The 264725-nt window shown below is 43.7% G+C and overlaps 1 protein-coding gene across 2 annotated transcripts; it reads right to left on the bottom strand.

The window, feature by feature from the left end:
* Positions 1 to 61489: 61489 nt before the first annotated feature.
* On the bottom strand, positions 61490 to 226960 carry LOC126108562 (GA-binding protein subunit beta-1-like). Of its 2 annotated transcripts, none has more exons than XM_049913848.1 (6): positions 226900 to 226960; positions 148109 to 148278; positions 147944 to 147991; positions 108416 to 108491; positions 82289 to 82438; positions 61490 to 61979 (listed from the first exon to the last, which is right to left on the bottom strand). In XM_049913848.1, the coding sequence occupies exons 2-6, from the start codon at positions 148197 to 148199 to the stop codon at positions 61505 to 61507; spliced, it is 840 nt and encodes a 279-aa protein (XP_049769805.1). In that variant the 5' UTR covers positions 148200 to 148278; positions 226900 to 226960; the 3' UTR covers positions 61490 to 61504. The 2 variants fall into 2 exon arrangements, with proteins under 2 accessions (XP_049769805.1, XP_049769804.1); XM_049913847.1 differs by lacking the exon at positions 226900 to 226960 and adding an exon at positions 173107 to 173190.
* Positions 226961 to 264725: the final 37765 nt, after the last annotated feature.

Here is a 264725-nt window from a genome sequence, read left to right as displayed (position 1 = left end):
ATTCCTTCCCAACTGGATGTTCAATTTCTTCATAACGTTGAACCTTGAAATTGTACCATCACTGAATGTTAGTTATTACTGCATCCATTACGCCAGTCTTCAGCACGGTCAACCCAACAATTATTGTTTAAGGTATTCTCCTCCATTGTAGCTTTTATTTGTATTCTGAGAGACCATGCATGCATTTCCGAAGTTGATTTTTATTTGCCACATCCCTTTATATAGGCCTAATTGCCTCCATCACAGCAAGTGGTAAGGAATGCTTGTAGGTATATTGTACGCCTGTAGCATTTCTCAATCAGTAGTTGCACCACGAATCTTCCCCTTTTGAACACAAATCATGCTGCAGGGTTTCATCTGTTGGCACTCTGTGAAATCATGTTGCTCAAACAGCTCGTCTCATGTTCTTCAAATCTCCTAGATTTCTCCTCATTGCTAGTCATAATATTGAGTCAAAGAATGAATTTCACTTTTTGTAAGGACCTGGACCACCTATATGTTTCCCGTCTGAGAGTTTTTCCACTGAAATCTTTACATAATTTTCTCAACCGAGCTCCCATTCGTTTTTCTACATACCCAACACATTCAAGCTTTTCTATCAGAGTATCCCCATGTGGTCTGTCATTAACAACAGTAGTGTGTCCTTTAGTCTCCATTCCCAAGGTGGCCTACATACCTCACACCACGACTGACCTCTGACCTTCTAAAAATTCCTTGAACTCCTTTCGTTCCCATTTTTTCCACTTGGGCCATCAAAGTTCTTTACACAAACAGGACTGCCAACAAATTTACTTGAGCAGCACTGGCAGTGCTTTGTTAGATATTCAGAAACTACTATCTTACCTGTTTCAATAAATGTGGCAGTTACAAACCCATTCAAAGAAGTGTGACCTCTCTTTTGCCAAGAGCCATTAAATGCTGCTACAATATCTATATTCTCAGACAAGGCTACTGCTTCTTCTGCTGCTCTTTTCATTGAATGTTCACATTCATCACATAAAGCATTATGTGTTAATTTATTGTATCTGTCAAACTTCAGTGGAAGTGGAGGCAAACCCATCACTGCCCAAAAAGTATGGGCAGGTCTCCTTCCCCTTCCAATGTATTGCATTGCATAAGCAAGCTGAATATTTACACTTTAATGAAGAGTATCAGTTACTGACCATGTCATAGTACCACTGTTCATCTTACACGAGTTATAGGCAATGACTAAACGACATGAAAGACCCTTCCTTGCTTAAATGTCTTCAGAAACGTCAATACTATCTTCACAATTGCAGTAGTTACATTGTACAGCACTCTTCAAAAGTCTTGACAGCATATTTCGCTTAAAAATAACATTTCTGTAGTTATTGCTGCTCAAAATACTACTAGGCCTGTTCTTATTACATTCAGAAAGCGAAAGTTTATGTCTAGAAGCACTGCCTGTAGACACAGTTTCTGCAGGCGACTTTTGAAGCAGCTGATGTGTATTATTCGGTTGTGTTGACAACTGGTTGCCACGAAACTTTCGTTTGGGGCTAAACTCTCTTACTTTCGGCATTTGTAGCACATGAAACACACACACAGAAACAAAACAACACACAATAGCTACAAAACCACACACTTATGAAGTTCCGAAATGATATTTTCAGATCTTATCTCTTATTTTCTCATGAGAATCTCAGTTAAAACTCTGATTCTCCTTTGATAGTAAGTAACCATTGAAATTTGTATTAGAATGTCTGTTTTAACAGACATTAACATGAAGGAGCGAGCTGCAGACATGGGTGATATGTCACAAACAACAGCAAAATTTATTGATTACACTACGATTAACTGGATGACTCAGTTTATGTTTAGATATGTGCACACGTGTTCACCACATATCGCGTATATTGCATACCAGTACAATATCTATTGGAAACAACCTAAATTTCATGCCTACAACGAGATTCATAGGTTCTACATTCATTTAAATAACAGTAGGCCTTTATATTCAGAAGTAAGACAATGCGATTGACATTATTACCCTTCTGCTGCTCTTCTTTCAAGTCAGTCCACTTATTGTATGATCTGGTGAACCGTGCACATTAAGAGGTGAACGTCACTTATATTTATTTACCATGACACGATTTTTCTCGTGTTAGAGACAGACATTCTTTTTTCTTTTTGTTAGTGTAGTCTAATAAGGGAATGGTCACACTTGTCATGTCGAAACCTGTGTTGCTTTTTTTTACCACTGTGAGTTAACAAGAAGTCTGTATGCAGAATTTTAGCTGCTGACATGACCTGGAAGTCTGTAAACAATTTTATGAAGTAAGGCATTATTGTCGCATGGTTTCCGCGCTTATAACTGCCTCTTGTACAACCTTGACCTCCCTCGCTACGTTATACCAACGCCTTCTAGGGACAAGGTGGCGTCAGCTACGCGCCGCTCTCTTGCCACAGCAGTGAGAGAGCTGATTCCCCCAGTGAAAGCGATCGTATGATAATTAAACATTCGTTGACAAATATGGCTGATATGTTATCTACAACATTCTTTCCAAATAGCTATGAAATAGACACAAATAAATATACGGTTTAGAACACGTCCAAATTTTACTTCTTGTAATTACCGCTAAAATGCGAAATATTGATACAATATTCAAAACGTAGGTTTTTTGTGCACCAAGAACATACAAGCAAAGACAACATATGACAGCCCTGCGAGTCACAGACGTTGTTAGATGTCCGTAGACAAAACTGGGCTGGTGTTAGGAATGAATCAGGCGCAGTATCAGTATATTTCGAGGAGTGCCACGCATATTTAATCAAATTCTGAAACCGTGGGGAGGAAAATTGATAATGTACTACTGATTCCAGCTTGAGAATATTGTCACGGTGATAGACAGGAAATTGCAGTGATCTGCACACAATAATTTTCTCTGTTAGTTTTCTGTAAAATGCCTTCCACTGACGGAAAAATTCTCTGTCCAAAGGTTGAATTACGTTCGTCGTGCCGGGTGGAATCTGAAGTATCTCTACTTCTTTGTCAGGGTGGGTTCGAAGTACAGCTTTTAATGAATCGGACCTTTTATGACCTGACCACGAACCTAGAAGGAGAAGAGATTTGTTCCCACAGAACGGAAGAAAAGCATGACGCATGAAAAGTGTAACGTTTTCATTTCCCATTTTTCCAGACTTCGATGCGTCTACCACAAGATTGTTTGCGTAGAACGTTGTTCTTTTGACACGTGGTCCAAAACGTCCAGTTGGTTCTTGAAGACACACATATAGTTTAGGCAGCAATGAACCATCCAGACTAATTATGGGCATTATAGTGTATGAATGGGTGAGTGCAGTCGTGAACTGCGCAATCGACTCAATATGTTTTTCCCCTTTGAATGACAGTGTTCTTTTCGCACGCATTTCTTTTTGGAAACCTGACTGATCTGCACTGTACATGTACGATTCAGTAAAACTAGCGATCTTATTTTTTGCATTCGTATGAAAAGCTACTATCACTTCGATTTGTGTCACTTCATTTTCCGACCTGTTTCACGATACAAATATTGTTATTTTTCTTGCCACAATTTTATGTGATCTTTTGAAGCGACTAATATACTTTGAGAAGCTGTAAATTCTTTAGCGCCTATCGCGTTGGCAATCTCTAACGCCCAATCACCCAAATTTGTATCGCTGACACTAAATGACTGTTGTCTGGCATCGGTAAATAGCTCAAAAAGTCGCGCATCTATCTCCGTCGCAATTTCCAGTCGACTCTTACATCGTCCAGCGACTTCCTTTTTCCATCTATACAATTCACGTTCAGAACGGACAAAGCGATAATTATTTTGAACAGCACTGACACGTAGGCGTTTCTTACTACTTTCGTTCAACCAATACGTCACCGCTTCTTCTTTGTCTGATAAGGTAATTGTAGTTGCTGGTGTTACTTTCGGAGATAATTGATGATGGTACGTGGCACTATCACTCGAAGAGTCTTCACGAGTGCAACTTTCGTCGGTGTCTTCGCCGTCTGTAGATTCACAATCTGCAACATCGAGTGTTTCAGTTGTTTCTAGTCATATGCTCGTCTAGAAGTTTAACAACCATGTCACACAACACATAGTCTTCACGCGTGTTTTCTGTCGATTGCTTCATTTGGCGTCTGTGGTATATCTCCATGGAAAGCAGGAAAACATTTACTGGGTTCGCCATCACCTGTGAGGGGAGATTGAATGTTCACCGTAAAGTGGCTTGCGGAGTATAAATGAACATGTACAGAACATCTTTCACATCTCTAACCAGTTTCAGGACGGTATGTTTCGAAATACGTACCAGAAATTAAAAGGACGTGCATGCAACAGAAACGAATATTCGTTTCCCCTTTACACCAAAACAGTGCAGCGATACTCCACTTTAGTAACGCCGCGATAAGACGGCCGCACTTCCCGACCATGCGCACAACGCTCGCGACTCGCCATTCCCAGGGGTGGCCAGCCGTCACTGCAAGCGCCAAGCAGGAAACACAGCCATGTTCGTGATTTTTTTTAGGTGACTTCCAGTTCATGTCAGCAGCTATGATTTTGCATACGGACCTTTTGCACAGTTAAATAACAGTGCTAAAAAAGCAATACATGTTTCGGCATGACAAGTCTGACCATTCCCTTGTAATAACCTGGTGTACATCTGTGATTTTCTGATGTTCTGTGATTTAGAAACCGTCATAGGCTCTGATTCGCCTTTGTATCTTCACAGACAAAAAGTAAGCATGTACAGTTTTTGAATTGCTCTTGCAGAATTACAATTTCTATTCTCTGAAAAACCCTTCCCCTCTTTGGTGTAGGATTTCTTTTTTTTTTTTTTTTTTTTTTTTTTGTCAGTGCTGTACAGTAAAGTGTAGCACTTTTTCATGTTGCTCAATTTATAATAAGAGAAGTGTAGACAGAATTAATACGTGCTTTAGGAAATTATTTGTGTAGTGGAATTATTTTGTCATTATTTTTCGCTTGCTTGATATTGCCTTGTTCTTTGCTTAGATTTCAATGAGCAGGAGACGAAATCTGAAGCTGGCACAGTCAGCATTGTTGTCAAATTTACTCAAGATGGCAGTTGTCCAAAGTCATCTCCTCACATCCTCTCCATGCGGAATAGACGTGGTAACATCACGCCAATGACATCATCACTGCCATTACTCCCCCTCCCCCATTTCCCCTCCCTTCACCCACTTGGGAGTTCGCGGGAAAAACACCCGATCTATGTTCAGCTACTGCAAAGGATTTAAGGCACTGTATTTATTTAAATGTGGATTATGATCAGTTACTTTCCCTCCTCCACTTGTGAAGTGCGGGGAAAAGCTCAGTCTGCATTGAGCTATTCGTGAGGAACGTACTGTATGTGTGCACACTGTGTACAATTGATGAGATATAGATATCGAGCAGAGAGCACTTTAATAATCATATTACCTATAAACATGGAGCTGCCGACTGTAACCATAGCCTCATACTTGATGACTGGAAAGATGCGATAATAGAGGAGCGTAAAAACAAAAGTTTTCACTCAATAATGGAGATGCAGTGTGATGGGGTGAAGAGGTATTTCATAGTTCATACAAATGGTTGCCAGTTCTCAAACTGCTGGCCTCCTTTGCAATGTGCAAGAGACGATTGCCTCCCATCCAGCAGGTGTGTAATATTATTCATACGTCCAACACTTGTAGCAGTGGGCAGCGAAACACCAATAGTAATATTTTTTTTTTTTTTTTGTCATCAGTCTACTGACTGGTTTGATGCAGCCCGCCACGAATTCCTTTCCTGTGCTAGCCTCTTCATCTCAGAGTAGCACTTGCAACCTACGTCCTCAATTATTTGCTTGACGTCTTCCAATCTCTGTCTTCCTCTACAGATTTTGCCCTCTACAGCTCCCTCTAGTACCATGGAAGTCATTCCCTCATGTCTTAGCAGATGTCCTATCATCCTGTCCCTTCTCCTTATCAGTGTTTTCCACATATTCCTTTCCTCTCCGATTCTGCGTAGAACCTCCTCGTTCCTTATCTTATCAGTCCATCTAATTTTCAACATTCGTCTATAGCACCACATCTCAAATGCGAATCTTCTGTTCCGGTTTTCCCACAGTCCATGTTTCACTACCATACAATGCTGTACTCCAGACGTACATCCTCAGAAATTTCTTCCTCAAATTAAGGCCGGTATTTGATATTATTAGACTTCTCTAGGCCAGAAATGCCTTTTTTTCCATAGCGAGTCTGCTTTTGATGTCCTCCTTGCTCTGTCCGTCATTGGTTATCTTACTGCCTAGGTAGCAGAATTCCTTAACTTCATTGACTTCGTGACCATCAATCCTGATGTTAAGTTTCTCGCTGTTCTCATTTCTACTACTTCTCATTACCTTCGTCTTTCTCCAATTTACTCTCAAACCATAATGTGTACTCATTACACTGTTCATTCCGTTCAGCAGATCATTTAATTCTTCTTCACTTTCACTCAGGATAGCAATGTCATCAGCGAATCGTATCATTGATATCCTTTCACCTTGTATTTTAATTCCACTCCTGAACCTTTCTTTTATTTCCATCATTGCTTCCTCGATGTACAGATTGAAGGGTAGGGGCGAAAGGCTACAGCCTTGTCTTATACCCTTCTTAATACACTTCGTTCTTGATCGTCCACTCTTATTCCCTGTTGGTTGTTGTACATATTGTATATGACCCGTCTCTCCCTATAGCTTACCCTACTTTTTTCAGAATCTCGAACAGCTTGCACCATTTTATATTGTGGAACGCTTTTTCCAGGTCGACAAATCCTATGAAAGTGTCTTGATTTTTCTTTAGCCTTGCTTCCGTTATTAGCCATAACGTCAGAATTGCCTCTCTCGTCCCTTTACTTTTCCCAAAGCCAAACTGAGAGTCACCTAACGCATTCTCAATTTTCTTTTCCATTCTTCTGTATATTATTCTTGTAAGCAGCTTCGATGCATGAGCTGTTAAGCCGATTGTGCGATAATTTTCGCACTTGTCAGCTCTTGCCGTCTTAGGAATTGTGTGGCTGATGCCTTTCCGAAAGTCAGATGGTATGTCGCCAGCCTCATATATTCTGCACACCAACGTGAATAGTCGTTTTGTTGCCACTTCCCCCAATGATTTTAGAAATTCTGATGGAATGTTATCTATCCCTTCTGCCTTATTTGACCATAAGTCCTCCAAAGCTCTCTTAAATTCCGATTCTAATACTGGATCCACTATCTCTTCTAAATCGACTCCTGTTTCTTCTTCTATCACATCAGACAAATCTTCACCCTCATAGAGGCCTTTAATGTATTCTTTCCACCAATCTGCTCTCCCCTCTGCATTTAAAAGTGGAATTCCCGTTGCACTCTTAATGTTACAACCGTTGTTTTAATGTCACCAAAGGTTGTTTTGACTTTCCTGTATGCTGAGTCTGTCCTTCTGACAATCATATTTTTCTCGATGTCTTCACCTTTTTTCTGCAGCCATTTCGTCTTAGCTTCCCTGCACTTCCTATTTATTTCTTTCCTCAGCGACTTGTATTTCTGTATTCCTGATTTTCCCGGAACATGTTTGTACTTCCTCCTTTCATCAATCAACTGAAGTATTTCTTCTGTTACCCATGGTTTCTTCGCAGCTACCTTCTTTGTACCTATGTTTTCCTTCCCAACTTCTGTGGTGGCCCTTTTTAGAGATGTCCATTCCTCTTCAACTGTACTGCCTTCTGCGCTATTCCTGATTGCTGTATCTATAGCGTTAGAGAACTTCAAACGTATCTCGTCATTCCTTGGTACTTCCGTATCCCACTTCTTTGCGTATTGATTCTTCCTGACTAATGTCTTGAACTTCATCACTGCTATATTGTGATATGAGTCTATATCTGGTCCTGGTTACGCCTTACAATCCAGTATCTGATTTCGGAATCTCTGTCTGACCATGATGTAATCTAATTGATATCTTCCCGTATCTCAGGGCCTTTTCCAAGTATACCTTCTCCTCTTGTGATTCTCGAACAGGGTATTCGCTATTACTAGCCGAAACTTGTTGCAGAACTCAATTAGTCTTTCTCCTCTTTCATTCCTTGTCCCAAGCCCATATTCTCCTGTAACCTTTTCTTCTACTCCTTCCCCTACAACTGCATTCCAGTCGCCCATGACTATTAGATTTCCGTCCCCCTTTACATTCTGCATTACCCTTTCAATATCCTCATACACTTTCTCTATCTGTTCATCCTCAGCTTGCGACGTCGGCATGTATACCTGAACTATCGTTGTCGGTGTTGGTCTGCTGTCGATTCTGATTAGAACAACCCAGTCACTGAACTGTTCACAGTAACACACCCTCTGCCCTACCTTCCTATTCATAACGAATCCTACACCGGTTACACCATTTTCTGCTGCTGTTGATATTACCCGAAACGCATCTGACCAGAAATCCTTGTCTTCTTTCCACTTCACTTCACTGACCCCTACTATATCTAGATTGAGCCTTTGCATTTCCCTTTTCTGATTTTCTAGTTTCCCTACCACGTTCAAGCTTCTGACATTCCACGTCCCGACTCATAGAACGTTATCCTTTCGTTGATTATTCAATCTTTTTCTCATGGTAACCTCCCCCTTTGCAGTACCCTCCCGGAGATCCGAATGGGGGACTATTCCGGAATCTTTTGGCAATGGAGAGATCATCATGACACTTCTTCAATTACAGGCCACATGTCCTGCGGATACACGTTACGTGTCTTTAATGCAGTGGTTTCCATTGCCTTCTGCATCCTCATGTCGTTGATCATTGCTGATTCTTCCGCCTTTAAGGGCAATTTCCCACCCCTAGGACAAGAGAGTGCCCTGAACCTCCATCCGCTCTTCCGCCCTCTTTGACAAGGCCGTTGGCAGAATGAAGCTGACTTCTTATGCCGGAAGTCTTCGGCCGCCAATGTTGATTATTTATCAAAATTTAGGCAGTGCCGGGGTTCGAACCCGGGACCGAAGATGTGTTTGATTATGAATCAAAGACGCTACCCCTAGACCACGGGTACTATAATAGTAATATACCGAACTAATAATGGTTCTCTCTGCATGCCAAACAGATATGTCTGCAGAGGTCTGTCCTCTTCCACAGGCCCAGACCGACTAGCCTAGTTGACAATTCTGCCAGCAGGGGATGCTCGAAATTGTGACCTCGTAGGTAAAAATTGTTGAGAACCAATGGCAACGCCTCACCCAGTCACATGGGCATGATGTTGGGGATATAAGATGAGCACAGCAGATTATCAGCCTGAGTCAGTTAGTGGGAGTACCGCAAAGTGTCAACACCACCCAAGATGTCATCCACCTCTGCCTCATAGATGAATGTAGGTATATTTGGTCTCGTTCCATATCTTTCTTCAGCTCCATGTGTTTATTTGTCTTGCGGATGCTTATTCTTTCTTTTTTTCCATCGATCTCCAGCACGCCCAGACCGGCGGCAGCCTGCAGCTTATGAGGACCAGCAGTGACCTCTGGCATGTCTGTGTCAGCCACAGCCATCACTGGCCCATTATGACCTGCTGCGACCTCCAACCTGGCAGGAGCAGCAGCAGTAGCAGCATCTTGGCGCCCATGGCCAGCATGTTGGAGCAGGACAAAGAGCTGCTATTATCAATCCTGTTTTGTAATAAGGACAACCAGCCTGATCCTGACTCTCAGGAGAATTGTACTTGGGTTCCACAGTCAAGGCCAGTGCTGGTCTCCAATGTATGTACCATCCCAGAACATTCTGGTGTCACAGCAAGGACATGGTGTTGATATGGTCGATAAGGAACTGTCGATTCCTCCCATGCTCTACTGCTTTTCACTTCAATTTATAATTTAGCAGCTATTAGTTCAAAGCACTTAAATATTGGTACAGAAGTACAAGTGGGCAGTGCTGTGTTGTGATATGGATTTGAGCCGTGGTAAAAATTCTTGTTTTGAAGAGCACGCCACAGTGCATAGTGTGAAGCAGTCGCCCTCCGTTTCTGGTATCAAAGGGGAAAGGTTGCCTGTTCACATGCATTTAAGGGGCGCTATGAGCTCGCCAGTCGGTGAGTCTGGGGTCAGTCTGGGTCAGTCTGGAGTCAGCCTGGGTCAGTCTCTCGTCCCCCAGCTTGCTAATCTGTCTCTCGTCCGAATTTGTGAGGCAGTTAGTGCCTTTCTGTCATCCGGAGTGCTAGTATGTCTTTCGTTCGGATCAACCTTTAAGGCCAGCAAAATGAGAGTCTTTCCACTTCGCCAGTAAGAGAACTCAGCGAGTGGTCGCCCGGTCGGGGTTTAGTTCCTGCATCTGAGTCTGCGCGTTAGGCCGCCAGTCTGCTCTAGTTTGCTCAGGCAATGGTCCTTGGCAGTTGGATCGATCGGTTGGTCGGTCGCGCACTGAGACACGAGATGACTTGACCGTCATGAGCGTCAGCGCATGTGAGGTCGCCACGTGAGTCCAGTTGGCCGCACCGTATAGCCAGGGGTAGTGGCTTCGCGGTCGACACGAGAGCAACAGGAGTCAACCCACGACATCGATCTGGCCAGTGCGAGCTGCAACGCCATGAGATGGGAGATCGGCGTGCCTTCCTGTGTCCGTTGAATCGGCTGGCAGCGGAAGGTTCGGAAGAGCAATTTGAGGGTGCCGCGCCAGGTCTTCTCTAGAAATCGCAGTTTATTAGAAGTTAAGTGATTGGTGATATGTTGTTTTATTTACTTGTTAAATGCTACTTGTTTTCTTGGTGAGGTCACCAGCCGATATGTTTTGGGGTCGTTCCACCATTCTTCTCCATTTGCTCACCTGCAGGAAGTTGGTTATTTATGAACTGGGTGGTCCGTTGTTCCCTTGTGGAGTAGTGGCAGGTTGTTCGGTAATCTCCCTATCAATCTTCCCTACGTTGGTAGCTGCCTCTGTCATGTTTGTCGGATTCGGTGTGTTAACGAATTTATTGCTTTGAGTGTAACGGCCTAATTCCTGAAATATGTTTTGATCTTGCCTATCATCTTGAGAGGCAGTATCTGTGTACTGTAGAGCATGTTAACTTGTTTGGCCAACCTTGTATAATTTTATATAAGATAGCATTTCATGGGCTTTTATTTAAATGATCATTTTAGTATATAATGTTGCCACCCTTCCACCATAAGACTTTTCTCAGAAGTTAAAATCAAGTTGCTCCTTCGGTGGCAAAGTTAATATTTTAATTGTGTTTTGTACCATTTCCATCCCTCCTACGGGGTGCATAGCTTGTGTGCTTGTGTGAATTGTTAAAACGTTTAGTTTAAAGTAATCTGGTGTGTTGCAAATTTGCACAAGTGTAGGCTTTCAGAGGTTGTTGTGAGCGGTCGTAACTACGGTCGTGCCAAAAGGGAGTGGCAAAGTTCTCAGTCCGAAAGATCATACAGTCAAAAATTTCTTTCTTTCTGCCTCTGAATAAATTGTAACTTGATATTTAGAGGGTGCTTTCTGATTATAATTTTAAATCTGTTTCTTTAAAAAAAACTGCTTTAGGCACCATTAAAGTAAATAAATTACCATTTGTTAAAAAGGAATTTGCTTATGATTTCATCAGTTACTCCCAGGCAACTACTTCCACGCTCACATAGTGTGATTAAATGTGTTAATGTTCTTGATGAATCGCTAGTGAGTAGAATAAATTCTCACGTATATTCTTTGAAAAGGAATTCATGGTTCAGGATTCAAAAAGCATCACAAAGTATTAAAGTGCTGTTTGTAGAGTTGGAAGAGAATGAACTATGTCCTTCAGAACCCTACATCAATCAACAGAAAACCTCCAAGTACTGACCATCTCATTCACTGTCAGACATTTACTGTGCCAACATGCTGCTATCTCTAACATCACTGTATAGTGGCACAGCACTCATGGTGAGATCTTGAGGTCTATCCACTGCTACCAACTTACTTCGGCTAAGGATGGAGTTTTTCCTTGAGTTGGAAAGACTGAACGGTGGGTTGTGTTGTGTTCAAACTGTGTATAAAGACATTGTGAATTATCTCCATATGTACACTCCTGGAAATTGAAATAAGAACACCGTGAATTCATTGTCCCAGGAAGGGGAAACTTTATTGACACATTCCTGGGGTCAGATACATCACATGATCACACTGACAGAACCACAGGCACATAGACACAGGCAACAGAGCATGCACAATGTCGGCACTAGTACAGTGTATATCCACCTTTCGCAGCAATGCAGGCTGCTATTCTCCCATGGAGACGATCGTAGAGATGCTGGATGTAGTCCTGTGGAACGGCTTGCCATGCCATTTCCACCTGGCGCCTCAGTTGGACCAGCGTTCGTGCTGGACGTGCAGACCGCGTGAGACGACGCTTCATCCAGTCCCAAACATGCTCAATGGGGGACAGATCCGGAGATCTTGCTGGCCAGGGTAGTTGACTTACACCTTCTAGAGCACGTTGGGTGGCACGGGATACATGCGGAAGTGCATTGTCCTGTTGGAACAGCAAGTTCCCTTGCCGGTCTAGGAATGGTAGAACGATGGGTTCGATGACGGTTTGGATGTACCGTGCACTATTCAGTGTCCCCTCGACGATCACCAGTGGTGTACGGCCAGTGTAGGAGATCGCTCCCCACACCATGATACCGGGTGTTGGCCCTGTGTGCCTCGGTCGTATGCAGTCCTGATTGTGGCGCTCACCTGCACGGCGCCAAACACGCATACGACCATCATTGGCACCAAGGCAGAAGCGACTCTCATCGCTGAAGACGACACGTCTCCATTCGTCCCTCCATTCACGCCTGTCGCGACACCACTGGAGGCGGGCTGCACGATGTTGGGGCGTGAGCGGAAGACGGCCTAACGGTGTGCGGGACCGTAGCCCAGCTTCATGGAGACGGTTGCGAATGGTCCTTGCCGATACCCCAGGAGCAACAGTGTCCCTAATTTGCTGGGAAGTGGCGGTGCGGTCCCCTACGGCACTGCGTAGGATCCTACGGTCTTGGCGTGCATCCGTGCGTCGCTGCGGTCCGGTCCCAGGTCGACGGCCACGTGCACCTTCCGCCGACCACTGGCGTCATCATCGATGTACTGTGGAGACCTCACGCCCCACGTGTTGAGCAATTCGGCGGTACATCCACCCGGCCTCCCGCATGCCCACTATACGCCCTCGCTCAAAGTCCGTCAACTGCACATACGGTTCACGTCCACGCTGTCGCGGCATGCTACCAGTGTTAAAGACTGCGATGGAGCTCCGTATACCACGGCAAACTGGCTGACACTGACGGCGGCGGTGCACAAATGCTGCGCAGCTAGCGCCATTCGACGGCCAACACCGCGGTTCCTGGTGTGTCCGCTGTGCCGTGTGTGTGATCATTGCTTGTACAGCCCTCTCGCAGTGTCCGGAGCAAGTATGGTGGGTCTGACACACCGGTGTCAATGTGTTCTTTTTTCCATTTCCAGGAGTGTATAAGATGCATGAAGACAATTTAGAATACTGCACCAATGCAATGTGAAAAGAAGAAGGTATCACTTTGAAAGAAATATCTGAGCATAGAAGAAAGCTTTATTTCTTAAATTCTGTACAAATGTAAACATGCTTTTTGCTGTAGTCTCCTCCTGCCAGAGGTTAGAGTCCTCCCTTCAGCATGGGTGTGTGCGTTGCCTTAGCATAGTTTTAGCAGTATGTAAATCTAGGGACCGATGACCTCAGCAGTTTCGTCCCTTAGGTATTCACACATTTGAACATTTTTGGTGTAGTACACTCAATGTGTGGCTATCAAACAGAAATATGTATATTGCCAAAAACTGTGTTGTTCATACCTCTCATAATAAAGTTATTACTACCAATACTTGCACTGTATATATATATATATATATATATATATATATATATATATATATATATATATATACCCCTTGAGCATCAGCTCAGTTGGATATATAGCATTAAAGCACATTGTGCACCAAAGCCTATTGCAGTCAATACCATGGTGGGAAGGATGAAGCATCCTTGACACAAAGACATTGTTGTGAGCAACTGCACCTGTGATGGTGCAGAAGAACACCAAGAAAGAAAAGAATGGGATATTCCTAACTGATAATATGTGGCGATAATTATACATCCAGCCAGCTGCAGAAAGACAAATTTCTGATGTCACTAGTAACACACTCAGATGGAGTCCACTTTGACCATATATGTGGATTTTCAAAAATGCAGTTTCAGCCCAAGGAGCAGCTGCTGCAAAAGATACAGCAAGGTGACAATGGTGTAACTTTCACAACATTCAGTAATAACAGTGAAATCCCCCCACCAGAGAAAGTAAAGCCAGACATAGTGTTGATATTTGATGGTCTCACCGTGGGAAACCAGGATCAAATTCTACAATATTTCTGTTTTGGTGGCCATAGAGGTGTTCATGTGTTTTATTTGAGTGAAACATATTCCAGGTCCTGAAACACTTGTTGAGCAACAAGGCAAACATCACCATACCCTTCAAACAAGTCAATTTAAATTTCACTCACGATTTGTGGGCACATGTAGGAACTGACATGTGGTTCAATTAATATGTAAAGAAGTGTGAGGATTACTGGAATCACACACAATACAGGATTTTTGTTATTGATAAAACAAGAAAACTAACTGATGGTAGGTATAGACGAAACTTTCAGGTTTCCTTAAATACAGCTATGAAGGAGGTGCTTACATTAGTACACATCATATCGTGAACAAGTTTGCATGCTTCACAAACAGTCCACCCAAGAGGATGGGTAAATGTGGACTGAGTTCTTCTATACACAGATGGAATGTTTTAGTCACCAAATGTAATATTAAAGATCTAGAGACGTAAATCCACACCCTTCTGAGACTGATCAACGAATTGGAGGCTAGGATTGCTGTCCTTATAAGAACGTGGATGATTTGACTGAAAAGGTTGATATAATTGGAGAATGTGTGTAAGTCGCACCTGGTGGAGGAATCTGCTTAGTATGAAACAAGAGGACGATTAAACATAAGGACAGTAATGGAGCAACAGGGTTATGGTCCCAAAGTAAGTTTATTGAACATGGCGGCGATGACGTCATCCAAGATGGCGGCGATGACGTCATTCAATATACTAGCGATGACTTCAGCTGATGAAGCAAGTACTGTTATCCAAGAAGGCGGATTTTGGCAGCAAGTTTGAATTTTCAAGGGAAGAAGGTGAACTGGCCTCCCTCAACTGAACTCACCACCTCCTCTCCCCAATAAAATTGCGACAAGTTTGAATTCCAACAGGATAATGCACAACAACCCGGTTTCGCTACTAAGCAAAGAAAATTGCGGGAGGCCTACCTCCACTAACATAAGTCACCCGACCGCCAATTCCTCCTACGAACTGGCGCCAAGTTTGGATTTTGGCAGTTAGAAAGGTCACTTAGGGTTTCGCTGCTAATCTAAGAAAATTGTGGGAACATAGATCACTTGTACTAACCTCCATCGCCCGACCGCCATCTCCTCCTAATGATTTGTGGGAAAAGGGACTTGGAGATACGTCCTTCCTATTTAAACAGTTTCAAGCATATGTGTTCACCACAAGGTCCAGAGGCCAACTGACATAGTACACATCGCTACCACCAGAAGGCGCTCTCATCTCTGACATAACCAAGATGACGGCATCCATTGTGTTCAGCACGAGACCCTGGACTCCAAAACACTTAGTACATATTGCCACCACCAGAGGGTGCAACCATGATGTCAGGTGGTGATGCAAGTACTGTAATCCAAGATCGATGCATACAGTGTGTTCACCACGAATCCTAGTACTCAGTACCACCAGCAGAGGGTGCTGTCGTCCGTTCATGATGTAATCCAAGATGTTGGAGAGAAATGGCGGGAAAACGACTCTGGGCACAATTTTCTTTTTTTGAAAGCAGCCTCTTCATCACTAGATCTACAGTCAAACTGACCTAGAGCACAACACTGCCACCAGATGGTGCTGTCTTACCTCATGTGACGTAACCCAAGATGGTGGTGTGGAGGGGGAGAATGGAGCGAAACTAACTCAGCCTGCTCTGGATTTCTGTATAGAGTAAGGAAGGACTGCACTCTAATTATTTTGAAGCAATTTATTTAGGGATGAAGTATATTTATCATACTGACACAAAACACATGCTGTGACATGCTTAGGGCCAACTCACATAGCCCAGAGATCTGTAAGACACTTCTAAATAATGCTCTCCGGACACCCAAACAATTCCTAATTTACCGAAATAATTTATTACACACTTGCTAACTCCTCCTAAATAATGCAGCACAGGGATGTGTCGACAGAACTCGTAAACTGTCCAAATAACACATAGCGCAGTCTACAGACCTGCTCGCAAAATGAAACAATGAACACGTGCAAGCACCCTCCGCCACCCTCTGTCCAATACAGCAAACAGGCAACCCCAATGAAGTGGCGCGGCCGTCAGTTCCCAAACCACGCACAGACCCTCGCCCGGGTCCCGCAAACATGAGGCAGCGTCATCTTATTCGTACTTGATTTCTGAGAAATTCCTATCTAAGTACATGTTCACGTAGACACACCTGGTGACGTGATCGGGCGGGAGCGCAGAAGCGAGCCGCCGCCGAACGCAGTTGAAAGTTTCATGTAGACGCCTATGATGACGCGAGCGGACGGGAGCTAAGACTTATTTACATAGCGATCGCTCCGAGCAGGGCCCCAGCGTGGGTTAGTCGCTACCCCCGCCCTAGCTGCAGTCCGGTGAAGAGGTTGCAGAAATCCATTCCACAGTAGCACAAGCTGCTTTCTCCTTAGCGTTTCTAACGGACCACTCGTGACGTTTCACTGACGCTACGCCGCGCATAGCTACATACCATCGCAAGCGCCTATAGAAACGTTCTCAGTGTTTTACTTACGTCACTTTGCTATCAAAATATTAACAATGTTGATCTTCAGTAAACTGCATAGTCCCCAAGAAATACTTAATGTGCGCATTTGTAGAAGTTGTCGTGTTGTCTCAGATTGATGCAGAGAAATTATTGCCCTAACAGAACCTCTTTACGAAAATAGGGCAAAATAACATCGAATGCAGTCTTCCTCGAGGACCTAACGTGCTACCACTCCATCACGTGCTACCCTTCCTGCTTTCATCACACGCAGATGTTCTCACAGATATGTAGAGGCTCCCATACGCCAACACAAATGATGTGAATGAATCGAGCATTATGATTGACTGTTATCGAATTTACTCGCCGAATTACTGATGCCGCTGGTATTCAAGCCCTATCCATTTAGTCTATCTGGGACTTTCAACAGTAAAATTATATTGCACAGATCGCTAAAGTGCATTGCCAGTTAAACCTATAAACTTGTCTATACATCATCAAATATATCGAGACTCACAAGAATATTGGAAGCCAGGAACATATCTACCAGTCTAACTACAATTAAATATTACCATTGCTGCTACAGTCTGACACCAAACAATGTACAGGTAATGTCTCCTCTCGACAACTGTCCTTCTTGAACCAACTTCATTGTCTATAATGTCCGTAATTTCACACATAAAAAATTTCTCCCTTTTATCTATGTGCTGAATCTATACGTCCCTCACGATAGGACACATTGTCATACTTACACATTTTACATGACATAAGCCACAGCTACTTTACAATGCAATATATACACATTTAGCGCAAACAGTGCAGTTATCTTTCATACCTGCACAGCACCCCAAAAATTATCGTATGCCTACACTCACACAGGCTATATGTCACGATGCTCCCCAGTCCTAGGAAAGCATCGTCCACCTTTTCTATCTTTCTACAGACGTGACATTCAGCCGCAATAAACTATTTTACACTGATATCCGTATCCTACACCAATAAAATCACTCCTTTTACATCAGAAGAACCTCAGTGAATCGAATTCATTCTCAGAACTGATGCGAAAAGGCAGGCTCGCACAAACGCGCTACTGTTTCTCGTCCGAACCTGCCTGCTTGCTTGTGTTTCAACATCCATATCCTGACTCTGGGATTACACGAACACAAGTATTTCCGCATCGTCTGCCATAAATTTATATCATTTTCGCGGTACTTCTCGATACCAAGCACACAGCAGTAGCCTCCAGATCGCTCACGCAACATAATTCCGAAGATATACGAGGGCGCCGGCCGAAGTGGCCGTGCGGTTAAAGGCGCTGCAGTCTGGAACCGCAAGACCGCTACGGTCGCAGGTTCGAATCCTGCCTCGGGCATGGATGTTTGTGATGTCCTTAGGTTAGTTAGGTTTAACTAGTTCTAAGTTCTAGGGGACTAATAACCTCAGCAGTTGAGTCCCATAGTGCTCAGAGCCATTTGAACCATATACGAGGGCAGTTCAATAAGTAATGCAACACATTTTTTTTCTCGGCCAATTTTGGTTGAAAAAACCGGAAATTTCTTGCGGAATATTTTCAAACATTCCCGCTTCGTCTCGTATAGTTTCATTGACTTCCGACAGGTGGCAGCGCTGTACGGAGCTGTTAAAATGGCGTCTGTAACGGATGTACGTTGCAAACAACGGGCAGTGATCGAGTTTCTTTTGGCGGAAAACCAGGGCATCTCAGATATTCATAGGCGCTTGCAGAATGTCTACGGTGATCTGGCAGTGGACAAAAGCACGGTGAGTCGTTGGGCAAAGCGTGTGTCATCATCGCCGCAAGGTCAAGCAAGACTGTCTGATCTCCCGCGTAAGGGCCGGCCGTGCACAGCTGTGACTCCTGCAATGGCGGAGCGTGCGAACACACTCGTTCGAGATGATCGACGGATCACCATCAAGCAACTCAGTGCTCAACTTGACATGGTAGTGCTGTCACAATTGTTCACCAGTTGGGATATTCAAAGGTTTGTTCCCGCTGGGTCCCTCGTTGTCTAACCGAACACCATAAAGAGCAAAGGAGAACCATCTGTGCGGAATTGCTTGCTCGTGATGTGGCTGAGGGTGACAATTTCTTGTCAAAGATTGTTACAGGCGATGAAACATGGGTTCATCACTTCGAACCTGAAACAAAACTGCAATCAATGGAGTGGCGCCACACCCACTCCCCTACCAAGAAAAAGATTAAAGCCATACCCTCAGCCGGTAAAGTCACGGTTACAGTCTTCTGGGACGCTGAAGGGGTTATTCTGTTCGATGTCCTTCCCCATGGTCAAACGATCAACTCTGAAGTGTATTGTGCTACTCTTCAGAAATTGAAGAAACAACTTCAGCGTGTTCATAGGCACAAAAATCTGAACGAACTTCTCCTTCTTCATGACAACGCAAGACCTCACACAAGTCTTCGCACCCGAGAGGAGCTCACAAAACTTCAGTGGACTGTTCTTCCTCATGCACCCTACAGCCCCAATCTCGCACCGTCGGATTTCCATATGTTTGGCCCAATGAAGGACGCAATCCGTGGGAGGCACTACGTGGATGATGAAGAAGTTATTGATGCAGCACGACGTTGGCTCCGACATCGACCAGTGGAATGGTACCGTGCAGGCATTATAAAATAAATTAAAAATATTGTTTAAATATTAATTATTCTATCTGTATGATGGTGTTTGTAATTGTAATTGATATTTGCTTATCTGGAACGTGGACGTTTAATTATTCGGTATCAGACGCTTGACAATGGCTTTTTCGTAAAGGCAATGTTACTCGTAGTTGACCGTGAAAATAAACTGAAATAATCGGACTTTGTAAATAAATCGTTTCCAAAGACTGCTGCGGTAGGTGCGGACTCAAATCTAAATCTCAATATTAGAATAATTTGCCAGCCATGTTAATACGTCGTACAGAGGTGTCTGTCTACTAAACATAAAAAAGTTACACCGTTAGTTAAATCAGATATATTCAATGAATAAGCCTACAGTTCATAATCCTACTTACTTTTATAAATATAAATTCCTTACAGAGTCGAGTGCCTAGTCTGGTTGCAACTCGCAGTATTCTTCTCTAACATGAAATATGGCGGTGTGCCAGACAATAATATAAAATACGTGCTTCTCGCACCACTTCAACCAGAGCTCTCTCTCTTTCTTAATTAAACATAAGAGTAACGTAATTGTGCTTTTGTTTTATCAGCGACACTGCGCTGCAGTTGTGTGCCATAGGCTTTATTTATTTGTCACTGATTATTTATTTAATTAATATTTCGCGTTTCCACGGAAACTCACGCTCGGCATGCAAATGTGCCTTTATATTGCCCCCTGAATTGCGAGGCGAAAGGACACACCTGCAGGCGAGCAATTCACCTAAAGGCACAAGAAAATCTAAGTTATCTACAACTATTTACATGACCTACATTATACACATTATACACATTATATACAAAATTTGAATGACGCGGGTGCGCCGTAAAAGTTCTTATGTTGGCAGATAGAGTGCGCGCATGCGCAGAAGCGTCTGTGTGACTGCCGTTATGTCGTACAGTTAGATCACGCGGCACAGTATTGCAGTTCATATTGTTCGTGTGCGCGCGTTTCTCAGTCGTTGCACAAAGAAAATATTCAACCAAGATTACATATGAAGACTACATTCTATGACAGGTAACTTAGTTTTAAATTTACAATATTTGTTATAACACAATACAACTTAGATTGTTGAATGTTCTTAGTTACATAGTATTGTTTTGAAATACTTCAAAGAAAAATGTCCGTATGTTTCAGGTGCGTTGACCTATACACATCGTGTCATTATTACAGTTCATATTCATCCGCTGCACAATAATTTTTTACAGGTTAGTATCGTCGTGGTAAAGTTTTTTGATCACAGTAACATCATTGTATAACAACGTGATTAATACATAAGCGTGTCCATTTCTCATCTCCATTATAGTCGTTGTGATGCAGTTCGTTGTGACTAAAAGCATTGCTTATTACAGATCAGACGTGACCCGTCGAGTAATTGGTCCACGTGCAGTTCGTCTTTTTTTTTACATTCCGTGGAAGCTTGGTTGCAGAACCTCGGACAGCACATAGCTGGCGTCGATCCTTGGACAGTCCAGGTAAGAGTGTCCGTCACATTTCGAGAACATTTCATTCCCTGAAGTTCCAACCAAAATTCTTCCTCCCGTCGTGTCGTTTTCTGGACAGGCACTATGTGTCCATTTAATCCAGTTAACATCTTGAAGTTAGGTACTGTAGTAATGTCACTAGACGATGCACGAATTATGCACTTCACATTTTCAGTTTTTCGCTGAATATAGTTCACCTAAATGTTCGTAGTTATTAATCAAAGAAATCATTCATCGCGTTTACATAGATACGCTGCATAATGAATGGCATGAACCGTTTCTTTCACATAGGTTTCTGCGTAGTTGCAGAGTTAGTAATGTTCGTTAATGTCCGTGAACAGAGGTTCACTATGCAATGTCTTTTTGGCACTCGTTTTGTTCAAATTTTTTACATAGTACAGTTACATGATACATCAGTTAAAAAAAATAAGTAATTATACATACACACGTCACATATTTTCTTAGCATAAACATAATACAGTTGCACATAAACATGTTTGCATCATCATTACATAGCTATAGGTTATTACATTGTGTCACGTTTGATTACATGAATTGTCGATATTTACATCCTCTTTAGCGGTTTTGCTGGGATATTATCGATGTTTTTTGTGATGTCATCTGAAATTAAGATTGGTTAGACACAACATTCATTACATCAGTAGACAAGACCAGGCGTTTTCACTACTCAATAATATTCAAAATAGTAAGAGAGAGAAAATGTTCGATTCCTCGCGTTTTGTGCGTGTGTGTAGAGTGTCTGTGTGGCCTTGACTACTGATAGATGCTTTTCGTGTTGAGAGATGTGCGTCTAATCTATTTCTCAAAGTAAAAGATCGCTTCACAGGTGACGTCTGTCAGTTCGTCAGGTGTCACACCAAGTCAGTGGTACCTTCAGTAACAAATGTTCCGTGAAAAATTAATATGTCATCCACTACTACGTAATCATAAATTTTACTTTAATATTCCGTCCTTCAGGTGGTGCCGTGCGTTGAAAGAAGAGTTCTTCTGTCTTCAACTGCGTCACTGGAACCGCTGAAATGAAAATTTCTATACTACTTATTATCTGTGGTGTAACAACAGAGTTTTTCGAGTTGCTTAGCAATATTTTGATGGGTATGACCTTGACATTATTCAGCATGAAATGCTCTAAGATCTCGGTGTGCGTATAGCCCATTAATTTTGTTAGTTCTAGGATGTTGTAACAGATATGCACCAGGATGCGGTATGTTAACAATTATATAAGGTCCTTCATATAGCAGGCGCCACTTAGCGTTGCATCGTTTGAGTGCTACAGATTTATGATGAGTACGAAGTAGTACAAGCATTCCTACCTCGAATTTTTGTTTTCTTTTTATTATGTTTCTGTGATGTTTGTTTCGTATTTGTGCGTGATGTGTCAATGTAGTCAATACTTCTTTTATTTTCTGTTCAGGTGTGATTTCCTTGTCTGACAACTTAGGTAATGGTTCTATCCACTGATCGTTCTGTTTGCAATTGAACATGATCTCGTTAGGTGTGTAATTTGTATCGTAAATATTTAAGTTATTGTGTACGTCTTCGAAAAGACTTAGGTAGGACACCCAATTAGTATGTTTTGATGAAATATAGGTCCTCATGAATCGGTTTAGTTCTCGGAAAAGTCTCTCAGTCGCGTTACATTGTGGACGAAACCTCGAAATAAATATACTTTTAATGTTATTGTCCTTCAAGAAATTTCTCCATTTGTACCCAGAGTAGTATGTTGCATTATCTGACAGAATTGCTTTAGGTTTTCCCACGTGCGTCAGGTAATCACTTGAGAATCTTCGTATTATAGCACTTGCAGTGGCGGATTTTAAAGCATAAAGTTTGACATGTTTAGAAAATATATCGTAAAAAGCTAAGATATATTTGACGCCTCCAGAGCTTGCTGGATGCGGACCACTGATGTCAGTACACAGAATTTCTAGGGGTTTACTAGGTAAAATAGAATGTAAATCTGTTTTTGTGGATAAATTCTGAGGTTTTGATTTTTGACATATGACACATGTTTTCAGTTCCCTGTAAATTTTTCTTCTCATATTGCTAAAATAACAGTATGTGCTGAGCTTCGCTAAACACTTTTTTGTCCCATAATGTCCCCAAACTAAGTGTGTGTGCCAAATTAAATTACGTTCAGACTCTTTGGGAATGCATACACACCAGTTAGTAGCATTAGGATGTTGTCGATAAAATAGCACATCATTGTGTAACTTGTAATACTTAGTCAAAGGATGATTGTGTTTTTCTACCAGTAATGTTATTATCTTATACCAGTGAGGATCTGATTTTTGTAATTCAGCCATGTTTCTGCACATATCAATATAATATTGGTGATACTGCTTGTCTTGCATTAAGAGAATCCTGTAGTCATTTATATTTTCTAAGTCACTGTTGGTATCATTCATACCTTGTGGAAGTCTAGACAAAGTGTCGGCAATGGTGTTGTCCTTACCTCTTATGTACTTAATTTCAAAAGAGTAGTTCTGAAGTGTAACTGCCCATCGTGATAGTCTAGGATGTACAAGTTTACAAGTTAACAAAAATGTCAGGGCCTGGTGATCGGTGTAAATTACTGTATGTTTTCCACATAAATAATAATTGAATTTCTTGAATGCCCATACTATGGAAAGTGTTTCTAACTCAGTAGTGGAGTATGTACGCTCACATTCAGTTAAAGTACGACTTGCAAACCCAATAATTCTTATCTGTTCCTTTTCTTTATTCTTTACAACTTGAAATAAGCAACATCCCAAGCCAGTTCGTGAAGCGTCACAAGTCATACAAAAATCTAAATTGAAATCTGGATGGCTCAATAAGTTTGCACCCACTAAAGCATGTTTAATTGTATTAAAGTCATTCTGGCACTGTTCCGACCAGATCCAAACTTGATTCTTTCTGAGTAGATTTAGCAGATGTTTACTGTTCAAAAGTGGTTGTGGCAAAAAACGTCTAAAAAATGAACATAGCCCAAGGAATGATTTTAACTGCTTTTTAGTTCGAGGGCTAGGAAAGTTTCTGATAGCATCTAATTTACTGGGGTCAGGACGTATGCCCTGTGAATTAATGATATGTCCTAAATATTTTATCTCACTGCAACCAAATTTTGATTTTCTTAGGTTGGCTCTGACTCCAGCTTGTGCAAATTTTTTTAAAATCTTTGAAGTGTGTCAACGTGTTCATTCCAAGACTGTGTAGCTATCAGTATATCATCTACATAGTGTGTGACTGTCTCAACTAAATCGTCGCCAAGCACGGTATCCAGGGCTGTAATGAATACCCCAGAGCTGACATTCAGTCCGAAGGGTAGAACACAAAACTGATAGGTTCGCCCCCCGAACATAAATGCAGTATATTTCCGTGAATCAGGAGTGATACCCACCTGCCAAAACGAATTAGCGAGACCTATTGTGGAAAAATATTTTGCATCTAGAAATTTCTGTAATTGCTCTTCTAAATTTTCGGGTTTTGTGTGAACCGGTAAAATTATTTCATTAATTGCTCGTGCGTCTAACACTAACCTAATGCTTCCATTCGATTTTTTGACAACAAGTAGAGGACTACAATAAGGTGAGGTGGATGGTTCAATGACCTTCCAGTCTAACATTTGTTTTAATTTTTGCCACACAGCAGGTCGTTGAGATAACGGTACGTTATATGTCTTATGGTAGAAGATCTTGTGAGGCTTAACTTCAATCTTGTACACATACGTGTTGATAACACCCAATCGTTTGGTAAAAACTTGTAAATATTTAGATAACACTTCCTGTAGTTTTATACGTTCATGTACACTGAGAGCTGTAGCTTCACTTATCTTATGATCAAGCAATGTTTTCAAGTCCATTAGCTCTGTGTCAGATGAGTGTGTTTGCATGTCTTGAATGTCCTTGTCAAGTACTAACTGAACCTTGTACCCTGTACAGTGTTTGTCATGCTTTAGAGTTCTCCTGTCCAAATCAATAATAATTACCCTGCTTTTATCATTTAAAATACATTTACCTTTGGAGAAGTCTATAATGCAGTCCTTCTCGCTCATAATATCTATTCCTAATATGCAATTTGTCACAAGGTTTTGTACAACCAGGAATGGCCATTGTACGTTTCCATTACCTATTTTAACTTTTACAAAAACTTGCTTCGTAACCCTACACGACTTATTACCTAGTGCAGTAGTTATTTTACAGTTTTGGGCAGGAAACTCAGGCACAGGTTCCAATTCACACATCTTTTTATAGAAATTAAAAGACAAAACGCTCACAGCTGCACCTGTATCTAGGATAATAGTAGTTGGAATCCCACCTACTACACCAGTAGTAGATGCTAAAACAATTTCATTTGTGTTTGAACGACATTGAGTACTGTCTTGCAAAAGTTCATCTGATATATTCTCATTGTGGTTGTATCTTATAAATAAAACAGGTAATTTTTGTTTAGAATTATTCGGCATATCATTATTCTGTTGTTCAAGTGTGGTGTCAAATAACTGATTAACATTGAAGTCGCCCCCCAAGAATTCTTCAGCCACGACCTGGGGCATAGTAGTGACTGTTTCTAGTTTATTGGATTAGCATTTGTACTAGGTACTGACACAGATTGAGGTTGTGCATCAGGTGTCATTTCTATTATATTCACATTCGGATATTGCCTATTATGATCTCCAAACTTTTGCGGTTGTTGTTGCTGTTGCGCATTATAACTTACCTGTTGGTCGTAAGGTATGCTCCAATTTTGTCCTGGTGTCTGCTGTGGTAAAGCAGAGTTTGAATGAAAGTACTGATCGTTACGAGTCCAACCTTGATGCTGTCTTGGCTCGTAGTTGTTATTATTTCTATTTCTGTTTGTGTTTTTGTTGTTGCCTTTGTATCCGTTGTTACCGTTGTAGTTATTACCGCGGTGCCTTTTGTATGGATTGCCGCATGAAGTGTTATTACTGTTGTAACTATTGTTTGTATTGGAATACGCGTGTTGATTTTGATTTCCGTACTGAGACGGCATGTGAGTTTGCTGTTTTTGTTGTACCGCGTATCCAACTGTGGACGCGCCAGAATTGTGTTGGCAAGCCTGCATGTTTTGCATACCACTAGTGTAAACATTGTGGCTGCTGTTTTGCCGCGCGAAGCGCTGGTCTTCAAGTAACATGTCAACCGAATCTAAAGCTGTTAAAAAATAATCTGAATCGTCATCCGGGATATGTAGGAGTTTTTCTTTAATGTTGAAAGGCAATTTGGCCTTCAACGCACGGAGTATATCACGCGTTGCGACTGGTTCGTCTAAAAAGTGTCCCATGTTCAAGTATTTTTCAAAATATCTGCGTAAGTTACCATTTTTACTGTTAAAAGTTTCAGGTTCTAAAATTTGTCTTCTGAGTCGCTCCTGGACGGATTGCGACCAGAATTTGTTCAGAAAAGCACGCTCAAACTCACTGTACGTGGTACATACGTCAGCTTGACTGTATGCCCAGACAGCTGCATCGCCTTGGATGTAACCGACAATATATGAAATCTTTTTCCGGTCACTCCAAGTGCGTGGAAATGCGTTACTAAAGGATTTAAGAAAAATCACCGGATGAATGGTTCGTTTTTCTGGGATAAAAATCTGAAATTGCCTGTGTTTCATTAAGCTTTCTTCTTCCTTCGTATTGTGATATGGATTTATTCCACTGTAATTACTGGTATGTTCAGCTGGCGAGTAATTACGATAATGTTGCTGTGGTTTACCATGATAATAGCTTGTGTTTGTGTTTGCACATCGTGGTATGTGTTGTAGTCGTGGTGTGTTTTGTTCTTGTGTGTTTGTCGTGTGCGGTATGTGTGTGTCATACTCGAATGTATATTGGTTCCTGAACTGTGCATTTCGACTGATATTTTCGTTACATTCAGACTGTGGTCGATCGGTGAATTGTCTCATGGGTGCAGTGACGGATTGTACAGCGTCACTGATCAGCTGTTTGTTATTAGTAATGTATTGCGCTACGGAGTCGTGCACAATTGTTGGTAAATTTTCACGTAAGCATGTATCAAAATGTTTGTCTTTGTTCACTACCCAATCATTAAATTCCTTATTAATATTTTGAAAATGAGCTGTGGCATCAGATTGTAAGATGTCAGTCAGGTGTTGTTCTACATTGTCAAATTTATTCTGTACGTCAGTAATTCGTTTTTCAAGGTTGTCATGTACTGAAGGATATGTTTGAATTTGTTCAGTAAGAACTTCACACGTGACATTAAGGTTTTTTACTTGTGTCTGTAAAAGTGCTACGTCAGTTGTAGTCTTTTCTTGTCTCGTATTAAGCTGGGAAAATTTAGTACTGAGTTCAGTCATCTGTTTGGTCAGTGTGGCGTCTATAAGTTCCACACGTTTACATAAAGTGTCATTACCTGTCTTGAGTGCTATGAGGTCAGATTTAATTGCGTCATTTTGTGTCTTTAACTGTTCATTTTGTGTCTTTAAGATTGCCATATTTTCTGCGTTTTGTTTCATTAGCATCTGTAACATGTCGGCAATGTTTACCGTTTGCAAGGTCTCTGCCCCCGCCGCGTCATTAGACGTGACGTCATGCATTAACATGGGCTCTGATTGAGACTTTGAAATTTTTGTGGTGGACGGCCTATTGTCAAAATTTTCGTCAACACTTGCGTCAATGTTTGATGAATCGTCACTACCGGTTGCTGTCGTAAAGTCATTTTCTAACATTTGTCTCTCGTCCGAGTCGGATTGCGTCTGAATAGTACGTCTTTGCTGTTCCATTTTTGCGTATTGTTTTCTAGTTATTACCATGCCACACGTGATATATGTTTCAAGAAAATTTTTGACACTGATTTTAAAATAAAATGTAGTTGAGCATGAATCGCTCGTAGCAACAATGGCTGTCTGTTAATTTAAAAATATAAACTGAATTTGAGATTATTGGTAATGGCTGCTGGCCATGTTACATGATATCGTACAGAAGTCGGCCATATTGTACACTCGTGTATTGGTATTGTTGCATACGTTATTGTTTAGGGAAAAGTACTGAGAACGAAATTTATCACTGAAACTGTTATGCGGAAAAGAAACACTACAGAATTTACTGAAAAGCTAATACACTGAATTATACGTCTGGTCAAGCCTGCTAATGCAAAGATGCTGCGTCTTACCTTATTTTGCTGGAAGCTTCTTTGCGTCTTCCGGCAAAATTTCAGAATTTGAAAATATCTTCCAATTTTGTTATCTCTCATACATTGACGTCCAGGTCCAGAAAGTTGATTTTTTACATGAAACAAAGAGAACAATGTAACAAATGACAAAATAACAAGTCCGACACGCAGTCGCCAATATAAAATAAATTAAAAATATTGTTTAAATATTAATTATTCTATCTGTATGATGGTGTTTGTAATTGTAATTGATATTTGCTTATCTGGAACGTGGACGTTTAATTATTCGGTATCAGACGCTTGACAATGGCTTTTTCGTAAAGGCAATGTTACTCGTAGATGACCGTGAAAATAAACTGAAATAATCGGACTTTGTAAATAAATCGTTTCCAAAGACTGCTGCGGTAGGTGCGGACTCAAATCTAAATCTCAATATTAGAATAATTTGCCAGCCATGTCAATACGTCGTACAGAGGTGTCTGTCTACTAAACATAAAAAAGTTACACCGTTAGTTAAATCAGATATATTCAATGAATAAGCCTACAGTTCATAATCCTACTTACTTTTATAAATATAAATTCCTTACAGAGTCGAGTGCCTAGTCTGGTTGCAACTCGCAGTATTCTTCTCTAACATGAAATATGGCGGTGTGCCAGACAATAATATAAAATACGTGCTTCTCGCACCACTTCAACCAGAGCTCTCTCTCTTTCTTAATTAAACATAAGAGTAACGTAATTGTGCTTTTGTTTTATCAGCGACACTGCGCTGCAGTTGTGTGCCATAGGCTTTATTTATTTGTCACTGATTATTTATTTAATTAATATTTCGCGTTTCCGCGGAAACTCACGCTCGGCATGCAAATGTGCCTTTATAGCATACAGGCCCTCATTTCAAGGTGGCGTAAGGCCGTAGCATTGAATGGAGATTACGTTGAAAAATAGTGTTGTGTAGCTAAAAGATTGGGGAATAACCTGGTGTATTTCAATGCTGAATGAAACAACTCCTGTTTCAGAAAAAAAATGTGTTGCATTACTTATTGAACTGCCCTCGTAGATTGGGAATCATTTTTCTATAAACCCGAAACCTTAGCTAGTTTTAGCGTGCTCTAGACCACTGAGTAACTAGAATCGAACAGAAGAAAAATGATATTTCCACCCGTGAATACCGATCATCTCATTAATTTAACACATTCCAAATCATTCCTATAATCTACAAGCCAACTAAGGTCTTTCTCATGTCTAGAGAACAGGAAAACGTGTCTTCCACATGCCAGATGCACACACCACAATCCATCTTCCCTCATCTAAATTAAGGCTCGAAATGTGCAGAAGTCAATCGAACAATTTACATGGGAGGTAGTAACGGTCCTGCGCAAGCGCACAATCTTCTCAAATTTTCACTTTATCACGAAAGCCGGCCAACACATACTAAGTATTAGTTCGCCATTCGGTCGTCTAGACGAGGGTAACATTAATTAACATACATTCCTACACTCCAACAGACATCTGCATTCGGACATCTGCTACTGTTAACAGCAAACGTGAATCTGTACCACCACAGGCCATGCATACACGGAATCATTCTAAAAAACCGGTCACATAGTATATTCTTTATCACTATACTTACAATTAAATCTTACGACCGCAAGCTCAATTGAATGGCATTCGACAATGAGCGAATTATACGGAATACACACTGCTGAACGCTGTTCCTCTGGAAATGGAAATATCTCTACCTTCCTTACGACTGGAGTTACTAGGTTTGCTATCATAGTACTACAAGTCAGGTCCATAGCCCCCTTACTAGTGGACATAGTCATTTCCTTTCCACAAACACATACTTTATAAAACTGATGCTCAAATGCGAGCCGGCCGCGTTGGTCTAGCGGTTCTGGCGCTGCAGTCCGGAACCGCGGGACTGCTACGGTCGCAGGTTCGAATCCTGCCTCGGGCATGGGTGTGTGTGATGTCCTTAGGTTAGTTAGGTTTCAGTAGTTCTAAGTTCTAGGGGACTTATGACCTAAGATGTTGAGTCCCATAGTGCTCAGAGCCATTTGAACCATTTTTTTGAACTCAAATGCGAACATATCACGCACACATCGCCACTACTACGTATAATTCTTCATCATTAACTGATTCGCTGTATTACGAAATAATACTGACCGAAAATTGGCTATGGGTGCACATGCCTTATAAGTTTTACTTCTGCCAATACTACCACCGTGTCCTTGAAAGAGAGATGTAATCGACCAGATGTTAAAAAAACTCGATCGCAACAACTACGGCATGTTACTGTCACAAGCGGTCTTGGCCCTACGGGTGCACACAAGTATCCACTTTAAAAGTTATGCCCGCTTTACAAATCGAGGTACGACATTACCTCTGAATGATGTAATTTTTTTTCCCCGGACAAATACCGTGACGGTGATCGTAGGAATGTGTATTATCAGTCCCCCATGCATCCTCGCTATAAAATCACTGAACGTCGAAAGTGATTCCTCTAAGGAGCGTGGTATGTAAGCGGTATTTGTGACTCCATCACACCGCCCCAGCTAGATAATTCTTTAGTATTTGTAGCGCATTATGTCTCGAGAGCATATCAGAAGTTGCGCGATACATCCACTGAGTTATAGGCGATGACTGAGAAAGAGCACAAAAAGTAGTAGTAGATGATGTGCCGATTGAGGACGTAAGGAAATGTACACTAGCTTCTCAGATCTCTAGTGCTACGCTATCTGCTAGAAATGATGTCCATGATTTGGAATGAGCTCTTTCCATTCAAGCACATACATGTGATGGACCCTATTGACAGTTCGTTTAACGATTACAACGACTACTCAATAATATTTCTGGCACTCCCATATCTCTAAACGAGTAACCTTTCCCGAGCCTAGCTGCTAGAGTAAAATTCCAATGTGGTATTAGTCACTCCCTATGCATCTTGCAACTGCTCCCATTTCTACAGATTTCCGCATTTGATTGTTCCAATATAAGTCGGAACTGAGCAGAATTCCGAGAAAGACATATCCACCACCTTCTACAACCAGAGTTAGTGCAACAGGTCTGTGTTTTGACCATTCGGCGGAAATGCACTCTACGTCGTACGTCCCCAAATTAGATACAAGTACTACAGACCCGAGTCCATTCAAATCAATTAGCTCAACATGCTATCATCGTTATTCTCTACCCCAACATAGAAAAATTACGAACTATAAAAGCTCATCCGATTTAGAAGTCATCTAGGCACCGATACGGGCGCTATGACGTATAGCTGCGGCACAGTCCAGCGCTGGGAAAGAGATCTCACAATACTTCCCTGAATACCGCAGCGTGCAGCCATCCAAGCATTCCTAACGGAATACCAAGTCCCTCAGCGAATTTACACCTCAAACTGCTACTGCTACTGCCGCCTACTAAATATAAAGGAGCTGCAGAGACCACTTTAAAGTTTGACCAGCTGAACTCTAGGCAAATCATCTTTTGTCGCGGACTATACTAAATCCTTCTGGTCCTGTTTAGTTGTTCAGAAACTGTTTTCTGACACGCTTTTGTACAAAGCCGAAGATGTCGTTTTTCTGCCACGACTTCGAGGCCTGTGCCGGGTTCTAAACCGGCATTAAGAAGTTCTGATCCACACCCTTTCACAGGAAACTAGACGTCGCACTGTGTAAATCATATTCTTACGGCAGATAGCATAACACTGGATGATTTTAGATAAAAGCAAACTGGAACACTTTTATGGCGTTAGCATAGGTCTCCCATGTACAGTCCAAAGGTAATTCATGAGCTCTACATTTAGACTCTTCTCTCACAATGAAGGAGTAGCTGATTACTCTGTGTTCCCTTTCGACTGATTCCTCATATTGTAGCAACCCCCAGAAGTTGCTGTCCATCCACCAAAACTTTTTCCCCAACTCACACAAGCGATATCAGTCAATGATTATGTGGTAATCGATGCACAGATGCGATGGAAAGGACACCATCCATGTACTCTAATAATAAACATCACACTTGATAGCGCAAATAATTTTACACTAACTTCTACACCGGCCAAAGATGTGACAGCATATTTCCCCAATTTGAGTATCATAGCTAAACCATCCCCTCTCCACTCTGCGAGTATCATTGCGACCATGGATACATGACTGTGCAGTACGTACATTTAGTGTTAATTCTCGAACACATAAATCATCAATATATACCAGACAGCGCTCCACATATTTCTATCACCTCGAGCATAGTGTATAATTTAAGATCTATCTCTCTGCGTATGGGAGTCACAGAGCATTCTCGCTGTCTTAGGACAAAATTAGAGAGTGAAAGACTCTCGTCACACTGTCATTGACCAATCAGCCCTGCAGCACTGTTAGCGAGTTAATCTGTAACCGATCAGAAGAAGACCACTATAGTCCACGTCTCGTGAATGAATTGAGCTATTCGAGTCTAACCTGTCCAAGTGCCCGAGATTGCTCGAGATGAGACCGTGCTGAAGAGCTTAGCCTCCTTATCGATGTATAGTAACAGATTTCAAGGTGCCGTCATGTAATAGCAGACAGTTAAGAAGAAAGAGAAACGAATGATTTTTAAAGGCGATGGAGCTCCATACGGACTGCGTTCGACACATTTTTACGTTAATCAACCAAGCTATCAACTCTAAAGTACTGTTCCACAGTATAGGGTCGGTATATGGAAGATATCGGTAAGAGAGAACATAAACACACGCACTCCTAAGGCTACAACGTTCTGCACTCAAAACGGGCCTATATTGTTAGATCAGATGCGTTTCCAACCTATCAGACTTTTGGGAATTTAGCCTTTTAATATTCCTTTGTCGGTAATATATTTCAAGTAAATGACATACATCCTCCTTCCAACTTTCTCACCGAAAAAACTATGTTAGGCGTCCAAATAGCGAACTAATACTTAGTATGTGTTCGGCGGCTTTCATGATAAAGTGGAAATTTGAGAAGATGGTTCGATTGGGCTGGATCGTTATCCCTCCTATGTAAATTGTTCAGTTGACTGCTTCTGCACATTTCGAGCCTTTACTCAGTTGAGGGAAGATGGATTGTGGTGTGTGTATCTGGCATGTGGAAGACACTTTTGCCTGTTCTCTAGACATGGGAAAGACCTTAGTTGGCTTATAAATTATAGGGATGATTTGGAATGTGTTAAATTAGCGAGATCGATATTCACGGGTAGAAATATTATTTTTCTCCTGTTTGTTTCTAGTTGCTCAGTGGTCTAGAGCATGCTCCACCTAGCTAAATTCTCGGCTGTGTAGAGAAATAATTTCCAGTCTATATCTTTGGAATTATGTTGTGTGAGCGATCGCGAGGCTACTACTGTGTGCTTGATATCTAGAATTAGCGCGGAGGTGATATAATACACTCCTGGAAATGGAAAAAAGAACACATTGACACCGGTGTGTCAGACCCACCATACTTGCTCCGGACACTGCGAGAGGGCTGTACAAGCAATGATCACACGCACGGCACAGCGGACACACCAGGAACCGCGGTGTTGGCCGTCGAATGGCGCTAGCTGCGCAGCATTTGTGTACCGCCGCCGTCAGTGTCAGCCAGTTTGCCGTGGCATACGGAGCTCCATCGCAGTCTTTAACACTGGTAGCATGCCGCGACAGCGTGGACGTGAACCGTATGTGCAGTTGACGGACTTTGAGCGAGGGCACATAGTGGGCATGCGGGAGGCCGGGTGGACGTACCGCCGAATTGCTCAACACGTGGGGCGTGAGGTCTCCACAGTACATCGATGTTGTCGCCAGTGGTCGGCGGAAGGTGCACGTGCCCGTCGACCTGGGACCGGACCGCAGCGACGCACGGATGCACGCCAAGACCGTAGGATCCTACGCAGTGCCGTAGGGGACCGCACCGCCACTTCCCAGCAAATTAGGGACACTGTTGCTCCTGGGGTATCGGCGAGGACCATTCGCAACCGTCTCCAGGAAGCTGGGCTACGGTCCCGCACACCGTTAGACCGTCTTCCGCTCACGCCCCAACATCGTGCAGCCCGCCTCCAGTGGTGTCGCGACAGGCGAGAATGGAGGGACGAATGGAGACGTGTCGTCTTCAGCGATGAGAGTCGCTTCTGCCTTGGTGCCAATGATGGTCGTATGCGTGTTTGGCGCCGTGCAGGTGTGCGCCACAATCAGGACTGCATACGACCGAGGCACACAGGGCCAACACCCGGCATCATGGTGTGGGGAGCTATCTCCTACACTGGCCGTACACCACTGGTGATCGTCGAGGGGACACTGAATAGTGCACGGCACATCCAAACCGTCATCGAGCCCATCGTTCTACCATTCCTAGACCGGCAAGGGAGCTTGCTGTTCCAACAGGACAATGCACGTCCGCATGTATCCCGTGCCACCCAACGTGCTCTAGAAGGTGTAAGTCAACTACCCTGGCCAGCAAGATCTCCGGATCTGTCCCCCATTGAGCATGTTTGGGACTGGATGAAGCGTCGTCTCACGCGGTCTGCACGTCCAGCACGAACGGTGGTCCAACTGAGGCGCCAGGTGGAAATGGCATGGCAAGGCGTTCCACAGGACTACATCCAGCATCTCTACGATCGTCTCCATGGGAGAATAGCAGCTTGCATTGCTGCGAAAGGTGGATATACACTGTACTAGTGCCGACATTGTGCATGCTCTGTTGCCTGTGTCTATGTGCCTGTGGTTCTGTCAGTGTGATCATGTGATGTATCTGACCCCAGGAATGTGTCAATAAAGTTTCCCCTTCCTGGGACAATGAATTCACGGTGTTCTTATTTCAATTTCCAGGAGTGTATTATGGCAGACGATGCGGAAATACTTGTGTTCGTGTAATCCCACAGTCTGGAGATGGGTGTGGAATCGCAAGTAAGCAGGCAGGTGCAGACCAGAAACAGTAGCAAGTTTGTACCAAGGGGGAAAAGAACCTGTCTTTGCACATCAGTTCTGAGAGTGACTTCAGTTCACTGAGGATCTTCTGATGTAAAAGGAGTGATTTTGTTGGCGTAGGATACGAATTGTATGTTTACTACATCGACACGGTACGAATTGTTATATTTCTAAGTTGGAGATGGGTTTCGTGCACTAATTTCAAGCTCGTGGCAGCAGTGGGAGGGGACAGTGTAAATGAGTAGGTGTCTTTACGTATTTAACGATATGTACGACACTTTGCGAGGTTTAGTTATCTGTGCAATATGGCGATCAGTGTAAAATAGTTTACTGCGGCTCAATGTCTCGTCTGTAGAAAGAAAGAAAAGGTGGGCGGTGCTTTCCTAGGACTGGGGAGCATGGTGACGTATAATCTCGGGTTTTGTGCAGATATAAAAGATAACTGCACTGTTTGTATAAACTGTGTATATATTGCACTGTAAACTCGCTGTGGCTTACGTTGTGTAAAATGTTTATATATTGTATTGTGAAGTTCATGTGGTTTATGTTGTGGCATGACCAGAGGGGATGATCGTGTGTACTATCGTGAGTGTCGTATAGACGCAGCACATAGATAAAAGGGAGAGATTTTTGATGTGGAAAATTACATGCACTATAAACAATGGGGTTGGATAAAGGACAGCCGTCAAGAGGACATAGATCGCTGTCAGACTGTAGCAGCAATGGTACTATTTAATTGTAGCTAGACTGGTAGATATGTTCCTGGCATCAATATTCTCGTGAGTCTCGAATGTATTTGATGATGTATGGACACGTTTACGGGTTTAACTGTCAATGCGCTTCAGCGATCTGTGCTAAATAATCTTACCGCTGAAAGTCTCATAAAGAAGAGGTGGATGGGGCTCGGATACCGGTGGCATCAGTAACTCGGCGAGTAATTTGGATAAAAGCCAATCGTAATTCTCGATTCATTCACATCCTTTGTGTTAGGGTATGGAATCCTCTACATAACTGTGAGAACATTCGCGTATATTGAAAGCAGGAACGGTAGCACGTGATGGAGTGGGTATCACGTTAGGTCCTCAAGGAAGACTGCATTCGATGTTATTCTGCGCTATTTTCGTAAAGGGGTTCTGTTTAGAGCAAGAATTTCCCTGCATACAACCTGAGACAACAAGAAAACTCCTACAAAAGCGAACGTTAAGTATTTGTTGGGTGCTATACAATTTACTGAAGTTCGACTTGGTTATCATTTGAGATAGCAATGTGGCTTAACATTGGGGTGAAAGCAGCATGTGCTATTCTGGAATGGATATCTGCAATGTGTTCATCGGACTGCAGTTAGAGCGGGGGTAGCGACGAACCCACGAGCGCGGCCCTGCTTGGGGTGATCGCTATGTAAATAAGCCTTCGTTCCCGTCCGTTCGCATCATCAATGGCGTCTAGATGAAACTTCCACCTGCGTTCGGCGGCGGCTCGCTTGTGCGCTCCCGCCCGATTACGTCAGCACGTGTGTCTACGTGAACACGTATTTAGATAGGAATTACTCAGAAATCAAGTGAGATATTGCCGCCTCATGCTTGCGGGACCCAATGTGGGGGTCTGTGGTTTGACAGCTGACAGCCGCGCCATTTCGTTGGAGTTGCCTGTGTGCTCTACTGGACAGAGGGTGGCGGAGGGTGCTTGCACCTGTTGATTTCATTATTTTGCGAGCAGGTCTGTAGGCTGTGCTATGAGTTATTTGGACCGTTTATGCGTACTGAGCGTGTCTACATATCCCTGTGCTGCATTACTTAGGAGGCGTCTGCAAGTGTATAATAAATAATTTCGGTAAATAAGGAGATGTTTGTGTGTCTGGAGAGCGCTGTTTAGAAGTAGTTTACAGGTCTGTGGGCTGTGTGAGTTGGCCCCAAGCATGTCAGAGCGTGTGTTTTGTGTCAGTGTGATAAACACACTCCATCCCTACATAAATTGTTTCAAAATAAATAGAGTGGAGTCCTTCCTTACTCTATACAGCAACCTAGAGCAGGCTGATACATTTAGCTCCATTTGCGCCCTCCAGACCACCATCTTGTGTTATGTCACATGACGGAAGACAGCAACATCTGGTGGCAGTGTTGTGCACTATGTCAGATGGACTCTAGATCTGGTGGTGGAGAGGCTGCTTGCAAATTAAAAACTTGTGTCCAGAGTCGTTTTTCCGTCTTTTCCCCCCACCATCTTGGATTATGTCACGAAACGGACGACAGCGCCCTCTGCTGGTGGTACTGAGTACTAGGACTCGTGGTGAACACACTATATGTAGCGATCTTGGATTACGGTACTTGCGTCATCGCCTGACATCACAGTAACGCCCCCTGGCGGTGACGATATGTACTATGAGAGTCGGAGTCAGGAATTAATAGTGAACACACTGGATGCCGCCATATTGGAAATGAGAGCGCCCTCTGGTGGCAGCGATGTGTACTAAGTCAGTTGGGCTCCGGACCTCGTGGTGAACACCCCTGCTTGAATAATAAAGACATCTCTCCAAGCCCTTGTAACATTGTTACTTTAATTTGTGGTGTAAGCGGTGCTGATAGACAATAAAAGCGGGTTAAAAGCTGTGAGCTGTCTGGGGAAGTTAACCTTGCATTACTGTGCAACTGTTTCACCAGGTATCCAGCCTAGCTTACCAAATTCCCAACCAGACTAACATTAATTATAATCTTTTAATAGTCATACGACAACTGGTGATATATATATATATATATATATATATATATATATATATATATATATATATATATATATACACTCCTGGAAATTGAAATAAGAACACCATGAATTCATTGTCCCAGGAAGGGGAAACTTTATTGACACATTCCTGGGGTCAGATACATCACATGATCACACTGACAGAACCACAGGCACATAGACACAGGCAACAGAGCATGCACAATGTCGGCACTAGTACAGTGTATATCCACATTTCGCAGCAATGCACTCTGATATTGTCCCATGGAGACGATCGTAGAGATGCTGGATGTAGTCCAGTGGAACGGCTTGCCATGCCATTTCCACCTGGCGCCTCAGTTGGACCAGCGTTCGTGCTGGACGTGCAGACCGCGTGAGACGACGCTTCATCCAGTCCCAAACATGCTCAACGGGGGACAGATCCGGAGATCTTGCTGGCCAGGGTAGTTAACTTACACCTTCTAGAGCACGTTGGGTGGCACGGGATACATGCGGACGTGCATTGTCCTGTTGGAACAGCAAGTTCCCTTGCCGGTCTAGGAATGGTAGAACGATGGGTTCGATGACGGTTTGGATGTACCGTGCACTATTCAGTGTCCCCTCGACGATCACCAGTGGTGTACGGCCAGTGTAGGAGATCGCTCCCCACACCATGATGCCGGGTGTTGGCCCTGTGTGCCTCGGTCGTATGCAGTCCTGATTGTGGCGCTCACCTGCACGGCGCCAAACACGCATACGACCATCATTGGCACCAAGGCAGAAGGGACTCTCATCGCTGAAGACGACACGTCTCCATTCGTCCCTCCATTCACGCCTGTCGCGACACCACTGGAGGCGGGCTGCACGATGTTGGGGCGTGAGCGGAAGACGGCCTAACGGTGTGCGGGACCGTAGCCCAGCTTCATGGAGACGGTTGCGAATGGTCCTCGCCGACACCCCAGGAGCAACAGTGTCCCTAATTTGCTGGGAAGTGGCGGTGCGGTCCCCTACGGCACTGCGTAGGATCCTACGGTCTTGGCGTGCATCCGTGCGTCGCTGCGGTCCGGTCCCAGGTCGACGGGCACGTGCACCTTCCGCCGATCACTGGCGACAACATCGATGTACTGTGGAGACCTCACGCCCCACGTGTTGAGCAATTCGGCGGTACGTCCACCCGGCCTCCCGCATGCCCACTATACGCCCTCGCTCAAAGTCCGTCAACTGCACATACAGTTCACGTCCACGCTGTCGCGGCATGCTACCAGTGTTAAAGACTGCGATGGAGCTCCGTATGCCACGGCAAACTGGCTGACACTGACGGTGGCGGTGCACAAATGCTGCGCAGCTAGCGCCATTCGACGGCCAACACCGCGGTTCCTGGTGTGTCCACTGTGCCGTGCGTGTGATCATTGCTTGTACAGCCCTCTCGCAGTGTCCGGAGCAAGTATGGTGGGTCTGACACACCGGTGTCAATGTGTTCTTTTTTCCATTTCCAGGAGTGTATATATAAAAGAGAATTTAAATAAAAAGAAATAAATCAGTTTATATTTGGAAATTTATTTCAACATTGATCATTGATATTTCAGCATATTAAACTTGAGTCCTAACTAAGCTGGTGCCTTATTTAGGATTGTGAAAATGTGAGATTGTAATCTTACGGAACACATCAAATATGGAGCCAAGATTGGGAGACTGCATACAACACTGCATTCAAAAAATAACATACTAATAATGTTGAAACATATGCTAGAGGAAATTAACCACAACCAACCGATTCAATTTTCCCCAAAGAAGTTACATTCGTAGTGCAATCCTGTCCGTCATGTAATTACCACACACTGGTATACTAAATTCATACTAACTCTCTGTGAAATCTTTCGAAAAGAATAGTTGAGGGCTACTTTGATGATTACACCACATGCTTCACGTGGTCAAGTTGGTTTACACAAAGAGTGTAAACTCCACAATAATTTTGATAATTAAAATAAATTAGATCGAAAAGCAATTTACAAAAGAAAAACCTCGAACTGGTTACTATCGTCTTACTATTAACCTGATGGGTCAAACAATTGTATAAGCACGTGGTACTGATCTCACAAAGTACACCCCACGTGGGTTGAACATAAAGAAAAGTTGCTATATTGAAAAATATTGTCAAGACGAGACGTTATAATCTCACGCACAATCGCATTGAAGATTGATGATGCTAGTTAGAGTTGCTGATCAATACGTGGTTCCACTTTACTCACAAAGTAGTGACAAAGCAACTACCGGAATATATTCTGAACTGTACACTCGAATCAAACTCGTTGCAATTTAAGATAACATTAGATATTTTAGAGCTAAACCTGAAATAAAGGTGATTAAATTTTCAGTTAGGCTGAACTTAAGAAATCCATTGTCCTACGGACTTAGCAGAGACGCAATTAGCCAGAGATCTTACCACTTCAGACGCTCGCCACGGACAGACTGACCTGGTCCCTTCCTGAGGGTGGCTCACAAATACAAACGGAAGTGGCCAGAGGGGCAGCTTCCTATACCAACATGACAAAGGACGGACAGGACCATACTAAGGATAGAAACCTCTCTGCTTTTAGAAAGCGTAGCTACCTGTTCCGATGTTGGTCCTACTGTTCTCTAGCAGACAGGCTTGTCTGCTACCCTCACGCATGCAACTAGAAATACATTTGCTCATTCATCCTCTCACACAGAAGGGAATGGGGATGACAGTATCTTATCATATGCGGTATATAAAAGAAAGTGGATGTAGGTTCCGTATGAGACTGTGTGACATGAATTACATATAAACTGTGTTTGAAAGTGTAGTAGTGTGACAGATCGTTCTTGTTTATGTGTAAAAGTAACACGTTCCACTACTCAGTCTCCTCCCAGATAGTCAGAAACGCCACAGTAAATTTAGAAGAGGAATTTATGCCGTAAATGGCAACATATTTCAGAAATTAACATGAAAGGAATCCAACAGAGACCTTTCACCTTTTTCCCACGAATCCTTAGGAGGAGGTGGCAGTGGGGCGACTGAGGTTAGTACAAGTGATCTATGTTCCCACAATGTTCTTAGATTAGCAGCGAACCCCCAACTGATCTTTCTTATTGCCAAACTTGGCACCAGCTGATAGGAGAAATTGGCGGTCGGGTGACTTAGGGTAGCGGAGGTAGGCCAAGTGATCTACCTTCCGACGATTTTTTCTTAGTAGCGAAACCGGATTGTGATGCATTATCCTGTTGGAATTCAAACTTGGTGCCATTTTTCTGGGGGAGGGGAGGGGATTAGGTTAGTGGAGCTAGCCCAGGTGACCTACTTCCCGCCAAAATTCAAACTTGCCGCCCAAATCCACCATCTTGGATAATGGTACTTGTGTCATCAGCTGATGTCATAGCCATCTTGGATGACGTCATCGTCAACATCCTGGACGATGTCATCGTCGCCATCTTGGATAAAAGTGCTTTGGGGCCATAACCCTGTTGCTCCAATACCAAGGTCATCAGTGTGTATAAGTCTGCTCAAAAGATGTTATGAAAGCTAAAATTAGGATATTTGGATCAAGAGCCAACATGGAGAGAAATTTTTAAACCATTTGCTGCACTTACTGATGAACTCTCAGCAAAACTAGACAAGGAAGTTAAGAGTTGCTGGTTTCATTAACTGCCACAGTGGTGCTAGAATAGACATAACATTCCATGTCAGTGTAGAAAAACCATATATTTTGGACAAGCAGCCTGCAGGCTTAAAAGTAAAAACAGTACAGGTAGGTAATAGGGAATTTAAAAGAACATATGGTCTAACGAATCTGACTTTTCTGTATCCCACAAAAAACCGAAAATTATTCACCAAAATATTTGGAGATGTATTGTGAAATATGGGAACTGACAAGTGTACATTGGGAAGTGGGAAACCAGCACAATGCGAAACACAGAACTATTATAAAACGTGTATGGGATGCTCGATACAGCATTGGCAATGGTATTGACATTCAGCATAAAAGAGTCAGCAATCGACTCATATGTTATATGACGTGCAAAGATAGCAGTAATGTGACAGATCGACTATGACTCCTCTTGGTATAAGCTACTGTTGGTAAAACTGCTCATTCAAATGAGCACTGACGATTGAGTTATAATCAAATAATAGTTCAAGAAATGTACATACCAGCATGCAAAGCACCATTGTGGCCATGTTATGATTAAAGGTTGGATAGCTTATGGTAGGCTGATCTTGTAGATATGTGGGTATATTTACTTTCAAATAATGGATTCAAGTGTATTTTAATGGGGCATTGATACATACACTAAATTCACCTCAGCATTACCCATTAAACAAGAAAAGGATGAATATATGTCTGGACAACCTCAAAATCGGTTCACAGCGGAGTTTTAAGATAGGTATTTCAGCAGTATGGAAAACATCGCTAGTCAGCATTCACTGGCTCGTACTGTGGAAATTGTGAACAGAACAAAAAATTCTCAAATGCGTATGGATTTTAATCTTCACAATTCATACAAATGAATGGATATTCTCCCAGAAATAACCTCATAGTATAATCAATCCAAACGTATCAGACTATAAATGAGGCCAATTGATGTTGATGATAGTATACTCATGGATACAATTTACTGTCCTATTAAAACGTTAGATCAACGTAAAAATTTCAGGTGGGTGCTTTCATTAGTTGGTTGGTTTGAGGGATAAAAGGACCAAACTACATGGTCATCAGTCCCTTGTTCCAGATGCAAACAAGGCTCAGGGTAAAACAACTCCCAAAGTACGTTTGGGAAAGTGAAAGGGGGAAAAATGAATGTGGAACCATACCTAAAAAAAATGAATGGTACAAACAAAAAACGGGGAAAACAAACGCCATAAGGAAAAGTAGAAGACTGTATTAAAACCATACAGCGAATGGTCTGGGCTGGCTGATCACAATAATAAAAGAGGATGAGCCAGCCACTCTGCAACACATTAAAATGTCCAGCCCAAAAAGACAAAGCGAGATGAACACATGAATGGAAAAGACAAACACCAAGACAAACAAATGCAAAGAAAGTGTGACAGTGAGTTAAAATGAAGGCAGGATGGAGGCCCCACAGAGAAGGCCAAACGCCCGCCCTTAGATGGTATGATAAAAAAAACCTAATGAATAAACGTAAAATAGTCTACCATTGAGGCATTGGCGCCCAACTCCGAAGGTAGTTGACAACAGATTCCCTGTGAGTGGCTCACATGGATGATTGCCACACATTAATCGTCTTCTTGATAGCATGGAGTTTATTTGGTGCGCCATTCAGTATCCCAGATCGCGAAAACTTTGATTTGCCAGGAGCATTCTTCTCCGGTAGGCCATAGCTGAGGTACGGACCATGGAGGTGTACGGAAGTGGGCCTGCAGGAAACGTGGTAAGGGGGGAGCGCCGAGTGAAGTGACTGGATATGAAGGGAAGCCCCTGCTGTTGTGGGAGATGGACTGCCATGTTGGGGAAAAGAAGGCGGTAATTTCAACAGTGAGGCGAACTATGTAAGTGGGTGGTATAATTTGCGAGCAATAGCTGCTGCTGGAGCAGCAATGGAGGGACATCAGCCTCCAAAAGTAGGCTGTTCACGAGGCTAGATCATAAGGCACCCGTCAAGAGGCGAACTCCACAGTCGTGGATGGAGTCTAGTAGATTCAGTGTAGAGGGGGCTGCTGAACCATATACCACACTCACGTAATCAATACCAGACTGTATGAGGGCTTGGCACAACTGTAGCAGTGTACAACGATCAGCACCCCAGTCTGTGTGGCTCAGGCATTGAATAAGCTGCCTCCAGCACTTGTCCTTAAGCTGATGAAGATGGGAAAGCCAACTTAAGTCGTCGAAGACGAGTCCCAGAAAGCGGTAAGTCTCCACTACATCTAGTAGTTGGTCATCAAGGTAAAGTTCTGGATGGGGGTGGATGGTACGATGATGATAGAAGTGCGTCACACAAGTTTTGGGGGCCGAAAACTGAAAGCCGTGAGTGAGGGCCCATGACTGTGCCTTCCATATAGCTACCTGCAGATGGGGTTCAGCCACAACAGTAGGAGAGGAGCAGAACGAAATACAGAAACCATCAGCGTATACAAGGCGAGATAAGGACGATCCTACTGCTAATGAGAGACCATAGATGGCAATTAAAATGAGTGGGACACTCAGGACAGAGGCCTGCAGGACCACATTCTCTTGTATATGGGGTGCACTATTGGAAGTATCAATGCAAACTCTGAAAGTGCGGTGTGACAAAAAGTTCTGTATTAAAATAGGGAGTAGGCCACGATGACCCCATTTATGCAGAGGAACGAGGATGTGGCGTCGCCATGGGGTAGGCCTCCTTGAGATCGAAAAACGCACCAATGAGGTGTTGTCACTGGGAAAAGGCTGATCGAATGGCAGACTCCAGGTACACCAAGTTGTCGATGGTGGAGCGTCCTTGGCGAAAACCACTTTGGGATGGAGCCAGAAAGTCCTGAAGGAGCCAACACAACCGCCAGTTCATCATATGTTCAAGTGGCTTGCACAGAACGCTGGTTAGGCTGATGGGACGATAGATGTCAGAATCTAGTGGGTTCTTCCCAGGCTTTAGGACTGGAATGATTACACTTTTCTGTCACTGCAATGGGAATTCGCCATCGCCCCAAATTCAGTTGAAGACATCAAGGAGGTGGCGTTGGGAATCTGTTGGCAGATGTTTCAGCATTTGCAAATGGATGTGATCTGGACCAGAGGATGCGGCAGGACAGTCGGCAAGGGCACTGAGAAATCCCCACTCACTGAAGGGATTTTTATAAGGGTCAGGGCGGCTTGGAAAGGTCACTCCATCCTCAGTTTGATGAGACAAAAGGTGGGATGATAATTCTCTGATGCAGAGGCGTTAGCATAATGCTCAGCAAGATGCTCTGCTATTACGTCTGGCTTGGCAGATACAACTCCATTTTGGTAAATTCCAAGTAAACTGCTGTAAAGTCCGTGGAGCTTGGTCCAAACCTAGGAGGGGAAGGTTCACGTGCCAATGGTGGAGACATAGCGTTCCCAACACTCCTGCTTCCTTCATTTGATGAGTAGGCGAACCTGTGCTCAGAGCCGTTTGAAGGCAACAAGGTTCTCCAGAGAGGGGTGGTGCTTATGACATCGAAGGGCCTGCCTACAGTCTGTAATGGCTGCAGCGATTTCCGGCTACCACCAAGGCACTGACTTCCACTGGGGGCAACCAGAGGAATGAGTGACTACTGTCTGGGCTGACGCAACAATGCTATTAGTGATGACATGAATCACTTCACTGATGGCGACATGCAAGAGATAATGTTGGTAGCATATGTGAAAGTATTGCAGTCAGCCTTGGGAAGAACCTACATGGGCAAGTGTAGAGACGAGGGATGCTGCAGTAGGGACAGGAGGAGTGGAAAGTGGTCACCACCATACAAATCGTCATGTGCTCTCCAGTGGATAGATGGGAGAAGGCCAGGACTGCCAGCTGAGAGATCAATGGCCGAATATGTGCCATGTGCCACACTGAAATGTGTTGGGTCCTCAACGTCTTTTCCATGGCTGTTAACCTTGGCTCCATCCCACAAATAGTTACAGGCATTAAAATTACCCAGGAGGAGAGAAGTTGGGGAGAGTTGCAAAATGAGTGCAGCCAAAACGTGAGGTGGTGCTTCACCATTTGGTGGGAGGCAAATGCTACAGATGGTAATTTTCTGTGTTGTCCTCACCCTGACAGCCGCAGCTACTAAAGGTGTTTGAAGGGGCACAGGTTCACTACAAACATAGGTAAGGATGAAAATACGTACGCCACCTTAGTGTCTGTCACAGGAAGGACGATTTTTGTACTATCTTCGGTAGCCACAAAGAGCCCACATGGTGGGAAACCGAGTCTCCTGAAGGACAATGCAAAAAGCAGGTGTACTGCTTAAAGGTTGATGTAACTCAGCCCGGTGGGATAAATAACTGCCGCAGTTCCACTGGAGAAATAAGCTTTCTGTCGCCTGGGGCGGCATGGACTGACCAAGGAGGCAAATTAGGCCTCAGAATCACCTGTCGCCACTGTTTAAGTGTTTGCATCCAGTACCATCTCATCCAAGGCTTCTATGAGTGCTAGATCCTCAGGGGATGCCACAATCTCCACCTCGTCCTGGGACACATAGCCATGGGGGAGTGCTGGTGTAGAGGGCATTGGGGGCTCCCGTTTCTTAGCGGACTTTTTCTTTGAATTTTTCCATTCTTGCCACTCCTTAGGGGCTTGTTGGGAGGACTTCTGAGAAGTAGCTTCAGGAACAGAGGAAGACCACAAAGCCCTTCGACCAGCAGCCAGTAGCTCTTTCAACAATTGTTTGGTGTTCTCTGGGAGAACCATGGAAGGTGGAATCCCAAGGGACCCATTCGGCATAATATGAGCCAGAGGAGGCTATTGCTTCTCCAGCTGTGGGGAGGGGACCAACGACCCCGGCATTTAGAGGGTTTATGGTCCCAAGGTAGAAGCTTCAACAGAAGAAGCCATGCCCCACACAACTTGACAGCAGAGGGAGATGGGCGGCCCTGAGCGCCCACTGCAGCAACTTCAGAGAATAGGCATAACAGTATCATCTATGGCGACGCCTTCGTGGCGGCAGCATAAAAAAATAGCATGGGGACAGGGTTTAGTCTTTCATATTTGAGTTTAGACTCATGATAGGATCCACGGTCTTGTACCCCATAATTTTGCGCTCCTTTTAGAGTACTGGGCAGTATGCCAAGCAGGGGGAATGATGCTGTCCACAGTTCATACAGGTGGAAGGCGGCGCACATTGAGTATTTGGATGCAGCAATCGTCTGCAGTCTCTGTATGTGGAGGAGGAAGGGAACCAGGAGGACATGTGCCTGAATTTCCAACACTTGAAGCACCACATAGAGAGAGGGACAGCGTTTGATGTCACATCGGCACACTATGACCTTGACCTTATCAGGTAATGAATCACCCACAAAGGCCAATATGAAGGCACCAGTGGCAATCCTATTTGAGATGTGGCTAGCACATGCTAAGTGCTGGCTTAAACCTTCATTGCGATTCTGTGTTTAGTCTAATAGAGTTATCATGGTTATGTTGTTATCCTCTCCTTCTGCGATGGCAGCAGTGGTGTGTATTGATATTCAAACCTTGGACTATCTTTGACCTCGCTGCTTATATTTTCTGGATGTCTGGTGCACGACGGTTGGTTGGTGTGGAGCAGCGAGGAATTCTCGGCAGGGTGTGGTTTGGCCAGGCCCGCTGGTGATCTCTACATGGTGTCAGAGTGTGTGGTGCTGTTCCCATTCCTACAAGGTCTGTGGCTCACCGACCCTGGACATGAAAGTTGAGTTTTGATTTAACCTACCAGCATGTCAAGACTGTTCACATTGTGTCGTTTGGAGTTCGTAGTCACTGTTGGGGTATTACAGCGAGCAACAACGTAGTTTTCAAGTTGGAAAATTCTAGCTACCCTCCAGTGGAGTTTCACTATATTTGGGTATTTGAATTAAACTGCACCTGCGGAATCTTCTGCCTCGTGCTCATTAACATTCCGGTTACCTACCCTGTCCATTGACGTAAATTTCAGGCAGTGTAGTTTCCTCATCATGTTTTTGCTGTGCAGCATGTTGTGTAGTTTGACAGCTCCATGTATGATTGGTTGTGGGCGCCAATATCTTCTACACTGTTCTGTTGAACTCCCTGTTGTGCCCTGGTTGTATGAAGTGGAGTTGTCAGTGGGTTCGTTGACTGTCGGTCGTTTTGGATTTCATCGGATCGTGAATGGTTGGCCTGGCTGCCTGCCTCACCTAAGCGAGCATTACTGCATGAATTACAATCTGAGTCTCGAACATCTGAGCGCCCTTGGGTGTATTTCAAAATAGAAGGCTTGCCTTGTTCTTTTAAAATTTGTTCTTGTTGTTTGTACTTGTATGGCTTGTAGCATATTTTTTAAAAACTTAGAGTTGTTTTGCTATTAATGCCTTCAGCCTAGTTGAAAGTACTGTTTCACGTAAATTTTAATGTTGAATTCTACATTTTGGGCCTTCAGCCGATTTTGAGTTTGAGTTCTTTTGCTCTTAAAGCCTTCAGTCTAAATAAGGAACTGTTTCACGTAAGGCCCGTGGTATTTTAAAAAAAATTAATGTTATGGAGTTTTAAGTGTTGGATTTCCAGCCGATTTGAATTTAATTTGTTTACTTTAGCCTAACTAAAGAATTGTTTTAAGATAAGGCTTGCCTGTTAAATTTATGATTATGCTTGCCTTGTAACTTATAGCTTTCAGCCGTTTTTAAATAAAGCGGCTTTCAGGCGGTAATTAAGTCCCAAGGATTAAAGCTGTGCGTTTTTTCAAAAAATAAAAAAAATTGCGGTCTTGTAATGTTTGATCAAATAATAAAGTTGTATGTTCGAGTGTAACTGACAGCCCTTATTTTGGCTTCTTTCTACAATTTATATTATCTGTCCTGTCCTGCGGGATTAGTATTGAGTCTCACTGGTAGCAGAGTGTCGTTTGCGCTTGTGCTTTCCATTCTAGTTGCTGTCAGTTTCACTCTTGTTTTGTTTGTGTTACTTGTTCAGGTGCTTACCGTAATGGCAGTCAGACAGTGTCTGGAGATCGGCCTGCTAAGAAAAGACCATTTGCGTATGAGTTGGCATTAAGGCGCGAAGCAATTGAGGGCAGTGGTCTGGAATTGGTAACCTGTTTGCGGACTGCCGTTCTTCAGCCGGTTGACGTTTCGCCAGCGGTGGTGGGTGAGATAGGAGTGGCAACTGAGTTCTTGTTTGAGGCTATTAGAGACCTTGAGGCCACCATTTGTCTTTTGGAGGGAACTCAACCTTGTGACGGGCAGCTGGATAGGATGCAGGCACAGTTAATGCATTTAACTAATCGGGTAGTGGATTTGAGTACGCTACATTTGGAAAATCATCACTAAAATTAACCGTTGAGTTGGAAACTTTGGTGGGCGCATTGCAGTTTATATGTTAGGAGTTGGATGGGAGGAAGGTTGAAGATAGAGACTTGCACTCTCAGGGAGAGAGTGAGAGCCAGCACGGGAATGGTAATGTGACAGACCCTGTCAAGTTAGATGCTGTGTTTGCTAATTTGCCGGATCCTCTGGCCTGTTTCTTTCGAGATATTACTAAATAGGTTGTGGAGCAACTTGACCAGGTAGAGGAATTATTGTGGTTATTGGTTCACTTACAACAACACGCGGCAGCTTTTCGAGTTCCATACCAAGTATTTTTGTCAATGTTTTACCTGTTAGCTAGAGGGGAGTTACAGAACCTTATCTCATGAGCCGTGGAGGTAGAGTTTTCCTTGCAGCAATTAAGAGAACTCGTAATTAGCCAAAGGTTGATCACCGAGGTTTGGAAACAGCTTGAGTGGCGTTATATTTGGAATGTGCAGTGAGTTGAGGAGCAGTTACATCAGTATGTCGATAGAGTTCATACAGCCTCATTAGACTTGCTGATTGATTTACCTGAACAAGAACTGGTCTCTATCATTCTCAGGGGAATTTGTGTGGTGGATAAATAGAATTTGGTGTTCCGTAAGCTGCCATCAACCTGGAAAGAGCTCCATGACGTGGTTGTAGCAGTAACTGCATTACCACTTGAGAACCGTGTACGTCACGAGGTTAAGGAGTGGGATGTCAGTGCTGATGCCGGGTTGACTACATCTGATGAAGTTATGAAAAAGGAACCCCGGCGGTGTTTCAGGTGCGGCAGTATGGCTCATTTGGTGCACTCATGTGTTCAGCCTCGAACACCCAGAGCCAATAGATGACGTTGGGTTGGGAAGTGAAGTCGGGTTCGAGCTTCCAGACATTGGTGTACTTGGGTGGTCACTCCGTCATCACCCCCCTTGCCTTACATTTTTTCTCAGGTAGGTGGCGAGCCGGTTTGTGCTATTTTGGATTCTGGTGGTTCCTTTTCATTATTTTGCTTCAAGTGGTCTTTGGAATTTGGGCATCTCATGAAACTTCGGTTGGTCCCTTTGGCGGTGCAGAGATGTCGAGTGGCCAGTGGCCAGGTGTTGCCTCTGTACGGTTGGGTCTTTGAGAGTATATCGGCTGGCGAATTTTCCTGGCCTATGTCTGCAGCCTTGCTTAAGAAACTGTCTGTTAATCTAATTTTGGGGTGTAATCTCATCAATAAAACTGGCTTTGTCTTGGATTATTCTGGACACACCTTTCTCTTTAAATTCTCTCCTCGAGAGAAGTTTGGCCTTTGCGATTGTGCTAAGCCTGTTGTCCATCAAACTGTAGGGTATTGGTCGTTGAGGCCATAGCTAACGAGTTTGATCTGGCCGACCTCTTGCAACATCAGGCTTCCCAGTTACGCAATTTGTTGCACAGTTTCCCCAGCCAGTTATTGATAACCTGGGTGTTACTAATGGTCTTCATTGTCATATATGTCTGTCTGACAGTATTCCAGCTAGGCAGTCCCCATACCGCCTCTCACCCGCTAAGGTGAAGATACTTAAGGTAAGATATCTCAGATGCTCCAACAAGGAGTAATTAGGCCTCCTACACCTGCTTATGCCTCCCCAATATTTCTTTTACCTAAAGATCGGGGGAGTGATTTCACACCTGTGGCTGACTACCGCTGTTTAAACGCTAAGGTTGTCCTTCAATTGGTACCCCTACCTGATCTGCATAATTCTTCTACTGGGTTTGCTGGCGCTAATTGGTTTACACTTCTTGACTTGAATCAGGCCCATTATCAGACTCCATTGGCTGAAGAGTGTAATCATGTTACTGCCTTTTGTACTGATTGGAACTTGGCCGAGTTCAACATAGTCCCTTTTGGTCTAGCAACAGGAGCGGCTGTGCTTACTCGTTTGTTGGATAATATCCTTGGCGACTTGAAGTTAGTCTGCGATAATAATTAAGCGGACGACTTGGTTATCTATAGTCGTTCGTTTGAGGATCATTCGGAGCATATTCAGCAAGTTCTTTTGAGATTACCGTTAAGCCTAGAAAGATCACGCTTGCCAAACAACAGGTATCTCTCTTAGGTCATATAGTGTCGGGACAGAGTATTTGCGTTGACCAAGAGTGAACTAAAGCCTTAGAGGCCTTGCCTCCACCTAGTGATAAGCGGGGGATTGCTAAATTCATGGGTATTGCAAATTATTTCAGGCGTTTAATTCCCAAATTCGCTCAGTTGGCTGCACCCTTAAACCAGTTACGTCGGAAAAGGGGCTCGTTATGAATGAGGACCCACACAGGAGGCTGCCTTTGAGGGTATTAAGGCAGCGATAGCCAATCCTTTGGTCCTTAGGGTCCCAATATTAATAAAAGGTTTATTGTTCAAACTGACGCTTCTAATGCTGTGGTTTGAGCTGTTCTCCTCCAGGAGTTTGAGGGGCATAGACAGCCATTAGACTATCCGTCTCATCGGTTAACTGATGCCGAACTCAAGTACTCCGTCTACGAGTGGGAGGCTTTGGCCATTTAATTAGAATTAGAGAAGTACCATTTCTACCTTGAACATCGAGTTTTCCAATTAGAAGCGGACAATCAGGCTTTGAGCTGAGTGTTGGCTAGGCTGCGTAAAACTGGCTTTAATACCTGGTGGGCAGTATGCATTTCGGCATTTCAGTTTAAAGTTAAACATGTGAGAGGCTCTGAATATCCTTGTGCATGTACTCAGCTGGATGTTCACCGGAACTACACCTAGTGAGAAAAACCAGCAGGTAAAATGAGACGATCTTAACTGTATGGTGTTGGGTGAAATTACCTTCTTGTTTGAAGATATGGCTCACCATCAGTATCAGGACCCTGTTGGGGCCCTCATTAAGCCCAGGAGGGCTCACGGATGAGTAAGTTGATGATGATGATGTTTGGTTTGTGGGGCGCTCAACGGCGTGGTTATCAGCGCCCGTACAATTACCCAATCTTTGCTCAGTCCAATTTCGCCACTTTCCCGGATGATGATGAAATGATGAGGACAACACAAACACCCAGTCATCTCGAGGCAGGTGAAAATCCCTGACCCCGCCGGGAATCGAACCCGGGACCCCGTGCTCGGGAAGCGAGAACGCTACCGCGAGACCATGAGCGGCGGACAGATGAGATGAGTAAGTTGTTGTATTCTCTGTAAGAGGGTGGGCGAGGCTAAGCATTGCAGGATATGTTTTCCTATAACTTTGGTGTGCCCAGTTTTTTGTTATTTTCGTGATTCGTTGGTCAGTGGCCATTTGGGTACTTACAAGACTCTCCAAAAAATCAAGGAGCATTTAACTTGGCCCTTCATGGACCGGGATGTGAGAGATGATATCCCAATGCCGCTTGTGTAATGTAGCCAAACCCAAGAATGCTCTTCAACAGGGTTTGTTGAGTTCTGAACGAGAGTCATGTCCTATACACAAAGTCATTATTGATTATTTAGTACCTTTACCTCGTATTAAGGAGGATCATCGATATGTACAAGTTACTATCGATGCATTCTCCAGATTTACTTGGCTCCTCCCGACTTGTAACGTTACCATTGCCACCACTATTTATCATTTTACTAATATTTTCAACATATGTGGCCCACCCAAGCAGCTTGTTAGTGATAATGCAGCTTTTCTGTCAGCTCCTTTCAAGGCTTTCTGTTTTCATGATCAGGCATATCACTAACACCCCATATTATCCCCAGGGGTCATTCATGGAGAGAGGCAACCGAAATCATAAGTCCACATTGATTATCATCTGAAAACCCCTAGTAGATGGAACTCCACTCTTCCCTGGCTTAGTTCTGCCTGTAAAACCGCCAGTCATGAAGCCCTGGTAGCTACACCCGCCTCCTTGTTCTTTTCCTATATGGTTAATTCTCCTCTTTCTAACTCATGGAGAATTCAAGATCTTATTCAGCTGATATTAGTGCTCGTGTTATCAAGGAAAACTGGAACTGGGCCAGGTGCCATATACTCAGAACCCACAGTAAACAATCTGAGCATTATAATCCCAATCGAAAAACCTTTAAGGGCAGGCTAGGTGATCAAGTTTATGCCTGCAATTTCCCAGAGAGGCAGATGCGTGGCGGGAATCTTAGTAAATTTACTCCTTGTATTTTAGGCGAGGTAAATCTGTTGGTCATGGAGAACGGTTCAGGCAAGCAGTATCAGGTTCACCTTTGCCAAGTTAATTTCAGGTAGCTCAGAGGGTGGAATTACCCCCTTCCTTTGTTATGTTTGATGAGGGGGCAGGTTGAGCCGTGGTTGGCTCATGCTATGCACTGGATTAAACCTTCGTTGCGATTCTGTGTTTAGTCCCCTGCGGTTATTGCTGTTATGCTGTTATCCTCTCCTTCTGCGGGTGTCAGCAACATTGTGTATCAATATTCACACCTTGGACCATCTTTGAAGTGGCGCTTATAGTTTCCAGCTGGCCGGTGTGCGACCAGTCTGTCGGTTGGCGTGGAGCTGCGAGGAATTCTCAGCAGGGTGTATTTTGGCCAGGGCTGCTGGCGGTCTCTATGCAGTGTCGGAGTGTGTGGCGCTGTTCCCATTGCTACAAGGTCCATGGCTCACCGACCCTGGACACGAAAGTTGAGTTTTGATTTAACCTACCAGCAAGTGAAGACTATTCATGTTGTGTCATTTTGAGTTCGATGTGGGCTGTTGGGGTATTCCCGTAAGCAACAACATGGTTTTCAAGTTAGAAAATTCTAGCCACCCTCTGGTGGAGTTTGACTGTATTTGGTTATTTGAATTGAACTCTACCAGCGGAATCTTCTGCCTTGTGGCCTTTACCGTTCCGGTTACATGCCCTGGCCGTTGACGTAAATTTCAGGCGGTACAGTTTCCTCATCGTGTCGTTGCAGTCCAGCACAGTGTGTAGATTGACTTCTCCATGTACGATAGGTTGTGGGCGCAAATATCTCCTACATTGCTCCGTTGAACTCCCTGTTGTGCCCTGGTTAGGTGAAGTGGAAGTTATCTTGTCAGTTGGTCTGTTGACTGTCAGTCAGTTGGGTTGTCGTCGGATCGTGAATGGTTGGCCTGACTGCATGTCTAAGCGAGCGTTACTGCTTGAATTACAGGCTGACCTTCGAACATCTGAGCGCCCTTGAGTGTACTGCCCAATTTTTTTAAAATTTGTTCTTGTTGTTTGTACTTGTATGGCTTCTAGCCGATTTTTTTAAAAATTAGAGTCGTTTTGCTCTCAAGGCTTTCAGCTGAGTTTAGAGTATTGTTTCACATAATCCCTTTGGCAGTTTAAAACTTTTAGTGTTGTTGAATTTTAAGTCTTGGGTCTTCAGCCGATTTTGAGTTTGAGTTGTTGTGCTTTTAAGGCCTTCAGCCTGGTTTAAAGTACTGTTTCGCGTAAGCGCATTGACTTTTTTAAACTTTTGATGTTGTTGAATTTTAAATCTTGGGCCTTTATCTCATTTTGAGTTTGAGTTCTTTCACTGTTAAGGCTTTAAGCCTAAATTAAAGAACTGTTTCACGTAAGGCCTTTGGTATTTTTAAAAAAAAATTAATGTTATGGAGTTTTAAGTGTTAGGCATTAGGCCAACTTGAATTTAATTTGTTTACTTCAGCCCAACTAAAGAACTGTTATAAGATAAGGCTTGCCTGTTAAATTTCTGATAATGCTTGCGTTTTAAGTTAAAGGCCTTCGGACATTTTTAAGTTAAAGTGGCTTTCTGCCAGTAATTAAGTCCCAAGGATTAAGGCTGTGTGTTTTTTTATTGTCTTGGGATCTTGTAATGTTTGATCAAATAACAATGTTGTATGTCCGAGTGTAACTGACAGCCCTTATTTGGCCCCTTTCCACAATTTATACTGTTTGTCCTGTCCTGTGGGATTAGCAGGGCGTCTCACTATTGTCTTTGGCCCTTTGTAAACGTGCCAGACGAAATGGACACCACGCCGTTCTAAATTGCCATGTAGCTTTTCATTGGACTGTAACAGGCAGTCACAATGAAAATTATTTCCCTGGACCATATTGAGGCTTGTGTGGGGTGTGACAGAAACAGGAATATCATCCAGCTTGTCAGAGGTGAGTAAGGTCTGAGACTGGGTTGTGGATGCTGTCTGAACAAAATCGACCCATTGTGCATTTTGGACACTGCTGGCACTTTCACAAACTTATCCTCTAAGTGCTCAATAAAAACAGAGGTTCCGTTTCCAGAAAGGAGTACCCATCAGTTTTGCTGTCTAAGTAACTTGGTGAATAGGGATTCTGTCACTCTCAAGCCCTTTGTTCCTCCCAAGGTGTTGCTAGGGAGGGGAACGACTTAGGGTTATACTTGTCGGTGTTGTGATCAACCTTTCCTTGTTTAGAGACTGATGGAGTCATTTGGTCCCCAGCAAAAGATGACTTAGTCTGCCTCATTGCAGGTCATCCATCGTGATGACCACCACACCGATCAGGGGCTCTCCCCACGGGCGCCACGCAGCCACAGCAAAGGCCGCGCGGCATGACGGCTGTTGGTGGGAGTCCTGATGTCCCAGAAAGATGGGCATATACTCCATGGCCTACGTGGGGAGTTTACAGCTTAGGCATCAGCAGTGCAAACCCTGTGATGTCATGGGGCTACCACCAAATGGGTATATGATGGCCCCAACCCAACGGACTGGCTTCTGTGCTGGATATTAGGCACAGACGAATCCAATAGTGTCATGGGGGCGAAAGAGGACTGGAGACGACAGAAATAGAATACGTACCCCACAAATGCCCTCACCCAACTGCAGATAGAGATGCGAAGCCATGATGACAAGAGATTCAAGAGATAGAATCTAAGGGCACTATAGATAACTCGTGTACCATGTAAGATGCCCTGCCCCATATGGTATGCACTTGTGTGGAATTTGGAAATTAGCAGGTCAAACCATTGAATGGGACCTGAACATATGGCCGAAATGTGTGAGACTCCTTTTAGTCATCTCTTATGACAATCAGGAATATCTCGAGCCTATTCTAACACCTGCACCTGCTGGTTGAGGTGATTTGGTGTGTATCTCGAAACACAAGACAGGAAATGGGAAGTCTTACCTCCCAAACTGGTCGAGTGAGATATTCCAAAAAGTGCAAAGAACAGATACCAGGACTTACATCTTAAAGGATAGCAGTAGCATTGAAATTGCAGGATGCTTTTACACAGAAGAACTGAGCTCAGAACCACAAGTATTCCTCATAGTGCACATCACAAATAGTTGAGGAAATGAGCACTAGTTAAATACCTTAGATTTACTGCAACAGAAAACAAATGGACTGATGATGACGATTTTCTGTATAATTGGGTGCACAGAGGACAACCAGCACAGCAGCTTAATACGCACAAAAGGATATTTATTATAGGAGGTGGTGGTGTTCTCGACAAATTACCTGTCGAATTACACGTTCTGTGGTATAACTACAACAGAGCTGATACAAAGTCTCAAAAACGTTTTCCTCATCGTGATAAGGGGATTACCCACATTTCTGAGGCATGTTTAAAACATGACGCTGCATAAGCAACAAATAAAGGTCTTCCAAGACGTCATGCTGCAGACCTTATTTTAGCTGATCAAGCCAAGGTAATATGTGTGAGAAAAGATATTGTTCTAGGACACCATAGTACAGAATTTTTAGTGGCTAAAACGATGCACACTAAAAGCAAGTTGGGCATGGATGTGAATTTCAAGCAAGTTATGAACGCTGCACATCATGCTCTGAACAATAAGAAGAGGAAGACTATGATGAAGAAGAAGAGGCTAGGGCAGATGTGTTCAAGAACTGTATCCTGCCAGCAATGTGTGCAGTGAAAAGCGCCCTGAACCATAAAGGACTGGTTAGAGCACCAAGGGTTCTACTGTTACCTAAGACATCAGTAGGTGTTATCCCCTTCCTCATTCCTGCATTTCTGTCCTCACAGGTCTCCCAGCGCTACGCTCACTGGCTGGTGGTGCTACAGATATTGCCAGAGCGCACAGAACCTCCATCAGACGTAACTGCGTGATGGAAGTGGCAGCCATCAGAAATGGACTAGACTGGGAACCATATAAGGAAGCATTAGGTCTCTCCATAAATTGAGATAAGGCTCATTAGCTATCCTACCAGAAAGGGTGCTCACAAATTCATATCTTCTGCCGTTTGTTAAGAAAACCTTCAGGATTCCTAGATTCTGTGGTGAGTTTATGCGGTATACTTTACCAAAGACTATGTGGAATTTAAGATAATGTGGAAATGTGAATGTAGATATTACCAGGGACCAGGAAGCAACTGGGTGGTGTATGCTAAGAAATTAGAAATAATGTCTACTTATACTACTTTGGAGAGGTGCAGCCCTCAGAAGAATTGCAACGATACTTCACAGACTGAAGACGTATGCTTTACAATATCCATCGATACCAAGACATTAATACCTGTGTGGGCATCTGTGAATCATGTCCCCGCTACCGTTCGCCAAGAAGGATACATAAGGATCTGTGTTAAACATCCATTCGTCAATTGAGGTTCAGTGACAATATCATATAGTCTGACTTTAAAATAACGATCGTCTGTATTACAGGATGTGGAGTATTGCACTGATTGGATTGGAGACGCACGGCACCATTCAGAACGTTAAAGATGTTAACAATAAACTTTGTTTGGAAATTAATGATAGAAAAGAAATTGGGGATGTACAACATAACATACTGCAGTGGATGACCGCTACCTATGGATTATGGCTCGGAGAAACCCTGACAGCAACACTTCCATGTTGAACAATGCTTTTCATGTAGCCACATGGTGTGCACGATAGGCTGCATGATGCGCAACTTCACTCCCGACATCGATGACAGGTTCCACCTCTGCAACCACAACACCACACAGCACGGTACAGATGGGCCCAACAACATGCCGAATGGACCACTCTGGATTGGCGTCAGGTATCGAAGGAAATTGACCGAGATTCGAAATGTGAAATAATTTGTGTGATGGTCACGATTAAAGCAGGCTCAAACATGGTAATTGGATGTCTTTATAGGTCCCCTGGCACAGCAGCTTTTGTGGCAGAGCAGCTGAAGGAAAATTTGGAAAATATTTCGAGTAGATTTCCCGAACATGTTATAGTTCTGGGTGGAGATTTTAATTTACCAGATATAGACTGGGAGACTCAAACGTTTATAATGGGTGGTAGGACTAAGAATCCAGTGAAATTTTTTTAAGTGCATTATCTGAAAACTACCTTGAACTGTTAAACAGATAACTGACTCGTGGCGATAACGTATTAGACCTTCTGGTGTCAAACAGATGAGAACTATTTGAAACAGTTAATGCAGAACAGGGAATCAGCGATCATAAAGCGGTTGCTGCATCGATGATTTCAGCGGTAAATAGAAAAATTAGAAAAGCAAACTGGCGCTTTTCATTTATTAATATTGAAAAAGGTAGGAAAATTTTTGTGTTCAACAAAAGTGACAAAAAGTAGATTTATCTCAAGTACAGATAGTGTTGGGGATCAGTGGAGAAAGTTCAAGACCATCGTACAACATACATAAGACGAGTATGTGTCAAGAAAGATCGTAAGACATGGAAAAGAGCCACCGTAGTACAACAACCAAGTTAGAAAACTGCTACGGAAGCAACGGGAACTTCACAGCAAACATAAACATTGACAAAGTCATGCAGGTAAACAAAAATTACGCAAATCGAAATGTAGTGTGAGGAGGGCTGTGCGAGAGGCGTTCAATGAGTTCGAAAGTAAAGTTCTATGTACTGACTTGGCAGAAAATCCTAAGAAATTTTGGCCTCATGTCAAAGCGGTAGGTGGATCAAAACAAAATGTCCAAACACTTTGTGACCAAAATGGTACTGAAACAGAGGATCACAGACTAAAGGCCGAAGTACTAAATGTCTTCTTCCAAAGCTGTTCCACAGAGGAAGACTGCACTGTAGTCCCTTCTCCAGATTGTTGCACAGATGACAAAATGGTATATATCGAAATAGATGATAGAGGGATAGAAAAACAGTTAAAATCACTCTAAAGAGGAAAGGCCGCTGGGCGTGATGGAATACCAGTTCAATTTTACACAGAGTACGCGAAGGAACTTGCCCCCCTTCTTACAGTGGTGTACCGTAGGCCTCTAGAAGAGCGTAGCGTTCCAAAAGATTGGAAAAGGGCATAGGTCATCCCCGTTTTCAAGAATGGACGTCGAACAGATGTGCAGAACTATAGACCTATATCTCTAACGACGATAAGTTGTAGAATTTTGGAACACTACTATGTTTGAGTATAATGACTTTTCTGGAGAATAGAAATCTACTCTGTAGGAATCAGCAAGTGTTTCGAAAGAAACGATCGTGTGAAACACAGCTCGCGCTATTCGTCCACGAGACTCAGAGGGCCATAGAAACGGGTTCTCAGGTAGATGCCGTGTTTCTTGACTTCCGCAAGGCGTTTGATACAGTTCCCCACAGTCGTTTAATGAACGAAGTAAGAGCATATGGACTATCAGACCAATTGTGTGATTGTATTGAAGAGTTCCTAGATAACAGAATGCATCATGTGATTCTCAATGGAGAGAAGTCTTCTGAAGTAAGAGTGATTTCAGGTGTGCCACAGGGGAGTGTCGTAGCACCATTGCTATTCACAATGTATATAAATGAACGTGAGGATAACATCGGAAGTTCACTGAGGCTTTTTGCGGATGGTGCTGTAGTATATCAAGAGGTTGTAACAATGGAAAATTGTACTGAAATGCAGGATGATCTGCAACGAATTGAGGCATGGTGCAGGGAATGGCAATTGAATCTCAATGAAGATAAGTGTAATTTGCTGTGAATACATAGAAAGAAAGATCCTTTATCATTTAGCTACAATATAGCAGGTCAGCAACTGGAAGCAGTTAATTCCATAAATTATCTGGGAGTAGGCATTATGAGTGATTTAAAATGGAATGGCCATATAAAATTAATCTTCGGTAAAGCAGATGCCACACTGAGATTCATTCGAAGAATCCTAAAGAAATGTAGTCCGAAAACTGAGGACGTAGGTAACAGTACACTTGTTCGCCCACTGCTTGAATACTGCTTGATAGAAGAGATAGAGAAGATCCAACAGAGAGCAGCGTGCTTCGTTACAGGATCATCTTCCTTTCCACGAACAATATGAGAATGGAACAGAAGGGAGAACCGATAGAGGTACTCAAGGTACCCTCCGCCACACATCGTCAGGTGGCCTGCGGAGTATGGATGCAGATGTAGATGTAGGTTCTTTTCACCGAAGAGTGTCGCATATGCCATCAACCAGACAATCGTCAGAGACATGTATGGAACCAACCTGTCCAGGCTGAACGCTTTAGGCATTCTGTCCCGTAAAGCGCAGCAAGGTGGAGGTTCCCTGCAGTTTTGGGGTGGCATTATGTTGGGCCGCGATAAAAGCCGCAGGTGGCCATGGAAGGCGCTGTAACAGCAGTATGATATGTGAATGCCATCCCCAACCCGTAGTACATTCATCATTCATATTCGCAGGATGTTGGCGAGTCATTCGTCTTCATGGACGAAAATTTGCGCCCCCATCGTGCACATCTTGTGAACAACTTCCTTCAGGATAACGACATCGTTCTACTAGAGTGGCCAGCAATGATCTTCAGTCATGAATCTTAGCGAACATGCCTGGGACAGATTGGAAAGGGCTGTTTATGGATGGACAACGTAACCCACCAACCACTCTAAGAGATCTACAATGAATCGCCCTTGAGGAGTGGGACATCAGGACCAACAGTGCCTTGATGAACTTGTGGATAGTTTGACACGACAAATATATGCATGCATCAATGGAAGAGGGGACTTGTGACTGGGTATTAGAGGTACTGGGAATTACAGCAGTGTGGACCACCGCCTCCGAAGGTCTCGCTCTATGGTGGTACAACATGCAATGTGTCGTTTTCATGAGCAATAAAATGGACGGAAATGATGTTTATTTTGATCTCTATTCCAATTGTTTTACAAGTTCCGGAACTCTTGGAAATGAAGTGATGCATAAATTTTTTGATGTGTTTATTTGTACTGCAGACACACCAATAAATTACCTCTGGCATCTGAATTAATGTAGTGTGAGTACTTCTAATAATATGACATTGTAACTATGGGCACTAATTATTGGACTATCTGCCCAGTAGAGAAACAGGAAAATTCCTTTCTGAGCATACTGCTTACATGGCAGTATTATGTACAGTATATTGTGAAATTTACAGCAGTTTCACATAGCACCTATGCTGCTCCTACCAAGTACTTTTCAGTAATTATGTATTGTAGAGACCTGGTGTATTTTTCGGATTCTCTTGTTTTTTCGAGAATGGACTCTTTCTTCTGACGACTTTCTTTACTTTGTAAATATCTTACATTGATAGTCTTGTCTGAGTTGGGTTGGGTTCATTTGGGGGAAGAGACCAACCAGCCAGGTCATTGGTCTTGTCAGATCTATGAGGAAGGTAGTTGGCTGTGCCCTGTCAAAGGAACCATCCCAGAATTTGCCTGAAGTGGCTTAGGGAAATCACAGAAAATCTAAATCAGGATGGCCGGATGTGGGATTGAACCATCGTCCTCCTGAATGCGAGTCCAGTGTGCTAACCACTGCACCACCTCCCTCAGTCTCTTGTTCTGATGTTAGTGGAGTAGTTAGGTGTAGATCGAAAATACAGTTACAAAGAATGACCGCTGACGTAACATTTTGTATGGTTTATTTTAAAGAGAAGGAGAAATCATGTATTAACGCTTGCTTTATTTAGTATACATCACAATCGTTTGTTGGAATGCTAGATAGGATTTCTACCATTTCGGTTGTTCACTCTTGCTAAGTCCAGCGCGGTATTCCCTGCGTCCTCCGTGGCGTCCCTATCGGCCCCTGCCTCCAGCAGCGCCTTCGCCGCCTCTGTGTGGCCGTAGGGTGCCGCCCAGTGCAGCGGCGTCCTACCCCACTGGTCCTTGGCATCGACGTCGGCGGAGGCCGCCGCCAGCAGCCGCACCACTGCTGCATGGCCTTTCCAGGCAGCCAAATGTAGAGGCGTGTGCCCCGCGTCGCTCCTGGCATCCACTTCTACCCTATTCCCGATCAGACACCTCACCATACCCGTGTGCCCCTGCATCGCTGCATAGTGCAGAGCGGTCCACGTGGACCATGGTCTCTGCCCCACATTAGCACAAGCCCAAAGCGGCACCTGCACTTCCTCCTCTGACCCCCGTGTAGCTGCCTGGAGCAGCACCTTGCTGTTCATCTCTGCAGAAAGGGTCCTGCAAGAAACGGAGAAGTTCTCGTATTTTTCTGCACATATACACTGTTTATGAGGTAAACTATAACGACCAGCTCTAAAAACATGTCAGAAAACTGAAAACTAATTAATCTTCAAATTTTCCCCCTCTATCATATATTACAGAACAGTGGAAAAGTGTCTCTATTGAAGTACAGATACACAATTGCATCATCCTCATAAAGCTTCCTCACTCACCAATAAGTAAGCCTTACATTCCATCAGTCCACAAATTCAGACAATACATTTTGCCACATTGATTCCTGATTGTGAATTCCTATGAGCTCAGGGTGCTATTGTTAATCAGTGATTGCACTTCACTGAAAGAGATGATTCATGCAGACTCTACTTTTCCTCTATACTGAGCATATCACCTTAATACTAGCAAATGTAATGAAAAAAATAACTTATTTCTGTATTTAAATAAAATTTTGAGTCTGTTTACTAGAAAATTTACTGGCACAGCCACTTCAAACAGAGAAAGCTAAAATTTATCAGTAAACCTTCTAGACGATATATTTCAGGTATAGCTATGACACTAATTCGATTCCCCTGCCCCTACACACAAACACATTTGGTGGCACATGCACATGAGGGGGTGCACTTACGCAGATAAAGATGACTGCAGAGTTAACAAGCAAGCACACATGCAATCAGCACACACTCAGGTACACATGCACAAATGCAGTCACTCACTCTCTCTCTCTCTCTCTCTCTCTCACACACACACACACACACACACACACACACATTCTTAACTCATGTTCTTGTGGGTACAATGCAAAGCAGCTGAAAAGCCTGCAGTTTATGAGACAAAATGAATGCTTCATCTACAGACGTGAAGTTAATCTAGAAGAAGGTATTAGCGACCATAATGTCGTTGTGGCTTATGTCAGTGGAAGTTTCAAAAATACCAAAGAAACAGTTTTATTGTTTGGGAAAGCAAATAAAAATGTCATTAATGAATATCTTCGTAGTCAGCTCCAAGCATTCACGGCAGGACATAAATATATTGATCATCTTTGGTCAGAATTTAAAGGTATTGTCCACCACATGCCAGATAAGTATGTTCCTAGCAAATATATACGGGAGGGAAAGGATGCACCTTGGTACAACAAACAAATTAGGAAGCTGCTGAAAAAGCAGAGAATTTTGCATAGTGGTTTTAAACTTAGTCACTGCCCCGCTGACAAACAGAAATTATGTGAAATGAAAGTAGTTGTCAAAAGGTCAATGAGAGATTCTTTTAATGAATTTGAAAGCAATATTTTATCTGCAGATTCTAAAAATAACACCAAAAGATTTTGGTCGTACGTAAAATCTATGAACGCTACAAATAATTCAATATCTTGTCTTGCTGACAGTACAGGTAATGTAACGCATGATGGTTAACAGAAGGCCCAAATTCTAAACCTAGCTTACAAATACTCGTTTATGGTAGACGACTGCAGCACCATTCCCCCTTTCAATTATCGAACAAACGCAAGGATGGCTGACATAGTGTTTAGCGTAGATGAGATTGTAAAACAGTTAAGATCCTTAGACGCCAGGAAGGCACTGGACCAGAAGGTATCCCCGTAAGATTATATGTTGACTATGCTCCACATATAGCACGATTCTTATCCATAATCTATCAGACATAATCGAAATAGAGGAACATTCCACAGGTCTGGAAGAAGGCCCAGGTCGTAGCAATCTATAAAAAGGGTAGAAAATCTAATGCACATAATTACCGGCCAATTTCACTGACATCTATTTGTTGTAGAATCAAGGAACATATTTTATGTTCAGACATAATGAACTTTGTAGACTCTGAGAAGCTCGTCTGCAGAAACCAGCACAGTTTTAGGAAACATCGGTCATGCGAGACACAGTTGGACCTCTTTGTTCATTATATACAGCAGGCTCCCAGGTTGATGCCATATTTTTCGACTTTCGAAAGGCGTTTGACTCAGTTCCACACTGTTGCTTGCTACAAAAAGTGTGCACTTACAGTCTATCCAGTGACGTATACAGTTGGATAGAAAGTTTTCTAACAGACAGGGAGCAGTATGTCATCCTGAATGGGGTAACTTCAACAGAAAGAAGTGTAATTTCAGGTGTGCCCCAAGGCAGCGTAATAGGTCCTCTGCTTTTTATGATGTACATAAACGATCTGTTTGATGGTATTGACAGTGGCCTTAGACTGTTTGCCGATGATGCTGTAGTCTACAGCAATGTAGTATCACACGAAAGTTGTGAACAAATCAATGAGGATTTGCAGAAAATAAATGCATGGTGTAATGACTAGCAGTTATCTCTCAATATTAGTAAGTGTAACCTACTGCGTATAACAAGGCGAAAGTCCCCATTAATGTATGAGTACAAAATAAATGCCCAGTCTGTGGAAGTGGTAATATCCATCAAGTATCTTGGTGTGACTGTTCGAAATGATCTCAAATGGAATTATCAGATTACACAAGGAACGGTCAAGACGGTCTCTAGATTGCAGTTTATTGGTAGAATCCTGCAACGGTGCAACCCTTCAACAGGATAAGTGGCTTACAGTACGTTAGTTCGTCCAGTATTGTTCTTCTGTATGGGACCTTTACCAGTTGGGTCTGATTCAAGAGATTGAGAAGGTCTAAATAAGAGCGGCAAGATTCGTGACTGGTACATTTAGCCACCGCTAGAGCGTTACACATCTCATAGAATGTTTGAAGGGGAACAGACGACGAGCTAAACGGAAGGGGCTGCTCACTAAATTCCGAAAACCGATCTTCGCCGAGGATGTAGAGGTTATATTATTACCACCCACTTTGAAATCCCTCAATGATCACCATTCAAAGATAAGGGAAATTAGGGGTCGTGCAGAGGCGTTCAGACAATAGTTTTTCCCTCGCGCGATTGGCGTGTGGAATAGAGGGGGGAAATATGACTATCCTGCGAATTGTGCACTCCGCACACACCGCTTGGTGGTTGGCGGAGTATATATATCAATGTATATGTAGATGTACGTTACAGTCCGAAATATTGATCTAAACAAACCCCAGTTTCCTGGACACACTGTCCACCTCACAACGCTGATGTATGCTTGCACACCATTTCATTTGCATGTGGTAGCATCACTATAATGTGGCTAAGAGACAACGCCCATATTCTGATGTTGAAGACAGTGTGTTGCATGCACACAGGAGTAAAATGCAAAAAATTCTTTATATGTTAAAGAAAATTAATAACAAGTAGATTCTCTCATTCTGTCAAGTAAGACGTTACGGCAGATAAAAACAATTTCCAACAGTCAATCCAGCACTAACCCTCTTTTTCTACAAACGTAATCCAGTTCATATACTCAAAATAAACCTTAATACTCTGACAGATGTGTGAGAGCCTCCTTGGTCTCTCCTATGGAATGAAGAAACACTAAATGAGAATTCTGAATTACCATAAAATCGCTAACAGCCAGCATATGATTTTGACACACACAGTGCTACACTAGGCTTGGACTTGGTCGAGGTGCTTCCCTTTGCCAGCTTTTGGTTTGTGCATCGGTTCACACATACCCACAGTTTTATGTGGAATTCTCGGAAGATGCCACTTAGTTTTAAAGTACATGGAGCTCTGACAGAGGTCAAAGTCATGTCTAGAGATTCAAACAATCCAACAAAAGAGAAGGGAGTGCACTTGTACACTTTACTACACAGCAACCAAGGTTATCCACATTCAACATTTGGCTGTCACTACTCCTATTGTAAGGAACCTGATGCAAGCTGATTAGGATTACTGACATTGTAAGAGCCACCTCATTCCCTATTCGTTCTATTAGTGCACATTTTATGGAACTATTGCTTTATTATCAGCTGGCTGCCTCACTATCACTTCCAGTGCAAGAACTTCCCTGCTGCTGTACAACGTATGTTGGCTACTGGAAGCCTGTATTCTCCTAGGGCAGTTATATATGCACATCTGTGCCTCAGTGTTTTTGGCCATTTAAACGTGGAAAACACATGTCGTCTTCAGTGGGAGGAGATTATGCGTTGTGTATGTGTGGTTGCTGGTTCCAACAGTGACGTCAACCTGTAAAGGCGTCCCTGAGATGGAAACTGAGGACAACATCCTTCTACATCCAAGTGAACTGTGACAGGACATGGTGTGCCAGTCAGTCTGGTGAATGGCGTTCCTGGCACTGACGTCAGTAGGTATAATGAACGACTTGTGGTCCTCACGAAACATTACGCTTTCCACATGGAAATCCATCAGTTCCTCAGAAACTACTCTTCAATTTTCCTCTAACACAACATATACAGGGTGGTCCTTTGATCGTGACCGGGCCAAATATCTCATGAAATAAGCGTCAAACGAAAAAACTACAAAGAACGAAACTTGTCTAGTTTGAAGGGGGAAACCAGATGGCGCCATTGTTGGCTCGCTAGATAGCGCTGCCATAGGTCGAGCGGATATCAACTGCGTTTTTTAAATAGGAACCCCCATTTTTATTACATATTCGTGTAGTGCGTAAAGAAATATGAATGTTTTAGTTGGACTACTTTTTTCGCTTTGTGAGAGATGGCGCTGTAATAGTAACAAATTTATAAGTACGTGGTATCACGTAACATTCCGCCAGTGTGGACGGTATTTGCTTCGTGATACATTACCTGTATTAAAATGGACCGTTTACCAATTGCGGAAAAGGTCGATATCGTGTTGATGTATGGCTTTTGTGATCAAAATGCCCAACAGGCGTGTGCTATGTATGCTGCTCGGTATCCTGGACGACATCATCCAAGTGTCCGGGCCGTTCGCCGGATAGTTAACGTTATTTAAGGAAACAGGAAGTGTTCAGCCACATGTGAAACATCAACCACGACCTGCAACAAATGATGATGCCCAAGTAGGTGTCTTAGCTGCTGTCGCGGATAATCCGCACATCAGTAGCAGACAAATTGCGCGAGAATCGGGAATCTCAAAAACGTCGGTGTTGAGAATGCTACATCAACATCGGTTGCATCCGTACCATATTTCTATGCACCAGGAATTGCATGGCGACGACTCTGAACGTCGTGTACAGTGCTGCCACTGGGCTCAAGAGAAATGACGGGACGATGACAGACTTTTTGCACGCGTTCTATTTAGCGTCGAAGCGACGAAGCGTCACTCACCAACAGCGATAACGTAAACCGGTATAATATGCACTATTGGGCAACGGAAAATCCACTATGGCTGCGACAAGTGGAACATCAGCGACCTTGGCGGGTTAATGTATGGTGCGGTATTATGGGAGGAAGGATAATTGGCCTCCATTTTGTCGATGGCAATCTAAATAGTGCAATATATGCTGATTTCCTACGTATCGTCCTACTGATGTTACTACAAGATGTTTCACTGCGACGTACTTCCAACATGATGGCTGTCCAGCACATAGCTCGAGTGTGGTTAAAGCGGTATTGAACAGCATATTTCATGACAGGTGGACTGGTCGTCGAAGCACGCGCGTTCACCGGATCTGACGTTCCCGGATCTCTTTCTGTGGGGAAAGTTGAAGGATGTTTGCTATCGCAATCCACTGACAACGCCTGACAACATTCGTCAGCGCATTCTCAATGCATATGCTAACATTATGGAAGGCGAACTACTCGCTGTTGAGAGGAATGTCATTAGACGTATTTCCAAATGTATTGAGGTTGACGGACATCATTTCGAGCATTTATTGCATTAATGTGATATTTACAGGTAACCATGCTGTAACAGCATGAGTTCTCAGAAATGATAAGTTCACAAAGGTACATGTATCACATTGGAACAACCGTCATAAAATGTTCAAACGTACCTACGTACTGTATTTTAATTTAAAAAAACCTACCTATTATCAACTGTTCGTCTGAAATTGTGAGCCATATGTTTGTGATTATTACAGAGCCATCTATCACAAAGTGAAAAAAGTGGTCCAACAAAAACATTCATATTTCTTTACGTAGTACACGAATATGTAATAAAAATGGGGGTTCCTATTTAAAAAACTCAGTTGATATCCGTTTGACCTATGGCAGCGCCATCTAGTGGGCCAAGCATAGCGCCATCTGGTTTCCCCCTTCAAGCTAGACAAGTTTCGTTCTTTGTAGTTTTTTCGTTTGACGCTTATTTCGTGAGATGTTTGGCTCAGTCACGATCAATGGACCACACTGTATATGAACTTCACTAATGGCAGTGATACACTCCAGAATACTATCTGCCTCTACATGTTACTTGCTACTGTGCCACATTTTGGATTGCTGTACGTACAATTATTAATAGGACACTGGTTAAGGGGCTCCAGAACGCCCTATACTTGCAATGTTAAAATAACGCTTATAAATTACATCTTTCCTCACAAAGTATTTGAGGTAGGAAGTTGAACTTTTTACAGATTATTTATTGGAATATGGGCTACAACTTAACACAGGGACTTTACAAAATTTTAGTTCAGTTATTAAAGATGATTTTTTTTCAATTGTAATGAAAATTCACAACGTTTTTTTGCAATTTTTTATTTATATATTCAATAATATACAGTTTTTTGGAAAAAGGCTGTGTTAAATTATGCAGAAGGTACTGTGTAACATTTACTGAAAGTTTGAAACAAATATGTTTGGAAGATCCTTAGAAAACATGTAATTAGTATGAGAAAATAAAAGTTTTGGGAATCGAGCGACAAAGATTGGATTAACTTTTTAGTGCATTCCAGGTCCTTAGGATGGATTATCTTCATCCTCTGCAAACTCCTCCTCCAGCTTCCTCTTGTTCCTCCTCCTGTTTACTCTTGCTTGTATTTCTAGACTCTTTACAGCCCTGTCTGCAGCCTGAAGGCGTTCCTTGTCTAAAGCAAGCATCGCTCGTACCATGTTAGAACCTATCTTCATTCCCATATTTCTAAATACCTTGCACCTTAAAATGTTGTCATCATTGAAAGTCGCAACAGCATCATACACACGAAAGTGAAGTGTTTCTATTCCAACAAATACAGTCTTGGGGATTCTCGACCATATAACACTATTTACACTTTCATTGGGGTTTTGAGTTTTTCCGTGAATACACTTATTCAACAGTTGAGGTGCTGCTAAGTCTCTGAAAATAGGTTTAGCCACAACACATACTTTATCTCACATCACTAAAATGTACCTGATGAACACGGACGTTAATAATAACACCATTTGACAGCAGTTTAACAGCGCCACAGTGGGTCACGCCTATGTAGAACACATTTCAAAAAAAAAATTAAAAATAGTTGTAGTCTTCGGAATTGAATAAATTATATATCTATTAAAAGGTAATAGTCTGCAGATTCAGAAAACGCAAAAAAGTAAAAATTGAACTTTTCATGATTTTGAGCCTTTCCGGAGCCCCTTAAACTTATGATTTAGTTAGAAAAATACCTCCCACATCAGGTAAGGAAAGAAATTTGTTATACACGTTTTCTTTATGACATGTGGTGTGTGTGTAAAAAACACACCACACGTCATAAAGAAAGCGTGTAAACCGTGTGAGGATGAATCACTACGATTTGAGACCGGTAACGGTATCCTTTGAATAAAAGAACTGAAAGTAAATTTGTGGCTGGTTGCTGCCCTGAGAATGTTTTTTGACAAAGGAACGTCTACTAAATATCTAGGCATAATGTAGCAAACTGATATGAAATGAAACGAGAACGTGAGGACAGTATTATAGGAAACTGTTCCTCACCTGTAAAGGTGACTGTATAGAACAATAGCTCAACCAATTCTTGAATACTGCTCGAGTGTTTTGGATGCCCACCAGCTTATATTAAGGAAGTCATCTAAGGAATTAATGGGCGTGGTGCTAGATTTGCTAATAGTAGTTTCGATCAACACACAAGTATTGTGGAGATGCTTCGAGAACTCAAATTACAATCCCTGAAGCAAAGAGGACACATTTTCCGCGAAACACTAAAGAGGAAATGTAGAGAACACCTTTTTTCACCTAACTACAGATCGGTTCTACTACTGCCAACGTACATATTCCGAAAGGATCACGAAGGAAAGCTAATAGAAATTATGCCTCTTAAGGATGGATGTGCACAATCGTTTATACCTCGCTCCATTTGTGAGCAGACAGGAAAGGAAATGACTAGTACTACTGGAACATGGTATCTTGCGCTTTGCGCCATATGGTTACCAGTGGAGTATGTATATAGATGTAGACGGATGTACATATACACTATGTGATGAAAAGCATGCAAACACTCGCAAAAGCATACGTTTTTCATACTAGGAGCATTGTGCTGCCACCTATTTCCACGTACTCCATATCAGCGACCTCAGTAGTCATTTGACATAGTGAGAGAGCAGAACGGGGCGCTCCGCAGAACTCACGGACTTCGAACGTGGTCAGGTGACTGTGTGTCATTTGAGTCATACGTCTGTATGCGAGATTTACACACTCCTAAACATCCCTAGGTCCACTGTTTCCGATGTGATAGTGAAGTGGAAACGTGAAGGGACACGTACAGCATAAACGCATACAGGCCGACCTTGTCCAAGGTGTATCAGGATCCACAGCAAGTACTATGACAGTTAGGTGGGAGATGAAAAAACTTGAATTTCACTATCGAGCGGCTGCTCATAAGTCACATATCATGCCACTAAATGCCCAACGACGCCTCGGTTGGTGTAAGGAGCGTAAACAAGGACAATTGAACAGTGTAAAAACATTGTATGGAGTGAAGAATCACGGTACAGAATGTGGCGATCCGACGGCAGGGTGTTGGTATGGCGAATGCAACGTGAAAGTCATGTGCCACGGTGTGTAGTGCCGACAGTAACATTCGGAGACAGTCGTGTTATGGTGTGGTTGTGTTTTTCATGGAGGGGGCTTGCACCCCTTGTTGTTTGGCGTCGCACTGTCACAGCACAAGGCAACATTGATATTTTATGCAGCTTCTTGCTTCCCACTGTTGAAGAGCATTTCGGCGATGGCGATTGCGCCTTTCAAGACGATCGAGCACCTGTTAATAACGCTCGGCCTGTGGCGGAATGATTACGCGATAGTAACATATCTGTAATGGACTGGCGTGCGCAGAATCCTGACCTGAATCCCATAGAACACCTTCGGGATGTTTAGGAACGCCGACCTCGTGCCAGGCCTCGCCGACCGACATCGATATATCTCCTCAGTGTAGCACTCCGTGGAGAATGGGCTGCTATTCCGCAAGAAACCTTCCAGCACCTGTTTGAACCTGTCTCTTTCGAGAATGGAAGCTGTCATCGAGGCTAAGGGTTGGCCAACACCATATTGAATTCCAACATTGCCGGTGGAGGGCGCCACGAACTTGTAAGTCGTTTTCAGCCAGGTGCCCGGCTACTTTTGATCACATTGTCTAGATACCAACTCATTACAACTACAGTGGCTAATATGTCTGACGTGATGGTGAAATATGGAGATGTATTTTGTATCTCGCACCACTGTATGAAGTTGTTGAAAAGAAAAATTTACTGAACAACATTATGAGTATAATGGAAGTCGTTATTCAAAAGTAATCACCAGAGGCCAGAGCACAAGTATCCCGCTGTCCCACTGTTTCACGAGCCGAATGATTTCCTGGTTCTGGACTTCCTGTGGCTGCGACAGGAGCCAGTCATAGGCTTTCCCCTTCAACTCATCGTCAGAGTTGAAACGCTTTCAGATTTTGTTTTTCTTTTTTTAGTGGACCAAAGCCTTGGAAGTCGCAGGGCGACAGTGACCGAGGTGTAGGGCAGGTGATCAAGCTGCTGCCACATGAACTTGGCCATTACATTACATTGCCTTGTTGACGTGTGACTTGCGTTACCGTGGAGCAGAATCGCTCCCTCCTACAGCAGCCGAGGCTGTCTGTTCTGGATGGAGTTGCATGGGACACGTAGTGTCTCACAGTACACGTCACTATTAATGGTTTGTCCATATTCGACGGATTCGGTGAGTACCTGACCTCGAACATCGAAAACACTGTGAACTTCACCTTGCCTGTTGACGGCACAGCTTTGAATTTTTTTAAGGGGAGGAGATGAGGTTACATTCGCACCCCTACAGGTATCATCACGTTTTCCCAAAGTGGCTGATGCATATTTCATCTGGCTTGGTTCTTACGACCCTTTGCATCTTTTCGTTTGAATACTCCTTACACAAATGACAACTGGCCATCATTTATGTGAATTTGTGTGATTGAGTTAAAGGCAACTATCTATTAGAAAGAGACGACATTGTAGTGAATGTGTAGCTCAGAAGAATATCGTTGGCTGAAAAGTTTATGGAAGGGTCTTTCTCCACCTGCTGTTCAGAGCATGATGAAGAAGTTTGTATCAGCTGCGGAACTGGGCGTCGCTCTGGGAAGAGGCCGACACCACCACAGGTGGTTGATGAAATCACTGTGGCTGTGGCAGACAATGCTGCACACAATTCTTAATCGTTAGGCAGTCTTTGTCTTGTGTCATGAAAGTTGAACATCCAGTGGTCCACTACATGGAACGTGCTTCGAACCATTCTCTGAGCATGAAGTTCCTCTGTACAGTGAACGCGCCACTGTTTGGTGTAGCTTAATGGCCTTGTTCATCATTGGCCCGTTCCTTTTTTGAACAGGCTGGCGCTCAAGGACCAAAGACATGCCGTGTGACTGGCCAGCATTCCTACGATATGTCTCGCCAGGACGTCATACCCGCCCTACAGGAGAGAGATGCTTTGAACTCAACAGTTTTCACCCAAGATGGGGCCCTAGCGCACATCACTCGTGAAGTTCGCCTGCTTCTCCGAAACACCCTTGGAAACGGTCAAATTATCATGCGATCGTTCCCGAGTGCTTGGCCGGCACGATCACTTGATCTCACTCCCTATGATTTCTGGTTGCGGGGCTACCTGAAGGACAGAGTTTACCAGGGGAACGTTCAGACTTGTGTTGATCTGAAGCGAAGCATTTCAAAGGTGATAGCCACCATATCTATGAACATGCTTCGTTCTACTGTTCAGAATGCAATACTGTGCTTTCAGACTCTTCTGGACACTGATGGACACTATATTGAGCACCTTTTGCAGATGTAATGGTACTGGTATGTAATAGTATGCTGTACCGTAGCAGCACATTAAAAGTGTTTGAATTAAAGGTGATTTTGCGTTATTTCTCTGCTCCATGTCCAACCAAGTTTGGTGCTCATTCGTTCATTAGTTTCTGTATTATAACGTGTTGAATAAGGAAAGTCTAATTATAACCAACCAGTACATAACGGATGTGGGAGTGCCGGCTGTTGACACATGATTGATGACATGTGAACCTTTGGGTCATGCTTAGGTAGCATAATGGCAACCACTTGCGATAAGGGGGAAATCCGGGTTTGAGACGCGGTCTGCTACAAATTTTCGTTGTCGTCATTCCATCATACAACTAATGGTTGCCCATATTCGCAACTGCAAATACATTTCATGCGTATCAATTACTTGCTGACTACCTCTGGTAGCTGAGTGGTCAGCACGACTGACTGTCAATCCTAAAGGCCCAGGTTCGATTCGCGGCTTGGTAGGAGATTTTTTTCCGCTCGAGAACTGGGTGTTCTGTTGTCCTAATCATCATCATTTCATCCCCATCGACTCGAAAGTCGCCAAAGTGGCGACAAATGGAAAGACTTGCACCAGGCGAACGGTCTACCCGACGGGTGGCCCTCGTCACACGAGATCTAATTATCAGCTAGGTCTATGACCAAAATGGCATTTAACTAATGGACCACAAACATTATCAACATCGTTATAACTTATGAGTCGTCCGGAGGCAGTGTTTACTGCAGAATTATCACCAAAAATGTCATATCGTCAGAGATGACTCCTCCCAGCAATGTTACACGCAACTGACGCGGAAGCACGTATTGCAACATTAAAAGGACACCAGGTGTCTGCGTGAAAAAGGTTCATCAGGAGAAATCTCACGAAATCAGCTAGCTGATCAACAACAAGGGATACGTCTAAGCGACAGAAACGAAAATTAACTACGGAATAATCCCAGATCATGGAACTTGTCTAAACATTCTCCATCTCTACTAACGTCCGTATTTTCTCATCCCAGTTCACATCACTTCGCCACATTTGTCCCTTGATATTTAATCGTTGTCCCTTTCTCAGCCAGCATCCCCATTGATACTGTGCTCTTGCATTAACACATACTTTTCTAGCTGCTATTCGTCACATCAAATAAAAATTCTTTCTAAGCCATCTTGTATATTCCTGCAGGCATTATGCGATGAGACTTTCCCATAACTACAGTCTCATCAACACACAGTCGCAGATTGCTGCTGTCAGGTCACTTACGTATAAGGAGTACAAAAGCGGTCCTATCACGCTTCCCTGAGGCTCTCCTAACTGTAGACTCGTCTCTGCTGAAAACTAGCAGTCGAGGTCAACACAACTGGTCGGCTCTTTTTACCCTTCTTCTACACAAGAGTCACCGGTGCTTTATTACAGTCGCTCGTGACTTCGATGTGGAAGAGCGATTGGCGATAAATGCGAGTTAATTAAAGGGACAATAAAATGAAGTACTCGCTGTAAAATTCCATCCAGACCTGGCGACTTACTTGTTTTCAACTCTTTCAGCTGATTCAGTACAACGGCGGTGGCTATTACTACGACCTCCATACGGGCATCTGAGTGCCTTCAAATGACAATATGTCAATATAATCTTCCTGTGTGGTTGATATCCTGTACGCGAAATTTAAAGCTTCGGCTTTCATTTTCCTCTCATTTATTGGCACATCGTACCTGTCAATGAGTGACTCGATTGAAACCCTCGGCCCATTTAATGATTACACTTAGTCCCAACTTAAATCATGTACTGTGTTAGATCTTTCGCTAAGACCTGGCTGTGGAGTTTGTTGTGTGCATCGTACGTCAGTGTTCTGACAGACACATGAATTGCTACTAAATTTGGGTTGTGAACATTTCTGCGCTCTTTTTCGATCACTATACCCTCCCTCGGCATTTTCTGAGTTTTATTATTCTACCATGGTTGGTCTTTTACATGCTTAATGCATTTATAGGCACATTTACGATTTGTGCAGAAACCAAATGGTAGTTATAAGAGTCGAGGGGCATGGAAGGGAAACAGTCGTTGGTAAGGGAGTGAGACAGGGTAGTAGCCTATCCCCGACGGTAATCAAAAAATAGTTCAAATGGCTCTGAGCACTATGGGACTTAACATCTGAGGTCATCAGTCCCCTAGAACTTAGAACTATTTAAACATAACTAACCTAAGGACATCACACACATCCATGCCCGAGGCAGGATTCGAACCTGTGACCGTAGCGGTCGCGCGGTTCCAGACTGAAGTGCCTAGAACCGCAACGGTAATCAATCTGTGTATCGAGCAAGCAGTAAAGGAAACAAAAGAACAATTTGAAATAGAAATTAAAATCCATGGAGAAAAAATAAAAACTTGGAAGTTTGCCGATGACATTGTAATTCCGTCAGACACAGCAAAGGACCGTGTCTTGAAAGGAGGATATAAGAGGAACATGAAAGAAAGCAAAACGAGAATAACGGAAAGTACACGAATTAAATCAGGGGGTGGTGAGGAAATGAGACACTTAAAGTAGTAGATGAGTTTTGCTATTTGGGGCGCAAAATGAATTATGGTCGAAGTAGAGAAGATATAAAATGTAGACCCAGCAATGGCAAGGAAAGGGATTCTGAAGAATAAAAATTCGTGAACGTCGAGTAGAGATTTAAGTGTCAGGAAGTCTTTCGTGTGGAGTGTATGGAAGTGGAACATAGACGATAAATAGTTTGTACAAGAAGATAGTAGTAGCTTTTAAAATTAGGTGGTACAGAAGAATGCTGAAGATTAGATGTGTACATCATGTGACTAATGCTGAGGAGAGTAATTTGTGGCACAAATTGAGTAGAAGAAGAGTTCATTGTTAGAACATGTTCTGAGGCATCAAGGGATCAGCAACTTAGTACTGGAGGGAAGCGTGGAGGGTAAAAATGGTAGAGGGAGACCAAGAGATAAATACACTAAGCATATTCAGAAGGATATAGGTTGTAGTAGTTCCACAGAGATGAAGAAGCTTGCATAGGATCGAGTAGCATGGAAAACTGCATCAAACTAGTCTTGGGACTGAAGACCACAACAAGAACAACACCTCCCTTGGACGATTTACAGTCAGTCTACACTTTACTCAAAATTCCTCTATGTCCATTCAATCGGAACTAAATAATGTATATTAATTATCTGAGTAGGATGCTAACAATTGTACTACTTAATGATCTGTCCAGGTTAAATACTCTCCATATCTTCTTGATGAACTTCAGTTATCATTGGCGCTGCAATGACTTAATGATCGCAAGTATCATATCCCTAATGATACTAACGATAAGATCACACCCAACTTTAGTTTCGACATCTAAAATATTTCCATTGCTTGTGGGTTGTTGAACTAGTCGCTGAAGAGAGTTTTCAGAGAACATTTGCACTGAGCACCGAAAACAGTGTAGGGGGACTAAAATATGCTGACAGTGACTTGGGTTGTGCTGGGCTTACAAACGCGGACGTAGGCATTCCAGAGTGGTCGAGCGGGGGCTGCGGAGTATGGAGGCAATTCTTGGCAACACTGTACTGGAGCCACCTGATAGTTGAAGGTGAAGCCAGGAGTATGCAGAGCAGCATTCGCTCCCAACATGTGGACGAACATGACCTACTCGTCACACTGCAAGTTCGACTGGATGAGCAGACACAAGCTGAAAAATCACCTGTCCTTTAAACATTCATTGCTATGATCAGCAGTTCAGTCTCATTACACTTAAAGCTCCTTTGAATTAAAAAATAAAATGGGCGAATATTTTTCATCAGACTTAAGAGCGGAGTGAGACGAAAAGTGCTGATGGCGACTTGGACTGCACTAGGCCTGCAAAAGTGGACCTGGGCGTTTCGGAGGGGTTGAGGGGGGTTGGGGTGCGGAGAACGGAGGCAATTCTTGGCAACACCGTACTCAAGCCACCTAGTAGTTGAAGGTAAGGCTGGGAGTATGCAGAGCAGCATTGGCTCCCAACATGTGCACGAACATGAGCTACTTGTCACACAGCGAGTATGACTGGATGGAGCTGCAAAATCCCTTGTGCTTCAAACATTCATTGCTATGATCACCAGTTGAATCTCATTTCGCTTAGAGCCGCTCCATTCTTAAAAAAAAGATAATGTGCAAATATTTTTCATCAGACTTAAGGGACTTCACAGCTCCTTTCCAGCACTTCGTCAAAGATGGCGCCCCTTCAGAATTTCCACAAAATCACCTTAACTATTATATCGGAAACAGTGGACCTAGAGATGTTCAGAAGTGTGGAAATCTTGCGTACAGACGTATGGTTCAAATGGCTCTGAGCACTATGGGACTTAACATCTGTGGTCATCAGTCCCCTAGAACTTAGAACTACTTAAACCTAACTAACCTAAGGACGTCACACAGATCCATGCCCGAGGCAGGATTCGAACCTGCGACTGGAGTGGTCACGCGGTTCCAGACTGAAGCGCCTAGACCGCATGGCCACACCGGCCGGCTACAGACGTATGACACTAGTGTAGTCTGTGTTTTCCATGGAGCGTCCCATTCTCCTCTCTCACGATGTCTAATTACTACTGAGGTCGCTGATATGGAGCACCTGGTTGTAGGTGGAAGTACAAACGTATGTTTTTGGTGGTGTCTGGATATGTTTGACAACATAGTGTAGCATATGTACTGAATGTAGCACTATTTTCATCAGATGATGGTTTTAGCTTGTGTGTCATCGATGGGTCTGTAGGACACACAGACAGTCAGATCTTAGTTGCTACATATCACTTTGTGTTTTTCCATGCCTGGTATCTAAAGGAAACAAAAAAATAAATCTAAAGTAGTAAGAAACTAAAAATAAAAACAGAAAAGGACATACTCTACCAGACACCTAGAAAGACGACGTCGGTTTTGATCCAGTGATGGCATGTACCAAATGGTGGATAGTGGATGTACTGATAATGGTTTCAGTGTCATCGGGCAATATATAGCTTAGCGCCATAGCTAATAGGGTGCCATCTGAGTGTACCCTATAACAATGAATACTCACAGCCAGAAGGTTCAGAGTGGTACAAACGTTTTAAGCAAGCAGACAATGATGTCACAAAGACACACTTGTTCTTCCTACAGCCAACTGAGCGAATTTGGAAGGGGTCAAATTGTAGGCTTTTGAGTGGCGGGATTGTCCTTTTAGAGAACTGCCACATAAGTTGGACGTACGGCATCAATTGCTTTCGATGCAGATATCGGTAGTCAGCTGAATATTCTCACACTCATGTCTCGGATGGCCATGCAGCACAGACGCCTGTCTGGATCGTAGTATTGTATGGGCAGCAGTGGTGGATCGTACAGGAACCACACTACAGATAAGAGATCTTGTGAGCCCATATGTGTCAACATATACTGTTGTGAACTGGTTATTAGCAGTGGGGCTGCAGCCATGCACACCTCTAGCCCATCTTCCATTTGTGAACACGATCGACATGCATATACATGACTCGACTGGTGCTGTCAGAGGGTCGTTTGGAGCAGGGAATGGCGCATTGTGTTCTCCAGCGATGAAAGTGGATTATACCTGCATGCAAGTGTTGGTTATTTGTGTATACAATATAGATCTTGTGAGTGCTACATTGTAGAGTGAATTCGTCCAAGAAACTCTGGTCCTATCCCAGATGTTATGGTCTAGGTTGTGACAAGCTGCAGTTCTCGTTCACCTTAGTCGTTTCTGAAAGGGACGCTACTCAGCACTCAGTATTAGCAGAATGTTGTTAGACCTTTTCTTTTTCCATTCTTGCATCAGGAATATGATGTGTTATTCCAACAGGACAATGCATACCAGCATGCTGCCTGTAAATCTCAATATGCTCAGTTCTGTATTCTGCCCACTCATCTAACGTAGGGTGCCTAGGAAAGCTGCTTCCTCGGATCGCTAGACAATAATGCAACCAAATCGTATTAATGGAGTTCATTGTAAAACTTAACGAGATATTGGCGTAGCGCAGGCAAGGGGCGACAGATGAACATAAGCAAGCTCTTCATTACACACAATTCGTAATACAAGTGAACGAATACAGTTTTTACGTCACTGCTGTAGCGTTTGTAGGTCGGCTCGAGTTCAACACAGGCCACAGCCAAGCGGAGCAGCGCTTGTATTCTCCTCGTGTAGAGGGCGCTCCCGTATCAGTGCCGTACGTCCGTCAGCGTGCTATTGGCTGACGCCGCCTCGCAGCCCTCTCTGCCGTAACGTTCCTGGCCGATGTACCGGCCCTTCATATTACGCCGAAACGCTCTGTAAGACACGGAGCAACTTCCCTCCCGGCATAATACCCGGACAAACCTCCTATGGAGCAAGTATGCGATATGATGGGACACGAAGTGAATTATGAGACTCGTCAACTAACAACTCTTACAGAACTACACGAACAGGTCGAGCTGATGTGGCATAACATACCCCAGGACAGTATTCGCCATCTGTTCAGTTGACTGGACGCAAGAGTCAGCACCTACATTGGTGCAGTGGGGGCTACACCATGTACAAATGTGGGTATTTCACCGTAGTCGATACCTGGTACCACAGAACTGTCTGTGCTATCAAGTGTAATCATTTCATGTACTCCATATGCACTGTTGCAATAGTAAAGCTTGAACTAAATGGAAACTTCTTAAGTGGTGCACTATTTTTTCCCGTAGTGTATTATAACAGTGATATATTATGAGAAGACGTTACCGTGTATGACGTCATTTCTTTGGGACTACAGGTTGCGTAGAAAGTGGTAAAGAACATCCGAGTGCTCTGAGAACACAAGGGAACTGGGGCTAATTGGGCCACTTTAAAGTGACAACTGCATATCGCGTTAGGTCTTTATCATAGTACTTTAATATTGCATGACAAAGTGAGTAGGCAGCAAATAAACAAGATCTCTTCAAATCATTACGCACAGATTTCGCATAATATAAAACAAACTAGGCAATAATTTGTCTTAAAGTAAGAACAAATAGCAGTTACTCAATTTTGAAGGAAAGGTAAGACACTGAGTGTCGAAACTGAACTCTGCTCACTCTATGAATCCAAAGAGGGAGGTAGAGACAAAAAAACTGGTAAGTACATTGTTACCAGGCTCCTATTTCAAAATTCGTATGGCATTGCCAGACAAAAATTTGACTTACTTCCAGGACGAAATTCAGTCATTAGCTGCAAATATATTTTGTGGTGCTGTACAGGTTTCGATAAATTAATTTGTCATCTTTAGATGCGTACAAAATTATGCATACCATTGACCTTGGCTATACATTTATGTGAAGCGTAAAATGTGTTTAAAATAATCATGCATAATATGTACATTTCTAGGCATTCCATGGCAGTATGCTTCTATGAGGGAGATATTGACATCTGCTAAACACACATTAAGTAAGTTTCTGTAATATTAAAGTTTTAAACATGGTTGCGTGGTTAGCAACCGTTTTCAAACTAAAATTAAAGCAATAAAACCCCTCGGGCGCAAATATTAAGTCTTTTGACCTAGTTTCAGCTCTACTAAGAGTGCCTTCATCAGAAGTAAAACATTAAAACTGGCCTATAAAGTAAGTACAAAAATTATGCGACATTTTTTTTGTATAAGTGTAAGTACTGACTAACAGTACAAGAAAGTACTTACATGTCACGTATAAAATAAATATGAAGCGATAAAGCTGTAGCCACAAAATCTTTGAAGTTGTATTTTTCTGTAATATACTTTTTATGCTTCACATAAATGTAGAGTCAAGGTCTAACGATTTAAAATATCACTAATTTTGTAGGCTTCTGAAGATGACAAATTGATTTGTCGAAACCGGTAAAGCGTAATAAAACTTATTAGCAACTGATGGCTGAATTTTATCCCGAAAAAATTATACTACACTTGCTGAAAATTACAATCACAAATAAAATAAAAGAGAAAGTGATGCATCAAGAAGACTTGGTGCGATTTCAATATAACTTCATACACATACACATCATCAACAGGTATGTAATTAGTTGGAAGTGCAGTTCTCTGTGAGTGGGAGAATGGCTGGGAGTGTGTAGTACTGTTGTTCAATTTTTAGCATTGTTTCCTGGCCTTATAAGGTAGAAAAGTGGCGTAAAGAGCGCCCTCTGTTGAGCGAATTCTGAATGAGATGGTGATGTCGAGTATTCACGTGAATCAGCATTATGCGCAACTGAGGGGTTTTAAAGAAGCTTTATTGCGAGTCTTCACTTGCCTGGCTGCTCGAATCCTACAGTACCCCGCTTTTGGGCCATTAGAATGCGATGGGGTCCTGTGTTGAACTGCATGGGGGCGTCAGGGCAGGCATTGCAGTCATCATGGATCAAATCGACCATGTCAGACCACAAGGAGGTAGCATCGCTGAATGAATACAGTTTTAATCTACCTGGATGTTTCATATCAGCTCGCAATCCACCCAGGCTGTGGCTAAGCCATGTCTCTGCAATATCCTTTCTTCCAGGAGTGGTAGCTGGTAAGCTGTGCTGGAGAGCGTCTGTGAAGTTTGGAAGGCAGGAGACGAGGTACTGGCGGAAGTAAAGCTATGTGAGTCGTGCTCAGGTAGCTGAGACCATAGAGCTCTTGTCACCAAAACACAAAGCTTTTTTTTTAATGTGTCAAATCTTATGGGACTTAACTACTGCCGACCGCAGTGGCCGAGCGGTTAAAGGCGCTACAGTCTGGAACCGCACGACCGCTACAGTCGCAGGTTCGAATCCTGCCTCGGGCATGGATGTGTGTGATGTCCTTAGGTTAGTTAGGTTTAAGTAGTTCTAAGTTCTAGGGGACTTATGACCACAGCAGTTGAGTCCCATAGTGCTCAGAGCCATTTGAACCATTTTTTGAACTTAACTACTAAAGTCATCAGTCCTAAGCTTACAAACTACTTAACCTTAAATTAAGCTATGGACAAACACACACCCATGCACGAGGGAGGACTCGAACCTCCACTGGGACCAGCCGCATAGTCCGTGACTGCAGTGCCTTAGACCACACAGCTAATCCTGCGCGGCAGACAAAGTTTCTGAGTTCGAGTCTCGACCTGGCACACAGTTTTAATCTGACAGGAAATTTCAACACCCACATTTCACTGAGTCTAATGAAGTATCCATGTTCATGACTGGTCATAACCCATATGCTGAATCACGAGAAAATGGGGAATCAAAGGTATGACACTCAAACTTGAAACTGAACAAGTTCCACTGTGAAGGTGTAAAACGTGCACGTATAGAGACAGAACTCACCGTAGGCGAGAGATGGTGGTGTCACCAGCTGCAGGGGTGGTGTGGGCGGTTGTCGTCGGCGCCGTTGCGACAGGAGTCCTGCTGTGGTCGCCGTAGTCGCTGTGCGGCAGAGTGCTGGCTGCCAGTGTGCTCTCTGGGGTGGCTGGAACACTGTACAGAGACAAGCAGTGTGTGAAGGAGTTTTGACATGGAGGATAGGTAGCAGCCGGCCATAGACAGTGCTGCTGAGGGCTTGTGCAAACACAAATAATACAACACACGGTGCCAACGACAGCAGTCGCTCTACTAAGATGAATTACTTGCCACTGAAGTACAAGAAAATGATCATATGGCATTGTTGGCTGGGAGGCCCCATCTGGGGAAGTTCAGCGGCCGAGTGCAAGTCTTATTTCAGTCGACGCCACATTGGGCGACTTGGGTGCTGGTGATGAAGATGATGATTTGGACAACACAACATCCAATCCACGAGTGGGGAAAATGTCCATCCGTGCCGGGAGTTAAACCTGGGCCCACTGCATTGGAGGCATGCAAGGTACCACTGAGCTAAGCAGTTGGGCACCATTGAGGTAATCAATTCACACATTTTTCCTCCTGAATTTCCCATATCACCAGCTTAGCGTATCAGACAACAGTATGTAGGAAATAAACCACGGTATACGCAAAGGCCTATACTTATGCTGCACTGATATAGCAACTACTGGGCAGCTAAGTTTGAATGCATATCTACGACATGAGTATTATTACAATGGCTGTAGCCTTTAAATATCATTCATGTGATACTATCAAACAATGGAAAATCTAGGATGGAATGTAACACTTTCGTGAGAAGGAAAGTAGCTACTCACCATATAGCAGAGATACTGAGTCACAGATACGCACTACAAAAAGGCTCTCACAATTAAAGCTTTCGGCCATTGGCTTTCGTCAACAATAGACACACGTACGGATACACGCACAATCATGCAAACACAACTCACAAACACGACTGCAGCCTCAGGCAGTCTCCCTGCCCGTGGCCTCCTCCTTTCCCCCACCCAGTCGCCACTCCCATCATGCACTGGTGCTGCTGCTCCCAGTGTGGCCTCAGATGCGTGAGACTGCGGTCGTGTTTGTGAGTTGCGTTTGCGTGACTGTGTGTGTATGCGTATGTGTATCTATTGTTGACGAAAGCCAATGGCCAAAAGCCTTAATTTTGAGAGTGTTTCTGTAGTGCGTATCTGTGACTCAGCATCGCTTCTATGTGGTGAGTAGCTACTTTCCTTCCCATGATAATGTTAATGTGATATTGTGATCATCAGATGGTCTATGTCGGTTCTGCGTTAGACACCTGGCTGTTAGAGACACGGATGTTAAACAAGGCAGAGAACTTCTTGTATGAAGCTATTCTTATGAAAAAGAAAGAAACAGCTTTAATTTACGCTGCCCAACGAGAACTCTCACTAAGCAGGTGAACATTGAGCATCAAATGACTGTAAAGTCGAATGAGTATTTGAAGAACTTCAGTAAGGTAAGATGAGACTGTGTATGCCTGGTAACTGACAAGAGGGTGTCACTCTGCTGAAATTAAAAATTCTGTTTCATTATTGTATTCACTATCAGACTGTGATTGAGGGATTTCCTGGAGAAGGAAGGAGTCAATATGGTAGAAATTAACGAGAAAGAGGTTATGCAATACAACTATCAAAGCACATTTCAGTAAGGACACATGAAACAACGATTGCACATAAGAAATCCTTAAAGCAATCTGTGAATTTTGGCAGTGGAGATAGACGCTAATGTCTGGGATGTGAAGTATAACCACCGAAAAAAGTGTGTATGTGTGTGTGTGTGTGTGTGTGTGTTTTCATTACTTAGTGTAGTGAAATGTCGTGTGGCTAGGGCCTCCCATTGTGTGGATCAGTCGCCTGGTGTAAGTCTTCTTAGCTGACGCCACTTCGGCGACTTGAGCGTCGATGGGGATCAGATGATGATATTGATGATAAAAACAACACAATACCCAGTCCTTCAGTGGAGGAAATCTCTGACGAAGCCAGGAATCGAACCCAGGCCCCTTAGCATGTCATTCTGACGCGCTGACTCCTCAGCTATTGAGGCGGACACATCATGTAGAAAAATTGGGCTATGAATTTATCATTGACACGAAGTGAAGGATATGATAATCGAACGTTATACGAGACATTGATGTTATGATAAGCAGATGGACTCCTACCGTGCATTAGTGTGTGAAGCCTGAGGCGGTGGTGAAGTTGATGGTTAGGAACACCAACACAGATTCTATTTAATTTATTAAGTGCTTCTCTGACCAACACTTCTGAATACTGGAAGTATAATAACGTCTACAGGTAACGTGTTGGTGTACCAACTCAGAGTCGTCACAAAGTTTCAGAACACCCACACACACATCTGCTGCATGTCACATTGGGTGGCACTTTGGCCAGTACGACTGTTGCGCCTCTGAAACGAAGCTGCTTGCTGTTGAGTGACCACAGGAGGTACTCACTCCATCAGCTTTCAACCAATAGCTACCATCGATGACGTCTACGCCGCCGGATTACATTGATTTCCCATGTCTGCATCGTCAACAGCAGCGTGTACCCTGTTTGGGGGTTGTGAATCCTGGTTTATCCCTTTGCATGCACAGGAAATGCTCAGTGGCCCTGATCATCAGAAAGGCTCTGGTTATGGTTCAGAAAACATTTGGTGTGGCCTACCTATGACCAGTTGAATCGCTTAAGGTGGAATCTATGTACCAAACGTTCAGCGAAAGAGTCAATAGTCCACCCCCTGAAAAAGTGAAGTCAAATAGTGTGTTCAAATTTGACCATATTGCAGTGAGAAATCAGAATGAAATCAGAAAATATTTATTCTTTGCTCATAGACGCTAGTTGATATACTCAGTTTCAGCCAGACATACTCATGGGTCCAAAAACATTTGATCCGGGATACTGCAAACCTTTCAGGTAGGACAATCTGAATTTCAAGTACGTTTACCAAACTCATGAAGGAACCGACATGTCACTTGCTGAAATGTTGGGATTGATGAGATAACTCGCAATATGATTTTCTGATTATTGATAAAATGAAGACACTGAATGAGTGGCGATATAGACGAAACTTCGACGAGATTCTGTATAAAAGCTAGTGTACCAAGCTGTAATCGTGTCGGTATACTGTAAGCTATGTTAAAGTTTGCATGGCTGCAGTGGGCTCATCAACAGAAAAATCGAGACCTTCAGTGTCAGATTAGGATAAATGCGTCAAGGCAGCAGCTCTGAAAGGGGAATCCCAGCCCAATGACAGACTCCACTCAAGTGAGCAAACAGTCAGCAAAAGGTTAGCGGTATTGGAGGGCATTATCAAGGCAGCAGCTACAACAGTTGAGTTCAATGGCGGAACCCCACAGTAAGTAAGTTGCATTCCGTCTCGAAGTTTGATCAGTAGCCAGCAGGATACCAACAAAACACATGGTCCTATAGGTGTTGAAAGCTACTTGCCATAAATTGCGTCTCTGGGGATAGCTGGATAGTGAAAAGTGTCTCTCTGAAACGTTTAGACCCGTAACCGGAAGTATTTAACAGTTCTTGGTGGTGGTAGTAGTAGAAGAAGAAAGAGAAGTAGAAGAAGAAGAAGAAGAAGAAGAAGAAGAAGAGGAAGAGGAAGAAGGAGTGGGCAGTCGAAATCATCCCTGTATTTAGGGAAAGCTACATATAAGCTTAACGAAGAACACCTTAAAGACAAGGGTGTGTGAATGGACATCTGGTTTAGTGGACCTAAAACCATCAAACCGTTAAAAGTATTTGCTGAAAGAAAAATATTGCTGACATATTACGTATGCCTACCGTACAAAATGGAATACCCCAAAAAAGACCATTAAAAATCAGAAACAGTAGGATATACATTAACATTATTAGACCAATGTTAAGCAGCATTCCTTTGACATTCAGCATAAAATGCTGAAACATTACCTCTGGAGTATATGTATTACAATGCGCCTAACGAAAACATGTATCGGCTCCGACTACTGATGGCATCAGCAGCAGTGAATACAGTGCACACGAATGGAATATCAATCATCTCAGAGCTACGACAAAGTCTAATTGCTGAACAATAATAGTGGAGACAGTGATCCGTAAACCACGAGTGCTATCACAGAATCTTTCAGGGCAGAAGAGCTATAATACATAATTTGGATAATCTATGACAGGCCGATCTCGTGGATCCAACAGCAAACTCATGAATGAATGCAGGTTGAAATACACTCCTGGAAATGGAAAAAAGAACACATTGACACCGGTGTGTCAGACCCACCATACTTGCTCCGGACACTGCGAGAGGGCTGTACAAGCAATGATCACACGCACGGCACAGCGGACACACCACGAACCGCGGTGTTGGCCGTCGAATGGCGCTAGCTGCGCAGCATTTGTGCACCGCCGCCGTCAGTGTCAGCCAGTTTGCCGTGGCATACGGAGCTCCATCGCAGTCTTTAACACTGGTAGCATGCCGCGACAGCGTCGACGTGAACCGTATGTGCAGTTGACGGACTTTGAGCGAGGGTGTATAGTGGGCATGCAGGAGGCCGGGTGGACGTACCGCCGAATTGCTCAACACGTGGGGCGTGAAGTCTCCACAGTACATCGATGTTGTCGCCAGTGGTCGGCGGAAGGTGCACGTGCCCGTCGACCTGGGACCGTACCGCAGCGACGCACGGATGCACACCAAGACCGTAGGATCCTACGCAGTGTCGTAGGGGACCGCACCGCCACTTCCCAGCAAATTAGGGACACGGTTGCTCCTGGGGTATCGGCGAGGACCATTCGCAACCGTCTCCATGAAGCTGGGCTACGGTCCCGCACACCGTTAGGCCGTCTTCCGCTCACGCCCCAACATCGTGCAGCCCGCCTCCAGTGGTGTCGCGACAGGCGTGAATGGAGGGACGAATGGAGACGTGTCGTCTTCAGCGATGAGAGTCACTTCTGCCTTGGTGCCAATGATGGTCGTATGCGTGTTTGGCGCCGTGCAGGTGAGCGCCACAATCAGGACTGCATACGACCGAGGCGCACAGGACCAACACCCGGCATCATGGTGTGGGGAGCAATCTCCTACACTGGCCGTACACCACTGGTGATCGTCGAGGGGACACTGAATAGTGCACGGTACATCCAAACCGTCATCGAACCCATCGTTCTACCATTCCTAGACCGGCAAGGGAACTTGCTGTTCCAACAGGACAATGCACGTCCGCATGTATCCCGTGCCACCCAACGTGCTCTAGAAGGTGTAAGTCAACTACCCTGGCCAGCAAGATCTCCGGATCTGTCCCCCATTGAGCATGTTTGGGACTGGATGAAGCGTCGTCTCACGCGGTCTGCACGTCCAGCACGAACGCTGGTCCAACTGAGGCGCCAGGTGGAAATGGCATGGCAAGCCGTTCCACAGGACTACATCCAGCATCTCTACGATCGTCTCCATGGGAGAATAGCAGCCTGCATTGCTGCGAAAGGTGGATATACACTGTACAAGTGCCGACATTGTGCATGCTCTGTTGCCTGTGTCTATGTGCCTGTGGTTCTGTCAGTGTGATCATGTGATGTATCTGACCCCAGGAATGTGTCAATAAAGTTTCCCCTTCCTGGGACAATGAATTCACGGTGTTCTTATTTCAATTTCCAGGAGTGTATATCTTAATGATCACAGATATGTGTTCCAAGTTTTCCTGGGCAGCTCTTCTGAAGGCAAAGACAGGGAGTAACATGGTGCAGGCGTTCGAATAATTGCTTCAGAACTGTAGGAATTGGTGTCCAGACAAACTGCAGAATGATCACACAGGTGAATATTACAATAAGCTGGTAATGGAGCGATAAGGGATAAACCACTATTCAACATTCTCGCACATGAAAGCGAGTATTGGAGAGCGTATGAGCAGAAACAAGGGCCTTGCCTCATTGGCAATTGCAGTTCCCGTAAGATCAACGAAGTAAAGCGCTGTCAGGTTGGGCTATCTCTTGGATGGGTGACCATCTGGTCTGCTGAGCAGCTACTTGACTGAGGAGCCACTTGACTGAGAAGTAGTTGCTCCGGTCTGAGAACATAACGGCTGGGAGACTGGTGTGCTGACCACATGCCCATCTGTATCCACATCCAGTGACGCATGTGGGCTAAGGATGACACGGTGGCCGGTCGGTATTATTGGGTCTTTATGGGCTGTTTGGCAGGAGTTAACCATTAAGAACCATATGTGGATGGCTTGCACACATGTCGAGACATTCTCCAACAAATTATTGGAGTGTATAATCCAACTGAAGACAGCTGTCCATGCACGTGATAATGGACTTCTGAATATAGCATACAAGAGGATTAAGATGGTGGATCCACGCAGTCAGAAAGTCATAGTAGGTGATTTAGTGCTTATTTCAAAATACAAAATTTTGTCTCAGAAGTCTTACTTTCCTAGCTGCTCAATGGAGACCTTTACAGTGTCCAGAGCACAGGGAACAAATGTTAGAACACACACCTTAAAGAACGGCGCTGGTGAAGAAATTGCAGGAAGTTTTTACACAGAGGAATGGCACAACAAGATCCGGGTTAAATGTGTTTCTCGTAGAATCTGTCATAAGGATAGATGTAACAGCATGTTAGTGAAATGTCTTGGGTTTTAATAATTACTAATTAGCTGAGTGAACGCTCGAAACTGCGGTACAACAGAGTGTGCAAACCTCAGATAACGCAGTAGCTTTCCATGAGTGCTAGTGAGGTAATCAGTGGAGGTGGTGGTGGCATTCTCTATAAACTGCCAGTCGAGCGATTAATGACAGCTGCCTGCATCCAAGGACCCACATGAGCCTTTCTGTACAAGGTAAGTGGCCAATCATCTAATAAATGAACTGAGGTACACACCTCTTCTGGAAAACGTACGTTCTTCCTAGGCATCATAGCTATGTTGTATGTAAGCATTCAGCGCCTCAGGTGGGTGAGGGCACTGTCACGCGACTGGCTGCCAGGATCACGGTGGCCACCAGCAGTATCATGGTAGTGTGTGGGCAGTACTCATCAGGTAGTAGCCAGCTCTTGGCCAGGGCCCAGAACAAGTCGGAACTAACTTATGTTACCTGCTTGCATGTATAAGACTCTCCACCTAGTGGTGGCCGCTATGCTGTTGCCAGGTTGTGATCACTGCTCCTTGCTTCTACAACCTCTGGAGGTGCTTGGTAGCTCACATAGTGCGTTATACTGTGCACCCACACTGAAACATACAACCACCAGTGCTGTGTGGAGGCCATGCCCACGACACAAGCTTGATAGTGCTGCCACAATGTGGTGGGAAAATAAACTATTCTGTTGATCATGGGATACTGCAGACAAGTTCTGAGTCACCCATACCTATGAATACTGGAGTCGATTCGACCAGGCAGTGATGTGTTCCTGGAATGGGTGGCACTCACCTACTTGGCAGGTGTCATCTCCTCAGAGCTACTCACTGGTGGTTCTCAACTTGCTATCCCACCATTCCTCTCCCTCATTATGTATTGAGCAAACTGGTTAGTGCTTCTCAACAGTTACTGTCCTTTCATTCTTTCCCACTGCTGTTACAACCGTTCTTCTTCAACCCTAGACCCTTTCAGCATTATGAAGCGCTGTGTTGCTGCTTTCAACATAGGTATACAGAAGTAATTTCAGCTCTCTTCTCTGTGTATGTGTGGGTTTCCTTCTTTTATAACTTCCTATCAGATGGCAAGTTTCCTTCTCGTCCACCCATTTCAGTTCTGAGCATCCTGTCGCCTATATTGAGCGCCAGTGCAGTTCAGGATCTAGTTAGGCAGCTTTGCACTCCTGAGGAAGGCTTCTGATTAAATTCTGATTCATGTGAAAGTGACTACGAGTTTCTCTTCCCTCTCTCACTCTCCATAGGTGGGTGTGCACAGATGTCTAACAATGCCCTTTTTATTTCTGTCTTTTGCAGAAATCTTCAGTCAGATCAAGGAATTGGGGATGTATCCAGTGCCATAGCTGAGTCCAGTAATAACTTGCTTCACTCCAACTCAGTGTACCATTCTCGTTACTGATGAGAACACTAGGCAGGAGATACCTTCTGAGCCCACCCCATGGCGTACAACACCAAACGTCGAATACCACAGGTATGAGCAGTAGTTCTCCTACCACCCAACACAAAAAATTGCGTTCTAGTGCTGCTAATGGTATGTGTCCTTGTCTGCTTGTAGGTGCACTTATCAATGAGTACCAGGTGAATTTCTTGACCCTTTTCTTCAACATTTGTTCATGGAGCATGATGTTGGCCATCAAATAGAGAATATATGAAGTAGTTGTCCTCACTCTTCTTCCATCAACAAACACAACTGTATGCATTCATTACTAATGTTATGTGTTCTATTCTCTGTTTGCTCGTGCACTTGATGCATGTGTCCAGGTTGACCAACTTTTGTTGGAGGTAGCGACTAATAAATTCCCTTTGACTCATTTAGAGGCACTTAACTCTGAACGTTATTAGAAACACTATAGACATCAACATATATCTTCCTTTTATAAAAATTATGCATGATCCTATATATTTTTCCTCCTCCTCTTTGTGCAGATTATATGGAGGAGGTGCTGGGTGGTAGACTTGCACATGTAGCAGCAGCAGCGCCACTGACGATGGTGCAGCTCCGTCTGGCTGTGCAGCAGCCCTGCCCACCAGCAGTTCTCCGCCATCCATGATGCAGCCTGGCTGGTTGAGAGACACTGCTAATTTTGAATGTACGTAGAAACAGGATAGACCACTATATACTCTGTTTTTTGAAATTATGTATGATAATTAACATTTGTTCCACCTTCTGTCTTTGTATGTGATATGTGGTGGACATGTGTGTCAAACAGCAACTGGTCGACCAATGATGATCCAGCATGCTCCACAGCCGCCCACGATGTACCCACGGCACCAGCAAGAGCAGCAGCGTCAGTAGCAGCTGGTCATTGCAGCAGCAGGCTGCCCCATTGATGACTGACCACGAGGCAGAGGCATTCCAGGCCTATTGACATGGTTCAAATGGCTCTGAGCACTATGGGACTCAACTGCTGTGGTCATAAGTCCCCTAGAACTTAGAACTACTTAAACCTAACTAACCTAAGGACATCACACACATCCATGCCTGAGGCAGGATTCGAACCTGCGACCGTAGCGGTCGTGCGGTTCCAGACTGTAGCGCCTTTAACCGCTCGGCCACTTCGGCCGGCCTAATGACATCTGTGGTGCAGCTCTGGCCATCAAAGTTTCAGACCTGCCTGTGGCACAGCAGCTCAGTTCCAGCCTGTTTGCCATTATCTTGAAAGTGCTCTCAGCGACCTCGCCCATCTCGCAAGCATCACCACCAGAGATCGCCGTGATACCGAGTCCCGTCTTGTAGCCGCAGTACTCACATCTGTGCTATTGAGGATTAGAGAGTAAGTACTTCTGTAGTACTGCACTACTCAGTGATCACTAGTGCATTTCGGAAATTATCTCATCTGCTCAGACTGACAATCTGAATGTGAGCTACCGAGATCCTGCCACTTTCCTTCATGCTCGTGAACTAGTTTTGGAAAGGGAGCTCCCTGGATACGTCGACAGTATCCCGCCACTAAGTGCAAGGCAGTTCTGTACTGTAAGCTGACGCACTCCCTGAATCATTAAATAGTTTTGAGGAGAGCAGCGTCGTCAAAATATGGAGGTGAACTGTCATGGTATCATGAGGTGAGTTGGTCGCAGAGTAGTTCAGAACTTCTATTAAGAGTTTTATGATGGGCCTTTTTTCTCAAGGAAGAGGATCTGGTGAGGCACTCAGGAACGTACTCCACCTTGACTTTTACTCACATGGCTGTGATCCGAGTATTAGAGGTCCAGTTATAACTCTCTTCCAGAAGATGTCGCTGCTAAACATGCGTGCTTTTATGTCTGGAATACTGCCAAAGAGGATGTATGTTGCTCAATGGTCAGCAATAGAAATTGCCCTAGTCATGTATATCATTCGAATACATACAAAACATCTAATGTCCCCCGCCCTCGTAGTGTCCTCAGCATTTTCTGTAAATCTGTAGGACATTCCAAAATTTGAGATGCAGAATTTCAGTTATGCGATTCATGTGTGCACGCTTGGAGATAATAACCCAGACAATGAACACGACCATGAGCAGCTCTTTAACAACAATTACGTGAAGCCTAAAGCAATGGGACCCCGCTACTTCATCAAGTTTACACGTCTGTAATCATTGAGTGCATTTTGGATAAAACACATGCCACGCTTGTTTCTGCCCACATGTCCAAACATTGTGGTACACGAAATTTCTGAAATAGATGTCTCAATTCATTCACCAAGAGGGTGTGTCTTGAAAGACACTTCATTGACTGCTCAATCCATGAACTGGTACATGTGGAAAAACCTACCGAAGAGAAAAAGTTCTTAAAACGTAAGTACGACCACCACCAAAAGCGATGTTCCTTAGTTATGTACACCGTTCTCGAGTGCCTCATAGTTCCTGTGACACATTCTGAAGGCGATCCCCCTACCTTCCATAATATCTTCATAGAATGGCTTGTACCGTATGCAGCTGCATAATACATTGCATGCATGTATGACTCTAGTCTCAACAAACTCAAATCTATGTTGGGGAAAATCCTGCGAGAGATGGTTGCTCGCTGACTTCTAATAACTTGTGTGGGAAGCTGACTATGCACATACTGACAACGTCCCGATGACCAACTCAGAGTAGAATGATCTGTTGTATGAGATTGCATTTGATTGATGTATTTGTGGGCAGCTGTTTGATAGAGATGAGGAATCTCTAACAGGGAAATTTATTGAAGCACCTCACAACACATGCATTTGGAAGTACCAGCTGCCATGGCAAATACCCATCTTTTTACACCATTTGATTGGGTATGATAATCACTTTCTGGTTCAGTACTTGGGTGACTTCTCGTTGAAAGCTGATAAGGTCTGTGTCATTCCTAGCACTGCTGAAAGGTACTTCTCATTTTCAAAGAGAATCATGCCAAGAATAATGCTTTCCTTCATGGATTCGCTTCACTTAATGCTTGTGTGTCTTTAGATACATACTGAGACAATGCATTTTGAGGATATGCAAATCACCAGAGCCACAGTTCCAGATGATCGAAGTTTCACCTTGTGACGAAGAAGAGTGGGTTTCCTTATAAATACTTGGATTCTATGGTGTTCTATATGCCTTCATCCAAAGTGGCAAGGAAGTGCTTGAATACTGCTCAGCAGTGTGGGATCCGTACCAGATAGGGTTGATACAAGACATAGAGAAGATCCAACGGAGAGCAGCGCGCTTCGTTACAGGATCATTTAGTAATCGCGAAAGCGTTACGGAGATGATAGATAAACTCCAGTGGAAGACTCTGCAGGAGAGAGGCTCAGTAGCTCGGTAAGGGCTTTTGTCAAAGTTTCAAGAACATACCTTCACCGAAGAGTCAAGCAGTATGTTGCTCCCTCCTACGTATATCTCGCGAAAAGACCATGAGGATAAAATCAGAGAGATTAGAGCCCACACAGAGGCATACCGACAATCCTTCTTTCCACGAACAATACGAGACTGGAATAGAAGGGAGAACCGATAGAGGTACTGAAGGTACCCTCCGCCACACACCGTCAGGTGGCTTGCGGAGTGTGGATGTAGATGTAGATGTAGAAAGGTGGGCAACAGAGGCAGGCGGCAGCCATTGTCATAAGTAAGCTGGACGGGAGCAGAAGTGATAAGTGAACAAGTAACACAGCAAACAGAAGATTTACTTAATTTTACTTCCCCAAACATGCAAAGACTCATTACAAATGATACAATAAGATATAGAGCTCAGCTCATACAATAGCAACAACTATGACCTGGGAGCCGTGACTTTGAGGACTCGGAATGGCATCCATAACGTAGAGGCTCCAAATGCGAGCAGGCCGAGCCACTGTAACTAGCCATCCCGTATTGCAGCCGCAGAGAGCACTTGAAGTACACCTGCTGAACACATAGCTCAGTGGCTGCTATGGCTGGGTCCACCAGATACCATGGGACCAGAATCGGAGTCGGACAGAAACTTGCAATTGCTATAATGCCCATGATGTGGTACTGATACATGATATCACCAATGGAGAGACTCAATGAAACCACATTGCCAGCTCAGCCGCATTCTCCAGTGAAACAATAAGCATTATCATAACGGATGTGGAGTATGAGTACAAGGTTAATATTTGACTGGAGTTTGGCATCACTGACTTAAAGAATATGCCATATGATGTGGAAAGCTGACATACACGTGCTCACGGAAATATTCAAGAAGTTCTGGAGTGTACAAATGGGCATATGCTTTTTGGATACTGCCTTCCACTTGATGGCACCTGGGCTTTCTTGGAATGCAATTTTAAGGAATATGTTTGTCAACATTGTTCTGCTGACCAATACTGATATGTTGCTCTTCTGAAAATGTGGGATTTACTGGGGATTTGCCAGTGCATGGCAAGATGCGCCAGGGTGAATAACCCATAAATCAGTGCGGAGGAGTACAGGCCATCTGGCAATTTAAATTACAACCTTTACCAGGTTGTCAAGCATCTATATGAACAGTCCATGTAATGAAGTAGAGCTGGAATATCCCACCAATATTCATGAAGAGCACAATGTCTTGTTTCTGTGTTTCTATTTTTCTTCACCAGCTGGTGCTTGTCCATGTTTCCCCTGTATACAGCACAAACAGAACAGAAACAATTAACGAAATACCAAATATATCGAAAGAACTGTATATGTTGTATACAGAAAGAGCTGATTCATTGAAATGTAAATATACTGAAAGAAATGGTGGATATATTGAATGTAGTGATTGTATGGGAAATGTAGTAACCAGGTTGCATCATTAAATATATATTGTAAGGAAAATATTGTTGATAAACTAGAAGAAAGAATTAAAGAAGAATCATGAAGAAGGCTTCTAAGCATAAGGACTATTGTTATTCCTAATGTCCAAGTCCTTGGCTATAAAAGAAGAGCCTGTTTGTGGCTCTCTTGGTATTGAAAGTTCTGTTTCTTTTATCAGAGCAGCTTGGCCTTCCACTCCTTGTGAACGGTGTAAACTCCCCGCATTTTCTCGGATTTTCGAGTGTGATGAAGTCCTGTAAGTTGGCCAATTCTATGGAGATGCTGGTTTTGGGAACTATTAATTTTAAGATCCGTATTGGTGCTTTTATGCTGAAATTCACAGTTAAGATAGAATATAATTTCTCTGTGTCAGCTATCAAGAGATGTCAATCCGTAAATCTGGATTAGTTCCTCAGTTTTATTTTGAGTTTGCAGACCAGAAATTCTTTAGTTTTTTAAGCATATGGTGAATCGAAGAGCAGGGCATCAAATACAATTTAGCAGTTCAGTCAACATAGTTTTTCCAGGTTATGACTTAACACTCCAGCTGAATAAACCAGATTGTGGGTTTATGTGTAGGATTTAGGGCTTATTGACAGACTAGGTGAGGTTAAGGACCAAAGAACATTACTGAATTTACAGACAATATTCTTGCAAAGCATTCCCAAACAGACTGCCCCCACATAAGGCGCGTTCAGATGAGATGCTATGGAAGCGTGTTAGGAAGCAATCCAATTCCCCATACAGTCCCCCCCCCCCAAACCTGTATGTTTATGATGCCTAAGCCACATGGCAGGGTGATACCAGATGTTTACTATTGGGCCTTGCATAAGAAAGTAGTTCTTCAATCTTTAACCCTTCCTTATTTTCAGTCATGGTTCTCATCGTTATAAGGGGCAAAGGTCGTCACTACCTTTGACCTACACGAAGCCTATTATCAAATGTCACTGGCTGAGGAATCTAAGCCTGCCACAGCCTGTACAACGGTTTACTCACTGTTCGATTTTAATAGAGTCTCATCTGGGTTGTCTACAGTAGCGGGCGCTGCTTGGTGTATTGGATAAGATTTTTCTGACCTTAAATTCTGCTCTGCCTATCATCATTTTCATTATTTGGTGATCTTCAATGAGACGTTTCAGAGACAAGTAGGCCACATCATGGAGGTGCTTCAGCTGTTGCGTAGGACTGCGTTTATGGTTAAACCTTCCAAAGTTACTTTGCTCAGCTAGAAACCTCATTCATAGTTCATATTGTTTGTGATCAAGGTATTACAGTCAATCAGAGTCGAAGAAAGGCAGTTTATTCTTAAACCAGAGTTTAAAATGTAAGAAGCAGTGTCCCGTTTTGTTGGGGTGACAAATTACTTCCATAAATTTGTTCCTCTAAATTTTATCAATAGTGTACCACGTAAAGAACAACCAGTTGAGTTCCCCGAGCATCTCCCTACCATTTGCATGTTGCTTAAAACTACCAGTAACAAACCTAGCAGCCCACCTCTGAACTGCTTCGATGTCTTTCTTTAATCTGACCTGGTTCGGATCACAATCACTCGAGCAGTACTCCAGAATAGATGGCACCAGCGTCCTACATGTGGTCTGCTTTAAAGATGTTGCAAACTTCCCTAGAATTTTGTTCAAACCGAATCCACCACGTCAGGAGTTGTGGCCGTCGTTTTGTAGGAATGGGTAGTCAGGAGACAATCTGTAGCATATGCTTCATGTAGCTCTCTCCAGTGGTAAGCCAACGATTCTGTATATGAGCTGGAGACACTGGCAGTTCTATTCACGCTCTCGAGAAATGTAAACTACACTATGTGATCAAAAGTGTCCGGACACACCAAAAAGAAATTACGTTTTTCATATTAGGTGCATTGTGCTGCCGTATCAGCGTTCTCAGTAGTCATCAGACATCGTGAGAGAGCAGAATGGGGCGCTCCACGGACCTCACGGACTTCGAATGTGGTCAGGTGATTGGGTGACACTTGTGTCATATGTCTGGACGCGAGATTTACACACTCCTAAACATGTCTAGGTGCACTGTTTCCGATGTGATAGTGAAGTGGAAACGTGATGGGACACGTATAGCACAAAATCGTACAGGCCGACCTCGTCTGTTCAATGACAAGGACCTCCGACAGTTGAAGAGGGTAGTAATGTGTAATAGGCAGATATCTATCCAGACCATAACACAGACATTCCAAACTGCATTAGGATCCACTGCAAGTGCTATGACAGTTAGGCGGGAGCTGAGGAAACTAGGACTTCATTGCCGAGCGGCTGCTCCTAAGCCAAACATCACGCCTGTAAATGCCAAACGACGCCTCGCTTGGTGTAAGCAGCGTAAACATTGCACGACTAAACAGCGGAAAAATGTTGTGTGGACCGTCGAGTCACGGTACACAATGTGGTGATCCGATGGCAGGGTGTGGGTCCGGCAAATGACAGGTGAACGTGATCTGCTAGCGTGTGTAGTGCCAACAGTAAAATTCGGAGGCAATTCTGTTATGTTCCGGTCATGCTTTTCATGTAGGGGCTTGCACCCCTTGTTGTTTCACCTGGGACTAACTCAGCACAGGCCTACACTGATGTTCTGAGCACCCTCTTGCTTCCCACTGTTGAAGACCAATCCAGGGGTGGCGACTGCATCTTTCAACACGATCGAGCAACTGTTCATAATGCACAGCCTGTGGCGGAGTGGTTACACTACAATAACATCCCTGTAATGGAGTGGCCTGCACAGAGTCCTCACCTGAATCCTTTAGAACACCTCTGGGATGTTTTGGAACGCCGAATTGGTGTCAGGCTTCGCCGAACGACATCGATACCTCTCCTCAGTGCAGCAGTTCGTTAAGAATGGGCTGCCATTCCTCAAGAAACCTTCCAGCTCCTGACTGAAAGTATGCCTCAGAGAGTGGAAACTGTAATCAAGGCTAAGGGTGGGACAGCATCATACTGAATTCCAGCATTACCGATGGAGGGTGCCCCGAACTTGTAAGTCATTTTCTGCAAGGGCTCTGGATACTTTTGACCACATACCGTAAGTGTAAAAGAACGGACCCTGAAAATTACAGATGATTAACTCTAACATCAGTGGGCTGAAGAATGCGTGAAACGTACGGATTCCATAGTTACAGATTTCCGTGAAGCATCTGACGCAGTGTCACACTAGCGACTGTTAACGAAAGTACAAGCATGAGGGATGGGTTCCCACGTATTTGAGTCACTTGAAGACTTCTTAAGAAAGGAACCCAGTACGTCGTCCCCGACGGCGAGTTTGAGACGGTGATATTGTTAGGAGTGCCCCAGAGAAGCGCAATGAGGCCGCTGTTACTTTCTGTGTACATAAAAGGTCTGGCGGACAGGGCAAGCTGCAGTCCGCGGCTGTTTTCTGATGATGCTGTGGCGTACGGGAAGGCACCGACTTGGAGTGACTGTAGGAGGAGACAGGATGACTTAGACAAAATTTCTAGTCGGTGTGATCAATAGCAGCTGGCTCTAAATGTAAAAACACGTAAGTTAATGTACGAGGGCAGTTCAATAAGTAATGCAACACATTTTTTTCTGAAACAGGGGTTGTTTTATTCAGCATTGAAATACACCAGGTTATTCCCCAATCTTTTAGCTACACAACACTATTTTTCAACGTAATCTCCATTCAATGCTACGGCCTTACGCCACCTTGAAATGAGGGCCTGTATGCCTGCACGGTACCATTCCACTGGTCGATGTCGGAGCCAACGTCGTACTGCATCAATAACTTCTTCATCATCCGCGTAGTGCCTCCCACGGATTGCGTCCTTCATTGGGCCAAACATATGGAAATCCGACGGTGCGAGATCGGGGCTGTAGGGTGCATGAGGAAGAACAGTCCACTGAAGTTTTGTGAGCTGCTCTCGGGTGCGAAGACTTGTGTGAAGTCTTGCGTTGTCATGAAGAAGGAGAAGTTCGTTCAGATTTTTGTGCCTACGAACACGCTGAAGTCGTTTCTTCAATTTCTGAAGAGTATCACAATACACTTCAGAGTTGATCGTTTGACCACGGGGAAGGACATCGAACAGAATAACCCCTTCAGCGTCCCAGAAGACTGTAACCGTGACTTTACCGGCTGAGGGTATGGCTTTAAACTTTTTCTTGGTAGGGGAGTGGGTGTGGCGCCACTCCATTGATTGCCGTTTTGTTTCAGGTTCGAAGTGATGAACCCATGTTTCATCGCCTGTAACAATCTTTGACAAGAAATTGTCACCCTCAGCCACATGACGAGCAAGCAATTCCGCACAGATGGTTCTCCTTTGCTCTTTATGGTGTTCGGTTAGACAACGAGGGACCCAGCGGGAACAAACCTTTGAATATCCCAGCTGGTGAACAATTGTGACAGCACTACCAACAGATATGTCAAGTTGAGCACTGAGTTGTTTGATGGTGATCCGTGGATCATCTCGAACGAATGTGTTCGCACGCTCCGCCATTGCAGGAGTCACAGCTGTGCACGGCCGGCCCGCGCGCGGGAGATCAGACAGTCTTGCTTGACCTTGCGGCGATGATGACACACACTTTGCCCAACGACTCACCGTGCTTTTGTCCACTGCCAGATCACCGTAGACATTCTGCAAGCGCCTATGAATATCTGAGATGCCCTGGTTTTCTGCCAAAAGAAACTCGATCACTGCCCGTTGTTTGCAACGCACATCCGTTACAGACGCCATTTTAACAGCTCCGTACAGCGCTGCCACCTGTCGGAAGTCAATGAAACTATACGAGACGAAGCGGGAATGTCTGAAAATATTCCACAAGAAATTTCCGGTTTTTTCAACCAAAATTGGCCGAGAAAAAAAATGTGTTGCATTACTTATTGAACTGCCCTCGTAGATGAGTTGGAAAACCAAACCCATAATGTTCGAATATAGTACTAGCAGTGTTCTGATTGGCATGGTTACGTCGATTAAATATCTAGGGGTAACGTTACATAGCAATATGAAGTCGAATGAGCATGTAAAGAGAGTAGTATGGAAGGTGGATGGTTGACTTTGGTTTATTTGGCGAATTCTAGGAAAATATGGCCCATGTGTAAAGGAGGAGTCTAGTGCGACCCATTGTTGAATACTGTTCGAGTTTTTGGGATCCACACGAGGTCAGATTAAAAGAGGACGTCGAAGCAATTCCAAAACGCTCTGCTAGATCTTTTACTGGTAGGCTCAAACAAGACGCGGGTGTTACGGTGTTGCAAATGGGAGTCACTGTGAGGCAACGCGACGTTCTTTCCGAGGAGCACCAGCGTGAAAAATTAAGAGAACCGATACTTGATGCTGATTGCAGAGTTATTGTATAGCTGCCAACGCACATTTCGCGTAATAACCGTGAAGACAAAAACAGAGAAAGTAGGGCTCATACAGAGGCACATACACAGTCGTTTCTCCCTCGCTTTGTTTGCGAGTAGAACAGAAGAGAACCCGACTGGTAGTGGTACAGGGTACCCTCCGCCACGTACCATACGGTGGCTTGCGGAGTATGTGAATAGGTGTAGACAATTATTTGATGTCATTCCTTCCACGCCCTTAGTAGCTGGGAGTATATGGTCAAGCCAAAATAGTGACTGCATGATTATTCTAAAATTTTGGTGTACCTTATTTTACAGCCTCTGCCGTAAAATATGTAGGAGTAACTATCCCCAACGACCGTAAGTGGATGACCACATAAAACAGGCAGTGGGAAAAGCAAATACCAGACTCAGATTCATAGGGAGAATCTTAAGAAAATGTAACCCTTCCACGAAAGAAGTGGCTTATAAAGCGCTTGTTCGCCCTCTTCTTGAGTATTGTTCATATATCTGGGATCCCCGTAAGCTAGACTTGATAGAGGAGGTAGGCAAGATCCAATGAAGAGCGCCGCGTTTCGTTACGGGATGGTTTAGAGGGCGAGAGAGCGTTACGGAGATGCTAAACAAACTCCACTATGAGACATTACAAGAGAGGCGTTGTGCATCACAGAGACATTTACTATTGCAATTTCGGGACAGCACATTTCAGGAGGAGTAGGCCAACGTATTACTTCCTCCCACATACATCTCACATACTGACTACGAGGAGGAAATTCGAGAAATTAGAGCCATACATATGCTGGCCGACAAACATTCTTCGCACGCTCTATTCGCGAGTGGACCAGGGTTGGAGGGATCTGATAGTGGTACCAAAAGTACCCTCCACCACACACCATTAGGTGGATTGCTGTGTATGATGTAGATGTATAAGTATGGGGATTATTGGTCTTTTTATGATTTCAATTGTGATAGCAGCAGCTGTCATATAGGGTACTAATGCAGAGTCCTTTCAGCTGCATCATCACCCCACTAGCTGTCAGTTTCGGCAGGAGAGACTATCTTGACTCAGGTTAATCAACATTGCAATGCTTTTTAACACCAGAGCGCCCCTCCACTGGTCGTTATGCTGAGCGGTGCTGCAGCGCCTGCTGGACGAAGCTGCCTCCCACATAGCGGCAACGCTGGGGTCTGCTCCCCTCCCCCCCCCCCCCCCCCCGCCCGCGTCACCACTTTTCAACCTGTGCTGACTGTTGTAGGAGCACACTCAGCCATAGCACACTGTCCCCACGCTCTGGACGTGCTTGCTTTCCTGCCTTTGTATCGTCAGTGGCAGTGGCTGCCATCGAGTGATCTACAGCGTTAAGGCAGTCTGCTGTAGGTTGTGGGCCCTTGCGCACCTCTTGGCACATGCAGAAAGTGATGGTTACCCTTGACTACCTGGAGAGGCTCTAGTTATGATCTAGAAACCGGCTGGGTGTCGCTAGCCTTAGGGCAGTTGGTTCTCTTAAGTGTTTGACGATGATGGTGATATTTGGTTTGTGGGTCACTCAACTGCAAGGTCATGAGCGCCCGTACAAGGTCCCAATTCTGACACAGTCCAATTTTTACACAGTGCAGTCTAGCTTCTGTCAACAATGATAATGATGCGGATGAAATGATGAAGATAACACAGACTCACAGTCCACAGGCAGAGAAAATCCCCAACCCAGCTGCGAATCGAACCTGGAAACCTTGTGATCCAGAGGCAGACCACGAGATGCAGACTCTTAAGAGTTTATGAGCACAGTGGCTCTACGCTTGCTAGTTTGCTATATTTAATCAGAGACAAGTCATACATAATATTGTACAACCTAAGTCTTTGTAAATGTGGGAGTTTGGTTGCCAATGTTAAAATTTGTTTCATTATAGTGCCCTTTCCCAAATTATTGCAGTCGCATTTTCTCTTAGCTGAGAAAGTTGTGGCGGTATACGCATTTCATTTTTTAAAATTATGTTTTTTCCTAAATCTTGATTGGATGAGAGTTTGTGAACCTGATAGTTTTTGTAATGAGAGTTTTTGCTGTTACTTGGCTCCAACACATATTGAAGTAAAGTATCACACTCACTTCGATCTGTCCTTTCCACTTATTAAGTTCTAATTTGTAATAGGGTATTTTGAAGGGCCAGCTGTGGTAGTATATGTTTTATTTCCAACATTGATTTTCACATACAATTACGGAAATGCATTTCTGCCTGGATACAACAAAATGAGAAACAGATCATGCTGTGCAAGCACTACTATTTTAAAGACAAGCATTGGAATTGTTACGCAGTTCAATAATCACTGCACAAATATTTAAACTTACTTGAAAAATAAGGGAAATTTTCGAAAATTACTAGACACTGGACTTGCAGGGACTATTGTACTCTGATATAGTGTATATTAAAGGATAGCTGGGTCTACATGTCTCATCAATACTGCCATCACAGAAATAATCAGCAACCAGTTGCATAAACGATATTTCATTTTTTTTGAGACACTTAGTGCCCTTCATCAGAACTTTATACCCGTCGCAGTATTTACGAGTGTCAGCAATAAGATGCATGCAGCGTACTGCTCCATACAAGTGTATTGTTGATACCGTTTTCGTACGGGCACTACGAACCACATGACTACAGCAATATATTGCGTCTGTCTCATTGTTGATACTTGCAAATTACTCCACGTTATATCCTTCTGAAGAAGGGCACTAAGTGCCTGAAAGCAGTTAAGGAAATTAAATTTCTTTTATGCAAGTGCCACCTGATTATTTCGATATACACAGTCGCACTTGCTGAAAATTAATAAAATACTAAATACTGACGCTCTTAAGGGCTGGTCAGTAACTACAGTACACCAGAGAGTGAGCCCGCTTGCTTAGCTGGGTGGTAACGTGCTCGCCTCCCATGCAAGTGGGCCCAGGTTCCTTTCCTGGCTGGGATGGACATTTTTCTCCGATTGGGAACTGGCTGTTGTTTGGTCCTCATCATCATTTTATCCTTGTCACCGGCTCGCTGTACGCCCAATGTTGGGTGAACGAAATAGGACTTGCACTTGGCAGCCGAACTTCCCTGCATAGGGACCTCCCGGCCAATGATGCCATACGCTCATTTCATTTTCATCGGAGAGAGAGGGCCCTGTTAGCTGGGAACACCACGGAATTCAGTGGATAGCCTTCAGTAACTCGATAAAGAACAGCTCGCAACTGGTTGGACACAGATTTGAAGGGGGGTCCTCCAAGAAGAAAGTACAGTGTCATGAAAGCCTCTCCCTGTGTGCGTTGTTGACAGTAGTGTAGTAAGATTCGGCATATATACTGAGGAACAGCTGAATAGAAAGTGGAAGAACACGTGAAGGAAAGGGGCATCCTCTTGTGGAAGAGCTCGTGGCTGATGTGTTGTCGTGGGGTCTCACCTGTTGTCTTTGGTCGAGGTTACAGAGTATATCAGTAGTATACAGCTACATCCTCCAGCCTCCAGGACATGTGCACGAGGAATCTCCGTTAATGCAGGTCTTCCATGCATGCTCTAATTGTGAACCATACCCTTCACCTTGGATCCTAGTAAGTTGCCATGGTCTTTATTCCAGAGTCTGGTTGGATGCAGCTCCCTCCATGCTACTCTATCCTTTGCGAGCTTCTTCATCACCAACTAACTGTTGCAACCTACATCCTTCTGAATCTGCTTATTGTATTCATCTCTTGGTCTCCTCATACGATTTTTACGCTCCACACGTCCGTCCAGTACGAAATTGGTGGTCCCTTGACACTTCATGACATGCCCTACCAACCGATCCCTTCTTCTAGTCAAGTTGTGCCACAAATTCCCCTTCTCCCTAATTCTATTTAGTACCTCCTCATTAGTTACGTGATACACCTATCTACTCTTCAGCAGTCTTCTGTAGCACTACATTTCGAAAGTTTCTATTCCCTGCTTGTCTAAATTATTTATCGTCTATATTTCACTTTCATGTACTGCTACACTCCCCACAAATACTTTCAGAAGAGACTTCCTGACACTTAAATCTGTACTCAATATTAGTGAATTTCTCTTCCTCAGAAACGCTTTCTTTGCTATTGCCAGTCTAAGTTTTATATCCTCTCTACTTCGATCGTCATCTGTTATTTTGCTCCCCATATAGGTAAAGTCATCTACCACTTAAAGTGTCTCATTTCTATTCTACTTGGCTCAGCATCACCTAATGTAAGTAGACTACATTCCATTATCATCGTTTTGCTTTTGTTGATGTTTATATTACACCCTCCTTTCAAGACACTTGTCCATTCCGTTCAACTGTCTTTCAGGTTCTGTGCTGTCTTTGAAAGAATTACAATGTAATAGGCAAATCCCAAAGATTTCATTTCTTCTCCATGGATTTTAATTCCTGCTCCAAATTTTTGTTTTATTTCCTTCACTGCTTGCTAAATATACATACTGAATAACATTGGGGTTAGGCTGGAACCAATAATAGTGGCTAACGGGCAAAAATTCTAACAATCAAGGATGTAAGGAGCCACTAGGATTGGGCGAGGAAGCAGGGCCAAGTGCTGGTAGAAGTAACACAACACCTTACTTCTAATGCATTTATTAAAACTAGCTAAAATACAATATACAATCTGCCAAGATAATGAATATAGCGAGAATCAAACCTTAAGAAACTAGTTCAACAACTTAACATTGTACCACGCTTCATAGTAGTGCGTATGTCTTAAGGGCTGCAATCGCAAAGAAAGCCTGAAGGGCCAATTTAGCAAAAATACATATAACGTGTTCAGCCTGAAGGGCTAGTAAATTTGTAAACCAAAATTCACTTCTCTTCAAAGTTTAAGATATAAAAGCCCAATACCACAGCCAAAGAAAATATTCAAATATAAATGTATGAACAGAATGTTTGAGCCTGAAGGGCCACCAAAATAGTTAGCTAGACTTTAGTTAAAGAGCAGATTTTCCAACAGTTTAGGCAAGGCAGTGTGAAACAGTAAAGAGGCCTGAAGGGCCGTGCAACTTCCAAGTGAGGGGCCGGAAGGGCCAAATTAACAAGATAAGAAAATCTTAAAAATATCAACTGGAAAATAACAAGTGCTTATTAACAACTCGACCTTAAGGGCCAGGTAATAAATGAAATTAGTCAAACAAATTCTGTAATACGTAAGTAATGGCCAGGAATTTATCAGTAAGGTGGCCTTAAGGGCCCCAGTACACTAACAAGGGAGGTTAAGTATGGATTTCAAAGCCATAAGGGCTGTAGAGCTTCCAAAACGGGGGAGGGGATGGGGCTGAAGGGCCATTTCATCAAGGCACTTAATAAACAGCTCAGCCTGAAGGGCTGGCCGATGGTTAAGGTTAGGCAAGTTCTCAAAAATAGAAGGCAAATCAACAAATTTATCAGTAATCGAGCCTTAAGGGCCACAGTACATTTAGAATCCACATTAAGCATTAAGAACTATCATACAGCGAAGCAATTCCCTAAAACTTAGCAACCTTAAATAAATCAACTGATACTATCCAGCTTAAAACCTAGGGACAACAGTACATCATATACTTCTAAAAGGTAAACTTGCATAAAATCTAAATTTAAAATGCAAACAATCGCATACCAACATAGCCAGAAAATTTACAAAAGTTTAACCACAGTTGCTGAGTATGAAATACAAGCAGCTGCATGGCTACCAATCAGTCATCGTGCCCCAATATCATGATTTACAATCTTCAGGTAGTACAAAACAGGAAAAATACAAGGCGAGCCCCAAAGAGGAATTAAATAATGCCCTTCAATCACAAATCATTAAACCGCAGCGTAAAGCTGCCACATTTCACAAACTGGCGTAAAAGCCACCGGCTCAATCGACCCTGTTCGTATCGGCAAACATACAAACAAAATTCTCTAACACTGTAAAATTTTCAGTCTAAAAGGGGGCTGATAATAACATACGGTATTAAAACAGTCTTTAAGATAAACACATGCACCAACAACCTTTAAGATGTGCACAGCCACGTACTTCACACATTTCTTTTATTTCTCTCACATACATCGAACACGTAGGCTTGGAACTGACTACCAAATTGGTCACAAGAATCAAAAGATAGCCACCAATACACCAGTACCTAATTACACGGTCTCCTAGTGTGACATGACAGAGCAACAGTTCACATTCATAGCGTTTGATTCTACTAACCTCGTTGAACAGCATCGACCATGCCCGGAGTGCCTACTGCAAATTTTAGGCGAGCAATTCACGCTCACGTCGACGCCTAACGGAGGAACCAGCCCAGCAGTACAAGAGCAACCTACACACTCGAAGTCAAACTCCGCAAACGCAGTGCAGAACTAACATTCAACCTTTTCCTTCATAGGTTCAGAACCGGCGAGCTAAACCGGTGGGCAGAAAACACACAATGTCGGCGGCAGCAACATAGAGGGAGCGGCAAACACCACCCTAATACTAGGCAACAGCAAGTCAAAAAGCACAACGGCAATAGCGAAATAACTTCAGTCCCGGAGGAGAACCTGCCGCCCTCAGTGCTCAAAACATTCCCGGAGCAACCGTCCTCGGCGACTCCCACTATTCTCCGGAACAGCAACATCACAGCTCCTTATTTCAATTCTCCTCCGACAAGAACAGGCATAATCGGAGCTAACGACTTCTCCAAGTCAGACACGCTATGCCGTAAAAGCTCACGGTGGAATGAGCCGGCCGACACCACACAAACCACCGCAAGTAAGACAAACAAGCACTTCCGGAGTCGATGGCGTACCGCCACGCTTCACGACTCTCGGTCAGTCACTCCACTCCACCGACCTAGGGGGCGGGGCATGAGACGAGGAGAACAGACGGCGCCGCCACGCGGAAAAGCGCCGGCGGGAAGGCAAGGCGTAACTAAGGCGCGTGTTTAAACGAGACGGACAGAAACACGTCTCATAGGCTACAACCCTGTCTCGCTCCCTTCCCAACCACTGCTTCCCACTGGAGCCTACTATACATCTAAAAAGCTGTACCTAAATTCCCAACACTAGTAGGAGAATATAACCGAATTTTTCTGTGGAAATTGCACAAATGCACCTACTGAGTGAAAGAGTAATAAGCAACACACCAGACATGTAGTTATGAAGTGGGAATAGTGATTATTCTGACTGCCGTTTACCAGACACAATAAGACTTACGCACATGAGGGTTTACAGCATGGCAGAATATTTTAAGTACGTTACTGGCCTCCATGCAGAGTCACAGAGCACACTGCTGTGTTGCTGGCGCTGGTTATGGCTGACGGACCTGCTCCTCACCTTCATCCTCTCTCTGCACAGCATAATGCCATTGATAGGCATCTAATTGTCAGCGGTATCAGCAAACAACAAAAAACGCTAGTCTTTATACAAATGGTCTACAGTGCCCTACACGGGCCACGGAGGGTAGAGCCTACACATTCGTGAGCCCTGGCTGCTAACTGTACACGTTACTGTGTCCGCTCTGTTTCTGTTTTGAGCGGCACATCTTTGGTTCCACTTCTGGAATGGCTCCTCGTGTGACCACGGCCAGTGCACCTTCCCTCACAGGCTTCCTGTGAGAACCAAAATAACACCTTGTTGCATCTATGCAATTTAACAGAAATCATGACAGCAAGTAGGGTCGAAACAATTTATGAAGCTACGAGAAACTCGGCTCTTATATGACGTTCCTTAGCTAACTTATTTGATAATGAACAAACTTCAATTTCGAGATTCGATGAGCCTATTATGAGAAGTTACTGAAAGCACTATGAGCTATCAAAAAATGGCCTTGAGTGATAGTATATTTTACAGCACAGACGGATCTAAGGAATCTGAGTGCCATACACTGCAGGCTTCAGAATAACACACACGCCTAGAACTGGGCAACATAGGCGAGTGCCTTCTCACGTACCTACCTGGTTTCTGTTGCTGGCTCCAGGTCCACGGCCGCGGTGTCCGTAACCTCCTGAGGTGGCGCCGTCGGGGGCGATTCTGAAAAACGCCGTCACTGGGCAGTTCTTTGTCCGTACACAGATCTGTCCACACTTGTGTGAGCTACAGGCAGATCTATAGCAAGCAACAGTTGGTAAATGTTGTCCATCAAAATCCAATTACAGCAATATCCTTGCGGCATCAGATTAATTCCATATACAAACAGCTGCAAATCTGTGATAATATCACTTAAAGAATTTTCTATTTGTTTACACAAAAAGCCCGAGAATTGGCGGAGACCTCATTGCCTGACTTTCTTTCTACTGTTGCTTGCTCAAGAAGTCTTTCTGAATAGACGTCTAGCATAATTCTAAAAGCACCAGATCGAACTGTTATCGTATTTTACTGAGTTAACCTCCTGAATTCAATAGTTACTTAAGAAAAAAAAACAAAATTTTATGATTCGAGTTGGTATTAAAAATGGTTCAAATGGCTCTGAGCACTATGCGACTTAACTTCTGAGGTCATCAATCGCCTAGAACTTAGAACTAATTAAACCTAACTAACCTAAAGACATCACACACATCCATGCCGGAGGCAGGATTTGAACCTACGACCGTAGCGGTCGCTCGGTTCCAGACTGTAGCACCTAGAACCGCACGGCCACTCCGGCCTGCTGAGTCGGTATTATTCTGCCATGATTGCTAATACTGAATGTTTTCATGAAGGGAATGGTTCACATAGGGTATCAATCATCTGCTACTAAAATCTGGAATACCTTTCCAAAAAACGTTAACTCCAGGTAACAGATATTTTTGGGATGCAACTCATTCTATACACATCTGAGGTAGTCCAAAATAACAACGCTCAACCAGGAACAGGGCGGCATGTTAGAGCTAGTAATAGTGAATACGTCTTCCTTTCAAATAACATATTTGCTATCGTTTTGTCCCCCCCCTCCCCCCCCATGAACCATGGACCTTGCCATTGGTGGGGAGGCTTGCGTGTCTTAGGGATCGGACAGCCGTACCCTAGGTGCAACCACAATGGAGGGGTATCTGATGAGAGGCCAGACAAACGTGTGGTTCCTGAACTGTATGGTTAAACGATGACGCCGTCCTCTTGAGTAAAATATTCCGGAATTAAAATAGTCCCCCATTCGGATTTCTTGGCGGGAACTACTCAGGAGGACATCGTTATCAGGAGAAAGAAAACTGGCGTTCTATGGATCGGAGCGTGGAATGTCAGATCCCTTAATCGGGCAGGTAGGTTAGAAAATTGTAAAAGGGAAACGGACAGGTTAAAGTTTGAGATAGTGGGAATTAGTGAAGTTCGGTAACAGAAGGTACAAGACTTCTGGTCAAGTGAATACAGGGCTATAAATAAAAAATCAAATAGGGGTAATGCAGGAGTAGGTATAATAATGAATAAAAAAAAGTGTGGGGAAACTACTACAAACAGCATAGTCAACGCATTATTCTGGCCAAGATAGACATGAAGCCCAATGCCTGCCACAGTAGCACAACTTTATATGCCAACTAGCTCCGCAGATGACGAAGAGATTGATGAAATGTATGATATAAAAGAAATTATTCACATAGTGAAAGGAGACGAAAATTTAATAGACATGGGTGTCTAGAGTTTGATAGTAGGAAAAGCTGTTGAAACTACAGACAGACTGGGGAGGTACAGTTGGCATGGTCAAATAAACAACTAAAAGATAATACATAAAACTATTTGAAGAATAACTAATGGCAAGCTAATACAGATCTAAATTTCCCAGCTGCCCAGCTTTTCTACAAAAACGTATCACAGTAAAAGAACATATTACTAATTCTATTTGACATCCGTCACAGTACTACCAAAGGTATGCATTGAGACCCTGCACATTAATTTTGTAGCAAAGGAATATATGTCCTGCATGATATACGTGAAAATTAACCGTAAAGTACTCAAATCCAATATGTAAGATAAGTTTAACAAGCAAGGAATCAACCTAAGAAATTATGTAACATCAGCTGCATAAAAAGCAGGACACTGGATAATATCGGTGATTGCCAAGTATAAGTGAACTTAAAAGTAGGTGCCAAAAGCACTGTTTGAACAAACTGTAAATGCCTCCATACACTACCAACATGAGGAAGAAAACAGAACCAGTAATGCACTAAAGCATGTAACAGGAAATTACCTTTTGCACTCAACACAAGGCTTCCACGGTGCCCAATTGACCACAGGTTTACAGCCTCAATGCATGACTGCACACACTGCAGATACATGCTTAGTTGTGAACACATCTCTAGCCTATATTGTTGGCCAGAGTTGTGCACAGCTCGTGTTAATGCTGTCTATTGCTTGGCATCTTGTCATTGTGGCTATGGCAATTCGTTTCTTATTCGATTTACTGGTGTCACTAAGTTGATGGCTTGCCTGTCCATAAGTGACAGAAGCAGTTCTTATCTATATGAGTACTGTGGTACTATGTCTGGAGCGACCGCTAGTATTTCCAGGTCGCGTTGTGTAGAATGGGGAGTTGCGATCGGAGATCAGTTCGACTGGGGCGCAGCAGCAAGCAGGTCCATGCAGTGCGATGGCAAGCCGGGGCAACTGGCGGCGTGCTGCCACTGGAGGGGTAGCTGCTAGAGTGACGACTTCATTGCACACCGAACCCTGCACGTTAAAGTTGAGTGAAGAGTTAACTACTTATGCAACCTCAACTATTCTGAGATCTCGCCTGTGGTCGGCGGGTTGTTGCTCCCAGGGCCACTGAGCCTTGCGGCAAGGCAGTGAAATATTGCAGCCCTCTTTCTCTATTTGTTAGTCATCATTGAATTGAGTATTATTCTTATTAGTGAAGTGCAACTAGCGACAAGTTGTGCCTTGTGGTCGCTAACGCCCCATTTACCTGCCCTGGAGGTTAGTGTACTTACCCGGTAGTGTACCGTTTCTCATCGTGTTGATGCTGTCCGACACGGCGTGTAGTTCGACAGCCTCTTGTATTGTAATGTGCATATTTTTTGGGAGGTCGACCTTGGTTCTAGTGTTTCCTTCGACCTTAAGTGTTTTCCAAAGAGTTAATGCTGTCAGTCTCTTCACCCTTGCCTAAAAATTTTCCATCATCGGTGATCGGATGTTAGGCAGATTGGTTAGGTAGTCGGTCTGCGCCTAAGCTGCCCCTAGTTTGAGTTCCCATCCTGTTACATGTGTCCAATTCTTGGCTGCCTGTCTCACCTGACCTTATGTTTGAGTTACCTTCCCATGCCGACCCTTGGAACACTTGCCAAGAACCACTTGTCTTGATTCCTTCAATTGTGATCTTTGTTTGAAGGATACAGGTAATATTCTAATTATTGTTGGTGTGGCCTTCAGCCGAGCAATAATTTCACTTCTTTCGTGATAAGGCCTTCAGCCATGTGACGGTAAGTTTTTTTTTAAGGAAACTTGTTTTAAAAGCAAGGTATTTATTTTAAAAGTGCTATTTGGAATTGTTTTCCTGACTTCTAATTCAGGCTTTCAGCCATTTGTTATTTGAAATTGTTTGTGGTCTTCAACCGGGTATTAATTTCACTTCTTTTATAATAAGTACTTCGGCCATGTTACAGTTTGCTTTAAAACGAAGTATTTATCTTAATATGTGCTATTTGCAATTGTTCTTCTGACATCATTCAGGCCTTCAGCTGTTTGTTGTTAGAGGTTATTGTTGGTGCCCTTCAGCCCTAAAATTGTGGATTTTTTTTCCTGTGATGAGGCCTTCAGCCATCATGCAGTCAATTGTGTTTTTTAAAGAGATTGTTCTAAAATTTTAATTTATTTAAATAAATTTTACATATTTGTTGTGCAAATGAGAGTAATGGATTACGGCCCCATCCACAATCGTGACCTTATCCAGGACCATCCTGAAGAACCAGCTCTCAACAATATCAGACAGCAGTTTCAAATCACAACTGTCAAGAAGGTGCACAAGAAACGAGGATTAATCACTTTAAGGCTGGTAATTAAGCACATGGCCATTGTATGTACAGGCAACAACCATTGTGATGCTGCCAATAATTTTTTACAAGCGAGAAAGCCACTTTGCTTCAATGTGCACCAATGTAGACTGGTTGCACATGCTTCAGAATAGTTAATCACTGACTCCTGCTACTGCTGCCTCAGTGGGAGGCCAGTTCCCAGCCCCCAGTGCTCAATCCCCAGTGCCCAATCTCATCCCCAGTCTCCATTCCCCAGAGCCTAGACCCCAGTTGCCAGAACCCAGTTCTCAGTCCCCAGTCCCCAGTGCCCACTGCCCAGTCCCCAGCCCCTGTCCCCAGTCCCCTGTCCCCAGTATCCAATCCCCAACTCCCAGTGCGTAGCCCCAGTCACCAGTCCCCAGTCCCCAGTCCCCAGCCCCCAGACCCCAGTGTCTTTTCACAGTGACTAGTCCCTAGTCCCCAGTAACCAGTACCCAGTCTCCAAACCCCAGTGTCCAACAACAACGCGCCCAGTCTCATCTCCAGTCAACTGTGCCCACTGCCCAGCCCCCAGTGCCCACTGCCCAGTCCCCAGCCCCTGTCCCCAGCTCCCAGTCACCAGTATCCAGTCCCCAGCCCCCAGTGGCCAGCCCCAGTCACCAGTCCCCAGTCCCAGCCTCCAAACCCCAGTGCCCAACAACCATGTCCCCAGTTCCATCTCCAGTCCCCTGTGCCCAGTGCCCAGCTGCCAGTGCCCACTGCCCAGTACCAGTCCCCAGTCCCCAGTACCCAGTCCTCAGCCCCAGTGCCCAATCCCATCTCCAGTCTCCAGTCCCCTGAGCCCAGTCCCCAATCCTCAGTCCCAGAACCCTTTCCTCAGTCCCCAGTACCCAGTATCCCGATGCCAGTGTCCAGTGCAAAGTGCCTAGTGCCTTGACTTTAAGATGATTTAACTTTTGGCAAGCTTCACAATAAATGACACATACTTGACTGTTCACTGTCTCATGTCCCTACCTCTTGCAAAGATATCCATACATGTACACTGTTTAACAATAATCGTAATTAACAACATTCTTAGAGATGACCTAATGCGTCGATTCAGTGTAAATTGGGGTGTCCTGAAACTGCATTACCTAATTTGCGACTTTGTAACTTGTTCACTGATGCATTCAAAGTGCATTATGTTGGCAATTCTTATGAAACATACCGGCTCTGCATAACGAGAAAAATGCAGTTAGCGTGTATTCTCTGTTAGTGAAGTACTTGTGGTCTTCGTTTTCAAGATCCGCTTCCAAATGAACAACTGTTTGATGTCGTTCATGGATTTTAAATAATGAAATACGCCATTCTGTCTCATTGCTACTGACGCAAGTCCCCACTGATATTGGCCAATTTCGCTGATGGATACTGTTGCATTTCCCATCCCAAATACTGCTATACCGCCACCTTTCCTGATTCGTCTGCACATGCGCTTTAGCCACTTCACTGAATAGCATTGATGTGTATTTTGGATGTATCACAAACACATACAAAATACACATGATGAATGGCAAATACGATACATCTCTGTTATTATGAAATTCAACATCATTGTTTCCTAGTTTTAGAGTAATGGCTTTTCTGTCATCTTTAGCTGATCGTCGACGTCAGAGTAGATACGACATTGCTTCTGACAGTTCATCAGTTAAGTGTGTTGGGTTTCATTTCGTGCATTTCTCATCAGACATGCTTGGTGAATTATTTGCTGAGTGAGTCACATGGAACACGTATCATGGGTTGGTGACGACCTAGATTACCCTATTTTCTGTATGTCTGTCCTTTTGATTGGAGGCTTTATAGACTTAGGCCATTCACTTATATAATAAAATGGAACACCTACAGCTGTCCTTACGATGTTATTTATTATATGGCTACCACTTTCGGTGCTTCAGTACATCGTCTCCAGGTCTTAACTGACGCTGAGCGAGTTAACTCCAATGGCACATACGATTCATCAGTGGGCAACATCTATCAACTACCTGTAACAACGATGTTTTGTCTCCAATCGTCATATTACGGAAGTACTAAGGGATGACGAAATACGTTTGAAGTTCTCTAACGCTATAGATACAGCAATAAGGAATAGCGCAGTAGGCAGTACAGTTGAAGAGGAATGGACATCTCTAAAAAGAGCCATCACAGAAGTGGGGAAGCAAAACATAGGTACAAAGAAGGTAGCTGCGAAGTAACCATGGGTAACAGAAGAAATACTTCAGTTGATTGATGAAAGGAGGAAGTACAAACATGTTCCGGGAAAATCAGGAATACAGAAATACAAGTCGCTGAGGAATGAAATAAATAGGAAGTGCAGGGAACATAAGACGAAATGGCTGCAGGAAAAATGTGAAGACATCGAAAAAGATATGATTGTCGGAAGGACAGACTCAGCATACAGGAAAGTCAAAACAACCTTTGGTGACATTAAAAGCAATGGTGGTAACATTAAGAGTGCAACGGGAATTCCACTGTTAAATGCAGAGGAGAGAGCAGATAGGTGGAAAGAATACATTGAAAGCCTCTATGAGCGTGAAGATTTGTCTGATGTGATAGAAGAAGAAACAGGAGTCGATTTAGAAGAGATAGGGGATCCAGTATTAGAATCGGAATTTAAAAGAGCTTTGGAGGACTTACGATCAAATAAGGCAGAAGGGATAGATAACATTCCATCAGATTTTCTAAAATCATTGGGGGAAGTGGCAACAAAACGACTATTCACGTTGGTGTGTAGAATATATGAGTCTGGCGATATACCATCTGACTTTCGGAAAAGCATCATCCACACAATTCCGAAGACGGCAAGAGCTGACAAGTGCGAGAATTATCGCACAATCAGCTTAACAGCTCATGCATCGAAGTTGCTTACAAGAGTAATATACAGAAGAATGGAAAAGAAAATTGAGAATGCGCTAGGTGACGATCAGTTTGGCTTTAGGAAAAGTAAAGGGACGAGAGAGGCAATTCTGACGTTACGGCTAATAATGGAAGCAAGGCTAAAGAAAAATCAAGACACTTTCATAGGATTTGTCGACCTGGAAAAAGCGTTCGACAATATAAAATGGTGCAAGCTGTTCGAGATTCTGAAAAAAGTAGAGGTAAGCTATAGGGAGAGACGGGTCATATACAATACGTACAACAACCAAGAGGGAATAATAAGAGTGGACGATCAAGAACAAAGTGCTCGTATTAAGAAGGGTGTAAGACAAGGCTGTAGCCTTTCGCCCCTGCTCTTCAATCTGTACATCGAGGAAGCAATGATGGAAATAAAAGAAAGGTTCAGGAGTGGAATTAAAATACAAGGTGAAAGGTTATCAATGATACGATTCGCTGATGACATTACTATCCTGAGTGAAAGTGAAGAAGAATTAAATGATCTGCTGAACGGAATGAACAGTGTAATGAGTACACAGTATGGTTTGGGAGTATATCGGAGAAAGACGAAGGTAATGAGAAGTAGTAGAAATGAGAACAGCGAGAAACTTAACATCAGGATTGATGGTCACGAAGTCAATGAAGTTAATGAATTCTGCTACCTAGGCAGTAAAATAACCAATGAACGACGGAGCAAGGAGGACATCAAAAGCAGACTCGCTATGGCAAAAAAGGCATTTCTGGCCAAGAGAAGTCTACTAATATCAAATACCGGCCTTACTTTGAGGAAGAAATTTCTGAGGATGTACGTCTGGAGTACAGCATTATATGGTAGTGAAATATGGACTGTGGGAAAACCGGTACAGAAGAGAATCGAAGCATTTGAGATGTGGTGCTATAGACGAATGTTGAAAATTACGTGGACGGATAAGGTAAGGAATGAGGAGTTTCTATGCAAAATCGGAGAGGAAAGGAATATGTGGAAAACACTGATAAGGAGAAGGGACAGTATGATAGGACATCTGCTAAGACATGAGGGAATGACTTCCATGGTACTAGAGGGAGCTGTAGAGGGCAAAAACTGTAGAGGGAGACAGAGATTGGAATACGTCAAGCAAATAATTGAGGACGTAGGTTGCAAGTGCTACTCTGAGATGAAGAGGTTAGCACAGGAAAGGAATTCGTGGCGGGCCGCATCAAACCAGTCAGTAGACTGATGACAAAAAAAAAAAAAACGTTATAGACACAGCATTGTTGTTGCAGGTAGTTTGTGGAGACTAGTTCATAGATGTTGCCCATTGATGACTCTGGTATACGAATGGTGTTAAACCCCTCAGCGTCAGTTAAGGCCTGAAGATTATGTATTGAAGCACCGAAACTAGTAGCCACATAATAAATGACATCATAAGGACGGCCACAGGTCTCCCATTCTATTACATAAAATAACCTCATTCTGGATAAGTGTCGACAAGTGGTACTTCTGCTGAGACGATTTGACCAATATTATCTGGTGTGTGGTTTTTCCGATCAACCAAGTCAAAATGTATGCTAATGGCAACCCTCTCTTACGCCACTCAATAGAATGCATCGAACAGCGTCTTTCCAAAAACACGATCCTTTGTAATGAGATCCATTAAAGATTTCAATGTTACTTTGAACACACATGCTGAAATATCATGACGATTAAATGATGACTGCCCACTTAACGGAAGATCTTTCACTTGATTAAAAGTAGGATTGAATGTGATTAGAATGAAAAAAACTGGAGTGCTATATGCGCAAACACGTGTCATTGCATGTTGCCCGTCCTCATTCATTTGCAGTTGACTCCACGTAGATGCCCGCCTGCTTAGCTGAGTGGTAACGTGCTCGCCTCCCATGCAGCGGGGTCAGGTTCGATTCCCGGGCGGGTTGGAGATTTTCTCCGCTCGTGGACTGGGTGCTGTGCTATCCCCACCACCAGCACGCGAGTCGTCCCGTGTAGCGTCGACTGAACAGGGACTCGCAGTCGGCGGCCGAACTTCCCCGGATGGGGCCTCCCGGCCAGCAGAGCCGTGTAGGTGTGGCCGGTAGTGTGGCCACTTTTCTCGATTTTTGAGTTTCACATTGAAATAATGATTTCGTGGGATTCATGTTGATGTTGGTAACAACATTGGTCAAATTGTCAAATGGCTCTTAGCACTTTCGGACTAACATCTGAGGTCATGAGTCCCCTAGACTTAGAACTACTTAAACCTAACTAACCTAAGGACATCACACACATCCATGCCCGAAGCAGGATTCGAACCTGCGACCGTAGCAGCAGCGCGGTTCCGGACTGAAGCGCCTAGAACCGCTCGGCCACTGCGGCCGGCTGGTAACAACATTAAAAGACCTAACACACTCATACGGCATGTCAGAAGATACGGTCGAAATTTGAGTTTTGAAAATAAATAACTTTGGTAGAAGAAAATCAGCGTACTTGTTGTCCTATCTTAAATAACTTTTACACCCAATGACTACTATGTTGTCTTTTAAAAAATTCTACACGACTGTGAACTCTAATCGCAAGAAGTAGAAAATATAGCTGTTAGGAACTCTTTTCAGGGAGAAGAAAGGAAGATTATGGTTCCACATTTCATCGACAGTGAGGTCATTACGGATGGAGTACAAGCTCGGATTGTTTGAAGGTCAGGGAAGGAAACTGGTTGTGCCCTTTCACGGAACCATCCTGGCATTTCTCAGGAGAGATTTCGGTAAATCACAGAAAACTTTAAAACTGGTTGGCTGGACGTGGATGTGAACGGTCGTCCGCAGTAATACGTATTCTTTTCAGAATGTATTTTCAATAGAGTGGAAGTCAGGTATGGATGGTAAACAGTACACGCGCGAAGAGAGCAGGAACTTTACAAATTAATGGACGCTAAAAAAAAGGTCATGTGACTAGGGCCTCCCGTCGGGAAGACCGCTTCGATTTGACGTCACTTCGGCAACTTGCGCGTCGATAGGCATGAAATGATGATGATTAGGACAACATTACACCCAGTCCCTGAACGAAGAAAAATCTCCGACCAAGCCAGGAATAGAACCCGGGTGCTTAGGACTGACATTCTGTAGTGCTGACCACTTTTTTTAAAAAAATCTCATTTTGTTCGCTTTTGTTCGTTGCATCTGCTCGGGGCGGACGTCGTAAGACATCCGTTTAAGTTCGTAGTTGATCGATTAACTCCGTTTTTTTATTACAGAGGGAAGCTAACCCTCTGACCGAACACGCTGAGCTACCGTGCCGGCGATTTTTTTTTTTTGGTTGATCTCATTTTGTTCTATCTTTTTCGTTGTATATGATCGGGGCGGACGTCTCATGACATCCGTTCAGCTTGTTCGTTTATCCGTTCACTCAGTTTTTTTATTACAGAGGGTAGCTAAACCCTCTGACCGAACACGCTGAGCTACCGTGCCGGCTCATTCTGTCGGGCTGACCACTCAGCTACCGGGGGCGGACAGTAGGACGCTGAAGATTAAATAGGAAGATAGAATAATTAAGCAAGAAGAGCAGAATGGAATCATAGAGGATTTTTTGGGTACAACTGAAAGAAGGGACATGTTGATAGGACATAGTCTGAAGGATGTGGTGGTGGTGGTGTGTTGGGGCTTATGGGCGCTCAACATCGAGGTCATCAGCGCCCTGACACACATTAAAAGGAACGAATGTGGACAGACCTAAGAAAACTAAAGCACAAACTCAAAGAAAGCAGGAAAAGAAGGAAAATGCTACATAAGAAAGTAAAACCTAAGGAAAGGGGAAACAAGCAACAAAAATGTCACAGGAAATTGCTATTGGCTGGCCACTTACATAAAATATGGGCGATCTTGTAACACAGTGAGCAAATTAAAATCCTCTCCCTAAAATCTTTGTAAAAACATTTGACAGGGCACAGAACTTTAAAACTTTAACCACATTCGTCCGAGTATTGCCTAAAAGAGATGGCAGGTCCGCTGACAAGTCAGCCGCGACCCGCTGGTCAGAAAAGAAAACGCAGCCCAATAAAACGTGGCACACAGTGACCTGGACGCCACAAGCACCACACATTGGAGGGTCCTCACGCCGGAGAAGGAAGCCGTGCGTCATAGGGCTGTGGCCTATTCGAAGTCGAGTGAGGAGAACCTCGTCCCGTCGATGGGGCTGAAAGGAAGTACACCACACACGCGTTGTGGGCTTGACTATACGGAGCTTATTGTCAGTCACTTCCAGCCACTCACCCTCCCACCGACGCATGACCCGTGAGCTCAACGGCGAGGTGGGTGCGTGCAGGGGGATAGCACACTGAGATACTTGTGGATCGAGACACGCCTCCTTGGCTGCGAGATCTGCCCTTTCATTCCCAGCAATGCCGACATGCCCCGGAACCCAGCAAAAAGCTACAACCTTCCCCAGTCGCTGTAGTCGGAGGAGGGCATCCTGGATGGTCTGGACAATTTTGTCTGCCGGATACAAACGTTGCAATGAGTGAAGGGCACTGAGTGAATCGGAACAGACAAGAAATTTAGGAGAGGAAGAAAGTCTCATCTGCTCCAGTGCCCGCAAGATCGCAGACAATTCTGCATCAAAGACAGTAAAAGTCTGAGGCAGTCGGACCTTGAGGACACGATATGGAAAAACAACTGAGCAACCAACAGAATCCCCTTGTTTCGACCCATCCGTAAAAACAGCTACATAGTCGTGGTGCTCAGATAAAATGGCAGAAAATGCTGCATTAAAAATGGTGGCAGGAGTGCAATCTCTCTTGTACTGCAATAAATCTAAAATCACTCTGGGCCTCTTCAGTAACCAGGTGGCAGGCGGTTAAAACCCTGGATTTGGGGTTGTATAGACTCCACACCAAGCGACTCTAGTACACGTTGCACACGGATCCCAAATGGCAACGTAGCCCGGGGACGGCGGGAAAAAAGGCGGTCCAGAGGTGGATGGGCAACAAGATGGTGAGCAGGCGAGCTGGGAGCTGCAAGAAACTTACAAGCTTGGCGCACCAGCAGGAGCTGCCGCCGGATGGTAAGTGGCGGTTCGCCAGCCTCAGCACAGTGGCTGGGTACGGGACTGGTCCGATAAGCACCCGTGGCCAGTCGGATCCCAGCATGGTGAACAGCATCAAGGATCCGCAAATAAGATGGCCTCGCTGACCCATATACTGTGCAGCCATAGTCCAGCCGTGAACGCACAAAAGCACCATAAAACTGAAGGAGATGCGCCCTGTCCGCGCCCCAAGACCTGTGGCTGAGGCACTTGAGAATGTTCAGTGCCTTCAGCGTTCTGGCTTTCAAGTCACGTAGGTGTGGTAGCCATGACAATCTCGAGTCAAAAATTAGGCCTAGAAACCGCACTGCGTCTCTAAAATGTAGGACAGTATCCCCCATATGCAAGGCAGTCTGAAGGATGGGGCCGTAATTAAACTGTCAGTCGAAGGACCGCGTGGTTTCAGGTGCCATGTCACGGATCGCGTGGCCTCTGCGGCCGGAGGTGTGAGTCCTCCGTCGGACATGGGTGTGCGCGTTGTTCTTACATAAGTTAGTTTACTTTAGTTTAAGTAGTGGGTAAGCCTAGGGACCGATGACCTCAGCAGTTTGGTAGCTCGGAAATTCACACACATTTGTACGTTTGATGATAGTATACTGATACTTGTGTCTGTAGCAAGCAGACCGTATGCAGAAGTAAGTTTTATCTCACAATGCTATTCGTCAGCTAATAAACATAGCAGTTCAGTTGCAGGGGAATTAAGAGAGGAAAGGAGTGAACGTTCGTCCTAGACACTATCATTGCTGCATTGGTCACTTCGTTTTTCGGAAAATTCCTTGGAAGACATCTTTGTCTTTTTCGATAGTTCAGACACAGCCGCTAAAGTGGGAAATGGAATAATGAGCAACTGCTGAGTGTAGCCAAGCTAAAACTAGCAATGGGCGCTAGGTTGTACGATGTATACCAGGAAAACTTGAGGAAAATGCGGTCGTTAGTATCGCAGTCTTTTACGCTGATAAATCGCAGTAGCTTGGAAACATCGACCATCTCTCAATTGTAAAATCCAGCATACAGCTAAGTGTACAGAACTGTGGTACATACAACAATGTTATCGTTTATTTACGTTTTTCGTAATCCGCTTCTCGTGCAATGACTGAATGAGAAAAAAATGGCCCTGAGCACTATGAGACTTAACTGCTGAGGTCATCAGTCGCCTAGAAGTTAGAACTACTTTAACCTAACTAACCTAAGGACATCACACACATCCATGCCCGAGGCAGGATTCGAACCTGCGACCGTAACGTGGCTGAATGAGACCTCAAAAGACATTATACACATTGATCTTGGATATCGACATTTGGCCTCATTATCTAGTATGTTTCTGTAAAAGCGTGCAAAAGTTTAACAGGACGAAACAAGTTGCCCCACTGAGCAATTTCAGGTAGCGAACCGGGGGTTGGAGAAGCCAGCTTATGGAGATGACAGGAATAAAATCACATTACTGTCTTCTTATTATTCACATCAGTTACAGTTAACAGCAAATACCATTTGTACTGTATCTTACTGAATGGGCTGATACTGACGGCCGTCAACCTCAGTGCAACCATGATATCGAAGAACAAGACTCTGTTGCACGCTCACAAATATCTCTGGTGTGTCTCGAATCACATCACAGGCAGCTACAATTCTGGCAGTAACCCATCTCCATATCCGCTGAAGCTTCATATGCAGGTGACTTTAGGTATCCCAATTGGAAATAATCAGGCGGATTCAGGTCAGGTGACCTCGCAGGCCATGAAACAGGACCTCACCTTCCAGTCCAGTGACCACTTGAGAGGGCTGCGGACATCCACACTAGAGTGAGGCAGTGTAACATCATGTTGTACCCACATGCCCTCAAGAACAGCCAAGGGGACAGTGTAAATACGATACAACAGAGTCACCTTGTGGGTTTTTGTTGTTGTGGTCTTCAGTCCTGAAACTGGTTTGATGCAGCTCTCCATGCTAATCTACCCTGTGCAAGCTCCTTCATCTCCCAATACCTACTGCAACCTATATCCTTCTGAATCTGCTTAGTGTATTCATCTCTTGGTCTCCCTCTACGATTTTTACCATCCACGCTGCCCTCCAATGCTAAATTTGTGATCCCTTGATGCCTCAGGATATGTCCTACCAACCGATCCCTTCTTCTAGTCAAGTTGTGCCACAAACTTCTCTTCTTCCCAATCCTATTCAGTACCTCCTCATTAGTTACATGATCTACCCACCTAATCTTCAACATTTTTCTGTAGCACCACATTTCGAAAGCTTTTATTCTCTTGTTGTCTAAACTATTTATTGTCCATGTTTCACTTCCATACATGGCTACACTCCACACAAATACTTTCAGTAATGACTTCCTGACACTTAAATCTATACTCGAAGTTAACAAATTTCTCTTCTTCAGAAACGCTTTCCTTGCCATTGCCAGTCTACATTTTATATCCTTTCTACTTCGACCATCATCAGTTATTTTGCTCCCCAAATAGGAAAAACTCCTTTACTACTTTAAGTGTCTCATTTCCTAATCTAATTCCCTCAGCATCGCCCAACTTAATTCGACTACAGATAAGTAAAGTAAATACAACCTGCATCATAGTCCTAGTAAGTAAAGTAAATAAAACCTGCATCATAGTCATAGTCCTAGTAATCAGGATCATCCTCCTTGTTTTCTTGGAGAAAATAATAAACGTACATGTAAATAAACAACGCAGTGTATGTAAATCTGTACTCATGTTAGTTGTGAATAATGTCGAAAACAGGAATGCTAGGCAAAGCGTTAGACAAGTTTATTTCCATATCTCCTTTAGCTGGTTTATCCAACTCCATGTTCCCTACCTCAAATTGTACAGTGAAGCATTCTCTATGTCCTGTTACATTTTTGCACGCTCTTACGGAAACACTCTATATTTTGTGCCATCTGCATGCTATTCTGTGTGACGAGTGGAATATTACAAGAACTTTCCACTTCAGGGCGGGCGATAGTGGTACTGAACGAACCAACCAATAGGTGATGGGGTAATCAACGACGAAATTTTGGCGCTGAAATAGACTTAAGAAACGGAAACGTGCCAGCTACTGCTACAATCCAATGTAAATTAGCTTTCTTTCAATATGGGAATGTTTATTAATGCAAATTAACTATATCAGACTGACTTAAATTATATACAGAAAGGAGAGAGACTTTTTACCAGATAACTACGTATGCGACTGTTGGCATTGAGACAATAAGTCACTGATAATAACCGAGTGAAAGAACAGCCACAAAGCAAGAAAAACAACGCTACATTCTGTCGTTCCCATTTCGTTAACCACTACCGCCGCCACTGCGCACCATCCCTTTGCCTCTTGGACAGCCTGCTTCCTTTGGGAGTAGCAGGACTGAGGTCACCGTGTAACGAGAGGCTCGTACGTGCCCAGTTCTGCAGGGCACGCTGCGTGAAGGGCGCGGTGTGCTACGAAATCAGACGTTGCACGCACTGGTCTATCGTCGCTGTGTAGCTGGCGAATACTAAGTAAATCATCAATGTAGCCTGTGCTGTCCCAGCTGCCGAAATCTCTCCAGAAATTATTCAACATGGATGCACAAATTCCTTTACTTTAAACATTTAAGTTTAGACTGGTAACAGCATCCGAACCCTTTTTCAATAGTATTCTAATCCCATGTTAAGAATAAATCCTTTCTGCACTCTCAACTTTCTGTGAAATTATTTGTGGAACTTAATGACATTTCTTTTGACTGCTGTTTGCGCAAAAGACATAACTGGTTTAAATTGACTTGAAATCTGATGAACTGAAATTCATAGACAAATGACATCTTCCCCTTCAGAAAGCTTCATTTACACTTATTTACTGGCAAGTCATAGTAGCTGAATCTTAAGCAAATGAAACATCTTTTCTTTTTTTTTTTCTTTCTCTTTCGTCACCAATCTTCTGATTGATTAAATGTGACATACCACGAATTCCTCTGCTGTGCCAACCTTTTTATCTCAGATTACTAACTGCAACCTACAACCTCAATTATCTGTTGGCTGTATTCCAACCTTTATCTTCCTTTACAATTTTTACCATCTACAGCTTCCTCTAGTAAAATGGAAATTATTCCCTGATGTCTTAAAACATTTCCCATCGTCCTGTCACTTCTTCTCGTCAATGTTTTCCATGTATTCCTTTAAGGGCCGATTCTGCAGGGAGCCTCCTCATTCCTTACCTCAAAAGTCCTCCTAATATTCGACATTCTTCTGCAGCACCACACCTCAAATGCTTCGATTCTCCTCTGTTCTGGTTTCCTCACAGTCTACCTTCCACTATCATAACATGCTGTGCTCCTAACATACATTCATAGAAATTTCTCCTCAAATTAAGGCCTCTCTTTGATACTGGTAGACATCTCTTAGCCAGAAATGAGGCGTTTATCCTCCTTGCTTTCTCCATCATGCGTTATGTTGTTGCCCAGTAGCATAATTCCGTAACTTCGCGATCCCAAAGTCTGATGTTAGGTTTCTCGGTATTCTCATTTCTGCTACTTTTCATTACTTTCCTCTTTCTTCGATTTTCTCTCAACCCATATTTTGTTCTTCATTCTCTACTCGCTAGACTATCCATTCCATTCAACCACCCCTGTAGTGCCTCTTCCCATTCACGGAGGATAGAAAAGTCATCAGCGAATATTATCACTGATACCCTTTCGCCCTGTATTTTAATCCCGTTCTTGAAATTTTATGTTATTTCCCTCATTGTTTCTTCGACGAAAATATTGAACAGTAGGGATGAAAGTGTAAGTCCCTGTGTTACACCCTTTTCAATAAGATCGCTTCGTTTTTTGTATTCTGTCCTTGTTCCTCACTCTTGGTTTATGTTCATATTGAATATTACCCGCCTTTCCCTATAACGTATCCTTACGTTTCTTAGAATTTCGAACATTTTACACGATTGTACTCTATCGAATGCTTTTTCCAGGTCGACAAATCCTATCGACATGTCACGATTTTTCTTCACTCTTGCTTCCGTTATCAACCGCAGTGTCAGTACTGCCTCTCTGGTGTCTGTAACTTTCCTAAATCCAAACTCTCCGTCATGAAACAGATTAGTTCCTCTGTATATTGTTCTTCTCAGGAACTTAAATGCATGAGACTATACGCTGGCCACTCAATAATTTTCGCACTTGCCATTTCTTGATATATTCGGAATTGTGTTAACGATGTTTTCTGGAAGCCTGATGGCATATCGCCATTCTTATACAGTCAACAAACCAACGTGAATAGTCCTTTTGTTGCCACTACTCCCAAGATTTTTAGAAATTCCAATGGAATGTTATCTATCTCTTCCGCCTTATTTGGCCTTAAGTCCTCCAGAGTTCTGTGAAAATCCGATTGATACCCCACCTCTTCTCTATCGCCTCAGGTTTATTCTTCCGTCACGTCATAAGAAAACTCCTCCCCCTCATAGAGGCCTTCAATATACCCTTTATACCTATTCGCTTTCTCCTCTGCACTTAACAGTGCAGTTCCTATTGCACTCTTAATGTTTTTAATTTAATCGAAGATTGTGTTGATTTTTGTATAATCTGAGCCAGTTTTTCTGGTAATCATTTCTTTCTCGATTTCTTCACATTTTTCGTGGAGCCATTTCGCCTTAGCTTGCTAACTCTTCCTATTTATTTCATTCCTGAGTGATTCATATTTCTGTACTTCTAAATTTCTCTTATCATTTTTGTAACTCCTTGTTTGATCGATAAACTGAATTATTTCTGATGTTACGCATAGTTTCTTCACAGTTCCCTTCCTGATTAAATTTTTCTTTCCTAAATCTATGATTACCCTTCTTAGGGATGTCCATTCCTCTTCAACTGAACTGCTGACTGAGCTATTCACTGTCGCAGTATCTATAGCCTGAGAGAATGTTAAGCGTATGTTTTCATTCCTTAGTACTTTCGTATCCCACTCCTTTGCGCATTTATTCTTCCTGAGTAGTATTATAAACTTCACCCTATTTTTCATGATAGCTAAATTGCGACCTGACTATGCTTTACAAGCCGATATCTGATATCGGACATGTCTGCCTGACCATGATGTAATATAACTGGCATCTTCCTGTGTTTCCCAATCTTCTCAAAGTACATCTCTTACCTCTTGTGATTCCTGAAAAGAGTATTTACAGTTACTAGCTGAAATTTATTGCGGAACTCAATTAGTCCTTCTTCTCTCTCACTTTTTATTATCAAGCCCATATTCTCCCGTAACCACTTCTTCTACTAGTCCCCCAACAACGGCAGTCGAATCCCCCATTAACTATTACACTTCATCTCCCTTTATGAATTTAATGAATTATTATGTGCTTCCTCCGTCTTTTCTTCTTCTGCTAGCGACGTCGGCACGTGTACCTGAATTATTGGTGCTTGTTTGTTGTCGATTATAATGACAACAACTGCATCACTTAACTGTTCACAATGACTCGCTCGCTGATGTACCATCTTGTTCATAACGAATCCTACTCCCGTTATTGCTTTTACTGCTGCTGCTGATATTACGGTACACTCGTAACACCAGAAATCCCTGTTTTCTTTCCATTTAACTTTACTGACCCTCACAATATCTGAACTGAGCCTTCGAATTTTCTTTTTCACATATTCTAGCTTCCCCCAGCGAATCCTGAAGGCAGCAAGAGCAGATATATACGAAAACTGTCGGCTAATCCTTTTAACATTTCACGCATCCAACCTTCTGATAAGGATAGCATACATAAAAATGGAAAAGGTTATTGAGGCTGTGCAAGATGACGATCAGTTTGGCCAGGAAACATTAAGGGACATACGAGGCAGGTGTGATATCGCAGATGGAATTGGAAACCAGAGTTATGAAAAATCAGTGCACTTTTATAGGATTCTACGACGTGGAAAAAGCATACGACATTGTGAAGTATTGCTAGATATTTCAAATACTCGTAAAACTAAGCTGAGCTATAGTGAAAGCTATATAGCATACAGTATTGACAAGAACCATGCAGGAGCTATACGAACAGAAGACTAAGGGAAAAGTGCTCTTGTCAACGAGGGTGTACGGCTATGATGCAGTATTTCGTAGCTACTGTTGGATCTGTACATCGAAGAAGCAATCATAGAAAGAAAAAGAAAAGTCGAGAGGCAGGATTAAAATTCACGTTGTTATCAGTGAAAGTGAGGAAGAATTGCAGTGCTTGTTCAGTAGAATGAAGAGTCGAATGAGTACACATTACGTACTGAGCTTTAACAAAAGAAGAATGTACTGAGTCATAGCACCTTTGCACCGCGGCCACAGTAGTCACACGAGAGCAGACAGGTTCATATAGAGGGAGAGTCACGTTTCTACCATGACAGGTGTACGCTTACGATAGAGCAGATCTGTTTCTTCCAAGTAGAAGCGGCTCTAGACGAATGGTGTCAGCATCATACAGTCTATGAAATACAATGTAGTATAAACAGCGTATTTTGGAAATGAAACTTTACCTTCTGTGAATGTTATATCTTTCATTAAGTACTGCTCATCTAATGTGTTCAGCTACACGCCTGAACGAAGATGTGAATGGAAAATAATTTAATAAATGAATGTCTTTTAATCTATTGACTAAGTAAATGCTAGCGTGGGAATTGTAACTGTTCAGACAGAACGAATGATACTCTCAGGGGAATTTGTAAAGTGTAACTCGCCAGCATTGAAGACCAAAAACTTCCGGCATAAGAAGTCACTCTCTCTCTGCTGACGGCCTTGTTAAAGAGGGCGGACGAGCAGACAGAGGATCAAGGTACCCCCTTGTCCTTGCCTTGGGGAACTACCCCTAAAGGCGGAAGAATCCGCAATGAACAACGGCATGAAATTGCAGGAAGAAATGGAATCCACAGCATTAAGGACACATATCATGTGTCCACACGACACGTGGCCTGTAACTGAAAAAGTGTCACGACGGTCTCCCCATTGGTAAAATATTCCGGAATGGTTCCCTACTCGGATCTCCGGGAGGGGACCGCCAAGCGGGAGGTGACCACAACATAAAGACTAAACAACCAACTAAATGATAATGATCTACGAATCGGGGCATGAAATGTCAAAAGCTTGACATGGCAGGGAGGCTAGAAAATCTGAAAACGGAAATACCACAGCTCAATCAAGATGTAGTAGGGATCAGTGAATTGAAATGTAAAGAAGACAAGGATTTCTGATCAGATGAGCACAGGATAATATCAACAGCAGCAGGAGATGGTATAACGGAAGAAGAATGCGTTATGAATAGGCATGTAGGGCAGAGACTGTGTTACTGTGGACATTTCAGTGATGGAGTTCCTCTCATAAGAACCGACAGCAGACCAGCACTTGCGACGATAGTTCAGGTATACACGCCGACGTCGCAAGCTGAAGATCACGAAGTATACGGGGATATTGAAAGAGTAATACAGTACGTAAAGGGAGATGAAAATCTGATAGTCATGGGGAATTGGAATGCAGTTGTAGGAGAAGGAACACAAGGAAAGGTTCCAGGGAAATATGAGCTTGGGACCAGGAATATGAGAGGAGGAAGACGAGTTCTGTGATCTATTTCAGCTAACAATAACGAATACTCTGTTCAAGAATAGCAAGAGAAGGAACTTTACTTGGAAAACGTCGGGTAATACGGTAAGATTTCAGTTAGATTACATCATGGTCAGACAGAGACTCCGAAAACAGATGCTGGAGTAGCCAGGAGCAGATATCAGAATGTAGTAGTGATGAAGAATAATCTGAAGCTTAAGAGCTTAGCCACGAAGAATCAATACTGAAAGAAGTGCGATACAGAAGTACTAAGGAATGAAAAGACACACTTGAAGTTCTCTAAGACTGTAGGTACAGCAATAAGGAATAGTTAAGTAAGCAGTAAAGTTGAACAGCAATGGCCACCTCCAAAAAATGCAATCACAGAAGCTGGAAAGAACAACATAGTCACAAAGAATTTGACTGTAAACAAACCCTGGCTAACAGAAGAAATACTTTAGCTAGTCTATGAAAGAAGGAAGTACGAAAATATTCATGACTACAGAAATGCAAGTCGCTGAGGAATGAAATAAATAGAAAGTTCAGAGAAGGAAAGATGAAACGCTTGCATGAAAAATGTGAAGAAATCGTAAAAGAAATGGTTGTCGGAAGGAAAGGCAAATCAACATCCGGTGAAATTAAAAGTAAGGATGGTAACATTAAGAGTGCAACGGGAATTCCACTGTTAAATGCAGAGGAGAGAGCTGATACGGTGAAACGGTCCATCGAAGGCCTCTGTGAGGGAAGAGCTTTGTCTGATGTGATAGAAGAAGAAGCAGGAATCGATTTAGAAGAGATAGAGGATCCAGAATTAGAATCCAAATTTAAAAGTGCTTTGGAGGACTTAAAATCAAATAAGGCAGGGGGATAGATAACATTCCATCAGAATTTCTAAAATCACTGGGGAAAGTGGCAGCAAAATGGCTATTCACGTTGGTGTGTAGACTGTATGAATTTGGCGACAGACCATCTGCCTTCCGGAAAAATATCGACATTATTCAGAAGACTGCAATAGCTGAAAAGTGCGAGAATTATCGTACAATCAGCTTAACAGCTCGGATCTAACTGACATAGTATCTGCAGTAGATCCTAATGAAGTTAGGAATTCCTGTGTGAGGGTCTGATTAGATGTCTGCCTACTACACATTACGACCCTCTTCAACTGTCGGCGGTCTCTGTCAGTCCACAGACTACGTCGGCCTGTACGCTTTTGTGCTGTACGTGTCCCTTCACGTTTCCGCTTCACTATGACATCGGAAACAGTGGACCTAGGGATGTTTAGGAGTGTGGAAATCTCGCGTGCAGACGTCTGACACAAGTGACACCCAGTCACCTGACCACTCTCGAAGTCCGTGAGTTCCGCGGACCGCCCCATTCTGCTCTCTCACGATGTCTAATGACTACTGAGGTCGCTGATATGGCGTTCCTGGCAGTAGGTGGCAGCACAATGCACCTAATATGAAAAAGTCTGTTTTTGGGGTATCCTTATCCTATTGATCACATAGTGAATTTGTCCGCAAGAACGATCTGAGCTTCCAGTAATACAATTCTGTCGGTCCCAATCTTTTGTCAGTAAACGCCCAGCACTGTACAGTTAGTGTATCATCAGCCAGCGACTTGAAAAACTCTCCCACTGAAAGAGAGTGTCTGTGCCGTCAGATTATGCTCTTGCGTATTTCTGGGTTGCGTTGTGTGTCACCTTTTGTTACCGATTTATGACAACAACCTGCTGACAGGTGCTACGTGTAAATAACGTTAATGCTTACAGATGACACCAATAGGGTCAACGAAAATTGATCAGTTACGGTCCCCAGTAACGTTCTTTCCTGTTTGCTAACTTCTTTGCCATTAGCGTCCTTTCGGGAGACACATGTAAGATCTAACTACTTTCAGTTTTCTGCCGGCCGGAGTGGTCGTGCGGTTCTAGGCGCTACTGTCTGGAACCGAGCGACCGCTACGGTCGCATGTTCGAATTCTGCCTCGGGCATGGATGTGTTTGATGTCCTTAGGTAGGTTTAACTAGTTCTAAGTTCTAGGCGACTTATGACCTCAGAAGTTAAGTCGCATAGTGCTCAGAGCCATTCGAACTTTCAGTTTCTCTGTAGCGATAAAAACGTAGACGAAATAAAGTTAGGTATAGTAATGACTCAGATTACAAAGTAATGTTCACACTATAACAAAAGGAACTTGATGACTTTTGTGTTCCTATCGTTATTGAACAGACATTCATAAAGCTGTCTCTTTTGTTTCTGCAGCTGCCGTATGGGTTATGTAACTAATTTTAATCAGACTCTTCTCTTTCTCGAGTAATCTTTGTTCTCAAGGAAAAGTGATTTTTAAAATGTAGCCAAGGACCTCATGCTGCAAGTAGTTTATTGTAAATTTGGGCATAGTTACCGCTGATTCACAGTTCACAGCATTTCTCAAGAGGATTATTTGAAGGAACACTACTGAGTAACAACGATGCTAACTGCTTTGGTTACACAGTGACTCAAGGCAGTTACTGCACCACGCAGTCTGTCAATGGCATTGAGCACCAAACGAATTTCTTAAAACAAATATTAGAAGAGATCCATTATTCTCGCTCCTCTTTCATAATTTTTATCTTCCCCTGACTTATTACTGCTGTTCAACGTTTCTGTTAGGTATAATTTGGTCTGGCGCCTGCCGATGATTGTTGCTGCTATACATTTAATTTTATTCTAACTTCCTTATTTTGCTTCGGGAATCAACAGCCTCAGTCCATTCCAGACACTATGTTCCAGTGTAATTACGTGCTATAGTTGAGGACATGTCGACGTAGTGTAAAGCTAGAGGGGGCCCCTTTTTTCCTCAGGGAGTCGGGGGAAAGTTCGTAAGTCTTCCGTATGAATAACTGCTTCGGGAACCAACAGCCTCAGTCCATTCCAGACACTATGTTCCAGTGTAATTACGTGCTATAGTTGAGGACATGTCGACGTAGTGTAAAGTTAGAGGAGGTCCCTTTTTTCCTCAGGGAGTCGGGGGAAAGTTCGTAAGTCTTCCATATGAATAGCTGCTTCGGGAATCAACAGCCTCAGCCCATTCCAGACACTATGTTCCAGTGTAATTACGTGCTATAGTTGAGGACATGTCGACGTAGTGTAAAGCTAGAGGGGGCCCCTTTTTTCCTCAGGGAGTCGGGGGAAAGTTCGTAAGTCTTCCGTATGAATAGCTGCTTCGGGAATCAACAGCCTCAGTCCATTCCAGACACTATGTTCCAGTGTAATTACGTGCTATAGTTGAGGACATGTCGACGTAGTGTAAAGTTAGAGGAGGTCCCTTTTTTCCTCAGGGAGTCGGGGGAAAGTTCGTAAGTCTTCCGTACGAATAGCTGCTTCGGGAACGAACAGCCTCAGTCCATTCCAGACACTATGTTCCAGTGTAATTACGTGCTATAGTTGAGGACATGTCGACGTAGTGTAAAGTTAGAGGAGGTCCCTTTTTTCCTCAGGGAGTCGGGGGAAAGTTCGTAAGTCTTCCGTACGAATAGCTGCTTCGGGAACGAACAGTCTCAGTCCATTCCAGACACTATGTTCCAGTGTAATTACGTGCTATAGTTGAGGACACGTCGACATAGTGTAAAGTTAGAGGAGGTCCCTTTTTTCCTCAGGGAGTCGGGGGAAAGTTCGTAAGTCTTCCGTATGAATAGCTGCTTCGGGAATCAACAGCCTCAGTCCATTCCAGACACTATGTCCCAGTGTAATTACGTGCTATAGTTGAGGACATGTCGACGTAGTGTAGAGGAGGTCCCTTTTTTCCTCAGGGAGTCGGAGGAAAGTTCGTAAGACTTCCGTATGAATAGCTGCTTCGGGAATCAACAGCCTCAGTCCATTCCAGACACATGTTCCAGTGTAATTACGTGCTATAGTTGAGGACATGTCGACGTAGTGTAAAGTTAGAGGAGGTCCCTTTTTTCCTCAGGGAGTCGGGGGAAAGTTCGTAAGTCTTCCGTACGAATAGCTGCTTCGGGAACGAACAGTCTCAGTCCATTCCAGACACTATGTTCCAGTGTAATTACGTGCTATAGTTGAGGACACGTCGACATAGTGTAAAGTTAGAGGAGGTCCCTTTTTTCCTCAGGGAGTCGGGGGAAAGTTCGTAAGTCTTCCGTATGAATAGCTGCTTCGGGAATCAACAGCCTCAGTCCATTCCAGACACTATGTCCCAGTGTAATTACGTGCAATAGTTGAGGACATGTCGACGTAGTGTAAAGCTAGAGGGGGCCCCTTTTTTCCTCAGGGAGTCGGGGGAAAGTTCGTAAGTCTTCCGTATGAATAGCTGCTTCGGGAATCAACAGCCTCAGTCCATTCCAGACACTATGTTCCAGTGTAATTACGTGCTATAGTTGAGGACATGTCGACGTAGTGTAGAGGAGGTCCCTTTTTTCCTCAGGGAGTCGGGGGAAAGTTCGTAAGTCTTCCGTATGAATAGCTGCTTCGGGAATCAACAGCCTCAGTCCATTCCAGACACATGTTCCAGTGTAATTACGTGCTATAGTTGAGGACATGTCGACGTAGTGTAAAGTTAGAGGAGGTCCCTTTTTTCCTCAGGGAGTCGGGGGGAAAGTTCGTAAGTCTTCCGTACGAATAGCTGCTTCGGGAATCAACAGCCTCAGTCCATTCCAGACACTATGTTCCACTGTAATTACGTGCAATAGGTGAGGACATGTCGACGTAGTGTAAAGTTAGAGGAGGTCCCTTTTTTCCTCAGGGAGTCGGGGGAAAGCTCGTAAGTCTTCCGTATGAATAGCTGCTTCGAGAACCAACAGCCTCAGTCCATTCCAGACACTATGTTCCACTGCAATTACGTGCTATAGTTGAGGACATGTTGACGTAGTGTAAAGTTAGAGGAGGTCCCTTTTTTCCTCAGGGAGTCGGGGGAAAGTTCGTAAGTCTTCCGTATGAATAGCTGCTTCGGGAATCAACAGCCTCAGCCCATTCCAGACACTATGTTCCAGTGTAATTACGTGCTATAGTTGAGGACACGTCGACATAGTGTAAAGTTAGAGGATGTCCCTTTTTTCCTCAGGGAGTCGGGGGAAAGCTCGTAAGTCTTCCGTATGAATAGCTGCTTCGAGAACCAACAGCCTCAGTCCATTCCAGACACTATGTTCCACTGCAATTACGTGCTATAGTTGAGGACATGTCGACGTAGTGTAAAGTTAGAGGAGGTCCCTTTTTTCCTCAGGGAGTCGGGGGAAAGTTCGTAAGTCTTCCGTATGAATAGCTGCTTCGGGAACCAACAGCCTCAGTCCATTCCAGGCACTATGTTCCAGTGTAATTACGTGCTATAGTTGAGCACATGTCGACGTAGTGTAAAGTTAGAGGAGGTCCCTTTTTTCCTCAGGGAGACGGGGGAAAGTTCGTAAGTCTTCCGTATGAATAGCTGCTTCGGGAATCAACAGCCTCAGTCCATTCCAGACACTATGTTCCAGTGTAATTACGTGCTATAGTTGAGGACATGTCGACGTAGTGTAAAGCTAGAGGGGGCCCCTTTTTTCCTCAGGGAGTCGGGGGAAAGTTCGTAAGTCTTCTGTACGAATAGCTGCTTCGGGAACGAACAGCCTCAGTCCATTCCAGACACTATGTTCCAGTGTAATTACGTGCTATAGTTGAGGACATGTCGACGTAGTGTAAAGTTAGAGGAGGTCCCTTTTTTCCTCAGGGAGTCGGGGGAAAGTTCGTAAGTCTTCCGTACGAATAGCTGCTTCGGGAACGAACAGTCTCAGTCCATTCCAGACACTATGTTCCAGTGTAATTACGTGCTATAGTTGAGGACACGTCGACATAGTGTAAAGTTAGAGGAGGTCCCTTTTTTCCTCAGGGAGTCGGGGGAAAGTTCGTAAGACTTCCGTATGAATAGCTGCTTCGGGAATCAACAGCCTCAGTCCATTCCAGACACTATGTTCCAGTGTAATTACGTGCTATAGTTGAGGACATGTCGACGTAGTGTAGAGGAGGTCCCTTTTTTCCTCAGGGAGTCGGGGGAAAGTTCGTAAGTCTTCCGTATGAATAGCTGCTTCGGGAATCAACAGCCTCAGTCCATTCCAGACACTATGTTCCAGTGTAATTACGTGCTATAGTTGAGGACATGTCGACGTAGTGTAAAGCTAGAGGGGGCCCCTTTTTTCCTCAGGGAGTCGGGGGAAAGTTCGTAAGTCTTCCGTATGAATAGCTGCTTCGGGAACCAACAGCCTCAGTCCATTCCAGACACTATGTTCCAGTGTAATTACGTGCTATAGTTGAGGACATGTCGACGTAGTGTAAAGTTAGAGGAGGTCCCTTTTTTCCTCAGGGAGTCGGGGGAAAGTTCGTAAGTCTTCCGTATGAATAGCTGCTTCGGGAATCAACAGCCTCAGCCCATTCCAGACACTATGTTCCAGTGTAATTACGTGCTATAGTTGAGGACATGTCGACGTAGTGTAAAGCTAGAGGGGGCCCCTTTTTTCCTCAGGGAGTCGGGGGAAAGTTCGTAAGTCTTCCGTATGAATAGCTGCTTCGGGAATCAACAGCCTCAGTCCATTCCAGACACTATGTTCCAGTGTAATTACGTGCTATAGTTGAGGACATGTCGACGTAGTGTAAAGCTAGAGGGGGCCCCTTTTTTCCTCAGGGAGTCGGGGGAAAGTTCGTAAGTCTTCCGTACGAATAGCTGCTTCGGGAACGAACAGCCTCAGTCCATTCCAGACACTATGTTCCAGTGTAATTACGTGCTATAGTTGAGGACATGTCGACGTAGTGTAAAGTTAGAGGAGGTCCCTTTTTTCCTCAGGGAGTTGGGGAAAGTTCGTAAGTCTTCCGTACGAATAGCTGCTTCGGGAACGAACAGTCTCAGTCCATTCCAGACACTATGTTCCAGTGTAATTACGTGCTATAGTTGAGGACACGTCGACATAGTGTAAAGTTAGAGGAGGTCCCTTTTTTCCTCAGGGAGTCGGGGGAAAGTTCGTAAGTCTTCCGTATGAATAGCTGCTTCGGGAATCAACAGCCTCAGTCCATTCCAGACACTATGTTCCAGTGTAATTACGTGCTATAGTTGAGGACATGTCGACGTAGTGTAGAGGAGGTCCCTTTTTTCCTCAGGGAGTCGGGGGAAACTTCGTAAGTCTTCCGTATGAATAGCTGCTTCGGGAATCAACAGCATCAGTCCATTCCAGACACATGTTCCAGTGTAATTACGTGCTATAGTTGAGGACATGTCGACGTAGTGTAAAGTTAGAGGAGGTCCCTTTTTTCCTCAGGGAGTCGGGGGAATGTTCGTAAGTCTTCCGTACGAATAGCTGCTTCGGGAACGAACAGTCTCAGTCCATTCCAGACACTATGTTCCAGTGTAATTACGTGCTATAGTTGAGGACACGTCGACATAGTGTAAAGTTAGAGGAGGTCCCTTTTTTCCTCAGGGAGTCGGGGGAAAGTTCGTAAGTCTTCCGTATGAATAGCTGCTTCGGGAATCAACAGCCTCAGTCCATTCCAGACACTATGTCCCAGTGTAATTACGTGCTATAGTTGAGGACATGTCGACGTAGTGTAAAGCTAGAGGGGGCCCCTTTTTTCCTCAGGGAGTCGGGGGAAAGTTCGTAAGTCTTCCGTATGAATAGCTGCTTCGGGAATCAACAGCCTCAGTCCATTCCAGACACTATGTTCCAGTGTAATTACGTGCTATAGTTGAGGACATGTCGACGTAGTGTAGAGGAGGTCCCTTTTTTCCTCAGGGAGTCGGGGGAAAGTTCGTAAGTCTTCCGTATGAATAGCTGCTTCAGGAATCAACAGCCTCAGTCCATTCCAGACACATGTTCCAGTGTAATTACGTGCTATAGTTGAGGACATGTCGACGTAGTGTAAAGTTAGAGGAGGTCCCTTTTTTCCTCAGGGAGTCGGGGGGAAAGTTCGTAAGTCTTCCGTACGAATAGCTGCTTCGGGAATCAACAGCCTCAGTCCATTCCAGACACTATGTTCCAGTGTAATTACGTGCAATAGGTGAGGACATGTCGACGTAGTGTAAAGTTAGAGGAGGTCCCTTTTTTCCTCAGGGAGTCGGGGGAAAGTTCGTAAGTCTTCCGTATGAATAGCTGCTTCGGGAATCAACAGCCTCAGTCCATTCCAGACACTATGTTCCACTGCAATTACGTGCTATAGTTGAGGACATGTCGACGTAGTGTAAAGTTAGAGGAGGTCCCTTTTTTCCTCAGGGAGTAGGGGGAAAGTTCGTAAGTCTTCCGTATGAATAGCTGCTTCGGGAATCAACAGCTTCAGTCCATTCCAGACACTATGTTCCAGTGTAATTACGTGCTATAGTTGAGGACATGTCGACGTAGTGTAAAGTTAGAGGAGGTCCCTTTTTTCCTCAGGGAGTCGGGGGAAAGTTCGTAAGTCTTCCGTATGAATAGCTGCTTCGGGAACCAACAGCCTCAGTCCATTCCAGACACTATGTTCCAGTGTAATTACGTGCTATAGTTGAGGACACGTCGACATAGTGTAAAGTTAGAGGAGGTCCCTTTTTTCCTCAGGGAGTCGGGGGAAAGTTCGTAAGTCTTCCGTATGAATAGCTGCTTCGGGAATCAACAGCCTCAGTCCATTCCAGACACTATGTTCCAGTGTAATTACGTGCTATAGTTGAGGACACGTCGACATAGTGTAAAGTTAGAGGAGGTCCCTTTTTTCCTCAGGGAGTCGGGGGAAAGTTCGTAAGTCTTCCGTATGAATAGCTGCTTCGGGAACCAACAGCCTCAGTCCATTCCAGACACTATGTTCCAGTGTCATTACGTACTATAGTTGAGGACATGTCGACGTAGTGTAAAGTTAGAGGAGGTCCCTTTTTTCCTCAGGGAGTCGGGGGAAAGTTCGTAAGTCTTCCGTATGAATAGCTGCTTCGGGAACCAACAGCCTCAGTCCATTCCAGGCACTATGTTCCAGTGTAATTACGTGCTATAGTTGAGCATATGTCGACGTAGTGTAAAGTTAGAGGAGGTCCCTTTTTTCCTCAGGGAGTCGGGGGAAAGTTCGTAAGTCTTCCGTATGAATAGCTGCTTCGGGAATCAACAGCCTCAGTCCATTCCAGACACTATGTTCCAGTGTAATTACGTGCTATAGTTGAGGACGTCGACGTAGTGTAAAGTTAGAGGAGGTCCCTTTTTTCCTCAGGGAGTCGGGGGAAAATTCGTAAGTCTTTCGTATGAATAGCTGCTTCAGGAATCAACAGCCTCAGTCCATTCCAGACACATGTTCCAGTGTAATTACGTGCTATAGTTGAGGACATGTCGACGTAGTGTAAAGTTAGAGGAGGTCCCTTTTTTCCTCAGGGAGTCGGGGGGAAAGTTCGTAAGTCTTCCGTACGAATAGCTGCTTCGGGAATCAACAGCCTCAGTCCATTCCAGACACTATGTTCCAGTGTAATTACGTGCAATAGGTGAGGACATGTCGACGTAGTGTAAAGTTAGAGGAGGTCCTTTTTTTCCTCAGGGAGTCGGGGGAAAGTTCGTAAGTCTTCCGTATGAATAGTTGCTTCGGGAATCAACAGCCTCAGTCCATTCCAGACACTATGTTCCAGTGTAATTATGTGCTATAGTTGAGGACACGTCGACGTAGTGTAAAGTTAGAGGATGTCCCTTTTTTCCTCAGGGAGTCGGGGGAAAGCTCGTAAGTCTTCCGTATGAATAGCTGCTTCGAGAACCAACAGCCTCAGTCCATTCCAGACACTATGTTCCACTGCAATTACGTGCTATAGTTGAGGACATGTCGACGTAGTGTAAAGTTAGAGGAGGTCCCTTTTTTCCTCAGGGAGTAGGGGGAAAGTTCGTAAGTCTTCCGTATGAATAGCTGCTTCGGGAATCAACAGCCTCAGTCCATTCCAGACACTATGTTCCAGTGTAATTACGTGCTATAGTTGAGGACATGTCGACGTAGTGTAAAGTTAGAGGAGGTCCCTTTTTTCCTCAGGGAGTCGGGGGAAAGTTCGTAAGTCTTCCGTATGAATAGCTGCTTTGGGAATCAACAGCCTCAGTCCATTCCAGACACTATGTTCCAGTGTAATTACGTGCTATAGTTGAGGACATGTCGACGTAGTGTAAAGTTAGAGCAGGTCCCTTTCTTCCTCAGGGAGTCGGGGGAAAGTTCGTAAGTCTTCCGTATGAATAGCTGCTTCGGGAACCAACAGCCTCAGTCCATTCCAGACACTATGTTCCAGTGTAATTACGTGCTATAGTTGAGGACACGTCGACATAGTGTAAAGTTAGAGGAGGTCCCTTTTTTCCTCAGGGAGTCGGGGGAAAGTTCGTAAGTCTTCCGTATGAATAGCTGCTTCGGGAATCAACAGCCTCAGTCCATTCCAGACACTATGTTCCAGTGTAATTACGTGCTATAGTTGAGGACATGTCGACGTAGTGTAAAGTTAGAGCAGGTCCCTTTCTTCCTCAGGGAGTCGGGGGAAAGCTCGTAAGTCTTCCGTATGAATAGCTGCTTCGGGAACCAACAGCCTCAGTCCATTCCAGACACTATGTTCCAGTGTAATTACGTGCTATAGTTGAGGACACGTCGACATAGTGTAAGGTTAGAGGAGGTCCCTTTTTTCCTCAGGGAGTCGGGGGAAAGTTCGTAAGTCTTCCGTATGAATAGCTGCTTCGGGGATCAACAGCCTCAGTCCATTCCAGACACTATGTTCCAGTGTAATTACGTGCTATAGTTGAGGACATGTCGACGTAGTGTAAAGTTAGAGGAGGTCCCTTTTTTCCTCAGGGAGTCGGGGGAAAGTTCGTAAGTCTTCCGTATGAATAGCTGCTTCGGGAATCAACAGCCTCAGTCCATTCCAGACACTATGTTCCAGTGTAATTACGTGCTATAGTTGAGGACGTCGACGTAGTGTAAAGTTAGTGGAGGTCCCTTTTTTCCTCAGGGAGTCGGGGGAAAGTTCGTAAGTCTTTCGTATGAATAGCTGCTTCGGGAATCAACAGCCTCAGTCCATTCCAGACACTATGTTCCAGTGTAATTACGTGCTATAGTTGAGGACATGTCGACGTAGTGTAAAGTTAGAGGAGGTCCCTTTTTTCCTCAGGGAGTCGGGGGAAAGTTCGTAAGTCTTTCGTATGAATAGCTGCTTCGGGAATCAACAGCCTCAGTCCATTCCAGACACTATGTTCCAGTGTAATTACGTGCTATAGTTGAGGACATGTCGACGTAGTGTAAAGTTAGAGGAGGTCCCTTTTTTCCTCAGGGAGTCGGGGGAAAGTTCGTAAGTCTTCCGTATGAATAGCTGCTTCGGGAATCAACAGCCTCAGTCCATTCCAGACACTATGTTCCAGTGTAATTACGTGCTATAGTTGAGGACATGTCGACGTAGTGTAAAGTTAGAGGAGGTCCCTTTTTTCCTCAGGGAGTCGGGGGAAAGTTCGTAAGTCTTCCGTATGAATAGCTGCTTTGGGAATCAACAGCCTCAGTCCATTCCAGACACTATGTTCCAGTGTAATTACGTGCTATAGTTGAGGACATGTCGACGTAGTGTAAAGTTAGAGGAGGTCCCTTTTTTCCTCAGGGAGTCGGGGGAAAGTTCGTAAGTCTTTCGTATGAATAGCTGCTTCGGGAACCAACAGCCTCAGTCCATTCCAGACACTATGTTCCAGTGTAATTACGTGCTATAGTTGAGGACACGTCGACATAGTGTAAAGTTAGAGGAGGTCCCTTTTTTCCTCAGGGAGTCGGGGGAAAGTTCGTAAGTCTTCCGTATGAATAGCTGCTTCGGGAATCAACAGCCTCAGTCCATTCCAGACACTATGTTCCAGTGTAATTACGTGCTATAGTTGAGGACATGTCGACGTAGTGTAAAGTTAGAGCAGGTCCCTTTCTTCCTCAGGGAGTCGGGGGAAAGCTCGTAAGTCTTCCGTATGAATAGCTGCTTCGGGAACCAACAGCCTTAGTCCATTCCAGACACTATGTTCCAGTGTAATTACGTGCTATAGTTGAGGACACGTCGACATAGTGTAAAGTTAGAGGAGGTCCCTTTTTTCCTCAGGGAGTCGGGGGAAAGTTCGTAAGTCTTCCGTATGAATAGCTGCTTCGGGAACCAACAGCCTCAGTCCATTCCAGACACTATGTTCCAGTGTCATTACGTACTATAGTTGAGGACATGTCGACGTAGTGTAAAGTTAGAGGAGGTCCCTTTTTTCCTCAGGGAGTCGGGGGAAAGTTCGTAAGTCTTCCGTATGAATAGCTGCTTCGGGAACCAACAGCCTCAGTCCATTCCAGGCACTATGTTCCAGTGTAATTACGTCCTATAGTTGAGCACATGTCGACGTAGTGTAAAGTTAGAGGAGGTCCCTTTTTTCCTCAGGGAGTCGGGGGAAAGTTCGTAAGTCTTCCGTATGAATAGCTGCTTTGGGAATCAACAGCCTCAGTCCATTCCAGACACTATGTTCCAGTGTAATTACGTGCTATAGTTGAGGACATGTCGACGTAGTGTAAAGTTAGTGGAGGTCCCTTTTTTCCTCAGGGAGTCGGGGGAAAGTTCGTAAGTCTTTCGTATGAATAGCTGCTTCGGGAATCAACAGCCTCAGTCCATTCCAGACACTATGTTCCAGTGTAATTACGTGCTATAGTTGAGGACATGTCGACGTAGTGTAAAGTTAGAGGAGGTCCCTTTTTTCCTCAGGGAGTCAGGGGAAAGTTCGTAAGTCTTCCGTATGAATAGCTGCTTCGGGGATCAACAGCCTCAGTCCATTCCAGACACTATGTTCCAGTGTAATTACGTGCTATAGTTGAGGACACGTCGACGTAGTGTAAAGTTAGAGGAGGTCCCTTTTTTCCTCAGGGAGTCGGGGGAAAGTTCGTAAGTCTTCCGTATGAATAGCTGCTTCGGGAATCAACAGCCTCAGTCCATTCCAGACACTATGTTCCAGTGTAATTACGTGCTATAGTTGAGGACATGTCGACGTAGTGTAAAGTTAGAGCAGGTCCCTTTCTTCCTCAGGGAGTCGGGGGAAAGCTCGTAAGTCTTCCGTATGAATAGCTGCTTCGGGAACCAACAGCCTCAGTCCATTCCAGACACTATGTTCCAGTGTAATTACGTGCTATAGTTGAGGACACGTCGACATAGTGTAAAGTTAGAGGAGGTCCCTTTTTTCCTCAGGGAGTCGGGGGAAAGTTCGTAAGTCTTCCGTATGAATAGCTGCTTCGGGAACCAACAGCCTCAGTCCATTCCAGACACTATGTTCCAGTGTCATTACGTACTATAGTTGAGGACATGTCGACGTAGTGTAAAGTTAGAGGAGGTCCCTTTTTTCCTCAGGGAGTCGGGGGAAAGTTCGTAAGTCTTCCGTATGAATAGCTGCTTCGGGAATCAACAGCCTCAGTCCATTCCAGACACTATGTTCCAGTGTAATTACGTGCTATAGTTGAGGACGTCGACGTAGTGTAAAGTTAGTGGAGGTCCCTTTTTTCCTCAGGGAGTCGGGGGAAAGTTCGTAAGTCTTTCGTATGAATAGCTGCTTCGGGAATCAACAGCCTCAGTCCATTCCAGACACTATGTTCCAGTGTAATTACGTGCTATAGTTGAGGACATGTCGACGTAGTGTAAAGTTAGAGGAGGTCCCTTTTTTCCTCAGGGAGTCGGGGGAAAGTTCGTAAGTCTTTCGTATGAATAGCTGCTTCGGGAATCAACAGCCTCAGTCCATTCCAGACACTATGTTCCAGTGTAATTACGTGCTATAGTTGAGGACATGTCGACGTAGTGTAAAGTTAGAGGAGGTCCCTTTTTTCCTCAGGGAGTCGGGGGAAAGTTCGTAAGTCTTCCGTATGAATAGCTGCTTTGAGAACCAACAGCCTCAGTCCATTCCAGACACTATGTTCCACTGCAATTACGTGCTATAGTTGAGGACATGTCGACGTAGTGTAAAGTTAGAGGAGGTCCCTTTTTTCCTCAGGGAGTAGGGGGAAAGTTCGTAAGTCTTCCGTATGAATAGCTGCTTCGGGAATCAACAGCCTCAGTCCATTCCAGACACTATGTTCCAGTGTAATTACGTGCTATAGTTGAGGACATGTCGACGTAGTGTAAAGTTAGAGGAGGTCCCTTTTTTCCTCAGGGAGTCGGGGGAAAGTTCGTAAGTCTTCCGTATGAATAGCTGCTTTGGGAATCAACAGCCTCAGTCCATTCCAGACACTATGTTCCAGTGTAATTACGTGCTATAGTTGAGGACATGTCGACGTAGTGTAAAGTTAGAGCAGGTCCCTTTCTTCCTCAGGGAGTCGGGGGAAAGTTCGTAAGTCTTCCGTATGAATAGCTGCTTCGGGAACCAACAGCCTCAGTCCATTCCAGACACTATGTTCCTGTGTAATTACGTGCTATAGTTGAGGACACGTCGACATAGTGTAAAGTTAGAGGAGGTCCCTTTTTTCCTCAGGGAGTCGGGGGAAAGTTCGTAAGTCTTCCGTATGAATAGCTGCTTCGGGAATCAACAGCCTCAGTCCATTCCAGACACTATGTTCCAGTGTAATTACGTGCTATAGTTGAGGACATGTCGACGTAGTGTAAAGTTAGAGCAGGTCCCTTTCTTCCTCAGGGAGTCGGGGGAAAGCTCGTAAGTCTTCCGTATGAATAGCTGCTTCGGGAACCAACAGCCTCAGTCCATTCCAGACACTATGTTCCAGTGTAATTACGTGCTATAGTTGAGGACACGTCGACATAGTGTAAAGTTAGAGGAGGTCCCTTTTTTCCTCAGGGAGTCGGGGGAAAGTTCATAAGTCTTCCGTATGAATAGCTGCTTCGGGAACCAACAGCCTCAGTCCATTCCAGACACTATGTTCCAGTGTCATTACGTACTATAGTTGAGGACATGTCGACGTAGTGTAAAGTTAGAGGAGGTCCCTTTTTTCCTCAGGGAGTCGGGGGAAAGTTCGTAAGTCTTCCGTATGAATAGCTGCTTTGGGAACCAACAGCCTCAGTCCATTCCAGGCACTATGTTCCAGTGTAATTACGTGCTATAGTTGAGCACATGTCGACGTAGTGTAAAGTTAGAGGAGGTCCCTTTTTTCCTCAGGGAGTCGGGGGAAAGTTCGTAAGTCTTCCGTATGAATAGCTGCTTCGGGAATCAACAGCCTCAGTCCATTCCAGACACTATGTTCCAGTGTAATTACGTGCTATAGTTGAGGACGTCGACGTAGTGTAAAGTTAGTGGAGGTCCCTTTTTTCCTCAGGGAGTCGGGGGAAAGTTCGTAAGTCTTTCGTATGAATAGCTGCTTCGGGAATCAACAGCCTCAGTCCATTCCAGACACTATGTTCCAGTGTAATTACGTGCTATAGTTGAGGACATGTCGACGTAGTGTAAAGTTAGAGGAGGTCCCTTTTTTCCTCAGGGAGTCGGGGGAAAGTTCGTAAGTCTTCCGTATGAATAGCTGCTTCGGGGATCAACAGCCTCAGTCCATTCCAGACACTATGTTCCAGTGTAATTACGTGCTATAGTTGAGGACATGTCGACGTAGTGTAAAGTTAGAGGAGGTCCCTTTTTTCCTCAGGGAGTCGGGGGAAAGTTCGTAAGTCTTCCGTATGAATAGCTGCTTCGGGAATCAACAGCCTCAGTCCATTCCAGACACTATGTTCCAGTGTAATTACGTGCTATAGTTGAGGACGTCGACGTAGTGTAAAGTTAGTGGAGGTCCCTTTTTTCCTCAGGGAGTCGGGGGAAAGTTCGTAAGTCTTTCGTATGAATAGCTGCTTCGGGAATCAACAGCCTCAGTCCATTCCAGACACTATGTTCCAGTGTAATTACGTGCTATAGTTGAGGACATGTCGACGTAGTGTAAAGTTAGAGGAGGTCCCTTTTTTCCTCAGGGAGTCGGGGGAAAGTTCGTAAGTCTTCCGTATGAATAGCTGCTTCGGGGATCAACAGCCTCAGTCCATTCCAGACACTATGTTCCAATGTAATTACGTGCTATAGTTGAGGACATGTCGACGTAGTGTAAAGTTAGAGGAGGTCCCTTTTTTCCTCAGGGAGTCGGGGGAAAGTTCGTAAGTCTTCCGTATGAATAGCTGGCGTGAACAAGTCTCAACGCCAGAAGCCAGCCTTCCTTCAGTACTTAAAACCGAGTCCTCTGATTGGCCCTGCAGAACCCCCTGCAGAGCTTCATACAGCTGTGTGGGACTCCTCGCTGCTCAGAGGGAGCCCAGGGGCGACGGCTGTTCGCGCTGTCCAACCAACCTCGTTGGCTGAGCGCGCCCCGCTTTCTGAACAGGCGCTTCGGTCCGGTGAGGTGTCGCCCCTCCACAGAGGACTGACGCTGGACACTGCGTGTGGATAGGGTCTGCGAAATATCTGGCGGGAGACACTCAGACACAGGCAGCCGGATGGTACACTCAGTTCCACTGGAGCGTGGTCTTAGACACGAAGTCAGGTTAAGATTTTGCAAGTTAGGTCGTATTTGCACACGGTAGGATGAGGACTCTAAGGTGTAGGGAGAGTGATTAATTTTACTTGTTTTCTCCTTTGCACGTGAAGTTTAATTGTTTTTTGTGGAGTTAGAATTATGTATTCGCTTTGTAGCGTAATCTTTTAATTAGTGGCGTGGACGTTATGAAACTGGTTATTAATTGCGCGCCATTTATCTTTCAAGTGCTGTTGGCCAGCCGTAGTTCCTGTTTCGTTTGTGCAAAATTCAGTGCTGAAGGATTTTTTCCCTTGCGTGGTTTCGGATGCCACGCAGTCACTGGCCATTCTAACGCTGACTGTAATTGCCGTTACTGGAAGGACCTCAGGCCCACATGTCTATCGAATTCCGCTAGGCTCATACCATATCTATAATTCTTCATTTCTGTGGCCATAGTGTCCATAGTTGCATTATAACTCTTGAGAGTATTTTTGTTCTGTTGTTGCAACTACAAAAATGCGTGATTTTTTTCACTAGGCACTTTTCACTTTATTGAGGTAAAGCATCATCTGTGGTCTGTAATTAAGCTATTTACATCTTGATTTGCCTTTACATTGAAAAACAGTTCGTTAAGAACACATTATTTTGAGATGTTCTACAGTACTATACATTTCTTATGGTTTTCGCTACCCATTTATACGCACGCATCTTTGTAATGGCAACGACAGAACAAAAATACCCACAACAAATCAATAATCCCTGGCATTTACTGGCGATTGAGAACAGGCGTTGTTAATTTTCGTGTCTCTGTGATCTCCATGTGAGTGGATAATCGTAGGTTTACTCTAATGTAGATCTTTGTCCCAGACGAACGAAGAGGCTATCTGTCCACAGCTCCAGTGCTAAATTCACGTGGCCCATCCCTGCTTTGGTGTATGTAAGGAAATAAAGTGGAATACACCTATAACCTTTTTGTATAGAAATAGTCGATGCCAAGTAACTTGTATAGGTGAACAGTATCTCAGCTGTTTAATTAAATGAATTTCATATGATGTCAGGCTAAAATGCATGGAAGTGAAACATGGACGATAAATAGTTTGGACAAGAAGAGAATAGAAGCTTTAGAAATGTGGTGCTACAGAAGGATGCTAAAGATTAGATGGGTAGATCACATAACTAATGGGGAGGTACTGAACAGGATTGGGGAGAAGAGGAGTTTGTGGCACAACTTGACTAGAAGAAGGGATCGGTTGGTAGGACATGTTCTGAGGCATCAAGGAATCACCAATTTAGTATTGGAGGGCAGTGTGAAGGGTAAAAATCGTAGAGGGAGACCAAGAGATGAATACACTAAGCAGATTCAGAAGGATGTAGGCTGCAGTACGTACTAGGAGAAGAAGAAGCTTGCACAGGATAGAGTGCAATGGAGAGCTGCATCAAACCAGTCTCTGGACTGAAGACCACCAGAACAACAACATGTCTTTGTGTACGGCGAATCCGTTACAAAGCTTTCTAATAGATAAATAGTTTGATAAACGCAGTCACCTTGCCGTTTAAAATTGTCTCCTCCCCTTTGACTCAGACAGTGTTCGATTATCCTGGAAGCTATCAAAGGTAATGCCAAGTGAATCTGAGTAAATAATACGTCGCTACAAGGTCGGCCGTATCTTCGCGTATCTCTTGCGTTTAGTTGGTAGTTTTTGTTTCTTTGGGTTCGATCACTTAGTTGATTTGTTGCTTCAATAAATCGCGATCCCGTATGCCACTTGTCTATGGTAATGGGACACCCGTTCCTAACATAACCTTTTTTCATAGAAATAGTCGATACCAAGTAACTTGTACAGGTGAACAGTATCTCAGCTGTTTAACTAAATGAATTTCATATGATGTCAGGCAAAAATGCATAAAAAGATATTAACTTGTTACACTCTGCATGTACGGTTAAAATTATCCTTTCTTTTAGAAACATTTGAAATTACGAAATATGTGGCATACCTAAAATTCATATTATTAATTGTACAATCTAACGCTAATTATTAAATTTATTTCCCGATTCATTTATAAAATAATGTTATAACTTACTGATGATTATTCCTTTGACAAGAAAGTATGTAGACGCTTTTGCTTTGTAAACTCTTTGGAATATTATGAGTACTGCGGAATTTCCGAGGTAGTGGGTATGTGTGTGATGGAGGCACATGTATTTCTTTTATGATCGGCACTAACAACGTAATTTGGATTATTAAGTGGAAATTGTAAAGACAGTGTAATATTGAAAAATGCGGCAAAGAATAAAATTCAAGAAATCTTCATCTTTTATTTAGTCATCACGAACCAACAAAGCAAAAGCAAAATTTCAGCCTCAAGAATGTACCCTAGACGCAAAAACTGGAGTCATCAACAAGAGAAAATGAAGGTAAGTAAAAAGTTTTTATTTTGTATATCTTACGTCTTTCGAAGTTTTGAAACTAATGAGAACACAAAGAAAAATTTAATATAGGTATGTGGGAGAGTGAGATTACAACATGCAGTGAACAATTTATCCACCCACGAGGCGAGAGAGGACCAATGGAACCCCACTCGGTGTAGTAAAGTACAACCCCATTTCCTGCTGCGGCTCCGTAAGGTTTTGTAAATGAAAAGACAGAGCGGAGTTCGTCGTGAAATTAATATGTCCAACTTTTGACGTATCTACGAATAATGGTAAAGTAGTACCGGTACTTACGTGGCTCGTCAGTTCTTAATCGATCGACTGTGGCCTCCGTAACGTATTCTGAAAAATAAATTGATAATATCTCAGTGGAAAAATAGAACATGTATTTAATCAGATACTATAAAATTATTGGTCATTGCTATACCGAGACTTCCGTCAACTGCAATAAAACGTTACCTGTTGTGTTGGACTCTGGCTCACTGAAGTCGGTGGCTCTGACTACCGCCATTAAAATGTAGATTAGCCAAATACTGGCTCTGTAGATCATAGTGCCGGGATAAAGTTGCTACGTCAAATAAAGAACTCCCTCAAAATATCTTCATAAGATTTTCAGACTGCTGAAGAACCTGTAATTTTATGAATAAATGAGTTAATTTTCTTTCTACATGGTATAATACACTTTAACTTGTGTAAATTAATGTTTCAGTCCGACTAGGATCCTTATCACTTTACAAGACATATCACTTATAATATACTGATGCAGAGAGATGGGGTGGGAGGGTGTCTTGAGTATAGCAGCGGCTTTAGGCAGCTAAACGAGCCTTAGGCGGGTACGGACATGCCAGCACGCACTTCCGAACATGTTGCTGGGTGAAACTAAGTACTTGGGGAACTTCATAGCGGCAACTGAGTGCTGACTCGAATGATTATTTAAGGGGCTCCGGAAAGGCTCAAAATCATGAAAAGTTCAATTTTTACTTTTTTGCGTTTTCTGAATCTGCAGACTATTACCTTTTTATAGATATATAATTTATTCAATTCCGAAGACTAGAACTATTTTTAAATTTTTTTTTAAATGTGTTCTACATGGGCGTGACCCACTGTGGCGCTGTTAAACTGCTGTCAAATTGTGTTATTATTAACGTCCGTGTTCATCAGGTACATTTTAGTGATGTGAGATAAAGTATGTATTGTGGCTAACCTGTGATGGTTCAATATATATCGCTGGTGTGATTGTCGATTGTTTCATGTTTATTTACTCTGTCGTTATCTCTAAAATATTCGTAATTAATTCTGTTTCTTGAGTCTCTGTTTTGTTGAAGTATAATCATGAGTAAAAGTAATAGCTGTTGCGACTTTCAATGATGGCAACATTGTAAGGTGCAAGGTATTTAGAAATATGGGAATGAAGACAGGTTCTAACATGGTACGAGCGATGCTTGCTTTAGTCAAGGAACGCCTTCGGGCTGCAGACAGGGCTGTAAAGAGTCTAGAAATACAAGCAAGAGTAAACAGGAGGAGGAACAAGAGGAAGCTGGAGGAGGAGTTTGCAGAGGATGAAGACAATCCATCCTATGGACCTGGAATGCACTAAAAAGTTAATCCAATCTTTGTCGCTCGATTCCCAAAACTTTTATTTTCTCATACTAATTACATGTTTTCTAAGGATCTTCCAAACATATTTGTTTCAAACTTTCAGTAAATGTTACACAGTACCTTCTGCATAATTTAACACAGCCTTTTTCCAAAAAACTGTATATTTTTGAATATATAAATAAAAAATTGCAAAAAAATATTGTGAATTTTCATTACAAATGAAAAAAATCATCTTTAATAACTGAACTAAAATTTTGTAAAATCCCTGTGTTAAGTTGTAGCCCATATTCCAATAAATAATCTGTAAAAAGTTCAACTTCCTACCTCAAATACTTTGTGAGGAAAGATGTAATTTATAAGCGTTATTTTAACATTGCAAGTATAGGGCGTTCCGGAGCCCCTTAACCGTTCATAGTTTATGTCTCGAGAGGCCACAAAATGATCGTCATGGATGTACGCTATGTAATCAAAAGTATCCCGACACCTGCCCGAAAACGACTAACAAGTTTGTGGCGCCCTTCGTCGGTAATGCTGGTAGTCAATATGGTGTTGCCCGACCATTAGCCTTGGTGGCAGCTTCCACTCTAGTAGGCATACGTTCAATCAGGTGCTGGAAGATTTCTTGGGGAATGTCAGCCCATTCTTCATGGAGTGCTGCACTGAGGAGAGGTGAGGCCTGGCACGACGTTGGCGTTGCAAAACATCCCAAAAAGAATCCATAGGATTCATGTGAGGGCTCTGTGCAGGCCAGTCCATTACAGGGACGTTATTGTTGTGTAACCAATTAGCCCTAGGCCGTCCATTGTGAATAGGAGCTCGATCATGTTGAAAAATTCATTCATTATGCCCACATTGCCCTTCAACAGTGGGATGCACGAAGGTGATTAAAACATCAATGTAGGCCTCTGCTGTAATAGTTCCACGCAAAACAGGAAGAGGTGCAAGCCTCCTCCATGAACAACAAGACCACACAATAACATCACCGCCTTAGAATTTTACTGTTGGCACTACACACGCTGGCAGATGACGTTCATTGGGCATTCGCCATACTCACACCCTGCCATTCGATCGCCACATTGTCTACCTTGATTCGGCACTCCACACAACGTTTTACCATTGTTCAAGCGTTTACGCTCCTTACACCGAGCGAGGCATCGTTTGGCATTTACCGGCGTGATGTATGGCTTATGAGCAGCCGCTCGACTCGAAATACAAGCTTTCTCACTTTCCGCCTGTGATAGTACGTGCAGTGGATCCTGATACAAAAAAAATAAATAAATAAATAAATAAAATAAAATAAAATAAAATAAAAAAATAAAAATGGTTAAAATGGCTCTGAGCACTATGGGACTTAACTGCTGACGTCATCAGTAGAGTGGGACGTCACAGATGGTATTTCAGCGCCAAAATCTGTGTGCATACTGTACGCTCTTTGTGCCACTGGCGTCTTTCGGTTTTTTGGGTTTCGTCTTTCCGGTTTCAGCAACAGCCGTTCTCAGTAAATAGTTGCAGTGATGTCACGAGAGGTAATTCTGAAATTAGCACCTAGGCGGATAGGTAAACGCGAGAGTCAACACGAACATTCTCTGGGTGGGGCTTGGCGGAAGGGAATTGAGCTCAGGCTCAAGCTTTAACTTTGTGAGCGACTTGGAGCATTCTGAAGGCAGTATCTGTGATGGATTTTGGAGCACTGCAACTTCCTGCTTATGATGTTCAAGAGAGCATCATTTGCTGCAGCTGATGGTCACGGTGGCATGTGATCTGGGTGCGACAATGGTTGGTACCAGTATGTGGGAGAAACTGCGATCTTTCAGGAGGTCGTATCTCGGAGTTCTGTTAATCACAAAGGATCCAGTGTTTTAGGTAGCCCTTGGCCTATCTAGCGTTTGCATACCTGTCGGAAGAACGCGCATACTGTAGCAATATTACAGTACAAAAAAGAAAAACTCCGTGCGAAGAGTCCATGAATACCCAAAGCTACCGATCGGCCGCCATATCACCCTCAGCCCACAGGCGTCACTGAGTGCGGATTTGGAAGACCATGGCCGGCCGGTGTGGCCGTGCGGTTCTACGCGCTTCAGTTTGGAACCGTGTGTCCGCTACGGTCACAGGTTCGAATCCAGCCTTGGGCATGCATGTGTGTGATGTCCTTAGGTTAGTTACGTTTAAGTAGTTCTAAGTTCTAGGGGACTGATGACCTCAGATGTTAAGTCCCACAGTGCTCAGAGCCATTTGAACCATCTGGAAGACCATGTAGTCAGCACACCGCTCTCCCGGCCATATGTCAGTTTACGAGACCGGTTCCGCTACTTGTCGATGAAGTAGCTTCTCAGTTTCCCTCAGCACCCGATAGACCGGATGGTCACCCGTCCAAGTGCTAGCCCTGTCTGACAACGCTTAACTTCGCTGATCTGACGGGAACTGGTGTTACGACCGCGGCAAGGCCGTACGCATCTTACACTACAGGGTCCAAATTTAAACATTACGCACTTCCTCCACTCCAGGCAAACTGAGCAAATCAGTTGGTTCTTTTTGCGCCGGTCGTGAACTAGGCTGTACCTTAGGTAGCTTTTAAAAAGACGATTTTTTCAAGTGCTGTTCCTGAGAAAACTATGCAAAGCTATGATTTTTTGAGCACGGTAAGTATCAATTGGGGGATTGCCACTTCTATCATTTCAGTTCATGGTAGATATGCCGAAATTTTCACCGTATTTTTCCAAGACGGTATTCTCGGAGCACTTTTTTCAATATCATCCAGAGGTTTAAGGTTACAATAGCTACGATTAATAAAAGGTCTGAGGCGAAAGTGTAGTTTCAACTGACATAGTGAACAAATGAAAGAGGTTTTACAATCATCGCAATGGTTGTGAGGTGCCGAAATTAAATTTTTAGTCATTATTTCTTCACTAATAAGAATTTATGATGCCCTGTCCATAAACAATGGGCACTTCATGCCCTAGGTGGTACTTCAGCGACAAGAGAATGGGCTGAAAAGCGTTTTAATAAGCCTGAAAAGAACTTAAAACATCATTTATATTTGGAAAGTTAACAAATTCGATAAAATATTTCTACTAACATTTTTACTTTTTTAATACATCATAAGCTGGGCATTTTCGATGAACAGTGGTTATCAAGCAAAGCACCCAAAAAATGTAAAACAAGAGACTGTGTTTAAACCATATATTAAGAGTACTTATTTATAGCTTATATGCATCAAAGTATATAAATGAGAGGAAGTACATACATAACCTTTCCAGATTGTACTGACGTACAGAATTCTCTTTTGTACAAGCAGGACACCGTGTTACAGACCAGCAGGAGGAAGTGCCTGTCAGAGCACAAAAAAGGCGAATATGTTCCCCTTTAAAAGTCTTTGACAGGGAGTGGGGAGCCAGCTGCATGAACCTGTGTTCCTTACCAAACGCTTTGGCATGAGAACACGCTCGCGGTTTTTTGCGCTGAAACAGAGTAGCAGAGAGATATTGCGCACGTAAGGGAAGGAGGCAGTGCCAGTGAGGGACAAAGAGGAAGAATATAATGGTGGTGGAAGAAAGAACATGTCAGGGAAAGAGAACGACAGATTTATGAAGGCAATAACAGTGGGGACGAATGAGAGTGAGATATTGATGGTCAGTGAGAGACTGCGGCAATAAGACAGATGGAGAGATGGATGGAGAAAGAAACAGTGGAAGCAAAACAGAGAGGAGACAGTGGAAATGAGAAATACAGACGAGTGGAGACATACACAGCGTTGGAAAGGGGCAGGGGTGGGAGGGGGGAGGGTTGTGTATAGGGAAGGGCACATTTTGAATTGAAATTTGAAACACGTGAGTGAAATAAAAAAGGTAGGTTCAACCTTCCAGAAAATTTGAACTTAATTAAGTGGTTCATACATTCTCTCAAGAATAAAAGCCCTTCTGGTTTTGATGGTGTTTGCAATAGAATACTAAAGATTTGTTACCATTTAATAAGTCTGGTATTGTCTGAAATATGTAATACATCGCTGATTCAATACATTTTCCAAGAGAGACTACAATATGCCATCTTTAAACCCTTCTTTAAGAAAGTTGATAAGAGAAACGTCAGTAAATCCCGACCTATTCCACTGCTGACATCATTTTCCAAAATTTTTGAGAAGGTGATGTATTCTAAAAACGTATATCTCACATTGACAACAATAATATCCCCAATAAATCACAGTTTGGGTTCCATAAGGGTTGCTCTACTGAGAATGCCATTTCCATGTTCACACACCAGATATTACACGCATTAAATAACAAAATAGCACAGAGAGGTATTTTCTATGAACTATCCAAGACATTTGATTGTGTGAATCATAGTATCTTACTAGATAAATTGAAGTTTTATGGTATTGATGGTATAGCCAACGAAGGGATCGTGTCATATCTAACCAAACGAATGCAAAAATTCAACGAACGGAATCAAGGGACACAATTCTGATTGGGGAGAAATCACATATGGAGTTCCCCAAGGCTCAATATTAGGTCCACTACGATTTCTCATTTATATAAATGATCTACCAACTATTGTAAACAAGCAGAATTAGCTCTTCTTGCATATGACACCAGTATTGTAATCACTCACAGTATTCATACAGAAATGGAAGAAATGGTGAACAAAGTTCTCAAAAGTATTATTGACTCGTTATATGCGAATGGTGTCAGCCTGAATTTCACAAAGATACGTCATATTCAGTTCTCCACCTCTAGAGCAACTGCACCAGTGATAAGTGTACCACACGTTGAAGAAATAATACATAGGGTGGAAACTTCAAAATTCTTAGATGTCCGTATTGATGACAATTTAAATTAAAAAAAAACACATTTTGGAACTCCTAAAACAACTTAGTTTGAGCACATTTGCACTTAGAATCAGGGCAAATTTTGCGGAGAGAGGCATCAGTAAGTTGACAGATTTCGATTATATTCATTCTCTCGTGTCATATGCAATACTGTTCTGGGGTAACTAATCTTTCAGAAAGATCTTCATTGCCCAGAAATATGGTGCAAGAGTAATACGAGGTGCTACCTAAAATTTTCGGGACTGGTGCTGCCACCTGTTGAAAACTTTCCCTTTGGACTAACGGTCACCATCACCCTCAAAGTAGTTCCCATCCGCACGTACACACCGGTCCCAGCGCTTCTGCTACGGGTGAAACGTTTTCTGTAAGTCCTGTTCTTTGAGGGTGTTTATCACCGCCAGCAATGCTTTTTGAATCCTCTCAAGAGTGTCGAACCGACGGCCTTTCAACTTGAGTTTCAGTTTTGGGAATAGCGCGAAGCCACAAGGTACCAAATCTGGCACGTACGGTGGGTGGAATACAACCCCCATCTCGTTTTTTGTCAAAAAGGTCCTGGTGAGCAAGGACGTGCGACAGGGCGCGTTGTCGCAATGCAGCAGCCAGTTCCCTTGACGCCAAAGTTCGGGCCATCGTCGCTGCACGTTTTCACGGGGCCGTCGCAAAACGCCACAGTAGTACTCATAATTCACTGTTTGGTTGGGTGGGTCGAACTCTTTGTGCACAGTTCCCTTGTTATCAGAGAAAACGATGATCCTGCTCTTCACTTTGCTCTTCACCTGTCTCGCCTTTTTGGGTCTTGGAGAGCCCGGGCTCTTCCACGGGGGCGGTTGTTGCTTTGTCTCTGGGTCATAACCGTAAATCCAGCTCTCGTCGCCTATGACAACCCGTGAAAGGAGGGTTGGATCATCAGATGCGGTCTGACGAAGGTGCACACTTCAACACGCTGTGCCTTCGTAAAATCGCCACACACCAAACAGAGAGTATTGTGGAAATCAGTGTGGGCACTAGAGATGGGCAAAACTGTTCTTTTCAGAGATCGGATCAGAACTGTTCAGTCCCTGAAATGAACTAGCTCTTTTTCATGACTCACCACTCATTCACAATAGAAAATAAATGGAAGGCACATTGCCCTTTAAACTTGGTTTATTCCAGTACTATACCTGTATTTTGATCTTATTTGATCCTATTATGAAGTAACACAAATAATGAGTAAGAATTTTGTATTGTTTATTGAAATTTCCACGATATGACAAAGTTTTTGATTATTGATTTATTTTGCACTATCGTGGTTTTTTGGGTGATCGGAAAACGTTGTAACTTGTGATCTACATTAACAATATATTTGGCTATAATGTGTTAAAATTTCATTAACCTCATACAAATACATCACAAGCCATATATTTTTAAAGTAAACATTTCCTTCTGAAGACGCCTAAAATCGCGAAATCCGTACCAGAATAAGAAAAATATATATATAAATTTGACTGTAAGACTAAAGTGCTGCATATAGCCTTATGCAGAATAAAACAAGGAAATATTGGTGTATCACATTTTGCGATACGTTTATTGGTTCGCTCGTAATTAAAGCGTAAATTCGAGTGTCCATAATAAAAATCCTATAGTAAGAGGAGTCGTCAGGAACCTGATCTGATCAGTTTAAACAAATAAAAATAAAATAAAAACAAATGATGTATACATAACATAATAATGTAATATACATAGCGGTATTACTACGAAGAACAATATCCAGTAGAGACGAACTCCGATGCAGAGGCGCTGAGTCAAGTAGGTCGAGCCGCGAGCTGTATTACTGCATGAGCTAAGACTGCAGAGACCAGAGTGACACCTGAGTTGCTTTGCTCAACACTCTGGCAAGAGTCGAGAACGGTGGGATGAGTGTTGAGCAGGCGAGTTCCGAGGGTGGGGGGAGCGGTGAACGGCCACAAGTCACCCGCTCCGAGACAAATCGCCCGTTCTCTTGCGAGCAGGTTGTTGCAAGTAGTTCTTATGTTCTCCGCTAGGATGCTCTCTGTCCTGTTGCTCGCATCAACTGCCCAGAGGGCAGGACGTGCGACTGAAACGATCGCCGACCGAGTGCGACGCTAAGTTAAGCTGCACCAGACACTGCACGCGGCAGAGGACGCACAGAGACGGCACGGCATATGTAAAACACAAAATCCAATGGGGCACTGCACAATGCAGGCAGCGAAGGTAGAAGCAGGGCAGAGGCCGGCGCTGGCTGTGTTGTGTGGCGTAGAGTGTGCTCTGACCAGCAGAGGCCCCGCTGATATGCTCCGTCTCTCTCTGTGTCTCTGTCTCTCTCTCTCTCTCTCTCTCTCTCTCTCTGCTGTGGGAAACGTTTGGAGCTACCGTTCTGTTTTTCTGAATCACTGATTGTTCACTCCTTTGAAAGATTCAACTCTATGAATCAGTTCAGGAGCGAATCCCTCATCTCTAGTGGACACGCACCACGTCCTCCCACCTAAATGACACTCTGCACACTGGCTCATCAGATATGCAGCTCTCGCCACGTAGTTGTGCAAAGATATACTACTGCTACTTTCCAGATGGCAGCAGCAGTCCCGAAAATTTTGGATTACCTCGTACGTGACGCTCACCTGTGATTTTCTTCTAGACATCTGTTTAAGAAGTTGGGCATTCTGACTACTGCTTCACAGTATATTTATTCCCTGATGAAGTTTGTTGTAAATAATCCTCTTCAATTCGAAAGGAATAATGAGATACATAAGGGGTGAAACGAGGGCACCACGCTGCAATCTAATCTCTCTGATTTTATCCTTATGGTCTCTACGCAAGATCTACGTAGGAGGGAGCAATATACTACTTGACTCTTCAGTGAAGGTATGTTCTCGAAACTTCAACAAAAGCCTGTACCGAGCTACTGAGCGTCTCTCTTGCAGAGTCTTCCACTGGAGTTTATCTATCATCTCCGTAACTCTTTCGCTATTACTAAATGATCCTGTAACGAAGCGCGCTGCTCTCCGTTTGATCTTCTCTCTCTCTTCTATCAACCCTAACTGGTACGGGTCCCACACTGCTGAGCAATATTCAAGCAGTGGGCGAACAAGCGTACTGTAACCTACTTCCTTTGTTTTCGGATTGCATTTTCTTAGGCTTCTTCCAATGAATCTCAGTCTGGCATCTGCTTTACCCACGATCAAGTTTATATGATCATTCCATTTTAAATCACTCCTAATGCCTACTCCGAGATAATTTATGGAATCAACTGCTTCCAGTTGCTGACCTGCTATTTTGTAGCTAAATAATAAGCGATCTATCTTTCTATGTATTCGCAGCACATTACACTCGTCTACATTGAGATTCAATTGCCATTCCCTGCACCATGCGTCAATTCGCTGCAGATCCTCCAGCATTTCAGTACAGTTTTCCATTGTTACAACCTCTCGATATACTGCAGCATCATCCACAAAAAGCCTCAGTAAACTTCCTATGTTATCCACAAGGTCATTTTTATATATTGTGAATAGCAACAGTCCTACTACACTGCCTTGCAGCACACTTGAAATCACTCTTACTTCGGAAGACTTCTCTGCATTGAGAATGACATGCTCCATTCTGTTATCTAGGAACTCTTCACTCCAATCACACAATTAGCCTGATAGTCCATATTCTCTTAAACGACTGTTGGGAACTGTATCGAACGCCTTGCGGAAGTAAAGAAACACGGCATCTACCTGGGAACCCATGTTTATGGCCCTCTGAGTCTCGTGGACGAATAGCGTGAGCTGGGTTTCACACGATCGTCTTGTTCGAAACCTATGCTGATTCCTACAGAGTAGTCTCCAGAAAAGTTATTATACTGGAACATGATACGTGTTCCAAAATTCTGCAACTGATCGACGTTAGAGATATAGGTCTATAATTCTGCACATCTGTTCGACGTCCCTTCTTGAAAGCGGGGATGACCTGTGCCCTTTTCCAATCTTTTGGAACGCTACACTCTTCTACAGCACACCGCTGCAAGAAGGGGGTCAAGTTCATTCGCGTACTCTGTGTAAAATCGAACTGGTATCCCAACAGGTCCAGCGGCCATTCATCTTTTGAGCAATTATAATTGTTTTTTAATCCCTCTGTTATCTATTTCGATATCTACCATTTTGTCATCTGTGCAACAATCTAGAGAAGGAACTACAGTGCAGTCTTCCTCTGTGAAACAACTTTGGAAAAAGATATTTATGATTTCGGCCTTTAGTCCGTCATCCTCTGTTTCAGTACCATTTTGGTCACAGAGTGTCTGGACATTTTGTTTTGATCCACCAACCACTTTGACATAAGACCAAAATTTCTTAGGATTTTCTACCAAGTCAGTACATATAACTTTACTTTCGAAGTCGTTGAACGCCTCTCGCATAGCCTTCCTCACACTACATTTCGCTTCGTGTAATTTTTTTTTGTCTGCAAAGCTTTGGCTATGTTTATGTTTGCTGTCAAGTTCCATTTGCTTCTTAGTAGTTTTCTAACTCGGTTGTTGTACCACAGTGGCTCTTTTACTTCTCTTACGATCTTGCTTGGCACATACTCATCTAATGGACATTCTACGATGGTTTTGAAATTTGTCCACTGATCCTCAACACTGTCTGTACTTGAGATAAAACTTTTGTGTTGAGCCTTCAGGTACTCTGAAATCTTCTTTTTATCACTTTTTCTAAACAGAAAAATCTTCCTACCTTTTTTAATATTTGTATTTTCGGCTGAAATCATCGATGCCGTAACCGCTTTATGATCGATGATTCCCTGTTCAGTCTAACTGTTTCAAATAGTTCGAGTATATTTGTCACCAGAAGGTCTAACATGTTATCGCCACGAGTCGGTTCTCTGTTTAACTGCTCAAAGTAGTTTTAGATAATGCACTTAAAAAAAAATTTCACTGGATTCTTTGTCCCTGCCACCCGTTATAAACGCTTGAGTCTCCCAGTAAATTAAAATCTCCACCCAAACTATAACATGGTCGGGAAGTCTACTCGAAATATTTTCCAAATTTTCCTTCAGGTTTTCTGCCACAACGGGCTGCTGAGCCAAGAGGCCTATAGAGACATACAATTACCATGTCTGAGCCTGCTTTAACCGTGACCTTCACCCAAATTATTTCACATTTCCGATCTCCATCAATATCCTTCGATACTATTGCACTTTTTATCGCTATAAACACGCCTCCCCCTTCAATGTCCAGACTGTCTAAGTTTGCAATGTGTAATAGTGAATGGTAGGTATTGCTAACTCAATCTGTATTTCCTTGTTTTCATTTTAGAGGAAAAAAGAATTAGATGGTGATGTTTAGAGTACGAAGAGATGTACAAATTGATTTGCAGAATGAATGTAAAAGGAGTCGTACCACATCATCACGATTTATCGTGTAAAATGATCCATGGAACATGAAAGTAACTAACTATCTAACTGCTGAGGTGTGATGAAGACTGTGGCAGTGGGAACGAAAGACAATTGTGTCTCCTAAGTGATGTAGGAGACACTGGCTGTGGGAAGCAGTGGAAATCAATGGGAGAATAGAGGAGCCATTGGGTGACATAGGTAGACAGTGCTCGTCAGAGGAAGACGCTGAGTATGTAGGTTTAGCTACAAAGAAGGACTGGGTAGGAGGACTTAGAATCTGCTGTAACAGTTGTGTTACTAAATGTGACACTTCTGTCACTCAATGTAACTGGGTTTTCTCTTTTGATGCTGTCAATTGTCAGGATGAGCATTCTCAAGCATTCTGTCAGGGTGAAAATATTAAATAAATAAACTTTTCTCTCTTACAAAATGTGGGCAGGGTGGGTTCTTCCTTGGCTCGGGTATGAGGTCGAATGAAACATCATTTTTGCATAAGATAACTTTTATTGAAAGTTTCGTACAACTGTTATCTTACTGGACGTTCTGGTTCGGAGAGCGGCAGCCGTGTCGTTTGCGTAGCCTTCTGCTGCGGCAGCGGCGGCGGCGGCGGCGGCGGCGGCGTCTGATTACGCGTAGCTGTGTGTATCTCGTGTCGCCGTCTCGCCCAGCTGACCGGAGACGCGCAGCGCGAGGTGGCTCGTTTAATTATTGCGAGCGACGTCGTGCATCGGGTGGTGATACCTTGAATGTGGCGTCCCAGTGTTTCTCTTCTCTAAGCGGCCGCGTGTGTTGTGCGTCGTCCAGCAGAGCGACGCGGCGGGGGAAGGCCAGTGTCCCGGACTCGAACCACGGACTCCCGCTTGCCAGTCTTCGGCTGTCAGGTCTTCATCCCAGCTCACAGGTGACTGCTGAAGTGAGGCCGTCTCCTTCCCGTCCTCACGAGTCACCCGGGTATGTAAAATCAGACTTCAAAATACCTTTTAACTTCTTCTTCTGGCACTGAGGCTGCTGCTTGCTATTCTATTACAGCGGCGGACTCGGTGCGTCTGTGCATGATGTAGTCTCTTCTTGCCTGACGATCTTCAGCACCGAAACTAACTTAAAACAACTGCTACGCTTCTTCTTCGTCTTCTTCGTCGCTCGTCTCCGTCTTCGTCTCCGTCTTCGCCTTCGTCTTCCTCTCGTCTTCATCTACATCTGTCGGGCCCACTGCGTCTCGCGTATTTATTCACTTCAGTTTACTGGAGGTGAACGACTTCACGGCCATTGCCTCTTCTGTCACGTTGAAAAGATTCTCGAAGATTCTTCTTAACGTCGGTCATTGGCTCTTGGGATGTAGGTGAGGGCCTTTGCTCACATGCGACAACTGAGAAACACGTGAGCCGGTCGGGCGATGCCCTGACGGCTGAATCGACAGCGCCCGCTTATGTGGAACTTGCTGACTTCACGGTCATTGTCTCTGCTGTTCGGCCCGCTGTGTGCCAGTATGTAACTCTCCAAACTAAACCAAGTTTTCCATTTATATTCTAATTTCTAGTTCACTTTGATTTCACTAATTTATTTACTTAAGTACCACTCAACACTGCGTTAAAAACGCGGAAATGAGTTCATGCGCTAAAATTTTTGAAGAGGACGGCGGGATGAGGATTGGCGCAGGTGCTTCAACATTTTTCTGACACGATCTTCTAAAGAGGAAGATAATATCTTAGTTATGCTCCGACAGGACTATTTTATCGCTAGCATACAATAGTGATTAATATTTGCACCATGTATGGTAAAAGAAGACCTCAGATGGAAAACTAAGCAAAGCAGAAAGTTGGAAGTAATATATAGGAGATTTATACAACGGCTATGTACTGGAGGGGAATATTATGGAAATGGAAGAGGACGTAGATCAAAATTAAATGGGAGATATGATACTGGGTGAAGAATTTGACAGAGGAGTGAAAGACCTAAGTAGAAACAGGACCCCAGGAGGAGACAACATTCCATTAGAACTACTAATAGCTTAGGGAGTACCAGCCATGACAAAAGTCTTCCATCTGGTGAGCAAGATCTATGAGAGAAACGTTATGACACAAGCGAAATACCCTCAGACTTCAAGAAGAATATAATAATTTCAATCCCAAAGAAAGCAGGTGTTGATGGGTGTGAAAATTACCGAACTGTTAGTTTAATAAGTCACCTCCAAAATACTAACACGAATTCTATACAGACGAATGGAGAAACTGGTAGAAGCCAACCTCGGGGAAGATCAGTTTGTATTCCGTAGAAATGTTGGAACACGTGAGGCAATGCTGACCGTACGACTTTATCTTAGAAAATAGATTAAGGAAAGGAAAATATACGTTTCTAGCATTTGTAGCTTTAGAGAAAGCTTTTGACAAAGTTGACTTTCCAATTCTGAAGGTGGCAGGAGTCAAATACAGGGAGCGAAAGGCTACTTACAATTTCTACAGAAACCAGATGACAGTTGGAAGAGACGAGGGGAATGAAAGGGAAGCAATAGTGCAGAAGGGAGTGAGAAAGGGTTGTAGCCTATCCCTGATGTTATTCGATCTGTGTACTGAGCGAGCAGTATAAGAAACAAAAGAAAAATTTGGAGTAGAAATTGAAGTTCAGGAAAAGAATAAAAACTTTGAGGTTTGCCCATGACATTGTAATTCTGCCAGACACAGCAAACGACCTGGAAGAGCAGTTGAACCAGATGGACAGTGTCTTAGAAGGAGGATATAAGATGAACATCAACAAAAGCAAAACGAGGATAATGGAAAGTAGTCGAATTTAATCAGGTGATGCTGAGGGAATTAGATTAGGAAATGAAACACTTAAAGTAGTAGATGAGTTTCGCTACTTTGGGAGCAAAATAACGACAGTTGAAGTAGAGAGGTATAAAACGTAGACTGGCAATCGCAGGGAAAGCATTAATGGAGAAGAGAAATTTACTAACATTGAGTACAGATTTGTTGGGTTGTCCTTTCTGAAAGTATTTGTGTGGAGTGTAGCAGTATATGGAAGTAAGACATGGACGATAAGTAGTTTAGACAAGCACAGAGTGGAAGCTTTCGAAATGTACTGCTGCAGAAGAATGCTGAAGATTAGATCACGTAACTAATGAGGAGGTTGCAAACAGAATTAGGGAAGAGAGTAATTTGTGGCATAAGTTGACTAGAAGAAGGGATCGGTTGGTAGGACATGTTCTGAGGTACCAAGGGATCAAAAATTTCGTACTGGATGGCAGCTTGGACGGTAAAAATCGTATAGGGAGACCAAGAGATGAATACACTAAGTAGATCCAGAAGGATGTACGTTCCAGCAACTACTTGGAGATGAAGAAGCTTGGACAGGATAGAGTGGCATGGAGACCTGCATCAAACCAGTCTCTGGACTGAGGGCAAGAACAACAGCAACATATTAAAGGAAATGTGCTTCAGGACTTTTGAAAGAGTGCACATGGGTTTTCGTAGTTAATACTTTGAGATGGGAAGTCTGCATGTACATGCTCCACTTTTAAGCTGTACTCCTGCGTTTAACTTATTATTATATATCAAGAACTTTCATTTGCATCCGTACTAATGTGAGGCAGCTTTCACTGTTACTTGCATAATGTCAGTAAACATTTATCAGATTCGTACTGTTATCCTTTGGTGTTAGACAACATTGTTAGCCACACGGGAATTATCTTTTCCGTCCACTGCCTCTTAACGTGGCTTACTTGCCCGTGAGTACAAGGGCGAGCCAGCCGGCAGTGGACGCCGTGCGTTTGCCCACGGCGCCTCTGTTATTCCGCACGCGCCACGTTTAGGCGCTGCACCCAGGCAGAGGAGTGATACACAGGGTGACTCACGAAGATATGCAAATACTTAAATATGTTCCAGAATGAGATTTTCACTCTGCAGCGGAGTGTGCGCTGATATGAAACTTCCTGGCAGATTAAAACTGTGTGCCCGACCGAGACTCGAACTCGGGACCTTTGCCTTTCGCGGGCAAGCGCTCTACCATCTGAGCTACCGAAGCACGACTCATGCCCGGTACTCACAGCTTTACTTCTGCCAGTATCTCGTCTCCTACCTTCCAAACTTTACAGAAGCTCTCCTGCGAAACTTGCAGAACTAGCACTCCTGAAAGAAAGGATATTGCGGAGACATGGCTTAGTCACAGCCTGGGGGAGGTTTCCAGAATGAGATTTTCATTCTGCAGCGGAGTGTGCGCTCATATGAAACTTCCTGGCAGATTAAAACTGTGTGCCCGACCGAGACTCGAACTCGGGACCTTTGCCTTTCGCGGGCAGGAGAGCTTCTGTAATGTTTGGAAGGTAGGAGACGAGATACTGGCAGAAGTAAAGCTGTGAGAACGGGGCGTGAGTCGTGATTCGGTAGCTCAGATGGTAGAGCGCTTGCCCGCGAAAGGCAAAGGTCCCGAGTTCGAGTCTCGGTCGGGCACACTGTTTTAATCTGCCAGGAAGTTTTAAATATGTTATTCTACAAGTAAAACTAAACAAAAAAGTTCATATAAACATAGGTCCGCAAGTGTTTAGTTACGGAGTTACGGCTAATAAGAGATTTTGCCTGAAATTTAGCAACTTCACTAATATGGAGCCATCGCAAAACTGTACGAGGTTAAAATAAAGCACGATTTCCATATATTTTGTTGTTATTTGTCTGTTGAATCTAATGGACATGTCCCAGACGTGTGGCTGCGGTGGTTTTCCAGAACATTCAGAGAAGCAAAGACTATTACAGAAGTAAATTTGTTTACTTCCCTGAAACGAGCAACAAAATCCGTTCACACCCGTGCAGCTAAATGCATTGAACTCGGTGTAGACATTTTTGAACATTTATTGTGGATTTATTGTGAAATTGTATGTACACTGTACAACTTCGTTAACACGGAGCTTTTGTTTTTTCCGGTTTAACATGAATTCACGTGTGCTACGGTATTAATACAAGCAGATTATCTGATACATTCATACAGTTTCACTCAACGTTATTACCTTCATTTTTCCAAATTTGTATTTTCTACAACTTCTGTTGAAAACTTTGTGCAATTATCTGGAATTTAAAAAAACAAATTGGGCCAAGTAGTTAATAACCTAAAAGTTTTACGAAATTGCGTCTCCTCCGGATGTTCTGGAAAACCACTGCAGGCTCACGTCTGGGACATGTTTTAGTAGATTCACCAGACCAATAGCAACAAAATAAATGGAAATCGTGCTTTATTTTAACCTCGGACAATTTTGCGATGGCTCCATGTTAGCGAAGTTGATAAATTTCATGCAAAATCTTTTATTAGCCGTAACTCCGTAACTAAACATTTCCGGACCTATGTTCATCTGAATTTTTTTCTTTAGTTTTACTTGTAGAATAATATATTAAAATATTTGCCTATATATGTCAGCATGGCAGTGTGGTTACATGTTCCATCTACAGCGCCAAATATTCGTGTAGCCAGTCCCTCATTTTATAAAGATTCAGAGGCTCGGTTTTCAATTTTGTCTATAAAGTTAATTAACCAATTTTCGTCGTCTGTATGTATCATGCTATAGCGCTACGTTTATAACTTCTGTTATGAAGAGCGTATCCGTTGTCTGTGATAGATGACGGAATGGGGGGGCGGGGTGGAGTCCCATTCATTTTGTGGATGGAGATTATGAAGAATTGTTTATTTACTATCAATATACCACTTCCAACTACTTATGATAAGATACCTACTAAAATAAATAGCTCTAGGATAAGGACCAGATTACTGTCAGATGCCTACCTGCTACCGTGTCATTCTCTGACGTATGCCGAAACTGATTACTTCGTCACAGTGGCAGCGAGCCCCGTACAGACGCATTAGATTTATTTGTGCAGACACTGCTTTTCCGCCAACGGACTTTAGTTTCAAATGTGGAGAAACTAAGGAGATAACAAAGTCATCAGACCACCAAAAACAGAAATTCTGTTGGCTATGACCGAGTGTTTATACACTCATCACATCACTTAAGGTTAATAATAATGATGGCCTGATGGAGTTTCTGCTGATTTGATAGGATCACCCTTTAGCTATTTATGTAATCAACGACTTGGTGCATACTTCCTAACAGACTTAAATGTACTATAGGAATAGCGATCTATAAAATTAAACATAGCCAGACCATCTTTAATTATTTGCTTGTTTCACTCCTTCCACTCTTTTCAGAATTCTACGAAAAAGTGGCTACGAAAGAGTAGTGACGCTTTTAATTGAGCAGGACTCTTTAACTGCTTCACAGCTTCACTTTGAGGACTTCTCCACAGAAAATGGGACATAAAGTGATTCATTAGCTAATATGGTAAATTATCTTGTTGGTGTATTTCGTGACTGGGCGAAAATCTCCGATCGTGAGGAACACAAAGTTGTACTTGGCATCTACATCTACGTAATTAATCTGATATTCACAATAAAATGCCTGGCAAAGGGTTCAATGGACAACCTTCAAGCTGTCTCTCTATCGTTGCACTCTCGAACGGCGAGTGGGAAAAACGAGCACCTAAATTTTTCTCTGCGAGCCCTGATTTCTCTTATTTTATCGTGATTATCATTTCTCCCTATGTAGGTGAGTTACAGCAAAATGTTTTTGCAATCGGAGGAGAAAACGTGTGACGGAAATTTCATGAGAACATCCCGTCGCAACGAAAAACGCCTTTCTTTTAATGACTGCCACTCCAATTCACGTATCATGTCTGCGGCACTATCTCCCCTGTTTCGCGATAGTACAAAACGAGATGCCCTTCTTTGAACTTTATAGATGTCATTCGTCAGTCCCACCTGATGCGGATCCCACAGCGCACAGTAATACTCCAAAATAGGGTGGACAAGTGTGGTGTAAGCAGTCTCTTTAGTAGAGTGTTCTGCCAATGAATCGCGATCTTCGGTTTGCTCTACCCAACACATTATCTATGTGATCGTACCAGTTTAGGTTATTTGTATTTGTAATCCCTAAGTACTTAGTTGAATTTACGCCCTTAAGATTTGTGTGACTTAATACGTAATCGAAATTTAGCTGATTTCTTTTAGTACCCATGTGAAACTTCACACTTTTCATTATTAATCAGTTGTGGTGTAAGTGTAATTCGTCTTCCATATGTCGAGTCTGACATTCGTAACGGACGTCATAGGGTGTTACAGGCCTGAAATTAAGCTCAGAATGAGGGCGAACACGACATGAGAGTTCCGACAAAGGCCGGTGCTGGGAACACTCTCGCTCTCAATCTCCATGAATAACCTTGTAGAGACTCTGGCGTGCGGTTAAAAAACTACAGCTCGTGGCCCAAACACAATAATCAAGAATCCAAACTCGTGGCCCAAGCACACTAATCAAGAATCCAAACTCAGCCTGAGAGGTGGCATGATCCCCCCCTCATATTTCTATCTTACGATTCTCCTCTCTAATTGCATGCGGTGGAAAGTTGCTATTCCTTCACACATGGACTTCCCACGCAGCGTCTCTCGTCACCCGGGTGGTCCGGTGACAGGCAGGCTCTGTAGACTTTGAAAGGGTAAGCCGACGGGTGTGAGAGAGTCGAGTGAATGCTTTCCAGATGCCGACATTGTCAAGAGGCACGCCCGCAGGGGCCTGAAGTAGCGGCTGGGCTAGAGGTTCCGTTACTTCGCAGAAACTTAGCGAAAACACTTTCTGGCGGGCTACCAGCGAGGCGTGGGAATGACTTGTGTACCCAGGCAGCTGTGGCGGGAAAATTACCGCGCTTTCTGCAAAATCGTAACTGTGATTGGCTTACTCAGGGCATAGCTCCGTGACGTAGCAAAATCGGCGCAGAAATTGATGCCAAGAATCTCCATTGGTGGAATGGCAGTGTTCTGGCAATGGAGTGGAATTTTCCGCCGGTTTTCGAGTTGATGATTGGAACGGTTAACCACGGTCACTGACGTGGGGGCGGGAATGTTCTGTGTTCGGTTTTGTACGGGTGCTCTTGTGGGTAGTCGGCTCTCGCCTTTCGGTCGAGGACGTCGAAGCAACCAGCCATCGCCTCCGGTACGCCAGATCGTGTTCTGGCAGTTAAGAAGACAGTTTGGTAATGTATGTCTGCAGCACCGGCAGATAGGGATTTTCCTAGGTGATAATCAGAGCTCAGCGGAGCGCGCCTGTTCGTCTTTTTCTAACTTTGTTCTGTCTTGAGTAGCAGCAATTAATGTTGGGTTAGCTGTGTGTCTCTCTTAAGATTTGAGTTGCAAGGAATTGGCTGCACATACCGCTTTGTCACAATACTCACAATCTAGTTTAGGGACAACTTCACATTCACAGCGTTTGTTTGAGTATCCAATTTGAGCCAATTTGATGTGTTGTAAATGTTTCATGTGTTTTTGTTTATTATTTTGTGTTTAGTCTTAATAAATCATATTGTTATTTTGGACAGAACTTTCATTCTGTTAATCGGTAGAGCAACCCTATCATTCCTCACTATGTTAATGAAACCTTCGTTTATTTAACTTATTTATCAAATTAAATTATTGCAGCTGCCAAACTCTCTTCTACTCCACTGGCATGGTTGATTAGAGTCAGTTCGCGTATTTTTTTTAATCCTTGTGCAACAGCAAAAGTCGGAGTTAGAATAGGGGGGGCTTACAGCATCATTTACATATGTAGATTCTAGAAGAATTTAGTGTTAAATACACTGCTTGCCCCGGCACCTCGCAAGCCTCATAAAACAAGGATGACAGCCGAAGATGGGTACGTGCGGTTCACTGCTGGCAGTTTATAAGTCTCAATACCACAGTGAGTCGCATTATGCGTTTCCAAACAAGCAGCAGTTACCTACTTGCAGCAGTATTAGGCATTAATGGTCACAAACCAAATGAAACAGTTTGTGTAAAATTCCTTGGTGTCCGAAAGGGTAACAAATTAAAAAGTGGTCAATGAACGGAGACAAACTCATCAAGAACATCTTCCGCTCTCAGAAGCACCTCTAGTGACCTACACGCTGGGGCCTCCACTTATTCTGCCTCTTTGGGGTAACATCTCCGGGTGCACTGCACCGAAAGCAGATAAAGTGTTTATTCCGCGGAAGTGGACAGTAAGAATACTGCGGCACGTAGATAATCTTGCTTAACTCTTACAGTTGTTTCACTGCTTCCGAATACGTTTACTGCAGCCGACAATTACACTCGGTTTTACCAGAGCACAGGGCGATTCAAGAGACTGCGCAGAAACTGAAAAGGCTGGCATTGTTTTTCGTCGGGAATTGGTGATACGTACACGAGGCTTTTGATACGCCCCTACAAAATTAAAAATAATTTTTGGGGATCGTCAGATGTGGAGAGCGATGTGGCCATGCACCTGGACAGCCTCTACCTGTCCAGCGTCTGAATTACGTGGAACTGAGTGCGCCACGTACATCAAATGTGCTAATGGTCTGCCAAATGGGCATTTCTGCAATGCACAACATTGTCGACTAAACAGTACACTGCTGAAGTTCAGAGGCGTTTTCATTGATTGTCTTGTTGTTCCTGAAATTCCGTAGCCTGAGATATAGTTCCAACTGGTTAGGTTGTTTCGTTTTGGCTAACCTGTCAGCTCCTTCGGTTTGTGTGCAGTCTTTCGAATAAATCTGCATACCGTAATGAATTCTACGTCCAACAATCCACAATATTCTTACTTGCTTCAGCAAAAACATTGATCCGTCCTCAGTGTCTGAAGCTCTGTCTATTGGCAAATAGGGCTTACATAGACTGCCACTTTGTGGAAGAAGCTTGCTGCAAGTATCCGCTGCTCATACTGCAGTTCGGACCCGACATGCTGAAATCTAGAGTAAAATTAGTTCAGAAAACAGTTTCAAAAACATACAAGATGCGATTACAATAATGTTGGTAGTAGTGGCAGTGTTAAAATTATGCTGTAATAGTAATGTGCTATTGTGCGTAGCTCAACTTGAAGTGTGGTGTCTAACTTTTGAAGATTTTGTTCCATTGTGTCTAACTTTTGAAGATTTTGATCCATTGTGTCTAACTTTTGTAGCCTTTGTCCCATTTGTTGCATTAACTGTCATTAGTAGTTGTAAGTTCTAGGGGACTGATAAGCTCAGAAGTTAAGTCCCACAGAGCTCAGAGCCAGATGTCCAGAACATCAGGGATAGGCTACAACACAGTCTCACTCCCTTCTCCACTATTGCTTCCCTTTCATACCCCTCGACTCTTACAACTGCTATCTGGTTTCTGTAGAAATTATAAATTGCCTTTTGCTCTCTGTATTTGACCCCTGCCACTTTAAGAATTTGAAAGAGAATATTCCAGTCAACATTGTCAACAGCTTTCTCTAAATATACAAATGCTAGAAACGTGGGTTTTTCTTTGCTTAATCTATTTTCTAAGATACGTCGTAGGGTCAGCATTGCCTCACGTGTTCCAACATTTCTGCAGAATACAAACTGACCTTCCCCGAGGTCGGCTTCTACCAGTTTCTCCCTTCCTTTGTAAAGAATTCGTGTTAGTATTTTGTAGCCGTGACTTATTAAACTAACAGTTCGCTAATTTTCACACCTGTCAACACCTACTTTCTTTGGAATTGGAATTATTGTATTCTTCTTGAAGTCTGTCGGTTTTTCGCCTGTGTCATAAATGTTTCTCCTATACATCTTTTTCACCAGATGGAAGACTTTGGTCATGGCTGGCACTCCCTAAGCTATTAGTAGTTCTAATGGAATGTTGTCTCCTCCCAGGGCCTTGTTTCTACTTAAGTCTTTCAAATTCTTCACGCAGTATCATATCTCCCATTTGATCTTCATCTATGTCCCCATCCATTTCCATAATATTTCCCTCCAGTACATCGCCGTTCTATAGATCTCCCCATATATTCCTTCTACCTTTTTGCTTTGCTTAGAACTAGTTTTCCATCTGAGCTCTTCCCTTACCATACATGGTGCAAATATTATTCATTATTGTTTCGTAGCGACAAAATAGTCCTGTTGCAACATGTTGTTGTTGTTGTTGTGGTCTTCAGTCCTGAGACTGGTTTGATGCAACTCTCCATGCTACTCTATCCTGTGCAAGCTTCTTCATCTTCCAGTACCTACTGCAGCCTACATCCTTCTGAATCTGTTTAGTGTATTCATCTCTTGGTCTCGCTCTACGATTTTTACCCTCCACGCTGTCCTCCAATACTAAATTGGTGATCCCTTGATGCCTCAGAACATGTCCTACCAACCGATCCCTTCTTCTAGTCAAGTTGTGCCACAAACTTCTCTTCTCCCCAGTCCAATTCAAGACCTCCTCATTAGTTATAGGATCTACCCATCTAATCTTCAGCATTCTTCTGTAGTACCACATTTCGAAATCTTCTATTCTCTTCTTGTCCAAACTAGATATCGTCCACGTTTCACTTCCATACATGGCTACGCTCCATACAAATACGTTCAGAAACGACTTCCTGACACTTAAATTTATACTCGATGTTAACAAATTTCACTTCTTCAGAAACGCTTTCCTTGCCATTGCCAGTCTACATTTCATATCCTCTCTACTTCGACCATCATCAGTTATTTTGCTCCCCAAATAGCAAAACTCCTTTACTACTTTAAGTGTCTCATTTCCTAATCTAATTCCCTCAGCATCACCCGACTTAATTCGACTACATTCCATTACCCTTGTTTTGTTTTTGTTGATGGAGTCTACTAATATCAATATAGGAGGGCATCAGACGAGCTGTTGCATTCCAAGTCATGGAACACCGCAAAAACCTATCAAAATAAAGTTCCTTCTAAATGGTTCAAATGGCTCTCAGCAGTGTGGGACTTAACATCTGAGGTCATCAGTCCCCTAGAACTTAGGACTACTTAGACCTAACAAAGCTAAGGATGTCACACACATCCATGCCCGAGGCAGGATTCGAACCTACGACCGTAGCGGTCGCGCGGTACGAGATGAAGCGCCTACAACCGCTCGGCCGCAGCGGCAGGCAAAGTTCCTTCTCCCTCTTCCTTAAGTGACCAATGATACGAACTATCTTTTTAAAATTTTAACGTAACGGCATGCGCAATGAACAGTAACAACAAAATATAACGGACGCTGCATAGCTAGAGCGCTGCTACTGGGTGAAACGTTGGTTTTTCTGCAGCAGCAGTAGTTTCATGCATGATGACGCGGTACCACACCCAGATAACATTTATATCGACTGACTCTCGCCGCTGAAGCCTATCCAATCATAACAGTATAATGAGTCACTCTCCTCTAACATTACCTTTTTTTTCATATAGAGATAACCGATACCATGCGTAGTATCGATTCTTGCATAGGTTAAAATTATCTCAGCTGTTTCCTTAAAAGAATTCATATGATTTTGTATACGATGTACTCTATGCCAGGCTAAAATATATAAGAAAGAAATTAATGAGTTACAATTGTACTAACAGTTGAAATTAGTCTTATTTTAAAAATAACTGAAATTACGAAATTTGTGGTATGCTTAAAATATTACTAAATGTACAATCTAATACTAAATATTAAATTTATTTCCAGATTTATTTAAAGAATAATGATATATTTTAGCGAGGAATATTCTTTGGTAAAATACTCCGTCGTCAGGCCACAAGTGGCCTACCGGGACCAACCGACCGCCATGTCATCCTCAGTGGAGGATACGGATATGAGGGGCGTGTGGTCAGCGCACCGCTCTCCCGGTCGTTATGATGGTATTCTTGACGGAAGCCGCTACTATTCGGTCGAGCAGCTCCTCAATTGGCATCACGAGTCTGAGTGCACCCCGAGAAATGGCAACAGCGCATGGCGGTCTGGTTGGTCACCCATCCAAGTGTCGACCACGACTGACAGCGCTTAACTTCGGTGATCTCACGGGAACCGGTGTATCCACTGCGGCAAGGCCGTTGCCGTTCTTTGGTAAAGAAAGTTGTAAACTCTTTTGCTTTTCTAAACTCTTTGGAATTATGTGAGTACTGCAGAATGTAAGGTTCAAATGGCTCTGAGCACTGTGCGACTTAACTTCTGAGGTCATCAGTCGCCTAGAACTTAGAACTAATTAAACCTAACTAACCTAAGGACATCACGCACATCCAAGCCCGAGGCAGGATTCGAACCCGCGACTGTAGCGTCCGCTCGACCCCAGACTGTACCGCCTAGAACCGCACGGCCCAGAATGTAAGTAGTGGTGAGCATGCCTCTGATGGAAGTAGATGTTTTCTAAGTTTGTCACCAACTATTTAATTATTGTTTTTTGGTTATGTGGAAAATGTGAAAACGGTGTGATGTTGAGAGATGTGACAAAGAATAAAATGCAAGAATAATACAGGCAAATCTTCATCGGTTATTTAGTCATCGAGAACCCAAGAAAATCGAATTCCCAGCTGCAAGAATGTACCCCAAGATACAACTTTGAGCCATCGACAACAACAACGAGATAATGAAGATAAGTAAAAAGTTATTCTTTAGTATATCTTACGCATGTCTAAGCTTTCGAAATTCGCGCAGAGGATTTCAATAGTAATGAGTGGGAGAATAAGATTACGAAGTTTAAGAAAGACAGAATAAAGGACTCGGTCCTTCGTTTAGTTCCCCTCATTTTCACAGTGGCGGCTTTTAAGAATGAGGAGCACTGACGACAGGAGACTAGGAAGCTGAGTTAAGTGAGGGGCGCGACGCGTCGCACGGCGGCGGCAGGTGTCCGGCGGAGACTCACCGGAGGCGTGCAGCGGCGCAGCAGGCGGAGCAGTGGCGGCCGACGGCGGCGGTGGCTACCGCCTCCTGGCCTCGCGGCCTGGCGGCGGCTGGGCTGGGGCAACACTCAAGTTTCACACGGAATTTGCTGGCTCCCCTCCACAACGGCCACAGGCCGGTCACGTGATTCCACCTCCACACGGACAGGAGGCGGGGCGTGACTGCCAGCGCTACTGGTTTAACTTGAGTGTACTATGTTATTCAAAATAACGAGTTTCCGAAGCTAATAACACACACATATTTTGGATATGGAATAGATACGTAAGGTAATTCATAATAATGGCAACAGGGTTTGTCATGGCAGCAAATATATGCGGTTATTGTACAAAGCTTTAAAACCAATCAGCAGTTTGCTGAGGACGACTGTATGGAAAATATTGACGGTTCAATAATTATTGTATCCTATTTGAGCAGCAAATGGACAACATGTTGGAAACTCATTCTTCAGCCGACTGTAAAACTCTGAAAAGTCATATGTCATGTATTGCCAAACTATGCACTAAATGTTATATCAGCCTAAGACACGGATATATTATGAACATAATGCTTGAAGTATGTGGAAAAAAATCTCACAAGAACACCGGCAAACAGCAACTTTAATAAAGAAACGAAACGAACAATGAACTGCTTACATCTGCTAAATGTTTATGTACAAAGAAATAGCCAACTCGTTACAGCACGTTAAAGTGGAAATTTCACGAACTTGAGACTTTTTTAATTGCCGTACACGAAATTGAAGCCGACTCCTTCGGCAATTTTGTCCAGACATTTTATTTTGAGCAATAAAAACATCACAGTAGAAACTCATGTTCGCTACACACGAAAGTTAATAAGAAAAATATTTATTTTGCGAAACAAAACGGAAAAGGAGTGCAAACTTTTGTAAAGTCACTTAATCTTATAGGCTCTTTTTGGGCTGTTTTTAAACAACTCGTAGTAAAAACCTGAAAAGAATCTGTGCAATCTGGATGTAGTGCACTTTGCTGGTTTTGCTTACAGACACAAAGCAGGCGAGAGTGTGTTTGTTTTCTGGCGGGAAAGGGAACATAGTACACTCAAGTAAAAACAGGAGCGCTGGCAGTCACACCCCGCCTCCTGTCCGTGTGGAGGTGGAATCACGTGACCGGCCTGTGGCCGTTGTGGAGGGGAGACTGCAAATTCCGTGTGAAACTTGAGTGTTGCCTGGGCTGGGCCGGGCTGCCGCCCCCACCCACCCCCACCCACTGTGCCCACCGTCTCCCCTCTCTGCTCCGCCCCCATCCGCCCTTGCCCCCCCTCCCACCCACCCTCCCCCCCCCCAAACACACACGCCCGACCACAACAACGAAACATCTGCAGCCGTCTGACGTCTGAATTACTCCTGCGCAGCGCCTCACACCTAAGACATGAAGGTCACCTTCGTAATCGGGACAACTGCGCCGCTCCTCTTCCTCAGCTCGCGGCCTCTCTTGACTCGCCTCCAGGACGGTCGCGTGCTTGCACCCGATGAGCTCTCCATCCCAGCGGTCATTCTCTCCTCCCCCTCTCAAATACGCACTCCGGACAAAAAGCTAGTAACCTCAGGTGACGTCGCGCACATACCGTGCCTCCAGTCTCGACAGTGCCCTCCTTTCCGTGAAGAATAGAGTCCTCGTCGTTTCTGAGGTGTGCCGTATAAATGATAATAGGATCTGTAGAGCTACAAAACTGTGAGGAGGTCCAACCAGGAACGTGTGTGTTCAGCCCTATGGACACAGCAGTTGCCCTCTTCAAAGGTGGCAGCGTATAGAGCATACTCACCATCAAAGCTGCAGAGAAAGGGCGTCACTTCGACAACGAAAATGTTTAAATAAACACCGTGCTTAATGTCCACTGCAACCTCACTAAGTAGGCTAGAGTAAAAAGCACCTTGAAACTTCACTGAACCACTTCCACCCTGAACTGCATCCTTTGTAGGTGTTGTTGTTGTGGTCTTCAGTCCACAGCCTGGTTTGATGCAGCTCTCCATGCTACCCTATCCTGTGCAAGCCTCTTCATCTCTAAATCTGCTTAGTGTATTCATTACTTGGTCTCCCTCTACGATTTCAACGATTCCCGCAGTAATGTTATGTGTGCCTCACTGCTTTTTTCCTTTAACTGATTTGTGCCTGATTTTATTCTGAGAACCTCAGTAATGTATGTAAATACGGTAAATGTACATTTCATTCAAAAAGTACTTGAAGTGAAGTGAAGCGCAGCTGGTCAGCAAGAAAGCAAGAAACTCCTTAGCGAGCAATCCCCGCAACGAAAGTAGTTGTGAATCTTTGAGTATGGACTCAAAAAAAAAAAAAATTTATTTATAGAAAAAAAGAGGACTGTCAATCTGTATCCCGTGGAAAGGGGACGTGTTGCTAGACCATCGCTCAGAACGTATTGTTACATTTAATGAGTATTGATATTTTAGTGATAAAACCAAGTAAGGTATGTGTAAGAGTTGCCAAACATTTATCTATACAAATTTTCTGGAAATGAAGAATAGAAATATCTTCTTTTTGGAAAAGGAGGTAAAGTTCATTGTCGTTGCCATCTACCAACCGACAGAATTGTAAGTGTACAAAGTTCACTCTCTCATAATTTATTAATTACAGTAATTGTATTATCTTCTTGTACAATAGTGTGGTGCTGAACGCCACTGACCAATTTTGATGTAGCAGGACGTGTAGTTTGAAGGAAGTTTGTGTGCCAAGCAATCTCCTTTTCGCACGAAAAGCAGATTGCTGTTTGATCTTATTTACTTACAACAGTGGTCCCTTAGGTATGAAAAGCTACGAAAACTTGGGCTCAAAGCTATCGGCAATGCGGCCAAGTAACTAACAGAGTCGTATTTTAAACCTTAAAGAACAATAACTTCCTCCAAATGGTAATGCGTCACCAACTGGGGCAGAAGCTGATCATTCAAGGAGGCAGCAACCAACATTCAGCTACCAGTTACGACTTAAAGTAAAAATCTCAAACAAAAATCAATCTGTCTCTCTCTCCAAACACATGTATAAATATTCATATTATTAAAATAAAAGTCATTTTATATTGGCGCCCGAGCAGGGACGCGAAACGAAATTAAAAATATTTCATGCTGCTGTTCGAAACGCCTTCGTAACTATCTTGTATATGTTAGACTTGAAATATTTAAGATCTTGTAAAAAGATTTTTTATTTCTTTGTTGCCAATCGATGTCACTTATTTTCACGTACAACGGCAAAATTATGCCGCAAACAATATTGATTTGCTGCTGAATGGATGATAAATTTTGCCGTGAAAAGAACATTTTTGGACGTTGAAAAATTCTTCAGCAGTTGCAGACACCCAGTCAGTACCGTTTTTATTTCCGTTGAAAAGCTTCATTAATGCCCTCTCATGTAACAAGATTCTGTGTTGGTTTTTTTTCCATCAACCTATCCAGATCCAGTAGAAAGTGCATTGAGGTATTTTGTAGGTAGACATTTAGTAGCATTGTATAATTTCAGATATTGTTATAGTCAGTATTAGCTTAAAAAGTAATTTGTCTGCACCTCTATATTGCATAAACGGTGTTGGCATTCAGTTGTCTCTGATCAGTGGCATCCATCGTGCCATATTGTGCGAGCGTAGGCAATTGTTGGGTATACGGCATCACTACGTCAGTGCATCCCAGAAGGATTAGCAAGCTATTGCGTAAGTTTCTCGGGCAGGAATTTCATATAACCCAGTGCGCGAACCCAACAACCTATGACACAGGGCAGACAACATTCCGTTGTAGATGACAGTGAAGAAATAATTGCCACACAATACCAACTTAGATCGCGAATCGTGCCGACCAGGAATGAACTACCGCCTGATAGGCCAGATGAAATAAACACCACACACAGTACTGTAGTAAAGGTGTCGCCCTACAGCGTACAGCAACTACAAACCACTCAGATAATACAGACTTCAACATACAATAATGTTTCAAATTTAATCGAAGCCTTGTTTGCGCGCCTGGTGACACAAAGGGAACAAGGGAAACAGCAGGAACAAACACAAAGGCCGGCCGTTGTGGCCGAGCGCTTCTAGGCGCTTCAGTCTGGAACCACGCGACTGGTACGGTCGCAGGTTCGAATCCTGCCTCGGGCATGGATGTGTGTGATGTCCTTAGGTTAGTTAGGTTTAAGTAGTTCTATGTTCTAGGGGACTGATGACCTCAGATGTTAAGTCCCACAGTGCTCAGAGCCATTTGAACAAACACAAAGGGAACAGGAAAGACAAGAATTTGTCCATAGTTTAGATGATAAGTTCGAAGCGCAAACCAAAAGTGTTGACGAAAGGCTCGATTCAAAGTTAGATTCTAAATTAGAAGCGCTAACGAAAAGCCTCGACGAAAAGTTAGCAAATCTAGTAACTAAGACTGAACTTGATAGCATTGTAACAGCCATGAAAGGTGACCTTGAGACTAAAGTAGTTACTACAGTTCAAAGTGCAAACCAGAGGTAACCACTGAACTTCATCAGATGTTAGAGACATAGAGTAATAAGAAATAGGAAGAAATTGATGATAGAATTCAGAAAAGGTATGACGAACTTCCAAAGCTGACGGAGGATAACGTAAAACCATATCACAAGGACGTATATGAAGTAAAATCAGAAATCGACCTAGTTTACAAACATGTTGTTACCTGTAAAGACACTTTACATACAGTGAATGACAAAGTAAAACAATTGACTGACAACTTCTCTCAAACGGGTGTGAATGGAGAAAAAAAAAGTGGAACAAAAGTTAAAAGACCAAATACAACACTTTAGTGAACAATGTACACACTGGTTAGAGGAGAAAGATAAAATGATCGAAGACAAAATTAAAACCGAGCTACAGGACACTGTTAAGGATGCTACTCTTAATATATTGGCGGCACCAGGTACCCCTGGAGATACTGTTTTAACAGAATTAGGTGTCATCAGAAGAGTATTTACGACCGACTTGCCTGTTTGGGAAGAACAGATTACTCAGAAAATACAAAGCTTGGAGCAACAATTTCAAAACAAAGACAGATAAATATGTGACAGCTACCCACACTCTGTGTTATCACTCAGTGATATAAGCAATGATGGTCCTGAACAGCAAAACACAAAACAACGAAGCAGAGAATATTCACCACCCAGAACACAACAAATTCCAGTAAATGACTCTAATTCATTAGTGCAGTTAATGAAAGGCGAAAGCCTATTGAAACACAGAAACTTTCAGTTATTTAATCCCGAAAAGAGAAACTTTCACCCGATCGTTTTTCTCCGATCATTTTCCGGAATTTTTCCACCTAGTTGGTCTGATAGGCAAAAGATACATTTTGTAATCGGACATATTACAGGAGAAAATGCTACTTCGGGAACCGAAATGGTCGATCGATGTCTTACTTACCGTGATTTTGGACAGGCATTTTTAGCCAAGTTTTGGAACGAACGAGTTCAGAAAAGACAGAGGAAAGAGGTATATCAAGCTGAACCTTTCTATCCGATAAATGGAGGCTTAAGGAAATATTTCGAAAAGTATTTGGGGAAAATTAGATACTGGGATACACCAATCTCAAGTAAGGATGTGATTATGATCTTGAAATCGAAATTTCTGGTATAAATTCAAGAAAAGTTAGTGAACGTCAATGATGACGACGAAGAGACATTTCTTTCTAAATTAGACTCATTTGACCTTATACATGAGGAACAGAGATCAAGGAATAAGCAGAAAACGCGTAACAACAGGTGGAATTCCTGAAGTACGAATCACCACAATGGTACTCATATTTCAGATAAAAAGGGCATTTTAACGGACACGATCAGAATTATGGCAAGAAGAATGGAAATGGGCAATTTAAAGGTAATAGGAACTACTACCGAGCGTGATATCACCCGAAGAATCAGCAAACAACTTTAACTGCGGCAGCAAGCCACCGCACACTGCGTATGGCAATGAATACGTCAATAAAAGTTGGCAGCGCGGATTCCCACAGCAAGCGCAAGAATGGAATCCTGGCGCGCGGAACGCGAACCTATACTACCAACATACAAACCCAAATAATACTCAGGGAAAATTCAAGCCGAATAATCAGCAATTTCAAACATCGGCACCAAACCAACAACAAATGCATGAACGAGAATTTCAGACGCAATTTGAGCCTCAGAATAGAGAAAATAACCGAATGCAGGGGAAACAGTACAACCCACCGGTATTTTTTGTGGTGTCACCGCCAGACACCACACTTGCTAGGTGGTAGCTTTACATCGGCCGCGGTCCATTAGTACATGTCAGACCCGCGTGTCGCCACCGTCAGTAGTTGCAGACCGAGCGCCACCACACGGCAGGTCTAGAGAGACGTACTAGCACTCGCCCCAGTTGTACGCTAGCGACTACACTGACGAAGCCTTTCTCTCATTTGCCGAGAGATAGTTAGAATAGCCTTCAGCTAAGTCCATGGCTACGACCTAGCAAGGCGCCATTAACCATTTATAGGGAGAGTCTCACTTGTATCATCAAGAATGCTGTATACAAATGATGGATTAAAGTTAAGTATTCATGGAGCTGCGTACTTTTCTTTATAGCCTTCATTACGTATCCTGTTTCAGACATAAGCAAGCCTGCGTGAGTTGACGCGTGCCCTTTCGGCTTCCTCGCCTTGTGTCTAGACTGTCTTGTCTAGACACAACATTTTTCACTCAAGTTGACAATCTTCCGACTTTTAATCCAATAAATGAACCACCACAGTTTGATACCCGAGTAATTCACAACACCGGAAAGTAATGAATGGACAACATCAACTCCCAAAATCCTTAATCAAGAAGCTGATTTGCAAGCCAAAGTAAGAAGGGCATTACACAATCTCACCACCCACGCACAACTCCGAAAGAAAGCATTTGATTCTAGGATCAATAAAATAGTAGAATACAAAAAAGGTGAATGAATACTAATAAAATCGTGTTTTAAGCCATCTCTTTTACACAAGCGAAACAAGAAATGGAGAGAACTTTTTCAAGGCCCATACATTATACTCAGGAAACCGAATACAGCGTATTATCTCATCGGCGGTCCGATTAACGGACGCATCGAAGGCCTTTACCGCCATGCCGACCTCAAAAAGTTACATTGTTCAACTTAAAATATATACAACACACATACACTGAATATATCTAGCAGAAGAAGAAGATTAAGAAACTCATTGTGATAACGTGTTTACAAGAGACAAGTCATGACAAGTACAGTAAGTACACCTGAAATACTGATCTTTACAGTACCTTAAGGTTGAAATAGGAAGCGTACGTATTGTTAAGTGAAAAACGCCAAGCACGTAAGAAAATTTAAGGGAAACTTCGTATCTGAATGACATTTAGATTTAAGTCATAGTTGAAAGTTAATTTCAGATTACGCTGAGACGAAGAGCCAGGTAAGTCTACAAAAGAAGAGAGGGGCGAGCCGACCTGCCGACTTCTTCTTAGTCGTAAGGTACCCAATATTCGAGGACTGAAGTATTTCTAAGAATAATGATGTATAAATGCGCAGCGGAAAACTTTTCTGAGTTGTCTGAACAACAGAGACGCCAGTTCATCACAACATATTAATACAGGGCGAGTCAAAAGTCCTTCCCATTTAAAAAAAAAAAGACTTGAATCCAAAATGGCGGATTTCAAAATGGCGGCCACGAATGACATTCACTCCAAAAGTTGCGGCCCCACATCAAACCTATGTTCCCATCATCACATTTCAATTTTACCTTTAATCTCCCAACTTATGAACGTGTCCAAGGACTTGTGACTCGCCCTGTATATACTTTACAGGAAATATTCAGGCTAATGTCAATTGAAAGAGTAAACACGAGTTTGATGATGTCGCTTTACAGCAAGAGCTCAAAGTAAGAATAAGTTAATGTGCTCAACTAATAGTGATGTATACATTTCCATCAGATGCACTTTAGAATAACAGTACAAGATGGTAAAACTTAAGCCTATATAAGAATACTGCGGTGATTCTGAAAAGCAAAGCCCTTGAGATATGTATGTAAGTTAGATGTTTCTGTCGGAGAATAAATCTAGGTAACACCCTCGCATTCGAGCTTTGACAGATGTTAGGGCTGATTAGAACACGACTGAATAAGAAACACTCACATCGCTGAGAAAGCTTGTGAGGTGCAGTTTTGGAGAGGAATATTTGAATGCAAAATGACTACATTCTTGTTATGTACAGAGTTCCGCGTAGTCAGCGCGTACACAACTTTCCCACTAGAGCGCCCCCCCCCTAAGCACAACAGCGCAGGTGCAGCGCTCGTCCGTCTCCGCGCTACGAAATGACGCTGTCATAGAGACGGACCAAATTCTGCTTCCGCCGATGCGCGTATTAATATGTAACGCAGCCAGTGAGATTGCTGCTAACATAGAATCTTTTCTCCTCGCGGATCACAGTCGCGCAGTGATACATGAACGCGCGAGGTATTATAACGAGTGTACAAACCTCCAATTAGTCAGTCTGCATTTGTCTGCACCAGTCTGTTCGAGTCTGCATTTGTCTGCAACAGTCTGTACCAGCCTGCATTAGTCTGTACCAGTCTATAGTCAAGTTTCAGTCTGCGCCTAACAAATTACCATATTCCTGTACATAGCCATGAAGATAAATGTATAGACACTTTTGTCAAGTACCAGAGATATATGTGAGAATAAGATTAACGTACCAATACCAAAAGAACTTCAGATTGTCAATTGTAACTAGCAACCACAACCAAGTTAAGTAATTTTTATACTTGTTATTATTTTAACAAATGTGTGTGAAAATTAAACAAGTTCTGTTTAAAGTTGGTCACCGTCAATCTGCTACGTTAAGCGTGCAAGTGGCAACTCTATCGTCTGACCTAACGGCAGAAGATAAACACGCCACGATAAGACCACGAGACATATTGCTGACACTCGCCTACTTCGTTAGAGCGACAAGTCAAATAATCTGATGGTGTGTGTACCGAAGGTCTTACAGTACGCACACCACAATTCTTTTATTAAAATACCTGCAAGTATTCATATGTGATTTTAATTTCTTATGTTTACATGCAATCTAATGTTTGTGCATATTTCTATATGTACATCCTATCCTTGTGAACCTATCCATAAAATTTAAAAAAAAATATTAAAAAAAAACACAGAGTTTGTGACTTGAGAGTGTGCTGATGGAATTTTGGGCCCTTGACGGAAATAGAAACGGAAACCACTCGAATGATTTGTTTTTCTTCACTAGAGACGCTAGGACAGCGAGTTCAGTATTGCAACGGCCCAATACTAAAGAGAATGGATTCATTGTTAACAATCCGTTCTCAACACGGAGGTGTCCGCCGCTCGTGGTCTCGCGGTAGCGTTCTCGCTTCCCGAGCACGGGGTCCCGGGTTCGATTCCCGGCGGGGTCAGGGATTTTCACCTGCCTCGAGATGACTGGGTGTTTGTGTTGTCCTCATCATCTCATCATCATCATCCAGGAAAGTGGCGAAATTGGACTGAGCAAAGATTGGGTAATTGTACGGGCGCTGATAACCACGCAGTTGAGCGCCCCACAAACCAAACATCATCATCCTCATCATCATCAACACGGAGAGAGAACAATTTTGAAAGAGAGATACTATTCCCGTAATGTCGCATGCTTATCAGAAGTTAAATATGCAGTTTTGTTAATGAGTAACAGTAATTTGGAAGGTTAATGAGAGGATAAGTTAGTAAGAGAGAATTGCAAATGAGTATGCATTACTTTGAGCTCAGAGAAAGTCATTCATCCACTGATATTAGTTAAAGAACATTCCATGAAACAATTATAGACTGATATGGGAAGATAGCCAGGAACATTACGTTTACAAAGACGACATTAAGATGACAATGGCATCCGATAGTTGCTCAGTAGTGTTGTTTCAATAAATGCAAACGTGCATCGGATAAATTTAGTATTCACTGTTTAATACCACAGTACCACGAATAATCGGCGATTTCAGCACATAATATCGTGTGTGACAAGTTTGAACCCCTGTGTGCATCGCAATCAGCTAAGCGATCAGTGACAAGTGCATCGTTCAGTAGCATGATTTCGCGACAACTTGGGTTTACCTGTTGAAGCTCACTGCTTCTGCAGATATGACTCGATGTGTTGATAGTGTAGTGGATCCAATCGAGTTTTCACTTCACTAAGTCCTCATGAGCAACACATCACAGCGATAGAAATTACGACCGTCGCATGTAAATAACCGGCAGTCGCCGAAGGTACACGCGCGCGGGGTAGACGTCAACAATATTTCCGAACGTCAAAAGACTGCCTGAGTATAAACAGTTCTACGAACGCTCAGGAGGAGCGCAAATATAAACCAAATGACATTTTATTTCCCATGATGATGCGAAAGAGGCACACGAACTGGATAGTTACTGTAGTCAAAACAGTAACTACAATATATGAAAGACTAGAAGCTGATCTCGGTAGTTTCAAAAGTTCGATGTAAATAATAGCACAACTCCAGAAATCCCATCCTTTGACCATAAAACCTTAGACATAAACTTTTTTAGCACTTAATTAATCCTATGTATTTTCTGTTCCATGTACTATGTATTACAAGTATGATTGCAAGAGTTGAAGAAAATTAAGCAATGCAGTCATGACGTCTTGGTCATGAACACTTGATTCACTGATGCATCATCACAGAAGAAACCGATTATGATGTTACAGTCAGTGACAGTACTGTGCATCGCCTCACTAATTCATGTTCTAAAGTACGACGTGTACCAAACTTCTGCACACAAACTCGAGTGAATAATAGCTCGTTCGCAATTGTAAATATTTTCTATGTTCTTGTTATTTCATTATTCTCGGCATACAACCACCAATAAGAACTCTGAACTATGTAATGAACTACTAATGGAAATCTCTTTGCCCGTGAGACGATAGTTGCCATGTGAATATGTTCTTTGTTTATCGATGTCTACAGGGCGAAAAGTTTTTTCTTATTATTTTCATATAATATTTGCATTATGGTGTATTACCTGTCAAATGTATTCATTCTCTTAGATGTGAAACACATAATATTATTTGGGAAATTGAAACCTGACAGTTCATAAAAGAAACTCTCATGCTTCAATTGGAGGCAATGTAATGATATGTGTGCCTCACTGCTTTTTTTTTTTCTTTAGCTAATTTGTGCCTGATTTTATTCTGAGAAGCTCAGTAATGTATGTAAAGACCGTAAATGTAGATTTGATTCAAAAAGTACTTGAAGTGAAACGCAGCTGGTCAGCAAGAAACCCTTTAGCGCGCAATCCCCGCAACGAAAGTAGTTGTGAATCTTTGAGTATGGACTCAAAAAAAAATTGATTTATTAAAAAAAGAGGACTGTTAATCTGTATCCCGTGGAAAGAGGACGTGTTGCTAGGCCGTCGCTCAGAACGTATTGTTACATTTAATGAATATTGATATTTTAGTGATAAAACCGAGTACAGTATATGTACTCGTAAGAGTTGCCAAACATTTATGTATACAAATTTTCTTGGAAGTGAAGAATAGAAATATCTTGTTTTGGGAAAAGGAAGTAAACTTCATTGTCGTTGCCATCTATCAGTCGACAGAATTGTAAGTGTAGAAAGTTCACTAAGATACAGGAAAAGGAATGCATTCTCTATAGTTTTCATTCAATAAGTAACAACCTCTCATAATTTCTTAATTACAGTAATTGGACTATGTTCTTGTACAATAGTGTGGTGCTGAACTCCAGTGACCAATTTTGATGTAGCAGGACGTGTAGTTTGAAGGAAGTTTGTGTGCCAAGCAATCGCCTTTTCTCACGAAAAGCAGATTGCTGTTTGATCTTATTTACTTACAACAGTGATCCCTTAGGTATGAAAAGCTACAAAAACTTTGGCTCAACGCTATCCGCAATACGGCCAAGCAACTAACAGAGTTATATTTTAAACTTTAAAGAACAGTAACTTCCACCAAATTATAATACGTCAACAACTGGTGCAGAAGCTGATCATTCAAGGAGGCAGCAACCAAAAGTCATGTAACAGTTAGGACTTAAATAATAATCTCATTAAAAAAATCAATATCTCTCTCACTCCAAACACATATATAAATATTCATGTTATAAAAAAAGTCATTTTATACCTCCAGTACTAAAGTGGTGATCCCTTCATTCCTCAGAACATGTTCTACCAACCAATCCCTTCTCCTAGTCAAGTTGAGCCACAAATTCCTCTTCTTCCCAATTCTATACAGTACCTGCTCATTAGTTACTTGAGCTACCCATCTACTCTTCATTATTCTTCTGTAGCACCACATTTCAAAAGCTTCTGTTCTCTTCTAGTCTACGCTGTTTCTCGTCCATGTTTCAGTTCCATACACAGCTAAACTCCATACAAATACTCTCAGAAAAGCCTTCCTGACAGTTACATCTATACTTGGTGTCAACAAATCTCTCTTCTCCAGAAGCGCTTTCCTAGCCATTGCCACTCTACATTTTATATCCTCTTTACTTCGACCATCGTCAGTTATTTTGCTCCCCAAACATCAAAACTTTTACTGCTTTGAGTGTTTCCTTTCCTTAACTAATTTCCCTCAGAATGACCGGATTTGATTCGACTACATTCCATTATTCTCGTTTTCTTTCGTTTATGTTCATCGTATATATCCTCCTTTCAAGGCACTGTCCATTCTGTTCAGTTGCTCTTCCAAATCCTTTGCTGTCTCTCACACAATTACAACATTATCGCCAAATTTCAAAATTTTTCTTTCTTCTCTTTGGATTTTAATCCCTACTCCAAATTTTTCTTATCTTTCCTTTACTGCTTGCTCAATATACAGATCGAATAACATCAGGGATAGACTACAACTCCGTCTCGCCTCCTTCTCAACAACTCCTTCCCTTTCATACCTCTCGACTCTCATAGCCGTCATCTGATTTCTGTACAAATTTTAAATAGCCTTCCACTCCCTGTATTTTACCCTGCCACCTTCAGTATTTGAAAGAGAGTATTCCAGTCAACATTGTCAAAAGCTTTTTCTAAGCCTAGAAATGCTAGAGACGTAGGTTTCCCTTTCCTTAACCTATCTTCTAAGATAAGTCATAGAGTCAGTATTGCCTCGCGTGTTCCCACATTTCTATGAAATCCAAACTAACCTTCCCTGAGGTCGGCTTTTAGCAGTTTTTCCATTCGTTTGTAAAAAAATTGTGTCAGTATTTTACAGCCATGACTTACCATGGTAATTTTAGCACCTGTCAACACCTGCTTTCTTTGGGATTGGAATTGTTATATTCTTCTTTGAAGGTATTTCGCCTGTCTCATACATCTTCCTCGCCAGATGGAAGAGTTTTGGCACGGCTGTCTCTCCCCAGGCTATTAATAGTTCTAATGGAATGTTGTCTACTCCTAGGGCCTTGTTTCTACTTAGGTCTTTCACTGCGCTGTCAAATTCTTCATTCAGTATCATATGTCCCATTTCATCTTCATCTATGTCCTCTTAAATTTCCATAATATTACCCTCCTGTACATTGCCCTTGATTAGACCCTCTATATACTCCTTCCAACTTCCTGTTTCCTGAAACTTCCTGGCAGATTAAAACTGTGTGCCCGACCGAGACTCGAACTCGGGACCTTTGCCTTTCGTGGGCAAGTGCTCTACCATCTGAGCTACCGAAGCACGACGCACGCCCGGTCCTCACAGCTTTACTTCTGCCAGTATCTCGTCTCCTACCTTCCTTTCTGTTTCCTTTCCTTTGCTTAGAACTGGTTCCCATCTGAGCTCATAGTAGTTCTCTTTCCTCCAAAGGTCTCTTTAACTTTTTTGTAGGCAGTGTCTATCCTACCCCTAGTGATATATGCTTCTACATCCTTACATTTGTCTTCTAGCCATCCCTGCTCAGCCATTTTGTACTTCCTGTCGATCTCATTTTTGTGACGTTTGCATTTCTTTTCGCCTGCTTCATTTACTTCAATGTCATATTTTCTTCTTCCATCAAAGAAGTTTGATATCTATAGGTAGTGGCTTGAATTCGGGCGAATGAAAGGAAGATCGCAGTTTGATAGCCCATCGTCACAGATGTCAATGGAGACGTGTGGGTTGTACGAAAGCCTCATTGTGCCCTCAACACCTCGGCATCAGTAGACAAGATGCGAAACTGTGACTTGTGGGGAACACTTTACACACCTTCAGCCAGCTACAGCTCAGATCCTGTGTTGTGTGGCCTGCTGAAGATGTACAGTCTAATCGGGTGCTTGGTCCCAACTCCGTTGCATACGTTTATCTTAGGAAATGTCGCCCGGAAACGTTGCAATATGGCCGTGAATTCAGGGACGGCAGCTTTCTTTCCTGGATTTGAAACCGACTCTAGTTGACAGGCTGTGGCATCTGTCGTTGGCCCTAACGGTAAGACTGCTTTTAAGACGTACCTACCAGTTGTATGCCTTTTCTTATCGACACACTGGACAGCACAGGTTCATACACCTACAAATCGGGTAACTTCAGTCAAGGTGTGACCAGAGATTAGAGACACGTCCAGACATGATAGCACCTTTGTTTTCTTGTGTGAACAGCTCATCACCCGCGATATACTTCTATACAAAGCTACACTCCAGAGAAGCACCTTTCAGAAACCGTTTAACAAATTTCTCTTTTCCGAAAGTACTTTTCACGCTATTCCAATTACGAATTTGCATCTTCTCTACTTCGGCTGTCATCACTTATTTTGCAGCCCAAATACTAAATCATCTACAACCTTTAGTGTTTCATTTCCTAATCTAATACCCTAAGCATCGTTTGATTTAATTAGACCCTATTCCATTACTCTTATTTTACTTTTGTTCATGCTCATCTTACAGTCTCTCTTCAACTCTGTATCCATTCCTTTCAACTGATCATGTGTTCCTACATTTCTCTGGAACCCAAACTGATCTTCCATAGTGTCGGCTTCCACAATTTTTTCCATTCTTTTATAAACAATTAATGACATAGTTTGGTAATGCTCAGACCTTTGCTTGCCTTCTTTGGTATTGCAAACATTACACTCTCATAGATCTTACAGGATCTTCTACACCATGTGGAACAATTTGGTCATGTCTGCTCTCAGAAGTATCCCAAAGGCTCTGAGGGAATGGTGTCTACTTCAGGGGCCTTATTTACGTATACGTCTTTCAGTGCTCAGTCAAATTCTTCTCGGAGTATCGTATGACCCATCCTATTTCCGCCACTTCCTCTACTATTTTTCCCTTGTATTTATTTGACTACGTGTCAACTATTCACCTAGTTGCGCCTTCATTCCACCTCCATTACACAGTTAGTAACGTTGTAATTCCACTTTCCACTCACGGCCGTTCTCGGATACTTTTGTTTATTTTCCTGTCCGTCCATTATTTTCCCGCCTGCATCTGTCCACTGTTTCAGTATATCATTCTTGATTTACACTGTTTTCTTTTAGATATTGTGATTGTTCATTATTTATATCCCACTACAATCGATTCTAAAACCAAGTCTCTACTTTGCTCGAAAGGTGATTTCATTCGTTGTTGACGTTTAGTTGGCCTAGAAGGAAGCAGTACCAAGTCTTCAGTAATATGAAGGTCGTTTTGGTATATTCCGTTCCATGCTTTACTTATTTGTCTTTCTTGCCGTTGTCAGGACACGACAGCTTCCTCTGGGGTTGCTGAGGGCAGTCCTGGTGGTGGTTTGAGGACCTCCCTGCCTGGCTGCTCTCGCTCTCTGTAGTTCAGCGTTTTCCCCTGTCCTGATGAATTGCAGCGCTATCTGTGGCGCTAGAATGGTCCTATCTACATCCACATCCACATCTACATGGATACTCTGCAAAAAGCACATTTAAGTTGTTGTATAGCTAGAGAAGGCCGAAATGCACGCGTTAAACTCAAGCAGGCGGGCGTGAGGTCTGAAACAGGATACGTAATGAATGCTATAAAGAAAAGTACGTAGCTTCTGGAATTCTTAACTTTAATCCACATTTGTAGAACATTGCTCTTGATGATACAGAAGTATTATAGCAATTGAATACGGCGCCTTGCTAGGTCGTAGCAACTGTAGCTGAAGGCTATGTTAACTATCGTCTCGGCAAGTGAGAGCGTAATTCTCAGTGAACCATGGCTAGCAACGTCGGCTGTACAACTGGGGAGAGTGCTAGTACGTCTCTTTAGACCTGCCTTGTGGTGGCGCTTGGTGTGCAATTACTGACAGTGGCGACACGCGGGTCCGTCGTATACTAGCGGACCGCGGCCGATTTAAAAGCTACCACCTAGCAAGTGTGGTGTCTAGCGGTGACACCACATAAGTGCCTGGCATTGGTTCATAGAACCACCTTCACAATTCTCTGTTTTCCAGTCTCGTATAGCGCGCGGAAAGAACGAACACCTATATCCTCCCGTACAAGCTCTGATTTCCTTTATTTTATCATGATGATCGTTTCTCCCTGTATAGGTCGGTGTCAACAAAATATTTTCGCACTCGGAGGAGAAATTTGGTGATTGGAATTTCGTGAGAAGATTCCGTCGCAACGAAAAATGCCTTTGTTTTAATTATGTCCACGATGAATTCTGTATCATTTCAGTGACACTCTCTCCCCTATTTCGCTATAATACAAAACGTGCTGCCCTTCTTTGAACTTTTTCGATGTACTCCGTCCCACCTATCTGGTAAAGATCCCACACCGCGCGGCAATATTCTAAAAGAGGGCAGATGAGCGTATTGTAGGAGTCTCCTTAGTAGATCTGTTATCGTTTCTAAGTGTCCTCCCAATAAAACGCAGTCTTGGGTCAGGCTTCCCCACAATATTTTCTGTGTGTTCCATCCAGGTTAAGTTGTTCGTAATTGTAATTCCTAGGTGTTTAACTGAATTTACAGCCTTTACATTTGATTGATTTAGCGTATAACCGAAGTTTAACCGATTCCTTTTAGCACTCATGTGGATGACCCCACACTTTTCGTTATTTAGGGTCAATTACCAATTTTCGCTCCATACAGATATCTTTTTTTTTTTAATTCCTCACTATACTAACACTGACTGAATCCTGTCCTTCGTTCTCAAGAGTGCTCATTATAGGTTTTGTTGAAACCGACCCTGATGCTTTCGTAAAATGTGTGAACGGCAAGAAGTGTTAGCCCATAGTCATTCCTTTAGTCCAGATTTACATCTACAACTTGCAAGTGTTCCACTGCCCTCCATTCACTTCTACAGTCAGCTTGTTATTTGGCTTCGTTAATGTTGCCTTTTCCTTTTTCTACGCATTTATCATAATTTCTGCGAATATCTAACATGTTGTGGAGAGTCAGCTGGTACGTTAATAAATGTTTATGTCTCAACTGTATCCATCCTTTTAAAGTTACGCAATTACACCATTGTAGCAATATTTGGGGGGTAACGTAGTCCATAGACACTGTGTGTTTACGTTCTCTAGCATAAATGTTTTGCGATTTCTGTTGAACCATTATCATTTCCTGGCGCTTTTTGTTTCTTCACACCACTCATATATATCCACAACATGTGAGGCAATATGGGCACTGTAACAATATTTGATTAGTGATTTGATGTCATTTTACATAACCAACAACGATTTTTAATTTTTAGGCGACTTAGCTTTAAGAATACGAAGATGTGTAGTGATTGTAACACACTGAACTACATTTTAGACTGTCTGAAGACGGCTCGTCAGTGAGCCGAAACGGGTAATCAATAAAGAAAATTTTCGGCCTTACCGTAGCATTTTTATCCACACATGTGTAAATCAACAGATGATGTATCTTCCCATTAACAACGTCAAAGAATAACAGTATTTTTTATTCGAAAATATTGTTTGAAAACTTCCGTTTATTACGAGGCTAATATTGCACACTCAAAGAAAACAACACCCTTTACCCTGTGAATTTCAGAATGTCATTTGTTTTCCAAGAAAAATAAAATCAGCACAAAGAAGAACAGAGAAAGTTATGTTGAAGAAAGAAACAAAGCCAAACAGATAATTGCAGCATCCAAGAAGATATCGTGGGAAGACTTTGGAAACAGGTTGTAGACTATGGGTCAAGCTGCTGGAAAACCATTCTGGAGTGTAATTAGCAGTCTTCGAAAGGGAGGTAAGAAGGAAATGGCAAGTATTTTGGACAGGTCAGATCCTGTGGATGCCTTGGGCAGATGGAGGGAATATTTTGCAGAGTTGCTCAATGTAGGTGAAAATGCGATCAGTAATGTTTCAGATTTCGAGGTATAATGGGATAGGAATGATGATGGAAATAGGATCACATTTGAGGAAAAAATGGTCAATAGATTGCAGTGCAATAAAGCGGCTGGGGTGGATGAAATTAAGTCGGAACTCATCAAATACAGTGGAATGTCAGGTCTTAAATGGCTACACAGGATAACTGAAATGGCCTGGGAGTTGGGACAGGTTCCATCAGACTAGACAAAAGCAGTAATCACACCAATCTTTAAACATCGAAACAGAAAAGATTGTTACAACTGCAGAGGTATCTCTTTAATCAGCGTTGTGGGTAAAATCTTCTCAGGTACTGTTGAAAGGAAAGTGCGAGTATTAGTTGAGGACCAATTGGATGAAAATCAGTGTGGGTTTAGGCCTCTTAGAGGTTGTCAGGACCAGATCTTTAGCTTACGGCAAATAATGGAGAAGTGTTACGAGTGGAACAGGGAATTGTATCTATGCTTTATAGATCTAGAAAAGGCATATGACCGGGTTCCTAGGAGGAAGTTATTGTCTGTTCTACAAGATTATGGAATAGGAGGCAAACTTTTGCAAGCAATTAAAGGTCTTTACATGGATAGTCAGGCAGCAGTTAGAGTTGACGGAAAATTGAGTTCATGGTTCAGAGTAGTTTCAGGGGTAAGACAAGGCTGCAACCTGTCTCCACTGTTGTTCATATTATTTATGGATCATATGTTGAAAACAATAGACTGGCTGGGTGAGATTAAGATATGTGAACACAAAATAAGCAGTCTTGCATATGCGGATGCCTTAGTTGTGATGGCAGATTCGATTGAAAGTTTGCAAAGTAATATTTCAGAGCTAGATCAGAAATGTAAGGACTATGGTATGAAGATTAGCATCTCCAAAACGAAATTAATGTCAGTGGGAAAGAAATATAAACGGATTGAGTGCCAAATAGGAGGAACAAAGTTAGAACAGGTGGACGGTTTCAAGTACTTAGGATGCATATTCTCACAGGATGGCAACATAGTGAAAGAACTGGAAGCGAGGTGTAGCAAAGCTAATGCAGTGAGCGCTCAGCTACGATCTACTCTCTTCTGCAAGAAGGAAGTCAGTACCAAGACTAAGTTATCTGTGCACCGTTCAATGTTTCCACCAACTTTGTTGTATGGGAGCGAAAGCTGGGTGGATTCAGGTTACCTTATCGACAAGGTTGAGGTTACGGATATGAAAGTAGCTAGGATGATTGCAGGTACTAGTAGATGGGAACAATGGCAGGAGGGTGTCCACAATGAGGAAATCAAAGAAAAACTGGGAATGAACTCTATAGATGTAGCAGTCAGGGCGAACAGGCTCAGACGGTGGGGTCATGTTACACGCATGGGAGAAGCAAGGTTACCCAAGAGACTCATGGATTCAGCAGTAGAGGGTAGGAGGAGTCGGGGCAGACCGAGGAGAAGGTACCTGGATTCGGTTAAGAATGATTTTGAAGTAATAGGTTTAACATCAGAAGAGGGACCAATCTTAGCACTGAATAGGGGATCATGGAGGAACTGTATAAGGGGGGCTATGCTCCAGACTGAACGCTGAAAGGCATATTCAGTCTTAAATGTTGTTGATGATGATGATGATGATGAGAAGAACTTTACAATTCTGCAGGTTATTACATAAACATAACCTTACAGCACCCACTTTCAGTATGTAAGTCAATTACTTGAACTTTCCGGGGAATTTCACAATTCGACCAAATCGGGTAACTTTCTTTAGTGAGACTCTTGGAGGTGCGTGTAACTCATTCACAGATGATATGCTGCGCATGTTCACAAGAACGTAGCCAGATTTTACTCTATTAGGTGAGATGTTCCCTTTCATACACTTAATTTTTTGAACTCAGTATTTTGTTTTCGCTCCAGGACTTCACAGTGGCCTTCGTAGGGAGGCCCTAAATTGTCTTTGTCATTCTTCACAAATACATTATTTGCATTATGTAGATGTTTACTAACGCATATTGCTTGCTTTACCTCGTATGAACATTCTGAAGGGCGTTGTTTATCGATATTTTGGCGTAATTAAGTAGTGTATGGTGGTAGGTCTACGTCGTGTTTGTTTTCCGACCTTACAACGAAAATCAAATGGCTCCGAGCACTATGGGACTTAATATCGGAGGTCATCAGTCATAAGTCCCCTAGAATTTAGAACTACTTACACCTAACTAACCTAAGGACATCACACACATCCATGCCCGAGACAGGATTCGAACCTGATACCGTCACGGTCGCGTGGTTCCAGACTGAAGCGCATAGAATCGCTCGGCGACACCGGACGGCCTACAATGAAAATCAACTGGCAACATTAGAGTTGTGCCATGTAGCATCCCAGCAGCTGTTGAGTCTGTCAAACAGCAACTCAGCCCCGGAAGAATTGTGGGAATGATGTCACTCCATGTATTTTTACCATCTGCTGTGATAGCTGCCTTCAGCATTCGACAAGTTTTCTCTATTTCCCCATGTAATTGTGGATTTTGCCGTAGTTTGCGTTAATTTAGGACCACAAATTTTTAGAGAATAGCTTTGACTGAAATTGTGCTGCTCGGCCAGTCACTGTTTAGTTATGCGCTGATCCAGAAGTTATAATACACGAGCGCCACTGTTTCTGCTAGGACACCACACAGTGGAATGACTGTTGTCCAGTTCACTGAACCTTTCGGTGCATGTTAAGTTGTCTATGAATTCTTCTGAGGGACGCAGTGTGCTGATCATATCGATGTGTTCCACTTTCAGTCCTCCATCTGTGCTTTGAAACTGGCCAACAGCAGATGTAGAGTGCCCAGCCCCGTCGTTACTTTCGCACGCTAGTACGATTTCGCCAATTTTTGGACATCTTGTTTGATGTTTGACAAATAAATCAGCACTTGAGTAATTTAAAAGGATACTTCATACCAGGGTGTGTCACCCAGTAGTAATACTGAAAAACTTCATATCTAAATTGCTGAGAGTTACACTATGTGATGAAAAGTATCCGGACACCCACAAAAACATACGTTTTTCATATTAGGTGCATTGTGCTGCCACCTACTGCCAGATATTCCATATAAGCGACCTCAGTGGTCATTAGACACCGTGCGAGAAGAGAATGGGGTGCTCTGCGGAACTCGAGGACTATGAACGTGGTCAGGTAATTGGGTGTCACTTGGGTCATACGTCTGTACGCGAGATTTCCACACGCCTAAAGGGACACATACAGCACAAAAGCGTACAGGCTGACCTCGTCCGTTGACTGCCAGAGACCGACGACAGTTGAAGAGGGTCGTAATGTGTAACAGGCAGACATCTATCCAGACCATCACAGAGGAATTCCAAACTGCATTAATATCCACAGCTATGACAGTTAGGCGGGAGGTGAGAAGACTTGGATTTCACGGTCGAGCGGCTGCTCATAAGCCACACGTCACGCCGATAAATGACAAACGACGCCTCGCTCGGTGTAAGGAGAATAAACAATGCACGATTGAACAGTGGAGAAAGTGGTGTAGCGCCCACAGTAATATTCGGAATCGGTGGTGTTAAGGTGTGGTCGTGTTATACACTCCTGGAAATGGAAAAAAGAACACATTGACACCGGTGTGTCAGACCCACCATACTTGCTCCGGACACTGCGAGAGGGCTGTACAAGCAATGATCATACGCACGGCACAGCGGACACACCAGGAACCGCGGTGTTGGCCGTCGAATGGCGCTAGCTGCGCAGCATTTGTGCACCGCCGCCGTCAGTGTCAGCCAGTTTGCCGTGGCATACGGAGCTCCATCGCAGTCTTTAACACTGGTAGCATGCCGCGACAGCGTGGACGTGAACCGTATGTGCAGTTGACGGACTTTGAGCGAGGGCGTATAGTGGGCATGCGGGAGGCCGGGTGGACGTACCGCCGAATTGCTCAACACGTGGGGCGTGAGGTCTCCACAGTACATCGATGTTGTCGCCAGTGGTCGGCGGAAGGTGCACGTGCCCGTCGACCTGGGACCGGACCGCAGCGACGCACGGATGCACGCCAAGACCGTAGGATCCTACGCAGTGCCGTAGGGGACCGCACCGCCACTTCCCAGCAAATTAGGGACACTGTTGCTCCTGGAGTATCGGCGAGGACCATTCGCAACCGTCTCCATGAAGCTGGGCTACGGTCCCGCACACCGTTAGGCCGTCTTCCGCTCACGCCCCAACATCGTGCAGCCCGCCTCCAGTGGTGTCGCGACAGGCGTGAATGGAGGGACGAATGGAGACGTATCGTGTTCAGCGATGAGAGTCGCTTCTGCCTTGGTGCCAATGATGGTCGTATGCGTGTTTGGCGCCGTGCAGGTGAGCGCCACAATCAGGACTGCATACGACCGAGGCACACAGGGCCAACACCCGGCATCATGGTGTGGGGAGCGATCTCCTACACTGGCCGTACACCACTGGTGATCGTCGAGGGGACAGTGGATAGTGCACGGTACATCCAAACCGTCATCGAACCCATCGTTCTACCATTCCTAGACCGGCAAGGGAACTTGCTGTTCCAACAGGACAATGCACGTCCGCATGTATCCCGTGCCACCCAACGTGCTCTAGAAAGTGTAAGTCAACTACCCTGGCCAGCAAGATCTCCGGATCTGTCCCCCATTGAGCATGTTTGGGACTGGATGAAGCGTCGTCTCACGCGGTCTGCACGTCCAGCACGAACGCTGGTCCAACTGAGGCGCCAGGTGGAAATGGCATGGCAAGCCGTTCCACAGGCCTACATCCAGCATCTCTACGATCGTCTCCATGGGAGAATAGCAGCCTGCATTGCTGCGAAAGGTGGATATACACTGTACTAGTGCCGACATTGTGCATGCTCTGTTGCCTGTGTCTATGTGCCTGTGGTTCTGTCAGTGTGATCATGTGATGTATCTGACCCCAGGGATGTGTCAATAAAGTTTCCCCTTCCTGGGACAATGAATTCACGGTGTTCTTATTTCAATTTCCAGGAGTGTACATGGAGGGGGCTTGCACCCCATGTGTTTTGCGTGGCACTATCACAGCACAGGCCTACACTGAAGTTTTAAGCACCTTCTTGCTTCCCATTGCTGAAGAGCAATTCAGAGATGGCGACTGCATCTTTCAGCACGATCGAGCACCTGTACGTAATGCACGGCCTGTGGCGGAGTGGGTACACGACAATAACATCCCTGTAATGGACTGACCTTCACAGAGTGCTGACCTGAATCCTATAGAATACCTTTGGGTTGTTTTGGAACGCCAACTTGTGCCAACATCGATACCTCTCCTCAGTGCAGCACTCCGTGAAGAATGCGCTGCCATTCCCCAAGAAACCTTCCAGCACCTGACTGAAGATATGCCGGCCAGAGCAGAAGCTGGCATATAGGCTAAGAGTGGGCCAACACCACACTCAATCCCAACATTACCGATGGAAGGCGCCATGAACTTGTAAGTCATTTTCAGCCGGGTGTCCGGATACTTTTGATCACATAGTGTACCTGTCACAATGCACTGTTTCCTTGAAAGAGGTTGGGCCAATAATTCGTCTTGCGCTGATTGCGCACCACACTGCTGTTTTCACATCATGCAGCGGTTGCTGATGTAATTCTTCAGGATTTTCAGAGCTCCAACATCGATTATTCTGAGAATTTACATACCCTGACAGATGTAGCCACGCTTCATCACTAATCTCCGTATCGTCGAGTCTCCGGGGACATGCACGCTGGGAAATTTTCGCATGAATTCGAGCGACATTCCACACACGATTGTTTTTGCATAGCGCAACACATGATAAATTTGCTGTTCGTTGGTGTGTACCACACCGAATAGGAACGCGGCAGGACCCTCAAAACAAAACATCTGAACACTCAGTCGCCGAGTACAGAAGACACGGTGTTTCTGTCTGATGACCGGGCCCAGCGATATAGGGGCAGGGAGAGCCCCAGACAGGGCGCCGCTGCAGCAGTGGCGTCTAGGAACAAGAGTTGAAGCGATTAAACTTGACAAAAAAAAAAGATAACACCAGTACATTCAGTCGTACAGCGTAGGGGGCAAATCTATTAAGAACTGTCGTAAAAATTCAGATAATTAACTATAAAATTTGAATTTTTTCTGTAAATGAAGTTTAAAATGTAACAGCTCATTCATTTTTTCATAAATTAAATAAATTCTGGAGTTTCATACCTCTGTAAATAGGGTTTGTATGCTGTGCAAAATTCATGGAAGTTTCTCTCTTACTGATGAAGGAAAGTGTACCTATAGCAACAAATGGAGCAATGCAAAGTGAAAAAGTTATGAAATTTTATACGTTAAAAAAATTATTTGTTACGTTATTGAACTTCCACTGCTATGAGTGTAAATCCTGAATTCTTCCTCGTCATGCTAAGTTTTATCAATTTATTTGTAAAAGTGTAGACAGTGGAAATTAAAATGTCCTGTGGTGCCTCTCCAGCTCCAAGTCGGCCCGTTTGACGTCCTACCCCCCTTAATCAGTAAAAAATGTAAGCCCGACATGTCGTTTATCCATAATGGATACCCTTCTCAAAAAAACTCGACAATGATTCGAACAGATAGCCGTAAGATTTCAAGATAAAGAAGCAATTAAGAATGTGGTTTAGATTTACGTAAATGTAAAATTTGGAACACAAAAAGTTCAGAAACGTAGTTTTCTATTACTGTAGTACTAATGAGTCACTGTTACAATCAGCAAACTCAGATACTTGGTTGTGGTGATACGAAATAGAATTACTTGGTCAGTAGTAAGTGAAGCCAGTGCCAGTATTCAGTTCGACGGCAGGAAACTGGCGAAAAAGAGTCAGTCTACAGAGGAGTCTGCTTAGGCATACACATGAGATCCATCGGAGAATGCTGCCGCAGAGTGCTTGACCCATTTCAAAAAAGACTCACAGGGAGCACAGAACGTGTGGAAAGTAGGAGAGCACGAACAGACGCAGAAGGGCTCCAGAGGAGTGCGACAAGGTGGTGCCGAAAATCACCAACCGGCAGACGCTTCACGTTAGTTAAACGCAAACTGTCTCGTCTGAGGCAACTTCCAAATCTTCAGAAACCAACATTAATAACTGGAATCTGGGGATATTCTTGACGCACCCACTAATCGCTCCCATGGATACTGCGGAGACAATGGTTAGTCTAAGTGCAGCAGGCGCGCAGGCACTTAAGCCCAGTCCACGACCTGTCATCCATATTTTTACGTCAGATCCGACAATCAGCGTGTGGGTTGGAACCGTCTCTCCGTGCCTATTGAGCTCACTTACCACTTTGCAACGTGTTCTAGTGTCCGTAGTAATGTATTTCATTTCTAATTTAATTTCCCAGTATTACACCCTCTCCCCTGCTCCCCTGCTGCCCCACTTCCCCTGAATTTTTTTCCTCCACGCATCGTCATCTGATGACAGCTTCAAACAAGACTAAATTAAACACTTGTATGGGCCGACGGTTAAATAGAGAGTAAAAATATTTTGCAAGACGCTCTTTGTTTTCCTAAGGCCACAGTATGCTTTGTCTGTGTATTACACTACACAGTACATAATGAAATGTAGCCGAGTGTGCGCTGATATGAAACTTCCTGGCAGATTAAAACTGTGTGTCGGACCGAGACTCGAACTCGGGAGCTTTGCCTATCATGGGCAAGTGATCTACCGTCCTTATTTTTCCTTCTCCTTTTAAATCTCATTTTGTTCCTTGTTGGTCGTTCTGTTTGTTCGGGGCGGACGTGCCATGACGCTTGTTCTAATTCATCGATGATCCATTCGTTCAGATTTTTTGTAGTTACAGAGGGCAGCAATCCCTCTGGCCGATCATGCTGAGCTACCGTGCCGGCTCCATCTGAGCCACTGAAGCACGACTCACGACCCGTCCTCACAGCTTTAATTCCGCCAGTACTTCGTCTCCTACCTTCCAAACTTCACAGAAGAGCAAAGGTCCCGAGTTCGAGTCTCAGTCCAGCACACAATTTTAATCTGCCAGGAAGTTTCTTACAGAATACACAATTTCCATCCAGAAAGGTCGCAGTCCGTAGTAATTGAAGGAAAGTCATCGAGTGGAACACAAGTGGTCTGGCTTTACCCAGGGAAGTGATCTATATGAATGATTTAGGAGACAATCTGAACAGCGATGTTAGGTTGTTTACAGACGATGCTTTCAAATGGTTCAAATGGCTCTGAGCACTATGGGACTCAACTGCTGAGGTCATTAGTCCCCTAGAACTTAGAACTAGTTAAACCTAACTAACCTAAGGACATCACAAACAGCCATGCTCGAGGCAGGATTCGAACCTGCGACCGTAGCGGTCTTGCGCTTCCAGACTGCAGCGCCTTTAACCGCACGGCCACTTCGGCCGGCTAGACGATGCTTTCATTTACCGCCTATTTAAGTCATCAGCATGTCAAAATAAACACCGAAATGATTTAGACATGATATTTGCATGGTCCTAAAAACGGCGATTCACCCTAAATAACGAAAAGTGCGAGGTTATCCACATGGAAACTAAAAGGTGTCATTTAAATGTCTGTTACACGATAAACCACAGAAATTTAAAGGCTGACGGTTCAACTTAATACCTAGAAATAACTATTACGTGCAACTGAAGATGGAACGATCATATAGACGACGCAAAACACTTACAAGGTAAGAGGGCCATTCAATAATTAAAGCGACAAATTCGTCTTGGTTAAAAGCAGTTATTAGGGCAAGTTTGGAACTTTTATGGCCTTGAGTTGGCATTACTGGGATGAGCCCTGATCAACTGATGCACCAACATTGTTTTGTTTATAACCTCAAAAATACATTTCAAGATGGCGAGTCCGCTTGAAACGTCCACATAACTCAAACAACGTTCTGTTATTGGTTTTTTACTTGCTGAAGGCGAGAAACCAGGGAATATATACTGTAGCATATCTAAAGTCTATGATGAAGGTGCAAATTTTTTAAAGGGGTACAGCAGTTCAAAGATGGTCGCAACTCAGTGACTGACAAACACCATTCTGGTCGACCAGTTGCAGTTTCAACTCCCTCACTTGAAAGTCGAATTGATGACATTACTCGTGCAGACCGTCGTGTGACTGTGGAAATAATAGTTGGTAAGATTCAAGTTAGTACAAGTAGAGTTCATAACATTAACTGTAACAAGCTGAAGTTCCGCAAAACATGTGCGAGATTGGTCCCAAGCGAGTTGACGCGGGTATGCAAGGAAACAAGGTTGACAGTGTGCACAGAGGTAAAGGAATATTATGAAAGAGGAGGTGAGCACATCCTAAAAAAATTTTAGCTTGTGATGAAAGTGGGTTTCACTATTATGAACGAGAATCAGAGAGACAAAGCATGGTGGAGAAGCACACCAACTCACCTGCCAAGAAAAAATTCAGAACCCAAGCATCAGCAGGAAAAGGCCTGTTGACGGTGTTTTGAGATGGTGAAGGTCCAGTTTTTTGTTCAAAAAATGGTTCAAATGGCTCTAAACACTATGGCACTTAACATCTGACTTATAATTACTTAAACCTAACTAACCTGAGGGCATCACACACATCCATGCCCGAGGCAGGATTCGAACCTGCGACCATAGCAGGAGCGCGGTTGTGGACTGAAGCGCCTAGAACCGCTCGGCCTCTGCGGCCGGCCTCAGTTTTTTTATGATTATCTCTAAGAACAACCAATACTACTCGGATTCGCTTTTAAACAAGGTGAAGCCAGCCATGAGAGAGAGAGACACTGTGGATCTCAGGGGAGAGGTGTGATTCTCCAGCAAGACAACGGACATCCTCATACTGCTCAACTAATCCCTGAAACCACCAACAAAATGGGCTGGGAAGTTCTGCCTCATCTCCTTTACAGTCCTGATTTAGCACCTACTGAATTCCATTTGTCTGGTGCACTGAAGGAGGCATTACGTGGGAAGAGGTTCTACGACAACGAGGACATGAAAAAGTTAGTGGGGAATTGGTTCAAACATGAAGATAAGGAGCTCTTCGCAGCCGAAATAAAAAAAAAAGAACTGGTAACCCGTTGGAACAAGTACATAAATGTTCAAGGGTATTATGCTGGAAAGCAGAAAAATGATTGTATTGTAAAAATGAACGCTTTTTTCTTCAGACCAATTTGTCTCTTTAATTATTGAGTGTCCCTCGTAGAACAAATGCACTAAAGAGACTGCCTACAATAGGCCGAAGTGGCCGTGCGGTTAAAGGCGCTGCAGTCTGGAACCGCAGGAACGCTACGGTCGCAGGTTCGAATCCTGCCTCGGGCATGGATGTTTGTGATGTCCTTAGGTTAGTTAGGTTTAACTAGTTCTAAGTTCTAGGGGACTAATGACCTCAGCAGTTGAGTCCCATAGTGCTCAGAGCCATTTGAACTGCCTACAATAGAATCGTCCATCCTCTGCAGCAGTGCTGTTGTGCAGTATGTGTCCCTACCCGATAGGATTGACGTAGGAGGACGTAAAGGAAGTAAAAAGAATGGCTGCTGCTTTTCTTTGTTTTCACTGAACGCGGGAGAGTGTAACGGTGTTGCAACGTGATCTTTGCTTTCCAAATCTCTCTTGCAAATGCGAAAATGTCTTGTGGAAAGCTACGTAGGGAGAAATGCTCATTGTAATAAAATAAGACAAATCAAAAGGCGCACGGAAAGATCTAAAGGTCGTTTTTTTTCCCGCGCGCCGCTCCAGAGTGGAGCGGTACAGAGATAGTGTGGGAGTGGTTGTGTGGGGCGTCTGCCGGGCACTGAGGCGCGACCAGCAGAGCAGCGGCGCGCACACAGGTGGCTGGCGAGTAGACTTGGCCACTGTTTCTGTGTTTCGATACAGTGTATCGATACGTGGAACTGTTTCAGTGTTTCGGAACGGCTGTGGTTCACTGTATCGAAACAGTGGTGTTTCATTCCGCCCCTGTTTCGGATAACCGCACCAGATTAGATCTCGAGCCAGACACAGAAACTGTATCGTTGTTGCAAAATAAGGCTGTTTCAGTCCACCTGCGCTTGGAACGGACTAATTGTATCGAAACAGTGATGTTTCGTTCCGCTCTGTGTCGGACGATACTCGGGCTCGGCACAGATACTGAAACACAACATAACACTTCACGAAACACATTCAAGAATGTCGAATTCTTTTTGACAAGCAATAGAATGAAGCTTAAGATATCCGAAAATAAAGCTTCGTTTCTAGCTGACTGTCCTATTAAGAAATGGCGTAACATCTGCTTTATAAACACTAACCAAACAATGAAACAACGCATACTATTCCCATTCAAAATAATAAATATGTGAAAATCATTCGATTAAATTACACTTTTTTTTATAACATACGCTTCTCTTTTCATGTACAGTAATCGTATAAGAAACGCAAGTAAGCCTACAACATTTTGAATACAAAAAGGCTTAGAGTGACAGTTATTAGACATATACATAAATTTGATCTAGGTATAGTTGCAAGCAATCTGTTTGACGTATCACTGATAGTGTAATGGTGAACGGGACGGGCTGGGAAGCATGGTGACTTTATAGTAAAGGTTCGAAACATCTTGAAAGACAAAATTTTTTTCTGTTATATTTTGTTATTTATTCGAATTATTTGGCGTTATTTGTGAGTCTATAGTCACTGTGCCTATTATCCACAATGATTCCCTTTGCGTGCATGGAAATTAGCAAGATGGGTATACTACCCATACTAACGGAATGTGGGAATCCCAGTTGTTTCTGCAGTTTGCTCCTACCTCCAGTTCCGTTCGTGGTGGTTCTTCTGTCTTCAGCTATGGCTGTCCTCAGCCAATTGAAAAGTATGAAAGTCACACAACACGAAAGCAGCGCATTTGCTGCAGGAAATACGGAACTGCCAAGACGCCCAGGTGATAGTTTCATACTTTCTGCGAAATGATTAGCGCTCTCGCACCTCATTTGTGTTTATATGGACATACTTATACAGCAGACATTCAAGATGATTAAATGTGTACGTTTATTAGATTACAAAACACAAACTGTTTCACTATTTCGAAACAGCGTATCGAAACATTACATTGTACTGTTTCATTTGTTTCGAAACAGTTAAGTGTTTCAGTTTGCCCATCTCTACTGACGAGGCAGCGGCGGGCGTCTCAGAGCCGCAGCTGCGACTCAAGTGGCGCTCGTTACGACCCATCTGGTCACCAGTGGCGGCGTGGGAAGCGGACGGAGCCGCGGTGGCCACGGCAGAGTGGTTGAGTAAGGGCCGGGCAGGGGGGGGGGGTGATGAGGAGGATCCACATGACTCCTGTCTGACCGCTCTGTGGGCAGAGAGAGACAGAGAGAGAGAGAGAGAGAGAGAGAGAGAGAGAGAGAGAGAGAACCGCAACACAAAACAGTGAAAGGAACGTGGCGATGATCAAAACAGGTGCGAACTTGCTGTGTAGACCAAGGTGTCTGATCAAGATGGGGCATAGCTGCAATCAACATCTACATGGTACTCCGCAAGCCACCTAATGGTGTGTGGCGGAGGCTACTTTCGGTGCCACTCTCTCATCCCTCCAACCCCGTTCCACTCGCGAATAGTGCGAGGGAAGAATGATTGTCGGTAAGCCTCTGTTTCTGCTCCAATTTCACGAATTTTCTCCTCGTGGTCAATGAGCAAGATGTACGTGAGGGAGAAATAATACACTCCTGGAAATTGAAATAAGAACACCGTGAATTCATTGTCCCAAGAAGGGGAAACTTTATTGACACATTCCTGGGGTCAGATACATCACATGATCACACTGACAGAACCACAGGCACATAGACACAGGCAACAGAGCATGCACAATGTCGGCACTAGTACAGTGTATATCCACCTTTCGCAGCAATGCAGGCTGCTATTCTCCCATGGAGACGATCGTAGAGATGCTGGATGTAGTCCTGTGGAACGGCTTGCCATGCCATTTCCACCTGGCGCCTCAGTTGGACCAGCGTTCGTGCTGGACGTGCAGACCGCGTGAGACGACGCTTCATCCAGTCCCAAACATGCTCAATGGGGGACAGATCCGGAGATCTTGCTGGCCAGGGTAGTTGACTTACACCTTCTAGAGCACGTTGGGTGTCACGGGATTCATGCGGACGTGCATTGTCCTGTTGGAACAGCAAGTTCCCTTGCCGGTCTAGGAATGGTAGAACGATGGGTTCGATGACGGTTTGGATGTACCGTGCACTATTCAGTGTCCCCTCGACGATCACCAGTGGTGTACGGCCAGTGTAGGAGATCGCTCCCCACACCATGTTGCCGGGTGTTGGCCCTGTGTGCCTCGGTCGTATGCAGTCCTGATTGTGGCGCTCACCTGCACGGCGCCAAACACGCATACGACCATCACTGGCACCAGGGCAGAAGCGACTCTCATCGCTGAAGACGACACGTTTCCATTCGTCCCTCCATTCACGCCTGTCGCGACACCACTGGAGGCGGGCTGCACGATGTTGGGGCGTGAGCGGAAGACGGCCTAACGGTGTGCGGGACCGTAGCCCAGCTTCATGGAGACGGTTGCGAATGGTCCTCGCCGATACCCCAGGAGCAACAGTGTCCCTAATTTGCTGGGAAGTGGCGGTGCGGTCCCCTACGGCACTGTGTAGGATCCTACGGTCTTGGCGTGCATCCGTGCGTCGCTGCGGTCCGGTCCCAGGTCGACGGGCACGTGCACCTTCCGCCGACCACTGGCGACAACATCGATGTACTGTGGAGACCTCACGCCGCACGTGTTGAGCACTTCGGCGGTACGTCCACCCGGCCTCCCGCATGCCCACTATACGCCCTCGCTCAAAGTCCGTCAACTGCACATACGGTTCACGTCCACGCTGTCGCGGCATGCTACCAGTGTTAAAGACTGCGATGGAGCTCCGTATGCCACGGCAAACTGGCTGACACTGACGGCGGCGGTGCACAAATGCTGCGCAGCTAGCGCCATTCGACGGCCAACACCGCGGTTCCTGGTGTGTCCGCTGTGCCGTGCGTGTGATCATTGCTTGTACAGCCCTCTCGCAGTGTCCGGAGCAAGTATGGTGGGTCTGACACACCGGTGTCAATGTGTTCTTTTTTCCATTTCCAGGAGTGTATGTAGTCCAACTTCCCCTCAAAGTGCTGTCCCGAAGTTTCAATAGTAAATCTCACCATGATGTACAACGCCTCTCTCGTAACGTCAGCCAGTGGAGTTGGTTAGCATCCCTTTAACACTCTCTTTCCAGCTAAATGATCACGTGACAAAACTCGCAGCTCTTCGTCGGATCTTCTCTATCTCCTCTATTAGTCCTACCTGATACGGATCCCAGATGGATTAACAATACTCAAGAATCGGGTGAACAAGCGCCTTAGAGGCCACTTCTTTCATGGACGAGTTTCATTTTCTTAAGATTCTTCCGATGAACCTCTGTCTGCTTTTCCCACTATCTGTTTTTATATGGTCATTCCACTTAAGGTCGCTCTGTATGGTTACGCCTAGATATTTTACTGCCCTAGATATTTTACTACAGATGCTATCTCCAACTGTTTGTGATCAATAGTGTAGTTGTACAGTCCCGGATTTCTTTTCTTGTGTATGCGCAATATGGTACATTTATTGACGTCCAGGGTCAACCGCCGGAGCCTACACCATTCATCAATTTTCCAGAGGTCGTTCTGCAAAATTCTTTCAGTCTTCTGGTGTTGCTACTTTGGTATAGACAACTGCATCATCTGCGAATAGCCTTAAAGAGCACCCGACGCTTTCTACACGATCATTTATATATATAACCTAAACAGCAAGGGTCGTATCACACTTCCCTGTGGTACTCCGGATATTACCTTTACGTCTGTCGATTTAGTTCCGCTAAGATCGACGTGTTGACTTCTGTCTGGAAGAATGTCTGGAATCCAATCGCAGGTCTGCTCCGATACTCCGTAATCTAGTATTTCTTTCATTAAACGGCAATGCGGGAAGGTGTCAAATGCCTTACTGAACACGCCATCAGCCTGAGCGCCGTTGTCCACTGCACTGTGGTCTAGAGATGGGGGATCCGCTCTTGAACTAATTCATAGAGTTGAATCTTTCAAAGGAGTGAACAATCAGTGATTCAGAAAAAAAGAACGGTAGCTCCAAACGTTTCCCACGGCAGAGAGAGAGAGAGAGAGAGAGAGAGACGGAGCATATCAGCAGCGCCTCTGCTGGTCAGAGCACAGTGCACGCCACACAACACAGCCAGCGCCGGCCTCTGCCCTGGTTCTACCTTGGCTGCCTGCATTGTGCAGTGCCCCATTGGATTTTGTGTTTCACATATGCCGTGCCGTCTCTGCGCGTCGTCTGCCGCGTGCAGTGTCTGGCGCAGCTTAACTTTGCATCGCACTCTATATGCGATCGTTTCAATCGCACGTCCTGCCCTCTGGGCAGTTGATGCGAGCAACAGGACAGAGAGCCACCTAGCGGATAACATAGGAACTACTTGCAACAACCTGCTCGCAAGGGAACGGATGATTTGTCTCGGAGCGGGTGAGTTCACCACTCCCCCCACCCTCGGAACTCGCCCGCTCAACGCTCACCCCACCGTCTCGACTCTAGCCAGAGCATTGAGCAAAGCGACTCAGGTGTCACTCTGGTCTCTGCGGTCTCAGCTCACGCAGTAATACAGCTCGCGGCTCGACCTGCTCGACTCAGCGCCTCTGCATCGGAGTTCGTCCCTACTGGATATTGTTATTCGTAGTAATACTGCTATGTATATTACATTATTATGTTATGTATACATCAATTGTTTTTATTTTATTTTTATTTGTTTAAACTGATTAGATTAGGTTCCCAATGACTCCTCTTACTATAGGATTTTTATTATGGACACTCGAATTTACGCTTTAATTACGAGCGAACCGATAAACGTATCGCAAAATGTGCTACACCAATATTTTCCTTGTTTTATTCTGCGTAAGGCTATATGCAGCACTTTCGTTTTACAGTCAAATTTGTATTTTTTTTTCTTATTCTGGTACGGATTTTGCGATTTTAGGCGTCTTCGGAAGGAAACGTTCACTTTAAAAATATATGGCTTGCGATGTATTTGTATGAGGTTAATGAAATTTTAATACATTATAGCCAAATATATTGTTAATGTAAATCTCAAGTTACAACATTTTCCGATCACCCAAAAACCACGATAGTGCAAAATAAATCAATAATCAAAAACTTTGTCATATCGTGGTTAATTTCAATAAACAATACAAAATTCTTACTCATTATCTGTGTTACTTCAAAATAGGATCAAATAAGATCAAAATACAGGTATAATACTGGAATAAACCAAGTTTAAAGGGCAATGTACCTTCCATTTATTTTCTATTGTAAATGAGTGGTGAGTCATGAAAAAGAGCTAATTCATTTCAGGGAGTGGACAGTTCTGATCCAATCTCTGAAAAGAGCAGTTTTGCCCATCTCTACTGTGGACCTCAGGGAGGAACACAGCGAGCTGAGTTTCATAGGATCTCTGTATGCGGAATCCATGTTGATTTTTATAGAGCAGATGTTCATTTTCCAAGAACGTCATAATGTCCATTGAACAAGACCGGTTCGAATTTAAGAAAATACTGTTAGGTTCATACAGTAAAAGCACACCAGTGACTCATCTTCCAGTTTAATTCAACACCTGAAAATTAACTACTTCATTATTAATGTCACATCATTTTAAAATTGGAATGTTAAAAGAGCGCTTCCTTTTAGATCCATACTGTGCCTCATTGAAACTCCGCGCCTCTAAAATTCCTGGCGAATTAAAGGTGTCTGTGGGACCTGCAAGGATTCTGGAATCGATGCAGTTTTCGCTGCCGAGTGGAAATGTATTCGGTGTCTGTTCTTCAGTTAAAATTATTCAGGGTGGTGGCAACCAGCCGTTTTCTATTTTCGGATGGTTTATTTTACTGACTTGGCCGTATTTTTCCATTATGCCCACCTACCTATGCTGCACTTGTTTTAGTACAATTTATAAACATACACACGGAAACACTGTGTGTAAAGCGCGTGACTGCAACTGTCAATATAAACATTACGGATTTTTGGTACATCGTCTTACGAAACACCGATCTTATAATTTATTCAGCAAACGCAGCTGTGGTCGCATATACGTTGCCACCTTTTATTTGTGGATGACCAATTTCGATCTATTGTATAGATCACGGTTCAAATGGTTCAAATGGCTCTGAGCACTATGGGACTCAACTGCTGTGGTCATAAGTCCCCTAGAACTTAGAACTACTTAAACCTAACTAACCTAAGGACAGCACACAACACCCAGCCATCACGAGGCAGAGAAAATCCCTGACCCCGCCGGGAATCGAACCCGGGAACCCGGGCGTGGGAAGCGAGAACGCTACAGCACGACCACGAGATGCGGGCGTATAGATCACCATCATATCTATATTCCTTAGTGGCAGCAGGGGTCACCAAGGAATATAGAACTCATCTTGATCTCTGTAGTAGATCATCCACAAATAAAAAGTAACAACTTATCAGCAACCGCAACTGTGTCTGTTAAGTAATGTGGATTTTCCGTGTGTGCTCAGTGCGTGGCCTGTTAAAGTTTGAACATGTAGTGCTTCCTCCCAAATATGAATGACGGCTAAAGAGAAGCAATACTCAGTTCACCGGGACAATTTCCTGTCGCTGACGGCATTCTGCTGGCGATTCCGATACCGCACTGAAACGTTTCTAGCCACCACAGGACGGGAATAACCAAGGTAAACCGGTAGTGGCGAAGCAAAAGAGCTTCTTAAAGGTATTTGTTGAAGGTTGTGGTCTCCCTCGATTATCTTTACCCCAGTTTCAGTTCCAAAGTGAATTTAGGTACTACATTTCGCACGTTGTGGTGGCTAATACACGTAATGAGCTCACACAAACTGGAAACCACTGCTACACACCACCAGACCTTAAATTTCAATAGTGTAGTCAAGAACAACACAAGCCCTTTCTCTTATCAGCAGCGTAGCAAACGCAGTGGATGAAGATTGAAAAGTAATACCAGGTACCCAAATGGCAACACGTGTTGATTAAGTTGGGAAACTGACAGTGTCGCGCCAGGGTCGACGTCGTTATTGTTGTCTCTCTCTCTCTCTCTCTCTCTCTCTCTCTCTCTCTCTCTCCGCTACAGTCGCAGGTTCGAATCCTGCCTCGGGCATGGTGTGTGATGTCCTTAGGTTAGCTAGGTTTAAGTAGTTCTAAGTTCTAGGGGACTGATGACCTCAGAAGTTAAGTCCCATAGTGCTCAGAGCCATTTGAACCATTTTCTCTCTCTCTCTCTCTCTCTCTCTCTCTCTCTCTCTCTGTGTGTGTGTGTGTGTGTGTGTGTGTGTGTGTGTGTGTGTATGTGTCCTCCCCCCCCCACACCACCCCTAAACCGTTTGCATTGGATATGATACACTGATATACAGCGTTTTCGTTTTGAGTCGGCGAATCAAGCGAATACGAAAAACAGCGGTTGTTGTACCTGATAGCCCATTGACTACGTTGTGCCTGTGTTTGACGCACTTTCTTTTGCAAAGAACTGCACTGCCGGATAAGTATGCAACACCCTTGAGGACGCCGGCCAGTGTGGCCGAGCGGTTCTAGGCGCTTCAGTCTGGAACCAAGTGACTGCTACGGTCGCAGGTTCGAATCCTGCCTCGAGCATGGATGTGTATGATGTCTTTAGGTTAGCTAGGTTTAAGTAGTTCTAAGTTCTAGGGGACTGATGACCACAGAAGTTAAGTCCCATAGTGCTCAGAGCCATTTGAACCATTTGAACCCTTGAGGACAGTCAAGCGGGGTAGACGCGCGGTCTGTGGCGCCTTGCCACAGTCCAAAGTTCGGATCCTCCTTCGGGTGTGGGTGTGTGTGTTGACCTTAGAATAAGTTAGTTTAAGTGGGATTAAGTAGTGTGTAAGCCCAGGGACCGATGAGCTTAGCAGTCTGGTCCCCTACGAACTTGCCACTAATTTCCAAATTTTCCTTCAGGACTTTACTCAGAGGTACCTGGACATAATACACTATGTCACAAAAAGTATCCGGACACCTGCAGAACGGTACGCTTTCATATTAGGTGCATTGTGCTGCCATCTGCTGACAGATACTCCACATTAGCGACCTCAGTAGTCATTAGACATCGTGAGAGGACAGTATGGGGCGCTCCGCAGAATTCACAGACTTCGAACGTGGTCAGGTGACTGGGTGTTACTTGTGTCATACGTCTGTACCCGAGATTGGCACACTCTTAAACACCCCTAGGTCGACTGTTTCCAATTTGATAGTAAAGTGGAAACGTGAAGGGACACGTACAGCTCAAACACGTACCTGCAGACCTCGTCTGTTGACTGTCAGAGACAGCGACAGTTGAAGAGGGTTCTAATGTGTAATAGGCAGACATCTATCCAGAGCATCAGACAAGAATTACAAACTGCTTCAGGATCCATAGCAACTACTATGACAGTTAGGCGGGAGGCGAGAAAGCTTGGTTGAGCGGCTGCTCATAAGTGACACATCACGATGGTAAACGAGCGTAAACATCGGACAATTGAACAGTGGAAAAATGTTATGTGGAGTGGCGAATTACGGTACACAGTGTGGCTATCCGATGGCAGGATGTGGGTACGGCGAATGGCCGGTCAAAGTCATCTGCCAGCGTGTGTAGTGCCAACAGTATAATTCGGTGGCGGTGCTGTTATGGTGTGGTCGTATTTTTCATCGAGGAGGCTTCCATCCCTCGTTCTTTTGCCTGACACTATCACAGCACAGGCCTAGACTGATGTTTTATGCACCTTCTTGCTTCCCACTGTTGAAGAGAAACTGGGGATGGTGATTGCATCTTCAACCCGATCGAAAACCTGTTCATAATGCACGGCCTATGGTGGAGTGGTTACACGACAATAACATCTCTGTAATGGTCTGGCCTTTGCAGAGTCCTGAACTAATCTCTATAGAACACCTTTGGGATGGTTTGGAAAGCCGACTTCATGCCAGGCCTGACCGACCGACACCAGTACCTCTCCTCAGTGCAGCACTCCATGAAGAGTGGGCTGCCTTTGCCCAAGAAACCTTCCAGCACCTGACTGAATGTATGTGTGCGAAGCTGAAGCTGTCATCAAGGCTAAGGGTGGGCCAACACCATACTGAATTCCAGCATTACCGATGGAGGACGACACGAACTTACAAGTCATTTTCAGCCAGGTGTCCGGATACTTTTGTTGTGCGTACTGAGGGACTGTAGTGTCAGTGGTTCATTTGCAGCGGTTATCGCTCATTAGGTGTGGCTCAGGCAGCTTGTCTGTGTGCACTCTATTTTGAATCTGCAGTCAGTAACTGTGCTGGTGTGCTGAGTTGAGAGATGCATAGTGTGTGTAACTTCCACTGAAGGCCGACTGGCGAGGACGTACTCCTGTTGAACAACTTCAGTAGTTAGGAAGGAGTCGCATTGTGGGTCTGCAGGAAGCTGGACAGTTGTATCGACGCATTGCTGCACATGTTGGTCACAATTTATGGGAGCTATGGTGCCCTATCCTACAGCATCCAAGAACGAAATCCAGGCAAATGTTGTACCTCCTGCGTCATTGGGGACAGTTGGGAAATGTGTGCTTGCAGTGGGATTTACATGACATGTGCCTCTGGCCAGGCTACAGCTGACACCGCAGCACCGCCAAACATGCCTACTCTGGTGTAGCGAAAGAGTTGTATTATTTTGCTACACCATCAAGAGATATTCGTTAAATATTATAATGTATAAACTGACGAATTGTTGATACTACGGATACACATTGAGTGATTATTACCCTTATATATTTTCCTTAAAGAAAAACTTTGCAGATTTATTCTTTCATGACAAGCTTTATGTTTCCTTTTATTGGTATCCAACATTTTAAGGTTCTTAACACTTAAGAACAAGAACATTAGTTAGTTCTATTTTGTGTTTCAACAACCGAGTATATCTCGAAATTTCAAGTTACACCTGGTGATATATAAATTATCTTTTCTATTTATTTATGATATACCCTTCTTTAGTGTGATCACTTGTCCCACTAACTCCTACTCAAACTCTTTTTTATTGTATCATAGTTGAATCACCCTGTTTTTGAGTAAGTACTGCACAACTTACTTTTATTTGTATCTGTGTGTTACCCACCCTCAACTATTTCATAAATGTTGTACAGACCACTTCTGTTGTGAATGGACCCAACCTGTGATATAGCTCAGTCACTCCAGGATCTGCCTAGCCACATAATATCCAAGTCCTCCGAAGTCCACATTCTTTGTAAACTTTATTTTTGTCAGACAGTATTGATCAGCATCTTCAACAAGTTTATTGACCAGGAATGAAGAGGTACTTTTACAGTTTTGTTGAATTTTACTCTGTTCTGATTTCTACATTTTCTTTCTTATGTCTCTGTGTATTCTTTGCCCATCTCACTATCCTTGCCCCACAGTATCAATAATTATTTTCCTTTGCATTTCTCTCACACAATTGTTTTTGATGCGCATCAATAATACTTTCTATTTTAATCCACCAAGTTCTTTTAACATAATTTATGTGGGTCATTTAGTGCATCATTCATTATTTCATTGATATCCTTTATTCCACTCAAAAACATGACTCAACTAAATTGCATCACTTGGGTCCATGTCCTTTGCGTCAAGAGAGTAGGAATCTGTCCCGTTATACAGTTTCATACTTCTTTTTTCTCTTCTGAGGACAGTCCCATTAGTCCGTTGTCATCATACATGAAATCCCAGCTAGTGCAATCCTACTGTTGTAGGCTGTAAATTTTACTATATAGACAGTAAAGAGAAGAGATCATTTGATAGGAACTTTGCAGACAGACAGAGGAAATATAGATTTCGTACTCCTAATGAAGAAGTAAGAAAAGGAAATAGAGAGACAGATATATTAGGATCAAAGAAGATAAGAAGACAGTAAGTAGCCAATAGATGGATTCCCCTACCACTTTCCAAGCCATGGACCTCATCTGCTGGAGGGAGAAATTGTTTGGCATTCCCTACAGAATGGACTTGCCACAGCTCCACCGTAGCAGACACCCCAAAACTTGATCCTAACGAACACCTATGAAATGCAATGGAATAAGGAAGTATATTCACGTAAGTCATCATCAAAAATCATTATAATTTCTGTGGTCAGTCTATTCATCGGTCAAAACTCGATAGAGGTGATATCACTACCCATACTGAGCTCCTCTAAAAAAAATTCACAAATCCATTCATTGTTTTTACCATGTGATGGTAAGTAACCTGCCCCCTTGGTCAGCAATCTTGCTCTAAAAGAATACTTAGCAGCTGATTAAATAACAATTAACAGTATTTGTTTACACACTTTCAGCATAAAGAACAATTGTTGTTGTTACTGTGTGTCTTTCTCATGTTTAATTCAATGGTCTCATATACCACTTTAACATACAAATGTTATGTGATCCCTTTTCTTGATCCACCAAACTGCTTTGGGATGTGGAACATTTAAAACTTCGTAAGGACCACTAAAATGAGGGAAATACTTGGCTGTTTCTTTCTTCAAATTTGAGCTATGGTGTACTTCCTTAACCAGTACCAAGTAATTCACATAAAACTTAGGTGTCATAGCTTTTTCATTATATTTCTTCAGCTGTTTTTCTGCTGCTCATTGTAAATTTTCTTTTACTTCATCATCTAAGTTGTCTCCATGTACATTATTGCCATCATATGGCCTTTTACACAATTTAACAGTGGCTCATCTATGAATTTATCTTGCAGTATTTCGATGGGAGATAAAACAGTAAACAAATGTTGAAGTTCATTAAGTATTACTAGGAACTCTGGTATTGTCTGTGACCTGGTTGTATGTCTGCTTGAACAGTATGTCCTACATAACCTACCAGTTTATTTTATCATATGTTTGCAACGGTTGGATTTTGGGTTACATTTAGATATGGTTATGTGATCTATTTCTCTCAATACTAAGAATTCCTTAAAGTTATAGCTTATTAACTATGGACCATCATTGATTAAAAGGCTGGTTTCCCGACATTGTCAAAATAATCATGCATTGTTTTGGCGTGTTTGATTGACTATAAAGTTACATATTTCGACGAACATTTAACCAGTACATAGACATATGTAACTCCACCTCTACTAGTTGGCAAAGGCCAGTAAAAATTCAATATTGTTAAATCATGCAAATCATTTGGTATAGTCAGATACATTGTATAGACTATGTATGCCCTTATTACATTCTATTATTTTCTGGGAGGCCTGGCAAGTTCGTATCACTTGTGTGACTTTTTTTCTCAACCCCTTAAAATTCATATTTGATATACATTTACAAATTCCAAAATTTCCATATCCATTGTGTATGAATGCCATTAACTGTAATTCAGTACTTTGGGGAATATATAGTTTCTGTAAAGGAATGTTGAATGAGGATGGAAACTGTCAGGATGCGCTGTATTATAACTCGTCTGAGTTTCCCAAGTGATTTATTATTTCCAGCTACAGTGCCCCCATTCCTCTCAGTCTGCATCACCAGATCCTGCAATGCTGAGGACACCACTTTGTTAACTGTGAAACGGCTTGACACGGAAAGGCTGCCTCAGCGACCCATGCAACGCACTGCTGTGTGTCAGCCTTGTACGACCGGAGAGTTGTAACGAAGTCAGGATGCTCCGGCATTCGACTCAATGGTCTCCATCCCTGCCTCAGCGCAGCCCACTGCTTGCTTCTTCCACAACTATTTCCCCACACTGAATTGCTAGCTGAATGACAGGATACAAATCTTTTGAAGTCCCTTCACGCACTTTCCGCAACATATGCACAGGTAGCCCCCTCAAAAATACATCAAGTGCCTTTTGTTCGGCCTCCTGCAACAGAACACCATTCGCTCCATCGCTCTGACCAAACTCGTAAGTGTACTCGTTAATTTCTCTTGTTCTGTCCGAAAATATCCCTACCGTCTCCCCCTGTCTCTTTGTCATTGTACTCAACCTCTCCATAGAGTACTGAGCGCTTTTCTGTTTCTTGTACCACCTACTTAAACTGCTTAAACTGTTCTGGTTTCCTTAAAGCCCAGAACACCTTACCCATTAATTTAATCTTGGCTATATGTAACAACAGTTCATCGGACCAACCATTCATCACAGCTGAAGTTTCCAAGTCCTCCATAAACGAACGCATATCCTCAGATTCCTTGCCAGAAAATGGAATAATCGAACTCGCGACAGCTGGATCGATCTCCTGCTGCAGCACCCTAGGCAAAAACGACTGATCTGATGCAGTTTCCGGCTCACTTCTAGATGTTAATTCACTTCCCAACTTCGTATTGTCCACTGTCAATTGAGCTACATTTTCCAACAAAATCTGTACTGCTTCTGGTTCTGACACACCATGCGTCCCTGACTTTGCCATTGTGTTGCTTTCATTCCCATCTGCAGATGCATGTAACCAGTGTTCATCTACATCTACATTTATACTCCGCAAGCCACCCAACGGTGTGTGGCGGAGGGCACTTTACGTGCCACTGTCATTATCTCCCTTTCCTGTTCCAGTCGCGTATGGTTCGCGGGAAGAACGACTGTCTGAAAGCCTCTGTGCGCGCTCTAATCTCTCTAATTTTACATTCGTGATCTCCTCGGGAGGTATAAGTAGGGGGAAGCAATATATTCGATACCTCATCCAGAAACGCACCCTCTCGAAACCTGGCGAGCAAGCTACACCGCGATGCAGAGCGCCTCTCTTGCAGAGTCTGCCACTTGAGTTTGTTAAACATCTCCGTAACGCTATCACGGTTACCAAATAACCTTGTGACGAAACGCGCCGCTCTTCTTTGGATCTTCTCTATCTCCTCCGTCAACCCGATCTGGTACGGATCCCACACTGATGAGCAATACTCAAGTATAGGTCGAACGAGTGTTTTGTAAGCCACCTCCTTTGTTGATGGACTACATTTTCTAAGGACTCTCCCAATGAATCTCAACCTGGTACCCGCCTTACCAACAATTAATTTTATATGATCGTTCCACCTCAAATCGTTCCGCACGCATACTCCCAGATATTTTACAGAAGTAACTGCTACCAGTGTTTGTTCCGCTATCATATAATCATACAATAAAGGATCCTTCTTTCTATGTATTCGCAATACATTACATTTGTCTATGTTAAGGGTCAGTTGCCACTCCCTGCACCAAGTGCCTATCCGCTGCAGATCTTCCTGCATTTCGCTACAATTTTCTAATGCTGCAACTTCTCTGTATACTACAGCATCATCCGCGACATGCCCCACCGTCCATGAGAGCTGTCACACTCGAATGCCTTGTAAATATACTGGATACGTGGCTGTGCACCTCTGTCTTGCTAACGCGCCTCTCCGAGTCATGTACTCAGAACACCTGGGTTGGGCCAGTGGGCCCTTTCCGCCTGTAACATACACCATGCAAACCGCTGCGTTTACTCTTTTCAGCCGGTCTATGGCCCTGGGGCCTCCTTTCTACTTCACAACCACTTATAGCATTACTGACCTGTCTGTAACTTGTGCACTCAGAAATATTCCACTGAAGCTAACCTTTTACTATCTTAAACGGTGGTGCCACTACGTTTCCATCCAGAAGTGTTTTGATGTTACCACCAAAATAATACTTGATCCATTATTTTCCATGAATTCCTCTGGAACAAGGGTAAATCTGCCTGTTGACATTGCTGAAATTTCATTCTGAAATACATATCTTCACTAACTTCTTGCTTTACCCTTCTGGCTAGGATACATACTTCACCTTGTGTACAACTTATAGCTAAGAAATTTATAACAAAAGTAACGCCAGGTCCTTTGGTACACCTGATTTTATTCATTTCTAATGGTAACCTAGATAACGCATCTGGTACCTGATCTGGAGATCCTTCAATGTATCTGGTTTCAATATAAAATTGTTGACAAAAAAGGATCCAGCACATTAACCTGTAGTGTAATAATCTACTCTCCATTAAGAAGATAAGTGCCTGATGCGTACAGACTATCCACTTGGATCCCCAAATAATGTTTCTAATTCTTCTATTCTCCATACAGTGGCAAGTAATTCTTTTTCAGTGACTGTGTAATTTAACTCAGCTACTGTTTGGAAAAGATATAGTTGTATGTTCACCAAGTTCTTGTTTCCATTCACCCTGAGCTAACTCTGTGGCTATACCGTATTCTGAGGCATTGGAAGCTAGTTTAAAAGGTTTATTCACCACTGGGAGTTTTAAAATGGGAGCCTTAACCAATGCATGATTATATCCTGGAAAGCTCTGGCTGCATCATCTTTCAATACCCAGAAGACACGGTTCATTCATTTCTTGACCTTGTCTATACTTTCTATAAAAGCTGGTTGAACATAGAAATGAATGTAGCTGTTTTATGTTTCTTGGTTCTGAACACTCCTTGATTGCTCTAATTCTTTTAGGGTCATGTTTAATACTGTTCACTCTTAGAAGAAGACCTAGGAACTTTAGCTCTTCTCTACCGAAATGTGACTTACATACTTTGATAGTGATACTCTTTCCTCAAAACTTGTTTGGGGTTTTAATCAAAAACTTACATGTTCTTCCCAATTGCTTGAGTCCAAAAGGATAACCTAAATGTTTACAGAGTATCTGAAGCAACTCTGTCTGTAAACTTTGACCTTGTGCTCTGATAACAACTGATATTGGAATATTCCCTCTAATTGGGAGTACTTGAATCTGGTATAATCTTCCATCATACAAAAATGTAGTATACCTGTATAGTTAAGATTACTCACTTGATTTTATTTGCCAGAAACCAGATGCTGAATCCACTAAAGTAAAATACGTAGCTTTTACAAATTTAGCTAATAACTCATCTCTGGTGACAGGCCTGTCTCTTTCTGTTTCGATGTGTTTATTTAAAATCCTCACATCAAGAACAAGATGGGCACAGCCTGTACTTTTCTTTACGACTAGTACAGGATTATTATAAGCACTAATTGTTGTTGATGTTGTTGTTGTTGTTGTTGTGGGTTTCAGTCCAGAGACTTGGCCATAAGATGGGTAGTATGACACTTCCTGAAACGTCGCGAGATATCAACGCTACCACCTGGCTGGAGACCCAAGAAACCTTCATCAATCCAGAGACTGATGTTCATCTTATATCGTCCTTTGAAGACATTGTCCATTATGCTCAACTGCTCTTCCAGGTCCTTTGCTGTCTGTGACAGAATTACAGTGTCTTCGGCAAACCTCAGAGTTATTATTTTTTCTCCATGGATTTTAATTCCTTCTCCAAATTTGTCTTTTGTTTCCTTTACTGCTTGCTCAATATAGAGATTGAATAAGATCAGGGGTAGGCTACAACCCTGTCTCACTCCCTTCTCAATCACTCTTTCCCTTTTGTACCCCTCGATTCTTGTAACTGCCATTTGGTTTCTGTACAAATAGTAAATAACCTTTTGGTTCCTGTATTTTACCCCTGCCACCTTCAGAATTTGAAAGAGAGTATTCCAGTCAACATTGTCAAAAGCTTTCTCGAAGTCTACAAATGATAGATATGTAGGTTTGCCTTTCCTTATCCTATCTTCTAAGGTACGTCGTAGGGGCAGTAAGCCTTGCGTGTTCCAACATTTCTACGTAATCCAAACTGATCTTCCCTGACGTGAGCTGCTACCAGATTTTCTACTTGTCTGTAAAGAATTTGTGTTAGAGTTTTGCAGCTGAGACTTATTAAACCGGTAGTTCGACAATTTTCACACCTGTCAACAGCTCCTTTCTTTGGTATTGGAATTATTATATTCTTCTTAAAGTCTGAGGGTTTTTGCCTGTCTGATACATCTTGCTAACCAAATGGAATAGAGTTGTCATGGCTGGCTCACCCAGGGCTATCACTAGTTCTAAGGAATGTTTGCCTACTCCTGGGCCTTGTTTCCACTTAGGTCTTCCAGTCCTCTGTCAGACTCTTCATGCAGTATCATATCTCCCATTTCACCTTCATCTATGTCCTCTTCCATTACCATAATTTGTCCTCAAGCATATCCGCCTTGTATAGTCCCTCTGTATACTCCTTCCTACTTTCTGCTTTCCCCTCTTTGCTTAGGGCTGGTTTTCCATTTGAGCTCTTGATATTCATATAGGTGGTTCTCTTTTCTCCAACAGTCTCTCTAAATTTGCTGTAGGTAGCATCTATCTTACCCCTAGTGATATACAAGGTGGTCCATTGATAGTGACCGGTACAAATATCTCACGAAATAAACATCAAACGAAAAAACTACAAAGAACGAAACTCGTCTAGCTTGAAGGGGGAAACCAGATGGCGCTATGGTTGGCCCGCTAGATGGCGCCTCCATAGGTCAAACGGATACCAACTGCGTTCTTTTAAATAGGAATCCCCATTTTTATTACGTATTCGTGTAGTACGATAAGCAATATGATTGCTTTAGTTGGACCACTTTTTTCGCTTTCTGATAGATGGCGCTGTAATGTCACAAACGCATAAGTACGTGGTATCACGTAACATTCCGCCAGTGCTTACGGTATTTGCTTCGTGATACATTACCAGTGTTAAAATGGACCGTTTACCAATTGCGGAAAAGGTCGATATCGTGTTGATGTATGGCAGTTGTGATCAAAATGCCCAAGGGGCGTGTGCTATGTATGCTGCTCGGTATCCTGGACGACATCATCCAAGTTTCCGGACCGTTCACCGGATAGTTGTTACGTTATTTAAAGGAACAGGAAGTGTTCAGCCACATGTGAAACGTCAGCAGCGACCTGCAACAAATGATGATGCCCAAGTAGGTGTTTTATAGGCGTTGAGAATGCTTCATCAACATCAATTGCACCCGTACCATATTTCTAGGCACCAGGAATTGCATGGCGACGACTTTGAACATCGTGTGCAGTTCTGCTACGCGACGATTACAGATTTTTTGCACGCATTCTATTTGGCGACGAAGAGTCATTCACCAACAGCGGTAACGTAAACCGGCATAATATGCGCTATTGGGCAACGGAAAATCCACGATGTCTGCGACAAGTGGAACATTAGCGACCTTGGCGGGTTATTTTATGGTGCGGCATTATGGGAGGAAGGATAATTGTCCCCCGTTTTATAGATGGCAATCTAAGTGGTGCAATGTATGCTGATTTCCTACGTAATGTACTACCCATGTTAGTGCTAGATGTTTCACTGAATGACAGAACGGCGATGTATTTCCTACATGACGGATGTCCGGCACATAGCTCGCGTGTGTTTGAAACAGTATTGAATACCATATTTCATGACAGGTGGATTGGTCGTCGGAGCACGTTCGCCGGATCTGACGTCTCTGGATTTCTTTCTGGGGGGAAAGTTGAAGGATATTTGCTATCGTGGTCAACCGGCAACACCTGATAACGTACGCCAGCGCATTGTCAATGCATATGCGAACATTACGGAAGGCGAACTACTCGCTGTTGAGAGGAATGTCGTTACACGTATTTCCAAATGTATTGAGGTTGACGGACATCATTTCGAGGATTTATTGCATTAATGTGATATTTACAGGTAATCACGCTATAACAGCATGCGTTTTCAGAAATGATAAGTTCACAAAGGTACATGTATCACATTGAAACAACCGAAATAAAATGTTCAAACGTACCTACGTTCTGTATTTGAATTTAAAAACCTACCTGTTACCATATGTTTGTGACTATTACAGCGCCATCTATCACAAAGCGAAAAAAGTGGTCCAACTAAAACATTCATATTTCTTTACGTACTACACGAATATGTAATAAAAACATGCAGCTGATATCCCTTTGACCTATGGCAGCGCCATCTAGCGGGCCAACCATAGCGTCATCTGGTTTCCCCCTTCAAGCTAGACGAGTTTCGTTCTTTGTAGTTTTTTCGTTTGACGCTTATTTCGTGAGATATTTGGCCCGGTCACGATCAGTGGACCAACCAGTATCCTTCTACATCCTTACATTTGTCCTCTAGCCATCCCTGATTAGCAATTTTGCACTTCGTGTCGATCTCAATGAGACGTTTTTATTCCTTGTCGTCTGCTTCATTTACTACATTTTTCTATTTTCTTCTTTCATCAGTTAAATTCAGTATCTTTTGTGTTACCCAAGGATTTCTACTGGCCCTCATCTTTTTACCTACTTGATCCTCTGCTACCTTCACCATTTCATCTCTCAAAGCTACCCATTCGTCCTCTATTGTATTTGTTTCCTCTGTTCTTGTGAATCGTTCCCTAATGCTCCCATTGAAACTCTCTACAACCTCATATTCTTTCAGTTTATCCAGGTTCCATCACCTTAAAAATCCTACCTCTTTGCTGTTTCTTCAGTTTTAATCTACAGTTCATAACCACAGCGTGGATATGTAGACAAGGAAAAAAATTTATCGTATTTCCTTGTTAAAAAATAGAGTTCCTCCTCGATTAAAATACACTTTTCCGTGTTTAGTGAGAGTGTATCTTCCCTCGGAATCGTAAAACTTTTCAATCCTTTGAATGGTGAAGTTTTATAAACCGGCGTAGAGCTTCCCACAACTTTAGGAAGCGCACCCCAGAAAAAAATGCGTTGATTTGCAGCAGTATGTACGCTACATATTTTCATATTGCGAAAGTACGTTGTCGAATTCCACCAAACACAGAACGTTAGTTTTCGAAGTATTGAAATCGGGATGCGATGCGCTATTGTAAGCCCATCGTAGCTCAAGTCACGTGATCTTGCCAGCCTATGAGGGCGCATATTCACCGCGTTTACATGGGGCTTCCAAAAGCGGATTTCGTAAACTGATTTCCCAATACTGCTTTTGGATGGTGATGTAAACACTTCAGAATCGACCGTGGAAATCCGCTTCTGGTTACCGATTTTCCAGTTCTGCAATCGAGTTCCACTCCCATGTAAATGCAGCCGGTATAGAAACGTGCTTGCGCTGTCAGGTTCCGACCCATTTTCTAAAAATTTCGGCTAATATTGATTGGCTTTTTGTATAGTCAGTGATAAGTAGAAACATTAGACTGAAGCTGTTTAACACCCGTCGAATTTAAGAGAAATAGCGATGGTGTTGACTAAATCATAGACTGTATCAGCTGTTCTCCAGGCGCCGTAATTAAGTGGGCTAGCAAATCCGCTTCAGACCTTAACATGTAAACATGACAGCGGAAAACGGTTTCTGAAATTCGGTTATCGTCTGTCGGGAGATGTGTCACATGTAAACGTAGTGATTCAGAGCATAGGACAGGTGATGTAGTCAACATCACTGTTAAGTACCGCGAACACACAAATAGGGAAAGTTAATGGTTTAAATTGATTGTCCCGTGTTAGAGAAGCTCTAGACTGTGTACGCCCGTGGTCTAGCAGTAGCGTGCGTTTTGTCTGCCTACAGTGTCTGTGGATCGAGACCAGGTGGCGCCTCTTCTGCCCGAATGCTGAACACGTGAATGTAGTGGAGGCGCAAATTCAATCTGTTTCGATTTCTGAGTCTGAGAGTCATCAGAGGTTGCCGTAAACGTGCAAGAGATCTAGAGCCACTGAGACAGATAGGTACCTACTGCCCAGAATTTCCTCAAGTGATGGAGAATAATTCATACACTCCTGGAAATTGAAATAAGAACACCGTGAATTCATTGTCCCAGGAAGTGGAAACTTTATTGACACATTCCTGGGGTCAGATACATCACATGATCACACTGACAGAACCACAGGCACATAGACACAGGCAACAGAGCATGCACAATGTCGGCACTAGTACAGTGTATATCCACCTTTCGCAGCAATGCAGGCTGCTACTCTCCCATGGAGACGATCGTAGAGATGCTGGATGTAGTCCTGTGGAACGGCTTGCCATGCCATTTCCACCTGGCGCCTCAGTTGGACCAGCGTTCGTGCTGGACGTGCAGACCGCGTGAGACGACGCTTCATCCAGTCCCAAACATGCTCAATGGAGGACAGATCCGGAGATCTTGCTGGCCAGGGTAGTTGACTTACACCTTCTAGAGCACGTTGGGTGGCACGGGATACATGCGGACGTGCATTGTCCTGTTGGAACAGCAAGTTCCCTTGCCGGTCTAGGAATGGTAGAACGATGGGTTCGATGACGGTTTGGATGTACCGTGCACTATTCAGTGTCCCCTCGACGATCACCTGTGGTGTACGGCCAGTGTAGGAGATCGCTCCCCACACCATGATGCCGGGTGTTGGCCCTGTGTGCCTCGGTTGTATGCAGTCCTGATTGTGGCGCTCACCTGCACGGCGCCAAACACGCATACGACCATCATTGGCACCAAGGCAGAAGCGACTCTCATCGCTGAAGACGACACGTCTCCATTCGTCCCTCCATTCACGCCTGTCACGATGTTGGGGCGTGAGCGGAAGACGGCCTAACGGTGTGCGGGACCGTAGCCCAGCTTCATGGAGACGGTTGCGAATGGTCCTCGCCGATACCCCAGGAGCAACAGTGTCCCTAATTTGCTGGGAAGTGGCGGTGCGGTCCCCTACGGCACTGCGTAGGATCCTACGGTCTTGGCGTGCATCCGTGCGTCGCTGCGGTCCGGTCCCAGGTCGACGGGCACGTGCACCTTCCGCCGACCACTGGCGACAACATCGATGTACTGTGGAGACCTCACGCCCCACGTGTTGAGCAATTCGGCGGTACGTCCACCCGGCCTCACGCATGCCCACTATACGCACTCGCTCAAAGTCCGTCAACTGCACATACGGTTCACGTCCACGCTGTCGCGGCATGCTACCAGTGTTAAAGACTGCGATGGAGCTCCGTATGCCACGGCAAACTGGCTGACACTGACGGCGGCGGTGCACAAATGCTGCGCAGCTAGCGCCATTCGACGGCCAACACCGCGGTTCCTGGTGTGTCCGCTGTGCCGTGCGTGTGATCATTGCTTGTACAGCCCTCTCGCAGTGTCCGGAGCAAGTATGGTGGGTCTGACACACCAGTGTCAATGTGTTCTTTTTTCCATTTCCAGGAGTGTATAAGGTGTGTTACATTTTTCTACATCTCACTACTATCTCCATCTACGTAAACACTCCGCAGGCCACCGTATGATGCGTGGTGAAGGGTACCCTGTAGCACTACTTGTCATTTCCTTTCTTACTCCACTCGCAAACAGAGCGAGGGAAAAACGACGGTTCTCAAAATTTTCTCATTAGTGTGTTTCTCGAAAAGAAAGTCGCCCAGACATTGAAATGCCTTGACTGTGTCAAGCCGGACGATAGTAATACTGTATCAGAATATTGCCGATTTGAACTTCCTACTCATCCGCATTTACTTAAATTTTTCGACATTGGGGGCTAGCTGTCATTCATCACACCAACTGGAAATTTGTCTTAGTCGTCTTGTAGCTTCCTGCAGTTACTCAACTTCGACATTTCTACCCTACACCACGGCGTCATCAGCATCAAACACAGATTGCTGCCCACCCAGTCAGCCAAATCTTTTGTGTAAACAGAGAACAAGACAAGTGTATTCTATCGACGTGGGAGTTTTGTGGGTATGGTAGAGGGTCATAATGTATCAAACTACCGCTTCTGGAAAACCAACGTTTCGGCCACGGTTGCAACGGCCTTCCTCTGTGTTTACTGGTCAGTAGACGCAGACGATGACGGCTGCAACCGTGGCCGAAACGTTCGTTTTTCTCCAGCAGCAGTAGGTTGATACATTATGATGCAGTACATTACCCAGAAAACTTTTATGTCGACTGACTCTGGCCGCGGAAGCCTACGAAATTGTATGTGTATTCTAGTTTTTGTAGTTTTTGACTTGAAAGATAACAGGAAAAAAATCATCGTGGACTGGAGGTACTACGCTAGGACAAGCTTTCAGCATGTAGAGCCATGTTCAGTTGTGAAAATAATACCGGTGAATGATGAAACAGTTTCGAGATTTCACGACCAAATGGCTGTGGGTAGTTACTGTTACCAGTAGGTATATCCATTGCGTGTCTTGCTTTGTTCAGACTCTTACAGAACTGATAAGTTTACGGTAGGGCAGTGTGCCGTCGATTTGCGGAGTTCATTTTTTTCGCGAGTGACGATGGGAAGGGTGAAGGGAAGGGGACGGAGCTGAACTCCTGTGCCTATCGTTGTGTGAGTGATGGATTCCATTATAGGGGAGATTCAAAAGATATCGCAAAAATTGAAGGCGCTCGTGCAGGAGTCGAAACGCAACGGCTTTAGGGTAGCATCTGACAACCTAGAAAGCAACACTGAACCAGGAAGAGCGTTGGAAGGTCAGGAACAACAACGACAGTCGATGCACACGCGTCTTAAGTTCAACAAAGGTAATGCACTATTTATTCAGTAGCGTTAAACACTACGGAAGGTGTGGTGTCACCGCCAGACACCACAGTTGCTGGGTGGTAGCCTTTAAATCGGCCGCGGTCCGTTAGTATACGTCGGACCCGCGTGTCGCCACTATCAGTGACTGCAGACCGAGCGCCGCCACACGGCAGGTCTAGAGAGACTTCCTAGCACTCGCCCCAGTTGGACAACCGACTTTGCTAGCGATGGTTCGCTGACAAAACACGCTCTCATTTTCCGAGACGATAGTTAGCATAGCCTTCAGCTACGTCATTTGCTACGACCTAGCAAGGCGCCATTACCAGTTAGTATAGATACTGAGTCATGTACAGTCAACAGCGGCGCTCATCATTAATGGATTAAAGTTAAGTATTCCACCAGCTACGTCCGTTTTTCTACAGTCTAATTTCCTTGTCCTGTTCCAGACCTCACGCCAGCCTGCGTGAGCTAAAACGCGTGCCTTTCGGCTTCCTCTCATACCCGGTGTTGGCTCTCCTGCCAACCCACAACAGAAGGTGTTTCTAATGGCGAACTCCGTATTCAGTATAGGAATAACGTCTCTGTAGAAAATTCTGCTTCACTCTGCCAAGGATAGAAGGCAACGAACTAACCTCTTCAGATGCTGTGCTTTGTCTAATCCCCAATTTTAACATCTTCAGTGCTGTACAAAATTGTTGAGTAAAGAACACATTTGATAAACCTAAGAAGCGTGTGCATTCATTGGCCTGGTGCTCGTAACACTCGAAAGCTTTCACTGCCTCATATTTACTTCCGACACAAGTTCACGTTTTTATGTTGTTGTATTTCGACTTCTCTATCAGCTCCTTCATTTATGCACAGTTCTTTGAGTTGCTCTGTGTACCGTAATCCTACTTCCAAATTTCCTGCATACTCTTATTAAGTTTAGGAAAAATTTGATGAAAACGTCTGCTATATACTGCCACTCTATGGAATGGTTCCATCTTGTCTCTGCTGTTCCTTCTGCTCTGCAGATCTGACATGCCTACATGAAACATAACATTCGTTTAGAAACCTGTTCGAAAAACACGCGGCACATGAATATAGCGCTATTATTTGAACTGTGCATTAAGAAGTGAATGAGCAGAAGTGAAAGGATACGGGAATGCATCACAAGAGCTGTTGCGCTACAGGTCGTGGAGAGAAGAAAAAGAGAAATAATCTCGGTTCTTTCTTTATGTTCCCACAGACACTGCTTTTAAGAGTGTGTAACACACAGAACAGGTGATTACTGAGTCGAGTGAAGTGAGAGCCAGGCACAGCGCACGGCGGTGACAGAGGCACGCGGGCACTCACCAGACGCGTCCCGCGGCGCAGCAGCCAGCGCAGTGGCGGTCGGCCGCTGCTGCCGCCTCTCTCACTCCCGCCCTGGCCGCGGCTGGGCCGACGAGCTGCCCCCCCTCTGCCGCAGCCCTCCCGCATCCCCCCCCCCCAACCACTCTCTCGTCGGGCGTTTGAGCAACACCTCACGCCACAGACGCTAAGGCCACACTGGTGATTACTGCGATTGTTCTCCTGCGCGTTGTAAACTCGCGGTCTCTGCCGATTCGACTCTGTGATGGCCACAAACGTGCCCAACACGAGCTGTTCTTTCCATCTCAGTGACTTTCAGTCATCTCCTCTGAGATACGTATGCCTGGCAGATCATTTATCACAGGAGAAATCATGCACACACTATACTACAACTTCATAGCGTGTAAAGAAAACTCTGTCACAAATCTTAATACTCAGTGCTGCGTCGGATCCTTAGGTATGTGCCAGCAAAGTAATGAAAAAGGGCCTACTTTGTTGAGCAACGCTATGCATTATGAGGAACCTTAAGAGACAGAATGAATGGTTTTTTTTTGTGATATGTTACAATACAGCATCACCGGTCTATTGCGGTCTAACTGTGTTGGTGAGGCAGTAAATTTATTCACAGGGCAGTGACTGAGGCACTGTAATTCACTTTGGAGGTGTGGCGGTGGGACTTGTAGTCCCGTACCACCCTCTGACGGTGACAGTACTACATGAGTCAGGCAGAAAAATGTAGCCTAACGTGGGCAGGTATGATTGGAAAGTATTGGACGTAGGATGGGGGCTAGTCCCGCCAAATGATGCGTCCGTGGTGGGCGTGCCAGACCTATCGTTAGCCATGGTCGGAATCCGATTCCTCTAGGATGGTTAGGGGAACCGGATGTCGATGCCAGCGGCGTGGAAGTGTGGTCCCAACGTGGCGTAACCCATGGACAGTGTCCCGCAAGGCATCCACTTTCTCATAGAGCCGCCGCGCGTTGTTGCGTATGGTCGTCTTTAGGGGGACGATATCCGCTTCCTCGTGGAGAGTGACAATTCTCGTGAGTGGCGGGGCGTGCAGACTCCACCTGAGCACCTTGTTCTGTAGGCGCTGCAATGTCCGCATCCTGGTGACACTAATCGTGGCCCATGCAGCAGATCCATACGTGAGGACAGGCAGGATAACTGATCAGTAAATGCGGAGCTTGGTATGCAGGTTAAGTTCCCTACTGCAAAAGATCGGGTACAAAGCCCTGGTTAGCTTTTGCCCCTTGTTGTTGACATACTCCGCATGACAGTGGAAGAGCAACTTGTGGTCCATCTGGACCCCGAGATAGGTGGTTGTCGGGGACCAGGGCACCTGCGCGGCTGCAATCGAGATATTGCGGCGGAGGACTGGGGGCCGTTTCGTGAAGTAAACTGCCGTAGTTTTGGCGGCGTTGAGAGCTATTTTGTTTGTCCGGCACCAGGTGATAGTGGCGTCCACCTGTCGCTGGAGGCGGGCGACGACGGCGTCAGTAATGCGGCCAGTGGTGTATAGTGCTGTGTCGTCAGCGTATTGTGTAAGGTGGCACTCGGGGATGACCGGCATATCATTCACATAGATATTAAGAAGGATGGGAGATAGCACCGATCCTTGCGGAGTGTCTGCCGACAATTGGCAAATGCCAGAACGCATTCCCCGTTGAGCCACTAGGAAGGTCCTGCCACGGAGGAAGTCATCAACGATCTTCACATAAATATCCGGTTTAGGGGTCTGTGTCAGCATCTTGTATACGAGGTTGTTTTGCCAGATTTTGTCATAAACGTTTTGCAAGTTCAGAAAAACGGCAGCTGCTGGAGAAACTGTCAGTTATAAATAACCTGAATTATCACTTTCGCCTGCGAGAGAATAATAAATAACAGCGTTGGTTTATTAGCGTTCCGTGAATTTTAACATACTTGTAGATTTCGTGACTTTACTAATGATTTCTCTTCCTGCTAGTAGGTTTGACTTCGGAAGGATGTATTTTCAGATCAGGTGTACTTCCATTCTTAAAAAAAAAAGAACGACAGCGGCTACTACTGCGAGATATCAGAAAATATTGAGTTGTATCAGTGCACACTCTTGTAAGAAACTGAACTTATATTGCAGTAGTTGACCACTGAGAAGAACGTTATTATTACATATTCAGTGTTATCTTAAAAAGTAAATTTTTTCTTATTTCTGAAGTTCAAATGGTTCAAATGGCTCTGAGAATTATGGTACTTAACATCTGAGGTCATCAGTCCCCTAGAACTTAGAACTACTCAAACCTAACTAACCTAAGGACATCACACACATCCATGCCCGAGGCAGGATTCGAACCTGCGACCGTAGCAGCAGCGCCTAGAACCGCTCGGCCACCGCGGCCGGCATTTCTAAAGTGAATACTATGCTCATGTATCCTCTCCTAGTAATTACGACACAGAGTCAAAGCAAACAGAAGACTCAGGATTTTGAATGCTAGGTAGTACTGAGCGGTCCCTGTTTAGTAACACGGTATTTTGGGATGAACAGGTTCTCTTTAGTGGAAAGTGAAAGTTTGTGGAACTTGCACTACCAACACAGACGATCATAGTTGTTCAGAATCGTATCCGTCTGACTTGCTCTCCAATTACAGCGTCAAGAATTTTTGAGAGCTACATCACGACGCAGATCTTGACAAGCTGTTTCTTACGATGGCTACTAGGAAGAACTTAAGCCTTGGGTGCGCTCGACTGCACTCTGGAGACGCCACGCTTTACTGCAAAATTAATAGTTTACTCTTTTTTCAGCCAAGGAGACAGTAATTGAGATCCACAGCACTAAATATTTTACTTTTGAAGAAAAAGTGCGTTTCAATTTTCTTATTCGAAAGTAACACCAAAGAACAGATTTATTTAAATCATTTAATACTAGGAAGGAAAGAGGACATGGTAGGAGTGGGGAACAGTAGACACTATGCCATCTATTCCGTGGAGGATACAGTCAACAACGTTCTTCACATATGCTATATGCAGGGTAACAATGATTGAACTATATGAAATAAAATCGTCATAACTTCTGAACGGTTTGCGTTAGGACGTTCAAACCGCGCGGTTGGCCGCGGGTAATGATGGGCCACTTTCATCTGGATAGATTCGCCGCGCGGGATTAGCCGAGCGGTCTAGGGCGCTGCAGTCATGGACTCTGTGGCTGGTCCCGGCGGAGGTTCGAGTCCTCCCTCGGGCATGGATGCGTGTGTTTGTCCTTAGGATAATTTCGATTACGTAGTGTGTAAGCTTACGAAGGACTGATCACCTTATCAGTTAAGTCCCATAAGATTTCACACACATTTGAACATTTGGATGAGTTGATCCATAAGCAAAACCGGTGCATTTGAGGGACTGAGAATCCGCATTTCGCTATCGAGAAGTCTTTCCACCCTCAACGGGTGATTGTGTTGAGTGCAACGTCCAGTCATGGAAAAATCGGTGAGATAATCCTTGCTGACACGGTGAGTAACGAACGGTACATGAAACTTTTGGAAGATCATTCCATCCCCATTATTGAAAGAGACCCAGATTTCGACAAGATATGGTTCATGTAAGACGGAGCTCGACGCCATCGAAGCAGGAGAGTGTCTGGTGTCCTGGAGGAGCATTTTGGCGACAGCATTCTAGCTCTGGGGTAACCAGAGGCCACTGGCATGGGCCTCGCTTGGCCGCCATATTTTCCAGACCTGAACACATGCGGCTCCTTTTTGTGGGGCTCCATTAAAGGCAATGTGCACACCATCAACCCTAAAAAAAAACATTGCTCAGCTGAAAACAGCCATTCAGGAGGTCATCTACAGCGTCTGTGTTCCGACTCTTCAGCAGGTCTTACAGAATTTAGCTATACGTCTGCGCCATATCATCGCCAATGCTGGCAGGCATATCGACCATATTATACCCTAAATCCGAATATCTATACTGAAGTTTTCATGTTGAATGAAGTGTGTGCGCGCCATTGTTTGTAGCTAACCTACGTTTCTTTTTGAGAATGTTCAATAAATGTCACCTGGTGACTGATGGATACTCTAGAGATGACAAGAGTCGCGCGCTGGCAATGTACACATGTACAGATGGCAGGGCAAATGCGTACACAACGTATAAAAGGGCAGTGCACTGGCGAAGCTGTTATTTGCACACTGGTGATCCGTGTGGAAAGGTCTCCGACGTGATTATGGTTGCACAATGGGAGTTAACAGACTTTGAATACGGAATTGAAGTTTGAGCCAAACGCATGGGAAATTCTATTTCGGAAACCTTTAGGGAATTAAATATTCCAAAGTCCACAGTGTCAAGAGTGTGCTGACACTACCAAAATTCATACATTACCTCTCACCACTGGCATCATAGTGGCTGACAGCCTGCACTTAACGATGGAGAGCAGTGGTCTTGTCGTAGAGTTGTCAGTGCCAACAGAAAAGCAACACTGCTCAAAATAACCGCAGAAATCAATGTGGGACGTACGGCGAACATATCTTTTGGTACAGTGCGACGACATTTGGAGTTAATGGACTGTGGCAGCAGATGACCGACGTGAGGCGTTTGCAAACAGCACGACATCTCCTGCAGCGGATCTCATCGGCTCGTGACCATATCGGTTGGGCCCTTGCCGACTGGAAAACCGTGGTCTGGTCAGGTGACTTCCGGTTTCAGTTGATAAGAGCTGATGGTAGTGTTTCAGTGTGGCGCTCATCCCCCGAAGCCATGCACCCAAATTCTCAACAAGGCACTATGTGAGTTGTGGTAGCTCCATAATCGCGTTTGCTATGTTTACATGGAACGGACTGGGTTCTCTAGTCCAACTGAACCAGCACTGTTATGTTCAGCTATCTGAAATACTGTTCAGCACCTATGCTCTGGGGGTCACTTCAGCCTTTAGTAATCAAAACGTGTTTGATACTGGGTTCGATACCCACTATCGCTTAAATTTTGAGTAATCTGCATTGATGCCTGAAGACCTTCGGGATACGAAGTCACCCACACTCTGCCAACGGCCTTGTCGGTGGAGGAGGAGGCAGAGGTTCAGGGCACTCTCTACATCTTGGGGTGGGAAACTGCCCCTAAAGGCAATCAGCGATGATCCACGGCATGAGAATGCAAAAGGCAATCGAAAACACTTCACTGAAGACACATGTGTATCCATAGTACATGTGGCCCATAATTGAAAAAGTGTAATGACGATCTCTCCATTGGCAAAATATCCCGGAATATTCCCCCATTCAGACCTCCAGGAGGGGACTGCGAAAGGGGAGGTGACAATGGGAAAAAGATTTAATAACGAACGAAAGGATGATGTTCTACGAGCCAGGATGTCGAATGTCAGAAGTTTGAACGTGGTAGGGAAGCTAGAAAATCAGAAAAGGGAAATGCAAAGACTCAATCTAGATACGAGGGGCGTTTGAAAAGTCCGTGCAAAGTCCGAGAGGTGGTGCGACCAGCGCGTATCGAGGTCATGTTTAGTTAGTGGCACCTTTGGAAAGAACGCACTTCAAGTTTCTGCCATACTGATCTATTTCTTTGTGTTTGACATTTGTGTGAATCAAGGAGGTCGAGTGATTGTCAAAAAATGCACAAAAAAGAATTTCGTGTGGTGATTGAACATTACTTTATGAAAGGCAAAACGACTCAGGAGACTAAAGAGAAACTTAATAAACATTTCGGTGACTTTGCACTTTCGATTAGAACAGTTTATAAGTGGTATCAAAATTCTCGGAGTGGCCATATGGGCACAAGTGAAGCTGAACGTTCTGGGCACCCTGTGGAGGTTACGACTCCAGAAATCATTGATAAAATCCATGATGTGGTGATGGATGACAAAAGAGTTAAGGTGCGTGAGATTGCTACTGCTGTGGGCATCTCTAATAAACGGGTACCTAATATTTTGCGTAAACATTTTGACATGAGAAAGCTATCTGCAAGATGGGTTCCGCGATTGCTCATGCTTCACCAAAAACGGAATCGTGTGAAGTGTTGCAAAGGATGGTTTGCAGCTGTTCAGGAAGAATCCGCAGGACTTTAAGGGCCGTTTCGTCATTGTGGATGAAACATGGCTACATTACTATACTCATGAGACCAAAGAACAATCTAAATAATGGGTTACCAAGGGAGGATCTGCACCAAAAAAGGTGAAGACCATTCCTTCTGCCGGAAAGGTTATGGCGACTGTTTTTTTGGGATTTGCAAGGGAGCACCCTCATCGACTATCTAGAAAAGGGTAAAACTATCATACCTGCCTGATATCCACCGTTTTTGGACCGTTTGAAAACCGATCTGCAAGAATAACGCCAGCGATCGGACGCAAAAAAGTCCTTTTCCATCACGACAGTGCACCAGCACACACCTCAGCAGCTGTAGTCGCAAAATTAATGGAAATAGGATGCCAACTCGTTTCACATCCTCCCCTATTCTCCAGACTTGGCTCCCTCGGATTACTATTTCTTCCCCAATTTGAAGAAATGGCTGGCGGGACATATATTTTATTCAGATGAGGAGGTGATTGCAGCAACTAATAGCTTTTTTGCAGACCTGAACAATTGATATTATTCGGAAGGGATCAACAAATTAGAACAGCGTTGGACGAAGTGTATAAGTCTAAAAGGAGACTACGTCGAAAAATAAAAAGGTTTACCCCAAACACGTAAGTAGTTTTTATTTTTGCACGGACTTTTCAAACGTCCATCGTGTAGTAGGGATCAGTGAAGTGAAATGGAAAGACGACAAGGGTTATTGGTCAGATGAGAATAGGATAGTATTAACAGCAGCAGAATGGGTATAGTGGGAATAGTATTCATTAAGAATAGGAAGGTAGGGCAGAGCATGTGTTACTGTGAACAGTTCAATGATAGGGTTTTATCAGAATGGACAGTAAACTAACAACGATAGTTCAGGTATACATGCTGATCTCGTAAACAGAAGACGAAGAGATAGAGAAAGTATATGAGGATATTCAAAGGGTAATACAATACGTAAAGGGAGATGAAAATCTAAAACCATATGGGATTGGAATGCAATTGTTGGGAAGAAGAATAGGTTACAGGAAAATATGGGCTTGGGGCAAAGAATGAGAGAGCAAAAAGACTAATTTAGTTCTGTAATAAATATCAGCTAGTGATAGCGAATACTCTGTACAAGAATCACAAGAGGAGGAGGTATACTTGGAAAACGCTGTGAGATAGGGATGATTTTAGTTAGATTACGTCATGGTCAGACAGAGATTCCTGAATCAGATTCTGGATTGTAAGATGTACCCAGGAGCTGATACAGACTCAGATCACAACGTAGTAGTGATAAAGAGTAGACTGAAGTTGAGGAGATTTGTCAGGAAGCATCAATACACAAATAAGTGGGATATTAAAATTCTATTTGAAAGGGTATCGATGATACTATTCCATGATGACATAACTATGCTGAGTGAAAGTGAAGAAGAATTAGATGATATGCTGAATGGAATGAATTAGTATAGAATATTGATTGAGAGTAAATACAAGAAAGACGAGAATAATGAAAAGTATCAGAAATGAGAAGAGCGAGAAACTGAACATGAGGACTGATGGTTACAAAGTAGATGAAGTTATGAATTTTACTACCTAGGCAGAAAAATAACCAGTGATGGATGGAGCAGTTAGGACCTCAAAAGCACACTAGAACTGAAAAAAGAGCTTCCTTGTCTTCAGAGATCTACTAATATCAAACATAGGTCTTAATTTGAAAAACAAATTTCTGGGAATGTATGCTGGGTGCACAGCATTGTATGGTAGTGAAACATGGACTGCGAGAAAACCGGAACAGAAGAGAATCAGAGTATCTGAGATGTGATGCTAAACACGAATATTGAAAATTTGTTGTACTAATAAGGTGAGAAATGAGGAGGTTCTGCGCAGAAGAGGAAAGGAATATAAGGAAAACACTGACAAGGAGAAGGGACAGGATGATAGGACATTTGTTAAGATGTCAGGGCATGAATTAACATGGTACTAGGGGAAGCTGTAGGATGGCAAAAACCAGAGGAATTCGTGGTCGGCAGCATCAAATCAGTCAGGAGACTGATGACTCAAAAACAATCTGAAGACCATTTGCAGCTGGTCATAGCTTCCTGTCCCCAAACAAGTACAGAATTTTTGTGGATGACAATGCGTTAATGGGTCAATCTTTTTCGCGACTGATTTGAAGAACATTCTGCACATTTCAAGAGAATTATTTGGCCTTCCAGATCTCCCGACACGAGTGCCTCATAACTTTTATTGGATGTAATCGAGAGCTCAGTTGGTGCACGAAATCATGCACCGGCAACACTTTCCCATTTACGGACGGCTGTAAAGGCAACATGCCTCAATATTGCAGCAGGAGACTTCCAACGATTTTGCTGAGTACCTGCCACATCGATTTCCAGAACAATGCCGTCGAAAGAAGGTCTATAACACTCCTGTCTGCTACTGCTATACCATAACCTCAAAACTGGAGGCAATTTGCAAAACAGAACTATTTTGTTGGAGTAATAATGGTATAAAGCAACAGAGCAGTGTTACCCCCTGAGAGGAATTTTGTTATGTTGACCGTGTTGTACCTAACGGAGGTGGCTTATCGGAAGTGAAAGTGAGAATTACGTAAATTTTGAACAGTAGCAAAGAACATTTTGCCTATCTGCACTGATTATAGAATAACAAAAACGGTCGCCGGCCTAATTAGGCAAGAGAAAGATTAACGTTCTCGTTTAAGAAAGTAGGTATAAGTAACTTTAATGGATAAACACAACCTATAATTTGTCACACGCGAGTGCAGTGAACTCTGAGACATACATATGTTTACCGTAAGATTGAAGCTAACAACTGGAGCAGCACAAACTATTTGCGAAAATATAAGAGATAGGAAAATTAAAGAGACCTTTGGAGATAAGAGAACCACTTGTATGAACATCAAGAGCTCAGATGGAAACCCAGTTCTAAGCAAAGAAGGGAAAGCAGAAAGGTGGAAGGAGTATATAGAGGGTCTATACAAGGGCGATGAACTTGAGGACAATATTATGGAAATGGAAGAGGATGTAGATGAAGACGAAATGGGAGATAAGATACTGCGTGAAGAGTTTGACAGAGCACTGAAAGACCTGAGTCGAAACAAGGCCCCCGGAGTAGACAACATTCCATTGGAACTACTGTCGGCCTTGGGAGAGCCAGTCCTGACAAAACTCTACCATCTGGTGAGCAAGATGTATGAAACAGGCGAAATACCCTCAGACTTCAAGAAGAATATAATAATTCCAATCCCAAAGAAAGCAGGTGTTGACAGATGTGAAAATTACCGAACAATCAGTTTAATAAGCCACAGCTGCAAAATACTAACACGAATTCTTTACAGACGAATGGAAAAACTGGTAGAAGCCGACCTCGGGGAAGATCAGCTTGGATTCCGTAGAAATGTTGGAACACGTGAGGCAATACTGACCTTACGACTTATCTTAGAAGAAAGATTAAGGAAAGGCAAACCTACGTTTCTAGCATTTGTAGACTTAGAGAAAGCTTTTGATAATGTTGACTGGAATACTCTCTTTCAAATTCTACAGGTGGCAGGGGTAAAATACAGGGAGCGAAAGGCTATTTACAATTTGTACAGAAACCAGATGGCAGTTATAAGAGTCGAGGGACATGAAAGGGAAGCAGTGGTTAAGAAGGGAGTAAGACAGGGTTGTAGCCTCTCCCCGATGTTATTCAATCTGTATATTGAGCAAGCAGTGAAGGAAACAAAAGAAAAATTCGGAGTAGGTATTAAAATCCATGGAGAAGAAATAAAAACGTTGAGGTTCGCCGATGACATTGTAATTCTGTCAGAGACAGCAAAGGACTTGGAAGAGCAGTTGAATGGTATGGATGGTGTTTTGAAGGGAGGATATAAGATGAACATCAACAAAAGCAAAACGAGGACAATGGAATGTAGTCGAATTAAGTCGGGTGATGCTGAGGGAATTAGATTAGGAAATGAGACACTTAAAGTAGTAAAGAAGGTTTGCTATTTGGGGAGCAAAATAACTGATGATGGTCGAAGTAGAGAGGATATAAAATGTAGACTGGCAATGGCAAGGAAAGCGTTTCTGAAGAAGAGAAATTTGTTAACATCGAGTATATATTTAAGTGTCAGGAAGTCATTTCTGAAAGTATTTGTATGGAGTGTAGCCATGTATGGAAGTGAAACATGGACGGTAAATAGTTTGGACAAGAAGAGAATAGAAGCTTTCGAAATGTGGTGCTACAGAAGAATGCTGAAAATTAGATGGGTAGATCACATAACTAATGAGGAAGTATTGAACAGGATTGGGGAGAAGAGAAGTTTGTGGCACAACTTGACCAGAAGAAGGGATCGGTTGGTAGGACATGTTTTGAGGCATCAAGGGATCACCAATTTAGTATTGGAGGGCAGCGTGGAGGGTAAAAATTGTAGGGGGAGACCAAGAGATGAATACACTAAGCAGATTCAGAAGGATGTAGGTTCCAGCAGGTACTGGGAGATGAAGAAGCTTGCACAGGATAGAGTAGCATGGAGAGCTGCATCAAACCAGTCTCAGGACTGAAGACCATAACAACAACAACAACAAGAGATAGCAAAACACACTATTACCTTCAGGGCTTAGAGAAATTATGGTTTTACTAATTAGTGGTCTTTCCGTTACTTGTTACCGCGCATTAATACACTCCTGGAAATGGAAAAAAGAACACATTGACACCGGTGTGTCAGACCCACCATACTTGCTCCGGACACTGCGAGAGGGCTGTACAATCAATGATCACACGCACGGCACAGCGGACACACCAGGAACCGCGGTGTTGGCCGTCGAATGGCGCTAGCTGCGCACCATTTGTGCACCGCCGCCGTCAGTGTCAGCCAGTTTGCCGTGGCATACGGAGCTCCATCGCAGTCTTTAACACTGGTAGCATGCCGCGACAGCGTGGACGTGAACCGTATGTGCAGTTGACGGACTTTGAGTGAGGGCGTATAGTGGGTATGCGGGAGGCCGGGTGGACGTACCGCCGAATTGCTCAACACGTGGGGCGTGAGGTCTCCACAGTACATCGATGTTGTCGCCAGTGGTCGGCGGAAGGTGCACGTGCCCGTCGACCTGGGACCGGACCGCAGCGACGTACGGATGCACGCCAAGACCGTAGGATCCTACGCAGTGCCGTAGGGGACCGCACCGCCACTTCCCAGCAAATTAGGGACACTGTTGCTCCTGGGGTATCGGCGAGGACCATTCGCAACCGTCTCCATGAAGCTGGGCTACGGTCCCGCACACCGTTAGGCCGTCTTCCGCTCACGCCCCAACATCGTGCAGCCCGCCTCCAGTGGTGTCGCGACAGGCGTCAATGGAGGGACGAATGGAGACGTGTCGTCTTCAGCGATGAGAGTCGCTTCTGCCTTGGTGCCAATGATGGTCGTATGCGTGTTTGGCGCCGTGCAGGTGAGCGCCACAATCAGGACTGCATACGACCGAGGCACACAGGGCCAACACCCGGCATCATGGTGTGGGGAGCGATCTCCTACACTGGCCGTACACCACTGGTGATCGTCGAGGGGACACTGAATAGTGCACGGTACATCCAAACCGTCATCGAACCCATCGTTCTACCATTCCTAGACCGGCAAGGGAACTTGCTGTTCCAACAGGACAATGCACGTCCGCATGTATCCCGTGCCACCCAACGTGCTCTAGAAGGTGTAAGTCAACTACCCTGGCCAGCAAGATCTCCGGATCTGTCCCCCATTGAGCATGTTTGGGACTGGATGAAGCGTCGTCTCACGCGGTCTGCACGTCCAGCACGAACGCTGGTCCAACTGAGGCGCCAGGTGGAAATGGCATGGCAAGCCGTTCCACAGGACTACATCCAGCATCTCTACGATCGTCTGCATGGGAGAATAGCAGCGTGCATTGCTGCGAAAGGTGGATATACATTGTACTAGTGCCGACATTGAGCATGCTCTGTTGCCTGTGTGTATGTGCCTGTGGTGCTGTCAGTGTGATCATGTGTTGTATCTGACCCCAGGAATGTGTCAATAAAGTTTCCCCTTCCTGGGACAATGAATTCACGGTGTTCTTATTTCAATTTCCAGGAGTGTACAATAGACAAACTGTGTATCTTGTTATACTATTAATATGTACTTCCAATACACAAGAGAGACAAACACTTAGCAATCATGAACATATAGTTTTCTACTATTGCAGTTTCCCACTTTTACTACAGCGAAACACAATGTTGACAAAATTTCAAGAAACTGACTCACCTTTTAGAATTTACTACAGACACCAATGTGATCATTTACTTTATAAGCCTCAGTCTTAAGAACTTTTAATTTTGAAGTTGGCAACAGCATTTTAATAAGCAGTTTCAATAGGAATATTTTCAGCAAACGACATTTACTTTAACGCACTCTCTTGCCACATTAACTTTAACTTTCTTTTTACTATGTTGAAGAGGCATTAATGAGCAAAATACTGGGCTTTAATGTTCTTTTAGTAAGGACACTCGGATATTACTTTAGCTCAAACGGAGAGGAACCTGAGAGGTGTTATGATGAGGAGAAAAATCAGGGTAGGTACATAAATTCAGATATAAATTACCTTATATTTGAGCACACTAACACATCCATTAAACTGATCCTTCACTGTATATCATTGTAGTATTCCGATGTAATGATTGCGCAATGTGGTGGCAACTGCATGTTGTTAGGTGGAATTGCAGGTAGAATTGCTGGACTCTGTCATTTCTTGGTGGAGATGAATGATACCAATCCCAGAATATTTCCAGCTATTTATCCATTCTTCCGAGGCATTTGAAAGCGGCAGGAAAAGCCTCTCTCGGAACCAGCATAATATGCATCTTTTACATAGCAGTGCACCGACTCGTAGCTCGTCTCCGACTCGTAGCTCGTCCCCGACTGACTATCAGTTCCACCTTTTCTACCTAGGCCAACCACAATTTGCGCGCGCTACACAGTTCCGTTCCCGAGGGGAACCACTACACCTTTTACATACAAATTAACTAAGAACCCTAAGTGAAGGTCAGCAGTTTACATAACAGCAAACAAACACATTAAATAAAACAGAACATTTTCACATATTGACACTTCTACAAAAAATTATTCACACAAAATTACAATCATATACAGTAAGTTTTGTTCCCTCCAAATGGGACAAAGAATTTAAATTACAGATACACCGCTTTGCATAGAATCAAATCACGACATCAAAGGTTTGACAAAGAAAAGAGTATACAATTTTGTGTTATCTGTTCAATCAAACACATTGACAGATACTCAATGTTATAACATTAAATAAAACAAAAGTAAAATAAATCTGTACAGCAGAAGAGGTATGGTGTTACAGGTCCGACACGATATTAGAAAGTATGCCGTGACTTTCGTCATACCTACAAAATAGAGAGATTGCTTATTCCTGTGTTTCACACGCTGCCCCAAATTATCCCAAACATTGTGGGGTTATGATCGATCGATTTAGCGGGCCAGTCGATGTACAACTGGGAGTCCGAGTGCGCATCAAACAAGAAACGTGTCGAAGCAGCCCAGCGAACACGGTTGTCATCTTGCAAACCGGGAGTGTCCACAACATACCCGTCACGAATTTTCAAAAGAATGAGCAAACCTAGCACAACATCGTGGTTTATGCCAACTGTAACCTGAATGAACAGGCTACACTAGTAGTACTAAAAATACCGCCGAAACATCACAAAAACACCTCGTGCCTGTACTACTTTCTCCACAGTTCTCGCCGGCCGATGTGGCCTTCCGTTCTAGGCGCTTCAGTCCGGAACCGCGCTGCTGCTACGGTCGCAGGTTCGAATCCTGCCTCGGGCATGGATGTGTGTGATGTCCTTAGGTTAGTTAGGTTTAAGTAGTTCTAAGTTCTAGGGGACTGATGACCTCGGATGTTAAGTCCCATAGTGCTGAGAGCCATTTGAACCATTTTCTCCACACTTTGCGAGTTGGACGGCTCATTGCGCTATCGCTGCACTGGGCGCCTCACATCGTTTAATGAGAGGCGAGACCGTGACACGGCGGCCCACACTAAACGCCTCCAGCCTGTTACTCACCACTCTCTATGGCTTTTTTAGCGCGCCGAAGACCCGCAGGTTTACGCTCTCCCGTGAGGAATGGCCTTTCACGAGGTACCCGAAATATTACACTCCTGGAAATGGAAAAAAGAACACATTGACACCGGTGTGTCAGACCCACCATACTTGCTCCGGACACTGCGAGAGGGCTGTACAAGCAATGATCACACGCACGGCACAGCGGACACACCAGGAACCGCGGTGTTGGCCGTCGAATGGCGCTAGCTGCGCAGCATTTGTGCACCGCCGCCGTCAGTGTCAGCCAGTTTGCCGTGGCATACGGAGCTCCATCGCAGTCTTTAACACTGGTAGCATGCCGCGACAGCGTGGACGTGAACCGTATGTGCAGTTGACGGACTTTGAGCGAGGGCGTATAGTGGGCATGCGGGAGGCCGGGTGGACGTACCGCCGAATTGCTCAATACGTGGGGCGTGAGGTCTCCACAGTACATCGATGTTGTCGCCAATGGTCGGCGGAAGGTGCACGTGCCCGTCGACCTGGGACCGGACCGCAGCGACGCACGGATGCACGCCAAGACCGTAGGATCCTACGCAGTGCCGTAGGGGACCGCACCGCCACTTCCCAGCAAATTAGGGACACTGTTGCTCCTGGGGTATCGGCGAGGACCATTCGCAACCGTCTCCATGAAGCTGGGCTACGGTCCCGCACACCGTTAGGCCGTCTTCCGCTCACGCCCCAACATCGTGCAGCCCGCCTCCAGTGGTGTCGCGACAGGCGTCAATGGAGGGACGAATGGAGACGTGTCGTCTTCAGCGATGAGAGTCGCTTCTGCCTTGGTGCCAATGATGGTCGTATGCGTGTTTGGCGCCGTGCAGGTGAGCGCCACAATCAGGACTGCATACGACCGAGGCACACAGGGCCAACACCCGGCATCATGGTGTGGGGAGCGATCTCCTACACTGGCCGTACACCACTGGTGATCGTCGAGGGGACACTGAATAGTGCACGGTACATCCAAACCGTCATCGAACCCATCGTTCTACCATTCCTAGACCGGCAAGGGAACTTGCTGTTCCAACAGGACAATGCACGTCCGCATGTATCCCGTGCCACCCAACGTGCTCTAGAAGGTGTAAGTCAACTACCCTGGCCAGCAAGATCTCCGGATCTGTCCCCCATTGAGCATGTTTGGGACTGGATGAAGCGTCGTCTCACGCGGTCTGCACGTCCAGCACGAACGCTGGTCCAACTGAGGCGCCAGGTGGAAATGGCATGGCAAGCCGTTCCACAGGACTACATGCAGCATCTCTACGATCGTCTCCATGGGAGGATAGCAGCCTGCATTGCTGCGAAAGGTGGATATACACTGTACTAGTGCCGACACTGTGCATGCTCTGTTGCGTGTGTCTATGTGCCTGTGGTTCTGTCAGTGTGATCATGTGATGTATCTGACCCCAGGAATGTGTCAGTAAAGTTTCCCCTTCCTGGGACAATGAATTCACGGTGTTCTTATTTCAATTTCCAGGAGTGTAGCTCGGAAACTTATTGCTCAGCATTCTCCGACAGGAGAAATTCCTGTCGGGTTTGAAACTGTCATTTGTAAGCTGTGGTTCGCGTTTTAGGTCCCTGCAGTGATAATCACTTAAAAACCGCTGGTCTTACGTCACCTTATAAGCTTGCCAGTGGTATAGCATTCCTTGTACACACGTTGGACAAGCCACTTTGATACATCCAGAAATCAGGCAACTTCAGTCAATATATGGTCAGAGGCACGTCCAGACACGATAGCACCTTTTTGCCAATTTATCGTGAGCCCACGTCGACCTGTCTCACTAAGATGATTCCATACAAACGCCTGACGTTTACACACCACTTCACTACCATCACTAGCGTCTAAACTGGAGTGACAGAAGGCCGCTTGGTATCAGTTCTGCACATTGTACAAGTTCCTAAGTGTATCAGCAAGGAATACCATAACATCCACGGACTCATTATGTTACAGTCTGTTGTTATACTGCGTTATAGGGTCGTCACTGAAATCCTTCTGATCGTTAAACTCTCTTCGCAGATCATACATCTCTTTCAGTTGGAAAAAACACCTGACAGCGACATTGCCACATCTTCCAACATTGTGTTCAATGATCTCTATAAATGGTTCACCTGTAATGGCCTGACTTTAATTTAAATTTAGAAAAGTACATTCACTTCTGTGGGTCTCAGAAAGTGCAGGAGGACACACGTCTGTGCGGTAATGATCAGGATATACATCAGGTATATTCTTCTACAGTTTTAGGCCTCGACGCTAAATTAAATTGGTTGTGGCCTTTTCTGGACTTAAGATAAAAACTTAGTTCAGCAACCTATGCTCTACATATTATGGCAGAAACTGCAAATACTGACACTGTTAAGACTGTTTATTTTGGCTATTTTCATTCATTGTTGTCGTATGGCATAATGTTTTGGTGAAATCAACCAATGGCAAATAAAGTATGTGTCACTCAGAAAAGATAAATCCGAATTGTAACTGGTGAGAGTGGAAATCATTCATGCAGAAATCTTCTTAAAACACGCAAAATATTAACAGTGACCTCACAATATATTGTATTCCTTATGTCCTTTTTAGTTACGAACCTATCCATGCGCATAACCAACAGTGACTACCATAACTATGACACAAGATCAAAACACGACTCGTATGTGCATGGAGAAAACTTGAGCCTAGTATCAAAAGATGTTTAATGCACTTCCTATGGACATAAAAGATCTTCCTAGTGTAATACCACAACTTAAAAGTAAATTGAAAGAATATCTTCTGGAATACTCTTTTTATTCTCTTGATGAGCTCTATGACATAAACGCTTCTGTATTGTACATCAGATAAGGCACATTGTCTTGTAATATTCAGTGTTGCAACTTTTTAACTCAACATGATGACCTATCTCAGAATAACGATATACTTCACTTTTAGAAAGGTTATAACTTAATATGGAATAATTGTAATTCATTATCGTATTGTGTTCTACCTCTGTTTTACTTTAGCAAGTCCCTAAGCTTGTAACTGTTATCATATTTTGTTCCTTTACACATATTGCAATTTGTATTTATTAGCATCTATAATTGGGCTACTGTTCTGATGTATAATTATGACTGGTTCCACATCCATACAATTTTTTTGTATACTGTATCTACAGAACACGAATAAATAAATAAGTACATAAATAACATAAAATGGTTGTAGAATGAAATTTTCACTCTACAGCGGAGTGTGCGCTGATATGAAACTTCCTGGCAGATTAAAACGGTGTGCCGGACCGAGACTCGAACTCGGGACCTTTGCCTTTCGCGGGCAAGTGTTCTACCAACTGACTTACCCAAGTACGACTCACGCCCCGTCCTCACAGCTTTAATTCCGCCGGGTCCCGAGTTCGAGTCTCGGTCCGGCACACCGTTTTAACCTGCCAGGCAGTTTCATAAAATGGTTGTAGTATTCAGCCCGAAGACTACATTGTTCCAGACAAGCCTTATCACCTCTGTATAACTGCTGCAATCTAAATCCCTTTCAACCTGCTTACTGTATTCAACGCTTTGTCCCAATTTTACTAACCCGCCCCCCCCCTCCAGTCAACACTTCTTTCTGTTACCATACTGTGGCCGAGCGGTTCTAGGCGCTCCAGTCTGGAACCGCGCGACCGCTACGGTCGCAGGTTCGAATCCTGCATCGTGCATGGATGTGTGTGATGCCCTTAGGTTAGTTAGGTTTAAGTAGTTATAGGTCTAGGGGACTGATGACCTCAGTAGCTAAGTCCCATAGTGCTCAGAGCCATTTGAACCACTTTTTACCATACTGGCCAGTTTTTGATGTCTCAGGCTGTGTCCTAGCAACCGATCCCTTCATTTCGTCAAACTGTGCTATAAATTTCTATTTTCCCCAGCCTATTGTATCCTCATCTGCCCTTAGATCTACCCACGTAATCTTCAGCAATGTTAAGTAGTAATGCATTTCAAAAGCTTCTGTTCTCTTCTTGTCTCAGCTGCTCATCATCCACGATACATTTTCATACGAGCCTACACTCCAGACAAATACACTACTGGCCATTAAAAGTGCTACACCACGAAGATGACGTGCTACAGGCGAGAAATTTAACCCACAGGAAGAAGATGCTGTGATATGCAAATGATTAGCTTTTCAGAGCATTCACACAAGGCTGGCGCCGTTGGCGACATCCACAACGTGCTGACATGAGAAAGTTTCCAACCGATTTCTCATACACAAACAGCAGTTGACCGGCGTTGCCTGGTGAAACGTTGTTGTGATGCTTCGTGCAAGGAGGAGAAATGCGTACCACCACATTTCCGACTTTGATAAAGGTCGGATTGTAGCCTGTCGCGACTGCGGTTTATTGTATCGCGACATTGCTGCTCGCGTTGGACGAGATCCAATGATTGTTAGCAGAATATGGAATCGGTGGGTTCAGGAGGGTAATACGGCCTCGCATCACTAGCAGTCGAGATGATAGGCATCTTATCCACATGGCTGTAACGGATCGTGCAGCCACGTCTCGATCCCTGAGTCAACAGATGGGGACGTTTGCAACACAACAACCATCTGCAGGAACAATTCGACGAGGTTTGCAGCGGCATGGACTATCAGCTCGGAGACCATGGCTGCGGTTACCCTTGACGCTGCATCACAGACAGGAGCGCCTGCGATGGTGTACTCAACGACGAACCTGGGTGTACGAATGGCGAAACGTCATTTTTTCGGATGAACACAGGTTCTGTTTACAACATCATGATGGTCGCATCCGTGTTTGGCGACATCGCTGTGAACGCACATTGGAAGCGTGTATTCGTCATCGCCATACTGGCGTATCATCCAGCGTGATGTTATGGGGTGCCATTGGTTACACGTCTCGGTCACGTCTTGTTCGCATTGACGGCACTTTGAACAGTGGACGTTACATTTCAGATGTGTTATGACCCGTGGCTCTACCCTTCATTCGATCCCTGCGAAACCCTACATTTCAGCAGGATAATGCACGACCGCATGTTGCAGGTCCTGTACGGGCCTTTCTGGATGCAGAAAATGTTCGACTGCCACCCTGTGCAGCACATTCTCCAGATCTCTCACCAATTGAAAACGTCGGGTCAATGGTGGCCGAGTAACTGGATGTGGAAGGAGTATATAGAGGGTCTATACAGGGGCGATGTTCTTGAGGACAATATTATGGAAATGGAAGAGGAGGTAGATGAAGATGAAATGGGAGATATGATACTGCGTGAAGAGTTTGACAGAGCGCTGAAAGACCTGAGTCGAAACAAGGCCCCGGGAGTAGGCAACATTCCATTATAACTACTGACAGCCCTTGGATAGCCAGTCCTGACAAAACTCTAGCATCTGGTGAGCAAGATGTATAAGACAGGCGAAATACCCTCAAACTTCAAGAAGAATATAATAATTCCAATCCCAAAGAAAGCAGGTGTTGACAGATGTGAAAATTACCGAACTATCAGTTTAATAAGTCACAGCTGCAAAATACTAACGCGAATTCTCTACAGACGAATGGAAAAACTGGTAGAAGCCGACCTCGGGGAAGATCAGTTTGGATTCCGTAGAAATGTTGGAACATGTAAGGCAATACTGACCCTACGACTTATTTTAGAAGAAAGATTAAGGAAAGGCAAACCTACGTTTCTAGCATTTGCAGACTTAGAGAAAGCTTTTGACAATGTTGACTGGAATACTCTCTTTCAAATTTTAAAGATGGCAGGGGTAAAATACAGGGAGCGAAAGGCTAGTTACAATTTGTACAGAAATCAGATGGCAGTTATAAGACTCGAGGGACATGAAAGGGAAGCAGTGGTTGGGAAGGGAGTGAGACAGGGTTGTAGCCTCTGCCCGATGCTATTCAATCTCTATATTGAGCAAGCAGTAAAGGAACCAAAGAAAAGTTCTGAGTAGGTATTAAAATCCATGGAGAAGAAATAAAAACTTTGAGGTTCGCCGATGACATTGTACTTCTGTCAGAGACAGCAAAGGACTTGGAAGAGCAGTTGAACGGAATGGACGGTGTCTTGAAAGGAGGATATAAGATGAACATCAACAAAAGCAAAACGAGGATAATGGAATGTAGTCGAATTAAGTCGGGTGATGATGAGGGAATTAGATTAGGAAGTGAGACAAAGTAGTAAAGGTGTTTTGCTATTTGGGGAGCAAAATAACTGATGATGTTCGAAGTAGAGAGGATGTAAAATCTAGACTGGCAATGGCAAGGAAAGCGTTTCTGAAGAAGAGAAATTTGTTAACATCGAGTATTGATTTAAGTGTCAGGAAGATGTTTCTGAAAGTATTTGTATGGAGTTTAGCCATGTATGGAAGTAAAACACGGACGACAAATATTTTAGACAAGAAGAGAATAGAAGCTTTCGAAATGTGGTGCTACAGAACAATGCTGAAGATTAGATGGGTAGGTCACATAACTAATGAGGAGGTATTGAATAGGATTGGGGAGAAGAGGAGTTTGTGGCACAACTTGACTAGTAGAAGGGATCGGTTGGTAGGACATGTTCTGAGGCATCAAGGGATCACCAATTTAGTACTGGAGGGCAGCGTGGAGGGTAAAAATCGTAGAGGGAGACCAAGAGATGAATACACTAAGCAGATTCAGAAGGATATAGGCTGCAGTAGGTAATGGGAGATGAAGCTTGCACAGGATAGAGTAGCATGGAGAGCTGCATCAAATCAAAAAAACAACATGTCAGTTCTAGCATAATACGGGGTGTAAACGGTATAAGGCGCCAAAATTATAGATGGCACTTCTCGCAATGCTTGCCAAAAAATTCTAGTAACATGTTTGCGTATTTCCTACGGTTGTTCCAGAAAAAAAAAAGGTTCGTCTCAGGATAATGGTCTTGGAAAAGTAGATACTTGGCCGTGCATGTACGTAAGCAATCGGTTCCTGTTATTGCTCGCTGCACGTCTAGACAACGCGAGCGTAAATCGTAAACACATAGGCAACTGCGGCCTGAGTGGCTAGGTTGGTTGGTTGGTTTGGGGTAGGAGACCAGACAGCGTGGTCATCGGTCTCATCGGATTAGGGAAGGATTGGGAAAGAAGTCGGCCGTGCCCTTTCAGAGGAACCATCCCGGCATTTGCCTGGAGTGATTTAGGGAAATCACGGAAAACCTAAATCAGGATGGCCGGACGCGGGATTGAACCGTCGTCCTCCCGAATGCGAGTCCAGTGTCTAACCACTGCGCCACCCCGCTCGGTGAGTGGCTAGGTCATTGTAATACACCGAGCGACGACAGTAGACGAATAATCTGTGCAGATTTTATTGCAACTCTGTTAACTGTTAGGATGGAAAGGAGATTTACTATAGCTGAACTATGCGATATGCATTTAATTTATGGCGGGGCAAAATGTGTTGCGAGGGAAATGTACGAATTTATCGAGAACGCTTCCCACTACGACGACTTCCAGCACGAAAGACATTTGCTGCTGTGCACCAAAGGTTTGTGTCATTTTATTTCTCTACTTGTATGCGATTATTATGCATTTACATCTTAATAAAGTACAGTAGTTATCTGAACCTTTGTAAATTTGCGTCCGTATGCGAAACGTATCTTCTGTTCTGATACGCTTTCCGTTTCTGTTACATCACGACAGAATACAACTGACGAGTATGTATTTAATTTCCTTAGATTGAGAGATACTGGTTCTTTACTGTCCAGCGCAGAAGGCAGAGGCCAACAACGCGCCGATCGTACACTGGAAGCTGAGGAAAGAATTCTGGACCGCATCCAGCGTGGATATATCGCACTTTGCAAGAGGAGCGTCTGCGGCCTTACCACATTCAACGAGTACAAGCATTGGAAGAACAAGATTTCCCTCCACGACGTGAATTCTCAGAGTGGTTTTTGTTACACAGTTTTTGTTTTGATTTTGTCAACAAAATACTCGTCACAGATGAAGCGTGTTTCACTGGCGACTGCATAACTACACTCCTGGAAATGGAAAAAAGAACACATTGACACCGGTGTGTCAGACCCACCATACTTGCTCCGGACACTGCGAGAGGGCTGTACAAGCAATGATCACACGCACGGCACAGCGGACACACCAGGAACCGCGGTGTTGGCCGTCGAATGGCGCTGGCTGCGCAGCATTTGTGCACCGCCGCCGTCAGTGTCAGCCAGTTTGCCGTGGCATACGGAGCTCCATCGCAGTCTTTAACACTGGTAGCATGCCGCGACAGCGTGGACGTGAACCGTATGTGCAGTTGACGGACTTTGAGCGGGGGCGTATAGTGGGCATGCGGGAGGCCGGGTGGACGTACCGCCGAATTGCTCAACACGTGGGGCGTGAGGTCTCCACAGTACATCGATGTTGTCGCCAGTGGTCGGCGGAAGGTGCACGTGCCCGTCGACCTGGGACCGGACCGCAGCGACGCACGGATGCACGCCAAGACCGTAGGATCCTACGCAGTGCCGTAGGGGACCGCACCGCCACTTCCCAGCAAATTAGGGACACTGTTGCTCCTGAGGTATCGGCGAGGACCATTCGCAACCGTCTCCATGAAGCTGGGCTACGGTCCCGCACACCGTTAGGCCGTCTTCCGCTCAAGCCCCAACATCGTGCAGCCCGCCTCCAGTGGTGTCTCGACAGGCGTGAATGGAGGGACGAATGGAGACGTGTCGTCTTCAGCGATGAGAGTCGCTTCAGCCTTGGTGCCAATGATGGTCGTATGCGTGTTTGGCGCCGTGCAGGTGAGCGCCACAATCAGGACTGCATACGACCGAGGCACACAGGGCCAACACCCGGCATCATGGTGTGGGGAGCGATCTCCTACACTGGCCGTACACCACTGGTGATCGTCGAGGGGACACTGAATAGTGCACGGTACATCCAAACCGTCATCGAACCCATCGTTCTACCATTCCTAGACCGGCAAGGGAACTTGCTGTTCCAACAGGACAATGCACGTCCGCATGTATCCCGTGCCACCCAACGTGCTCTATAAGGTGTAAGTCAACTACCCTGGCCAGCAAGATCTCCGGATCTGTCCCCCATTGAGCATGTTTGGGACTGGATGAAGCGTCGTCTCACGCGGTCTGCACGTCCAGCACGAACGCTGGTCCAACTGAGGCGCCAGGTGGAAATGGCATGGCAAGCCGTTCCACAGGACTACATCCAGCATCTCTACGATCGTCTCCATGGGAGAATAGCAGCCTGCATTGCTGCGAAAGGTGGATATACACTGTACTAGTGCCGACATTGTGCATGCTCTGTTGCCTGTGTCTATGTGCCTGTGGTTCTGTCAGTGTGATCATGTGATGTATCTGACCCCAGGAATGTGTCAATAAAGTTTCCCCTTCCTGGGACAATGAATTCACGGTGTTCTTATTTCAATTTCCAGGAGTGTAATTTCCATAACATGCACACGTGGAGTGTACACAATCCCCGCCATGTAGTGGCAACACATTTTCAGTGACGATTTTCCGTAAATGTGTGGGCGATGTATGCTCGATATTTACATTATTTGGCCCTATGTTCTACCTGCACGTTTGACTGGTAACTATTGCCGAACGTTTCTAGAGGAAACATCGTTACCAACGTTGTTAGAAGACATACCGTTAGGCACACGTCATAACATGTGGTTCCTCCACGACGGTGCTCCACCCCACATTGGTCACAGAGCACGCGGATTTTTGGATAGTCGATTTCTAGGACGATGGAGCGGGCGTTCGGGTCCACCGTCGATGGCCAGCACGCAGCCCTGATTTAAATCCACTGGGTTTTTACTTTTGGGGCCCCATGAAGGAACTTGTTTATGCTGAGCCAGTAAATAATGTGGACGAATTGACGCAGAAGATTTTAGATGCTGCCAGTACCATTAAGGCCAATGTGCATGTGTGTGAACGAGTGCGACGAAACTGGGTTCGCCGTAATGAAGCATGTGTAGAAGCGAATGGTGGTCATTTCGAATATTTATTGTAGTATTGGTGTAAGGGGAAAAGAAATAATGGGTTTTCTTTTCGTTACGCTTTTGCTGCACAGAAGGAAAATAATGTGAATTTAGTATTCGTTATGGCATTGCCGTAAAAAGGTGAAACAGTTGATTGTAATTAATGCACAACTATCTACTTGGTGATTGATTAATTTGTGCTAATTGAAATACATTGTGTTATATATTAGCTTGTCATTACTTCTACGACCTTCGTTACCGACTTGTTGAGAAACAGACTGGTTGTATTCAATTCACGTGAAGCGAATTACACATTCTTGACAACCCAAAAATCGTTTACATTCCTTTTTTCGGTTCCACCTGATTATCACACCACGTCGTTGTACACGTCTGATGATTTCAATCCTCTGGTCGGCTCGCTGCCTTTCTCTGGCCGCCCCGTCATTGTAGGCAATAAGCTCGGTACGCCGTGTACTGTCGGTTGACTACGTAAACAGAAATGCGTATACTATCTATCCTACGAACATTAGGTTTTAATAATACAAAAATAAAGTACATGATACAAGAAAATGTCATTAGACTTTTTTGTCAAGCACACCGAGATGTACCATCTGTATAATTTTGGCACCTTATACAATTTACACCCCGTATATTTGTCCAATGAATACCCGTTTATCATACGCATTTCTTCTTGGTGTAGCAATTTTAATGGCTAATATTGTATATTCATAAAACATTTTCTAAGACTTAAACTTATATTAAAATAATTCCTATTTTTCAAAAATGCTTCTTTTGCTATTCCCATTCTGTACTTATATCTTTTCTACTTCAGCCACCATCAGCTAGTCTTAAGCTCCTTTAGAGTTTCATTTCCTAATATACGTTCCTGAGGATCGCTTGATTTAGTCGATCGCATTCCAATATCCTTGTATTTTTCTTTTATTGACACTCACCTTGTAACATCTCCTCTAAACTGTATCGATTCCATTCAGTTAATTGCCTGGTTCTTTTGCATCATTGACATAATTACAATGTCACTAGAAAAACTCAAAGTATTTGCTTCTTCTTCTTGAACGTTAATTTCCTTAATTAGTTGGTTTTTGATTTCTTTCAACGTTTTATCGCTCATCAGATTAAATAACTTTGGGAGTACTCTCAACACTATCTCTCTCCCTTCTCACTACGTATTCCTTTCCGTGTCCATCGACTATCAACTGTAGTGAGGTTTGTGTACATCATGGAAATAAAGATACGCTAGGCGCTTTTTAATGCTACAGCCTTCAAGACTTAAGGGATTGTAGTTGAGTCAACAAAGTCGAAAGCTTTCGTTGAATCTGCAAGTATCGTACGGTGGTTCGCGATTTTCTAACCTACGTTCCACTCTTTCAGAGCAGGAGAGTGTTTGATGTTCTGGAGGTGCATTTTGTGGGCCGTATCTGGCTCTGGGGTACCCAGAGGCCACTGGCATGGGCCTCGATTGGCCGCCATGTTCTCCAGATCTGCACGCATGCGACTCCTTTCATGGGGCTACATTAAAGACAAGGTGTTCAGCAATAGCACCAAAACCACTGCTGGGCTGGAAAGAGCCAGCCATTCAGGAGGTCATCGACAGCATCGATGTTCCTTCAGCAGATCTTGCAGAATTTCGATATTTGTCTGCACCATATCATCGCCAATGATGGGAGGCATTTAGAACATGTGATAGCCTAGATCAGAATATCTGTAGTGCCTCTTATATGTTGCATAAAGCGTGTACACGCCGTGGTTTGTAAATAATTAATGTATTTTTTCATGTAGTTTAATTGTCACGCTGTGCCTTTTAAAAAATTATAGGCGAAACGCCGGCCGCGGTGGTCTAGCGGTTCTAGGCGCTCAGTCCGGAGCCGCGTGACTGCTACGGTCGCAGGTTCGAATCCTGCCTCGGGCATGGATGTGTGTGATGTCCTTAGGTTAGTTAGGTTTAAGTAGTTCTAAGTTCTAGGGGACTGATGACCATAGATGTTAAGTCCCATAGTGCTCAGAGCAATTTTTTTATAGGCGAAACACCTAGGCCACGAAATTCGTTTATGCAGTTTATACAGGATGAGTCACTAACTATTGCCACCTAGAATAACTCCGAAAGTATGATAGTAGCTGAAACGTTTATGGGACAAAAGTTGCATGGGACAACGGGGGCCTAATATGACGTTGGTATTTAGTTGCTAGGTGGGTGAACCGTAAATTTACTTCATTTACTAGCGATTCGTAAAGAACATTAACACACTATGTGAGCGCGGAAGTAGTTGCCAAGGAGTAACTGATGGAAACAAATTAAATTTCAACCAGTGAAAATGTTAATCATAAAAGCCTTTTCAAAAACAGATTTAAAATTATAAGCAGAAAAGCACCCTCGAAATATCAAGCTACAATTATTCAGACAGTAGGAGCCTTCGTGCTGAGAAGCTTCCGCTCCCTTTCAACATGACCGTAGTCACGACCGCTCACAACGACCTCTGAAAAACTACACTGGTGCAAATCTGCAACACACCAGATTACATCAAACTAAAAATTTTAACAACTCACACCAACACATTAACTATGCACCCTGTAAGAGGGATGAAAATGGTCCAAACAATCACACTAAGAAATTATTGAATTATAAAAAAAAAAATACGTAAATCAGTTACAAACTACATCGTGCACACACTATTCGACATGTAAACGTCACTACAGATATTGGAATTTAGGTTATACCATGTTCGATACGCCTGCCATCATTGGAAATGATGTGGTGCAGAAGAATAGCGAAATTCTGCATGACTCGCTGAAGTGTTGGAACATCAATGCTGTCGATGATCTCCTGAACGGCTGTTTCAGCTCAGAAGTGGTTTTGAAGCTATTGCTGTACACCTTGTCTTTAATATAAGCCCACAAAAAGTAGTCGCACGAGTTCAGCACGGGGAACACGGCGGCCATTCCAGGCCCATGGCAGTGGTCACTCGCTGCTCCAGAGCCAAAATGCGTTCCGCAGAGTGGTTCTCCAGAACACTGCTCACTCACCTGCTCCGATGTGATCGAGCTCCGTCTTGCATGAACCAGATCTTGTCCGAAACAGAATCACTTTGGATAGTGCGGATGAAATCATCTTCCGAAAACTTCACGTACCGTTCGGTAGTCACCGTGTCACCAACGAATGTCCCACTGATTGTTCCGTGACTGGACACTGCACACTGCCTATTCGCCTATTGAGCGTGAAGCAACCTCTCAATCGCAAAATGCGGATTCTGTCTCCCAAATGCACCAATTTTTCTTGTTGATGAACCCATCCAAATGAAAGTAGCCTACAGTACTATACAAATGCGTGCATGTGTATACTAACTTTCATCGGGGCACGCGGCCAACCGTGCATCTTGAACGTCCCAACGCAAACCGCTTAGAAGTTACAACCATTTTATTTCATTTAGTACAATAATTATCACTCTGTATTAAGTTAATTCATTTCGTAAAATTTCATTACTTTCAATTAGTTCCGGTTTATTATTTTATCTAGAAATTTGTACAAATTTCTGGAAGTTCTTCAGTTAATTTTACTAAACGTCCGACGCTTACCGCAGAACTACAAAAATCGTCATTTTACAAATTAATTTAATACAGAGAAGGCTTCTAGTAGCAACAGATCAAAGTAAGGTACAAATTGTGAATTGTTGGAAAGTGATGATTAGTTTGACATACGTGACTGGAGACTACACATCTTGGAAAATGAACTTTATACGGACTTTGACGAAAGAGGAAATTACACTCTAAGGGAAAAAAAGCGTGCACCATGAAGGAATTATTCGAATGCGATTCAGATCGGTAGATTTCATGTAGATGTAGACATAAACAAATTATCAATCTTTCAGAAAAAAACTGGATGCTTTGTTCAAGAGAAAGATCCTCACAAATGGAGCAATTCAATAATGGGTTGGTCCACTTTTGGCCCATATGCGAATAGTTGATCAGAACTGACCAAAGTTGGCAACGAGGCATTGTGGAAGTTGGTGTTGGCTCGACAATCGAGTGGGCCGTGTTTGCATGGAATGGACTGGGTTCTCTGTCCAACTGAAGCCATCATCGTTGTATTCAGCAATCTGTAAACCATTTGCAACCATTCATGACTTCCTGTCCCCGAACAACAATGGAACTTTTATGGATGACGCGCCGTATCACTAGGCCAAAATTTATCGCTGCTGGTTTGAAGAATGTTCTGCACAATTAAATCAAATTATTTGGCATTCCAAATCTGCCGACATAATCCCATAAAACATATTGGTCCAAATAATCCTGCACCGGCTGCACTTTCACAATTATGGTTGGCTTTAGAGGTGTCATGGCTCAATAAGGCTGCATGGCACTTCAGCTATTTGATGCATCCATACCACTTCGAGCTGCTGCGGTATGCCGGCAACAGAAGGTCCGATAGGATACTAGGAAGTATGCCGTGAGTTTCGTCACAGCAGTGTATGTCTGTGTTGTTGTTGTTGTTGTTGTTGTGGTCTTCAGTCCAGAGACTGGTTTGATGCAGCTCCCTATGCAACTCTATGCTCCGCAAGCTTCTTCATCTCCAAATAACCACTGCCATCTGCATCCTGCTTACTGCATTCAGCTCGTAGTCTCCCTCTACGATTTTTACCCTCCACGCTGTCCTCCAATACCAAATTTTGATTCGTTGATGCCATAGAGCATGCCCTACCAACCAACCCCTTCTTCTAGTCAAGTTGTGCTATTAATTATTCTTCTCGGCATTTGTCACATGATCTCTCCATCTAATCTTTAGCATTCTTCTGTAGCACAACATTTCGAAAGCTACTATTCTCTTCTTGTCTAAAATGTTTATCGTCCATGTTGTACGTCCATACATGGCTACACTCCTTACAAATGCGTTCAGAAAAGTCTTCCTGACAAATCTATACTCGATGTTAACAAATTTCTCTTCTTCATAAACACTTTACTTGCCATTGCCAGTCTACATTTTACATCCTCTTTACTTCGATCATCATTGGTTATTTTGCTTCCCAAATAGCAAAACTCATTTACTACCTTAAGTGTCTCATTCCCTAATCTAATTCCATCAGCACCACCGGATTTGATTCAACTAGATTCCATTATCCACGTTTTGGATCTGTTGATGTTAATCTTATATCCTCCTTTCAGGACACTGTCCATTCGGCTCAGCTGCTCTTCCAGGTCCTTTGCTGTCTCTGACAGAATTACAATGTCATCGGCAAACCTCAATCTTTTTATTTCTTCTGCATGGATTTTAATTTCTCCTCCAAATTTTTCTTTTGTTTCCTTTACTGCTTCCTCAAAATACAGATTGAATAACATGTGGGACAGTTTACAACCCTGTCTCACTCTCTTCCCACCCACTACTTCCCTTTCATGCCCCTAGATTCTTATGACTATCTGGTTTCTGTACAAATTGTAAATAGCCTTTCGCTCCCTGTATTTTGCCCCTCCCACCTTCAGAATTTGAAGGTAATCTACCTTCAAAATAATCATAACTGCTACGTTTCACATTCTGTCACAAATTATTCGTCTTCGCATTATTTGACAGAGTTGTTGGGTGTCCTCGTGAGGATTATACATACTTCTGCCTGGAATCTGATAGTCTGTAGGAGAATTGTCTTCAGTCATGAGTTGGGCTTCGAACTGAGCACTGATGACCAGTGAAGTCGCGTCTGGAGACGCCCCAGACAGTGGTGGGATACCAACCTCACTGTCGACTGGCATATGGTATTCTGGCATTCTGGGATGCCAGTTCTTCTCACAGCAGGGTCCCTTTGGTTGTCATTCCCGGCACTCTTACAGCATGTCGGCGGTAATCTATGTCCCATAATGGCAAGCCGTCCTGGGCTTACATTTCAGCAAGGTAATGGACGTCCGCTCACGGTGCGAGTTTCAAGTGCCTGTCTTCGTGTTTGCCAAACCTGACCTTGGCCCACAAGGTTGCCGGATGTCTCCGTGATGGAGCACGTTTCGAACATTATGGGGATGGTTCTCCAACTATCTCGAGACATAATGTGGCACCATATCTCTCAAGACTACATCAACCAACTCTGTCAATGACAAGCTGAATAACTGCTTCCGTAAGCTGGCTGGAGTGCCTGAGCGGTTCTAGGCGCTACAGTCTGGAACCGAGCGACCGCTATGGTCGCAGATTGGAATCTTGCCTCGGGCATGGTTTTGTGTGATGTCCTTACGTTAGTTAGGTTTAAGTAGTTCTAAGTTCTAGGGAACTGATGACCCATAGTGCTCAGAGCCATTTGAACCATTTGAACTGCTTGTGTAAGGGCCAGATGGGAACCAACGCGTTATTGATTATCTCAGTTTGTGAGGTTTTTTCTTTTGAATACGGCATCCAGATTTCCTGCAAGTGTAATCATTTGTTTATCTGTATATGTACATCATCGCTAATTCCTTCGTCGCGTGTCGTTTGTTTTGGCTGAGAGTGTATTTAACAAACATTATTTGGCAATGCGTAGATGATGTAGCATACAAAAATAAGGAACATGAATACAACATGTACAATGTTCTGAGTCAGTTGTTATCTAAAAGGACAGAACATCATGCAAATCGTAACAGAGACAAAAGTGAATGCGTTAACTTAAATAAAACTATTCAGAAATATTTTAGAAAGGATGAGAGACCATGTAATGGTTGTAATGCCATATGGCGTACACAAAGACATTCGTCTCGTGAAGAAAGAAAAGACACCTGCAAATGACGAAATTTCAACATAAATCGCTAAGAAAAGTAATACTGGAGATGTGTACAAGTGTGTATGGTGTAGAACACTAAACTAATACTGCGACAACAGTGTTAATGCTCTACATTACAAGAAAGGAGACAATCAAATATCACATTTTTCTCTCCACATTATACAAGATATTCACTATGTCCGCCCACAGTAGGTGAGTGGTAGGCGCGGCAGACTGTCAGTCCTAAGTGCCCAGGTTTTTTCCGCTCAAGTACTGGGTATTCTATTGTCCTAATCATCATCATTTCATCCCCATCGACGGGCAAGTCGCCGAAGTGGCGTCAGATCGAAAGACTTGCACCTAGGGAACGGTCTACCAGACGGGAGGCCCTAGTCACACGACATTTACATTTACTAGTACTATGATCACTGCTTGGAAAACGAAAACCACTGGGCTTTAAAAAGGCCAAGGAACAAGCTAACTTTAGAACTGGGTGCTAGCAGTAAAAGGCAGCCTGGGTGGCTGACTAGTGTGATAAGGATATCATGTAGAACAAAGTGGGTATTATATCAAAATGTTAGAAGTAGTCACAATGGAGCTACAGTAGGCCATTACACTGTAAGGTGATTACGGATTAGAATTTAAAGTCCCGAAGAAAACGATGTCACTAGAGACACAACAGAAGCTCGGACTGCGAAGGGATTGGGAAAAGAACGGTCCGTTTCGAAGAAGCCATCTTGGTATTTGCCAGAAGTGGATTGGGAAAGTCACAAAAAAGCTAAGTCTGCATGGTCAGACGGGGATTTGAACCGACGTCTTCCTGAATGATAGTCTCTTAATGTAATCACTGCGTGACTCCGCTCATTTTAGAACTCCAAACCATGCCACTGATCGCTCCTTATAAAATACAAAGGCGTCACGCGTATGGCACGACAAAATTTCTTTCTTCAGTTGCAGCCACTCATGGTCTAATCATCCTTTTGTAAAATATCCACGACCACAGTTACTTTAAATTCATCCAGGTCCCACATCCGAAAATTCATAGCTTCCAGCATTGTCTGTAGTTTAATCTACAATTCGTAACCGATAAAATATGGCTACAGACCGCATCTGACGATAGAAATGTTTTGAGATTTGTAATCCGGTTTCCACTTCTCTCTCTTATTATTATGTAATCTTTATGATAGTGCCTCCAGGTCTCTTCAACGCATACAACGTCCTTTCATGAATCGTAAATGAACTGTTACCAATGATTAAATTGTCCTCAGAGCCAAATTCGACTATGTGGCTTCTACTTTCATTCGTCTTCCGCAGTCCAAATTCTCCTACTATTTTCCCTTGTCTTTCTTTTCATATATCCCATTAAAGTTTCTCTCCACAATTAAGTTTTCATGTGCTTTCAGCCTCTGAATAGTTGCTTTTGTGTCGACGTACATCCCCTCATTCTCTCCACCAAGTGCGGACTAGCAGGTATTTGAAGTTGTACTAGTGTGGTAGTCGTTGCCGTAGCCTTCCCATGTTTCGATTCTCTTATTCGTTATTAGACCTGTTCCAGCATTTCTCTATTAGATTTTCCGTTGGTAGCCCTGTACTGCACTGACCAAAAGTCCTGATTTTCTTCCCATTGTACTTCACGACTGCCACTACCTCTAACTTGTAACTACCCATCAGTACTTTATAATGCTATAACCCTTCTAACCTGTTAAGGGATCTAATATTCCACACTCTGAAAATTAGAATGTCAGTTTTGTTCTTACTGATGACATGTCCTCTGAGTAGTCCAAGTCCAGAGATCCGAATGTGGAATTATTTTGCCTCTGTAACATTATGTACAAGAGGCTGCCACCATCATTTAACCAAATAACAGAGCAGCGTTATCCTGCGAAAAGTAACGGCTGTAAATTCCAACTGCTTGGTGTTGTTGGCAGTAGTAATATACCAAGACAATGTTGGGTAATGTAACAAGGTAAGTCCAATCAATCACCCAGACTGATGCCTCTGTAATCACTGTAATGGCCGCAGTCCATTTCAGACACTACCAGCTTCTCCACATGTACCATCTGATGGGATTATACATGTGGTATGGTTATTGTAGGGCCTACAAATCACTCCAGCTTCATGGTTTTTGTCACCTACCAATTCATGTTCCATACCATACTGTATATGGACAACAAGTCCATAGGGCTATTCTTCCTGGCATTCTGGTTTAATGTATTGCACGAGTGACACGGGTTTCTGGGCTTAAATGATAATACCTGCTATATATCGTGCACAGTTCACATCTATAACATACTCCACAAGCCACGTAATGGTGTGCGGCGGAGAATACTTTCGCGAATAGTGCCTGGGAAGATGATTGTCACTAAGCCTCTGTACTGGCTCTAATTTCTAGAATACTCTAATCGTAGTCAATACGCGAGATGTATGTGGGGGGAAGTAATATATTGTCCGACTCCTCCTCAAAGGTGCTGTCCCGAAGTTCAATAGTAAATCTCTCCGTGATGCACGACGCCACTCTGCCAGTGGAGTTTGCTTATCATCTCCGTAACGCTCTCTCGCCAGCTAAACGATCCCGTAACGAACCCCGCCGCTCTTCGTTGGATCTTCTCTATCTCCTCTATCATTCCTAACTGATAGGGATCCCAGATAGATGAACAGTACTCAAGAATCGGGCGAACAAGTGCCTTATAAGCCACTTCTTTCGTGGATGAGCTACATTTCCTTAAGATTCTTCCGAAGAATCTGGTATCTGCGTTCCCCACTACCTGGTTTATGTGGTCATTCCACTTGTAATATTAGTATCTGTTTCGATAGCTTAAATAAACTTAAATTCGATAATCTAACCATGCAGGTTCATAAAAGCTATACAATTTGTCTAAAAATTTCTTAGATCGTCGCTGACCAGTGAACGCCTGATATTTCAAAGAATATCTTACGCGCCAAGGCGCAGAATACGAATCGTTCATGAACTGTATCGACAGCGATATTTTGTGTTTCTTATTTTTTGACTGCTGAAGAATTGTAATCCTCTTCTGTTACCACAGTCATGATATTTTTTAGAGACGGTGGACGCGTATGTGGTGTGGTCCGCAGTCACTAATTAGTTATTATAAAATATTACTATTGTTCAGTCTTGTGTAAGAATTTATGTGTGCAGCTAAGATGAAATGTCGAAAATGTTAAACGACTTTATTTAACGAAACAGCAAGCAAGACATAAAATTGAAATGTTACGGAGCATATTGCTAGCAATACTGACTAAGGTAATTAAACTGGTTATTGTGCTCTCAAATGCTGCAGTGCCTGCTTATTAAAGTATTTCTGTGCTATTCATCTCCTACTAATGGCAACAGAGATAACGGTGTTTTTATAGTTTTCATACAGCTACCAAAAAATGGTTCAAATTGCTCTGAGCACTATGGGACTTAACATCTATGGTCATCAGTCCGCTAGAACTGAGAACTACTTAAACCTAACTAACCTAAGGACAGCACACAACACCCAGCCATCACGAGGCAGAGAAAATCCCTGACCCCGCCGGGAATCGAACCCGGGAACCCGGGCGTGGGAAGCGAGAACGCTACCGCACGACCACGAGATGCGGGCAAACAGCTACCAGGGACTGAGTGCATGTCGGCAAACGTCGTAGTTAAGGCAGTTACCTTGTTTGTGATTTAAATCCAATTTCTATTAACGTGTGGTATGGTAGAGCAGAAAAAAAAAAAATTACAGGTTTGTCTGGTCCCTTAGATATTTGTGTTTGTACTTGCTATGTCTCACATCCGGTCATGATCGAACATGATCACGACACAAATAAATTAAGTGGGAATGCGAACTCTGTTCTTGATCTTGAGAACGCTACGCCTTCTGCAAACGATTTCAGGTGGCATATAATCATCACATACAGTACTTAAGTTTTTTTTTAAAGTCTTTGCTCTTCCCGCCAAGCAGTGGTGCAAAACTCACAACAGATTTTTGAATCTTCACAAGAAGATACTAATTTAATCAAGATATAAACACTAAAAAAACACCTTACTTGGCGCCGGGACAGAGATTCGACTGAAACAGCGAAAATCAGTCCTCTTGTGTTTGCTGCTTATATGGATGTTTCTAACAATACATTTATTTTTCATGTGCTACACGCTTAAAAAATTGGGGACGAAAATTTCAAAGAGGAAAGACGAGCAGACGGCGGAGAACGGAGAAATTTTATACCCAGTTGCCGACTTTCAGGACATCAAACTTAAGTTACAAAAAAATTTTCATACGCAGTTGTGACGCTTCAGTAGTACAGTTGTCTTTCGAGCTACATTACCATTCTTCCTTCTATTTCCATCTGCACATTTAAAAAATCAGTTTAAATTATTACTTTTTAGGCAAAATTTAGTAGGATCTGCAACACAGTGTCTAAATCCAATTGGTTTGTCTTAATTTCAGTGTGTAAATATGGCGTCGTTTTACATGTAAAATGCTAGCGCTGTGTGTAAATTCAGTTGTTTAGTGTGCCCGTCTTCCATCTTCTCTGTTTCAGTTCACAGTCGTTTGTTAGGCGAGTGCAACTCCTATACTTGACAGACAGTACGTAACCTGCCGTCACAAGCAAAGGACAGACGAACTGCGTTGCAGACCACGTGTAGCTGACGTAATACTGTTGACAAACAAACCCCGCGAGATTGCGGAGGGTGAACAGAAATTAATGCCGACAGCAGGTGACAGTGACGATATGAACAGCACTCAATATTCGTTGCCCTCACGTGCAATTAGCATGCGAGTGGAGGCGGAAGCTAACGCCGGTGATATGATTGACAAAGACCAAACAATTCAAATGATTCCCGCGGGTAAGAACCCAACTGTAGATACGAAAGCAATGCTCCTTCAAATCCAAAATTGGATGGCAAATAATGATAGGGAAAAGGAACAATTGCTGTTAGAAAAAGAACGAAAAGCAAGAGAGAGAGCTGAACGAGAGAAGGAAAACAAAAGAGAACTAAGGCGAGCTTTTACCGATTTAAATAAACAATTTGATGCGGTAAATGAATAATTTGAAGTGGTGAATGGAAAATTTGACACAGTAAAAAGTGAAGTAACTACCGACTTGAAAACTGATCTGAATACCCAATTGGGCTAGGTCAATCGGAAGTAAGTGGGCAAATTGAAGCAGTAAAAACTGAGATCCGTAAACAGGTAGAAGCTGAGATCAAGCAGGTATCTAGTAAATTTGATGCAGAACTAGGAGCTGCCAAGGGTGAAATTAATGCCACGGTAGAAGCATACCATAGCGAAACTGTTGCATTAAAGGGTAATTGTGATACCATGTCAAAGTGGGTCAGCGCCGTGAAACCTGTTGCCACTAATATGGGAAAGGAGATAGATGATCTGACGAAACAAGTAGAATCGCTTAACATAGAGGAGCAGGTAAAAATTACGGTAAAGGCTCACACCGAAGCTCTATCCCACCACTACAGAGACTGGATAAAAAAAATAGCCCATCTGATAGAAAAAAAAGGTAAAGACAGAACTGAAGGAAGTAGTAAGGGAAGTTACTTATGATCTTTTGGCGGAACCAGGAAAATCGGGAGACACCGTGTTATCTGAGCTAGAACAGATAAGGCGAATTTTGGCAGAAGACCTTCCTCAGTGGAAGCAGCAGGTCATTGAAGAGGTGCATACACTAAAGAACAAAGTGGAAAGTCCCTCACATCCGATGGTTAGCGAATGGAATCACTCCCCATACCGAAATGACAATAGGCAAATTCATTACAGCACTCCACTTGATCACACGTCATACCACAGTCCGACAGACACAGTGCATAACCACACTGAAGTGAACAGCCCACCAACACTCATAACGCAAATGCAGGAAGAAAGTGTATTGAAACACAAAACATTTCCAACCTTTCACCCTCAAAAACGTGACATACATCTGATCGTATTTTTGCGAATCTTCTCTGCAGTATTTCCGAACAGTTGGACAGACAAGCAAAGAGTACAGTTTGTAACGGGGTATATAACATGAGATGCCACCTTATGGGGAACAGAAATGACAGACAAGTGCAGGACCTATAATAAATTCCAGCGGATGTTTCTGAACAAATTTTAGAGTTATGGTGTCCAGTAGCGCTTAAGAAAAGAAGTGTTCAATGCCGAAATGTTCTATTCGAAACGCGGCACTCTCACTCTCAGAGATATTTCGAAAACTATTTAGCAAAAATTAAATTCTGGAACTCGACAATTACAAATAAAGACGCGATCATGATTTTGAAAACTTAAATTGCCCATCTCTATAAGGGAGAAATTAGTTAATGTTACCGAGGACGATACCGAAACATTTCTTTCCATATTTGACTCATTGGATTTGATTCGCGAAAACGCGGTAGCAAATGGTAGCGCTCCGAATGAAATGAGCAGGCGAAACAGTGGATGTTACGCGGTCAACAATGGCAATGAGGGATGAGCGCGCAGTAGCGACGCTTACTGCCAACCGTCCGGCGGCTACAAAAATCGACAGGTGTACGGAAACATCTACATCTACATCTACTTTTGTACTCCGGAAGCCACCCAACGGTGTGTGGCGGAGGGCACTTTAGGTACCACTGTCATTACCTCCCTTTCCTGTTCCAGTCGCGTATGGTTCGCGGGAAGAACGACTGCCGGAAAGCCTCCATGCGAGCTCGAATCTCTTTAATTTTACATTCTTGATGTCCTAGGGGGAAGCAATATATTCCAGAAACGCACCCTCTCGAAAGCTGGACAGCAAGCTACACTACGAAGCAGAGAGCCTCTCTTGCAGAGTCTGCCACTTGAGTTTGCTAAACATATCCGTAACGCTATCACGCTTACCAAATAACCCTGTGACGAAACGCGCAGCTCTTCTTTGGATCTTCTCTATCTCCTCCGTCAACCCGATCTGGTACGGATCCCACACTGATGCGCAATACTCAAGTGTAGGTCGAACGAGTGTTTTGTAAGCCACCTCCTTTGTTGATGGACTCCCAATGAATCTCAACATGGCACCCGCCTTACCAACAATTAATTTTATGTGATCATTCCTCTTCA

The sequence above is a fragment of the Schistocerca cancellata genome, chromosome 11, assembly GCF_023864275.1.
Source record: "Schistocerca cancellata isolate TAMUIC-IGC-003103 chromosome 11, iqSchCanc2.1, whole genome shotgun sequence".
In the NCBI taxonomy this organism is placed as follows: domain Eukaryota; kingdom Metazoa; phylum Arthropoda; class Insecta; order Orthoptera; family Acrididae; genus Schistocerca; species Schistocerca cancellata.
This window is presented reverse-complemented; position numbering and strand designations above follow the sequence as displayed.

What these genes read in the sequence shown, in the direction of transcription:
- LOC126108562 (XM_049913848.1), bottom strand. Translation starts at nt 148,199, where the DNA reads ATGATCTACAGAGCCAGTATTTGGCTAATCTACATTTTAATGGCGGTA. An exon ending in GCCAGAGTCCAACACAACAG is followed by an intron (nt 147,992 to 148,108) that starts GTAACGTTTTAT and finishes TTTATTTTTCAG; the next exon opens with AATACGTTACGGAGGCCACA. An exon ending in GAGCCAGCAACAGAAACCAG is followed by an intron (nt 82,439 to 108,415) that starts GTAGGTACGTGA and finishes GTCTCTGTACAG; the next exon opens with TGTTCCAGCCACCCCAGAGA.